Source organism: Ovis aries, chromosome X, assembly GCF_016772045.2.
Source record: "Ovis aries strain OAR_USU_Benz2616 breed Rambouillet chromosome X, ARS-UI_Ramb_v3.0, whole genome shotgun sequence".
In the NCBI taxonomy this organism is placed as follows: domain Eukaryota; kingdom Metazoa; phylum Chordata; class Mammalia; order Artiodactyla; family Bovidae; genus Ovis; species Ovis aries.
The window spans coordinates 1,330,648-1,619,005 of NC_056080.1; the positions used below are offsets into that span (position 1 = coordinate 1,330,648).

Sequence of the window (288,358 nt, forward strand, 5' to 3'; positions counted from 1 at the left end):
ATCCCCGTGCACCAGCCCCAAGCATCCTGTATCCTGTATCAAACCTAGACTGGCGATTCATTTCCTACATGATAGTATATATGTTTCAATGCCATTCTCCCAAATCATCCCACCCTCTCCCTCTCCCACAGAGTCCAAAAGTCTGTTCTATACATCTGTGTCTCTTTTGCTGTCTCACATACAGGGTTATCGTTACCATCTTTCTAAATTCCATATATATGTGTCAGTGTACTGTATTGGTGTTTTTCTTTCTGGCTTACTTCACTCTGTATAATCGGCTCCAGTTTCATCCACCTCATCAGAACGGATTCAAATGTATTGTTTTTAATGGCTGAGTAATACTCCATTCTGTATACGTACCACAGCGTTCTTATCCATTCGTCTGCTGATGGACATCTAGGTTGCTTCCATGTCCTGGGTAGATTTGACTCTTTATCCACTCAGTTCTTAAGTGCCTCTGAGCACCTCACGTCACTCTTGTTTTGAAGTGCAAAGCTGAGCAGAAGAGAATGGCACACCTTGAAGAGTGATCGTCAGAAGAGATCTGGCCGCCGAATCCTAACAACTCTGCACGCAGACGTGGAGCTGGAGTGTGGGCCTAGCTCACTTCCTGGTTCTTCTCGTGATGCTAATTTCTAATCTTTAAAACACAACCTTAATTTCTCTGGACATTGACTGCCTTTTCTGAGAGAAGAGGCTTGTTCTTGCATCATGAAATGAAAGCCATTGGAAGGAAAAAAGAAAAGTGGCCTCAGTCTCTGAGACCCCCGTGGATGGTAGCCCCGCCAGGCTCCTCTGTCCATGGGATTCTCCAGACAAGAAGACTGGAGTGGGTGGCCATTTCCTCCTCCAGGGAATCATTCTGACCCAGGGATCGAACCCAGGTCTCCTGCACTGCAAGCGAATTCTTTACCATCTGTGCCACCAGAAAAGCGTCCATTAAGAAGGAAACTGGGCACCCTGGGCCACTTTCTTGCCTGCACTTGACTGTCCCCTATAACCCATAGCCAATGACTGTGGACCACACTCACATTACAGCTCATGAACGCCATCAAATTAAAGCATTGGTCTTCTCCAGGTTTAAAGCACATTCTCAGTTGGCTTTTCCAAAAGGGCAACGTCAGAAAAAGAGTGTGACTGTTTCCTACCCAGTTTATCCTTCTTGAATGCCACTGAAAAGCCTTTCAAGAGACAAGCTGCTGGCCCCCAAAAATGAGTCTAAGAGGGTCTTGGCTTAACGTTTCTGGAGGAAAATATATCAGTGTGATTACTAAGAAGTCGACAGGCATGTCAGCACACACACCTCAAGAAGGTCCTTAAAATGAAGAAAAGCATGCTCTTGCAATCAAAGCTTCTGCTTCATTTTAAATGGGGCGTGTGTTTTCTGACTCAGTTTCCTCCCAAACCGGCCCTTGGCTTACTTGCTGTAGCTTCAGGAGGTGGTGTTTCAAAGCTGAGAGCCCACGGCGGCTTTATCTCACATAGGCTGACCCAGAATCTCTGAATGGGAGTCCTGGAGTACACCTTTAGCAAGCCTCTCTGATTAAGGATTTGAAAAAAAAAAAAACAGGTAAAAAAGAGGAGAAGAGACTGGTAATCTAAAATCAGTTGCAAGGAAAAGCATTGCTAACTTTTTGGAAACTGGGAATGGGGGCCTTGTTTTCCATTTCATCAATAACCTGAGACAGACCATGTATTCTGCTTTTTTCATGGAGTTAATCAAGGGTTTCTTCTGGATTCTCTTTAATAGATTGGGTGTTTTGTCCAAGTCCCACTGAAGTGATTACAAGGCTCATTTCTTCTCCAGACAAATTCGGACGATCAGGTCCACCTTGGCTTTGAGGAAAGACATACTACGCGCTTTCTTACTAATGCGTCTGGACAATTCCCACTCACCTATTAATCAGTCATTATTCCTTCCAGACATACTTCGGGTTCCCCTCTCAGGTACTTGGTCTTGACTAACGTAGGGTGTGGCTTAACCAGTCATGTCAACGGTTAGAGAATCTCTGGCTTTGTAGGTGATGCTAGTGGTAAAGAACCTGCCTGCTAATACAGGAGACGTAAGAAACACGGGTTCGATCCCTGGGTTGGGAAGATCCCCTGGAGGAGGGCAATGGCAACCCACTCCAGTATTCTTGCCTAGAGAATCTCATGGACAGACGAGCCTGGCAGGCTACAGTCCTTGGGGTCGAAAAGGGTTAGACAACAACTGAAGTGACTTAGCATGCACGCAGGTGCCAACTCAAAAGGTGAGCTGCAAAATAAATTGAACATATGTGAACAGAGTAAATTACTAGATTTTGAGCATTACTCTGACTTTACCAGAATGCATTCTTTTCAAAGTGACTTTCAACTGCAATTAAAATAACATGAAAAAGACTAGCATAATCAGAGAATGTCTGTGATACTTCTTAAAGAAGAAAGCTATATAGCCGCAAGCACTATTGTAACATATGCATAAGAAAGCAGACCCTATATGTTTAAACCTAAGCTTCCCGCGCAGCTCACTAGATGATCTTTTGTAGTGTATCAAAAAATGCATTTATTCATGGACATGAATATGCTAGGTCACACGTAGAAGCAGCAAACATATTGCTTTGTTAAAAAATACAGTGATCCCTTTGCACACTTAAAAGCTCAGCACGTTTGTCCTTGTGATTGCACTTTCTAGAACATAAATTTAATGATATAACGTGCAGAGTTATAAATCAAACATACCTTAAGAAAATACAGACATGCATGACATCCTTGCCTTCATAGAGACAAGGTTTCGCTTAACTTTAAAATGCAAACTCCAGAATCCGCTACAGCTTTTGGAAATGTTTTTAGTAATTCCCAGATGAAAGTGGTAACATTCAGAAGACAGTTCCCGTGTTTGGATGTTTGTTCTCCATTCATTGACTTAAGGCTCAACACACCTTCCTGCTTGGGGTCTCCAAGATGCTGCTCTTCTTTGCACTCAGTCAATATTTATTAAGAGTGCTTGTTGTTGTTGTTTGGTTGCAAAATCACGTCCTAGTCTTTGCTACCCCATGGACTGCAGCATGCCAGGCTTCCCTGTCCTTCACCATCTCCAGGTGTTTGCTCAAACTCAGGCCCATTAAGTCAGAGATGCCATCGAATCATCTCATCCTCTGTTGTCCCCTTCTCCTCCTGCCTTCAATCTTTCCCAGCACTGGGGTCTTTTCCAAGTCAGCTCTTTGCATCAGGTGGCCAAAGTATTGGAGCTTCAGCATCAGTCCTTCCAATGAATATTCAGGGTTGATGACCTTTAGGAAGTTATGTTTAACATACTTTCAAAAGATTTCCATCCACAGTTCTTAACATCTTTTCAACAAACTTATGAGTTCACGTGAGCCCACAGCTAAACTTTTTGTGGTTCCGGATCATGTTTAGAACTGTCATGCTAAAAGCTACCGATGAGGTTGGCTGTGTCATTTGTAGGGCCTTGGGCAGAAGGAAAATTCAGAGAACCATGCCGAAAATGAAAATCAAGATTGTGACAGATGAACATTAAACAAAGTGTGGATCCTTCTAAGGCCACACAAGCCATGAGACCAGCTCTGCCTACAGAGCCTTTTGCACAAAGCACTCTGATTTTCAAAACCCACTGGGGGAAACAGTTAATTTTCTTAGCCCTGGTGATTTGAACTATATGAAGAAATATATACACAAGATGATGTAAAAAAAAAGGGGGTATGAAAGGATCACGGCAGACGGTTGTCATTATCATTTTGCAGGAAGATCTCAGAATGTCAGGGTGGAAACCGTGGGGAATTTTAGGAAGCGAGACCTGGAAATTGGAACAAGGGTGGGCTCTATGGGAAGGGGACTCCAGCTTCGCGTTGTGTCTTTGAGCAGGTTGGGTGCGTCTAGACCGAACTGCTGCTGCATTTGGTGGTGTGCTGAGGCCCCTCCTTTAGAACATGTGCGTGCAGTCCTGCACGAGGACCAGCTCGTGCCAGTGCACAGGAGCATCAGTCCCGTTGCCCTGCCTCCCAGCTAGAGTCCTTGGGTCTTCCGGATTCAACTGTGTTACATAAATGTCCCAGGTGTGGAGCACAGCCTTCCTCAGACCCCAGCTGTCTGTGGGGTCTCCTACCCGCAGAGGGCTGGAGCACTGTCCCGTCCCTGTGGAGCTCCGGGAAGTACAGAGCTTTGTCAGAAGGATGGGGTGTAGTCTGGACAATGCAGCGTGTCCACCTCTGGATAGAGAGCGTGGGTGGTGAAAGAACGTGGGAGATCACAAGAGGTGTGGTGTGCTGTGCCTGGTCGCTCATTCGTGTCCGACTCTTTGCGACCCCATGGACTGTGGGCCGCCAGGTTCCTCTGTCCCTGGGGATTCTCCAGGCCAGAATACAGGAGGTGACGGGGTGGCTGCCTTGCTGCTCAAAGGGCCAAATCGAAAGACTTGAGGCAAAGAGAAGTGCGGCGGGCACTGCGCAGAAAGAGAGGCAGTGGAACTTCCCTCAGCAAAGCCGAGGGGTCCCGAGAAGAGGTGAGCCTGCTGTCTGCAACCCAACCCCTCAGCGAGCTAAAAACAACCAGAAGCAACAAGGGCTCCGTGTAAGCAGTTCCGCTTTATTGCCACAAACTCTTGGTTTATATAGGCAAGCAAGGGGGTTTTGTGAGGGACTTTCCATAGCTGCACCAATCACATTAAAGGTCAAATCTTAATATACCATAGTTGCACCAATCACGTTAAAGGTCAAGTCGTCATGTGCTTCATCCTAACAGGACTCTATGGTGATCATGCTCTGTCCAGGTGCACGGAAATCAAGGGAGCCAATAAAAAGTTTTAACAAACAACTTACGCCACGCCCTCATCTCTTCCGCCAGGCGCCATCTTAGCTCTAAACGGCAAAGCCAGCCCCTTTTGAAGGTTTCCCATTTAGGGCCCCACAGAGAAGGATGCAGGAAAGATTGCCAACTTGAATAGGTCCCTCGTGCAGGCCAGGTAAGGCCTTACACCTGCGGAGACGAGGTATGTGTGACCATGTCATCAGTTCAGTAGCTCAGTCATGTCCGACTCTTGGCGTCCACATAGACTGTAGCATGCCAGGCTTCCCTATCCATCACCAACTCCTGGAGCTTGCTCAAACTCACGTGCGTCCAGTCAATGATGCCATCCAACCATCTCCTCTGTCGTCCCCTTCTCCATAAATGTTCCTAGCGACCTGCCTGGATGGATTTCTAGGTGATGCATGCTCGTTAAGAGGGAAGCAAAGGACTAGTGAAAGGTCTCAATGGACGCAGTTGAAGGAGAGAGGGAAGAAAGAAAAGGAAGCAGGAAGGAAGAGGGCAAAGGTTGAGGAAAGGAGGAACGGGGGAAGGGGAGGAGGGATCTACGGGGAGAAGGGGCGTCAAACGTCCCTGCCTGTCTCCTCTTATTGCGCCCAGCGCAGTCCCGTCCATTCGCTCCTTTCCGCTCTTCAGAAAAGGGAAAACCCAAATACTCCAAAGCATATGAGTAGGACCTGGGACCACTGGAGTCGAAGCCGGGATGGAAGCCCATAAGTTCGGGGGGGCGCTTCCCTCTATCCTTAGCCTGTTCTCACGTCCAGGTGGGGGTCCCAGGCCTGATGACCAGGCCAGCACTTGACACCCAGGCCCGCGGCCTGCTGTTGACTCCCGATGGGCAGGAGGGAACGCAGGCAGAGCGCGGGGAAGCGGACCCCCAGGAGAGGGCCGCACCAGAGGCGCTTGGCAGGCGGGCGCGCGTCTGGCTCCCTTGGACCTGCCCACGGCCCTCCGTCCGCCCCGCCCACCCCCGTCACTCACTTTCCTCGCAGCCAATGGCGCGGCTGCCTGTCACCCTCGCCCCGCCCCCGGAGGCGGGGCCGGGGGAGGGCGCGGGGCGGGAGTGGCCTGATTGAACTTTGCCAGCGGAGTTGCGGCGGCCGCGCGGTCCCGGGCGGCGGTGCGGAGCTGGGAGCCTCGGCCAGCGCCCGGCGCCCGCGCGCCCTCCGACCCGCAGCCATGGCTGCCGGGGCGCCCGGCGCGGCCCTGACCCTCTGCTTCTGGCTGGCGGCCTCCGGGGGCTGCCTGGCTGCCGGCTCCGGCGCGGCCGCTGCCCGGCGCTTGGATGAGTCGCTGGCGGCAGGGAGCGTACAGCGCGCCCGCTGCGCCTCCAGGTGCCTCAGCCTGCAGATCACGCGCATCTCCGCCTTCTTCCAGCACTTCCAGGTACGCACCACCGCGCGCCCGGGCCCTCCCCTGGCGCTGCGGGGCGCGCGCCTTCCAGCCTCGCCGCTCAGACTTCTCGCTCAGCGGCAGCCGGCCGGGGTCCGGCTTTACGCGCGGGGTGGATTGTACCTCGGGGGAGGGGGGCCCGTGGGCGATCCCCCTTTTGCAGCCCCTCGCCGGCTCCCGACGTAACTCCCTTCTTCCCCGGGGAAAACCAAAAGGGGGTTTCCTGTGGGAAGGGAGAGCGGTTTTGTGGCTTCCAAGGATGGAGTGGGGTGGGCTGTGGGCTTGTGAATTGCCCCGGGACCTCCGCCGCGGGGCTGCGGGCCGCTGGCCAGTCTCCCCTCAAAGTCCCCCGGCGCTCCCGGCCCTCCGCACCGCGGGCAGAGCGAGGGAGGCCCGCGCTCCGCTGCGCCCGAGGACCCTGCGCGACCAGCCCTGGCGCCGCAGGTGCCCGCCGGCCGAGACTTTTTTGTCTCTCTTGAGCTTTGCTTTCGCACTCGGCGGGCCGAGAGCGCGGAGTCCACCCTTGGAGCCCCAGCCAAGGGTCGTATCTTTCAGCGAGTTTGTGTTGGGGGTGGGGTGGGGTGGGGAGCTGGTTACTGCCGGTGACTGTGCCGCCCCAGTTCGGAGCCCCAGAGCGTCTAGGTGTCGCCAGCGAGTGGCGGGGGGACCAAGGGGAGAGATGGCAACGGATAAGGGACTTGGAGACGTCAAGTTCGGATGTTCCGAGAGGACTCCCGGAGCCAGTATCTCTTCCAACCGTCGTAGATTCTGCCGGCTTCGGGGTAGAGGGGCTCGTGTGCGTGTGTAGAGGGTTCAGGGGACAGGACGCTTGACATCAGTAGATGGCTGGGATGCTGAGAGGAGCCACAGCGGGGAGTGACTCAGGGACCCTGGGTGCCGATGGGCGCGCGGGAACCGCTCCCGAGCCGGCTCCAGGCTCGCCTCGCAGCCGCGGTCCCCAGCTGATCCGAGCGCGCGCACTCTGCAACCATTCACGCGTATAACCTAATTCCTCTCGTGTGCTCGCTTCTCGGCCTCGCCGTCTCCTCTCTAGCCTTGCAGTAGTTCACCTGTTACAAGATCCCAACTTCTGGCAGCAGGGAAAACTGCGGCTCCCAGAAAGGGGCCGCGCGGCTCCTCGGTGGGTTTCTAAGCCGAGTCCCTCTGAAATAAACGAGGCGCCTCTCGCGCTTGCGCGGCGTCAAAGGGGCCTGCCAAGGGTCCCCGGGCACTAAGCTGCGATGGGGGCCATTGCCGTGACCGTGGAGTTTGGGACGAATCTCCGAAGCCTTTAAGTCCCGTTCATTCTGGGGGGAGAGAGCTAATGAAACCTTGCCCGGAATGGCCCATGAAGAGCTAAAAGTTGGGATGTACAGAGAGTGAACCCGCTGGCCAAGTCTCCACGCGCCCGAGTGCGCGCGGTTCTGCGTGTTCGCAGAGAAGGGGCATCCGTAGGTTTCAGAGAACTCCGCCATCCCCCTTGGTCTTCGGGGAAGGGACCGGGGGGTGTGGTCTCCTGCGCTGAAATTCCGCGGACACCCTGGAGAGGGTCCCTCCCAGCCACCCGGATTCTTGCCCCCCTGCCCTACCCTGCGGTCGCTCTTCCGAGGCAATGCTACCCTATTGTTCAAACAACGACATAAAACAGCATCCTGTTCCCAGGGAGAAAGACTATCTTTTCTTTTTCTTCTTCCCTTCCTTCCTTCTTTAAATTGAACTGTCAGTCGCTGTAATTTATTTGTTTTACAGTTTCAGCGCCTAAAGAAACAGTGCAGATCAAGCCAATTCCCGTGAAAGGGTTTTCTTGTGGTCTCTTGGCATGATTTCTCTTCGGAAGAAAAAACTGCTGACAGAATACACATTGCCAGACAATCCTGATTACATTTTAATTAGCTGGGGTGGGGGGTGAACCAAGCTGCAAATTACTCAGTTAGGACTTAATAACTGCTGTTTCTGCAATCAATTGCAAAGCCATTCTTGGAGGTTTAACCCTAACCTGGTAATGCCTATCTGATTTATCTAAATTGCAGGGATTAAGCTTTCTTAAGATTTGAAAAGACAGAGGCGCACGCTCCTTATGAAACCTCAAGCTTCCACGTCCCTCCCCTCTTTAAATAATTGGAAGGATGCTGAGGTATCAGGCAGAAAGTGAACAGGAACTAAAAAGCCTCTTGATGAAAGTGAAAGTGGAGAGTGAAAAGTTGGCTCAACATTCAGAAAACGAAGATCATGGCATCTGGTCCCATCACTTCATGGGAAATAGATGGGAAACAGTGGAAACAGTGTCAGACTTTATTTTTGGGGGCTCCCAAATCACTGCAGATGGTGATTGCAGCCTTGAAATTAAAAGATGCTTACTCCTTGGAAGAAAAGTTATGACCAACCTAGATAGCGTATTGAAAAGCAGAGACATTACTTTGCCGACTAAGGTCCGTCTAGTCAAGGCTATGGTTTTTCCTGTGGTCATGTACGGATGTGAGAGTTGGACTGTGAAGAAGGCTGAGCGCCGAAGAATTGATGGTTTTGAACTGTGGTGTTGGAGAAGACTCTTGAGAGTCCCTTGGGCTGCAAGGAGATCCAACCAGTCCATTCTGAAGACCAGGCCTGGGATTTCTTTGGAAGGAATGATGCTAAAGCTGAAACTCCAGTACTTTGGCCACCTCATGCAAAGGGTTGACTCATTGGAAAAGACTCTGATGTTGGGAGGGATTGGGGGCAGGAGGAGAAGGGGACGACAGAGGATGAGATGGCTGGATGGCATCACGGACTTGATGCGCGTGAGTCTGAGTGAACTCCTGGAGTTGGTGATGGACAGGGAGGCCTGACATGCCGCGATTCATGGGGTTGCAAAGAGTCGGACATGACTGAGAGACTGAACTGAACTGAACTGAGGTATCAGGCAGAGGGCAACTGCAGGTGGGATTTGTGAACTGGTGGGAAAGGCTGGGCTGGAGAAAGGTGCCTTCTATCAGGGATACCCCAGCCACCCACACACTTGTGCAAATAAACCGGAGCGGAAGGCTGTCTCTGGTGCAGGTAGTGGTTCCCAGTTTCTCTTGCGTGGTTCCTGGTCTGCTTGTAAGGCTGGAGGAAGGTTTGCCTGCAGCCTTGAGGCCAGACAAGCGTGTGGACTCTCAGTTCAGTTTGGTTCAGTTGCTCAGTCGTGTCCAACTCTTTGCGACTCCATGGACTGCACCACGCCGGGCTTCCCTGTCCATCACCAACTCCTGGAGCTTGCTCAAACCTCATGTCCATCGGGTCAGTGATGTCATCCAACCATCTCATCCTCTGAAGTCCCTTTCTCCTCCCGCCTTCAATCTTTCCCAACATCAGGGTCTTTCCAAATGAGTCAGTTCTTTGCATCAGGTGGCCAAAGGATTGGAGCTTCAGCATCAGTCCTTCCAATGAACATTCAGGACTGATTTCCTTTAGGATGGACTGGATGGATCTCCTTGCAGTCCAAGGGACTCTCAAGAGTCTTCTCCAACACCAACGTTCAAAAGCATCAATTCTTCAGCGCTCACCTTTCTTTATAGTCCAACTCTCACTTCCATAGTTTGACTAGACAGACCTTTGTCAGCAAGGCAATGTCTGCTCTTTAATATGCCATCTAGGTTGGTCACAGCTTTTCTTCCAAGGCAGAACCTGCTGCCTTTTTTTCTGGCCCCCGGGCCACATAGAAACGTGCTGTCCATGACTAAAGAGTAAGAAGTGTTGTGGAAGGAACTGAACTATCAAACTTGTTCTTTCTGCTGTGACCCTTCTCTCTTGGCTTCTCCGTGGTGTTTTAAATTTGCTCTCCAGCACTGTTCTCAGTAAAGAGTAATTTAAAGATGACGTCATTCGTGTGGATTTCACTGTTCATCTTTCTCTTGTGCAGTGCCTGTGTTACACCCAAACATCAGAGGTTTCACTTGGAATTACCAGCAGTACACAACGTGGATTTCCTGGCTCATTCCTCGAGGGCCAAGCTGGGGCCAGACTCAGAAAGGTGGGAAGGAGGCAGAGGTATTGTTAGTCGCTCAGTCGTGTCCAACTCTTTGTGACCCCCTCCTCTGTCCATGGGATTCTGCAGGCAAGAATGCTGGAGTAGGTTGCCAGGCCCTTGTCCAGGGGATCTTCCCGATCCAGGGATCAAATCTGAGTCTCCCACATTGCAGGCAGATTCTTTACCGTCTGAGTCACCAGTGAAGCCCACTTCCCAAGTGCCCTGTGTGGGGGTGTGCCCAATGGGTACCCCACAAGGGACTCTCGCAGGATGTGTGTAGACCGTCATGGATACCCAGAATCTGACAAGCACACACACTTGCTTAGGCATGGCACTCGCCTGGTGTCCTTTCCTGCCAGCTGCTGGGCCAATATGTTGGACCTTGTTTTAGCTAGATCATAGCTCAGCTGGTAAAGAATCCGCCTGCAGTGCGGGAGACCTGGGTTTGATCCCTGGGTTGGGAAGAGCCCCTGGAGAAGGGAAAGGCTACCCACTCCAGTATTCAGGCCTGGAGAATTCCATGGACTGTATAGTCCATGGGGTCGCAAAGAGCTGAACACGACTGAGCCACTTTCCCTTTCACTTTTGGGAAGTTAGGTTTCCCTGGTGGCTCAGTGGGTAAACTGTCTGCCTGCCATGTGGGAGACCCAGGTTTGATCCCTGGGCTGGGAAGTTCCCCTGGAGAAGGAAATCGCAACCCACTCCAGTACTCTTGCCTGGAGAGTCCCATGGACAGAGGAGCCTGGTAAGCTACAGTCCATTGGATTGCAAAGAGTCACACATGATTGAGCGACTTTGGGAAGTTGAACCAGGGGTCTCCCCTTCCTCCTGCTCAACCTATAGTGGAGGGGCAGCCCCCCCACCAAGGGTGCTCAGAACCCCTTAGTAGAAGCAGTTAGCTGCCTGCACCAAGAATGGGTGACAGGCTCATTCCTGTGGCGTTGTGGCCTCTGGCTGGTCGTCCACAAGCAGAGCTTGCAGCTCCCAGTGTGAGACGGGCATGGCCGCCATGAAACTGTGGGGATGTCAAAGCATGCACGTGCCCCCCAGCATTCCCTGTGCCTGCTCTCAGGTGGCTGCAGGGGGCAGAGTGTGACAGTAGTTTGATGGGGGGGGGGCAGCAGGGAGAGGTTGGGGAGGACCGGGGCTCCAGGGGCCCCCAGAGTGTTAGGCAGCTCAGAACCTTTGCTGGAGAGGAGAGGGAGGTGAGAGGCATCATGCCTGCGGAGATCTCCAGAACATGCTTCAGCATCCCAGCAGATTCCACATTGCAAAATGCAGACTCAGAGACGAGATCACTGAGAATTCCAATAGGGTGGTCTTGGCGCAGTCACCCCCAAGCTGCAGGGCTCTTTCTGAGCTTGAACCACGTGCACGGATCTGTGTCCCTGGGGCTGGCCCTGGTTTGGATTGTTCAACCCCTGGAAGCGGTTACGCCCACTTGTCCTGGGGATTATTCATAGGTTGTCCTTAGTGTTCAGAGATCTGATAACTGACATGTTCACTTGGGAGTAACCTGGCCCTGCACTTATTTTCTCTGTTCAATTTAGTCGCTCAGTCATGTCCGACTCTTTGCGACCCCATGAACTGCAGCACACCAGGCTTCCGTGTCCATCACCAACTCCTGGAGTTTACTCAAACTCATGTCCATTGTGTCGGTGATGCCATCCAATCATCTCATCCTCTGTCGTCCCCTTTTCCTCCTGCCCCCAATCCCTCCCAGCATCAGGATCTTTTCCAGTGAGTCGGCTCTTCACATCAGGTAGCTTAAGTACTGGAGCTTCCTTCACTAGAAGATGAAAGAAGAGGGATACTAAGCCTGAAAGAAGCTCTGTGTCTTTTTGGGTGAATCTTGTGTATCCTGCCTGAGTGAATTCCTTGCTTGTGCTGGGACATTCCTGGTGGCCACCCTGCCTGTCTCCCCAGGTTCTGTGCATCACGGCCGTGATGGAGCTGAGCCTCAGAGCCTCGCAGAGAGGAGTCCTGTCGCTGAATATTAGCAAACCTGCAACCTGCTCTTCCTATTCCTGGGTATTCTCAAAGGAGGCACAGTAGACTAGGGCTTGAGGAAAAATAGCCCGAGTGGAATAAAAAGAGTCTGAGTGAGTCTATTTCTTGGCCGGATTTTGGGACCTGATGCGGGGAAGTGGATGGAGTCTTGGAAGATAAGTACTAGGTTGCTGGCTGCCTTGATCCTAGGGCTTTAGGATTTTATTAGTGTGAAGAGATTCTTGCTTAATGGGACATTATTCACTCTTCCAAGTACCACTGAGAGCCTGGTTTAGGTAACTGATTAGAGATCAGAGGCTTCTAGCAGTAATTGGAAGCTGTTTGTTTTGGCAAAAGAGAGAATGGAGCTGGTGATTAGCTCATTCCGCTTAGAGGACTAGTCTCTGCTCTCAGAAAAAGTAAGCAAATAATTAGCGCATCGGAAGCCTTCGGTAGCCACAAATCAGCCCTAGGCTGGTGGAGTTTTGAAGCAACGATCTTGTGGTGAATATACTCAAGTCTTCGTGTGCCTGCTGGGCCTGCAGTGAGGTCGAAGTGACATGCTGAAAGTCTCTGGGAAGAAAGGTCATCCTCAAGTTTCACCTTCATATATCCTGGCCTGGGTCGCTGGATCTCTAGCTGTGTCTTCAAGAACTTTTAACTTTGACCCAAAACTAAACAGTAGGTGGTTTGCATGCATGCTCGGTCGCTCAGTTTTGCAGCTCCGTGGACTGTAGCTCATTGGACTTGTCTGTCCATGGGATTTCCCAGGCAAGAATACTGGAGTGGGTTGCAGTTTCCTCCCCCCAACCCAGGGATCGAACCTGCATCTCTTGGGTCTCATGCCTTAGCAGGCAGATTGTTTAACACTGGGGAAGCCCAAACATTAGGTTATGCATGGCAAATTTTCTTGCTTCTAATAAACTGTTTCTCATTGAACATGATTTATTTATTTATTTTAATCGGAGGCTTATTACTTTACAATATTGTAGTGGTTTTTGCCATACACTGACATGAATCAGCCATGGGTGTACATGTGTGTCCCCCACCCCAAACCCCCCTCTCAGCTTCCTCCTCATTCCATCCCTCAATGAACATGATTTAAAAGTCTGTCTTATTTAGACTATTATAGGACGTTATAAAACTACATTGGAAAATACTTGTGGACTCATTGATTTCTTTGTGCTCTGTGTCATTAGAGGAGAGATATATTTATATATTTTATATATTGCATGTAGTATATATCTATATACATTTCAGTATATTATCCCTTGTGGCTCAGCTGGTAAAGAATCCACCTGCAATGTGGGAGACCTGGGTTTGATTCCTGGGTTGGGAAGATCCCCTGGAGAAAGCAACGGCTACCCACTCCAGTATTCTGGCCTGGGGAATTCCATGGACTGTACAGTCCATGGGGTCCCAAAGAGTTGGACATGACTGAGTGACCTTCACTCACTCACTCATATTAATAAAAAACATAACATGTATGTATGTTTAGAGACTTCCGTTTAAAAGCTAAATTTAAGTTCTTTGTGCAGTCATTCCCTCTCTAAAAAAATTATGTGAGGTTATGTGGCTCAGATCATGAACTCCTTATTACCAAATTCAGACTGAAATTGAAGAAAGCAGGGAAAACCGCTAGACCATTCAGGTATGACCTAAATCAAATCCCTTATGGTTATACGGTAGAAGTGAGAAATAGATTTAAGGGCCTAGATCTGATAGAGTGCCTGATGAACTATGGAATGAGGTTCATGACATTGTACAGGAGACAGGGATCAAGACCATCCCCATGGAAAAGAAATGCAAAAAAGCAAAATGGCTGTCTGGGGAGGCCTTACAAATACCTGTGAAAAGCCAAGGAGAAAAGGAAAGATATAAGCATCTGAATGCAGAGTTCCAAAGAAGAGATAAGAAAGCTTTCTTCAGCCATCAATGCAAAGAAATAGAGGAAAAGAACAGAATGGGAAAGACTAGAGATCTCTTCAAGAAAATTAGACATACGAAGGGAACATTTCATGCAAAGATGGGCTCGATAAAGGACAGAAATGGTCTGGACCTAACAGAAGCAGAAGATATTAAGAAGAGGTGGCAAGAATACACAGAAGAACTGTACAAAAAAAGATCTTCACAACCCGGATAATCACGATGGTGTGATCACTCATCTAGAGCCAGACATCCCGGAATGTGAAGTCAAGTGGGCCTTGGAAAGCATCACTATGAACAAAGCTAGTGGAGGTGATAGAATTCCAGTAGAGCTATTTCAAATCCTGAAAGATGATGCTGTGAAAGTGCTGAACTCAATATGCCAACAAATTTGGAAAACTGAGCAGTGGCCACAGGACTGGAAAAGGTCAGTTTTCATTCCAAACCCAAAGAAAGGCAATGCCAAAGAATGCTCAAACTACTGCACAATTGCACTCATCTCACACGCTGGTAAAGTAATGCTCAAAATTCTCCAAGCCAGGCTTCAGCAATACGTGAACCGTGAACCTCCTGATGTTCAAGCTGGTTTTAGAAAAGGCAGAGGAACCAGAGATCAAATTGCCAACATCTGCTGGATCATGGAAAAGCAAGAGTTCCAGAAAAACATCTATTTCTGCTTTATTGACTATGCCAAAGCCTTTGACTGTGTGGATCACAATAAACTGTGGAAACTTCTGAAAGAATGGGAATACCAGACCACCTAACCTGCCTCTTGAGAAATCTGTATGCAGGTCAGGAAGCAACGGTTAGAACTGGACATGGAACAACAGACTGGTTCCAAATAGGAAAAGGAGTACATCAAGGCTGTATATTGTCACCCTGCTTATTTAACTTATATACAGAGTACATCATGAGAAACGCTGGACTGGAAGAAACACAAGCTGGAATCAAGATTGCCGGGAGAAATATGAATAACCTCAGATATGCAGATGACACCACCCTTCTGGCAGAAAGTGAAGAGGAACTCAAAAGCCTCTTGAGGAAAGTGAAAGAGGAGCGTGAAAAAGTTGGCTTAAAGCTCAACATTCAGAAAACGAAGATCATGGCATCCAGTCCCATCACTTCATGAGAAATAGATGGGAAACAGTGGAAACAGTGTCAGACTTTATTTTTTGGACTCCCAAATCACTTCAGATCGTAATTGCAGCCATGAAATTAAAAGACGCTTACTCCTTGGAAGAAAAGTTATGAGCAACCTAGATAGTATATTCAAAAGCAGAGACATTACTTTGCTGACTAAGGTTCATCTTGTCAAGGCTATGGTTTTTCCTGTGGTCAGATATGGATGTGAGAGTTGGACTGTGAAGAAGGCTGAGTGCTAAAGAATTGATGGTTTTGAGCTGTGGTGTTGGAGAAGACTCTCGAGAGTCCCTTGGACTGCAAGGAGATCAGCCCTGGGATTTCTTTGGAAGGAATGATGCTAAAGCTGAAACTCCAGTACTTTGGCCACCTCATGCGACGGGCTGACTCATTGGAAAAGACTCTGATGCTGGGAGGGATTGGGGGCAGGAGGAGAAGGGGACGACTGAGGATGAGATGGCTGGATGGCATCACGTACTCGATGGGCGTGAGTCTGAGTGAACTCCGGGAGATGGTGATGGACAGGGAGGTGTGGCGTGCTGCGATTCATGGGATCGCAAAGAGTCGGACACAACTGAGTGACTGAACTGAACTGAACTGATTATATTTAAAAAAAATAGATTCATCAGATTTCATTGCATAACCTCCCTTGCTGGGTTTCAGTGAGTTGGCATACAACTTTCAGGCTGGGTAAAGAAACTTGTAAGAAGCCTGTAGGCATTGCTTGTATTAACTCAGAAATGGAGAAGTCCCTACATGTGATTTGGTCATTGCTTTCCAGAAATCTGACTCTTAAACAATTTTGAGGGTTGGGCTTGGGAAGATGATCAGTGAAGCATATCTTTATTATCGACAGATGTTTGGTATCTGAACGGTAGTACTGGGGGAAATAGCGTGTCTATGCTGGTGCGTCTAGTCAAGGCTATGGTTTTTCCAGTGGTCATGTAGGGATGTGAGAGTTGGACCGTAAAGAAAGCTGAGCACCAAAGAATGGATGCTTTTGAACTGTGGTGTTGGTGAAGACTCCCGAGAGTCCCTTGGACAGCAAGGAGATCCAACCAGTCCATCCTAAAGGAGGTCAGTCCTGGGTGTTCATTGGAAGGACTGATGTTGAATCTAAAACTCCAATACTGTGGCCACCTGATGCAAAGAGCTGACTCATTAGGAAAGACCCTGATGCTGGGAAAGATTGAAGGCAGGAGGAGAAGGGGATGACAGAGGATGAGATGGCTGACTCAATGGACATGAGTTTGGCTAAACTCCAGGAGCTGGTGATGAACAGGGAGGCCTGGCGTGCTGCAGTTCATGGGATCACAAAGAGTCGGACATGACTGAGCAACTGAGCTGAACTGAACCATTGGGATGCTTTTTCAAATTATTCCATAACTCCGAGCACTGTTGGTGCACTGTGTGAGCACCAAGCCCTGATTGAGAGTTCTGAAGTCAGCCACCTTTCCACATTTCTTTTGTACTCATCCTGTACTCCATATTCTGAAAGTCTGGTTGTCTGTCAACATATGGCATTTATTAAGTGTGACCTGGTTTTTCCTCTTCCCATTAATCAAAGATATCCATAAGTCCTTCCAACTTCAGATCAGCATGAGGTCACCGGCATTACCGAAGTAGACTGATAAAACGGATATTGTCGACCTTGTTATTTTTTGCACCATCCATCTAAAGAGAATGTGTAATTTTCTTCGGCTTCCCTGAAGCAATGGATGTGGGGCGTAGCCGCCTATACCATCTCAGGAGATGCTGTTGGTGACCTTCTGGCCCCCAGTCTGCCGCCCCTCCCACCCCGACCCCTGGATCAGCTGCTAATAGCTTACAGCTGCTCCCCCTTGGAGACTGACCTTTCGCCCCTGGGCACCGTCTTGCCAGCAGGGTAGCGCATCCTCCTTCCTTGATGAGGGCAAATCATGGTCATTGGCTCACCGCGGGGGGGATCTGGGAGGCCAGCCCTCTTGCTGGGATCAGCTCTGGTTCAGTTTATGCTCTGCAGCCTTGCGAGGGGCCAAGCTTTTCAGGGCTCCCCCCAAGGTGGCATGCGTGCTTCACCTCTGCCCTTCCCTCCCCTTCCACTGAGAGCTTCCCCGATCCATCACGTTCACAGAGACCCGCCCCTCCCCTCCCCGCTGCCTTTTGCCTCTGCCTCCAGGAAGCCCAGCCTCAGACACCTCCCTTCAGGTACCTCTTCTAATTCAGCCCCTTCCTCCTGCAGGTTACACAGCTTGATTCTTATCAGAATGATTCATTCAATCACGTACAGATAATAGACTGTAGAAGTAAAAGTATGACCCAGCTTTCACAACTCTCAGTTCAGACTTTTCCCCACTGTCCCCTTTATTTAATGTTCATTTTAGATTGAAGTATACCTGACTCAGCTCAGTGTACTTGACGTCTGCTTGTCTCAGCTCGTAAAGAGTCCGCCCGCAGTGCGGGAAACCTGGGTTCGATCCCTGAGTTGGGAAGATCTCCTGGAGAAGGGAACAGCTACCCACTCCAGGATCCGGGCCTGGAGAATTCCGTGGACTGTATTGTCCACGGGGTCCCAAAGGGTGGGACATTTCAGATACTTGACTTACAGTGGTCTGTTAGTTTCTGCTGCATGGCAGAGTGCATGGATTATGCATAGACATACATGCACTCTTTTTCCGATTCTTTCCCCATGTAGGTCATTACGGAGTATTGAGTAGAATTTCCTGTGCTGTACAGGAAATTGTTACCTATTAGTTAGTTACCTTGTTGGTTACCTATTTTATATAGAGTAGCGTGTACATGTTAGTCCCAAACTCCTATTTATCTCCCCCCCGCCATCTTTTCCTCTTTGGTAACCATAAATTTGGTTTCTAAGTCTGTGAGTCTGTTTCTATTTTGTAACCCCCTCTCCCCTTAAAAAAAACAACAACAGTTAATACAAGTTAAAAATAATAATCGTTCTAGATCAGGCATCACTCAGAGGGTCAGGACGTTTTCTGTTATTTTAGTTTTTCTCTCCTGATGATTTCAGTGAAAAGATTAAAATCTTGATCCTAACACATAAGCAGATCACACTTCTTCACTGCCTGTGTGAAATACACACACACACAAACACACACACACATATGTATAGTTGTGACTGTGTATGTGCTGGTTCTGCCATCTGCAGTTGGTTGAATCTGGGAATGAGGACCCTGTGAATATACACATGTGCGTGCACACACACACACACACACATATATCATGCTTCACTGCCTGTGTGAAATACAGACACGCACACACACGTCTCATGCTTCTTCACTGCCTGTGTGAAATATCCACGCACACACACATCTCATGCTTCTTCACTGTCTGTGTGAAATACACACACACACACACACACACACACACACAGTTCTCACTATGTGTGTGTTGTTTCTGGCATCTGCAGTTGGTTAATTCTGGAAATGAGAACCCCGTAAATATACACATGTGTGCACACATGCACACACACACATAAATATATCACGCTTCTTCACTGCCTGTGTGAAATACACACACACACACACACACACACACACACACATCATGCTTCTTCACTGCCTGTGTGAAATACACACACACACAAGCTTCTTCACTGCCTGTGTGAAATACACACAAATACACACACTCATCCATGTTTATAAATGTAGTCGGCACTGTGTGTGTGTTGGCTCTGCCAGCTGCAGTTGGGTGAATCTGGGGATGAGGACCCTGCAGAGACAGAGAGCCAGCCGTACTCTGCCATTGTGTGTGAGACTTGAGTGTCCGCAGGTTTTGATACCCGTGGGGGTCCCGGAAGCCCACAGTCCCCAAGGGACAACTGTACTATGAAGCCAGCTTGAAACAGTGTATGAGAGATGGACAGTAGATAGCGTCAGGGGACATCATTAACCTCAGTACCCCCAGCAGGTCTAAGAAGGTGGCAAGGAAGAGTGGTTAGTTCAGATATTACACAGCTCTGGATTTACTCAGCAAGTGACCAAGGGTGCCACGTCCCGCCAGGACCTAGTTGCTGTTTAGTCACTCCGACATGTCCAACTCTTTGCGACCCCATGGACTGTAGCCTGCCAGGCTGCTCTGTCCATGGGATTCTCCAGACAAGAATACTGGAATTGGTTGCCATTTCCTTCTTCAGGGGATAGTCCCGACCCAGGAATGGAACCTGCATCTCCTACACTGGCAGGTGGATTCTTTACCGCTGAGCCACCAGGGACCCCGAGTCCCCTCCATATCTTTAAAAGACTTGACATGCACACGGTTTCAAAGTAGTGAGCTGAGGCATTTCCCCAACGCTGGGACAGACGGTTGGATAAAAGTGGTCATCCCTGAGAGCCAACAAGTAAAGAGTGATTGATGCAAGCCTTGTCTATGGCTCATTTTCATGTAAATTTCAGACTGTGGATGCTGGATCTCTTTCTCTCTTAAAAAAAAAAAAGCACGTCACTTTAATCACTTCCGTTTATTTCGGCTGATATCGACGGATTGCTGCAATTTCAGAGATGAGGCTGTAAAATCCTGAAGGATTTAGAGTCTAGTATAAGGACTAAGACTTGTAAACAGACCGTGGCAGTCCACCAGGGAGGGGCTGTGGAGAGTTATTTGTGTGAGATCTCAGAGGAGGGGTCCTGTTGCTTGAGTGGATGTTTCCCAAGGGAGATGATGCAAGCTAAACACAGCCACCGCGGGCTCTTCCAATGTAGAATAGCCAACGTGAGTCAATGCAGAGCCCTGCAGAAGTGCGGTCTGTCTGCTGGGGGCCTCTTGGTGGCTTGTGACGGAAAGGATGCAGCGTCAGCCCACCCAGACAGCAGACAGGCGTTGGGGACTTTTCATGAGAGCTGTTACAAAGCTCAAGTCCTTTGTTCTGCAGAACAGGTTGAGAGCAAGTCATCACACTTGGCGATGTCTTCCTGGTTCTTGCTGATCTGGTTGAACCTCTGGCTCCACCACCAGTTGCCCTTAGGGTATTGAATTGATCTCTCTGGAGATCCTTGCCATCACCCCCTGAGGAAAAGCCCCAGCTGAGCATCAAAAAGAAAGAAAGGACTGCCTTTCCTCTCTCCCTGCGATCATGCTTTGGCTTATGGTAAGATCCCAGTTCTGAACTGGTGGGGCTGGATCCAAAGCAGAATCTCTGCTGAACAACCGAGCCACAGGTTAGAAGGTTATTTGGCGTTCATTGTTTTTAATGCAGCCTTGGTGTTGACAGAGTTCATTTCAGTTCAGTTGCTCAGTCGTGTCCGACTCTTTGTGACCCCATGGACTGCAGCACGCCAGGCCTCCCTGTCCATCACCAACTCCCAGAGTTTATTCAAACTCATGTCCATTGAGTCGGTGATGCCATCCAACCATCTCATCCTCTGTCATCCCCTTCTCCTCTTGCCTTCAATCTTTCCCAGCATCAGGGTCTTTTCCAATGAGTCAACTCTTTGCATCAGGTGGCCAAAGGATTGGAGTTTCAGCTTCAGCATCAGTCCTTCCAATGGACACCCAGGACTGATCTCCTTTAGGATGGACTGGTTGGATCTCTTTGCAGTCCTAGGGACTCTCAAGAGTCTTCTCCAACACCACAGTTCAAAGCCTCAATTCTTTGGCACTCAGCTTTCTTTATAGTCCAACATCCATACACCATAGCCTAGATGGACCTTTTTTGGCAAAGTAATGTGTCTGCTTTTTAATAATGCTGTCTAGTTTGGTCATAACTTTTCTTTCAAGGAGTAAGCATCTTTTAATTTCATGGCTGCAATCACCATCTGCAGTTGACAGAGTAGTTTCACATAAAATCTCTCTTTGACCTTCACAGCAACTTCTTTGAGGTCAGGGGCGTTATTTTGATAAATAAGACAACCGAAGCCATCAGAAGATGAGATAACCAAGGCTTTGTGGCAGAAAGTCAAGCCCTAATTGTCACATTGCCAGACGTTTATACTAAATGACCCACTTCTCAACATGTTAACAGTGTAAGAAGACAGAGTTGATATGTCAGTTGTAATATCGTCAGGAATCACTGAGTCTGGGGGGACATGGATTCATTGCCTCCTGGAACCGCCATTGCGTCACGAAGTATCGAAGGGAAAGGTTGTTGGTGTGATAGAAGAAAAAGATATGTTAAAAATAGCACTCCATCAACAAGATCCCGTGTGCCCTAGTCTACCCTAGTTCTTCCAACCAACACGAATCTGTCACACACAGCTATCATTCAAGTAGCTTAGTTTCTGAGAACCCAGCGTAAGTGTCTCGTGATTCCCGCCCACAGAAGAATTATTTTCTTCTAGAGAGAGAGACTGATAGACATTTGTGTAAACAGTTGTGGAAGTGAAGAACGTATTGTAATCATTAATCATCTTTTAAATCTTTATACAGCCATTTGACGCACAGTCGTAATTTCTTAGATGAAGACTTCTCCCTTATAAATTGAGTTTGTGTGCGTGCGTGTTAAGTCACTTCAGTCGTGTCCGACTCTTTGCAACCCCATGGACTGTAGCTTTCCAGGCTCCTCTGTCCCTGGGATTCTCCAGGCAAGGGTACTGGAGTGGGTTGCCATTTCCTTCTCCAGGGGATCTTCCCGACCCAGGGATCAAACCCGAGGCTCTTATGTCTTCTGCACTGGCACTGGGAAGTCCTGTTTGTGTATTCCACCCAGAATTCCTCTTGTCTAGCCAAATAGAGAAGTAATTATGAAATGTTTCATGAACAGCTGGACTTCTTGATGTCATAGAGGATGAGTTTGTTGTCTGGGAATCCTAGAGGTCTCCGGACTTCAGCCTTGACCTTCATTCTTGGCTGCTGTTGCTGTTCTGACATATTTGGAGTATTTGCCAGTGGTGATGGTAGCTTGTAGGTATGTGAATAGCAACTTCCAAGACCTGTCATACGCTTGTTCACTAGCTTTTTGTTTTTGCTTTGAATGGTGTGTGTGTGTGTGTTTACACTTGATCATTCTTTCCAGCTTCGCTGTAATACATACACATTAGACAATAAGGAATTCTGAGAAAGAATGTAGAAAATTCTCCAGGCTGCATGTGAAAAGAAAATGGTGATGACCTGGGATTCTGTAACCACCCCCCCCCCCAAGTGCAACACTCTATCTTCAGGGGAACCTGAGGAACAATGGCTCATCAAGAGGGGGGAAAAAACGCTAATATAAAACTCTTCATTCACATGCTATTTATCCTTTCATTTTAAATTGTAGCTTCTATCATTTAGTAAGCTTTTTGGTCTCCAAGTGATTAATACCCTGCCAACTGGAGAAAATGACGCTCTGTTAGAGTGACCTCAAAATACATAATTTCGTATTCCCTGGTACCTTCTTTCTTTGAAAGATAAAGGAGATAAGCTGTCTCCACTGGAAAGAGTCATATCATGGCTGGTGATCAGCGTCTTCACTGTAGGGAAGTGCATGGTCCTATTGGCATGTGCGGGACCCCAAAGAACCTTCAGAGAACAAAAATACACGTTCTCCTCCCCCCGCTCAGTCTTGAATCTAATCATCACTGATGACTTTTAAAATTTCATAGCTGATTTCTGATGATAGCCAAAGAAGTGACAATTTTATAAGTCCATAAATGAAAACGCAAAACAGAGTCCTTTTAATGAAGCAAGAAACATTAATTTTGCAAAGTAATCCATCACCTTCAAAAAATGTCATCAATCATGCCAGTGCTGGGGGCAACAGAACTGTTGGGAATTCATGTACGTAAGCAATTTACAGCTCTTTTCTCCATCCTGTGTTCTCAGTGTGCACCTTTTTTTCATCCCACTGTACTGTTCCAATGCGTTAATAATTCATGTTTGAAACACAGCACAGCATTTTGTTTTTCCTGTCTCCCTCCAATGCAAGTGATGTTCTTATCTAAGAACATGCCAGATGAGGCACATTCTTGGGAGGTGACGGAGAGCTTCTCTCAAAGAAAGACCAGAACAGTCAAGAAATTCTAAATACAAACAAAAAGTAAAACTTTCAGGTTAAACGTGGTTTTTACCGATTACTTATGGTGTCCTTATTGGATTCACACAAACAGTCCCTCCGAGGTCAGTTTATCAACTCTTGTTTCATTCTCTGGTAAGATGTAATTGAGAGAGATGGCAGTTTGTAGTCTCATAGATGTCTCAGCCCTTGTCTTTAAACACCTGTTCTAGAGGAATGAATGTGTACTGTCTGTTGTACTTTGCGGACTGGAAGCAAAATCGATAAAAGACTCGCAAACCTAGAAGAGTGAGGGAGAGATTTTGAAAGAGGACGCACATCGTGCAAGTGATATGACACCCTAGCCCCTGGACAGGTTTCTCAGTGCTGTTATAAAAAAGCAAACATGCCAAGGAAACTGGCATCTCTGCATCATTAGTTTGCTTTCCAACCGTTGATGCCAAGGAAACTGGCATCTCAGCATCATTAGCTTGCTTTCCAACTGTTGAACAGACCCCTGCAGGATGCGAATACCAAGACCATTTCCAATTGTGGGGGAATCACCACCACCATCATCATAACCATCTCCATCATCATCATAACCACCACCATCACAATCGTGACCATTATCACCACCATCACCACCATCATCATCGTACCCATCACCAGTATCATCGTAACCATCATCACTACCACCGCTACCATCATGATAATCATCACCATCAGTACCACCACTACCATCATCATGAGCATCATTGTTACCACCGCCATCATCGTTGTCACCACCACAACCACTATCATCGTCACCATCATCATAACGACCATCACTACCACCACCATCACTACCACCACCATCATCACCATCACGACCATCATCACTACCACCACCATCTTCACCGTAATAATCATTATAACCACCACCATCACAATCATAACCATCATCACTACCACCACCATCACCATCATCATGACCATCATTACTACCATCGTTATCATAACCACCATCACCTCCACCACCGCCATCACCAGCGTTACCATCATGACTAGTACCACCACCGTCATCACTATCATCACCATCACCACCATCATCATTATAACCGTCACCAGTATCATCGTAAGCATCATCACTACCGCCACTACCATCACGATAATCATCACCATCAGTACCACCACCACGATCATCATGAGCATCGTTGTTACCACCACCATCATCGTTGTCACCACAACCACTATCATCGTCACCATCATCATAACGACCATCACTACCACCACCACCATCACTACCACCACCATCACTACCACCACCACCATCACTACCACCACCACCACCACCATCACGACCATCATCACCATCACGACCATCATCACTACCACCACCATCATCACTACCACCACCACCATCACTACCACCACCATCATCACCATCACGACCATCATCCCTACCACCACCATCACCACCATCCTGGCCATCATTACTACCATCGTTATCATAACCACCATCACCTCCACCACCGCCATCACCAGCGTTACCATCATGACCATAGTACCACCACCATCATCACCATCACGACCATCATCACTACCACCACCATCTTCACCGTAATAATCATTATAACCACCACCATCACATCTTCATCATCATGACCATCATCACTACCACCACCATCACCACCATCATGACCATCATTACTACCATCGTTATCATAACCACCATCACCTCCACCACCGCCATCACCAGCGTTACCATCATGACTAGTACCACCACCATCGTCACTATCATGACCATCATCACCACCACCATCACCACCACCACCACCATCATCATCATAACCATCACCAGTATCATCGTAACCATCATTACTACCGCCACTACCATCACGATAATCATCACCATCAGTACCACCACCACCATCATCATGAGCATCGTTGTTACCACCACCATCATCGTTGTCACCACCACAACCACTATCATCGTCACCATCATCATAATGACCATCACCATCATGACCATCATCACTACCACCACCATCACCATCATCATGACCATCATTACTACCACCATTATCATCATAACCACCATCACCTCCACCACCGCCATCACCAGCATTACCATCATGACCACAGTACCGCCACCATCATCACTATCACAACCATCATCACTACCACCACCATCACCATGACGACCATCATCCTGAGCATCATTGTTACCACCACCATCGTTATCACTACCACCACAAACACTATCATCATTACAACCACCATCACAACCATCATCACTACCACCACCGTCATCACCGTCACGACCATCATCACTACCACCACCACCATCACCATCATCATGACCATCATTACTACCATCGTTATCATCATAACCACCATCACCTCCACCACCGCCATCACCAGCGTTACCATCATGACTGTAGTACCACCACCGTCATCACTCTCATTATCATCATAACTGCCATCACCAGAATCATATCATCATCCCCATCTTCCCGTCTTCATCATCAACATCCCCACATTTGGAAGTGTGACACTGTTCCCTGAGAAATCTCTGTACAGACGATTCTGTTGAGACACTCAGATTTCCGCACTTTGCACATCATGATGGGGCTCCCTACTTTGCTCCTGCTTACTGAAGTCAGTCTTCCCCTTGATGGCCTTTTCCCCAATGAATAGGGTTTTGCTCACCACAGAGGAGAAGCCTGGTGTGAAACAAGGATCAGAAGACCCGCCCCCAGCCCAGGCATCTGGGGTGGTCCATTCTTGCTCTGCAGTCCTCCCATATGGGTGAGTCAGTAAAGTTACAGGCCGCAGTATATCCCAACTTGGAGCTCACTTTCTGGAGTGGAAGTTTATTAATGATAAGAATGCCAAGTATGTGTAGAAATCACTGATGACTTTCAGAAACATTGAGCTGCCAGTTGCCATTGAGCTGCCAGTTGTTTTAAATTTCTTCTGTGGCAAGAAAGTGCAGAGCATCACCCGAGATGCTCGCCACAATTAAAGATAGTCATTGGTTGAAGGTGGCCACTTACTTGGCTTCTAATGATTTTCTCTTCCATGTTTTGGGCTATCATCGCCATTTAGAACTGAAACTTTGCCTTTAAAAACTAAGATAGGTACTCCAGTTCCTTTCTTCCTCTTTTAGACGTAGACAGGCCCATGGTAGGGGTTTGGCGAATATCCCCGAGGCATCGTTGACTAGAAATGCATCTTCTCTCCCTCTCTGTCATCTCCCTCCTCTCTTCCTCTCCTTTCTTTATTTTGACACTTGGCTGTCCCATTTTGAAAGCTGCACAGCCAAACCCATTCGCTGATCGTTCCAGAAATGGCCAACATCTGGAAAGTGATTTTTCCCATTGGGCCAGAATCTAAAAGAAAGTAGGGAACATTTTCCATTGTTGTTGTTTCCACGTTTTTGTATCCGGAGCTATGAGATAATGTCTTCACAGCTGCAGAGAAATTAAAAAAAAAAAAAAAAACTCTGCAGGATATATTTACTTGTTAACTATCACTAGAAAAAAAACATGTAGAGGTGAGGTTCCATGAGAACAGATCTCCATTTATATTTGATCTTTCTGTTATTCGCAGGCCATGGACTTGTATAATATTTTAAACCTGTTTTTCTTGGGCAAGACTTGTATACTCTGATCTCATTTGTTACTCCACAATTTTGAAAAAAAAAAAAAAAGGAGGAAGTTAGTTTTTTTCTTCCTTTTGGAACAACTGTGTGAAATTAGGGCCCCCATTTTTTTTTTTCATATCTATGTCTGCATGTATATTACCCACTAGTGTCTAGTTCATGGTTTCTCAGCCTTGACACTATTGATCTTTGGGGCCAGATTATTCTGTGTTATGGGGTCTGTCCTGTGCATTGCTGCTGTTCAGCAGCACCCAGCATGCATGCGTAGTCGTGTCTGACTGTTTGGGACCCCATGGACTGTGTAGCCCACCAGGCTCCTCTGTCCATGGGATTTCCCAGGCAAACATACCGGGGTGGGTTGCCATTTCCTCCCTCAGGGGATCTTTCTGACCCAGGATCAAACTTGTGTCTCATGCATCTCCTTTATTGGCAGATGGATTCTTTAGCACTGAGCAACCCACTGGTCTTTACCCAATAGATTCCTCCCACCCCCAATCATGACACTCACATACACACACACACATGAATATCTCTGGATACTACAATCTGGGCCTGAGGGTAAAATCACCCCTGTTGGAAACCACTGATCTAGTTGTCTCTCTTGTTACTCAACATCTCTCTCGATCAACACATGTCTAGTTCAGTATCTGTATTCAGACATGTATATCCATATCCAAATGTATATGTATGACTCTTCTATGACATATAGTCATCTTCTTCAAAAGGGTAAACTTAGATACAGGAGCCAGTAGATTGATTGCAGTAACAGCATTCTTTTTTCACTTAGTCTTCTCTGATAGCTCAGTTGGTAAAGAATCCATCTGCAATGCAAGAGACCCCAGTTTGATTCCTGGGTCAGGAAGATCCTCTGGAGAAGGGATAGGCTACCCACTCCAGTATTCTTGGGCTTCCCTGCTGGCTCAGCTGGTAAAGAATCCGCCTGCAGGGTGGGAGACCTGGGTTCGGTCCCTGGGTTGGGAAGATCCCCTAGAGAAGGGAAAGGCTACCCACTGCATCCTGGCCTGGAGAATTCCACGGACTGTATAGTTCATGGGGTCACAAAGAGGCAGACACAACTGACTGACTTTTTCACTTTTCCCTTATAACATGGGAGTTTGGAAACATGCTCATTTCTGTCATTTGAGATTCTAGGAAAGCATGAGGTACTTGTTTCTACAAAGTGCAATGAGAAAAAAAAAATGCTTGGCTCCCATTCTATAGCAGTTCATTCTCCTGAATGCAAACAGCTGTATGTCTCTCCTCAGCAGTGATGATTCCGGAGATGGGTCATGGCATATGTGGATGTGATAGCCTGTAAGAAAATTGGGGTTTTTTTCCAGCCATGAGCAGGCTAATGTGAAGTTGATCGTGGAACATCTTTTCCCTTAAATATCCACTATGTTTTTAAAATTTGGTGAACGGGTCCTAAAGTCTGATTCCCTTGTGACTTCTTTGCAAGTAAATTCTTTGCCTTTCTCAAGCAACCTTTTGTCTCTGAGTCTTCTTACATGCTTTTTTTTAAAAAAAACTATTTATTTTTGGCTGTTCTGGTTCTTTTTGTTGCATGGCCTTTTGTCTAATTGAGGTGGTCAGGGGCTCCTCTCTAGTTGCGGTGTGCAGGCTTCTCATTTCTGTGGCTTCTCTTGTTGCAGAGCACGGGCTATAGAGTTTGTGGACTCAGTAGTTGTGGCTCCCAGGCTCTAGAGCGCAGACGCAGTATTTGGGTGCATGGGCTTAGTTGCTCTGCAGCGCATGGGATCTTCCTGGAGCAGGGATCAAACCCACGTCTCCTGCACTGGTGGGTGGATTCTTATCCACTGAGCCGCCAGGGAAGCCCTCTGTGTGCCCTTTATATCAAGTGTGTGTCACCTGGAAAGTGGTGGCCGTGGTAACGCTGCCTCTCTGGACCCTGCTACGATGCCACACGATTCACCTGGGTCAGGACCTCACGTGTATCAATCCTCAGCTCTGCAGAAGTGTTGGCTGCTGTTGTTGAGATGAGCGAGGCCCTGGTGCTGAAGGGCTTGGGATGCAAAAATGAATACTGGGCACCCCTCAGTCCTTCACAGGCTGGTCTGTGAAGTGAGGGCTCCTGCTGCTGCTGCTAAGTTGCTTCAGTCGTGTCTGATTCTGTGCAGTGCAAGGAAATTTAAACAACTCGATCTAACCAAGGAATCACAGACAGCAACAGACACTTTACCAAAGAAACAGATGGCAAAGCAACATATGAAAAAGATGCCCCACGTCGCATGTCATCAGGAAAAGGACAGATTCCAACAGCGAGATACCGACACACGCCCGTTAGAGTGGCAGTAATCCAGGAGACTAACAACATCAGAAGATAGTGAAGGGATGGAGCACCAGGAACTCTCCCTTCTTGCTGCCGGGAATGCAAAACAGGGCAGGCAGTTTCTTACCAAACGAAACATACCCTTACTCCTCAGCGTTTGTTCAAATGGGCTTAAAATGTCTGTACACAATGAAACAGACATCCATGCCCATGAAGGTATAGACCAGCTTTATCGATCATTGTCCAAATTTGGAAGCAACCAAGATGTCCTCCGGTAGCTGAAAGGATAAATAAAATAAATAAACTGAGGTCCATCCAGATTATGGACTGTTACTGAGCACTACACAGAAATGAGCTGTCAGGCCACGGAGGAAACTAAAATGGATATTATCGGGCGAAAGAGGCCTGTCTGAAAAGGCTGCACACTGCAGGATTCCAAATGTATGTCCTTCTAGTAAAAGCACAACTATGCAGATATGGAAAAGATGAGGGGTTGCAGGGGCTGGGGTGGGTAGCAATGAACAGGTGGAGCACAGACGATTTTTTTTTTCAGGCAGTGAAACTACTCTGTATACTATTATTACGGATTTCTGTAGTCACACATTTGTCCAAACCCATAGAATGCACAATGAGGAGTGGACTGTGGAGTAAACTCTAGACTCTGGGAGACAATGATGTTTCACTGTTGCTTCATCGCTTGTAACAAATGAGCCACTAGTGGGGGTGTTGATGATGGAGAAGGCTGTGAGTGACGGGGAGCAGGGGGCTATATGAGTGCCTTTCTCTGTGCCTTTCTTTTAATTTTTCTATGAACCTAAAATTGCTCTAAAAATGAAAAATAAATACTTTTTAATTTATTATTTAATTTGAAAACCTTACCCTTAAAAGTTTCTTGGAAAGCGCCTAGTTCTCCATAGAAAATGAAATTCAGATCTCTTATCTGCTCTCGCCACTTAAAGATTTTCTTTTCCTGTGTGATGCATGGGAATAGCTTAAGTAGATTTTCAAATTGTAGTTTGAAGTCCTGCCTACCTATTGTATAAGGAGAAAAGGCCACTGAATTCTAGGTCCTCTATTCTGTTAGGAAAACATAACCTGCCTTTCCAGATGCTGGGTGCTTATAAATCTGCAGATATGACATTTTTTTTCTTGCAATTAATTTTTTTTTTTTTTTCAAATCGAGGTCTAGTCTTGGGGTTACTGCTCCTTCTCTTTCAGCCGATTTAATTCATCATGTTTTCTCAAGTGATCTCTCATTAAAACAGGCTATCTTTTGAACTTCGTATTAAAATAACTCAGTATCATGATGAATGGGCTAGAATACCATATGAGCCAGAGTATCATGGACTATGAGTTGCTCTGTTTTAACTTGATTAATTATCCTGTGCGCTCTAATGAATAACACATAAATTAGCACCGTGAAGAAGCATATATCACAAGAAAACCAAGCAACAGAAATCTGACTTAGTAAAGTCAAGTAGAATGGGAAAGCCATGTACTACAGTTAGTCATTGTTCTTTCCTGCCTAGATTTTCCCCACTGCAAATGAAACTCAGCTAGACCAGTCCTGAATCTTCCATCCCATGTGTGTGTTTATCAAGGTGGTAGATTTTGCTTTCGTAGTAAAATAAGTACTTCTAGGATTTGTTGTATTCCCAGACGGGATACTAAACTATTTCGAAGGAATGCAAACAGTTTTCATTTACGGGGTACTGTATATTTTTTTCAAGTAACATTTTTTAAAATGGTTGTGGTGATAATGGATAGCATCGTCAACTCAATGGACATGAGTCTGAGCAAACTCCAGGAGGAGCCTGGAGTGCTACAGTCCACGGGGTCAAAAAGAATCAGACATGTCTGAGCGACTGAACAATGACAACTGGTTAATAACAGCAATAGAAGAGAATCCAGTTCATATTGCCTGACGATATATTGTCTGTGGTTGCTGTTTATGCTTATGAGTAATCAGCTTGACAATTTTAAATTAATCCTTAACCTCTGCTGGTCAGCGTGCTAGAATCCAGAGCATCTTGCGCCTCGCGGGAACTTTTTATTATGAACCACGGATCGCCCTGTTGAGCTTTACAGCTGCCAAGCATCTATTTTGAAGAATAATAGGGAACTCGAGAGTGCGTTTAGAGTCGGCTGTGTTTCCACCCTCACTGTCATCCCCATCAACACATAGCATCTTCCTGCAGTTGTTGACTCTATGGAGACTGAGGTGACGCTGAGACAGAGTGGAGGGCAGAGGGGCCTGGACCGCGCTGGGGGTCATTGCCCTGGGCAATCCATGCTTCCCCGAGGGAGATCAGCCCGAAGGCTGAGAAGCAGAAATGGACCTGAACTAGTGGAAAATGATACACGCACACACGTGCATCCAATGATCTATTTATTAGCTGATAAAGAGGGTTGTCTTTCTCAATACGTGGATCACAAGGAGATACCTGAAGAGCTACATGAAGCGCTCAGAAGACTCTGAGAGGGGAGGGGGATGGAGCCAACATTGGGAGCACTGGTTCTGCGTGGTTCCTTGAGGTCCCGTGTAGCCCAGTATGATGGACTGCCTTCTTCCTCTCCAGCAAGGTCATCAAGCTTCAGTGAGGATCAGAATCACCGGGAGCCTTGTTAAAACACATTTCATAGCACCCACCCTCTGAGCACCTGATTCTGTGGATCTGGGGTGACACTCAAGACTGACATGTCTAACAGGCTTCCAAGTGAGGCCGATGCTGCTGGTCTCAAGATCCCACTTTGAGAACCACTGCTGTGGTGGTATGTATGCTCTAGGGCTTCTCTCTGATGTCTTTCTCTGCCTAGTGACTTGTGCCAATTTCAAAGTATTAACGCATTACATTCTCTGCCTTTCTGCCCCTACATTCTTGTACCGACCAACCTTCATTATAGGTTGTTGTTGCTGAATCACTAGTTTGTGTCTGACTCTTTCCAACCATGGACTGTAGCCTGCCGGGCTTCTCTGTTCATGATTTCCCAAGCAAGAATACTAGAGTGGGTTGCCATTTCCTTCTCTAGGGGATCTTCCTGACCCAGGGATTGAACCCACGTCTCCTGCACTGGGAGGTGGGTTCTTCACTGCTTTAACCACTTGGAAAGCTCTGGTCCTGAGTTCTAGCCCAGTAATCTAGGAAGTGAAATGTTTGAATTCTGGGAGCTGCTCCAGCAAGTAAATCAAAAGTTAATCCAATGCAATCCAGTCAAACCCAATAGAGGTCATGGGAACATCTGCGGTAGACAGTTGGCCACAAGTGCAGGTAACAACTTGGACTTGCAGCTGGTGTTTAAAGCCTAGGAGGGATTGTTGGGGGCCTCCCAGGCAGTGCTAGTAATAAAGAACCCGCCTGCCAGTGCAGGGGACCTGAGAGACAAAGGTTCGCTCTCTGGGTCGGGAAGATCCCCTGGAGGAGAACATGGCAACCCACTCCAGTATTCTTGCCTGGAGAATTCCATGGACAGAGGAACCTGGTGAGCTGTGGTCCATAAGGTCAGAAAGAGTGGGACATGACAGAAGTGACTTGGCACACCACAGGGATCGTTGGAATCTCCGATCTGTAGTTGGTTGTTCAAAAGCTCTGATGGTAGCCTGGGCTTGCTGTTGGCATCTGAAGGTGGGGTGGGGGCAGTCCAATGGGGTTGAGCTCTTAGCCCATGAGTTCTGAGCTGTCTCAGGGTAGACAGTGTCAGAATCAAGTCACCCCATTGGTGCAAGCGAATTGCATGGTAGTGTGGGAAAACCACCACCCCTCCCACTCCCTGGCAGCACGCATGTTGGACTTGGGTCCAGGAACCCCGAAGAAATAGTGTTTTGCTGATATGAGACTTTTGTGTTCCCCCAAATGGGGCTCTGAGTTATGGATTTCATTTCAGTGCAGCACTGCACTGAAGCGGTGTTCTGATTCTAAGCTTTTCACAGACCATGTGTCTTTAGAAGGACTCCAAAGAGCCAAGTAACGTAGCCATTCATAACACTGACTTTATTCCCCAAAAGTGGAAAATCGTTTTCTTTATCATTACATCAGAACTTATTGAGGGCTCTCAGAATTCTGACTTCTCCACAGTCCATCAATCATGTGAGCCAGGCAGGACTCCAGAACTTTCTGTGAACGTCTTCTACATTATTAAGAGTCATTCCTTGTGCTGAGAACTCTCCTGTACATGGATTTGCATCAGTTTTTTTTTTTTTTTTTCGCCGTACTGGTAACAAAGATTTACTGGAACAATGTTTGTTCCTTGATGCACGTGGGCTTTCTCTAGTTGCGGCCAACACAGCTCATTGCGGTGGCTTCTCATGTTACTGACCATAGGCTCCAGGGCACCCGTGGGCTTCAGTAGTTGCAGTTCCAGAGTATATAGAGTACAGACTCAATAGTTGTGGCACGCGGGCTTAGGTGCCCCGTGACATGTGGAATCTTCTCAGATCAGGGATGGAACCCATGTCTCCTGCACTGGGGGTAGATTCTTTACCACCGAGTCACCAGGGAAGCCTGAGAGATTTGCATGTTGACACCTAGACATAACCATTGATTTGCACATTTCCTCTGAAGTAGGAAATGGTGACCCACTGCAGTATTCTTGCCTGCAAACTTCCATACTCTGCACGCACTGAGGTTCACAGTCACTGGAGAAGGAAGTGGCAAGCCCACTCCAGTATCCTTGCCTGGAGAATCCCATGACCAGAGGAGCCTGGCGGGCTACAGTCCCTGGGGTTGCAAAGACTCGGACGTGACTGAGTGTGCAGGACCTGGACAGCAACCTTGACTTTAGATGATCCCAGGGTGTCTTCGTAAACATCTCTGTGATGATCTTTATAAAAACACTCTTCCTCGCATTTTAGGAAAAGAAGAAACTCATTTTTTCGAGAGCTCACAATTTATGATGGAGAGGTAACCTGGGATGTGAAGTAGGGTCTTTTTGACTCCATGTGGGGTATGCTTTCTATGAAAATTATTTTGATTGGAATCCACAAGGTGTTCCGTATTTTTTTTTTTTTTACTTCCCAGGCTCTACTCTCTGGGTCTTTAAAGAGAGGACGTTGATCCTCAGTCTCTCTTACCTGTCAGAATTCTCCTGGATCTAGAATTTTCTTCAGCACCTGCTGTTGCCAGCGTTGCTCATGGCTTGCACGGGTCCCTCAGATCCATGATAATGAGTGACCCGCGTGGCCAGACAGTTACTGGCATGGTCCTTCTGGGCTTTGTGCCATTGCTGGACTTAACAGCCTCCTTCCCCAGCCTTTCTGAGAATGCCCTTCTGCTCAGACATTGCTGGGCATTTCTCAGGTTTCCTGCTTCATGGTGGTGCCCAGGATGCAGCTCATCTGCATCGTCATCTTGGTTTGGCCCTTGAGTTATCGATAGTGAGATTGAGCACCGTCTGTCTCTGTGGTCTTCCCACCCTTGAGTACCGTGGGTCTCTGTGATCTTCCCTCCTAGGACTCGCACTGAATGGACTGTGTTGTGTCTTTCTCATCTACTTTTGACCTTTCTGCGAGGACACTGTATATATTCTGGAGAGAGTTATTAGAGGTGTTGGGATTCCCTGGTGGCTCGGTGGTAAAGCATGTGCCTGCAATGCAGGAGATGAGAGTTAGAGCCCTGGGTCGAGACAATACCACGGAGAAGGCAATGGCAACCCACTCCAGTATTCTTGCCTGGAGAATCCCATGGACAGAGGAGCCTGGTGGGCTGCAGTCCAGGGGGTCGCAAGGAATCGGACATGAGTTAGCGACGAAACAACAACAGTTAGAGGCTTTAGTTTATTAGAGGATAAAATGTTAGCAGGCAGAAGGTCTGAGAGTTAATAACGTCTCACCCCTCTGCTCTTGAATGGATTTGAGAGTTTTGAGTTGGATTCCAGGGTTGGAAAAGTCCATGAGACAGGCTTACAGGTTAACTGGGGCCCTGTAACCTCTTTCCTTTGCAAAGTTCCCTGTATTATAAGACAATGACATGTCATTCGCAGCTCACATGTGTCTTGTGTTCAGCAAGAAGAAGGATTGCATGACCCTCAAAGGTCTTCTCTGACTTATAATTCCACTGGGAGCATCTGACTCAGAATCCTGCAGTTTCTAAACATTTTGAGTGGGTATTTGGAGTCATGGTGGGAGTTCTTTTCCTTGTCCTGTTTCTACTTAGAGCACAGGCTTGGTGCTAGTGTGGGATAGATCTTAACACTCTGAAGACAGAGATGGACAGAGATGCTCAGTGATGCAAGGTGACCGTTAGTGATTTTTGAAAAATCTATCTATTTATTGGTCATGCCGAGTCTACATGGATTTTGCTCTGGTTGCGGAGAGCTGGGGCTCCTCTCTAGTCATGATGTGTGAGCTTCTCATTGCGGTGGCTTCTCATTGTGGTGCCACACAGGGCTCTAAAACATTTGGACTTCAGCAGTTGCAGCAGAGGCGCGGTAGTTTCTGCCCTCGGTCTCTAGAGCAGACCCTCAATAGTTGTGGCGCACCGACTTAGCTATTCAGGGGTATGTGGGGTCTTCCCCACCCAGGGAATGAACCCAAGTCTCCTGCACTGACAAGCAGATTCTTAACCACCAGGCCACCAGGGAAGCCATCAGACACATCAGGTCCACAAGCTCATTGAACAAGTGGCAGAAATGCCCCAAACCTATACCTCTGCATATGACTTTCAAGAGACAGAAAATGAAAGATTAAAAAAAAAAAAGCAAGCCTGAAAAAAAGTCAAAAATGAAAAAAGTATTAGTCGCTCAGTCATGTCTGACTCTTTGCGACCCCATGAACTGTAGCCTGCCAGGCTCCTCTGCCCATGGAATTCTCCAGGCAAGAATACTGGTGTGCATAGCCATGCCCTTCTCCAGGGGATCTTCCAGGGATTGAACCTGGGTCTCCTGCATTGCAGGCAGATTCTTTACTGTCTGAGCCACCAGGAAAGCCCACCTGGTAGCAATTTTGAAGAGAGTCCTGGAATCCCACTTGACTCACTTGGCAAACTGTGCAGAGTCAGCATTCTAAGAGCCCTCAGTTACCTTTGATACAGTAAAAAAAAAAAAAAAAATTGGTTTTCAATTGCTTACAGATAAGAGCAGCTTCTGTACACTACCCTTCCCAGGCAGGACAAGATTAAATCCCACTGTAGCTCAGAAATCTAGTGAAGTCATTGCTTTAGTAGCTGACTATGTCCCTTTAGTTTTTGCTAGGAGGTCTCCTAATTTCCTGTTTTGTTCACCTATAAAACAGCCTGCAATAAAAACATAAGAGCAACAATAATTAAGGAAAGAAAAGACCCAGGAGGACTTCCTGACATTACTAGTCTTCTAATGCTGCCTAAAGTGTATTTTTGTTATTGCTGTTCAGTTGCTCAGTGGTGTTGGACTCTTTGCAACCCCATGGACTGCAGCACGCCAGGCTTCCCTCTCCTTCACCATCTCCCGGAGCTTGTTCAAACTCATGTCCATCGAGTTGATGATGCCATCCAACTGTCTCATCCTCTGTCGCCCCCTTCACCTGCTGACCTCAATTTTTAGCGAGTTGCGAATATCCACATCACTGTCTTTCCAGAGAAAAGTAGTGAAAGATGTAATTAACTGTTGTGGAAAGTTATGTTTCTAAATTGCTGTTCCACATTGCTCTTGCATTTTTTTCTCCTTTGATCATGGTTTGAATTCTCCACAGGGACTTTGACGTGTTTTCTTAAACAATATTTCCACTGTTCCTTTCAGTTGCTTGGTACGCAAGCTCACACAAAAGTACAGATGAACGCAGCTGCCAATAACGAGTCAAAACACATTGGAACAACAATATGTTCTTTGGTGAATATGCTCAAGACACCACGATTTTCTTAAGTTTCAGGAAAAATATCTTAACCTCCAGTGAAATTGCAGTGCCCCCTAAACTAGCTTGGTTCATTGAGGAAGAGCTTTGTTGGGGCTTGAAATGGGGAGATGTGTCTTTGGGCGGAAGTGGTGACCTGCTTATCTCCTATTTCTTGTGAACTCATGTTCCTCTTCCACACCGAAGGGGCTACCCCTCCATACTGCTCTTGGGTCTTCCCAGCACAGGGTTAATGCCTTCACCACCCTCATCTCCTCCGAGAAATACAGCTCATATCTACTTACCTTTGTTGAAACTGTGGCGTTGGAGAAGGCTCTTGAGAGTCTCTTGGACTGCAAGAAGATCCAACCAGTCCATCCTAAAGGAAATCAGTCCTGAATATTCATTGGAAGGACTGATGCTGAAGCTGAAGCTCCAATCCTTTGGCCACCTGATGCGAAGAACTGACTCACTGGAAAAGCCCCTGATGCTGGGCAAGACTGAAGGTGGGAGGAGAAGGGGACGACAGAGGATGAGATGCTTGGATGGCATCACTGACTCGATGGGCATGAGTCAGGGGTTGGTAATGGACAGGGAAGCCTGGCGTGCTGGGGTCCATGGGGTCACAAAGAGTTAGACAGGACTGAGCAACTGAACTGTCGTTCCCTTCTCCTCCCGCCTTCAGTCTTTCCCAGCACCAGGGTCTTTTCCAGTGAGTCACTTCTTTGCATCAGGTGGCCAAAGGATTGGAGCTTCAGTTTCAGCATCAGTCCTTCTAAATGAATATTTAAGACTAATTTCCTTTAGGATTGACTTGTTTGATCTCCTTGCGTCCAGGGGAATCACAGGAGTCTTCTCCAGCACCACAGTTCAAAAGCATCACTTCTTCGGCGCTCAGCTTTCTTTATGGTCCAACTCTAACATCAATACATGACGACTGGAAAAACCATAGCTTTGACTATATGGGCCTTTGTCAACAAAGTAATGTCTCTGCTTTTTAATATGCTGTCTAGTTTGGTCATAGCTTTTCTTCCAAGGAGCAAAGCGTCTTTTAATTTCATGCCTGCCATCACCATCTGCAGTGATTTTGGAGCCCAAGAAAATAAAGTCTGTCTTTAATATTCAATTTCAAAGGGGTTTTAATATCTCACAGTTATGCCCTGGGACCTAGTATGTGCTTTACATCAGACTTTTGGGACCTTTTCTATCTTTCTTCCCTGTTTTTCCTGCTTCCTGCCTATGGCTCTTTCTCATCTCCTTTTCCCAGTCTCGTCTTTCCCACCAACACTGAGACCCACACAGGTGATTCAGACTGAAGTTGGGGCCACTCTGAAGTAAGGCTTAGAAATGCAAGAGTGTGTGGCCGTCCCACGTCGGAAAGAAGCCTTCCAGAACTTTGAACTCGGTGGTGAGGAATGCCACATCTCTGCGCTTTTAGCCTGGACACTTTATTCCATAGATACCTGTTTACTTTCTCTGCAAGCAGGTATGGCGATGGGGGAGAAATTCCTGGAACGGGGAGGATCCACCCAATTTACAAGCGAAGCAAGAACTTGAGAGCGATGTCTGAGCACGCCTGCCTTTATAGGCTGCGTTCATCACTGTCCCTTGTCTCCGCTGTGAAGGAGGAGGTGGGAAGAGAATGAGGTTTATGCAGACGTTTCTTTATTTTTTTCTAGGTTTCCCAGGAACAATGCCGTCGTTGTTTAATTTACGTAGCTGCTCTGTTGCTCAGGCTTTCCTTACTTTGTAATACGAGTCATTAACTCAATTTTAGTTATTACCTTTAACGCTCCCTCTCAACCTCCCGAAGGTTGGATTTCTTTCCGTGCAAGTCACTTATTCTGTCTTGAAATATCTTTCAGGGCTTAATGTGATTTTCGTGGAGAGGGCATGATTTATCAGAATTTTCTTCTGAGAATGTACATTTGAATACCAAATGTAGTTTACATATCTGCAGTCACAGCTGTGGCAAGGATGAATTCAGAATTAACACATCTTCTTGGAGGAGATTAAAGTCGGAAGACTGTTCCTTGGGATGTGCTAGCAGAAGCCGGTACCTCCAATTCTGTAACTCCGTGGTGGTCCCCCTTATTCCATCGGGGAGAGTGAGAAATAAAAGTTGCATGCAGTCCTTTCCCCAAGATGGAATTTGTAAGAATGTTCCTTGTTAAAATTCATAGTCAAGTGCTCATAAAAGGAATGTTTTCCCATATGGCATTGTCTAACGCTTGCCGTTCTATAAATTTTTGTTAGATGACTTTATTTACATCTATGAAAAGATTGTTAGCACGATTATTTCTTAAATAATTTACACTTGACTCTGTATACAAGCCTTCACTCAGTTTTTCATATTCTCAGGCTGAATCTCTAGGATGCTGAATCTCTTCTCTATAGGAAGCAAACTAGTAAAGCCATTTTCCGAAATCTCTACCTAGTGAAGATGAACACTTTATCTCTTTCTCTTTATTTCCTTCTTTTCAGTTCCTCGTGACCTAATGATTGAAGTGTAGTTTCATTTGTGACTCCCTATTCCATTCATTTATCTATTCAGCCAGTATTCTTTAAGATCGTGAGGAAGCCAGTGGTGAGGAGGAAATGCAGACACATTCTGTATTTGAGGAAGTCATAGGCGGGGGTGGTGATCGTTAAGGAAAAACAATACAAATACATTTATCCTTGACCACCATCTAGAGTGCTTTGGAACAGAAGTGCAGGGAGGCCCAGGGCATGTGCCACTGGGGAGCTGTCATAGTCAGGGAGTCAGGCATCAGGGAGGGCTTCCTGGAAGAAGTGGCATGGAAGTAGCCTTGGGGAGCAGACAAGTCCCGGATGGGAGAACAGCACTTACAGAGGTTTTCATTCCTGGACAGGATGCCAGGTGTCAGGAAATGAGGCAGAGAATGTGGCCAGACCCTGGGTTCCAGTGGTGGGGGCCACGGGAGGGCTGGGCGTTTGATGGGGTAGGTTTGTGTGGTCAGATACTGTTTTCCTGTAGAATTCAGTTCACTGGGAGATAGTTGTCGAATGTAGAGGGAAATTTATGGGGAAGGGTTAATGAAAAGGTTGCTTGTTTACTGAGGATGTGAAAGTGAAGTGAAGTTGCTCAGTCGTGTCTGACTCTTAGCGATCCCATGGACTGCAGTCCCTGGGATTTTCCAGGCAAGAGTACTGGAGTGGGGTGCCATTGCCTTCTCTGTTACTGAGGATAATCCATAACAAAAGAGCTTGTACTATAAACAACAAATATAAACATTGAGCTTTTTTTATTCCTCTTTAAGTAGATTTTGTTTTAGAGCTTTTCATCTTCACAAAGGGAGAAGGAAATGGCAACCCACTCCAGTGTTCTTGCCTGGAGAATCCCAGGGACTGGAGCCTGGTGGGCTGCCATCTATGGAGTCGCACAGAGTCGGACACAACTGAAGCGACTTAGCAGCAGCAACAGCAGCTTCACAAAAAAATTGAGCAGGAAGTACCAAGAGTTCCCATTCACACCATGACCCCATATGTGCACAGCCTCCCTCGTTACCAACATCGCACCCTAGTGGTACCTCTGCTATGCTAAGGAACCTTCACTGACACACTGTCATCGCTCCAGGGCCACAATTTGCATCAGGGTTCATCTTGTGCAATCTGTGAGTGTTGGACACATGTCTAATGACATGTGTCCACCACGACAGTGTCACAGAGTTGGTTCCTAGCCCTAAAAATCCTCTGTATTCTACCTGTTCATCCCTCCCTGCCCACAACCCCTGGCCACCTCCGATCCGTTTACCGTCTCCATAGTTTCGCCTTTCCTAGAACGTTGGAACTGGAGAAGGCGATGGCAGCCCGCTCCGGTACTCTTGCCTGGAAAATCCCATGGACGGAGGAGCCTGGTGGGCTGTAGTCCATGGGGTCGCTAAGCGTTGGACACGACTGAGCGACTTCACTTTCACTTTCCACTTTCATGCATTGGAGAAGGAAATGGCAACCCACTCCAGTGTTCTTGCCCGGAGAATCCCAGGGACGGGGGAGCCTGGTGGGCTGCCCAGAGTCAGACATGACTGGAGTGACTTAGCAGCAGCAGAACATTGCAAAGCTGGGATCATACAATGTGTAGCCTTTTCAGATTGACTTCTTTCACTTAGCAATATGTGTTTAAGTTTCCTGAGACACATTTAGAATGAATGTATAGTTGTGATGATCACTAGCAAAGACTCATTTAAAAAAAAGTGCTTTGAAGGACTTTGCTGGTGGTCCAATGGCCAAGACTCTGCGCTCCCGGTGCGAGTGGCCTGAGATCGATCCCCGCTCAGGGAAATAGTTCGCACATGGGCCAAGTTAAGAGTTTGCACACTGCAATTGAAGATCTGCTTGCTGTAACTAAGAACGGGTGCAGCCAAATAAATAAATGTTAAAAAAATTTTTTAATACTTTGAGCCATGAAAATGTTCAGTCTCAGTCGAAGTCTCCTGAACACCCCTCTTAGCTGCTGTTGAATATATGAGGAGGCTGTGAGTGTATCAACAATACAACGGAATATCCTTGCAACGATGAGTGAAATCAGGTATTTTGTTTCTTAATTCCAAGGTCATAGAAAAATATTCTGGATTAAAAGGAAATTCCTAAATTTCAATCCGTGCCCTCTTTTTTCCACGAAAAGAAGATCAATGGAGTCACAGCTAATGATATTGTGGTTTCAAGGGGCTGATCGTTAAGCTTCGGTCTGTGCTGAGCTGTCTGGAATGGTTTCAGGTCAGATGTTCCGTCTTGCTGTTGGGCACTTGTTCAGTGTCACGTACCTGAAACTGCACCCTGGTTAGTCCTTAGGGGGTATGCCACAGCATCACCTCCAAAACAAGGGGGATCTGTTCTAATTCTCTTTTTTTCTCGGCAAATGACTGTATTGAGATAGCTAGTTTTCATCTGTCTTTATCCTTCCCTTGTGGGTCGTCTTTGAGTGAAGTGTTTTCTTTACTTGAAGCTTTTGAAGAATTATTTTTTTTTCTTGAAGGGAAAAAATCAAAAGGCTAGAAATGAAGCGGCTTTGAAAATATCATGGCAATAGTGTCTGGGTGCAGCTGACTGAACTTACATAAACTCTTTGAAAGTTGGACTGACTGGCACTCATGTTTGATCTCGTTAAACCAATAAAATACGGATGTAATCTTTCTATAATTACCAAAGTCCCACTGTCTGATGCTACCTGGAGGTTAAAGGGATGATTCTAGAGGCAAATATCTTTCATGCCTAATGTACTTTGGCTCTTTATTTTTGCTGGCTTTCAGCCAGAGTGAGACTTTATTGCAGATACTGTATTTTATTTTTTGTTGTCAAGTGGCTTAACTGGTGAATGCTATTGTAATCCGGCTAAAAACTCCCCCCTGGGCAGGATGTTGAAATGCTCTGGGTTTTTATATTTTTCCATTGCTCCTCTGCTCAGAGAGCATTCCAGGTAAGCTGCATAGGTGGATGGTGGGGTGTTCATGCACACCTGGCCTAAACACAGTGGCTGCAGCTAATCGGGGGTTTACAGACATCCGCCATGCCATTAGGCAGCATTCTTAGAAGTTCTTTGTAGAGATAAATTGTGCGGAAGATGCTGATTGATAAAACCAAAAGCATAGGGCAGCTGCAAAACCTTGTCATGGGTGGGGGTGGCGGGGGGCAATTGTTTTAAAGAAAACAGGAAACTCAAAATCCCAAAAGGAAATAGAGACACTTTGGGTGGGGAAATGTGAATGTGTGTGTGTGTGTAGAAAATTTCTACGTGGAGAAAACTCCATGAGTAAATTCAAAAGACAAACAATGTACTGGAAACCTTTTATTTAAAGCAGTAAGTAACAGGCAAATTATTACTAAGTCTAATGGGTACTAATAGCTGCTACAGTATCTGAGAAGAGGGTGGACTCTCCAAAATGGAAATGGTAAAATGAAGAGACAGTTCACCGTAGAGGAAATACAAATGGCCAGTCAAAGGCAATTAAAGCAGTTGTCCTCTCATCACATTGACAAATGTTGGAAAATTGCTACCACTCAGGGAAGAGCTGACTCATTGGAAAAGACCCTGATGCTGGGCAAGATTGAGGGCAGGAGGAGAAGGGTACGATGGAGGATGAGAGAGTTGGATGGCATCACCAACGCAATGGACATGAGTTTGAGTAAACTCTGGGAGTTGGTGATGGACAGGGAGGCCTGGTGTGCTGTAGTCCATGGGGTCGCAAAGACTCAGACACGACTGAGCGACTGAACTGAGCTGAAGGGAAGAAAACATGGTTCTTCCCACCCCAACCCGACCCATCTCAGTACCCCAAACCCCCTCACCCTCTGAGCCTCGCTAATAAGATGAAACCAGTTAGCATAGGATGCGTGTTATACACGGGAGCTGGGAGTTTGACAGTCCAGGATTACTCTTCTACTTCTCGGAACAAAAATAATGGCAAACATAGTAAAATTTATAATCACAATCATCTTTTTTTTTTTTTTTTAAACATCTAACTCTGTGCCAACCATTTTGCTAAACTCTTTACATGGATTATCTTTTTAATCTTCCCCAGCAAGCTATGACATCCTATCTTTTGTAATAAAAAAGTTAACGATTATAATCATAATAAACCTTTCATGCCTGCTTGCTGTTGCCCCCAATATTTCTTTCTAAGGACAGCGTTTCATTTTTTGTGATTAATGGGAAATTTGGCCTCAAATGAAAGTGCTTCGGTGGAGGAAATGCGTTGGTATTAAATCCCAGGAAAATGTCAGTGATAGATGGGCTCAGTGGCTGCTGGGATAGGGTGTGCAGGCCAATGGGACCGGCAGCAATGTGTGTTTCAGCCTGGGGCTGGCAGTCGTGTTTGCGTTTGTCAGGCAGCTGAAAGCACCCTTCCCTGGATTCGTCTGTTGTTGAGGTTTGACCATTTTACCTCCAAAGCGAACAGAAGGATTCTAACCAAGATGTGCCATGAACGGAGCTTCTCACAGCTCTAATCTATGTTGTTGTTTTTTTTTTATTTTTTTTTTTAATCCTAAGACATATACTAAGTGAAAAGTGTTCTTTCCAGGAATTTGTAACCGGCTCCACTTCCTGCGTGTTCACCCCATCTCCTCGCCTATTCCCTGCTCCAGCCGCCCCACCCGATCTGATATTGTCTGAGCTTACCATGTTGGGAGCCCTCTGGTCCGATTCCTACTCTCCTTGTGGTTTATACATCTGGAGATTTCATTCACAGCCCGCTCTCAGTCTCTCTGTCCGTCTCCCTCGCTTTTCTTCACCATGGCACTCACAGCTGAGTTTCACCGCTGGCTGCAGGATGTGTGTGTGTGCAGATGCTTGTACTGTCTCAATCATGCTATTTATCGATAATACTCAGGTCAGTGGCATATGACCCCGCTGGTAATATTTTTGTCAGCCCATCGCTGGGGGCAGGGAGCAGTTGCCATGCCTGCTTCTGCAGCCCTGGGCACCCTTGCAATTGGCCCAAGAAGCTGGCCCAGTTGCCAGCGTGAAGGTTTCAGGGGGATTGGAAACAGGAATCCCTGTCTCCAGGAGCACACTCCCATTGAGGAGCTTAAGACTCAGGGCAGGGAAAAGAGATCCTAGAGCAGGAGGGTGTGTGATGCATCTCTCAAGAGCAGAGGCAGAGCTGCAGAGGGCCTGCCCGTGTGTCCAGGAGAAAGAAGACCAGGAGGGGAGGCTGGTGGAAGCCGGTCCCAGGTCAGGGATCCCAGGGCAAGGGGCAGGATGCGCTGACCTGACTCAGGGAGGCAGAGGGTCTTCAGACCACACTGTTGTTGTCATGGAGTCGCTCAGTCGTGTCCGACTCTTTGCAACCCCATGGACCGTGGCCCTGTCAGCCTCTTCCGTCCATGGGATTTCGCAGGCAAGAATACTACACTGGGTTGCCATTCCCTTTTCCAGGGGATCTTCCTGACCTAGGGATCAAACCCAAGTCTTCCACATTGTGGGAGGATTCTTTACCAGCTGAGCCACAAGGGAAGCCCAAGAACACTGGAGTGGGTAGCCTTTCCCGTCTCCAGGGGCTCTTCCCAGCCCAGGGCCTCCTGCACTGGCAGGAAGATGCTTGTCTATCTGAGCCACCAGGGAAGGCCCCCTCAGACCATGACCTTGCTGAAGCAGGTGGTCAAGATCTGGCCTCGACCTGGTCTCCAAGGTTGGGAGTCCATTCACTTTAGCCCTGTGTCTTTTTGGAGGGAACCTCACTGGTTCCCATATCTGGGGCGTGAGCGCAGGGCACTCAAGTTGGGGTCAGGCTGTGGTCTGCCGGACCTGGTCCTTGGAAGGTTCGATCCCTGTATCTCCAGCAAGATGTCGTGGAGATGGGAATGGCTACCCGACTCCAGTATTCTTGCCTGGGAAATCTCTCAGAGAGAGGAGTCTGGCGGGCTATAGTCCCTGGGCTCGCAAAGACTCAGACATGACTGAGACATGTCTGAACACAGCACAGTCGGCTTGTGATCAATACCTTGATCTGCCTAAAGCCCTTGTGAACACTGTCACCAGTTTTTATGAAAAGCACTGGGTTTTCCCATAATGGCCTCTTTCTTGAACACATTATTGCCAGTAATTAAATTTGTCCAGCTTTGGCCCCCACCCAGTCTATTAAATTCTTATTTCTCTGATATCAAGCCTACAAAAGACCATGCCTGACCTCAGTCCAAGCTGTTCATACACAGCTCCAGCCCTTATTGGTGGATTGGTAGGCATTGATAATGTAGGGAGATATCAGTGCCCACTGAGGATGAGTGCAGCTCAGCGAGGGGGTAAGGAGGTTAATACCAGATTATCTAAAATTGTTAGGGGCATTCAGCAATTTGGGGGAGTTAAGCTTGTGAAGGAGACTTGAGTTAGTATGACAGAGACACTTAATGGGGAAAGCTTTCCTGCAGGACAGAGATCTTTTAGCCCAATGATTTTTAGATAGAAGAGGGAAATTTCTAATCCTAAACAGTTGAGATCTACCCAGTGATTTTGAGAATCCTGCATTAGGAAGATGTGTTATTGTGAATGGAAGAGCAGATATCCGTACAATATAATCTGACGGTGAAAAAAGGGTGGATGAAGTATTGATGTATGTGACAGTGGGGATGAAGCAAAAAGACTGCTGTTCGGTTGCTAAGTTGTGTCCGACTGTTCGCTGCCTCATGGACTGCAGAATGCCAGGCTTCTCTGTCCTCTCCTATTTCTCCTGGAGCTTGCTCAAACTCCTGTGCATCGAGTCAGTGATGCCATCTCATCCTCTGTCACCCACTTCTCCTCCTGCCTCTAGTCTTTCCCAGCATCAGGGTCTTTTCCAATGAGTCAGCTCTTTGCATCAAGTACTGGAGCTTCAGCTTCCGTCCTTCCAGTGAATATTCACGATGGCTTTCCTTTAGGATGGACTGGTTTGATCTCCTTGCTGTCCAAGAGACTCTCAAGAGCACAATGTAAAACGTGATGAAGTGAAATGATCCAGACACAGAAGACTACGTATGTTCTGGTTCCATTTACACGAAGTGTCCAGAGTAAGGAAATTTCTAGAGAAAGAATGGATGTTAGTGGCTGTCAGAGTCGGAGGAGAGGGCCTGCAAAATGGACAGTTTTGTGTCAGAGGTGATGAAAAAGTCCAACAATCCGTGATGATGGTAGCACTGCCTTTCTATTAAAAACCACTGAATTTTTCAGTTTAAATGAGTGAATTTTGCATATGTGAATTATGTATCAATTTTGTAATAAGAATATTTTTCAAAAGGTATTTTATTGGTTCAGTGTTCTTTTGAGTGCAAACAAAGGTGGTACTATTTTATTCACTATGATATTCTTAAAATTAAAAGTTTAGGCATTCAGCCATAGGTAATGGGCTACTTTAATCTCGTAGCTAACTTTGAACTTCAGAGAACAGGAGGTCACAGCGTCTTAATTACCAGGTGACCATTTCCATGAGCTCTCCCAACCTATCCCAGCCTAGCACAGTCTGATGTAAAGTATCATAATCCAACCAAAATTTTAGTCATGTATGAGGACAAGTTTCAGACAGAAATTCAGAATCTAAGGATAATAAATCATAGTCCTATAGAACTGTAATTCCAAAAAGATGCGTGCACCCCTATGTTCATGGTGTCACTATTTATAATAGCCAAGATATGGAAGCAATGTAAATATCCATCAACAGATGAGTGGGTAAAGAAAATTATATATAGAATAAAATACTAGTCAGCCACAGAAAACAATGAGATAAGGCCATTGGCAGCAACATGGATGGATGCCGAGATCATCACGTAAGTGAAATAAGTCAGATAGAGAAAGATCGTAGGCTGTCACTTACATGTAGAATCTAAAATGCGACACGAATGTGTGGAAAGAGACTCACAGACGTAGAGGACAGACTGATGGTTGTCAAGGGGGTGGGGTGGTGGAGAGGGACAACTTGGGAGTTTTGGGTTAGCAGATGGAAACACGCATATATATATAGGATGGATAAACAAGGTTCTACTGTAGAACGCAGGGAACTGTACTCAATCAGTTCAGTTCAGTTGCTCAGTCATGTCCGACTCTTTGCAACTCCATGGACTGCAGAGCGCCAGGCCTCCCTGTCCATCACCAACTCCCCGAGTTTACTCAAACTCATGTCTGTTGAGTCGGTGATGCCATCCAACCATCTCATCCTCTGTTCTCCCCTTCTGTTCCCGCCTTCAATCTTTCCCAGAATCAGGGTCTTTGGCAGTGAGTCAGCTCTTTGCATCAGGTGGCCAAGGAATTGGAATTTCAGCTTCAGCATCAGTGCTCATTCACTCAATATCCTCTGATAAAGCATGATGGAAAAGAATATGAAAAAAATGTGTGTATATATATGTGTATATATATATGTATGTATAACAAAGTCACTCTGTACAGCAGAAATTAACACAACATTATAAATCAGCTAGACTTCAATAAAATAAATTTGAATTTGAATAAATCCTAATCCTGGCATTTGGTGTGTTTGAGTGGTTTGTGCATATCCCCTCACTTACTTATACCACTGACCACATGCAAGAGCTAATGTCTTTATGCTTTACAGGCGGATGAACTGAGGGACAGACAAGCCCCTTGTCCAGAGTCACACATCCAGAGAAGGGGGAAAGAGAGAGAGAGAGAACATTTTTCACATGGTATCTGACTTCCAGGCTCAAACTCTTTTTACTGATTAGTTGAAATTGAAAAGCCTCCAGGAAGACACCTCTGCAGGTCATTTTCCTGCTGGTCTGTATTTGATCACTCAGCACACCCCTGAGAGATGGCTCACACACTTTTCCTTCCCAGAACAGCTTGAAATTCTTCATTATTTTATATGTGTTTGTATCATGAAGTCAAGGGCAAAACACGATTTCCATTAGAAACACACTTTTCTGTTTTCGGAAGAAAGACATAGCAGGGTGGCAAGTTGGTCTTTGATTAGGGCTGATATTTTTAAATTATATTAAAGCACAGGTGTATGCAGTTTTCAAATAGAAAAGTGTCTAACGAGTCAATGTTTCCTTTTTCGTTTTGCAGAACAATGGTTCCCTGGTTTGGTGCCAGAATCACAAGCAATGTTCAAAGGTATGTGCCCTACAACTGTATCAGTATTTTTTTAAAAATTAATTTTGGAATAAGTGTAGAGTCACAGGAAGGTGCAAAGCTAGTGGAGAGAAATCACATGTACTGTTCACTCTCTTTCCACCAATGTTTATACCTTATATATTCGTAGCACAGTATCAAAAGCAGATAATCATCATTGGTGCAAGGGATGTATTAATATAGTTTTGTAACATGTTTATCACTTGGATAGATTCCGTTAATGTAGTCACTGCTGCAATCAAGATGTATGTATCAGTATTTCTATATATTACCTTATTTGTCTCTCCATTCTCTAGTTATTTTAGTCAAAAATGTTTTTAAGGAGAAAACATCTTCTGATTCCACCAGAAGACTTAATGCATTCGACTCACAGCTAAGTAATTTTGTATGTGTTTACTTTGTGTGCAGGAACTGGTCGTTAAATAATTCGATTCTTTAAGCAAGCAGCCTCTTTTCTGTTTCTGAGTATTTCTTGTTGCACACCCATGTTTTAAATTTCACATTATTCTCATTCCTATGTTTGATGGCATAAATTTCTCAGTCCAAAAACATCATAAGCTATAAAAATCTGTATGTGTGTATATATGTAATATACATGTATATGCTTCAGCTCTAGTCTGAAAGTTGGCTTTATATTCAGATAGTATAAGTGAATACAGTTGAAACCTGCTGTACATACTGGAGTGCTTTGCGATCGTGGTAGAGTTTGCTGAAATTTCTTTCATGGGTGCTACTATTAGACTGAAAGTTAAAGCCTTCTTTTATTTTATAGTCAAAATTGTATAATCGTGTGAATGTGAAATAATTTGGTGAAAGCAAGCTCTGCTTACCTCTGACTCTCTAGATTCTGGGCAGAAATGGAATGTCTGGTTTACAATCCTTTTCCTTTTTATATAGGATCGCAAACATTGGCCCTGATAAGACATTTTCTGGTATCTGTTATATTAATTGTTCTTCAACTAGTGTTGAATTTGTTTATGTCATCATTACAGAAAAGGATTGTGTGTGTGTGTGTGTAAGAAAATATGGCCACGTGACTAAATTTCATAATTAGTTTTTTTTTTCCAGTTTTGTTGGTTGGGTATTCAGTTCAGTTCAGTTGCTCAGTCATGTCTCTTTGCAACCCCATGAATCATAGCACGCTAAGCCTCCCTGTCCATCACCAACTCCCGGAATTCACCCAAACTCATGTCCATCGAGTCCGTGATGCCATCCAGCCATCTCATCCTCTGTCATCCCCTTCTCCTCCTGCCCCCAATCCCTCCCAGCATCAGGGTCTTTTCCAGTGAGTCAACTCTTCGCATCAGGTGGCCAAAGTATTGGAGTTTCAGCCTCAGTATCAGTCCTTCCAATGAACATCCAGGACTGGTCTCCTTTAAGATGGACTTGTTGGATCTCCTTGCAGTCCAAGGGACTCTCAAGAGTCTTCTCCAACCCACAGTTCAAAAGCATCAATTCTTCAGTGCTCAACTTTCTTCACAGTCCAACTCTCACATCCATACATGACCACTGGAAAAACCATAGCCTTGACTAGATGGACCTTTGTTGGCACAGTAATATCTCTGCTTTTTAATATGCTGTCTAGGTTGGTCATAACTTTCCTTCACATGATGGTAATTTTTTGTATCTGTAGTATTTGTACTTAGCACCCCTTTTATCCTTACCCCATCAAGAGATTAATTCTTTTTTATACATTTGAAATTTGAATGGGAGAGATTCATTTGAATTGCTTCTAAAATACCCTAATTAAAGAACATTACAGCTCTGGGGAATACAGATTGTTGAACCATATTTCATAATTGGATGATCCAGGCTGACATGAGAGACTGAATTTCACAAGAACAGAAATCAATTCCTTTTGCCTGAAAGCAAAAATGAATCAATAAGTCACGGCTAATTCCACCAGAACCTTTGGACTATATTACAAAGCTGACGTAACTTTCAGGGTTGTCTTGAGTCTGAATCCGTGGGGATGAGCCTTACGTGTTAATCAGAGTTGATCTCCTTTGGATATTATCACTGGGTACATTCGCAGATAGTTGGCGTTTCTTTTGAGACTTGAAGCACCGTGTAAGCTTTTCCTCTTGATCTTCTGGTTAATGGAGTGAAGGGTAAGCGATGATAACTCCATTTTACACGTGGGGAAAATCAGGCACACACATATTGGATAATGGTCCTGAAATAACTCAGCAAACCGGGTGGGTGGTGGTTTAGTCACTAAGTCGTGCCTGACTCTTTGTCATCCAGTGGACGGTGGCCAGCCAGGATTCTCTGCCCATTGGACTTCCCAGGCAAGCACACTGATAGTGGCAACTCAAGTTGGGAATGCTGTCTCCATTGTGGTCTTGAATGAAGATCTACAGCTTTAAAAACAGTTTTGAGCAAATATTGGGACAAAAGAGTTAAAAAAACCCCACCAAGTCTAAAAGTTATGCTGATGACGTAACTGAGTGTATGTTAAAAGATAAAGTTTACAGAATATTTCATAGAAAGTTGTTGTTCAGTGGCTAAGTCGTGTCCAAGTCTTTGCGACCCCGTGGACTGCAGCACGCCAGGCTTCCCTGTCCTTCACTATCTCCCCGAGTTTGCTCAAACTCATGTCCATTGAGTCAGTGATGCCATCCAACCATCTCATCCTCTGTTGTCCCCTTCTCCTCCTGCCCTCAATCTTTCCCAGCATCAGGGTCTTTTCCGATGAGTCGACTCTTCACATCAGGTGGACAAAGCATTGGAGCTTCGGCTTCAGCATCAGTCCTTCCAGTGAATATTCAGGACTGATCTCCTTTAGGATGGACTGGTTGGATCTCCTCGCAGTCCAAGGGACCCTCAAGAGTCTTCTCCAGCACCACAGTTCAAAAGCACCAATTCTTTGGTGCTCAGACTTCTTTATGGTCCAACTCTCATATCCACACATGACTACTGGAAAAAACATAGCCTTGTCTATACAGACCTTTGTTGGCAAAGGGATGTCTCTGCTTTTTATAGAAAGTACACAGTTTCTAACTAGTTCTGGTTGCGTCTGCAAAGTTGGTCACCATCAGGATCTTTCCAGAACATGAGTTCTTCCCCCCATCCAGTTGCCAGCCTTGTCCAGCCTGCCAGCATCTCTTGTCTGGACCAGTCTGTGAGCATGCTCTTGGGTCTCCCACATTCGACTGTGTGCATGTGGGTGCTGGAAAGACCCTTTACACATGTAGTCGGAATCATGCTGCCATTTGCCTCACGCCCTTTAATGTCTAAGCATCTCCTTCAGTGTAAACACTGTCTCATCTGCCTGTGGTCTCTCTCCACTTCCTCCTGTGTTCAGCCCCCTTCAACATGTCTTTTACCTCCTCCCAGGAGGCTTCTCCCATAGACACCCAACTCACCATGCACCACCGCCCCCCCCCCCCCCCCCCCACCCCCGATTCACATCTCAGCACAAATGCCACCTCCTCAGCCTTGCCCTCCCGTATCACCTCCCACCCCTTTACAGTGTCCTCGGCCATACTACAGCCTTGTCATTTTATATACCTATTTCTTTGCCTCTGCGATTCTGTCTCCTTCACCAGAAAAGAAGCTCCAGGCAGCCATTGATTGTATCGCGCTTTGTTCATTGTGGGATCTTGAAGCCTAGAACCGTGTTTGGGTATGGAGTCGTTGCTTACCGAGCATTTGTCTTTTTTTTTTTTTCCAACTTTTTATTTTGTATTGGGGTATAGCTGATTAACAAACAATGTTGTGACAGTTTCAGGTGAACATTGAAGTGATTCAGCCATACGTATACATGCATCCCTTCTCCCACAAACTCCCCTCCCATCCAGGCTGCCACATGACACTGAGCAGAGGTCCCTGTGCTGTCTAGCAGGTCCTTGCTGGTTCTCCATGTTAAACACAGCAGTGTGTGCGTGTCCATCCCAAACTCCCTAACTATCTCTTCCCCCATCCTTCTCCCCTGGGAACCATAAGGTTATTACAGAGTATTGAGCAGAGTTCCCTGTGCTACACAGCAGGTCCTTGCTGGTCACCCATGTTAAATCCAGCAGTGTGTCCATGTCCATCCCAAACTCCCTAACTATCCCTTCCCCCATCCTTCTCCCCTGGGAACCATAAGTTTATTACAGAGTATTGAGCAGAGTTCCCTGTGCTGGACAGCAGGTCCTTGGTGGTTCTCCATGTTACATATAGCAGAGTACATGTCTATCCCAAACTCACTGACTTATCTTCTCCCTGGCAACCATAAGTTTGTTTTCTGGGTCTGTTCATCTCTGTCTGTTTTGTAAGTAGTTCATTTGTATAATTTCTTTGTAGATTCTACATCTAAGGTAGGTCATAGTGTATTTCTCCCTCTCCATCTGACTTAGTTTCACTTAGCGTGACAAGCTCTAGGTCCATAGATGTTGCTGCGGATGGCATGACTTCCTTCTTTGAAATGGCGAGTAATCCTCCACTTTATATATGTGCCACAGTTTCTATACCCTTTCTTCTGTTGGTGTACGTTTGAGTCGTTTCCATGTCTTTGCTGCTGTGAATAGCGCTGCACTGAACACGGGGGTGTGCGTATCCTCTTGGGTCAGGTTTTCCTCTGGATATATGCCCAGGAGTGGGATTTCAGGGTCGTGTGCATATGCTAAGTTGCTTCAGTCGCGTCTGACTCTTTGCAACTGCATGCACTGTAGCCCACCAGGCTCCTCCGTCCATGGCATTTTCTAGGCAGGAATACTGGAGTGGGTTGCCATTTCATTCTCCAGGGGGCAGAGCCATAGCTCTAGTTTTAGTTTTTTAAGGACCCTCCATACTGTTCTCCGACACAACTGAGCGACTTCGCTTTCACTTTTCACTTTCATACATTGGAGAAGGAAATGGCACCCCACTCCAGTGTTCTTGCCTGGAGAGTCCCAGGGACGGGGGAGCCTGGTGGGCTGCCGTCTATGGGGTCGCACAGAGTCGGACACGACTGAAGCGACTTAGCAGCAGCAGCAGCATACTGTTCTCCATAGTGGCTGTACCAGTTTACATCCCCACCAACAGTGCAGGAGGGTTCCCTTTTCCCCACACCTTCTCCATTATTTACTGTTTATGGATATATTTTATGATAGCCATTCTGGCTGGTGCTCATTAAGTGTTTATGAATGATCCATGAGTGAAATGTATACATTACATTTTCTTCCTCCTTCAAAGTACATCCTTACTGTACTGCCTTCAGGGAAAAAAAGGTTATATAACCCATTTTGTACCTGAGTAATGTAGCATAATCAGTTTATTCAGTTTAGTCCAGTTTCTCAGTCGTGTCTGACTCTTTGCGACCTTATGGACTGCAGCACACCAGGCTTCCCTGTCCATCACCAACTCCCGGAGCTTGCTTAGACTCATGTCCATCGAGTCAGTGATGCCATCTAACCATCACATCCTCTGTCGTCCCCTTCTCGTCCTGCCTTCAGTCTTACCCAGCATCAGAGTCTTTTCCAATAAGTCAGCTCTTTGCATCAGGTGGCCAGAGGATTGGAGTTTCACCTTCAGCATCAGCCCTTCCAATGACTATTCAGGACTGATCTCCTTTAGGATGGACTGGTTGGATCTCCTTGCAGTCCAAGGGACTCTCAGGAGTCTTCTGAAACACTACAGTTCAAAAGCATCAGTTATTCAGCACTCAGCTTTCTTTATGGTCCAACTCTGACATCCATACATGACCACTAGAAAAACGTTTGCTTTGACTGTACGGTCCTTATGTCAGTAATGCCTCTGTGTGTGTGTGTGTGTGTGTGTTTTTTTTTTTAATATGCTCTCTAGGTTTGTCAAAGCTTTTCTTCCAAAGAGCAAGTGTCTTCTAATTTCATGGCTGCGGTCACCATTGGCAGTGACTTTGGAGCCCGAGAAAATAAAGTCTCTCACGGTTTCTACTGTTTCCCCATCTGTTTGCCATGAAGTGATGGGACTGGATTCCATGATCTTCATTTTCTGAATGTTGAGTCTTAAGCCAGCTTTTTCACTCTCTTTCCCGTTCATCAAGAGGCTGTGTAGCTCCTCTTCACTCTCTGCCGTAAGGGCAGTGTCATCTGCATATCTGAGGCTGTTGACCTTTCTCTTCCTCTCTGCAGTCACGATGCCAGCTCGTGCTTCATCCACACCGACCTTTTGCTTGATGTTCTCCACTTGCAAGTCAAATGAGCAGGGGGACATTATACAGCCTTGAAGGACTCCTTTCCCAATGTGGAACCAGTCCATTGTTCCCTGTCTGCTTCTAACTGTTGCTTCTTGACCTGCATACAGATTTCTCAGGAGGCGGGTAATTAATTATTTCCTAATTAATAATTTTCCACAGTCTATTGTGATCCACACAGTCAAAGGCTTTGGCATAGTCAAGAAAGCAGAAATAGATGATTTTCTGGAACTCTCTTGCTTTTTCTATGATCCAGCAGATGTTGGCAATCTGATCTCTGGTTCCTCTGCCTTTTCGAAAACCAGCTTGAACATCAGGAAGTTCACGGTTCACATATTGCTGAAGCCTGGCTTGGAGAATTTTGAGCATTACTTTACTAGTGTGTGAGATGAGTGCAATTGTGCAGTAGTTTGAGCAGTCTTTGGCATTGCCTTTCTTTGGGTTTGGAATGAAAACTGACTTTTTCCAGTCCTGTGGCCACTGCTCAGTTTTCCAAATTTGTTGGCATATTGAGTGCAGCACTTTCACAGCATCATCTTTCAGGATTTGAAATAGCTCTACTGGAATTCCATCACCTCCACTAGCTTTGTTCATAGTGATGCTTCCTAAGGCCCACTTGACTTCACATTCCAGGATGTCTGGCTCTGGATGAGTGATCACACCATCGTGATTATCCTGGTCGTGAAGATCCTTTTTGTACAGTTCTTCTGTGTATTCTTGCCATCTCTTCTTAATGTCTTTGGCTTCTGTTAGGTCCAGACCATTTCTGTCCTGTACTGAGTCCATCTTTGCATGAAATGTTCCCTTGGTATCTCTAATTTTCTTGAAGAGATCTCTAGTCTTTCCCATTCTGTTCTTTTCCTCTATTTCTTTGCATTGGTCGCTGAAGAAGGCTTTCTTATCTCTTTTTGCACCCTGCCTCTTGAGAAATCTGTATGCAGGCCAGGAAGCAATAGTTAGAACTGGACATGGAACAATAGACTGGTTCCAAATAGGAAAAGGAGTACATCAAGGCTGTATATTATCACCCTGCTTACTTAACTTCTATGCAGAGTACATCATGAGAAATGCTGGACTGGAAGAAACACAAGTTGGAATCAAGATTGCCGGGAGAAATATCAATAACCTCAGATATGCAGATGACACCACCCTTATGGCAGAAAGTGAAGAGGAACTAAAAAGCGTCTTGATGAAAGTGAAAGAGGAGAGTGAAAAAGTTGGCTTAAAGCTCAACATTCAGAAAACAAAGATCATGGCATCCGGTCCCATCACTCCATGGGAAATAGATGGGGAAACAATGGAAACAGTGTCAGACTTTATTTTTTGGGCTCCAAAATCACTGCAGATGGTGATTGCAGCCATGAAATTAAAAGGCGTTTACTCCTTGGAAGAAAAGTTATGACCAACCTAGATAGCATATTCAAAAGCAGAGACATTACTTTGCCAACTAAGATCCGTCTAGTCAAGGCTATGGTTTTTCCAGTAGTCATGTATGGATGTGAGAATTGGATTGTGAAGAAGGCTGAGCGCTGAAGAATTGATGGTTTTGAACTGTGGTGTTGGAGAAGACTCTTGAGAGTCCCTTGGACTGCAAGGAGATTCAACAAGTCCATTCTGAAGGAGATCAGCCCTGGGATTTCTTTGGAAGGAATGATGCTAAAGCTGACAATCTGATACTTTGGCCACCTCATGTGAAGAGTTGACTCATTGGAGAAGACTTTGATGCTGGGAGGGATTGGGGGCAGGAGGAGAAGGGGACGACAGAGGATGAGATGGCTGGATGGCATCACTGACTCGATGGACGCGACTCTGAGTGAACTCCAGGAGCTGGTGATGGACAGGGAGGCCTGGCATGCTGTGATTCATGGGGTTGCAAAGAGTCAGACACGACTGAGCGACTGAACTGAACTGACCTGAATTAATAATAAATTAAGATCATTTATTATTAATTAGGAAAATTTTCCTCCTTTAATGAAGTCAGGTTTCATTAGCAGCTTTCAGCTCCTTCGTAATTTGGAACAGTGACTTACTGTCCAGCATTGCTTGAGATCACAGCCTGAGCGACTTTGCTCCCCAGGGGATGTTTGGCAATGGCGGGAGGCATTTTTGGTGGTCACTATTGGTGATGGGAAGCTACTGGCATTTAGTGGGTGGAGGTCAGGGGTGCTGACAAACCGCAAAACGTATAGGACTCCCTCACGGTGAGGAGCTTCCTGACTTCAGTCTCAGTAGTGCCAAGAGAAGTTCCGAAGCCTTTGTCTGTGCATTTTGCAAGTTATAAAAAGAATTAAGGGAGAAGGCAGGAGGAGAAGGGGATGACAGAGGACGAGATGGTTGGTTGGCATCACTGACTCAATGGACATGAGTTGGAGCAAGCTCCGGGAGATGGTGACGGACAGGGAGGCCTGGTGTGCTACAGTCCATGTAGTCCCCAAGAGTCAGACACGACTGAGCAACTGAACAACGACAAAAAGAATTGAAGAACACAGTTCTGTTCTCAGAAGTTTTACTTTATAACTTGAAGGGAAATAAACACATGGTTTACTGACCATGTGGCATGCACCTAGCACCTTTCAGAGGCCCATTATAATGTTAGGAATTCTGATTCTCATCATATACAGTTTCTGTAGAGGATCTGATAGTAAATGTTTTCATCTTTGTGGTCCTTCAGATCGCGGTGGCAACTACTCTCGTGGCCATTGTAGCCTGAAAAAAAAAGTAATAGATAGGAGATAAATAAAGGTAAGCGGCTGTTTTCCAATGAAACATTACGTGCAGACACTGAAATTGGAATTTCATATAACTTCCTTGTCATGACATTTTATTTTCGCCAGCCACATTTAAAAAAGTAAGAACAATTCTGTGCTCGCCAGCTGTACAAAAACAGGTGCTGAGCTGGGTTTGCCCACTTGCTGTAGTTTGCCAACCTCGCTTGTCTGCCAAGGCATTCCCATGGGCAAAAGCAAGCAAAAACAAAAACAGTCAAGTAGTATTTTTCTCTCAATACAAAGACATATCTTGATGTATTGAAACTAATAAATGGACCGTTATTAACACCTCGTGTGGAAGATTGTTGATCAGCTTTTGAGGATTCGTTGACTGTTCAGTTCAGTTCAGTTCATTCGCTCAGTTGTGTCCGACTCTTTGCAACCCCATGAATCGCAGCACTCTAGGCCTCCTTGTCCATCACCAACCCCTGGAGTTCACTCAAACTCACGTCCATTAAGTCGGTGATACCATCCAGCCATCTCATCCTCGGTCATCCCCTTCTCCTCCTGCCCCCAATCCCTCCCAGCATCAGAGTCATTTCCAGTGAGTCAACTCTTTGCATGAGATGGCCAAAGTACTGGAGTTTCAGCTTCAGCATCATTCCTTCCAAAGAACACCCAGGACTGATCTCCTTTAGAATGGACTGGTTGGATGTCCTTGCAGTCCAAGGGAAAGGAATGGTAAATAAAGGAAAGGGAAGTGAAAGTGAAGTCTCCTAGTCATATCCAACTCTTTGCAACTCCATGGACTGTAGCCCACCAGGCTCCTTCGTCTATGGCATTTTCCAAGCAAGAATGCTGGAGTGGGTTGCCATTTTCCTCTCTAGGGAATCTTCCCGACCCGGGGATCAAACCTGGGTCTCCCACATTGCCGGCAGATTCTTTACCATTTGAGTTACAAGGAAGCCCAAACAATATGAAGAAAATATTAAATCACAATTAATTTTTGGACATTCAGTGATTATTAGAGCCAGTAAGAGTTGTGCGTGTGTGCAAAGTCACTAAGTCATGTCCGACCCTTGAAACTCCATGGACTGGAGTCTGCCAGGCTCCTTTATCCATGGGATTCTCTAGGCAGGCATATGGGGGTGGGTGGCCATGTCCTTCTCTAGGGGATCTTCCTGACCCAGGGGTCAAACCCATGTCTCTTACTGCACTGGCAAACGGATTCTTTACCACTAACGCCACCTGGGAATCCCAGTAAGACTTATTCAGTCATTTAGTGTCCAGCTCTTTGTGACCCCATGGACTGCAGCACACCAGGCTTCCCTGTCCTTCACTGTCTCCCGGAGTTTGCTCAAACGCATGTCCATTGAGTCAGTGATGCCATCCAACCAGCTCATCCTCTGCCACAAGTAAGACTTGTGGAGGGCTTCGAAAGGGGCAAGCTGAAAGGTGGCTGGATGCTCTCCATCTTGCATCTTGTGGGTTATCTACATTCTTCGTATCCTTGAGCTGTTTTCTTCCTCTGCAAATGGTAGGAGGCTGATACGAATGCAGACGACTCTTGTCCGCGGAAATGCAAGTGGTTGTGTGCAGGGGACTGCAAACTGAAGCTTCCCCATCAACAGACCATTTTGCGCGTATTTGTGAATCCAGTTGAGCAATCCTTTTTCTGTATCAGTATGTCTGTATTTCTTGGATGTCTCCTTTGAACCAAATGTAAGATATTCCTGGTCCTGGCAGTATTTCATGAGTTCAGTATTTGACGCTTGTTCATTTTATATTTGCACGAGAGTCATGCATTTGTAAGATAAGTATGCTTCGACCTTATGCTCCGTTACCTCTCTGAACCTTGCGCCTAAGACTGGCACTCTGGGTGACAACCACCCATCTGGGGTGTATGCGTGCTCATTCTTCTCCTTCTGGGTGTTGTAACTGTCTTGGTTGACGGTTGTTTCCCATTTGGTTGTGAGGATTTGAGTTGAAAAGCAGTAATTCGGGGCTCAATCTTGGTGTGGTGGCCTGTTGCTTTGATCTCAGTGGGAGTTCTGTTCTTATAAGGGCCATAACTCTGGATTGTTAGTGATTTTCCAGGCTTATTCTGAAGCCAAATTTGGAGGTGAGGAAGATTGGTTTTGCTCGTATGAACATCTGGACGGCTTCATTTGGCATCTGTGAAATTTATTGGATAAAGGTCAAACCCCAGAAACATAACTGAATGTGACTGTTGGAGGCTTTTGTTTTGTGTTAGATGCTTCCCATGATTTATGTGGTAATGACTGTAAGTCCATAGAGCCCCAGGAAAATACATCTTAAGGAGGAAAATGAAAACTCAGGCACCCATGGAAATGCGCTATGTCCAAATAGCCAAAGAACCAAAGTTGAACAGTTTATCTTTTGCAGTGTTGTAATATGCAACAGTTTGAAATTTCAGTTCTTCCTTTTACTTCAAAACACTTAAAACCTATGGTAATACTTACTGATATTCATGCAGTTTTCCCTGACTTTGTATAAATATCCACTTCAAGGACAAAGTTGATGTATATCGAGCATCTCTTGTCCAACGTAGTGATATCTTTTGGGAGTTTACCAAGTAGTTCATAAATGCAGTCCCCACTGACATGTCAAGAGAAGTTGTAGGTATATGCTGCTGCAAGAGTAGAAAACTTCCTCAATGTTATAATTAATTCCCTTTATTTTTAATATTAGCATTATTATTTTCGTAAGTAACGATCATGACGTTGTTCTTCAGTTGCTAAGTCGTTGTCTGACCCTTTGCAACCCCATGGACACGCTAGGTTTCCCTGTCCTTTCCCGTCTCCCTGACTTTGCTTAAACTCATGTTCACTGAGTCAATGATGCCATCCAGCCATCTTATCCTCTGCCACCCCCTTGATTATAACTTCATTTTTAAGTAAATGGGATGTGATAATTTAGGAAGAGAGATTCTATTTATTGAAACCAGTGGTGGAATTAAAATGTGTATGGAATGCATAGGAAAAGAAATCGTGAGGTGTGTTAAAATTTGGCTACTGTTGTTTTGAAAAATCGGTCTGTAATGCAATATTGTGCCAGCGTGATGAATAAAAACTGTTGAATGCACATTTGTCAGACTGTCCTATAATACCGTGCCAGTAAATGGCACAATCTCGAGTACCCCAAAGACTGCTGAGTGCTCGCCAAGTGATGAAGTCTCTCCTCTGGGAGACCTGAGCTCTTAGAGTTCCTGATCTCCATGCAGTTGCAAATCACACAATGAGCAAGTCTGAATTAGGGTTCAGTATTGCCTCCATCCAGTATCGCCGCACCAGTATGAACAAAGTGGGAGAATGTGGAGCCCGTGAAATCAAAAACAGATTACAGATGGTTGTCTGCTGTTCAGTTGCAAAGTCGTATCCGACTCTTTGCGACCACATGGACTGCAGCACTCCGGGCTTCCCTGTCCTTCAGTGTGTCCTAGAATTTGCTTAAACTCATGTCCATTGAATCAATGATGCCATCCCACCACCTCATCCTCTGCAGCCCCTTCTGCTGCCTTCAATCTTCCCCAGCATCGAGGATCTTTTTCCCCTGAGTGGTCTCTCAGCATCAGGTTGAGGCAGATGGTGCAGCTAAATAAATACCTAGTTTCAGAGCTTCGTGTCTGAAGTCGTAAGTGCTGAAGGCTCTTAGCAGGGTCGCTCTGCAGCCTGGCAGGTGGATGGGTGAGTTAATGGTTTTAACAACGAGAGATCTGAGGCACGCTTCCATCTGACGCAGCCTCCTGGAACGCAGGTTCAGAGCTCTAATTGGAGCCTCTAGCGTGGAAGGCAGGCTATAGCAGTGTCATTGATTTGCTTTCCCTCACGCCATCATTCTTATGGTAAGTGTTTTCCGCCTTCACGCTGGGAACTTTTATCAAACATATTAGTGTGCTTTGGGGCATCATTAGCCAGCAGTAGCTGGAACATTCTGAAGGTTTTTTTAGCCTAGAAACTAGCCTGTGTGCTGCAGTAACTTGTTAACACTTGGCTAGTAGCGCAATCAATATTTAAGGAAAAGAACAGGTTCTTATTTGGATTCTAGTCCAGCATGTGGCATGTGAATAGCCCAATGCGTTTCTGCTTGTTTCGTGTCAGTTTTTACGGCGATGAGAGAATTTCCACCTGCAGTAAACGTCAAAGCAAAGACACGGGAAGGGAAAAAGCACCTCCGTGTAACTCGTAATCCCCACCTCTTGCGCATCTCGTCCTCGATTTCTCCTCCCGTCTCATGGAAGGAGACACAAACGAAGTCTCTTATTTGGCCCATGACTGAGGAAGAGTTCCTGAAAGCTGACTTGAGAAAGGGATTGCACGCGGAACGTATGAAAAACATCTCCGCCAGCATGCGTTACACGGTGATGATGGTCTGCTTGATGTTTTGAAGTTGTAGTGTGTTCCATCAGAGGTTAGATCGCATCACCAACTCAGTGGACGTGAATTTGAGCCCAACTCTGGGAGGTGGTGGGGGACAGAGGAGCCTGGTATGCTGCATTCCATAGGGTCACAAAGAGTCGGACAGGACGTAGGGACTGAACAACAACGTTTGAGTTAGCCAGAAAGTGGCACTTACCCAACCAGGGGGCCGGAGATTGAACCTGTGCCCCTTGCAGTGAAAGCACGGAGCGGTAACCTGGGACCATGAAGGAAGTTCAGGGAATTTTTTTTTTTTACTTTTTTTTTTTATTTGGTGTATAGCCAATTAATAATCTTGTGACCAGTTTCGGGTGAACAGCAAAGGGACTCAGCCATACATATATATGTATCCATTCTTCCCCAAATGCCCCTCCCGTCCAGGCTGCCACACTGAGGAGAGTCCCTTTGCTGGACAGTAGTAGTTCCTTGGTGTTACCAGTTTTAAATATAATGTGTCCATCCCACGCGTCCATACACGTCCATCCCAAACTCCCTAACTCTCTTCCCCCTGACAACCGTAAGGTCATTCTCTAAGTCTGTGAGTCTCTTTCTGTTTTGTAAGTAGGTTCACTTGTGTAATTTCTTTATAGATTCTACATATCAGGAATGTCATAGCGTACAGGGAAATGTTATTAATGACTGGGTGCGGGAGAGGGGTTGCAGGTGTGTGATCAGCTTATGGACATTACGCTGCTGGGTTGGTGGTGAGGTAACCAAGTGGTATTTTGGGAGTCAACCTTATTGGACTTCTGGTTCTATCGGGTCTGGAATACTTGTGGTCAACATGAAGTAAAATTCCTTCACATGATGGGGTTTCGGTATCTGCAGAACGGCTCAAGGACATAGCTCAGAATATTATCTGTAGCCCCTGAGGAGGAAATAGCCATCCTTGATTTCGTTTAATGGATAAACTGTTATTACTGTGTCTTCCTTGACCGTTTTCCCATCTTTCTGCATTCTCTCACTTTTCAGATTAAATTTGCTTTTTGGATCTCAGGGGAAGCCTAGGAGGCTAAAGTTTTCAAAGAATCAGGAGGAAGTCAGAGGACACAGGGGCGGTCCATCTTGGGAAAGTCCCATAGGGCTCTGCTTGATTCCAATATGAAGTGTGTATGTGTGTTTGATGGCTAAGCTGGGGACTTGTTCTAAACTCTCTTTCAGCCTAAAATTACTGCAGCCATGGATAGGATGTCCCATTGAGCTTGTACCTTTTTGGTTTCTTCCATGTTGGAAGAGAAAATACTATTTCCTAAGGAGGATCTTGACCAAGTACTTCCTTCACCTTCTTTGATGTGTGTGTAGGCAGAGTTAGGGTGACATTCTTATCCAAACAATCATCCTCGTTAGGATATGTAATTTTTGCTGTGGGTATCGGAGCTAACAGCACCTCTGCTGCCTGTGAAATGACAGTGAAAACCCACACGCCACTGCTTTGCTGGTACCTGCCAAGGGCTAGAAGCTCAAACCTTTTGTATCCTTGCAGTACAGAAAGTCATCCAGAGCACCAACATTTGTATGTGCCTCATGGATAGCTCAATTAATAAAGAATCTGCCTGCAGTGCAGGAGATCCTGGTTCGATCCCTGGGATGGGAAGATCCCCTGGAGAAGGGAAAGGCTACCCACTCCAGTCTTCTGGCCTGGAGAATGCCATGGACTGTATAGTCCACGGGGTCACAAAGAGTCAAACACAATTGAACGACTCTCACTTTCATGCATATAGAGCTTCCAGATGCTGTACCATCCATGCCTTGATTACAGGACTAAACTATGTCCCTTCACTGTCTCAGAATTGTCCTTTAATGAATGACATTTACTGAACCCCATGTTGCTGCAATGCAAGGCATGCGATATTCTCAGAGACTGTCTCAGAAACTCAGTCATTGGGGAATACTCTGAGGAACTTGCCAAGGACATCAGTGTGTTATTCCGGGCCGTTTTTAGGAGAAAATTTGGGGAGGGGGCATTCATTGTATTCACCTTGTTGCTTAGTCAGTCAGTCATGTCCGAATCTTTGCGACCCCGTGGACTGTAGCCTGCCAGGCTCCTCTGTCCGTGGAATTCTCCAGGCCAGAATACTGCAGTGGATTGCCGTGCCTCCTTCAGGCATGTTCATCTAATCAATAGTAATTATTCTTCCCCTAGAAACTGGTATATACTTTAGTCCTTGGACACTGTATTTTTCCCTTAGAGTTGGCTGTTGGAAGGCTCAATGATAAATAAAATCACTTACTTTAGCAAGGTTACTGAACTTTATCTCATGTATTTTGGGAACTTGCTTTATCACTGACTCCACTTTTTATTGTCCAGTTTTTATCTGTTTTTCTGGCTATATCCGATGGAACTTTGAAAACTGTCTCGAATGCCATTAAGAGTGAGAAAGGCAACAGATGAGTCCATAAATCGTAAAATAATAACTCGAGAAATCCCACACTGTGGCTGAAACTTGCCCCCGTGCGTTGCTTAGTTTCCTGAACCATTCTGTCTACAATTTCATGGTTAATTGACATGAGATGAGAAGACATCTATATTCCTACCAGACCCCCTCTCAGCCGGGTGGTGATGACTAGGGCTTCCTTGCTTCCTTCCCTGCAAAGGAGCGAAGGTGGCCACTTGTCAGCTCGGCAATGGCTGTAACTGGGCCAGAGAAAGGGGAGATTTCAGTTTGTGAAACCAGGGGGCTGCGGTAGGGACATGTTCTGAGCCGGGGCGGGGTGGGGGGCAGTGGAATGAGGTAAGTGGAACAAAGGTGAAAAGCTTTTGTCTGTGAGCGCCTTTTGGAGCCAAAGGGGTCTGGCCCTGTCTTCACAGCTTTCAAGTCATAAATAGCAGAGGTCAAAGAATAGTCTTTAAAACCACACAATAAAGAAAGGACTTCTCTCAACTGCGTCCTTTCAGAGCGGAGCAACCAGTGTGGGTGAGTTCATTTTCCATTGGTGCGAGGGATGCATCGACTTTAAGTGTGCACTCTGTAAGGATGGCCTGCCTTCTCTCTCCCCTCCTTCCTCACCTCCTTCCTTTCTCCTGTTTGTTTCTTTTCTCTCTCTCTCTGCCTCTCTCTTTCCCTTCCTTTCTTTTTCCTTTCCTTCCTTCCTTCTTTTTATTATAGTCCCAACTGTCTGTGAACTTCAAAGACAAACCTTCCCAAACTGCCTTAGGTTATGGAAAGTCCCTCTTGAAAATGTTCAGCATTGAGACACAGGTGTGGATGAACTGGGTTAATCACCTTGTTTAGCTAATTGGAAAACCCCGCTCAAGAGACAAGTGCCGCAACCCCGATGCGTTTCTCGTTATACCAGTGGCTCCGTTCTTGTTAACGTCTCTTCGTGTTGGAAGACAGGTTGTGGGTAAGGCCGAGCTGAGAAGGAGAAGTGGGATCATAAGCTGCTGCCTTATTAAACCGCATGCATTTGAATTCACTACAGGGGACTGATTCTTTGTCGGATTCCATGTCGGGAAGGCTGTTTACGATGAGAGCCGTGGAGGCTCCCAGGCCTTGCACTGTGCAGGCAAAGGTCACTTCGAGGGTTTGGCTGCCTGCAGGTGGGGCTGGCCCAGCCTTTTGCAGACTCTTCTCCCGTGCCTCGATGGCAGCATTGTGACGAGGGGGCAGGGTAGCCGAGCCGTTCTTCCTCAGGACACGACTGGATGGACACAGCAACTCTTCTGGCCTCCTCCTGCTAAAGACGGTGGGACTCTGGAGGGCCATATGCCCCCCGCCCCCACCCCACCCTGGTTCTCACAGCTAAAAGGTTGAACTTGGGCGGTTGCAGATGAATGAGCTGCCTTTCCCAGGAGAAAGTGCACAATGGCCCCGGGACTATTAAGCTGTGAAGATTCATGCTCTGGCGTTTGGGGAGTGTGTGTTCAGCATCTTTTCCTTGGGGGAGGGAGGGAGAGGGGAGCCGTGCGCATTTTGGCTTTTTATACATTTCACTGTATGCACATTTTCCCTTTTTGTATGAGGAAATAATGCCTGCACTAAGGCTCACCCTCCCCTCCTCCTAAATCCTTCCACAAAAAAAAGATACTTATTAAGGCTGCCATTCTGAAGAACTAAATGCTTCTTTAACTTTGCTTTATCTGCTTCAATGAGCACAGTGTACGGAGCCTGGGGAATGCACATTACAGCCGCGAGCCGCCCTCCCTATTCTCTCGGGCTCTTTGGGCACAGAAGTAATCCCTTCCTAGCAGCCTTTGAGAAAGCAACTCAGCTATGCAGGCTAATCAACTGTAAATCTTGGCCATCCCCAACCTGCTGCGTGAAGCTACATCGAAAAGTGTCCCGTTCCCCAGGAAAGCCTGTTGCTTTAAAGACAGACACTAATTTCAAGACCCCATGGCAGGTTTGCCACCAACATATCCATTTGCTGTAAAAAAAAAAAAAAAGGTCGGGGATGCAGCTCCGTCCTGCACCCATCCTCCGCTTTTGTGCTTGGCATCCCACGTATGTTTATTTCATCTCTTTGTCACTTGGAGACAAAAAGACAATGGACCTCCTTACAACTTTTGTTTTCCAACTGGTAATGGAGAATATTATTAGGAGACGTGAACTCTGGTGGAATATTGAACTATGCACACTCGGAGGCTCTTTTCTTTGACTTCTAAATCATTTTCTGCTCACTCCTGGGACAGAGTTTGGGAGGGAAAAAAAAAAGTAACCTAGGTTGGGTGAGTCCCATCTCCAGGCTTCTGTGAGCCACTGTGCAGAAGTCTTGCATGTTATCACATTAGCTGCCATCCCGTTGATAGGTTGTGTCTTGCTCAGGAGGAAGTCAAGGCTAGGCGGCCTGCATTTTCCTTACACTTGTAAGAGTTCACCGACAATGCCTTTATAGTAGTATAAATCAAGCCTTAAGATCCTTAATGTATGGAGTTGAAGGCTCTTTCTGAATCACTAGTGTCTAATGGAAATGGGACAGTGGTACATGCCCTCTGATAATTTGGAAGGAAGAATGAGAACGTCATTTTTGGTCAATAAAATGTCCTTTCTTTACCTGCCTCATTCTCTCTGATATTGTTCTGTCCATATGTGCACAAACCACCGCCATATTCTTACTGAGTCCAAATTTGCTCTGCTGAGTGCAAGACAGGCCAGTAAGTTGGGAGACGAGGTGGTGTAGCAAGGAATAATGACTTTGCTGGGAGAGCCAGCAGACCGAGAAGATGGCAGACTAATGTCTCAGAATAACTGTCTTACTGGACTCTGGATACCAGGTTCTTTTATAGAACACACAGAGACAGGAGATGAGGAAGTAAAGTTTAAAAAGCCATTGGTCTTGCAAATATCTCCTGGAATGGCCAGCCTTGGGGAGAGTTGGGAAGGGCAATGTGTTAACATTCAGGCAGAGGGCAGGGTTCCCCGAGGCAGGCCTTTATGTACAGAGGTACCCTTGTAGTAAAAGCACGGGGGAAGCAAAGGTTAATAAACAGGTTCTTCCCTGAAACAGTATTTCTCTCCTGAGGTGTGGATTCAACTCCATATCGATCAGTTCTGATTTACGGTTCTTTAAAAGCCCTGTAAGTCGCTGTGCCCTGAGTGAGACACGTTTCTTCTGCCCTGTGCATGAGAGGCTGTGGATGGCGTGTGGCAAGTCTGGTCTTTGGGCCGCGGGCCTGAGGATGTGATTTGTAAACTCTGTGACCTGGCCCAAGTTGCTTATTTGCCTTCCCCAAACCAATTCCTCTCCCTGGAATCTCCGTGTTAATGAAAAACGTGAGTATTCATTCGGTCATTCAGCCTAAAAACTCAAAATCCTCTGTAGGGCCACCTCTCCTTTACCTTTTTACCCGTCTTTCTGTGAAGCTCTTGAGATTCATGTCTTGAGCTAACTTGCCATCCTCTCTATTGTTCACACATGAGTTGTCTCTGAAATACACTCATCTCATGACTTTCTCCCTAGCTCTACTTTCTGTGGATCCCAACTTCTTGGAGCAGTACTTCTCAAACATCAGCTTGCTCAAGTGTCTCCTGCTGAGCTTGCTCAGATACAGATTCCTGGGCCCCACCTCCAAAGATGCTGATTCAGTAGGTCTGGGTAGGGTTTGAGATGCTGTATTTCTAAGAGACTTTCACTGGATTCTGGTGTTGCCAGTCCAGGGTAGCTTCAAGGTTTTCATCATTAAGTTTGATGATAACTGTAGGTATTTTCTTAGATGCCTGTGTGTGTGTGTGTGTGTGTGCGTGTGCGTGCGTGTGCTTAGTCATATCTGACTCTTTGCAACTCTGTGGACTGTAGCCCACAAGGCTCCTCTGTCCATGGAATCAAGGTTTTCATCATTAAGTTTGATGATAACTGTAGGTATTTTCTTAGATGCCTCTGTGTGTGTGTGTGTGTGTGTGTGTGTGTATGTGCTTAGTCATATCTGACTCTTTGCAACTCTGTGGACTATAGCCCACAAGGCTCCTCTGTCCATGGAATTTTCCAGGCAAGAATACTGGAGTGAGTTGCCATTTCTTACTCCGGCAGTTTTTCCTTACCCTGGAATCACGTCCATGTCTTCTACGTTGGCAGGCAGGATCTTTATCCCTGAACCAGCTTCCCTGGTGGCTCAGAGGTTAAAGTGTCTGCCTCCAATGTGGGAGACCCGGGTTCGATCCCTGGCTTGGGAATATCCCCTGGAGAAGGAAATGGCAACCCACTCCAGTATTCTTGCCTGGAGAATCCCATGGACGGAGAAGCCTAGTAGGTTACAGTTCATGGGGTCTCAAAGAGTCGGACACGACTGAGTGACTTCATCTGACCTGAGAAACCATTTTTGTAGATAGTCTTTATCAAGGTAAGAAAGTTCACCTGTATTCCTAATTTACTGAAAGTCTTTATGATGAATGAGTGTCAGATTTTGTTAAATGATTTTTTTCTGCATTTATTAATATAATTGTGTTTTTCATTGCTCGGCTATTGATATTATGAATTAACACATTTCCAACTCTTTGTGACCCCATGGACTACACAGTCCATGGAATTCTCCAGGCCAGAATACTGCAGTGGGTAGCCTTTCCCTTCTCCAGCAGATCTTCTCAACCCAGGAATCGAACCCAGGTCTCCTGCATTGTGGACAGATTCTTCACCAGCTGAGCCACAAGGGAAGCCCAAGAATACTGGAATGGGTAGCCTATCCCTTCTCCAGGGGATCTTCCCAACCCAGGAATCAAACCGGGGTCTTCTGCACTGCAGGTGGATTCTTTACCAACTGAGCTATCGGGGAAGCCTGATGAATTATATTAAGTGATTTTTTTTTTTTTTGAGTGTTGAACCCTCATGACATTCAGTGCTGGGATAAATTCCAGTTGGTCAAATGTGAATTCTTTTCATACACTTTTTTGATTTGGTTTGCTAATATTTTCTTGAGGATTTTTGTGTGTCTGTTAATAAGAGATATTTTCTACAGCTTTCTGGTATTGTCTTTATCTGCTTTCAGTATTAGGGTAATGCTGGCCTCATAGAATGAATGAGGAAGTATTCCCCCCGCTGTTATCCTCTGAAAGACACTGTAGAGAATTAGTATGTTTAGCCACTCAGTCGTGTCTGACTCTTTGCAACTCCATGGACTGTAGCCCGCCAGGCTCCTCTGTCCGTGGGATTCTCCAGGCAAGAATACTGGCGTGGGCTGCCATTTCCTTCTCCAAGAGAATTAGCATCATTCCTTCCTTAAATGTTTGGTAGAATTTACCAGTGAACCCATTTGGGCTTGCTGCTTTTTATTAATTATTGACTCACTGTCTTAACATAGATACAGTTGTATTGAGAGCATATCTTCTTGTGAGTTTTGGCAGATGGTACCTTTTAAGGAGTTGGTGGATTTCATCTAGGTCATTGAATTTGGGGGCATAGAGTTGTTCATGATGTTCCTTTATTATATTCTGAATTTCCATGTGATCCATAGTGATGTCCCCACTTTCATTGCTAATAGTAGGAATTTGTGTCCTCTCTTTCTTTGTTAGCTTGACCAGAGTCCTAATGATATTATAGCTCTTTTTCGAAGAAATAGCTTCTGGTTTTGTTGATTTCCTTTATTGGCTTCCTATTTTAATTTCTTTTATTTCTATTCTAATTCTTATTACTTCTTTTCCTCTCCTCAGTTTGGATTTAACTTATTCTTTCTGGTTTTCTGTATTGGAAATTTAGATTACTGATTTTAGATCTTTCTTCTTTTCTAATATAAGAATCAATGCTGTCTGTTTTTCCTTAAACACTGTTTCCACTATATGCCACAGATTGTGAAAAGTTGTGTTTTTATTTTCATTTAGTTTGAAATAATTTTGATTTCCTTTTGAGACTTCTTTGACCCACGTGTTATTTAGAAATGTGTTTTTCACTCTGCATATGTGTGGATTTTCCAGTGATCTTTCTGTTACTAATTTCTAGTTTTCATTCCATTGTAATCTGGGAGCAGACCTTATAGGATATCTCTTCTTTTAAATTTGTTATGGTGTGTTCTGTGGCCCAGAATGTGGCCTCTCTTGATGAAGATTCCATGTGAGCTTGAGAAAAATGTGTATTCCGCTGTTGTTGAAGGAGGTAGTCTGTATATAATATCAATTATGTACATCTGACATCAGTTATATGCAGTTGGGGCTTCCCTGGTGGCTCAGACAGTAAAAGAATCCGCTTGCTATGTGGGAGACCTGGGTTCGATCCCTGGGTGGGGAAGATCCCCTGGAAGAGGGCATGGCAACCTACTCCAGTATTCTTGCCTGGAGAGTCCCTATGGACAGAGGAGCCTAGTGGGCTGCAGTCCACGGGGTTGCAAAGAGTCGGACGCGACTGAGCGACTTGACATATATCTAGTTGTGTTCAGTTTTGTCTTTACTGATTTTCTGCCCACTGGATCTGTCTGTTGCTGGGAGGAGGGTGTTGAAGTCTCCAGCTATGATAGTGAAGGCATCTATTCGTATTTCTCCTTGTGGTTCTACTTGGTTTTGTCTCATGGAGTTTGTTAAGAACCATTACATCTTCTTGGAGAATCGACCACTTTATCATTATGTAATGCTCTTTTTCTTTTAATCTTTGATAACTTTCTTTACTTTGAAATCTTCTCTGAAATTAATATAGCTACTCATGGTTTGTTATAATTAGTGTTCAGTTCAGTCGCTCAGTCGTGTCCGACTCTTTGCGACCCCATGAATCGCAGCACACCAGGCCTCCCTGTCCATCAGTCAGTGATGCCATCCAGCCATCTCATCCTCTGTCGTCCCCTTCACCTCCTGCCCCCAATCCCTCCCAGCATCAGAGTCTTTTCCAATGAGTCAGCTCTTTGCATGAGGTGGCCGAAGTACTGGAGCTTCAGCTTTAGCATCATTCCTTCCAAAGAAATCCCAGGGCTGATCTTCTTCAGAATGGACTGGTTGGATCTCCTTGCAGTCCAAGGGACTCTCAAGAGTCTTCTCCAACACCACAGTTCAAAAGCATCAATTCTTCACCACTCAGCTTTCTTCACAGTCCAACTCTCACATCCATACATGACCACAGGAAAAACCATAGCCTTGACTAGATGGACCTTTGCTGGCAAAGTAATGTCTCTGCTTTTGAATATACTATCTAGGTTGGTCATAACTTTTCTTCCAAAGAGTAAGTGTCTTTCAGTTTCATGGCTGCAGTCACCATCTGCAGTGATTTTGGAGCCCCCCCAAAATAAAGTCTGCCACTGTTTCCACTGTTTCCCCATCTATTCCCCATGAAGTGATGGGACCGGATGCCATGATCTTCGTTTTCTGAATGTTAGCATCCTTTTAATGTATATGTGTCTTTATGTTTAAGGCAGACTTACAGATGACGTATAACTGGGTCTGTTTTTTTTTTGATTCATTCTGACAATCAGTGTCTTTTAAGTGGTGCATTTAGACATTATAGTGATTACTGATTTAGTTGGGCTAATATCTATCATATTTGATACTGTTTTGTTTGTTCTTGTTCTTTGTTCCTGTTTTTTATTTTTATTTTTTAAATTGAAAGCTAGTTGGTTTGTAATGATTCATGTGTATAGCAAAGTCATTCAGTTTACATATATACATATATAATATTCTTTTTCATATTTTTCTGTTGTACATTATAAGATATTGAATATAGTTCTCTGTGCTACACAGTAGGTGCTTGTTGTTTACCTATTTTACATATACTAGTGTGTAGTTTGGAGAAGGCAGTGGCAACCCACTCCAGTACTCTTGCCTGGGAAGTCCCGTGGACGGAGGAACCTGAAGGCTATAGTCCATGAGGTCACTAAGAGTCGGACATGACTGAGCGGCTTCACTTTCACTCTTCACTTTCATGCATTGGAGAAGGAAATGGCATCCCACTCCAGTGTTCTTGCCTGGAGAATCCCAGGGATGGGAGCCTGGTGGACTGCCATCTATGGGGTCACACAGAGTCAGGCACGACTGACTTAGCAGCTTAGCAGCAGCAGTGTGTAATTAATCCCAAGCTCCTAGCTTATCCCTCCCACCTCTTTCCCCTTTGATAACCATGTTTGTTTTCTATGTTTGTGAGTTGATTTCTCTTTAGGAAATAAATTCATTTGAATTTTTTAAAATTTCCACATATAAGTGGTAATTTGATATTTGTGTACTCTGTCTTCACTTGGAGGTTTTTTTTTTTTTTCTGTGTGTTTGCATATGGAACCCAAGATTCTCAAGGTATGGAACCTCATTACCCTCACCCCCTTTATTATAGTTTGTTTATCCCTCTTCACGCCCTTTCCATTATTTCAACTTGAATTGTGTTATATCTGCGTGCCTGGCCCAGTGCTTATGGAGGGTCAAGGAAGATGAGGAGAAGGGTTAGGTATAAATTTCATCATCCGATCAGAATTCTTCAGTTTTGTCTTCTCAAAAGTACCTTCTGATCAGCAGAATTCTTTCACTTCCTTAACATGTGTTGCTGGTAAGTTGACATTTATATTACTTCTAGATTGCTCCCGAAATGTGTTGCTGCTGACTTTCGCTTGATCTTCAGTCCTGACGTTCAGGATCTTTCATTTGGTTAAGATTTACAGCCTGCAGACGTCGTCACAGAAATTAATTCCATTTGCTTTTCAAAGCATCTTTCTGAACAGAGAAGGGGAAGGACTGACTTTCTTTGACTGTTGTGTAGGGCACGGTATGGGGAGTAGCCCCCTCCGTGTGTTGAGGCTAATGTGTAAGACTGTGGGCGCAGGGGACTCACATCTGTGTCCTTGGTAACTTGAGGGAGAGAGGACAGGGGAGCCTGGACGACCAGAACCTGACTGCGAATGCATTGAAAATGTGCAAAAGGAGGCGATCTGATGCTCTTTATGGGGCCCCTTCGTTCTGTAGTTTGGCTGTAAGGAAAACAATAAAGGTGGGAATCAGGGTTTTGAGAAACAGGACAATCTCTTAAAAACGATAGATTTAGCTATATTCTCTTGAATGTATATGAGTAAACATTCCTCCTCACATTCTACTTAGTTCGTTTGGATATTGATCTTTGCCTGCTATATAGCTGCTAGGGGCCTAGACTAGCATATAAGGAAAACATTTCCTCTACCCTCTCAGTTTCCCCAGCTTGATGTGTTGGCTGAACTTGGCAGGTATGCTAGTTTTGAGGTGCAGGGTAAAGAAAAAAAGGCAGCATCTTGGGACGGTTCTTAAAACTCCCAGGCAGTGTTTAATGTACACTGATCATGGGGCTTCCCAGGTGGCTCAGCAGTTGAGAATGTGCCCGCCAGTACAGGAGATGCAGATTTGGTCCTTGGGTAAGAGAGATCCCCTGGAGGAGGAAATGGCAACCCACTCCAGTATTCTTGCCTGGGAAATCCCATGGACGGAGGAGCCTGGCGGGCTACAGTCCATGGGGTCGCAGAGACTTGGACATGACTGAGCCACTGAACATGCACACATATGCATAATATACTCTGCTGGAAATAACTTTTCTATCAGCTAAAATTTTGGATTATTTCATGTTATGCTGTGTAACATCTTGATGTCTTAATAACGCTTTATTATCCCAGGGGTGCAGCCAGGGAAATTGCTGGCTTTGACTGTGTTCTCCCTTTCCCTGACTTTGTTTCCCAGCCAGGGAACCTTACAGAGAAAGGCAAACGTGAGATTTTCATTTTAGATGAAAGATGACGCAGATTTGCCCACATGCATTCCAGCTTCCCTCATGGTTCCGATGGTTAAGAATCTGCCTGCAATGCAGGAGGCCTGGGTTTGATCCCTGGGTCGGGGAGATCCCCTGGAGAAGGCAAAGGCAACCCACTCCAGGATTCTGGCCTGGAGAATCCCATGGACAGAGGAGCCTGGCCGGCTACAGTCTACAGGGTTGCAAAGAGTCGGACACAACTTGCCAAGCAAGACACATGTGTTTATTTGACCTTGACAACTGTTGTTGCTATTATTACAGACCACAAATTACTGGAGTTATGTCTCCCATGTAATGCAGTGTGCTCATGTGTTAAGACTCTGTCTGGGGGGCCTGCTTACCTAGATGGGATTCCTCAAGCTTTGGTTTGCATCACCTGGAGGTCTTGTTCCAATGTAGATTCAGGTTCAGCAGGTCTGGCTGAGACTCAAGTCTCTGTATTTCCAGCAGGTTCTCAGGTGATGCTGAGAGATGTGGGTCTGTGGACCAGAGCTCGAGTAGCAAGGCTCTAACCAATTAACTGTAAACATCACAGCCCTTGGTGGGGGTAGCACCGTATCTCGAATATCCCATTAGTGGCAAAGGTCATGACACATAGTTGGGTGAACTTTCCTTTTTACTGTTATACCTGGTTTATCTTTCTTATTTTATTTTTTTTTGCTTCTAATGGAAATGTTTCTGTTTCCTATGCCATGATTGGACTATATTTCTCCACAAACTGAAAGTAACCCAGACACGCTGAGTTCCAAGAACTTCTACTATCATTAGAGAAGGAGATACTTGCCTAAAATAGGAATTTTAACAATGTTTTTCTTGTGGTCAGCTGCTCGCTCATCAAGCAAAAACACTTGTTTGATGTGATCACAAGACAAATGGGTCATGTTCAACCCTCAGGACACAGGCAGTGGGCAGAAGTGCTCATGTTCAGTCATGTGGCCCCATGGACTGTAGCCCGCCAGGCTCCTCTGTCCATGGGATTCTCCAGGCGAGAACACTGGAATGGGTTGCCATTGCCTCCTACCGGGGATCTTCCTGACCCAAGACTTGAACTTGGGTCTCCTGCACTATAGGCAGATTCTTTACCATCTGAGCCATCAGGGAAGCCCTTAACTAACCTGAAGTGAAAGACAGTGAAAGTGAAACTCGCTCAGTCATGTCTGACTCTCTGTGGCCCCCTGGACTGTAGCCCCCCAGGCTCCTCTGTCCATTGGATTCTGCCATTGCCTTCTCCAGGGGATCTTTGCAACCCAGGGATCAAACCCTAGGTCCCCTGCATTGCAGGGGTGTTCTTTACCACTGAGCCAGCAGGAAAGCCCTCCCGGCAGGAGACAGGGAGGCACTTGCAGCAGCATATCTGCCGCGAGGAGTCATCTGGCGTTCTGCCCTCAGCACCGGCTCTGCGGTTCACCCCCTGGAGAGATGGGTGTCCCAGGACATGCTTTCAGGGCTGTTTGTTTCCTGTGAGTGCAGTGTGCCCTAACAGGCAGTGAGAGATTTCTCTGCTGTCATCTCCCATCTCCATGCCAAGGGGACCATAGGTGCCAAGTGTGTGTGTGTGTGTGTGTGTAAGTGTGAGCCTGTGTCTGTGTGTGTAACCGTGAATCTGTGTGTATGTAAGTGTGAGGCTTTGTCTATGTCTGTGTGTGTGTGTGTGTAGGTGCTAGCCCATGTCTGCATGTGTGTGTGTGAGCCTGTGTCCATATGTGAGCCTGTGTCTATATGTGTGTGTAAGTGTGAGCCTGTGTGTGTGCCTGTGACCCTGTGTCTGTGTGTTTGAGCCTGTATGTGTGTGTGTGAGCCTGTGTCTGTGTGGATGAGCCTGTGTGTGTAAGTGTGAGCCTGTGTCTGTGTGTGTGAACCTCTGTGTGTGTAAATGTGAACTTGTGTCTGTGTGTGTGAGCTGTATGTGTGTGTGTGAATCTGTGTCTGTGTGGATGAGCCTGTGTCTGTAAATGTGTATGTGTGTAAGTGAGCCTGTGTCTCTGTGTGTGTATGTCTAAGTGTGAGCCTGTGTGTGTGTAATTGTGAGCTTGTGCATGTGTAAGTGTGAGTCTGTGTATGTGTGTGAGCCTGTGTCTGTGTGTGTGTAATTGTGAGCCTGTGTGTGTGTGAGCTTGTGTGTGTGAACCTGTGTATGTGCACCTGTGCCTAAGTGTGAACCTTTGTGTTTGCCTGTATGTGTATAAGTGTGAACCTGTGTGTATAAGTGTGAACCTGTGTGTGTATCTGCCTGTGTGTGTGTAATTGTAAGCCTGTGTGTGTAAGTGTGACCCTGTGTGTGTGTGTGTGTGTGTGTGAGCCTGTGTCTGTATGTGTGTATACACAGCTGCCTCATAGCTAGGAGTGCTGCATAACCGGGCTATTCATCTTCTCTTTTCCTTTTGTAAAAAATATTTACGTATTTATCCCCCTGGCTTCCTGAGGTCTCAGTGGCAGCACGTGAGATCTTGCAGCAGGCGGCTCTTTTGTTGGAACGCCCTGGCTTAGCCGCCCTGCAGCACATGGGATATTAGTTCCCCAACCAGGAACCCATGTCTACTGCATTGGAAGGCGGGTTCTTAACCACGGGGCCACCAGGGAAGTCCCCATCTTTTCTTTTGATTGTGATAAAAGGCACATAACGTTAGCAAGTTACCGTGGTAAATCACCTTGAGGCGCACAGTCCTGTGGCATGAAGCGCACGCTCGCGGGTGTACAGCCGTCACCAGCATTCATCTCCGGAACCTTCCCATCGTCCCAAACCCAAACTCTGCACTCGCCAAGCTCCTGACTCCCTGTTTCTCTACCCCGCAGCTCCTGACACCCACCCTTCCACCCACTGACCCCGTGAACAAGACTCCTCTCCAAGCCTCATATGAATGAGATCACGCGGTCGTTCTGTGTCCAACTCCTTTCTCTCTCTCTAATGCTCATCTTTTAATTTTTTTCCATTAAAGTTTTTTTTTTTAATCCAAATCTAGGTGATTTACAATGTTGTGCTAATTACTGCTGCACAGGAAGGTGGTCAGTTATACATACATACATATGCATGCTTTTTAAAAGTATTCTTTTGGTTTATTTAGGATGTTGAAAACCGTTCTCTGTGCTGTACAGTGGGAGCTTGTTTATCCATCCTGTATATTAATCAAAGCTCACATCTGCTAACCCCGACTTTCCTCTCCATCCCTCTCCCAACCCCTGCCCCTTCAGCAGTCATGACGAGTCTGTTCTATGTGTCTGAATGCACACCTTTTACAATCAAGTTGTTGCTGAGTTGATCCTCATTTTTCTTTTTTTTCCCTCTAATCTGAATTGTCTAAACAGAAGTTGTTGGGAGCAGTGTCATCATTTAATGTCTAGGACTCTTGAGTTGACTAAGGACTTGTGTGAATGAATGGGCTTTGAACTATTTTTCCTATTGGAAGAGCTCTTGAAACTCACAGATTCCCAAGACACCCTCCCCACTCCCACTTTCTTTCTTTCTTTTTTTTTTTTTTTGGTTTCACAATTAAAGAGAGTTGTTTATTTTGCTCCCTTTTGGTAGCTTTTCACTTAGGGGGCATTTCCTCTCCAAAGTATATGAGGCGTGGCGTCCGGCTTGCTCCGACGGTAAGTGGTGTGTTCCCCCCGAGTCTCTCTTTCATCTCCAGCGGCGTTTATGTGCCTGTCTCCTGGAGTGTGGAGACTGTGCTTACAGCGTCTGGGGCTCCGTGAGTGCCTTGCTGGGTGGGGCACTCTGTTCTTTTCTGTATCTTCCAGCACCAAGAACACCCAAAAAAACTACTCTGGGTGAAAGGAGAGTGGCAGTTAGGGCATGTGAAATGGGAAAAATGTATGGCTTGGTACACTCTGCAAGACACTCTTCTCAGTTTTTACAGGAACCTCAGGAAGTGGCTATGATTTTTCTCCTTTTGCAGTTCAGAAAGCTGGACCTCGGCTAAAATCATGACTTATCTGAGGTCCCCGAAACTGGCCGACTGTGGGCTGAATGTCAGGACTGTTTGTCTCTACAGCCCGTGTTCCTTTGGACTTTAACTGGGTGTTGCTGGCAGCAGAAATGTTGAGTAGATGTCCCCTCCGAGTGTTTCGGAGGAAATCATCAAATGTTAGCGTGTTTCACCACACTGTGTGTTGTTTCTTTCCAGCAGTACCCGTGTGTTTCCTGGGATGTAGGCCTGGGACGTGAGACAATTTCAGCCTTCAGGGCTGTTGCTGGTCAGTTGCCTTCGACATTCCAGTGAGTCGGATTGCTCTCTGAGCTTCTGCCTTTGAACTTGGACTCAATCTGGAGGCGGGGGGGTGTCTGACTCTTGTTCCCGGGATTCTCCAACCTGACACAGTCATCTCCTGTCCCCGGGGGGATTGTCCTCTCTGCCCAAATGAAAGCATACATGTCTCTAAACTTCCCATGTGTCGGATGAACCCTTGTAACCCCACTTGAAAGGCCCCGGCGTCAGCTCAGTGTCCAGCAGTGGAAGTGGGGTGACTGCGGTGGGCTTGGAGGGGGCCGGTGCAGCTTGCTGGATCAGGTCAGTCAGACTGCCCAAAGCAGTCGCACCTGGTCCCGTGTGTGTGTGTGTCTGTGTGTGTGTGTGTCTGTGTGTGTGTGTGTGTGTGTGTGTGTATGGTGGTGGGGGATTATTCACGAAGAAGGGAGTGAGAGCCAGCAGGAACAGCTTGGGGTGGTCACGGCTCTTAACTCCCTCTTTGGTTCAGGCCCCTGCTACTGTGGGATCTCTGTTCATCTCATTATTCCCTCCCTGGGTGGCAGGTAGGGATTAAAAAAACAAAACAACCTGTGGTGGTTTTTTAAAGATCCTCTTTTGTTGTGAATCTTGTACCTTTTTCACACATTGCTGGGTTGCCATTGCTCTCAGTACCCTGAGCTGAAGACAGCAGAAAAAACAATTATTATGCAAATAAAGTGGAAGTTTTTATTGTTTTTAATCTTTAGCCCCTTCAGAGGGAAAAAAAAATCCTAAACTTCCCATCATATTTGTTGACTGTCAGTCTAGCTTTTTATAATAATGTCATGGGTTTTAAGATGTTGCTGTCCAAATGTAGCTGCTCAACACATTTGTTGCAGTGGTTCAGTAGCTCAGTCGTGTCCGACTCTTTGCGACCCCACGGACGGCAGCACGCCAGGCTTCCATGACCGTCACCATCTCCCTGAGTTTGCTCAAACTCATGTCCGTTGAGTCGGGGATGCCCCCAACCATCTCATCCTCTGTCGCCCCCTTCTCCTCCCGCCTTCAATCTTTCCCAGAATCAGGGTCTTTTCCAGTGAGTCGGCTCTTCTCACCAGGTGCCCAGGGTATTGGAATTTCAGCTTCAACATCAGTCCTTCCAATGTATATTCAAGGTTTGCTATTTAAGTTGAATGCAGTTAGAAGTTCAGTTCCAGTAACCCCATGGTTCTCAACAGGGAGATAGTTTTGCTTCCCAGGTGACGTCTGGCAGTGTCTAGGGAGGGACAGCTTTGGTCGTCCCCACTGGGAGAAGGAGGTGGTGCTGGGATCCAGTTGTGGCGGGGAAGGGGTGCTGCCCTCAACACCCTGCAGTGCGCAGGGCAGCCCCCCCAACAGAGAAGTCTTTGACCCAAAATGTCAGTAGCACTCAAGTAGAAAGAGTCCCCACGTGCCTTGTTGCAGGGGCTCAGTGACCACTCACAGCTGGAGGCTGCCGTGTGTGTTTGGAGAAGTGGAGAACATCCCCCCCGCAAACCCACCCCACTTCCCCCAGTTCTGCCGGACCGCCCTGTCTAAGGTGAGAGAGGAGACATGACTCATAGTGACTCTGGGCGAGAGCTGGGAAGTGGTATTCTTCTAAAGGTGATTTCTCTGAATGAGGTACTGCAGAGTCTATATTCCTTTTCTTTTCTTAAAAAAAAAAAACACCTTTATTTTTGGCTGTGCTGGGTCTTTGTTGCTGAGCAGACTTTTCTCTAGTTGCAGCAAGCACAGGGCTACTCTCTTGCCAAGGTCCACGGGCTTCTCACTGTTGCGGAGCTCAGGCTTAGTTGCCCCTCAGCATATGGGACCTTCCTTGACCAGGGATCAAACCCGTGTCCCCTATGTTGGACCACCAGGGAAGTCCCTGGATTCCTTTTCTGTAGACGATCTCTTCTTAAGTGTCAGGAGACGACGACCCTCCTTGAAGTCACACTGTAAGTAATGTTAGTAATGTTCAACCTTGTTAAGTGTAATCCACGATGACAGTCACTTCACTATTAACTGTCTCATTGAAGTTCTGCAGTTGCCTAACACAGATCCCAGTACTCTTGCCTGGAAAATCCTGTGGACGGAGGAGCCTGGTAGGCTGCAGTCCATGGGGTCGCTGAGAGTTGGACACGACTCAGTGACTTCACTTTCACTTTTCACTTTCATGCATTGGAGAAGGAAATGGCAACCCACTCCAGTGTTCTTGCCTGGAGAATCCCAGGGACGGCGGAGCCTGGTGGGCTGCCATCTATGGGGTCGCACAGAGTCGGACACGACTGAAGCGACTTAGCAGCAGCAGCAGCAGCACAGGTCAGCTTTGCATTTTACCGATGTATAAAAACGAGAGTGTGAAGCGAAGCCTCTGACCGTCTTCATATGTGAATGAGCTCATGTATTTTCAATAGAAGACCTGTTGGCTCACCCCCGTACCACAGGGGTGGAGCCCAGGTCTCCCCGTTTCAGAGCTGACACCCTCTCGACATTGTCACCACCGCCGCTGCCTTTGAGAAAGCAGTCTGAAGTAGTCAGCGTATGATGTTCAGAAATAGGCCAGCTCGTCAAATCCCAAGTCGTTTTTGCATCTCACTTTTCCATGGTCAATCTCGGAAGGGAAAGAAAGATATCAAAAAAAAAGCCAAACAAACAAAAAAGAAAGATATCAAGACAATGCGGTTCTTTTGCTCCTCATTGAACAATCATAAGACAGCTATGGATCTTCTTCAGTTGACAAATCAAGTTTTCATAAATATATATTTTACTGTACGATCTCAATATAAGAAGAGAAGACATCCCTCCCTTCCAGCCCAGCTTCAGTGGAACTTAACGATGAATGATGCAGCATATTCCCAAAAGTATCATTTTATTTTTCATCTTTGGAAAGATCATTTTCCCCCAGTTTAGCTTATGCAAATAAAGATAGCATACGCATGTACCTAATTTTCTTAGTAATGTATGAATGTGAGAGTTGGACTGTAAAGAAAGCTGAGCACAGAAGAATTAATGCTTTTGAACTGTGGTGTTGGAGAAGACTCTTGAGAGTCCCTTGAACTGCAGGGAGATCCAACCAGTCCATCCTAATGGAAATCCATCCTGAATATTCATTGGAAGGACTGATGTTGAAGCTGAAACTCCAATACTTTGGCCACCTGATGTGAAGAGATGACTCATTGGAAAAGACCCTGGTGCTGGGAAAGATTGAAGGCAGGAGGAGAAGGGGATGATAGAGGATGAGATGGTTGGATGGCATCACTGACTCAACGGACATGAGTTTGAGTAAACTCCAGGAGTTGGTGTGCTGAGGTTCATGGGGTCACAAAGAGTCGGACATGACTGAGCGACTGAACTCAACTGAATTTTCTTAAGATTTCTTTGTTTCCCTCAAAGGGAAAGTTGTGAATTTTCTTATGCTTTCTTTGTTTCCTTCAACAGGGAAGCTGTGAATGTCTTCACAGAGTTACACTTATGCCATTTCAGCCCAGTGAGTGACTCTGGAGAGGAGATCAAAGTATATGTTATTGAATCAGTTATAAAGGAACCCCATAGTCAACTGTGGCTAGTTTACCACTTGAGTTAAATGAAAATCAGTCAAAACAGCAAGTAACAGAAGCTAGGACACCCAAGGGGAAACTCCTCCTAACCACTTCTAAACAAACAGGACTGTTGAGGTCAAAATGTGTGATTTTAGAGACCAAAGACAAAGGCTTCTTATATTTACATATGTTGATGCTTGCGTTCTGCCAGAGGTTGAGACCCAGAGCTGGTTTAGGAGCACATTCAGATCTGGAGACTGCCACTGTCTCCATTTCTTATGACTTCACTGGGCATCTGGAAGGATTGTCTCTCAATGTACCAGCAAGGAGGAGATTTCTGGGGAAATGGTTCCCATGCCTTTCCTTTGAGGAGATCTTTCTCTCCTGTGGTTTGAAAGTTGCGGGGAGCATATGATCAGTTTATGTATTTATGTATTAGCACATGTTTTGGCCTCAAAACAATGCCTGGGGAAAATGTGCAGTATATTATGTTTACAGAATACTCGGGGCGATTCGCTCTGCTAACTTTTGTGCCCATTGAGGGGTGCCAGCTTTTGAAAGGCAGTTTCTGTTCTTGTCGAGCGGCGTCAAATTCATAGCTTGTGGGTTTCGAGAAGTTCCTTTCTGGGATGGGGTATATGGCAGTCTACGCGTGTGAGACTCAGTTTCTCGACTGCCTTCTGTGGCCCATGTACGCCTTTCAGATCGTCTTTGGAAGGAACGACCCTGCAGTCGAAACAGGGCCGAGGAAGTGAGAACCTGCTTTTAGAATATGTGGAGCTGACTGTGCGGAGACGGGGCAGAGATGGCCACATCAGGAGGTCTCATGTATGGATGCCACGGTTACCTGTTGTAATTCCTCTATTGCTCCTGGGATCCCGCACGTTTTAGAGGCAACTCAGGGATTTCTGCGTGTGAGTGGTGAATTTCACATCAGTGAGGCATATGCATTTTGTTAGGAACTCTTCATGCGTAGAGTTTTATGCTCGTCATTTGAGGCATCTGTGTCTTTAAGACCTCAGAAAGGAGATAAAGCAGTTGTTGTTGTTCAGTCGCTAACTCATGTCTGACTCTTTGCGACCCTGTGGACTGCAGCATACCAGGCTCCTCTATCCTTCTCTGTCTCCTGGAGTTTGCTCAAACTCATGTCCACTGGGTTGGTGATGGTATCTAATTATCTAATCCTCTATCACCCCCTTCTCCTCCCGCCTTCAATCTTTCCCAGCATCAGGGTCTTTTACAGTGAGTCAGCTCTTCCCATTAGGTGGCCAAAGTATTGGAGCTTCAGCATCAGTCGTTTCAATGAACACTCAGATACAGCGATCCCATCCCTCAGTAACATTTGTGCTTTTATTTGTGAGGCTTGTTGATTTTATAAGTCTGACTTAAACGGGATCACAGAAATGTTAACATAAACTACAAAACAAAGTAGGCATTCTTAGCATTTCTAAAAGAAATTAACAAGAGTAATATATTTGAAACATACATTGGTTGAGACCCTGAAGAAATCCATTCTTGGTTTTGCAAACAGTTTGGAGATAATGTGTCTCCCTTTTCGATCACATAAAAGTGAAGGGGCTTTGCAGAATCTTCCCACGTTAAAAAAAAAAAAAAAAAAGAAAGAAAAGAAATAGAGACCAAGAGTTTCTCCGTGTAAAGAAATAAGCCAAAAGGTGCTTGCGTTTTGTTTATGGGTCCCTTCCCGGGAGCCTGTGAAGTTTCCTTTACTGCTGGCATTTGGAGCCTGGTGATGGGCTGGTTGACACCTTGGACAGAGAGAGACCACAGGCAGCCTTGCAGGGCAGATCTTAGTTCCGGTGGGGGGGTTGGGGGGGTTAGGGGGACTGGGGTGGCTCCTTGTGAGGCCGGCCTGCCTGCCTGGGGGTGTCAGGTTCAACCCAGCATCCTCCACACCCTGTTTGCCCTGCTGTTCACGTTCCCCGGGCGTTTGCCCTTCTGGTCTGTCCATCTCACTGAAACACTGATGACACTCAGCCTGGAAAATGGATTAAGTGTCATCATCTCTGTGGCGATTCCAGATAAGGATCCCACAACGGTCATTTTGAAATGTGAGCTAGCTTTATCTAACGTTTCAAGGCGGAACAGAACTCACTGTCCGTTTCTCTATTTTTTAATTTTTTTTACATTTGTATTTATTTTACTTTTGGCTGCTCTGAATCTTCACTGCTGCGCGCCAGCTTTCTCTAGCTGCGGTGTGCAGGGTTCTCATTGCAGTTGTGGTCCAGCGGTTGTGCTTCCTGGTCGGGGTGGACCACAGGTCTCCAGCATCTCTTGTTGTGAAATACGGGCTCAGTAGGTGTGTCTCATGGGCCCAGCGGGCCCCTGGGCACGTGGAATCCTCTGGGACCAGGGATCAAACGCATGTCCCCTGTACTGGCAGGCGGAATGTTCAGCACTGCGCCACTAGGGAAGTCCCACTGTCCGTTTCTTATCCCTCCTGAAATGCGGACATAGAGGAGGGCGGTCTGGAGACAGGGGTTGTCAAGGGTGCCTCAGCAGAGCGCCTGAGACCCGCCTATAAGGTGACATCAGTGCCCGTGGCATCCTGGGTCTGGAGCGTCTGGCGTGTCTACAGGCTGCTCTCTTTGTATGAACCGGGGTTTCTGATTTGGACAGCGTTTGGAAAACCTCCCCTGCTCTGTCTGCCAGAGACTTCCCCTTTCCGTGAAGACTGTAATCGTGGTGAAGAGAAACACGTACAACTGCCAAGTTCCATCGTCCCCGGCATCGTTTCTGAAGCTCCGTCATGTGGTATGACAGCTCTTATCAGTTTCTGAAAAAGAACAACGGAGCGTCATTGCTTATGATGTCAGGGAACACAGAAGAGAGCCAAGTTGAGTGTTCCACGCCAGTTTTAAAAGTACATGAGACGGTGGTAGGTGGTTGTGCTGTGCTTAGTCGCTCAGTCATGTCCGACCCTTTCTGACCCCGTGGACTGTAGCCCACCAGGCTCCTCTGCCCACGGGATTCTCCTAGGCAAGAATACTAGAGTGGGTTGTCACTTCCTGTGACCCCATAGACTGTAGCCCACCAGGCTCCTCTGTCCATGGGATCCTCTGGGATCGAACCCCAGTCTCCAACATGGGCAGGTGGATGCTTTACCACTGAACCCCCTGGGTGGTTGTGCAGGAAGCATTAAGTAAGCATTTACCTAATTAATGCCCGTAGCTGAATGGATGATAAGAGTTTTGTCTTAAAATCAGGTTCCATCACCTTCATGTTTTAATTTTTTAACTTTATTTTGGCCTGTGTTGGGCTTTCCTTGCTGCACAGGGACTTTCTCGAGTTGCGGCAAGCAGGGGCTAATGTCGGTTGCATTGCAAGGGGTTCTCATTTGCAGCGGCTTCTCTTGTTGTGGCAGACAGGCTCTGGAAGGACGGGGCTTCAGTAGCCGTGGTACACGGGCTTAGTTGCTCTGCAGGATGTGGGATCCACCCGGACCAGGGATCAAACCTGTGTCCCCTACATTGGCAGGCATATTCTTAAGCATTGGACCACAAGGGAAGCCCCATTATTTTTATGTTGAAGGTAAGGTAACAGATGTTGTCGTAAGCTAACAAATGATTTCAGTGTGCTTACCTAGGTGGGCCTCCCTGGTGGCTCAGATGATAAAGAATCCGCCTATAGTACAGGAGACCCCGGTTTGATCCCGGGATCAGAAAGAGTCCCCTGGAGAAGGGAACGGCAACCCACTCCAGTATTCTTGCCTGGAGAGTCCCATGGACAGAGGAGCCTGGTGGCCTAAAGTCAACGCGGTCACAAGAGAATCAGACACGACTGACCGACTAACACTTTCACTTGTCACTTTACCTCGGTGAACCTGTAACTTCTCTGGCTTTATTATTTTAGTAGGTCTTCGTTATTTTTATGTCCCCTGAAGCAATTCGGAAACCCCCCTGTTCACACTCCTTTTTTTTTTTTTTTGCCTCCTGGAAGAAGACTGGGAAGGTCCATGGTTCTCTCCTGCTCTGAGCGACCAGCCACCTTCTGAGTGAGGAGTTTTTTCCTATTACAATCAGGATATGACTGGTGTTCAGGTTGAAGAGCCTAGTTGATGAATTAACAGGCTGGTCGGCCCCGTCATGGGCCAGTTGAGGGCGAAGCCATCTAGCTCTCTTGGTTCTCGTCTGGGTGCCAGGGGATAAGCCACGGTGCCCAGCTACAGCCAGGCTTGTTAGCAATGCTCGGCTCCCACATTGGGAGCAAGGACATCCCCAGACCCCAGCATGGATGAGCAGCTGACCTGCAGTCACTTGTCAGGGAGTGTATTGTGCCATCGTGGGACACTTCCCACTGCTTCTGGCCAAGCCTCAACACACTATTCACTGGAGTTGGGCTGATGCATTTGAAATTTTTTTATGCACAGGTTAGGGCAGCAGGTGGCTTCCACATACGTCCCTCAGTTTACCTGCCTGGCATTTCCCTCTTATAAAGCAGGGTTTCAAACTCTCCTTGGCATTGTCAATGGGGTGGGTCCAAATTTAAATTCTCTCGAAGGGCTGGGGAGCCATGTGATGCAAACAGGACTCTGTGTGTGTGTGTGTGTGTGTGTGTGTGTGTGTGTGCGCGCGTGCGCGAATTCTCTGCAGAAGTGATTATTTTAATCCATTCAAGGAAATTAATTTGTCATTGGATTTTTTTTGAATGGCCTTTCATACAAACATAGTTGGTGATGGGGAAGTCGCTCAGTCAAGTCCGACTCTTGGCGACCCAATGGACTGTAACCCTCTCCAGGCTCCCCTGTCCTTGGGATTCTCCAGGCAAGAACACTGGAGTGGGTTGCCATGCCCTCCTCCAGGGGATCTCCTGCATTGCGGGCGGATTCTTCACCACACATAGTATATAAACACATAATATGTACCATGATAATATCAAGTAGGGGTACATGTTGCTTTACTTGAGGCAAGGTTGGTTTTCATAAGTGTGCAGAAGTCTTTCCTAAATCAGAGGAGCACACGTAATATCCCAGCCCCGTATTAAGGTTCACAACTACATTCTCTTTTTTTCTCTCTTTACAAATTAGCAGGAAATCACTGTTCAGAAGATTAATTTAGCACTGTGTCCCTCAGTAACAACCAGAGAGGAAATGTAATTTGCACCTTTCTACAAATAGCCTTTTATCTGATCTCTTCATGCCTTGACCCACTTTTCTGGGGAAAAAAAAATAAATATATATTATATATATATATATATATTTTTTTTGAATGCTAAATATTTAAATTAAGCCCTTTTCCTTCATGGAGATGAAAACATCTTTCCTTGAAGTAGATTATTTGACCTTGTATACGTGCCTCAAATTGGAAATATTAGTGAGAGTCTGGTATTTAACCTCCGTGTTCTGGAATTGAGAGTGTCTCCCACATAACAGGTACCTTGATTGTTGTTATTGTTCAGTCACTCAATCGTGTCTGACTCTTTGCGACCCCATGGACTGCAGCACGCCAGGCTTCCCTGCCCTTCACTGTCTTCCGGAGCTTGCTCAAACTCACGTCCATTGAGTCAGTGATGCCGTCCAACCATCTTATCCTCTGTCATCCCCTTCTCCTCCTGCCTTCCATCTTTCCCAGCATCAGGATCTTTTCCAGTGAATCAGTTCTTCTCATCAGGAGGCCAAAGTACTAGAGCTTCAGCATCAGTATCAGTCCTTCCAATGAACATTCAGGACTGGTCTCCTTTAGGATGGACTGGTTGGATCTCCTTGCAGTCCAGGGGACTCTCAAGGAGTCTTCTCCAGCACCGCAGTTGGAAAGCATCAATTCTTTGGCACTCAGCCTCCTTTATGGTCCAGCCCTCACATCCGTACATGCTCTTCCTTGTTGGGCGAGGAGGGCTGGACCACGTGGAAACTCCCTTTTGGACGTGACAGACTGAGCTCATAGGCTGAGATGTCTGAGGTCTCCGGCTCAGGAGAGTGTGGGACGAGAGACGTGAAGTTGTGCTTTCCGTGACTGCACGGTGTTTGCAGTTGGAGAAGGCAATGGCACCCCATTCTGGTACTCTTGCCTGGAAAATCCCATGGACGGGGGAGCCTGGTGGGCTGCAGTCCATGGGGTCGCTGAGAGTTGGACACGACTGAGCGACTTCACTTTCACTTTCACTTTGATGCATTGGAGAAGGAAATGGCAACCCGCTCCAGTATTCTTGCCTAGAGAATCCCAGGGATGGGAGAGCCTGGTGGGCTGCCATCTATGGGGTCGCACAGAGTCAGACACGACTGAAGCGACTTAGCAGCAGCAGCAGCAGCAGGAGGACCCCTGGGCTGTTGCACTCTGAATGCATGGAGAGAGTGTCCATCAACTTGGTGACTTAACAAGCACCTTTGTGTTCATGAAGGCGGGCGGGGACTCGGCATCACAGACAGTTAGGGCTGTGACCCCAAAGGGCAGGGCCAGAGGCTGAGTCAGCCTGGGGTCCAGTTCCCCCTCCCCACACTGATCACGTTTCTCTCCCTGTTCCTGGCAGTTGCCAGCACCTGGCAAGTCGAAACTCTTGTCCAGATGCCACCGCAGTGTTATCAAGTAGAAGGTACTCTTTTTCCCCTGACTGTAGAAGGTGGGGGAGATGGGATCCGAACCCAGGACACCTGGCCCAACAAGCCCATGCTCCGAGCTTCCATCCACTCACGCACAGCTGCAGTCTTGCTCTCCTGACCCAGACTGACCTAAGGAACAACCTTCTAGAAAGCCATTGGACCTTTGTGGTCTTTGGCAACGAAAATTCTTTAAATTCCACCCACTCTGCCCCCAGAGAAGCTCCCCTCATCTCTGCTGGTGTGTGGGATCAAATACCCTCCACTGCGTGTGCTCAGCTATTTAGTCGTGTCCGACCCTTGCAACCCCATAGACTGTAACCTGCCAGGCTCCTCTGTCCATGGGATTCTTCAGGCACAGATACTGAAGTGGGTTGCCATTTCCTTCTCCAGGGGATCTCTCCAACCCAGGGATCAAACCTGGGTCTCCTGCCTTGCAGGCAGATTCTTTACCGACTGAGCTATGAGGGAAGCCGTCAGGAAGGCTTGAATCTCTTCCGAACAAAGTGTAAACTCACCTTCCTCTTCATTTTAGACTTGAACTTTCCTAGATGCGTCCTGGGGTTTGGAGGGAAAGGGTCAGCAACCGATGAGAGCGTCTGATGGGGTAGGGCTTGGTGGAAGAATATGGACGGAGTGTCTGTTCAGAGTCTCTACACAGTTCTGCACCTGTGGGTGACGGCTGGAGTTTGAGTTCTCTTCACGCTCCTGGTTGTCCTGGAGCAAGATGTATTTTCTCCCAGTCTGCTCCTCTGGTGAGCAGTTGGCGTGTTTGTCTGGGGTGGGTAGCGAAAAACGGATTGCCGGCATGCAGTGATGGTGTCAGCTGTTGGGTAGGATCCCTGTCCACGATCCCAGGGCTCCTAAGGTTGAACAGAGCCCCTGAAGGTCGAATTTTCCAGTTATCAAGATGTCTGGAGGCTGGGAGGAAATACCAGCTTGAAGGGCACTTCTCACAAGCGATGCCAATCTCCACGTCCTGGAGAGACGCCATGGTTTCATTCAGTACTAATCCAGCTCATCTGCTGTTTGCTCCTGGCCACTGCAGAATGTACAGCATTCTCTCTCAAGGTGCTCAGCATGTCACAGACACTGGTGCACGCACTCCCGAATTCCTAGATTCTTACACTCCTCCTCTCTAACAGGTGTGCGAGCCGGACCCTAAAGAAAGCTGAGCGCCACAGAACTGATGCTTTCAAACTGTGGACCAGGGTCCAGGGGATGCAGAGTTCCCAGGGCTGAGCTAGGCGAACAGGGTGCGGCTAGGCCATTCACTAGGGTGACCGAGAAAGGTGGGTGCCTTGCGTAGCAGTGGGCGGGACCAGGAGGAGTCTTTTTGCCCCCATGGTATTAATCAGAAAACCGCAGCAGGGAACCGCTATGTAAGTTGCCGGGTTCACACGGCGTTTCCCGGCGGGGCTTTCTTACCCCCTCAAGCCTGTGTTCTTCACCAGCACTGCTGGGTCCAGAGTGTCCTGGTGGCAGGAGCCTCCTTGCTCTAGGAGCCTCCTTGCTTGTTGTCATTTAGGCACTCGGTCGTGTCTGAGTCCTTTGCGGCCGCATGGACCTTAGCCTGCCAGGCTCCTCTGTCCTTGGGATTCTGCAGGCAAGAATTCTAGGGTGGGTTGCCGTTTCCTCCTCCAGGAGACTTTCCTGAATTGGGGATGAAACCCATGTCTCCTGCATTGGTGGGCAAGTCACCAGGGAAACCCTGCTATTGTATAAGGGGTGGGGGTGGTTCTTCCCATTGGAGGCAATTGCAGAAATGCAATAAGAGGTCTTACGAAGGTGCTGGGAATATGGAGGGCGTGGGTTAGGTGCTGTAGACCTGCGTCCTGCAGGCCTCTTTGAGTACCTGGATTCCTTACTTCTGTTCCCTTCATCACATGTGCTGCTCTTGGGGGGAAGGACCGTGTTGGGGGAGGGACGACGTATTGGTGTCCGTGATCGTGGGCTTGAGTATCAATTCTCAGGTTCTGCGAAACTGAGGGAACCTCCCTCCCAGTTATGCCAACTCCACTGATGTTGCAGGACTGGGCCAAATGATGCCCAAAGATTAACACCACTTTCTCGCCTTTCTCCTGGCCGGGGAAGTTCCTACAGGTGATCAGCTTGCTCTGTACCCGCTAGGGCACTGCTGTGTTGATGCTGTTGAAAGGGGGGCTTCCCTGGTGGCTCAGATGGTAAAGAATCTGCCTGCAGTGCAAGAGACCTGCGTTCAATCCCTGGGTTGGGAAGATCCCCTGGAGGAGGGAATGGCCACCCACTCCAGTATTCTTGTCTGGAGAATCCCAGGGACAGAGGAGCCTGGTGGGTCTCAAAGAGTCAGACACGACTGAGTGACTAACGCTGTGCGATAAAAGAAAACGATTCTGAGGTCTCAGATTGTTTCCAGAGGTGAGAGTTCTGCACATGTGGATTTGATACAGATTTGAGGACGACTGCCCATGTGAATTTGATACAGATTTGAGGACGACTGCCAGTGTGAATTTGATACAGATTTGAGGACGACTGCTGGTGTGAATTTGATACAGATTTGACAAAGGACAACTGGCCGTGTGAATTTGATACAGATTTGAGGACGACTGGTCGTGTCCCAGGTTCTTGCTGTTGCATGGAGAGAAGTGATGAACTAGGGCAGGGCTTGACACGTTTTTCTCTAAACGGCCAGAGAACAGGGGTTTGGGGCTTTGTGGGGCCGAATGCCCTGTTGCACCTACTCAGTCCTGCCCACCTGGAATCAGCTGTGGGCAGTGGGCACTGTGTGGCTTGTGTGACAGTCCCACCTGGGTTCTGGACATTGACGTTAGATTTCCACGTAATTGTCAGATACTGTGAAACTCTAGTTCTTCACGCTATCTCTTTCAACCATTTTATTTATTTAAAAATTAGCTTGTTTCTTGAATTAATTTCTTTTTAATTTATGTATTAAATCTAATTATTAATGAAATTCCTGAAATTTAAGTAATTTGTTTTAAGTTAGTTTTTAAAATTAATTAGTTTTGTAAATTAACTTTCTTTTTAAAATTAATTTAAAAATGAAATCAATTTAATTATATGAAATATATTATTTCACATATATATTCATATTATATATTATGTATTATGTTGTATATTAATCTATTATGTACCTTAATTTATTTAGTAAATTATCTTTCTTTTAAAATTAATTTTTAAAATGAAATAAATTTAATTATATGAAATAAAATATATAAAATATATTATGTATTACATTATATATTAATATAGTGTGTATATTATAATATCGATTTCCCTGGTGGTTCAGACAGTAAAGCGTCTTCCTACAATGCGGGAGACCCAGGTTCAATCCCTGCATCGGGAAGATCCCCTGCAGAAGGAAATGGCAACCCACTCCACTATTCTTGCCTGGAAAATCCCATGGATGGAGAAGCCTGGTAGGCTACAGTCCACGGGGTCGCAAAGAGTCAGACATGACTAACCGACTTCACTTACTCACATATAAATATATATTTATATAACTATAAATTAATATGTACATAAAATTAATTAATTTTAAGATTACACTTACTTTTAAAATTAATTTGCATCATTGCATCAGATCTTAGTTCAGGGTGCACACTTCTCTAGTTGCGGGCGCTGGAGTCAGTAGCTGCCCTGTGCGGACTTCCTCATGGCGTGTGGGATCTTACTTCCCCACCCAGGGATGGAGTCCATGTACCCTCCATCTTCATGTTGTCCTTTTTTTTTAAAAAAATTATTGATTGTTGATTGGATGATAATTGCCTTACAGTATCGTGTCGGTTTCTGCCGTACGTCAGCGTGAATCAGCCATAGGTAGACGTACGTCTTCTCTCTCGAGACTCCTCACCACCTCCCACCCCAGGCCACCTTTCTGGGTTGTCACAGAGCACCAGGTTAGAGCTCCCTGAGTCACACAGCAAATTCCCACTGCCTATAAGGAGATCCAGCCAGTCCACCCTAAAGGAAATCAGTCCTGGGTGTTCATTGGAAGGACTGATGTTGTAGCTGAAACTCCAGTACTTTGGCCACCTGATGCAAAGAGGTGACTCATTGGAGAAGACTCCGATGCTGGGAGGGATTGGGGGCAGGAGGAGAAGGGGACGACAGAGGATGAGATGGCTGGATGGCATCACCAACTCAATGGATGTGAGTTTGAGTGAACTCCGGGAGTTGGTGATGGACAGGGAGGCCTGGTGTGCTGCGGTTCATGGGGTCGCAAAGAGTCGGACATGACTGAGCGATGGAACTGAACTGTACTGCCGTATTCCACCTATGGTAGCGTATATGTTTCAATGCTACTTTGTCAACTTGACCCACCCTTCCCTTCCCGTCCTGTGTCCATTCTCTATGTCTGCATCTCTGTTGCTGCCATGCAAATAGGTTCATCAGTACCATCATTGTGGACTCCATACATATGCGTTAATATATGATGGTTTTTCTCTTTCTGGCTTACATGGAAGGTGGATTCATAACCACTGGACCACCGGGGACATCCCTGCAGCCACATACACCCGTGGCTGATTCAGGTCAACGTATGGCAAAAACCACTACAATACTGTAAAGTCATTAGCCTCCAATTAAAATAAATAAACTAAAAAAAAAATTTTTTTTAAATCATGGTGGCCCTAAGTGGTAAAGAATCTGCCTGCCACTGCAGGAGGCACAGGTTGGATCCCTGATCCGGAAGGATCCCACATGCCGAGGAGCAGCTAAAAGCCCTTCCATCACAACTGCTGAGGCCCTGTGCCCTGAAACCCAGGCTCCGCTGCAAGAGAGAGCCACCACAATGAGATGCCCACGTGCCATAGCTAGACAAAGGCCCACGCAGTCGTGAAGACCCAGCGCAGCCCAGAATAAAAATAAATTAAAAACATTATTTAAGAAAAACAAACTGCAGTTAGATCGTGGATTGTAGAGAAACAGGTGTCAGGCTAGTTTGGCCTGACGTTGCCAAGCCCTGAATGACCACGCCAGCCCCTGCTTTAAGGAGCTCATTGAGGATTCTAGGGGAGGAATCAGCAAGGAGACGAGTCACGCCAGCCCCGTGTAGTGAGCTCTGTGGTCACGGGACACAGATGGGCTCAGGCCCTGGGCTAAGTTCTGCTCCTGGACAGACGTTAAAAACTTTCTGGTGTTCAGTTCTTTAAAAATCTGCTGACAATTCCTGTACTTGGTGGATTAGTGAAGTCACTTAGTTGTATCTGACTCTTTGCGACCCCATGGACTGTAGCCCCGCCAGGCTCCTTCATCTGGGGGATTTTCCAGGCAAGAATACTGGAGTGGGTTGCCAGTTCCTTCTCTAGGGGATCTTCCCAGGCCAGGGATTGAACCTGGGTCTCCCTCACTGCAGGCAGGCTCTTTACTATCTGAGCCACTTGGTGGATTAAATGGAGATAAAAAGCAAGAATCAAGAATAGCAACTCCTGTCTGTTTGCTCAACATGGACTTTTTGTCATCATAGTAAATCTGTAGCAAAAGATCAGACATATATTTTGTTGTTGTGCTTCAGTTGCTCAGTTGTGTTTGACTCTTTGTGACTCCATGGACTGCAGCACAACTCTCTTCCTGAGTTTCACCATCTCTCGGAGCTTGCTTAAACTCACGTCCATTGAGTCGGTGATGCCATCCAGCCATCTGATCCTCTGTCGTCCCCTTCTCCTCCCACCTTCAATCTTTCTCAGCATCAGGGTCTTTTCCGATGAGTCAGCTCTTCACATCAGGTGGCCAGAGTATTGGAGGTTTAGCTTCAGCGTCCGTCCTTCCAATGAATATTCAGGACTGATCTTCTTTAGGATGGAACGGTTGGATCTCCTTGCAGTCCAAGGGACTCTCAAGAGTCTTCTCCAGCACCGCAGTTTGAAAGCATCAAACATGGACTTTTTTTTTTTTTTGGTCCTCATCATGGTGAATTTGTAGCAAAAGGTCAGAAATATATGTTGTTGCTGTTGGGCAGACGGAGTAGAGACCGACCTTCACCGGGACCACAGCTGTTCTTTCTTTTATGGGGATTACATTGATATTTCCTGCTAGACAAGGACAGGTTTCTTTGGGGTGGTGGTGGTTGTATTCCATTTTATTGAATGTCGCTTATAAATATCTAAATGCCAATACTGGCATCCTGTACCAGGAACCTCTGACTCCCTCGATGCAGATGAATGAGGGGAAACACACAAGGTCAGTTTCAAGGGCACACGGCTGGCAAAAGAGGTGTCAGCTCTGGCCCTGGGCCTGGATGGTTTGGCCTCGAAAGTGAGACCAGAGACCATCTGAGGCCAAAGCTGAAATGCGAAGCCTTGAATTTCATGCCACTGAGGCCAGTGCCCAGGGAGCCAGCTGAGAAGTCCCCTTGGAAGCTGAGCCATGTCTATTTTGGTGCCCATTGAATCACCCAGCACCTGGCACCCTGCTTGGCACTCACCAGTTCAGCTGGAGAACAAAGAGATGGCCCCATATCCGTTCACTCCTCACTCTGGCATTGAAAGAGTGTTGAGTGCCTACTGTGTGCCCGAGACTGTGTGGGACTCTGGTGATTCCAGGATGAAAGTGTGCACACTATTCCACGTCCTCATGGAGGACCATCGAGGGTGGAGGAGAAACAAGACAGGCAAGAAGCAAATCTAAATTATGCCGGTTGGCGAGGAGAGCAAGGGAGAACACCGAAGGCACGTCTGGGGGAGACGGAGTTTGGGGAAGGGAGTGTTTATTTAGCAAAAGGTCCCTGGTTAAACACTTTTCTCTCAGTCCTGTCTGACTCTTTGTGACCCCGTGGACTGTAGCCCGTCAGGCTCCTCTGTCCGTGGGATCCTCTAGGCAAGAATACTGGAGTGGGTAACCATGCCCTTCTCCAGGGGATCTTTCTGACCAGGGGCGTCGATCCCATGCCTCCTGCATTGGCAGGCACATTCTTTACCACTGAGCCGCCAGGGAAGCCCTCCCAGGATACTGTGGTGTAAGCCCCCTCACCAGAAGGGGCTCCTCGTGGACGGGATCGGGACGTTGTTTTTAGTATCTGTGTTGAGAGCAATTGTTCCCGCAGCCTACTTCTTACTTGTGACCTCTGAGTTCTCGAATTGTATGGACTGATCAGGGTCTCCTTTTCCTGCTGACCGGTCAAAAGCTGAGACCAGTATTTGTGTTAAGACCTCCACAGGGTGTAATTTGGTATCAGTTCAGTTCAGTCGCTCAGTCGTGTCTGACTCCTTGCCTCTGCATGGACGGCAGCACGCCAGGCCTCCCTGTCCATCACCAACTCCTGGAGTTTGCTCAAACTCACATCCACTGAGTCGGTGATGCCATCCAGCCATCTCATCTTCTGTAATCCCCTTCTGTTTCTCCCAGCATCAGGATCTTTTCCAACGAGTCAGCTCTTCGCATCAGGTGGCCCAAGGTACTGGAGTTTCAGCTTTAGCATCATTCCTTTCAAAGAAATCCCAGGGCTGATCTCCTTTAGGATGGACTGGTTGGATCTCCTTGCAGTCCAAGGGACTCTCAAGAGTCTTCTCCAACACCACAGTTCAAAAGCATCAATTCTTTGGCTCTCAGCCTTCTTCATGATTCATTTCCTCTTGTTTCTTCTCATTGGCATCCAATGTAGGTCATTTTTCTATTTTTTATGAATATGTGTATCATTGAAAATCACTGCTAAAAAGAAAGCCTGAGGCTCTGATGTACCCCCAGGCCACTGCTGGTGGCCCATTCCCATTGTCTGTGGCTACTGTCCACCGTGTCTGTCTGCATGTTTCAGCCTGGCCCCGACCCCCAATCCCTTGCCTCACTAATTATGATGGAACCTTTAGGACAGGAAATGCAGTTCCAGCTGAACCACTGGTTTGACAGGAGTTTATTTCACGTAGATAAGAGCACAGCCATCTGAGTCCTTTCTCTCTGCGCCGTTCTCCACTCTGAAGTGTTTTATTGGGTGACCTTGTGGGAAGCCAGTGCAGAAATCTCGGCTGGGGAAATTGTTTCTTGATTTAATATAGTTTTAAATGGTTTTTAGAGCACGCACTTGGCGTAGTTCACAAATCAGCAGCCCCTCCCTCAGACACACTCTTGTTCTAAAAAATCTGAAAAAAAAAAAAATGATAAATTTCAGGCCTCTTGGCCACCTATCAGCTGAGAATGTGGTCCTGGAAAAGGATTTCTCTCTGATTCCTGCCGAGTAATCTTCTCTTCACCCTGGAGTCGTATCACTTCGCCACTCTCTGGTGAATTTTACTTCACGTTTTCTCCCCCCAGTTCCAGGAGTTAATGTATTCTGGGGTCCTTTTCATGGCGAGAGTACTACTGGAGGGTCCTGGGAAGTGATTTGCATTGCTTCGAAGACAGAGGGCGTGAGAAGGCCGTCTGCTTTTGAGCAGGCTACGTGTTTTGCGGTTTGAGAGGTGGTCGGGCCACCTCTGAGCATCTCCGAGTCCCTCGGGTGGGCTGGGAAGGACCCCCGTGCCCAGCCACCCGGCGCCAGCCGCCCCGGCGTTCCCAGGGTAGGCAGCGCGGGGCTCTGTGTCCTGGCCGAGCCATTCCTTCCCAGTCATCTGTCCAGTGTGCAGAGGCTGGGCGCTTTCTTTCAGGTGTCAGTGTGGATCAAAGCCACCCCGGGGACATTTGCATGAGAATCTGTGGAATGATTCATTAGCAATGGTCATTAGCGATTTTCCTTTTAGGGCTTTGAAATGTCTTCCATTGATAAACTAGTGCTGTTAAGCCTTGACTCCTTTTCACAGAGTTTCCACGCAGTCCTCCCTCTGGGATTACAAATTGCATCCCCCCTCACCCCCCGCCTGTCTGTACCTCTCCTTGGACTTGGCCCTGTGCTTAAAAGGACAGACTTCTGAAGGTACCAGTTACCATCATCAGACTGTGTCCCATAGGAGTATGTCTTCCAGCCGCTCTTGTTGGCTGTGTCTTTTCTTTCTTCTTTTTTTTTTTTTTTTGTAATGGTGCAGTTGGCTTCCCTTTACCCTGTTCAGATGGTAAAGAATCTGCCCTCAATGCCAGAGACCGCAGTTTGATTCCTGGGTCAGGTAGATCCTTAGAGGAGGGCATGGCAACCCACTCCAGTGTTCTCGCCTGGAGAATCCTGTGGACAGATGAGCCTGGCAGGCTACAGTCTATGGGGTTGCAAAGAGTCGGAGAAGACTGAGCGACTCTCTCTTTCTCTCTCTCTCTCTCTCTCTCTCTCACACACACACACACACACACACAGTTGTCCTATTTACCCCATCTTCTGGTTGCCTCTCCATTCTGACAACGTTGTTCTGTCTTTACAAGTAAAACGTGGTCTGACACCCTCTGATTCTCGCGTGTCTCTTTCTGATCGTTCAGGAGACCTTGAGGGTGTTTTTATAAAGGGCTCATGGATAGGGCCGAAGTGGACAGAGGGAAGAGTTTCACACCCAGGACAGACCCTGGAGACCTCCGTCCTCTGGAAGACGCGGTTGCGTGTCTCCATGCTTGGACTGTGGCGGAATACCCTGGCAGCTGTTGTGGGTGGCAGATCAAACTTGATGCCGACCGACCCTTTGCCAGAAATAAAGCCTGTCCCCGTCATGTGATGGAGCTGTGTGAAACAGAAGCCATCCTGCAGTTTCTTGTTGTTCAGTGGCTCAGTCGTGTCCAGCTCTTTGCGGCCCCATGGACTGCAGCACACCAGGCCTCCCTGTCCATCACCAACTCCCAGCGTTTACTCAGATTCATGTCCATCGAGTCGGTGATGCCATCCAACCATCTCATCCTCTGTCGTCCCCTTCTCCTCCCACCTTCAGTCTTTCCCAGCATCAGGGTCTTTGCAAATGAGTCAGCTCTTCCCATGAGGTGGCCATAGTATTGGAGTTTCAGCTTCAACATCAGTCCTTCCAATGAACATTCAGGGTTGATTTCATTTAAGATTGGCTGGTTTGATCTCCTTATATCGTTAAGAAAAATGAATGAAGGTTTGTTAGTTTTGTAAATTTTGTATGTGCACTTCTTCCAGGGCTCTGAGAGGGTTCATGGTGGGTGAGGAGCCCTGAGCTTTGAACTTCAGGCACACCCTGGGGAATTTGCTTAAGTGCCTGGAGAATGAGGGCTGTCCCAAGAAGGTGTACCTCATAAATGGCTGGTTCTTGCGGGAGCCCCACTGTGTGCGAGGAAGGCTAAGATGCATCACTGACTCAATGGACATGAGTTGGAGTAAGCTCCGGGAGCTGGTGATGGACAGGGAGGCCTGGCGTGCTGCAGTCCATGGGGTCGCAGAGAGTTGGACAGGACTGAGTGACTGATCAACAACTTGACCTTTCCTGTGCATGACAAACTTTACCTTGTAGGGCTTGGTCCTGTGACAGTCTGGGGCGCCAGAATGTGATGGCTACCTTCATCCCTGGGATGCCTGCTCTGCTTATGCAGAGCGTATCTGGGGATGAAGAGAAGAAGGCTTCTGTTTGTGAGCACAAGAGAAGAGGCTGGTGGGGCCACAGCAGAAGGTCGAGTGAGGAGGAGACAGACATGGGCTCAGGTAGAAGCTGTGCCTCGTGGCTGAGTGAGCACTGGGGAGCCTGATGAGCATTTGGAGGCGGGGGTTGGGGGGCACTGGCAGGCAGGCTAGGAGATGAGTCGTCCAGTCCTGCATTTCTCATGAGACCATCTTTTGTCCTGAGAGCTCCTCACACGTGTCAGCTCCCTGGGCCGTCAAGTCCTCAGCAGGAAAGTGGCGTCCCGTAGACTCTTTTGGATCGATCCTGTGACTTGAGAACTCTTCCTCTTTATTTTCTCCATCTCACGTGTGTTTCTGACGATCCCAGCCACGTCTGTTCCCATCAGATACGTTGGGATCATCTGGATTTTGCGCTTTATGAACTGTCTTGGAGTTAAGGATGAGTCCCTTTGTAAATTCACTGGGGTGCTCAAATAATTCAGGTGTTCTTCCTGGGAGAGACGCACGCTGCGGCAGTATAGCATTTTTATTTTCGAGTGGATTTTCACGGCTTTAAACGTTCCTCTGTTGGAACCCTCTTAAGGAACTGTCTGGTGAAGGGAGGGTCTGAAGGAGAAGGGAACGACCAAGGATAAGATGGTTGGATGGCATCACTGACTCGATGGACATGAGTTTGAGCAAGCTCTGGGAGTTGGTGATGGACAGGGAGGCCTGGCGTGCTGCAGTCCATGGGGTTGCAAAGAGCTGGACACGACTGAGCGACTGAACTGAACTGGTGGTAAAGGCAATGCTGAGTTCAGACGTTGCCACTCCTTGCTTGGTTCTTTATATTGAAGGAAGGTATTCAGTCATGGGTTCAGTGTGTACTTATTAAACATGCAGAGAGCACCTGGTCCTGTGTGATATCGTTCAAAAGACCATACCCCCATAGGTCTATAAGAATGTGTTAAAACAGGCTATCATGTTTTGAAATTTTAATTAAAAATAAATGATCTTGTGTTAAAATGGGCTATTCAGTAACATATCTGGAAACGAAATTAAAAAGAAAATTAATAAGGAAATGAGCGTGTATGTTAAAACTGGCTGTTGAGAAACTCTGGTCCTTTCAGAAATTCCGAAAGAGTCTTTCCCTGGTGGCTCAGACAGTAAGAGTCTGCCTGCAATGCGGGAGACCTGGGTTCAATCCCTGGGTCGGGAAGATCCCCTAGAGAAGGAAATGGCAACCCATTTCAGTATTCTTGCTTGGAAAATCCTATGATTGGAGGAGCCTGGCGGGCTACAGTCCACGACCGAGCCACTTCCCTACTAGGAGTCCTTTCCATGATCTGGAGGGGTGGAATGGAGGTGGTGGGAGGGGACCCAAGACAGAGGCGATATATGTGTACATAGAGCTGGTTCACTTTGTCATTCAGCAAAAACTAACGAAATACTATAGAGCCATTATACTCTAATGAAAAGTAATTAATAAACATTAGATCGTTAATAAAAGTAGAATAACAAGTGTCTATGGTTCTTTAATTTTGCAAAGTGACATTATATTGCAACCCTATGGACTGTATCCCACCAGGCTCCTCCTCTGTCCCTGGGATTCTCCAGGCAAGAATACTGGAGTGGGTCTCCATGCCCTCCTCCAGGGGATCTTCCCAACCCAGGGATCAAATCCGGGTCTCCTGCACTGCAGGCAGACTCTTTACTGTCTGAGCGAGCAAGGAAGCCCAAAGAATATAAAGTTGGTATATGTTTAAGAAGTTTTATTCTTCAACTTGCCTTAGGTATAGCAAAATGATTTTTAAAAAGCAACTTTCCCATTTTCGAATTATTTTGCTTATTTTAGATTCCAGACTTAAACAGTCAAGAGTAGCTTAGTTTGAACGTTTGTTGAATGCTTTCTTTTAGCATTTACTTGACCTGATTAAATTTGTTTCCTTTGTAATAGAATTCTCTTTATATAATTATCTTAATATATTGTATTGGTCCACTTTCAAAGAAACATTTAAAGTATTTCCCATTCTGAGGATTAACTCAAGAAGCATTATTTCAGTTGGCTCATCTAACAGTTTATGACATCATTACAACTTAATGAACTTCACCAGGTTTCCGATGCTTAGTACTACAGAAGTGGAAAGTTTTGATGGTATTTGTCGCCCTCAATTAGAAGGCTGAGTGGGAGAGAACACAGTGCCCAAATGAGATGCAATCAGAATGTGTGCCTTTAAAGCACTCCTTTGGCTCATCTGAGCGTAGTGATGGAATTTCAGTAATGTAACGATTCACTTTTCCCCATGTCCTTCATCTTTCTGGAGTTCTTAGGCGTTTTCTGAACAATGTGGATCATAGTAACTCTGCTTGCTTACTGCTTACAGCTAAGAGGGAATGCACTGGGTCACGTCAAGACCAACAGATGTGACCTCTTTACATAAACGTTTCAAAAGTGCCCCAGAAACATTAATGAGACAGTCTTGATTTGTTGCCATTCCGCGTCGCGTCCGACTCTTTGCGACCCTACAGACTGCAGCACACCAGGCTTCCGTGCCCATCAGCAACTCTCGGAGCTTGCTCAAAGTCATGTCCATCGAGTCAGTGATGCCATCCAACCATCCCGTCTTCTGTTGCCCCCTTCTCCTTCTGCCTCTGTCTTCAGGGTGTTTTCCGATGAGTTGGCTGTTTGCATCAAGGGGCCACAGTACTTGAGCTTTTGCTTCAGCCTCAGCCCTTCCAATAAATATTCAGGGTTGATTTCCTTTAGGATGGACTGATTGTATCTCCTTGCTGCCCAAGGCACTCTCGGGAGTCTCCTGCAACTCTTCAAGAACAGAGTTCGGTCTTTGTACGAGAGATCGTGCCACATGGGGGTCAAGCCCTCAATCTTGGTGTCTTCCAAATGCCACATGACATGTTCCCCTAGAGTTCTCTTTTAAAGACTTTCCCCTTCAGGTGGGGCAGGGGGAGGGGTAGCCTTTACTAATAATTGCAGTCGAGAAAAGATATAGAGCTTTTGTTACAGCCAAGTAAAGATGGAAGATGGGCGTGATGTTTTCCATTAATAGTCATGCTGAGAAGGACAGTGTCCTGTCCATGTGGACATTCTTAAAGCGTATCCTCAGTATTCTGGCACCAGTTGCCAAACTCATGAGGCCCACAGAATTCAAATTTCACCCACCTGAAGATCTCTTCAAGAGGGTCCCATGTTTATTACCCTTATTCTTGAATTCTTAAAGCGTATCCTCAGTATTCTGGCAGCAGTTGCCAAACTCATTAGGCCCACAGAATTCAGATTTCACCTGCCTGAAGATCTCTTCCTCGAGGGTCCCACGTTTATCACCCTTATTCTTGAACTCAGTGGCTCATCCTTTCCTCTTAATTATTGCCTTGAAAGGTAGAGTCTGTGCAAGCCATATTTCACTGTATTTATTACTGACTTTCCCCAGGTGAAGATTCCCATAAGGCTGAACGCCTAGGTCCAGCTAAGGATTTTCTTGCCTCTTCTGAAAAAGTAAGTTAGGAGAGGCTCTTAAAATATGTACTGCTTTATTTTTGGCTGTGCAGGGTCTTAGATGCTGTGTGAAGGCTTTTCTAGCTACAGCGAACGGGGGCTTCTCTCCAGTTGGGTGTGTGGGCTGTTGTTACTCGTATTTCTGAGCACAGGCCTCCGTAGTTGCAACTCCCAGCGTCTAGAGCACAGTCTCAGTCATTGTGGTACAGGGCCTTCGTTACTGCTCGCCATGTAGGATCTTCCCGGACCAGGGATCAAACCTGTGTCCTCTGCATGGGCAGACAGATTCTTCCCCACTGAATCACTCACGAAGCCCTCTTTACGGGTAGTTCTAAACAATCTGCAGAATCAGAGACAGTCCGCGTGTCTGTATATAATCACCTCCCTGCACCCCAGTTCTTTTTCTAAAAGACGCAAACACCTATGGAGCTGTATCAGGTAGACTCAGCTTTCAGGCAATGTTTGAGATCATGTTTCTTCACCGAGGAGAGAAAGAGAAGATGAATTTTGAAAGAAATGGAAAAAGAAAAAAAAAAAACAGAGAGGGTAAGGATAGCGCACTTGAAGGTAAGTGGACAGGTGTAATAAGGGGAACCATATGGAAACACGGAGTGCAATCATCTAAGTCTATCGTGCATTAGGTCAGCATGGCTGTCAGTTGAAAATTAAGCTCCCTGGAAAGTCCAAGTGTCTTGAATGTAGCATCTGAGGGTCCACCCAAGTCTTCCTTCTGGGAAACCAGCAGTTGGAAATCTCAGTCAGCTGACGCTTCGCCAACCTCTGCAGAAGGCCCTTTGGGTCACCTTTCTGGGTCCAGCGGGCGTGGACATTTCTCCTGGACATTTGACCTCCCTCCATCAATGGGAGTTTGCGCACGGCACTCAGTTACTCCTCTGCTTCATTGTATTTCTTCTCCAAGGAGCCTTGAATTCCATGTCAAGGAACATGCTTTCAAAAAGTACTGTACTGTTTATAGCAAAAGCTTATCACTTCAAAATTTTACCTGGAAAACCCATCTGATACAGTGTTGAGGAGGAAGGGTAAGTCACATGCATCACTTCCTTCAACCTGCATCTTCAACAGAAGCGGAACAGGACAGTAACATGACTTAGAATGAGAGGGCCTGATTCATTAGTGCAGTGGGGGATTTGAGCTCCAAATTGTAGTCACCGGCATCTCCGGCTATGTTTTCTCCAGTGGTCATGTATGGATGTGAGAGTTGCACTATAAAGAAAGCTGAGTGCCAAAGAAGTGATGCTTTTGAACTGTGGTGCTGGAGAAGACTTGAGAGTCCCTTGGACTGCAAGGAGAGCCAACCAGTCCATCCTAAAGGAGATCAGTCCTGGGTGTTCATTGGAAGGACTGATGCTGAAGGTGAAACTCCAACACTTTGGCCACCTGATGCGAAGAGCTGACTCATTTGAAAAGACTCTGAAGCTAGGAAAGATTGACGGTGGGAGGAGAAGGGGATGACAGAGGATGAGATGGTTGGATGGCATCACTGACTCAATGGACCTAGGTTTGAGTAAAATGGACCTAGGTTTGAGTAAACTCCAGGAGTTGGTGATGGATAGGGAGGCCTGGCGTGCTGCAGTCCATGGGTGGCAAAGAGTCGGACACGACTGAGCAACTGAACTGAACTGAGCATCTCAGGATGGTACATCACGTTGCTACACTGATGAGGAAAGAGTCCAAGGATTACAAGTTACAAAGTGAAGTGAAGTAGCTCAGTCGTGTCCGACTCTGCGACCCGATGAACTGTAGCCTACGGGCTCCTCCATCCATGGGATTTTCCAGGCAAGAATACTGGGGTGGATTGCCATTTACTTCTCCAGGGGAACTTCCTAACCCTGGGATCGAACCCAGGTCTCCCTCATTGTAGGCAGACGCTTTACCGTCTGAGCCACAAGGGAAGCCCCACCTTCTATTTTGTTTCATTGCAACGACCTTTTCCAGATACCATATTGCAATGTCAGGAATCCATGAATGAGTGCCGAGTCTTGGCATTGGTATGTCTAGAATTTCTTTTTTCAACAGGTCATTTCATTTTCAAGAGGTCATTTTTTCCTAGGTGACAAACAAATAGAAAAAAATGTTTCAACTGCCCTGTAAAACTTGAGATGATGTTTTTGTTTTCTAGCATTTTCTAGGTTGATTGCTTGAGGGTGGTTAAATATGTTGCGTGGGGAGAAAAAAAAGTTATTCCAAAGTTAATGTGGAAGTGGACACATTTAAGGATTTTAATCCCACTTAAAAATTTTAATCTCACTTGAAAATTTTATTTATTGATTTCAGGCTGTGCTGGGTCTCCTTTGCTGTGCGGGCTTTCTCTAGTTGTGACCAGCAGGAGATAACCTCTAGTTTCGGTGTGAGGGCCTCTCTTGTTTCAGAGCACAGGCTCCAGAATGATTCTGGCACACAAGCTAAGTTGCTGTGCAACATGTGGGCTGTTCTCAGACCAGAGACTCAACCCACTTCCCCTGCATTGGCAGGCAGATTCTTTACCACGGGACCACCAGAGAAGTCCCCAAAAGAGCCCCAGTTTTGTGTGGCCAGGTTTTCTTCTGGACTGGGTGTGACTTGAAGTCACGGTTATCATCTGGGCCCTGGTCCTCAAGTGCGGCCTGCGTAAGCATCACCGCGGAGTCCCTGTTGACACCTCTTCCGGGGTGCTCCTTCAGAATGACCCCAGTCTTGGTGAGGAGTGGAGATGGGAGGACCATGCCCCCACACTGAGAAAGATTGATGTGCATGCTCAGTCCACTGAAGGGAATGGAGGTGGCTGCCTGCCAGTATGAGTCTGTTCAAAATGGGACAAAGAGCACTACATTTTTAATTTTTTTTGTTTTTATTTTAATTGAAGGATAATTGCTTTACAGAATCTTACTGTTTTCTGGCAAACCTCAACCTACAGGACTTTCATTTTCAATTCCTATTCAATAAAAATTATATACTGATGAATTTATGAGCATAATTTTTAAGAAATAGTAACATTATTGAGGTATGATTCACATGCCGTGCAGTTTACCTATTTACAGAATTTATTGGTTTTTCGTGTATCCACAGACTTGTGAAACCAATTTGCAATAACGGGGTATTTCCAACACCACCCCCAGAAAAGCACCGTAGATGTTGGCAGTCACTGCCTTTTCCCTCTCATGTCCCAGTCGTAGAGAACCTGTCGTCTAATTTCTGTCCCCGTGTGGACTGGCTCCTTCTGGACTTTTCGTAAAGACGGCATTACAGAGTCTGTGCCTGGCCTCTCTCACCAACTACAATATTGTTAAGGCTCATCTTTGCTGTCTCATGGATCATATCAGGGTTTCGCTCCTTTTCATCGCCAAGTAATATTCCACTGTGCATTTTCATGTATTTATTCCTTTATCAGTTAATACACTTTAGGATGGTATCCACTTTTTGACTGTTAATGAGTAGTGTTCTCACGAACATTTGTGTACAAATTTTGAGTGGTGTGGGTAGAGTTACAAACCTATTAGACGTATTTTTATCCTGAAATTTTTGCATTAAATTTATACTTTGAGTTGCCTGTTATAATACTAAGATGACCTTTTTCACCCTTTATCCCCATTGTAAATTCCTGACGTAATAAAACTCACGCCCAATATCAAAATAATAACAAGGTTTAGGAGGGAGGGGACGTATGTCTCCCTATGGCTGGTTCGTGCTGATGTATGGTGGAAACCATCACAATATCGTAGAGGAATTATCCTGCAATTAACAATAAAATACGATTTTAAGTGGTGGGATGGGAGGGAGTTTCCAAAGGGAGGGGATATATGTATACCTATGCCTGGTTCATGCTGAGGTTTGACAGAAAACAAAAAAATTCTGTAAAGCAATTATCCTTCAATAAAAAATAGATTAATTCAAATAAAATATTTTAAAAACCAGTAACAAAACAAACCCAGAGTGGATGTCTTTCTGGAGCACTAAGCACTCACCTTAAATCAGCTTTGGAGGAAATTCACTTAATTCTTTGAGAAATGAATAGACTTCCTGCACACACCCAGGTTCCGTCAGAGTGACATTCGCTTGAACACATGGGCGTACGTGGGGTCTGCATTTAGGATCTGAGCTGTACCTCGCGGGCTCTGGTGTGTCTGCAGTGGTTTCCTATAAACTAGTGTGTGCATTTCTGTGTGCACGCCCGTGTGTTTTATTCGCTCTTCACTCTTTGGATTTTCGGGTCTTGTACTTGATAGTGTTCTAATGAATCAAGGGAGGAGCACAGCTGTAACTGAGATTGATTTTCCACTGATACTGTCTTTCTTTTAGAAAGACTGGTGGAGTAATTGCATCTGCCTCAGTGAGTGGGGGGAAAGGATCCTAGGGAAGAATAGTGTGCTGGAAAGGTGAGGGTAAGGATCGTTCTTTTATTTCACTGACCACTTCCCTGAAAACTCTTCTCTCCTCACACGTCTGATTATTGATCGCTCCCTTGCTCACCAAGGGCAAATTAGATAGTTGGCAGTGTATTGCTTTTGTTTTTCTGTGTGTGTGTATATGGTCTTATATATATATATAATTATATATATTTATATATTATAATATTGCATGATATATATTGTTAGATGATATTATACATGGTATATTATTATACCATATTATATTACATTGTATTGTATTATATATGATATATTAATTGCATTACATTATATATGATAGAGCTTCCCTGGTGGTTCAGAAGTTAAAGCGTCTGCCTGTAATGCGGGAGATGTAGGTTCGATCCCTGGGTCAGGAAGATTCCCCTGGAGAAGGAAATGGCAACCCACTCCAGTATTCTTGCCTGGAGAATCCCATGGACGGAGGAACCTGGTGGGCTATAGTCCACGGGGTCGTAGAGTCAGACATGACTGAGCGACTTCACTTTCACTTTCACTTATATATGATATATAAATTGTGTTATATTATTATAATACTATACTTTATATATTATATAATTTCATATACATACTTTCTATTATATATGATTATAATATACATTACATTATAATATACATGGTATGTGATTATGTATTATATTATACTATATTATATATGATTTTATATAATATGATATATAAAATCTATTATTATATTTTAGACATAATACATTATAATATAATTTCATTATATTATGCTGCTGCTGCTGCTAAGTCGCTTCAGTCGTGTCCGACTCTGTGCAACCCCATAGACGGCAGCCCACCAGGCTCCTCCGTCCCTGGGATTTTCCAGGCAAGAACACTGGAGTGGGTTGCCATTTCCTTCTCCAATGCATGAGAGTGAAAAGTGAAAGTGAAGTCGCTCAGTAGTGTCCAACTCTTAGCGACCCCATGAACTGCAGCCTACCAGGCTCCTCCGCCCATGGGATTTTCCAGGCAAGAGTACTGGAGTGGGGTGCCACTGCCTTTTCTGCTTTATATTATACATGATAGTTTATATATATATAAATTTTGTGTGTGTATATATATATAATGACTCTTCAGACTCATAAAATATAGTAATTTATATTGCTTTCCTCCCTGTAAAATTCTTTGCTTTTTGGGCATTCTGTATGTCTGATTAACCTACTTATTTCTGGTAGCTTTCTCATAATTTAAAAATGTTTCTTTTTCTTCACATCAGCTGAGCTATTGAAGTACAGCCTTAACATCAAAGAAAGAAGTACAGTCCTGTTAAAATGGGAAAAACACTGCTCTGTTGATTATAATGACTTTAGAAAACTCTTATTTTTGAACTACTGGTTTGGGTTATATTCAGCGATCTAACTTTTTAGGGGGCCATCTCTCCCCTTTAGTTTCTTTCTGCAGTGGAAATTGTAGCTTTAATTTATGCGTGCATGCCCGCTCAGTCGCTTCAGTCGTGTCTGACTCTTTCTGACTGTAGCCCACCAGGCTCCTCTGTCCCTGGGATTCTCCAGGCAAGAATCCTGGAGTGGGTTGCCCTGCCCTCCTCCAGGGGATCTTCCCGACCCGCTGATCGAACCCGCGTCTCTTATGTCTCCTTCACTGGCAGGCAGATTCTTTACCGCTGAGCCCCTGGGGAAGCCCCAGCTATAACTTACAGAAATAATTCAATATTAACCACGTCCTCTTCTTATAGAGACTGTCTTTAGATAGGATGGCCTCTTTGTTAACCTTGCATAGCAAATATTTCTTCATTTCCAACTTCTATGTACGATTTTATTGCAAACGGCGGGGAAAAAAAAAACCCTAAGAAATGCATCTTCAATATTTCCAATACTATTTTCTGCAGTTCTTCTTGCCGATGAAGAAGTGTGAGCAAAGGTTCTGCCTCACTTATCACTTTCGAGCAAGAAGAGAGGGCTGAGACTGCAGGACGAAGACTGGGCATCACACCTAATCGAGCTGATTTGTTGGGGGGGCTCTCCTTGTGAGGGGCAGCCCTTTTACATATGCCCGATTTCTGCTGAGTGGCAGGAGGGAATTTGCACCTCCCCACCCAGAAGACGGCTTTCAGAGAGGACTTCCCTTCCTTTCCCCTACCCCGCCTCCCCTCTCTCCCTCCCCTTAGGAGACCTTGCTGAAGACAAACAGATGCCTGCTGCCAAAACGCAGGGCTTAACCTGACCCTCCAGCAGCTCACAAAGGAGGGCTTTCAGGTCCCCGGGGGAAACAGCCCCCAGCATCTTATCAGGCCGTGAAATTCGGAGAGAAAAGCCCTTTGCCTCTGGCTGCCTAACCATGCAGGGCAGTGATAACGATGCTGCTGCCCCCGGAGGGAGGAAGGGAGAAAGGACACAGAGAATACTGACCAGCACACAAAGGCGGCCGGGCCCTCCACCCCCCTTCTTGGATTGCTAGGTGGTCTGCAAAGCTCCTGAGGACCCGTCACGGGGTGGGGCACAAGAGCATTCTGTTCTCCCTGGGTCGCTCTGGGTGGGAGTGGGCTGCAGCGGGAATCTGGTTCTCTGCTCCGGAGGGTCCCTGGCTTCGTCTCATTAACAAACAGCAGTGGCAACTTCATTTCCAAAAATAATAATAATAAAAATAACAGAAGGGAGAGGAGCTCATCCCTTCATGGAAAAGACAAGTCTTGAGTCTAAAAGTACTTAGAACGCCGGAGTGCTCTTTGCAGTCAAGTGTATGTCTGAGTCGCTCACATTTCCTGGGGTAAAGTTACGACTCGGGTGCAAGGTGCTAATGTTCTGTATCAACACGTGCAGATGTTGAGAGCATATGAAAAGACACAGAAGCAGAGCGTTCCTCAGGGTGTGGAAGTGCCTTCCTTCAGTGCGCTCAGGAATAAAGCGGTGGTCGGCCGTCGGTGGTGTGGTTCCGTGGAGCATCAGCCAGCAGTGTCCGGCTGAGGTCGCTGCAACGTCACTGTGCAGGTGCAGCGTGTTCTCGGTCACTCTCAGGAGATAACAGGTGGACAATAAGCTGAAGGAGTTGCCCGGGAAATAATAGAACCCGCGGAAGAAATAGCCTTTGCTTTTCCCTTTGTGTGTCTGCAGCCACTTATCCTACCAGAGTGAGTGGTCTCAGTTGCACTGAGCTGCCAACTCAGATTTGTGGGGTTTGTGCGCCTTATCTGTATGGTCAGATGTGTGGTTTTTACAGTAGTCACGTACAGATGTGAGAGTTGGACCGTAAAAAGGGCTGAGCACCGAAGAATTGCTGCTTTTGAACTGCAGTGTTGGAGAAGACTCTTGAGAGTCCCTTGGACTGCAAGGAGATCCAACCAGTCCATCCTAAAGGAGATCAGTCCTGAATGTTCATTGGAAGGACTGATGCTGAAGCTCCAATATTTTGGTCACCTGATGGGAAGAGCCGACTCATTGGAAAAGACCCTGATGGTGGGAAAGATTGAAGGCAGAACAAGGGGACGACAGAGGATGAGATGGTTGGATGGCATCACCGACTTGATGGACATGAGTTAAAGCAAATTCCAGGCGATAGTGAAGGACAGGGACGCCTGGTGTGCTGCAGGACATAGGAGCATGAAGAGTCGGACATGACATACTGAGCAACAACACCTTATCTAAAATTTGGAAACACTCTCATGTGTGAATGAGACCATTTTTAAGCTCCCCTAAAATCGAAGAAGCAGTCTTAATATACCAGCTATGTCACAAACACCACGCATGTCTCTTGTAATATAGGAGTGTCCTAACACACGTTATTTTCAAGCGTGCAGACTCTTACTTAATAACGTTCCTGTTTCATAGAGCAGCACTGTCTATGCTGTATTTATTAGATGATTAAACAGTTGGTTCTATAAACAGCACTGGGTGTTTGGAGGAACGGAAGCTAGATCATTTGTCTTCGATAAAGGGAGCATAAATTTCTTTAATAACAGAGTCGTTTTCTTGCCTCCGTTTTACACTTTGACATCATGTCTGCTGTGTTTCTGGAAACACATTCAGTAATTACTCCAAGGACAGCTAAGATCCCAGCTCTCGCTTGCCAACAGCTGAAGTTTACTCTGAGAAGCCTGTGTGTTGTAAATCATCTATGTCTTTCTTCTCGCAAACCAGCAGAAACTGTTGGGGGTGGATCCATACTGCTGAAATTTACAACCTTATCTTCATGCCTCTGAAGGTCGGATCCAACAAGAACATCCCACTTGCTCCTGCTACTCATTTTCCTCCCACTCGGCATTCTGTTCATCGAGAGAGCTCTGTCCAGCTTTATGCTAGGGTGATGTAGCCCCTGTCTGTGTCTGTGTGTCTCTCTTCTCCCTTCTTCTTCCATGGTATCGATCCCAAGTGTTACGCTTAATTAACTTTTCCTCCATCGCACTCACCATCGAAGCAGGCTGTCTGTCTCGTGTGTCCACTAACTCTTTATGTCTCTGGGTGTTGGACACACAGATGTGGCCCAACAAATAGTATGCAGGGGAGGTAGGGAGGTACCAGAGTGGTTATCCACTTACAGGGATGACCTGTAAAGCCGTGGCTCCGTTCTTTGCGTTGTTGATGGCATCAAGGTTAGATTTGAATGCACAGCCATCATCTTGGTGGCTTGGGTCAGCCAGTGTCAGTCAAGAGAAGCAACCAGGCCAGGTACACACACTCAGTTCAGTTCAGTTCAGTTGCTCAGTCGTGTCCGACTCTCTGCGACCCCATGAATCGCAGCACGCCAGGCCTCCCTGTCCATCACCATCTCCCGGAGTTCACTCAGACTCACGTCCATTGAGTCGGTGATGCCATCCAGCCATCTCATCCTCTGTCATCCCCTTCTCCTGCTGCCCCCAATCCCTCCCAGCATCAGAGTATTTTCCAATGAGTTAACTCTTCACATGAGGTGGTCAAAGTACTGGAGTTTCAGCTTCAGCATCATTCCCTCCAAAGAAATCCCAGGGCTGATCTTCAGAATGGACTGGTTGGATCTCCTTGCAGTCCAAGGGACTCTCAAGAGTCTTCTCCAACACCACAGTTCAAAAGCATCAATTCTTCGGCGCTCAGCTTTCTTCACAGTCCAACTCTCACATCCATACATGACCACTGGAAAAACCATAGCCTTGACTGGATGGATCTTTGTTGGCAAAGTAGTGTCTCTGTTTTTCAATATGCTATCTAGGTTGGTCATAACTTTTCTTCCAAGGAGTAAGCGTCTATTAATTTCACCATCTGCAATGATTTTGAAGCCCCCCAAAATAAAGTCTGACACTGTTTCCACTGTTTCCCCATCTATTTCCCATGAAGTGATGGGACCAGATGCCATGATCTTCGTTTTCTGAATGTTGAGCTTTAAGCCAACTTTTTCACTCTCCTCTTTCACTTTCATCAAGAGGCTTTTTAGCTCCTCTTCACTTTCTGCCATAAGGGTGGTGTCATCTGCCTATCTGAGGTTATTGATATTTCTCCCGGCAGTCTTGATTCCAGCTTGTGCTTCTTCCAGCCCAGCGTTTCTCATGATGTACTCTGCATATAAGTTAAATACACACTGGAAGGAGTTTAATCCAGGGAATCAAGTGCTTCTAAAATCTAAGTGCGGAAGGAATTAGGCTCTCCACTAAACCTCCAGAGGCGCGTTGAGAACAGTACAGAGCTTTCCCTCTTGGTGTCCCTAGAGATCTCTCTGGAACAACGATCTCAGGCCTAGGGTTCTTCCCCCTGTGACTCTCCAGATACCCAGAAACTGAGCAGCAGAGATTTGAGGATGACAGTAGAAATCCTGGACAGGCCACACATTCTGTATAGCAGAAACGGTGATGGGGGGTGGGGAGCGGGCAGGCAAGGAAACAGCATCTTCCTCCTTTAGAGGTGGCCTCGGTGGGTTCACCAGCATGGCCAAGTGACGTTCCGAGTCTTTGTGACAAGGTCATCTGGGGAATGTAGTTTTCATTTCCTTTCCTACCGGGAGAAGTGGGTAATGGGTATTGAATGTGCACTCTTGTACTTTCAACACTCTCCAAGGTTTTTAAAAGGTGGGGCAAAAGTTAAAAGGTGGGGAAAAGGTGGAAACAGTGACAGATTTCATCTTTTTGGGCTGCTAAATCACTGTGGATGGTGACTGCAGCCACGAAGTTAAAAGATGCTTGCTCCTTGGAAGAAAAGCTATGACAAACCTAGACGCGTATTAAAAAGCAGAGACATCACTTTGCCAACAAAGGTGTGCATAGTCAAAGCCATGGTTTTTCCAGTCATCGTGGATGGATGGAGGTAGCTTTCATTGTTATTTTATCAGGGTGGAGTTCCACTGGATAGAAGAACCTTGGTACCACTCTTCTCTTGGTAAAAGGACAACGAAATGAAACACCCAAGTGAAACTCGCTGTGTTCTGAGTTTGGGTTAAGGGCAGAATGGGTTCTATAGAAACAGGGTCTCCCACACATCACTAAAGTATATCCCCCCTCTCCAGGGCTTTCAGCTTCTGGAAAGTTACAGATATTACAACTCACTCAAGTTCAAGCAGCCCCCCTTGAATGGGTTTCTTCAGGGATGGCGTAATGTGCTCGAGGCCCATCTTGGTCCACAAAGCTGGGCTGACTTGACCCGCTGGCATGAGAGAAACACAGAAGTCCTCACGAACCTTGCTTGCCTCCCCGGTCTTTTCAGGAGCATGCCATGCCTTCCTGGAGCTGGATGTGGTCAGACAGCCCGACCACAAGGATACAGATTAAGCCGTCAGTCGTAACACGCTGCTTCTCTCTGCAAAGGATTAATGCCAACGCTTCCGATGATTTGTGCAAATGGAAGGACTTGCCCTGCTCCCCTGTCCTTGCTGGAGACCTGCTACAACAGTCAGTCACCTCCCAGGCAGATACAACTGCTTGGAATTAAGTAGCTGCAGTGTCCATGCACCTAGGCGTTGCTCATATAAATAATCTTCCTAACTCACACCACATATGCTATGTATATAGATAAGTTCCAAAGCTGCTCCATGAGATGGAACATAGGGCCCCATGCAGAGTCATTCAGTTGACTTAGGCACATTTTGTAAGAGCAGACAAACAGCAGACCACCCGGCGAGGGAATACCGTGACACGGTTCTCCAACACCGCTGATGACATGATTCCCTAAGATCTGTGCATTGTTAAGAAAATGTGCAGGTGAAAAAATATATATATGTTCAGGGGTAAGGATCAGCGCTGGACCAGCTTCACATCTCAGCATCACACGAAGGCAGGGGGGCCCCTAATCTTGCTTGGCGTGTGGCATGTCAGGAGGGTTTTCAGACCTGGCCTCCGAGCTGTCAGGAGCATGCTGGGCGGATTACACACTCTGGCTTTTCACCGCAGAGCGGGGACCCGGCTGGTTAAGCTCTCGGGATGCTGTGACTGGGCATCCCCGTCGAGTTGTGCAGAGAGTCTGACTGAATGAAAGCACAGGACAGTTCTCAGCCTGTGAAATCTTGACTGATGGCGGTGATGGATTTTCCCCAGTTACTTTGATTACCTGGGGGTCCTTCGTGGAGAATGAGGACTGGTTGATTTGGTAGCCTGCAGAAGACAGAGATGCCTATAACCAAACTATTAAAAAATACGTGTTGCACGTGAGAGTATATGTGTGTCTTTCTGGCTTTGAAATGACGTAGAGGTCATATTTCTTAGCTGTTGTTGGTTTTCTGCCCACGCCGATGAAATATACATGTTTTATTTTCCCAGAGGAAAGGCTGTCTTCTCGTGCATGTTATTTGCTGGGACCGCCCACGTCTACAGTTCATTGCCCTCAGGGAGTTGATGATGTCAGGATGAGGAATGGGGCAGATTGAAAAATCAATGAAATCACCCTTCTCTTATGCCCCTGTTTTGGCCAAACAGCAGTATCAATTTTTCCTGTTACTGGACTTGTAATAGGGAAGGGCTGATTTCTGCCGCTTTCAGAATTTAGGTATGAATTTAAGGCAGCTTGGGCAAATACTACTGAAAGCTGATAATTTCATGGGATGGATCATTGAGTGGTTTGCAGCAGCGCAACAAGTGGCTTATCCTTCTTTCCTGGTTTCACTGTGAGACAGTTTGCTTTGATGTTGGTAGAGGGTTTCTTTGGTACAAAGGAGGGAGGCACATTTTCAGAGGCAAACTGGACCATAGGGCTGAGTGAGATCACTCCCTGTGTTTATAATTGGAAACTCAGACAAGGGAAGGGGTGATTGGGGTCATCACACACCCACCATGGAGTTACCCCAGGACTCCAGGTTGACAGGGCTACTCTGGCACCATCAGGGTTCCTGAGACTGTTGTTAAAACACCTGTTTGACAGGTAAGGATGGGGGAAAGAGACAGGGAGTTTAGGATGGACATGGACACACTGCTGTATTTAACATGGATGACCAGCAAGGACCTGCTGTATAGCACAGGGAACTCTGCTCAATACTCTGTAATAATCTTATGGTTCCCAGGGGGAAAGATGGGGGAAGGGATAGTTAGGGAGTCTGAGATGGACCTGAACACACTGCTGTGTTTAATATGGAGAACCAGCAAGGACCTGCTGGACAGCACAGGGAACTCTGCTCAATACTCTGTAATAACCTTATGGTGACCAGGGGGAAAAATTTGGGGATGACATGGACACATGGCTGCATTTAACATGGAGAACCAACAGGGACCTGCTGGACAGCACAGGGAACTCTGCTCAATGTCCTGTAGCAGCCTGAATGGATACATGCATATGTATGGCTGAGTCCCTTTGCTGTCCACCTAAAACCATCACAATATTATTAATTGACTATCAGTTCAGCTCAGTTCAGTGACTCAGTCGTGTCCGACTCTGTGATGCCATGGACTGCAACATGCCTGGCCTCCCTGTCCATCGCCAACTCCCGGAGGTTACTCAAACTCATGTCCATTGAGTCAGTGATGCCATCCAACCACCTCATCCTCTGTCATCCCCTTCTCCTCCCGCCTTCAATCTTTCCCAGCATCAGGGTCTCTTCAAATGAGTCAGTTCTTTACATCGGGTGGCCAAAATATTGGAGTTTCAGCTTTAGCATCAGTCCTCCCAATGAATATTCAAGACTGATTTCCTTTAGGATGGACTGGTTGGATCTCCTTGCAGTCCAAGGGACTCTCAAGAGTCTCTTCCAACATCACAGTTCAAAAGCATCAATACTTAAGTGCTCAGCCTTCTTTATAGTCCAACTGTCACATCCATACATGACCACTAGAAAAACCATAGCTTTACCTAGACAGACCTTTGTTGGCAAAGTAATGTCTCTGCTTCTTAATATGCTATCGAGGTTGGTCATAGCTTTTCTTCCAAGGAGCAAGCGTCTTTGAATTTCATGGCTGCAGTCACCATCTGCAGTGGACATCTATATCTGCACCATCTGCTGCTGCTGCTGCTAAGTCGCTTCAGTCGTGTCCAACTCGGTGCGACCCCAGAGACTGCAGCCCAGCAGGCTCCCCCATTCCTGGGATTCTCCAGGCAAGAATACTGGAGTGGGCTGCCATTTCCTTCTCCATCTACAGCCCCCCAAAATGAAGTCTCTCACTGTTTCCATTATTTCCCCATCTATTCCCCATGAAGTGATGGGACCAGATGCCATGATCTTAGTTTTCTGAATGTTGAGCTTTAGGCCAACTTTTTCACTCTCCTCTTTCACTTTCATCAAGAGGCTTTTTAGTTCCTCTTCATTCTGCCATAAGGGTGGTGTCATCTGCATATCTGAGGTTATTGATATTTCTCGCAGCAGTCTTGATTCTGGCTTGTGTTTCTTCCAGTCCAGCGTTTCTCATGATGTGCTCTGCATACAAGTTAAATAAGCAGGGTGACAATATACAGCCTTGACGCATTCCTTTTCCTATTTGGAACCAGTCTGTTGTTCCATGTCCAGTTCTAACTGTTGGTTCTTGACCTGCATACAGATTTCTCAGGAGGCAGGTCAGGTGGTCTGGTATTCCCATCTCTTTCAGAATTTTCCACAGTTTATTGTGAGCCACACAGTCAAAGGCTTTGGCATAGTCAATAAAGAAGAAATAGATGTTTTTCTGGAACTCTCTTGCTTTTTCCATGATCCACCGGATGTTGGCAATTTGTTCTCTGGTTCCTCTGCCTTTTCTAAAACCAGCTTGAACATCTGGAAATTCATGGTTCACATTGAAGCCTGGCTTGGAGAATTTTGAACACTACTTTGCTAGCATGTGAGATGAGTGCAACTGTGTGGTAGATTGCACATTCTTTGGCATGACTATAATTGGCTGTATAATTGGCTCTACCCCAATACAAATAAAAAGATTTTAAAAAACAGCTGTTTGCAGAACCTTTATATACACCTTTGCAGAGCCTGGAAGGTTCTTATGAACCATTGTGTGGGAAGACCCGCCCTCCCGTCAGTATGAGGTTTCGGGTCCTGAGCCTCCACCTTTGACTCTCCATGTCTTCCCACAACTTGTTCATAGCCACTTTGCTATCTTGATTTTTTAAATTACATTTATTTATTTATAATTGAAGGATAACTGCTTTACAGCATGGTGTTTTTGGTTTCTGCCAAACATCAGCAGGAATTGGCCGTACTTATACCTATGTCCCTTCCCTCTTGAACCGCCCTCCCACCTCCCTTCCCATCCCACCCCTCTCGGGAGTTACAGAGCCCCAGTTTGAGTTTCCTGAGTCATATAGCAAATTCCCATCACCCCTTTATTATTTTTAAATCACCTTTTGCCAACAGGTCTATGTCCATACTAGATTTCCGTGATGCCTGCTGTTGAAAATGGGTTGTCATTTAGTCGCTCAGTCCTGTCCGACTTTCCAGGCAAAGTTTGTGATTCTGAGTAGTTTTAAGAATACTTGATACATTCATTTTTTTTAAAAATTAGAGTACAGTTAGTTTACAATGTTGCCTTAATTTCTACTATAGAGAAAGATGACTCAGTTATCCACATATATACATTTTAAAATATTTTTTCCATGATGCTCTAGCAGAGGATATTGAATATACTTCCCTGCGGCTATACAAGAATGTTGAGGTCCTTTAATTGACTGGAACCTGGTGATCCGGAGTCGACGATAAGAAAGTAAAGGAGAGAAAGAGGCTGATATTCCTTGGTTTACACAGAAAGCCAATAAAGCCCCTGCACGGGGCTTGCTCTGTTCACAGAGGCCTCAGGCGCCCTCTCGATGGGGTGAAGGTGCAGAGCACCTTCTTGAGAGGGTCTTAGAAGCCCAGGCAGGAAAATGAACTCAGAGAGCCTCTGCGCTCCAGGGGATCAGCCTGAAAAAGAGAGGGAGAGAGAGGGAGAGAAGGAGAGAGAGAGAGAAAGACATGGGGACCAGAGCTCTGATGGAGCAAAGGTGTTTTATTCAACATTGTGTAGGTATTTATACTGTCTTACAAGATAGCTATTTTCAGCAGGGATAAAATCAAAACTTACAAGTTATCAAGAAAACATGAGATCGTCCATATGAAAGAAGAGAGTTGTAAATAACCACTTTTACCATATGGTTCATAAAAAGGAAGAGGGTACTTATCACCATATAGAAAAACTAATGAAGGAAATGCCTGGATTCCTCAGTCCTGGGAGAGGCTTACCTCTCCTCTTAATTCCTGAATATTCAGGAATTAATAAGGAACAGAGAATTCCTGACAGATCCAAAACAGCACACAGGAAGCCTCCTGTTAAATACTTCCTGACACAGGAAGGCCTTGTTTTGATGTTTTCATTGTTAACTTGATTTAGAACACTTCCAGAAACCGTTTGAGAATAGTACTTTCATATACCTTTCTCCTGAATCAGAGTACAGCAACCGTGTTGACAAAGACTGGTAAACATTTTTGCCTTTCTTGGCCATAAAAGGGCTTCCCTAGTGGCTCAGCTGGTAAAGAATTCACCTGCAATGCAGGAGACCTGGGTTCGATCCCTGGGTTGGGAAGATCCCCCGGAGAAAGGAAAGGCTACCTTCTCCAGTACTTTGGCCTGGAGAATTCCATGGACCGTATAGTCCATGGGGTTGCAAAGAGTAGGACACAACTGAGCGACTTTCACTTTCTTTAGCTGTACAAACCATTGCAACTATTCAACTCAGCTGCAATGGCAACCCACTCCAGTACTCTTGCCTGGAAAATCTCATGGGCGGAGGAGCCTGGAAGGCTGCAGTCCATGGGGTCGCTGAGTCAGACACGACTGAGCGACTTCACTTTCCCTTTTCACTTTCATGCATTGGAGAAGGAAATAGCAACCCACTCCAGTGTTCTTGCCTGGCGAATCCCAGGGACGGGGGAGCCTGGTGGGCTGCCATCTCTGGGGTCGCACAGAGTCGGACACGACTGAAGTGACTTAGCAGCAACAGCAGCAGCACAGAAGCAACCACAGACGATACATTGATGAATGGATGTGGCTGTGTTCCCATAAATTTTACTTGCGAAAACAGTTGGTGATTCAGATTTGGTCCCTGGTTTCTAGCTTCTGACCATAATTCACATGTACCAGTTATTAACTTTTATTTGCTTTATCACATTCTCTGTACATAGATAGATACAGATATAGGTGTATGTATATACTTAGAGTTGTTCATTTTCCCATCCATTTAAAACTAAGTTGCAGACGTCACGACTTTTTAGCCTTCAAAGTTTTAGCATGTATCTCTTACATAAGTTGCTGATGTCATGACTTTTTATCCTTTAATGTTTTAGCATGTATCTCTTCAATAAGTTGCAGACATCACGGCTTTTTACCCTTCAGTGTTTTAGCATGTATCTCTTACGTAACTGCCGTGGAATGATCACATTCAGAGACTTCCACGTGGGTGTAGCCCTATAGTCTCATATTTGGTCCACTGTTAAATTTCACTGCTGCTGCTGCTGCTGCTGCTAAGTCGCTTCAGTTGTGTCCGAGTCTGTGCGACCCCATAGACGGCAGCCCACCAGGCTCCCCCATCCCTGAGATTCTCCAGGCCAGAACACAGGACTGGGTTGCTATTTCCTTCTCCTACTTGTGCCAATAATGTCCTATCCAGCATTGTTTCCTCTGGTTCAGGGTCTGGCCCATCCAGCACTCCTTATGTTCAGCTCTTACGGGTCTTCCATCTTCTTTCATCAAGAAGCAGTCCTCAGCCCTCCTTTGCATCTCACAACGTTGGTATGTTTTACGACTAGAGGCTTTTGGCTTTGCAGAAGGCACCTCATTCTGGATTTGTCAGGTTTTTTCCTGGTGGTTCCATTAAGATTCAGGATGCTACCTGGGTGGTGGTGAGGCTGTGTTTTTACCAGTGCGTCATGTTAGGGGCATGCCACGTGGGGTTCCCCTGGAGACGTTTCCTTTATCACTTAGTTAAGGTGTTATATCCAGATTTCTCCACTGCAAAGCTGTCACTTTATCTTCATTAATAATATCTTTTAGCATATTAAATATTTTAAATTAGACTATAGTTGGACTGCAAGGAGATCCAACCAGTCCATTCTAAGGGAGATCAGTCCTGGGTGTTCTTTAGAAGGAATGATGCTAAAGCTGAAACTCCAGTACTTTGGCCACCTCATGCGAAGAGTTGACTCTTTGGAAAAACTCTGATGCTGGGAGGGATTGGGGGCAGGAGGAGAAGGGGACAACAGAGGATGAGATGGCTGGATAGCATCACCAACTCGATGGACGTGACTTTGAGTGAACTCCTGGAGTTGGTGATGGTCAGGGAGGCCTGGCGTGCTGTGATTCGTGGGGTCGCAAAGAGTTGGACATGACTTAGCGACTGAACTGAACTGATGTACAACCTTATGTAAGTTACAAGTATAAAAAGTGAAAGTTGCTCAGTCATGTCCAACTCTTTGTGACCCCATGGACTATACAGTCCATGAAATTCTCCAGTCCAGAATATTGTAGTGGGTACCCTTTCCCTCCTCCAGGGTATCTTCCCAACCCAGGGATCAAACCCGGGTCTCCTGCATTGAGGCAGATTCTTTACCAGCTGAACCACAAGGGAAGCCCTAGCAGACTGGAGTGGGTAGCCCATCCCTTCTCCAGTGGATCTTCCGGACCCAGGAATCGAACCAGGGTTTCCTGCATTGAAGGCAGCTTCTTTTCTAGCTGAGCTATCATGGAGGCCCAAGTTCCAAGTATACATAATATCTTTTAAACTTGAGAAGTAACCGTGGGCTGTTATTGGGGCTTTCAGTACTGTGCCAAAAAATGCCGTAGCAAAGGACCAGGTGGAGAATCTGGCTGCTAAGAAAGTATGCTTGGTCATCAATAAACAGAATTCCCCTGAAGGATCTGTTTGACGAGACTTGATGATATGTCTATTGGCACAGTTGACCTGATAAAAAAAGGACAGTGAGACGGTGGTGTTCTGATAATAGCTACCTTGATTCACTTTTTTTTTCCCATTTTAATTTTTTGTTTGTTTCTATTTTCATTGCCACCAAGAGAGCTCTTGATGGTTAGAATCCCCTTTATTGGGTTCAGGAGTTGTGATAACATGAGACCCCAGTTTTCTCAATAGTCATCACGGTGGGAGAGTGACTGTCCTCTGAGTGTTTCAGAGAAAGCTGACTTGCTCTGATGTGAGATGCGGGAGGTGGCGTGGCACGGCAGAGCCGGGCTGGTCTCTCGGGTTTAGGCTCTGCTGGTCGTGCAGCTGTGCGTCCGCGGGCCGACCGCCAAAAGATTTCATTATTTTGGCAAGACACGGTACACTTTTCAACAAACAGGATTGCAACAATTTCTCTACCAATTTAGAGTTGGAGAGAGTCCATGTAGACTTCTAAAGCCAGCACAGTACACATATTTTAGGAAATATATTGGGGGAAAAAATGCTTTCCATTGGGGACAAAAAAAAAAAGATCCATAGTTTTCGAAGGAAACTTGCTGCCCTTAATTCAGAAAACAGAGAGGGTCTTTGGAAATGTCTGTTGAGAGCATTATTATCAACTTTTTGAGTATATACCTGTGTGAAATGAAAAGTGGATTTTTTTGGTGTGTGTGTGAAACTCCAAATTTATTTTTTACATGCAGGCAAAAATGAATGTATATCACTATTCAACTATTTGTGTATGAGAGCATTCTATATATCCTATAAATGGTACAGTGCTCTGGTGCCAAAATTTTCCTTCTGATTCCAGCTTCCAGCCACACCAAAGAACCTGACACCTCACCCAACCACAGCTGTTGGACTTGGGGCTAAGAAGTTGGGAGTTTTGAAACAATTACTGAAACAGGCTTGAGAGACTAGAATTAAAAGAAATTATCATGTCTTTAATTAAAAAAAAAAAAAACATCAAGGAAATCCGAGAGAATGAAAATAAATTCTCCTTACGGGTCTTTTAGAAATGGAAGAGAATCAGATTTCCTGAATACCCACCACTGTGTGGGCATTTAAAAATGTTGTCTGTACAAATCTGTTTTAGCAAGAATCTTCTAAGGCAAGTATTTCTCTTTTGTGGGAGTAGCAGGGGCTTCCCTAGTGGCTCAGATGGTAAAGAATACAGCTGCCGTGCAGGAGACATGGGTTTGATCCCTGGGTTGGGAAGATCCCCTGGAGGAGAAAATGGCAACCCATAGCAGTATTCTTGCCTGGAGAATTCTATGGAAAAGATGAACCTGGCGGGCCACGGTGCAGGTTACTCTTTGATGTATCAGAAACCTCAGACCTGCCTGGAACCATCCATTTCTGAGTCCTTCACTTTGTGTCACCTTTCCACTCGTGACCTCTCAAGCTTAGTCACAAGACTTGCACCTAGAAAGGCGCACACGTCTAGTCATTAGCGCTTTCCCACCATATTGGAAAGCTGTGGACACAGTGTGCTTCTCATGACCATTGTGTCTGCATCCAGATTCTCACATCCTCTAAGCTCAGCAGTGAACTGAATGGTTTGTGTCCAACCACAGATGGAGCCGTGGACATAAACCCCGCTACCCAGCCATTGCTCCTGTAAACACGTGTTAGTTCCCAAATCTGCAAGAGGCATGGTTGGGTTCGATGCCACCAGAGATACTTGCCTCTCTAAAATTCTGTTTCCATGTTGGAACCCCTGGAGCATTCTCTGATTTCGTGTTTCTCCTAGCCCTTCAGTCAGACCACCTCCATCGGTTGCTTTCTTTTTACCTGCTGATATGTTCTGGTCTCTTCTCTTTGGTGTCTCCTCCTGTGTCAGCCTCCCCATGCACTAATACAAAAAGAGGGGATAAACAGATGAAAGGATGCTCAGGTGATTCATTAGTAGAGAAATGCAAATCAAAACTGTCATGAATATATTCTGACCTCACACCAGTCAGAATAGCCATCATCAAAAAATCCGTAAACAGTAAATGCTGCGGAGGGTGTGGAGAAAAGGCAACCCTCTTGAACCATTGGTGGGAATGAAAATTGGTGCAACCACTATAGAAAACCGTATGGATGTTCCTTAAACAGCTCAACAGAGAACGACCATATGACCTGACCCTTGGGCATATATCTGGAGAAAACCATAATTCAAACAGATACATGTACCCTAAGGTTCATAGCAGCACTGTTGACAGTAACCAAGACATGAAGGCAACCTAAATGTCCATGGACAGAGTAATGGATAAAGAGGAAATGGTACATACACACAGTGGAATACTCCTCGGCCATGGAAAGGAATGAACTCGTGCCATTTGCAGAGATGTGGCTGGACCTAGAGACTGTCATCCAGAGTGAAGGAAGTCAGAGAAAAATATTGAATAATGTTGCTTATATGTGGAATCTAGAAAAAGGATACAGATGAACTTATTTGCAAAGCAGAAACAGAGACACAGACGTTTTGGATACCAAAGTGGGGAAAAGGACATGGGGTGAATTGGGAGACTAAGCCTGCATATACATACTATTGTGTATAAAACAGATGACTAATGAGAATCTACTGTATAGGTCAGGGAAATTTACTCTGTTCTTTGGTGACTTGAGTGGGAAGAAATCCAAAACAGAGGGGATATATGTATATGTATGTGCAGGGTACATCATGAAAAACACCGGGCTGGAAGAAGCACAAGCTGGAATCAAGATTGCCGGGAGAAATATGAATAACCTCAGATATGCAGATGACACCACCCTTATGGCAGAAAGTGAAGAGGAACTAAAAAGCCTATTGATGAAAGTGAAAGAGGAAAGTGAAAAAGTTGGCCTAAAGCTCAACATTCAGAAAACGAAGATCATGGCGTCTGGCCCCATCACTTCATGGGAAATAGATGGGGAAACAGTAGAAACAGTGTCAGACTTTATATTTTAGGGCTCCAAAATCACTGCAGATGGTGATTGCAGCCATGAAATTAAAAGACGTTTACTCCTTGGAAGAAAAGTTATGACCAACCTAGATAGCATATTCAAAAGCAGAGACATTATTTTGCCAACAAAGATCTGTCTAGTCAAGGCTATGGTTTTCCAGTAGTCATGTATAGATGTGAGAGTTGGACTGTGAAGAAAGCTGAGTGCCGAAGAATTGATGCTTTTGAACTGTGGTCTTGGAGAAGGCTTGGAAGTCCCTTGGACTGCAAGGAGATCCAACCAGTCCATTCTGAAGGAGATCAAACCTGGGATTTCTCTGGAAGGAATGATGCTAAAGCTGAAGCTCCAGTACTTTGGACACCTCATGCGAAGAGTTGACTCATTGGAAAAGAGTCTGATGCTGGGAGGGATTGGGGGCAGGAGGAGAAGGGGACGACAGAAGATGAGATGTCTGGATGGCATCACTGACTCGATGGACGTGAGTTTGAGTGAACTCCTGGAGTTGGTGATGGACAGGGAGGCTTGGTGTGCCGCAATTCATGGGGTCGCAAAGAGTCGGACACGACTGAGCAACTGAAATGAACTGAACAGCTGACTCGCTCTGCCACACGTGGGTGCAGGCTCAGTCGCTTCAGTCGTGTCTGACTCTTTGTGACCCAATGGACTGTGGCTCACCAGGCTCCTCTGTCCATGGGATTCTCCAGGCAAGAATACTGGAGTGGGGTGCCATTTCCTTCTCCAGCTCTGACCTACGGCAGACACTAACACAACATTGTAAAGCATTTATACTCCAATAAACATTAATTTAAGAAAAAGAGGGGACGATAGATCACACAAGAACGCTCTGTGGAACCATGAGACCTCCAATGTTGCCATTGTAGCGTTCACATGTCACAGCTCCCCAAATCCTTTACAGACCATCTTCACATTTCCTCTACTTCCTTTTGATGTGAATCTTAGCTTTTTGCTTCTCAGTGACTTGTTTACCTCTGTAGACTGCGAAGAACTTGAAGATAGGGGGTGTGTGTGTGTGTGTGTATAGTTTATAAATTAAGCAGAACCACCGCTTCACATGACACGGTGGTAATGGAAAGTAGCATATATTTATGAAAAAAGAATGAATGGATGATGTAGAAAGAAATAAAACATATGCTGTACATGTTTCTCGCTCTCGTTACCCTTTCTGCAGAACTGCGGATCCACGGATGTGCAGTTCAGTGGGCAACCGTCCCTGGATATCCGCTCAACGCCTCGGACTCATCGCGTTAAATGTTGACTTCCAGCCCTTTCCCTATGCACCCTTCGTCTTACTGATGCCCTCAGCTCCCTTCGGGTGGAGATTAGCAAGTTGGGTGCCTCTGCCATTCTTGTTTCTCCGACTTTGCCGTCCACGGGTTGGTTGGTTCTTCTCTGCCTTTCACTCAGCGTCATCTGCCATCCAAATGGCATGTCGACACGCAAGTGGTAGGGAGAATGTTTGTGAGACACTATAATAATTTTTGTGCTCTGGTTTGGTGTCCTGTGTATCTCACCTCCCTGCTCCACCTCCCATTCTAACACTCGAGTCATTTTAAGCAGGGGCAAGCGACTCTGCTCTGTTGGGTTGGCCAAAAGGTTCTTTTAGGTTTTTCTGTAACATCTCATGGCAAACACTGAGCAAATTTTTTGGCCATCCCAGTAAGACTGTCAATGGCTCTTGTTGAATTCCAAGGGCCATCTTTCTAGCCGTGTATTCTATGGCGTCTTCTCTTTTTTAGCTTTCATACTCCACATATTTACAGTCCTGTTCAGGCCCCAAACCTGCTTACCAGGGATCAGATTGTCCTCATCCTTGTAAGCTGATTCACGTGCTCTTCATTCTGTGAAACCTTCTCCATTTAACGCATATGGAACAACATATCACTTCTCTGGCTTCTCATGGGATGTTCTTCTTCGGTCATTTATTGTATACCTTCTTGCTATTGTTATTGTTGTTCAGTTGCTCAGTCATGTCCAGTTCTTTGCGACCCCCTGGACTGCCGCACCCCAGGCCTCCCTGTCCATCACCAACTCCCTGAGCTTGCTCAAACTCACGTCCATTGAGTGGGTGATGCCATCCAACCATCTCATCCTCTGTCGTCCCTTTCTCCTCCTGCCTTCAGTCTTTCCCAGCATCAGAGTCCCTTCCAAAGAGTCAGCTCTTCGCATCAGTTGGCCAAAGGATTGGAGTTTCAGTTTCAGCATCCATCCTTCCAATGAACATTCAGGACTGATTTCCTTTAGGATGGACTGGTTGGATCTGCCTTGCAGTCCAAGGGCCTCTCAAGAGTCTTCTGCAACATCACAGTTCAGAAGCATCAGTATTTGTTGCTATAGGCTGATATATTTGTGTGCTTTTCTCCCATGGAGGTTGCAGACCGCCTCAGGGCTGGACGAATTTCAACTATGTTTACCCCCACCATAGTGAGTAGATGAGCAGTTAGAACATAGGAAGCATGAATCCGTGTCTGTTGATTTAGCAGATGTTAGTTTGAACAGGTTGAACTGTATAGAATGCTGGCTGCTTTACTTTTAGGAGGGTTGTATCTATCTGTGCTCAGTTACTCATCATGTCCGACTCTTCACAACCCCATGGACTGTAGCCCTCCAGGTTCCTGCGTCTATGCGATTTCCCAGCCAAGAATACTGGAGTCGGTTGCCATTTCCTCCTCCAGGGGATCTTCCCAACCCAGGGACTGAACCTGCATCTCTTGTGTCTCCTGCATTGGCAGGCGGATTCTTTACCACTAGTGCCCCCTGGGAGGCTGTCTATCTATTTAACATAATGTATTTATGGGTTCTATTTCCTTGAGAATGGGGTGTGTATGAAAATTTGAATTTCATCAGAACACTTTTGTCTCAGAAATTTTTTCTGATTGCTGTTTAGGTAATATAATTTCCTTTGCTGTACGTTTGAGAAAGTTTTGGGTTAAATGTAAGGTATGGGATTTTGTGCTAAATACTGTGAAGATGGAGGTTCACCAAAGCAATATCAATAATTTTTCTCTTTGTCAGTACTTTGGCCCATGAGAGGTGGATCTCTTTATCTGTGGTGTACATAAAATCTTTGGAATTTTTAGCACCTAGGGCATTCTGGAAGTGAATCCTCCTTGGGATCATAATAAGTTAGTAATCTCATAGATTGACAGAGTACTTTTCAGTTTCAAAATCCCTTTCGCATATATAATCTCATTAAGCCCTTTTAGCTCAGGGCAGAAATAGGGCAGTGCTTTATAGTGGAAATAACATTCCTTTGAGTGGGCCAGAGCGTGCTTCCAAACACCAGTTCCCACAGTCTCAACTATCTTTACTTGCTTTCTTTCCTCAGCCTCTACAAACAGAAGTTTCCTCTCTCTAAAACAGAATAGTAGTACTTAATGTTACCTCCATCGATTCGTTGCCATGAGGCTCCATTGAACAAATCATTTTTTTTTTTTTAGTTTTTTATTTTTTTAATTTTAAAATCTTTAAATCTTACATGCATTCCCAAACATGAACCTCCCTCCCACCTCCCTCCCCATAACATCTTTCTGGGTCATCCCCATGCACCAGCCCCAAGCATGCTTAAACGTGCTCCATAAGTCTGTAAAGATCTGGGCACACTGTCTCATTCAGCAAGACTGTAGCAAGTTGACGTGGATGATTGTGTTCTCATATTTGAATTAGCATTGTTGTTGTTCAGCTGCTACGTCATATCTGAGTCTGTGGGACCCCCTGGCCTGCAGCGTGTCTGGCTTCCCTGTCCTCCAGTTTCCCGGAGTTTATGCAGATTTTGGTTCATTGAGTCTGTGATGCCATCCAACCATCTCATCCTTTGTAACCCACACCCCCCACCCCTGCCCCAACCCCGCTTCTCCTGCCCTCAGTCTTTCCCAGCGTCAGGGTCTTTTCCACTGACTCAGCTTTTTGCATCAGGTGGCCAAACTACTGGGGTTTCAGTTTCAGCATCGGTCCTTCCAGTGAATATTCAGGGTCAATGTCCTTTAAGATGGACTGGTTTGATCTCCTTGCAGTCCAAGGGACTGTCAAGAGTCTTCTCCAACATCATGGTTCATAAACATCAAGTCTTTGGCACTCAGCCTTCTTTATGGTCCAACTCTCACATCTGTACATGACTGTTGGAAAAACCATACCTTCGACTCTATGGACCTTTGTCAGCAAAGTGATATTTCTGCTTTTTAATACACTCTTCCCCATATTGGACACCTTCCCACTTGGCAGGGGTGGCGGGGGCTCATCTTCCAGTGTTGTCCTGTCTTTTTGCCTTTTCATTCTGTCCATTGGGTTTTTCCAGGCAAGAATACTGCAGTTGGGTGCCACTTCCTTCTCCAGTGGACCGCATTTTGTCAGAACCTTCACTTTGACCCGTTCATCTTTGGTGAACTGCGTGACATGGCTCATAGCTCCACTGAGTTGCACAAGCCCCTTTGCCACATCAAGGCTGTGATCCATGAAGCAATTGAATTAGCAAGCTGAAACTGAATAGTTGGTGTGATTTTCTCAGTTGTAGAGTAGACACACGGTCAAGTTAGCCTCAGACCAAGACTTCATTTCCATGATGCCCATGGCTTCTTCCATAGACGGTACTCTCTGAGGGCATGCTCTGTCCCACATGCCTTGTGAAGGGTTACATAAGGGTTAGCAGACATGTTCCTCCCTCACCAGGACTTGGAGATACTATAACTTCAGTATGAGTCATAGACTCCCACCAGTCAGCAATGTGAGCATTCTTGGGGGAAACTCTAAATCCTACCTGGTTGCACAGAGGGGAAATCAGTTTGTGCTTTGTGCACAGCAGTGGCCAAAAATAGATGGTTTGGTCTGAGTTGAGAGGAACAGCATAGCTTGTCTGCAAGGAAGACAGGTTGGTTTAGTCTCTCAGTCATGTCTGGCCCTTGTGACCCCATGGACTGTAGCCCTACAGGCTCCTCTGTCCACGGGATTCTCCAGGCCAGAATTCTGCAGGAGTGGGTTGCCATTTCCTTCCCCACGAGATCCTGCCAAGCCAGGGATTGAACCTGGGTCTTCTGCACTGCACGTGGTCTCTTGCATTGCAGGCAGAGTTTTTGTCCCCTGAGCCACCAGGGAAGCACTTAAGGAAGACATATCATAACAAAAATGGGGCTAGAAAGGATTTGGGGTTTAGGGAACAGAAAAGCAACTAGCTTCACTGGAAGCAATTCATAGGATATTGAAAGTGTTAATTGGGCAGGATTTGCTGGTTGACCAGGTGTTTGGAATATAAGCGCTTCCCTGGTGGTTCAGATGGTAAAGAATCCGCCTGCAATACAGGAGACCCAAATTCGATCCCTGGGTCAGGAAGATCCCCTAGAGAAGGGAATGGCACCCCACTCCAGTATCCTTGCCTGGAGAATCCCATGGACGGAGGAGCCTGGCGGGCTATAGACCGTAGTGTTGCACAGAGTCAGACACGACTGAGTGGCTAACACTTTTTCTTCACTATGAATGTAAACCCATCTACTCTGGGTTAGATTGAATAATTATTGACTAATTGTATCAGAACTGACTCTTTTGAAAACGCTTGGAAACGTTAAAGGCAGGAGGAGAAGGGGATGACAGAGGATGAGGTGGTTGGATGGTATCACCGACTCAGTGGACATGAGTTTGGATAAACTCCGTGAGTTGGTGATGGACAGGGAGGCCTGGCGTGCTGAAGTCCATGGGGTCACAAAGTCCATGGGGACATGCCTGAGTGACTAAACTGAACTGAACTGAATTGTACCAGTGACCTCAGATCTTCAGAACCATGACTTGGTAAGATGAATGTGTCCAAGATACGTAGAATGGTTCCATATTAGAGGTCAGAGTCCCAAGTAGCATTTTCTCCTCCACTCTGGGAAGGTTGTTTTTCAGGACCAAATCTATTACCACTTTGCCTGTTGTTAAGAAATTCTCAGCCTCGGCACTGTTAACATCTGCAGCTGGATAAGTTTATCACAAGAATGCTATCTGGATATTGTACGATGTTTAAACAGTATTCATGGCCTCACCCACAAGAAGTCAGTACCTCTCTTGTTAATCAAAACAAATAAAATGACTCCAGACAATGCCAGATGCCCCCCTACACCAGGAATGCAAAGTCACTCTCATTTCAGAACCACATACTTAGAGCAATGGAAATAATTTGTCTAGTTTCTTAGAAATAAATTCCAGTAGAGAGACCTGTATCAGTGTATATGTTTGTGCATGTGTGTGTGTGAGTAACCCCCTACCCCGGGAATGCAAAATCACTCCCATTTCAGAACTACATACTTAAAGCAATGAAAGTAATTTCTCTAGTATCTTATAAATAAATTACAGTAAAGAGACCTGTACAGTGTGTGTATTTGTGTATGTGTGTTTGTGTGTTAGTAACACCCCACCCCAGGAATGCAAAGTCACTCCCATTTCAGTAAGTTCAGTCACTAAGTCGTGTCCGACTCTTTGAGACCCCATGAATCGCAGCACGCCACGCCTCCCTGTCCATCACCAACTCCAGGAGTTCACTCAGACTCACGTCCATACAGTCGGTGATGCCATCCAGCCATCTCATCCTCTGTCGTCCCCTTCTCCTCCTGCCCCCAATCCCTCCCAGCATCAGAGTCTTTTCCAATGAGTCAACTCTTTGCATGAGGTAGCCAAAGTACTGGAGTTTCAGCTTTAGCATCATTCCTTCCAAAGAACACCCAGGACTGATCTCCTTTAGAATGGACTGGTTGGATCTCCTTGCAGTCCAAGGGACTCTCAAGAGTCTTCTCCAACACCACAGTTCAAAAGCATCAATTCTTCGGCACTCAGCTTTCTTCACAGTCCAACTCTCACATCCATACATGATCACTGGAAAAACCATAGCCTTGACTAGACAGACCTTTGTTGACAGAGTAGTGTATCTGCTTTTGAATATGCTATCTAGTTTGGTCATAACTTTCCTTCCAAGGAGTAAGCGTCTTTTAGTTTCATGGCTGCAGTCACCATCTGCAGTGATTTTGGAGCCCCCCAAAATAAAGTCTGACACTGTTTCCACTGTTTCCCCATCTATTTCCCATGAAGTGATGGGACCGGATGCCATGATCTTCGTTTTCTGAATGTTGAGCTTTAAGCCAACTTTTTCACTCTCCACTTTCACTTTCGTCAAGAGGCTTTTTAGCTCCTCTTCACTTTCTGCCGTTTCAGAAGCACATATTTAGAGCAATGAAAATGATTTGTCTAGTATCTTATAAATAAATTACAGTAAAGAGACCTGTACAGTGTGTGTGTTTGTGTGTGTATGTGTGTGTATTAGTAACCCTTCACCCCAGGAATGCAAAATCACTCCCATTTCAGAACCACATATTTAGAGTAATGAAAATAAGTTGTCTAGTATCTTATAAATAAATTACAGTAAAGAGGCCTGTACAGTGTGTGTGTGTGTGTGTGTGTTAATCACTCAATCATGTTCGATTGTTTGTGACCCCATGGACTGTAGCTCACCAGGCTCTTCTGTCCATGGGATTCTCCAGGCAAGGATACTGGAGTGGGTTGCCATTCCCTTCTCCAGGGGATCTTCCCAACCCAGGGATCGAACCCTGGTCTCCCACATTGGAGACAGATTCGTTACCATCTGAGCCACCCAGGAGGCCTGTACTGTGTCATACAATATATTTAAAAGTTGGAAGGGTTTATGTAAATTATCCATTGATGGCTACTGTATAAAGTCTGAGTGCGAGGCAATTCTGGAAAATGACCAGAAGGCCATGAAGAGCAGTTGTTTCCTAGATAATTGGCTGACCTGTCCAGTTGACCGTTCTTTTTGTCACCTCCAGTTGTCCACAGTATTCCCCCTTCACTCTTACTCATTGTGAGCCTGCTCCCTGAAAGTATTGGTGTTTGGGTGTCCCAACCCTAAGTACTGATTATAAAAGCATTTCAGTTTATCAATGCATTTATTCAACATTCACTTTGTCAGATTATTGAGCTGCTACCCAATGCTGAGAGTAGTGTCGTAAATGTGATAAATGTCGGAGTCTCGTTGCCCACTGTTCCATGAGGGGAATATTGTATGAATATGTCTTGTATTATTGTATGTCTTAAAATAGTAATGTAATATATAATTATCATCTGAGCAAGCGATACTGTGATCCTATCTTTCTAGTTCAGTTCAGTCACGCAGTCATGTCCGACTGTTTGCAACCCCATGGACTGCAGCACACCAGGCCTCCCTGTCCATCACTAACTCTCAGAATTTACTCAAACTCATGTCCATTGAGTCAGTGATGCCATCCAGCCATCTCATCCTCTGTCATCCCCTTCTCCTCTTACCGTCAATCTTTCCCAGCATCAGAGTCTTTTCAAATGAGTCAGCTCTTTGCATCAGGTGGCCAAAGTGTTGGAGTTTCTGCTTCAGCATCAGTCCTTCCAATGAATATTCAGGACTGATTTTCTTTGGGATGGACAGGTTAGATCTCCTTACAGTCCAAGGGACTCTCAAGAGTCTTCTCCAACACCACAGTTTGAAAGCATCAATTCTTCAGCGCTCAGCTTTCTTTATAGTCCACCTCTTACATCCATACACTACTACGGGGTATCTTTCTAGATTAAGTAAAAACAGAAATCCATAGCTCCATTCCAAATGTGATTAGCTCACTAATCACCAATCGATGTGATTAGCTCACTCAGCTTTTTTGGTGGTTGGTTTCTTTGAAATTTGAAGTCTTTCTTCATTTAGTTTGAATCAGTAGCCTAGAAGGAAATGATTTCAAACAGTTGATCATCCTAAAACTTGAAAGCCTGAAACACTTGTTAGAACATTCGTTTTGATTGCTGTTATTTATTGATTAATTCATAGCTTGAGGCAGTATGTGATCAGGGCATTTAAAGTTGCAGTCGTCTGTTTATAGTATTATTTGTCTTCTGTTCCCTTCACTGCCTGCTGCAGTCCATGGGGTCACAGAGTCAGACACAATTTAATGACTGAACAACAATTCCCTTCACACGTGGAAGAGAGGTTTGGGGGCTACCTTTTTTTGGCAAACTTTTATCGTTATTATTGCTTGGAGAAACAGGAAGTGTTCTACTCTTTTTTGAAGTGTGAGAGAAATGGCTGTCTTTTTTTTTTTTTTAAATCTTTTGCTTTTGTTGAAATCATTTTATCTGGCCGGTAGCATCATAAAGAAACAGAGCTTTGGCAAACTCATCCTGCAAAGGTTTACTCAAATGTTTACATCTAGGTTGTTCTTATAATTTTCACAGTAGTAGCAGTAGCGTTAGTTGCTCAGTCGTGTCCAACTCTTTGCAACCCCACAGGCTGTAGCCCACCAGGCTCCTCTGTCCATGGGATTCTCCAGGCAAGAATACTGGAGTGGGTTGCCATTCCCTTCTCCAGGGAATCTTCCTGACCCAGGGATTGCATATGGGTCTCCTGCATTGCAGGCAGGTTGTTTACCATCTACAGGGAAGATTACTAAAAGAAAATGTTGCCTGTCATTAATAATATTTTGATGTGTTTATTTAAATGCTTCTGAGTAGTGGAGATTGGAAAAGAAGCAAGCATGCAATTAAAATAGACCTTTAAATTGCATACACTGATGCTAGACTTGACAGATGGAGATTGTGGATTAAAAAGAAGGTAAATGTAGTTCCTTGATTTTACACACTTTCATCAGCCTTTTTGGAGGCCAAATGGCAACGCACTTCAGTATTTTTGCCTGGAGAATCCCAGGGACAAAGGAGCCTAGTGGGCTACAGTCCATGGGGTCACAAAGAGTCGGACCTGACTGAGCGACTAACACATAACACACAGGTATCTCTGCCATGAGTGTTTCAGACATATGCGTCTTTTTGTAAATAATGTCTGTGTTCTGTAAGGTATTTTTTCCACAGGTTGTCAGGATTATGGTTATTTGGCAATATGGACGTTAGAGAGGACTGACTTTTCAATACACTAGTGTCTGTATTGTGAAAATGCAAGTGTGTACATACAATACCTTGTTTTCCTAATTTACACACTCAGCAAGGACAGAAAGATTCACACAATTATTTTGCAATATTTTTTAGCCACATTGCATCGAACAGTTTTTATATGGAATGAATGCTTGTTGGATGTTTCCCGAATGAAACGATGGAGACTTAACTTGTCAGGAGCTGAGCCTCTGTCTGGGGAGAAATCCCCTGGTCTTATGGAGTGGTCCTTCTCCATCATATGACACTTTTTCAGATGAAAAAAAATTGTAGGTTATTTTTAAAGAGTTCCATTGATTCATTTTGAGTAGTCTTGAGAAGAAGTTGGACTAAACATATTTATTAAATGGCTAAGCACCAACTTTTTTGGCTAGGAGCCACAGTCCTGAAAAGAATGAAGACAGCTTAGAGGATAAAGCATTGGACTTAAGGTTTAGCAAACAAATTAACCCTTTAGGGAGTTTATAAAGTATGTAAGGTGGACAACTGTTTACACTGTTTCATTTAAATTTTTAAATTATTTCATTACTGTTTGAAAATGGTATTCTTTTAGAATTGCTATATTGGTGAAAATCTATACATTTGTTTTAGAACATACTTGGGAGAGGTGAACACTAATAAACTTGGGACAAGCTTGTACAGGTCTTGGAAAAGCACTGATGAGCTTAACAGTTTTTTTATTAAGGAACCAAGAATGAATCTTTTATATTCAATATTAAAGAATATAAAATCTAGAATATTCTCAGAAGAAATAGCTTGCCCCTTGAAGTCTGCATGGAACAAGAAAAAGACTGTTGTTATCAAATCCTATAGCAGCTTCCCCCCCCCCAGCTTTATTGAGATATAATTGACATATATAACACTGTGTAAGTTTAGGGTATACAGTGTGAGATTGGATACATATGTGTATGGGAAAATGTTTACCACACTAACCTAGTTCTTTTTAAAGATCAGTGTCAGCACCGAGATTTCCAGGCGAAATTGCTGAAAGAGGATCTTGGGTTTTGATGCCAGAGAGCTGACTCTGTTGGTATAGGGGCCAGTCGTGGGCCTGCATTTCTGATAACCTGCAAGGTGACGCTCCTGTTGCTGGTCACTGATCACGCATTGAGAGCAGTCCTATGACAGATTGACACTTGATACCACCAGCGGTTGGTTTTCGTATGTGCAGTTTTGAATATATGAAAGCTCTGAGATAATCATGAGCTTATGGGAGCCATGAGCATACCAACATTTAGATAATGGGCACTTAACCGGACATAATGAATATTTAATAATGGATAAGTTAATAATTAACTTGTATTAAAATATATTTTGAGAATCATATATGCATTTATATGAAAGTATCATTTTGATTTTGATCATGAGGCCTGACTGTTACCTCTTCTTCATTTTGATATATAGATAATGTATATTTTATGTGTTATATAAGTAGTACTACATATATATAGCAAAGTGCATTTATATGTATATATACCTTGTTTATTCCATAATATTATTATTTCTTATTAAAATTGTTGCTGAACAATGGATCCTGGCTATTATCTTTGATTTATTAAATCATGTGTATAAATCATATTTAAGAGTTCAGTTCAGTTCAGTCGCTCAGTTGTGTCTGACTCTCTGCAACCCCATGGACTGCAGCACGCCAAGCCTCCCTGTTCATCACCAACTCCCAGAGTTTACTCATGTCCGTCGAGTCAGTGATGCCACCCAGCCATCTCATCCTCTGTCATCCCCTTCTCCTCCTGCCTCCAATCTTTCCCAGCATCAGGGTCGTTTGCAAGGAATCCCATCGGCTTCCCAGGATGCATATTTGAGATGGGGTGAGGTTTAGCTGGATCTCCAGAGTCACTCAGAAACGCTGGCCCTGAAAAATCTGGGGCGGGCACAGTGGGGACCTTTCCTTAGGGGCCTTGTTTGTCCCTTGTATCCACTGACTAGTTCTTCACCGTTCTCTCTCCCAGTGCCTGGAGCCCTGCAAGGTGTCCTGGGACCTGCGAAAGCAGCAGTGCCAGAGCTTCTGCGAGGTAAGGGGTGTGCATGCGGCCACAGGCCGAGCTGTGGACCAAGGAGTCCTGGGCATCCAGGGAGGGCATCGTGTCCTTCTGGGGCTGGGAGGCTCAGTTTACTTCTGGGGTGTGTGTGTGTGTGTGTGTGTGTGTGTGTGTGTGTGTGTGTGTGTGTGTAAATTCACAGTCAACAAATTGTTGAGACTTCTAAAAACCCAGGTGGCACTATTAGTCAAGAACCTCTCCTACCAACGCAAAAGACTTAAGATACTGGGGTTCGATCCCTGGGTTGGGAAGATCCCCTGGAGAAGGGAACGGCAACCCACTCCAGTAATCTTAAGCTGGAAAATCCCATGGACAGAGGAGCCTGGTGGGTTACAGTCCATGGTGTCACGGAGCATTGGACACGACTGAAGTGACTTTCCATGCGCTTAAAGCCTTGCCACTCACTGCTACCATTATTAATTAGGCAGGAAAATAATTTTGTTTTTTACTATAAATTTAAAAAAAAATGGCCTCACATGATGACTCTTCTCTGGGTGGCTCTTGGCATGAGGTTGGAATGCTCGTGCCTTTTGGAAGGAGCCTCGCGTTTTATGGGTTTCCCTGGTGGCTCAGCTGGTAAAGGATCCTCCTGCAATGCGGGAGACCTGGGTTTGATCCCTGGGTGACCAAGATCCCCTGGAGAAGGGAAAGGCTACCCCATCTGGTATTCTGGCCTAGAGAATTCCATGGACACTCCATGAGGTTGCAAAGTGTTGGACACAACTGAGTGACTTTCAGTTCACTTCACTTCACCCATGTTTTATGAGTGATGGGGTTCTCAGATCATTTGATCTTCCTCTGGGCTGGCCACACCCCCGGGCTGAGACTGGCCCACGTTTTCCTGCAGAAGGCACCTTCCTTTCCCTTTGCTCTCAGTTAGATAACAGAGCACTCCTGTCCTGGGCACCTGCTGTCTAGAGTCACTGCTTGTGCCAAAGAAAGAAGGTGCTGCTTTGTGGCACTCTATCCTCCAGGGCAGGGAGAAGACTTCAGAGTGCCTTGGACTGCAAGGAGATCCAACCAGTCCATCCCAAAGGAAGTTAGCCCTGAAGATTGATTGGAAGGAGTGCTGCTGAAGCTCTAGTACTTTGGCCACCTGATGCAAAGAGCTGACTCATTTGAAAAGACCCAGACGCTGGGAAAGATTGAAGGCGGGAGCAGAAGGGGACGACAGAGGATGAGATGGCTGGATGGCATCACCGACTCAATGGACATGAGTTTGAGTAAACTCCAGGAGATGGTGAAGGACAGGGAAGCCTGGCGTGCTGCAGTCCACACGCCTGGCGTGCTGCAGTCCATGGGGTTCTAAAGAGTCAGTCGTGAGTTAGCAACTGAACAAGAACAATTCTCCAGGGCAGACCAGGGGCCCTGCTGTGAAGCAGACAGTCTGACCACACAGTGCCACTCAGTGTAGGGGGAGTCAGAAAGCCCACTGGGGCCTCGAGGACGTGAGTTGGGCCCACATGGGAACCAGAGCACCACCGTGGAGGGGTAGGGAGGGAAGCAGAGATGTGCCTGAGTGGTCTCAGAGGGAGACCCTGCTGCAGGTCTGCTCCAGGTGGAACCAGGGCCGATCAGAACTTCCGAGCTGTTCCAGATGATCACAGCGGTCTGCTCCTCCCCCAAGCCCTCCCCCCACCTTGTGAGTACGGTCCTGTTGCCTGAGTTTAACCTCAGAGGGCACGCAGACTCTGTCCTGAAGACATGCCTGTGGACCTGGCATCGTAACAGCCCCTGCAGTTTTAAGGTCCATGAGATACATTCACGTTCCCAGTACCATCTGACGTTCTGATGGACGTGAAGGTCATCAGAGTTGTGCGTGAACTGTGCAAGAGTGGAGGCTGGCAATTTTCAAGCCTTTGGGCTCACCCACTGCAGACACCCAGAAAGTGAATGTGAAAGTCGCTCAGTCGTGTCTGACTCTTTGCAACCCCATGGACTATACAGTCCACGGGATTCTCCAGGCCAGAAGACTGGAGTGGGTAGCCTTTCCCTTCTGCAGGGGATCTTCCCAACCGGGGGATTGAACCCAGGTCTCCTGCATTGGCAGGTGGATTCTTTACCACCTGAGAAGCCCTCAGTAGAATATGTGTTTATATTGCATGCCCCTTGTCTCATAACAGATCACCCTCAAACTTAACTGGCTGAGTCTGCACCCAAATCTTGTTTTGTTCACTTGCTGGGTTTTTTTTTCTTTAATATATATATTTTATTGAAGTATACTTGACTTACAGTGTTTCAGGTTCCCAAATGATTCAGTTATACTTAAACACGTGCGTCATTTTTCATATTATTTTCCATCATAGGTTATTACAAGATACTGACTACAGTTCTCTGTGCTATAAACTTTTTCTGTTGCCTGTTGCGTATTTTCTTTTTAATTAGAACTCTAACATTCTGTTCATGAGCACCAGTATCTCATCCCACTGTTTCTTTGGGTCAGGAGCTTGGGTAGAGCTTAACTGCACTGTCTGCCCCACATCTGTCGTGATTGCAGTCAAGGTATTGCCTGGGGTCCCTTCTCATCTAGGGGCTCGACTGTGGGAGAAGTGTGCTCTAAACTCATCGCAGTCATTGGCAGGATCCATTTCCTTGCAGTGATGAGACCGTGGGCCTGTTGCATTGATGACGGGTGGCTGGGGTCCACTCTGAGCTCCTGGGAGGTGCCTGGTACCTCCCTGTGTGGCCCCCTTCAGCAACAGATCACAAAAGAGCTTTTCTCTTAAGACTGGCAGTAGCATCCTGATCTCCAGCCTGCTGACACAGAATTTTATCTAACACAACATAATCTCAGCAGTGACAGTGCTTAACCTCAGCCGTGTTGTGTTGATTAGAAGTGTACACACACACACACATACACACACACACACACACACACGGGAGGTGATGACATCAGACAGGTTGTGACTCAGTGAGGCTCACTCTGTGCCATGTCTAATTGAGAGTTGGCGGTCTGATCACTAAGTCATGTCCAACTCTTGTGATTCCATGGGCAGAGGAGCCTGGCGGGTTGCAGTCCACGAATACCAGAGTGGGTTGCCAGGTCCTTCTCCAGGGGATCTTCCCGACCCGGGGATCGAACCAGGCTCTCCTGCATTGCAGGTGGATTCTTTATGGACTGAGCCACCAGGGAAACGTGTGTCTAATACAGAAGCAGGTAAAAAGAGGAGATTCAGGTCTCGAGACGCAGCACAGAGCTCCCTGATCAGAAGTGGAGCAGTAAAGCATACCAATGCATGCGTGCAAAGACCAGGGGCGTGAGGCCGCCTCTGCATGCCCTACGTTCTGGAACGTGCACTCTGGTTTTATTTTGTGTTCGATTCTGCACCCAGACCACACATCCATAGGAACAAAAACGTGCCGCTGTCAATTCTAGAGAAACAAGATGTGCTGTTCGCTTGAGAAACGCATTATCTGTTAACATCCCTGAGTCCGGGGTAGTAGGTTTATGTCAGATCCCTGAAACAGGAAATACAACTGAAGGTCATTTGAAACCTTTCTCCGTGCAATTTCAGACATGCTGCAGTCCATGGGGTTGCTAAGAGTCGGACACGACTGAGCAACTTCACTTCCACCTTTCACTGGAGAAGGAAATGGCAACCCACTCCAGTGTTCTTGCCTAGAGAATCCCCCCTGGTGGGCTGCCGTCTCTGGGGTTGCACAGAGTCAGACACGACTGAAGTGACTTAGCAGCGGCAGGAGTGGGCTTCTGTGAATCTCGTTCTGTCTGAAATAACCGTGGGGGCTTCTGAACCACGTCTGGTTTATTAAAATGAGACTGGGAGCCTGCCCTCTACAATTAGTGTTGGGTCCCGCTAGGCGCAACTAAGCAAGCCCGTGAGGCGGCAAAGACCCAGCACAGCCAAAAATAAATATTTTTTAAAAAAATGGGATGTGTGTCCAAATTGTATGCTGTGGCAGAAAGGTTTGTTGAAACTTGAAAGGTGGGGAAAAGAGAGGCTACTTAACCTGAGGAACTTTGTAGAGAGCTCCCAGCCCAATGGTCCAAAAGCTCAAGCCTTAATATTCAACTGTAGTTGCTTTGATTGTTCTTATTCCTGTGGGTTGTTTTTTTGTTTTTGCTCCTGTTTTATTGTGCTAATAAATGTCTGACTTTTGCTTAAAGAGACTGAATCCTGGAAGGACTCATTCCTGGTTCAGTGTTTTCTTTTTTTTTTTTTTTAATTTTTTTATTTTTTTTTAAATTTTAAAATCTTTAATTCTTACATGCGTTCCCAAACATGAACCCCCCTCCCACAGTGTTTTCAAGGCTAGGCACTCATTGAGAAGACCTGTCCATCCTTCTGGTTATTACATTTTGTGTTGAGAAGGTATCCAGGTTCCATATTGTCAAGAACCTAAGCTTTCCCTTTCTAAGAGTCCGAACCCAGGACGACTCCAGATTTTAGGCTTCTATGGCAGAAACAACTAGATAGTTAGAGACACTTGATTTAATGTATTCACCTGTAGCTCTTCCGTCTATGCAGTCCAAGCTTTATCTTCAAAGGCGTGAGCTTGCAAACCACATCCTGAAGAGCAAAAACCAGTCTGTCCTTTGCTTTTGTAAATCAGGTTTTATTGGAACGTAGTCAGAACAGTTTTTTTTTTTTTTTTAATGTATACAACTGCTTTTGTGTTGCAAGAGCAGAGTTGGGTAGTTGTGACATGTCGTGTGGTCCATAAAGCTGAATCTTTATCAAAAATCTGACCGTTCCCAGAAAGTATGTCCCACTTTCTGAGCGAAGTCACTCAGTCCTGTCTGACTCTTTGCAACCCAGTGGACTGTAGCCGGCCACGCTCCTCCGTCCGTGGGATTTTCCAGGCAAGAGTCCTGGAGTGGGGCTGCCATTCACTTCTCCAGGGGATCTTCCCAACTCAGGGATCAGACCAGGGTCTCCCGCATTGTAGGCAGATGCTTTTACCGTCTTCTGAGCCAGCAGGGAAGAGGAACCACAAGGCATCATGATACCTGCATAACCCCCCTACCCAGTCAGACTGCATCCTGTCTTCATCTGTATCACCAGCACCCATGTCTAAACATAAACCATTGTTCTTGGTAAGTTTGGTCTTAGAACTATCCTGCATGGAAAAGATTTTCAGGGGCATCTTATTTGTTTGCTTTTTGGCTCTGCTAGGTCTTCATTGCTGGGCACCGGGGTTCACTAGCAGCAGCGAGGAGAAAATACTGTTTGTTGCAGTGTGGTGTAGGCTCATTGCGGTGGCTTCTCTTGTTGCAGAGCATGGGCTGGAGACGTGTGGGCTTTACTAGTTGCAGCATGCAGCCCCGGAGCTCAGGCTCAGGGAACGGAACCCATGACCCCTGCATTGGTAGGCGAAGTGATAACCATTGGACCACCAGGGAAGCCCCAGGGGCATATATATATAAAATAACATCCCTAGAACCGATTCATCACCTTCTCATGTATTGACCCTTTCAACTTCTCATTTGATTATGGATACTGTTCTGCTTTTGCTACCATTTCAGGCTACAGGCAAAGCTAGCAATCTTATTTTTTAAACAAAAAAAATGTTAAATGTATTAGGACAGGAATCTTTCAGGACTCTTTCTGTGGGTCTTAACGGATGATTTCTCATGTGTTATGAAATGTGTTTTTTTTTTCCCCCACAGTAGGAACATGGATAGATTGTACTGTGTTGCTTTAGTTTATTAGCTATTATTCCCTGCCTCTTGCTTTTACAAAATCCTAAGAACCATGATAAATTATGAAGGTTTGTCTTACTAGTCATAAAACGCATGTCTTCGTACGTTTAAATGTTCTTTCTTACGATTGATGGAATCTTAAATTATAAGAGAAAGCATCTTTTTTCCTTGCTAACAGTAGGTAAGATAATCATCTGCGTTAGAGCTGTTGTTGCCTTACTTTTGATGGTGCAGGATACGTCATAGTTTACACAGGGCCTTCTTGGTGATGATACACCTCCCACCTTTGCCTGTGATGTTTTTGACTTCCTAACATGCCCAGTCTAGCCGGATGTCAGCTGACAGTCAACACTGGCCATCTGAACTGTGCACCAGGGGTCTTGGAAAGCTGAGAGCTCACCTACATCACATGTGAGTCAGTGAGAGAAGCGTCCCTGGTTGGTATTGAACTTGACATTCGGTCTGCCTGGTGATCCGGTCCTGGTCAGGGTAAAAATAGGAACCAAAACGAGGCTGGCGCATTGCCACAGACAGCAACATTGATTTATTTCTTTGTGCTTTCTGATTTTCAAAATATTTTTTTCCATCTCACTCCATTTGATTTTCATGGCAATTCTCAGGACAAGTTACATCTGAATTTTGCTAGGTGAACTTTGTGGACAGTGAGGCTGACACGCAAGGAGAAAATGAGATGACATTGCTGAGAGGCAGAGAAATGAGATGTAAAATCAAGGGCGTTTGATTTCTGGTTACGTTTCTTTCCCGCCACCCTCTGTCCCCAGGCACCTCTGTCTAACCTGCTCCATGTCACAATGCCCAGAGTGGAAGACAAGAGTTTTCCGTCCCTCAGCAGAAAGTACAGAATGAGCCTCTTAGGTAAAGTCATTGTCCCAACCATTAGTGTGTTCAGAGACTTGCTCTCAAATGAGAAGGAAGCTTTGCGGGTGCAAAATCAGAGTTCATTCAAGGTCCTTCAAGGAATTAAAGGAAGAGCAAGGTTCCTCACTAACTTCAGGGTCTCCTTGGCCTTGGGATATTCCAGCATGACTGGAAAGAGACCCCCAAAAGTGTGGTGTTCATCAGACTCCAAAACTGTGGTGTTCATCACACCCCACTTCTTGCCAGCAGACCTTGTCTTTCTTCCGCTCCCCCACAACCCTGTTTTGTTGTCTTCTGATCTGGGGTGTTAAGTAAATGTGCATCACTTGAGGAATTCAGACAGAGCCCTCACCTGTCTGGGTGTGTTTCTGTAAGAGTTAAAGGTACTGAAAGAAATGGATGAGAGCTAAACAGATAAAATTATATAATCTGGCCCAGGTGTGTGCATGAGACAGCGGATCAGCCCATAGAATTTGCTGCACGTTAGCAGTCTTTGGCTTCAGTGTATCAGAACAGTAGCTGACCTGACTAGAACATCCCTGTGAAGGGTCATGTGCAGGTGGGGTTTGGTGCTGATGCTTTTGAACTGTGGTGTTGGAGAAGACTCTTGAGAGTCCCTTGGACAGCAGGGAGATCCAACCAGTCCATCCGAAAGGAAATCAGTCCTGAATGTTCATTGGAAGGACTGATGCTGAAGCTGAAACTCCAATCCTTTGGCCACCTGATGCGAAGAGCTGACTCACTGGAAAAGACCCTGATGCTGGGAAAGATTGAGGGCAGGAGGAGAAGGGGACGACAGAGGATAAGATGGTTTGATGGCATCACTGACTCAATGGACATGGGTTTGGGTGGACTCTGGGAGTTAGTGATGGACAGGGAGGCCTGGCATGCTGCGGTTCATGGGGTTGCAAAGAGTCAGACACGACTGAGTGAATGAACTGAACTGATATACTGAAAGTTTGTACATACTGTGTCTGAGACGCAAACCGTACTTCCACTTGAGACGCATTATAGGCACACCACCAATCCATGAGTCTGCAGTTGAGGGAGAGATCAGGCTGGAAATGCAGACATCATGGTGGATAGACGGTATTTAAAATCATGAAGCTGGATGAAGTGGTAGAAAGACAGGAGCTTCCTGGATTATGCCCTGAATCACAGTAGTATAAGGATGGGAGCCTAGGAAAACCAGCAAGTGGAGTAAGTTCAGTTCAGTTGCTCAGTCGTGTCCGACTCTTTGCGACCATATGGACCGCAGCACGCCAGGCTTCCCTGTCCGTCATCAACTCCCAGAGCTTACTCAAACTCGTGTCCATCACGTTGGTGATGCCATCCAACCATCTCATCCTCTGTCCTCCCCTTCTCCTGCCTTCAATCTTTCCCAGCATGAGGGTCTTTTCCCATGAGTTGGTTCTTCACATCAGGTGGCCAAAGTATTGGAGCTTCAGCACGAGTCTTCCCAATGAATATTCAGCACTGATTTCCTTTAGAATAAGTTAGTTGGTTGGATCTCCTTGCAGTCCAAGAGGCTTCTCTAACACCACAGTGGACTAAGGGAAGCTGTTAAGATGGGAGAAGGTTGAGCTTCCCCTGGTAGTCCAGTGGCTGCGACTCTGTGCTCCCAGAGGAGAAAGTCCAAGGTGGAGGTCTAAAGGACACACGGCAACAGTTTTTCAAGAAAACTATCAGTCATTCAGTCATGTCCAGAATCCCAGGGCCAGAGGAGCCTGGCGGGCTGTCGTCAATGAGGTCGCTCAGAGTCAGACACAACTGACGTGACTTAGCAGCAACGGCAGCAGCATGTCCAACTCTTTGCAACCCCATGGTCTGTGCGTGGAATTCTCTAGGCACGTGGAATACTGGTGTGGGTAGCCTTTCCCTTCTTCAGAAGATCTTTGCGACCCAGGGATAAAACTGGGTCTCCTGCATTGCAGATTGTTTTCCCATCTGAGCTACCAGGGAAATCCCCTGAAGGAAGCAGTAATGGACTGTGTCTGCAAAACGGGGGAGGTCTGAAAATTGATCACTGGGTGCTGTGATGCACAGGACATGGGCACCCTTCATAAGAGCAGAGTTAGAAGGTGGCTGCAGAGAAAGCTTGCTGGATGTGCTCCAGAGGGGTGGGCGGGCGACTTGCAGAGAGGAGGGGGGCTATAAGAACATTTCATGGACGTGAGTTTGGGTAAACTGTGGGAGTTGGTGATGGATCAGGAGGCCTGGCGTGCTGCGGTCCATGGGGTCGCAGAAAGTTGGACACAACTGAGCGACTGAACTGAACTGGACTGAAGGCACGTGGGCCCAGCTTCCAGGCATGGGTGGGTGTAAAGGGGGATGCGTGGAAGTGTTCTTTTGTTGGTGTAAGGGAGTGGTTTGCTGACAGCAGTGGTGGCTAGGAGGACCTGCACATTTTCTGAAAGTATTAGCTCCTATTACTACAAGGAATAAGGTTTTATTTTTACAAATGCTGGACGTTTACCTTTTATATTTTTATAGTAAAGAAACGTGTGGGCGAGAGATTCTGGGTCGTGATCTTTGGGTAAGGTGCAGATTTGGTCCAAGTTTTCAACTTGGGGTGGAAGTCATGGAACTGAAACGGTTCACGGAATGGAGAAGAATTTTATAATCGCTATGAGATTTCCTTTACCATTGCTTTATAAAAGAAGCTGTCCTCATTAGAACCAGTTTCACAGTCCTGCAAAATGAGGATATCAAGAATAGTGAATGATGTTTTGTTGTCATTGGGTGAATTATTCACTGGGTGGAACATGTCCTCCATGGAATATAGTCTTTTTTATTTTTTATTTTTTATTTTTCTCCCCGAGCAGTGAGGCTCAATTTTCAGTGAATTTTTATGTGGCACTGGGGAGTATAGAATTATACGAGACTCTGTTGAGGAGAACTGATGAGGTTTGAAAATTTGGAACAGACTGAGACTGGAGGCTATTTGGAATGATTTAAAGACTTACCTGTCTGAGAAGAAGGACTAGGCAGGTAGCCACATGAGGAGTGGAATGTCTTGGAAATTGCTAAAGCTAATTTAAGTAAATGATAAAACATACATCAAAGCACTTAAACAGTGACAGGACATAACAGAGAAGGGGTAAATAGTAGGTGTTTTTATGATGAAGGCGAAGTACAAGGTCATCGCTTTGAAGATTCCTTGATAAAGTCCCACTGAACAGTAGAGACGTGAAAGTGTCCACTGTTTAATCACATCCGACTCGTTTGCAACCCCATGGACGGTAGCCCGCCAGCCTCTTCTGCCCATGGGATTCTCCAGGGAAGAATACTGCAGTGGGTTGCCATGCCCTTCTCCAGGGGATCTTCTCAACCCAGGGACTGAACCCCCTGTCTCCCAGATTGCAAACAGATTCTTTACCATCGGACCCTCCAGGGATCACTAGTCAGTATGCACACACAGAAGGAAATGCACAGCAAACGCACACAAGTCTGTTCCTAAGTTTTAACTTCCTTCCCAAGACTGTCTGGGTGGGAAAGACGAGAAACAAGGGGCTGTGGTCAGGGGCTTTCATTCTGGGGAGACGGTTCCTGTGTGTTCTCACCTTGGAAAGGCTTGAATACATGCCAAGGGGAGACGAACAGGAGTGTGCAGTGGGAGATGCGCTGGGGAAAAGCCCAGATTTCTGGAGTCAGAGGTGAGGGCTTTGAATCACGTTTCAGTTGCAGAGATGAGAGAGAGACGGCTTCTCCATACAGCTTCCAGGGACCAGACTTGGTCCTGCTGCACATACATCACCTGGAGTTTTTTGTTTTTTTGTTTGTTTTTTGCTAAAGTGCAGATCCTGACCCAGCAGGTGTGGGCCATGGGCATCAGGGTCCGTGTGTCCCAGTGAGGCTGGTCAGGGACAAGCAAATGTGTGTGCGGATGCTCCTCACAGATCCTGGGGTTCCGTGTAAGCGCTCACTTTGTGTCACCTGCCGACTTGATGAAGTCTTGCCATTATCCTCTCTGGTATTCCATAGAAAGTATGCAATGACTCATAAAGGTGTTTTAAGGTGGCAGGGGGAACCCTCACTCTTTTCATCATTTAAAATGCAGAGTTACAATTGTTGCCTTGTCTCTGCCCCCAAATGAAAGGTATTTGAATGGGGTATGGAATTCCAGTGAAATATTAATAATTTCTTTAAAAAAATTTAGTGATTTAAAAATAGCTCTTCATTTCCTTTTGTCTTGGATATTTTCTGAAAATTTTCTGACTTGCTTTTTTTTTAAGCTGTATATAAATTATCTTTTTATTTTTCTGCCTTTTTTTTTTAAACTTGAAGTGATGTATTTGTTCTTACAGTTTTCCTTCTTTTTTTTTTTTTTCTTTCTTTCGCCTGTGCTGGGTCTTCATTTCGGAGCACTGGCTATGTAGCTGAGGCATGCGACCTGTCTAGCTGTGCACAGGGCTAGTTGTCTCAAGGCATGTAGGATCTTAGGTCCCCAACCAGGGATCGAACCTGCGTCCCCTGCATTGCGAGACAGATTCTTAACCACCAGACCACCAAGGAAGCCCTCTCACTGTATGCTTTTCACTTCTTTTTTTTTTCTGTACCTGATTGTAATATGGTTATGGTATACCTTGATGGGGTAGACTTTATATGTCTTCTGTTTGAGGTGAGTAAGATTCTTCTAATTGTAGGCTTATAATTTTCATCAAGTTTTTTTTTTTAACACCCTCCATGTACTGTCTTCTGGCGACCTGATTATAAATATGATAGATTTATATGGTCTTCTCATCAGAGACTCTCTGATCTTGTTTTTTTTGTTGTTGGTGGTGGTGTTCATTTCCCCACCTACACCCACTCTCTGCTTCATTTTGATAATTTTCATTGTTGTGACTTCAAGTTCCCATCAGGGAATCTTTTCTTCTGCAACGTCTGACACTTTTAAAATCCTGTCTGGTATATTTTTTGTGTTTCCATCTTTGCTTCTGCAAGCCTCATGCAGGTCCTTCTCTCATCTTCTGTTTCTCTTTTCTCTGTGTCCATGTTTTCTTGTATATTCCTAAGGTATACGGAGCATATTTATAATATCCTCTCATGTCTTTTTCTTCTCATGTCTTTTTCTGCCAATGACATCACCTTTAGACTTTCTAGTTCCATTTTGCTTGCATGTCATAGTTTCCTGCTTCTTTGCACACCAGCTGATCTTTTGACTAGATGTCACTTTTGCGTGTTCTCAATTCTGCTGTATTTCTGTGAAAAGCATTAGACTCTTCTGGCATGGAGAGAGTTGCTTGACATCAGTTTCTCCTGCAGAGACTTGCTTTTAAACGTTCTTAGTGCCGAGTCAGAGCAGCCTTTAGTCCAGGGCTCATGTGTCCCCGTTACTAAGGTGATTAGAGAAGGAAATGGCACTGAACTCCAGAATGCATGCCTGGAGAATCCCATGGACAGAGGAGCCTGGCAGGCTACAGGCCATGAGGTTGCAGAGTCAGACATGAATGAGCCACTGAGCAGTACAGTGATACTTCTCTTGGGACTCTGTCCGATGTCGTGTGTATTCTGTTTCCTCTCTGCTCTGACGGCTGGAATGGGAGGTGCTAGGCTTCTTGGATGGAGAAGACACTGGCACCCCAATCCAGTACTCTGGCCTGGAAAATCCCATGGACGGGGGAGTCTGGTAGGCTGCAGTCCATGGGGTCGCTAAGAGTCACACAGGACTGAGCGACTTCACTTTCCCTTTTCCCTTTCATGCATTGGAGAAGGAAATGGCAACCCACTCCAGTGTTCTTGCCTGGAGAATCCCAGGGACAGGGGAGCCTGGTGGGCTGCCGTCTATGGGGTCACACAGAGTTGCACACGACTGAAGCAACTTAGCAGCAGCAGCAGCAGCAGGCTCCTTGGAAGTCTAGGTGTGCTTTGCCCTTGTGCTTTCTCTTCTGGTGCTTTCTGCAGTTCTTGTGAGCTTTCACCACGTGCACATTCAAAAAGCAGTATTCAGCCCAACCCCGGGGGGTCCCTCACACCTATCTGGGTTTCTTTGTTCAGTTCCATCCTTCCTGATTTTTTGCTCACAGGACCTACACATTTCAGCCTCCTCAAACTCTTTTGGCTAGGCTGAGCCTTCATTGATTTGCGCAGACTTTGCTCTACTTCCAACAAAGGTCCGTCTTGTCAAGGCTATGGTTTTTCCAGTGGTCATGTATGGATGTGAGAGTTGGACTGTGAAGAAAGCTGAGTGCCAAAGAATTGATGCTTTTGAACTGCGATGGTGGAGAAGATGCTTGAGAGTCCCTTGGACTGCCAGGAGATCCAACCAGACCATCCAAAAGCAAATCAGTCCTGAGTGTCCATTGGAAGGACTGATGCTGAGGCTGAAACTCCAATACTTTGGCCACCTGATGCGAAGAACTGACTCATTGGAAAAGACCCTGATGGCTGGGAAAGAGTGACTGAGCTGAACTGAACTGCTCTACCTGCAGCCAGTGGGAGCTACTCTCTATTTGTGATGCACACCATCTCTCATTGTGGTGGCTTCTCTCGTGGCCGAGCACGGGCGCCAGGCACACGTTTCTTCAGTAACTGCAACACTCAGGCTTGAGAGTTGCAGCTCAGGAGCTCTGGAGCACGGGCTCAATTAGCTGTGGCTCTTGGGGCTTAGTTGCTCTGCAGCATCAGGGAATCTTCCCAGACTGGGAATCGAACCTGTGTCTCCGCCGTTGGCAGGTGGTGATTTTTATCCACTGCGCCACCAGGGAAGTCCCAGCCTCCTCAAACTTTGATCTCTTTCTCCTCAACTCAGAAGCACCTGTCAACATCTTTCCGGGCCCCATGGACTCGAGCCTGCCTCCAGGCGTGCATTTTCAGTCATCTCTGGGGTCACCGCATGTGTGTGAGCTCTCAGGGAACACAGCCCTGGGCAACCTGGGGACCATTATCTGAACGGCTTCGGTAAAGTGTAAGGGTCGGTCACTTTTATCAGTGAAAGTAGTAGGAAAGTGGCGTTCTTAAAATACGTGTTTCTGATTTTCTCCTAACTTGATAGCATTCACGGCCATGGTCTAGTTTGCCTGGGAAGCAATTTAATGTTCGTCACATTTAATCCATTAGGATATATAACTGGGTTTCTAAGCAACTCATAATTGCATTTCCGAGCCCAGGTTAGAAATGTTTGAATTGAGAATTCTTTTTCCGATTTCACGAATACTTAGTCACTAGATGCCTTCTTTGAAAGATGCAGCTGGCAGTTTGGGTTGTTTTGTCTAAACAGGTTAATGTATTTATTTGTAATAGAAATTGTATATGATCATTGGAAATTGTATATGAGCAAACATTGGTAAAACAAACTGCACGAGAGAGTGAAACTTAACCTTCATTCCAAATTCTCAAATCTAGACAATGTATTAAAAATCAAAAACATCACTTTGCTGGCAAGGTCCATTCTAGTCAAAGCTGTGGTTTTTCCAGTAGTCGTGGATGGATGTGAGAGTTGGACTGTAAAGAAAACTGAGTGCCTAAGAGTTGATTCTTTTCAACTGTGGTGTTGGAGAAGACTTTTTAGAGTCCCTTGGACAGCAAGGAGATCCAACCAGTTCATCGTAAAGGAAATCAAGCCTGAATACTCATTGGAAGGACAGATGCTGAAACGGAAGCTTCAATACTTTGGCCACCTGATGGGAAGAGCCAACTTATTTGAAAAGGCCCTGATGCTGGGAAAGATTGAGGGCAGGAGAAGAAGGGGGCGACAGAGGATGAGATGGTTGGATGGCATCACTGATACAACGGACATGAGTTTGAGCAAACTCCGGGAGTTGGTGACAAACAGGGAATTCTGGCACCCTGCAGTCAGTGGGGTCACAAAGAGTCAGACACGACTGGGCGACTCAACAACGACTACCATCCAGAAATAGCCATGATTACCTGCACAGAGGTGTCAACCATAGCAAAACTGCCTTTAGAAATTCCTGCTTAAAAGGTTGACCCTTGGCAGGCTTCTGGAAACTTAAGAATTGGAGGGAGGGCTTCCCACCCACCCCTCACTGATAAGAAGGGCTCGCCCTTCCTAAACTGTTGGCCCCTGTTCCCTTGTGCGAGTCTGCATTCTGGTCCACGCTGGGCAGAAGGAACCTCAGTGACCAGCTTCCCAGAAGAACTCTGGGCCTCAGGCCTGCCCCCAGGTCTTCTCTGGATGACAGCATTCCACATGTGCTGTCAGAACTCGCGGCTGGACGGGTTGAGTACGTCCTGTGTGGCTCTAACGCGAGACCCGCCACCTTGTTTCAATCTGGACTTCTCCCCACAGGCCCGTCGCTTCTGCCTGTTTTGCTCTGGATCTTCCTGCTGCAGTCCATCCATCACAGCCCTGAGTACAGGGGTCCTAACATTAAGTTCAAGGTTTCTTGCCCCATTCCTTCTAAGCCACCAAAGTGTTAAAGACATACTCTATTATTTTTAGTTTTATTTATTATATCATGTCCTCTTTTAAAAAAAAAACAGTCATTCACACTTTTTTCCATTCTCAGTTCAGTTCAGTTGCTTAGTCATGTCTTTGCGACCCCGTGGACTGCAGCACGCCAGGCCTGCCTGTCCATCACCAACTCCCGGAGTTTGCTCAAACTCATGTCCGTCAAGTCGGTGATGCCATCCAGCCATCTCATCCTCTGTCGTCCCCTTCTTTTCCTGCCTTCAGTGTTTCCATTTTGGTTTCCCATATATGTGGATGAGAACATGATTAGTAATTCTTTTATGCTAATTTCTGTATTTCTGGCTTTCTAAATTTGATCCTGTCTGGGTGTCTTTTAAAAGACACCGTTTTCTTTGAGATGATTCATGACAGATTCTGCCTTCTGTTATACCTGAAGTCCAAATTGATTTGCACAAACTCGTTTTCTCACATAATATATATGCGCATACAAGCCACTTCTGTTGTGTCCGATTCTTTGCGGCCCCATGGACTATAGCCCACCAGGCTCCTCTGTCCATGGAATTCTCCAGGTAAGAATACTGGAGTGGGTTGCCAGGCCCTCCTGCAGGGGATCTTCCCGACCCAGGGATCGAACCTGTGTCTCTTCAGTTTCCTACATTGGCAGGTGGGTATTTGCCACTAGCAGCACCTGGGAAGCGCTACATATACACATGTATGTATATGCTTTATTTGGGGGAGGGGGTGCTGTGCTAGCCAGCCTACTCTTTATCTCTGTTAATTGTGGAACAGCTGAATTTTACCATGGCATAGTTTGGCAAGAAAGACTCATGAGTGTTATATCCTCTGAGTCTTTATGTCTTTGAGAATATTTCTGTCACATGTATATTTAAATAACAGTTGAGTTCATTTTATTTTTTATATTCTTTAGTATTTATATATATTTGATATTATATGATATGTATAATATTTTATATTATATACTATTATACTTTACTATTATATAGTTATATCTCTCTATATATTTAGTATTATATATTTTTCTACTGGCTTCACACATTAAATTTGATAGAGAGAAATTAACCCAAGAGAAAGCTTATTTTCCCCATCATAATCAACTTGCCTTTTCTACCTACATGCCTGAAAATTTTTATTTTTATTCTTGAAGTTCAGTAGTGCAAGCTGTATCTCAGTGTTGCTCATTCTTGTCAGGATTCCTGGACTATAACTGCCGTTTTGATTTCCATATGTATGATTTATGTGTGTGTGTGTGTTCAGTTATATCCAACTCTTTTATGACCCCATGGACTGTAGCCCTCCAGGCTCCTCCCTCCATGGGATTTCCCAGACAAGAACACTGGAGTGGGTTGCCATTTCTCTCTCTAGGAGATCTTCCCGACCCAGGGATCGAACCCAGGTTTCCTGCATTGGAAGGTTGATTCTTTACCACTAGTGCCGCCTGGAAAGCCCCATGTATGATCTACATGCATCTGTGTGTGTGTGTGTGTCTGTATATAGACACACGCATATTTGTGTGTGTGTATATATGTGCATTTTCCCTCTCTGCTCTGTCCTTGGTATTTCCAGAGTGTTAGAAACCCCCAGTTAATCCTAGCAGGGAAGCACATTTAGAGCCCCTGCCTTAGTCATCTTTTAATTTTACCCTGAGATACGGAGCACCTGTGAGATAAAGCTTAGCCCGCCCTCTGATGCTTCTTTGTGTGCAATTTTGGGTAAATTGCAGCCTACCTGAGGGTCTCATCTGCCAAGTGAAACTAATCCTGCTTGTGGGGCCTGGGGAGGCATATAAGTGGGGGTGAGGGTCTGGGAGACCCTCAGCAGTTGTCAGAGTTTGCCCTGCCGTGGAAGGTCCCTCAGCTCATCATTGGTGAGGACGTGGGGAGACGGCGGTGGTGACGATGGAGAACTCATTTCTGGGGGCCCACGCTGAAGCCGCCTCTGTGTATGTGTGTGTGTGTGCTGGCTGGAGCAAGGAGAGAACCCTTTGGCCCCTTGCTCTCTGCAAAGGCTGTGTACTTAAGGTCTGGCTCGTGTGCAGTTCTGGTGAACTTGGCAAATACCAAGTGCAGTTTTCCAGGGAGAAAGTGTATGCAGGCGTGTTGGTCGCTCTGTCACGTCCAAATCTGTGCGGCCCCACGGGCTGTAGCCCGCCTGGCTCCTCCGTCCAAGGGATTCTTCAGGCAACAATACTGGAGTGTGTTGCCGTTTCCTTCTCCAGAGGAACTGCCCAACCCAGGGATCGAACCCTGGTCTCCTGCAGTCTTTACCATTTGAGCTACAGGGGATTCAGGGAGAAACTGAGACCTCCTATTTAGGGGACTTCTTGCCCATTTGCTTATTTTACTGAATTCGATGTGTCTGTGTTCATCATCCCATGATTTCCACACTAATTATTTTAATGTGCGGTAATGGCAACCCACTCCAGTATTCTTGCCTGAAGCAATCCCATGGGCAGAGGAGCCTGGCAGGCTATAACTCATGGGGTCGCAGAGAGTCTGACACGACTTAGCAACTACACCACCACTACCACCATCTTGCATTTTATACCAAAATGAAGACAACGGTGTCTTTTTAAAAAGCATCCAAGAAGCATTAGGCGCTGTTGGTAGGGTTTCATTTTCGTTTTACCATCGGCCACAAGAAAGTTGATCTTAGCTTGTTGCGCAGGTTGGGTACTGAAAACACGACTTTAGTTCTGAGCTAAGAGGTGGGGATGTAGGAGAGATTTATAAGAATTGATTAATATTCTATAGAGTATTGATTAAAAGAGAAGTGTTTTCCCCTTCATCCAGTGCATCCAACGGCATTTTCCCTGAGTGCACTGCCTTTCTGAGCCCTTCTTTGAATGTGTTGGGCTTCCCTGGTGGCTCAGGTGGTAAAGAATCCGGCTGCCACGCAGGAGACCTGGGTTTGCTCCCTGGGTGGGGAAGATCCCCTGGAGAAGGGGATGGCAACCCACTGCAGTATTCTTGCCTGGAGGATTCCATGGACAGAGGAGCCTGGCTACAGTCTACTGGGTTGCAAAGAGTTGGACACGACTGAGCGACTGACACACGTTTTCTTACTCTGACATCATTTTCTGTCACCTGTAAGCATTTTTGTCTTTATTCCACTGAACTCATCAATTCTTAGTAAGTGATGATGAAAGATGTGAGAAGAGACCTTTTGTACAGATGCCAAATGTTCTCTCATTTGCACTCAGACCAGTAATATTTTTCAACCGAATCCAAGAGGATTATCCAAGATAATTGACAGTTCAGTTCAGTTCAGTCGCTCAGTCGTGTCCGACTCTTTACGACCCCATGAACTGCAGCACATCAGGCCTCCCGGTCCATCGCCATCTCCTGGAGTTCACTCAGACTTACGTTCACCGAGTCCGTGATGCCATCCAGCCATCTCATCCTCGGTCATCCCCTCTCCTCCTGCTCCCAGTCCCTCCCAGCATCAGACTCTTTTCCAATGAGTCAACTCTTCGCATGAGGTGGCCAAAGTACTGGAGTTTCAGCTTTAGCATCATTCCTTCCAAAGAAATCCCAGGGCTGATCTCCTTCAGAATGGACTGGTTGGACCTCCTTGCAGTCCAAGGGACTCTCAAGAGTCTTCTCCAACACCACAGCTCAAAAGCATCAGTTCTTCGGTGCTCAGCTTTCTTCACAGTCCAACTATCACATCCATACATGACCACAGGAAAAACCATAGCCTTGACTAGACGGACCTTAGTCGGCAAGGTAATGTCTCTGCTTTTGAATATGCTATCTAGGTTGGTCATAACTTTTCTTCCAAGGAGTAAGCGTCTTTTAATTTCATGGCTGCAATCACCATCTGCAGTGATTTCGGAGCCCCCAAAAATAAAGTCTGACACTGTTTCCACTGTTTCCCCATCTATTGCCCATGAAGTGATGGGACCAGATGCCATGATCTTCGTTTTCTGAGTGTTGAGCTTTAAGCCAACTTTTTCACTCTCCTCTTTCACTTTCATCAAGAGGCTTTTGAGTTTCTCTTCACTTTCTGCCATAAGGGTGGTGTCATCTGCATATCTGAGGTTATTGATATTTCTCCTGGCAATCTTGATTCCAGCTTGTGTTTCTTCCAGTCCAGCGTTTCTCATGATGTACTCTGCATAGAAGTTAAATAAGCAGGGTGACAATATACGGCTTTGACGTACTCCTTTTCCTATTTGGAACCAGTCTATTGTTCCATGTCCAGTTCTAACTGTTGCTTCCTGACCTGCATATAGGTTTCTCAAGAGGCAGGTCAGGTGGTCTGGTATGTACTCATTTCACATGCTAGTAAAGTAATGCTCAAAATTCTCCAAGCCAGGCTTCAGCAATACGTGAACCGTGAACTTCCTGATTTCTAGCTGGTTTTAGAAAAGGCAGAGGGAGCCAGAGATCAAGTTGCCAACATCCGCTGGATCATGGAAAAAGCAAGAGAGTTCCAGAAAAACATCTACTTGTGCTTTATTGACTATTCCAAAGCCTTTGACTGTGTGGATCACAATAAACTGTGGAAATTCTGAAAGATAATTGACAGAGAACATCAAAATTCGCCTTCAGTGCGTGTAAACAGTGGAACTGTTAAGTAGAATGCCTCTGAAAGATTATTAAATCCATGGATGTGTGAGACGGTCTTCATGTAAGTTCAAAGACTACAGACGGTTTCTTAGAAGTTACAAGGGGGCCAAATTCCCTCCTTAGATGTCTCAGGGCCGGGCCTCGTAGGGGGGCACTTTGGAGACTTGTGGGTGGTCATATCACTGGGGAAGCAACTCTTGCTCTGGCCTCTGTAGCGTTTTGGTCAGAATAACAGAAGAATCTGGAAATGTTGCACAGGAAATCTATGGCAGTGGAGAAGCAAAAGGGACGTCCGTGGGTCCAGTCCTGTTGAGTAGCTGGTGTGACCTACTCTGCACGGCATTGCCCGGTTGTCTGTGTGCCCCGTCTCTCATAATCCTCGTCATCTCGTCTGCAACGTGACAAGCTCAGGGACCAGTCTGGAAAACTCCAGCACAGACAGGAACTTTCCCAACTCTTTTCCATGGACCTCAAGATAATCACCCTCCCACAGAATCATGTTTGTGAAAGCCTCATGAAAAGGAGCCGTATTTCATTGCATGAAACAACCCTCACATCCACTGGAAGATCCAAATTATTGTACAAATTATGGTCATTTGGAGAACGGAATGACAACCCACTCCTGTGTTCCTGCCTGGAGAATCCCATGGACAGAGGAGCCTTGGCTGGCTACAGTCCATGGGGTTTTAAAGAGTCAGACACGACTGAGCGACTAACACACAGATGAATCAAAGAGAATTAAATAAAAAGACTAAGAAGACCATGAACTTGAATTTAGATGACGCGCTCAAACCTTTTTTATATATTTTCTTTTTTAAAAAGGAATGTTGTTAAGGGTTTCTCACAGCGGCTACACTCTGGAGCAATTGATGGAACAATAGTTCACATGGTGACTGTGGCAGATTAACTCACTAATTAGCAAATAGTCCTGCCGTCCCTCTGGATTAGGGCTTCCGTACTGGCTCAGATGGTAAAGAGCCCGCCTGCCGATGCAGGAGATGTAAGAGAGGCAGGTTTGATCCCTGGGTCGGGAAGATCCCCTGGAGGAGGGCATGGCAGCCCACTCCAGGATTCTTGCCTGGAGAATCCCCATGGACAGAGGAGCCCAGTGGGCTACAGTCCATGGGGAAGGAAATGGCAACCCACTCCAGGATTCTTCGCTGGAGAATCCCCATGGATAGAGGAGCCTGGTGGGCTGCAGTCCATGGGGAAGGAAATGGCAACCCACTCCAGGATTCTTGCCTGGAGAATCCCCATGGACAGGGGAGCCTGGTGGGCTACAGTCCATGGGGAAGGAAATGGCAGCCCACTCCAGGATTCTTGCCTGGAGAATCCCAAGGACAGAGGAGCCTGGTGGGCTCCAGTCCATGGGGAAGGAAATGGCAACCCACTCCAGGATTCTTGCCTGGAGAATCCCATGGACAGAGGAGCCTGGTGGGCTACAGTCCATGGGGAAGGAAATGGCAACCCACTCCAGTGTTCTTTTTTATTTTTATTTTTTATTTATTTATTTTTAAATTATTTAATGTTAATTTAATTTAATTTTTTTACTTTACAATACTGTATGGTTTTGCCCTACATTGTCACTCCAGTGTTCTTGCCTGGAGAATCCCCATGGACAGAGGAGCCTAGGGGGCTACAGTCCATGGGGAAGGAAATGGCAACCCACTCCAGGATTCTTGCCTGGAGAATCTCCATGGACAGAGGAGCCGGGTGGGCTACAGTCCATGGAGTTGCGAAGAGTCGGTCGGGATTGAACAACGAACACTTTCACTTCGTGATCATTCTGCTTTCGCTCTCAGTGGGAACAAACGTTCCAGATCTGTCTCCCCGACTGTGTGTGTTTTTAACTTTGATCTGTTAGCTCGGCGAGTAAACTAGCAACAGGAGGAGACAGCTTCTCTCTTTTTCTGTCCTGGTTCAAGGGCATGGTGGTTGGTACATGGGTGATTAGACTCACGTGGACAGAGAGCTTTTTCTTTGTTTTCTGATTACAAGTTACACCTCGTTTTCATATGTGAACAAGTTTGCACTCAGTTGATTTGATTATACCATAATACACACTTAAGTCCCTGTGATTGCTAACTTAGCCAGCAGTAAACACTTGCCAGCTTGAATAAAATCATTTCTACTTGCAAAGCTCAGCCTGTGTTGCAGGGGCCAGCAATTTGGGTAACTTTACGGCTTTCTTTCAGCCCATGTAATGTATACATTTTGCTGAAAGAGGAAACTTGGCCAACACTCCACAATTGTTCCTGATCCTTTTGCACGCTTCCTCGATTCCTTAGATTTGGACTGGAATTTAGAACTTTTTCAAAAGCCAGTGAAGTAAAGCAGATCTCGAAAGTAAGAGAACAGTGGGCTGTGAAATTGAGTAAGAGAGAAAAGCCTTAAGAACTGATAATGCTTTAAGTGTTTTACAAAGTTATATTTTTTTAATTAGCTACAGATTTCTGCTACTTCAATACTGAAAATGTGGCCTTTTTTCTGTCTTACCTGGATAGTTCTTGAGTTGAGATGCGATTTTAATCCAGTCAGATCATATTATTTTCAAATGTTATACATGACTGTTGTTTCCCTTCAGTTGCTAAGTTGTGTCCGACTCTTTATATCTGATTATTAACAATCAATTTTATTGACGTCTGCAATTTGAATTCAAACCTTGGGACTGTACTTTTTCCACCGAGTGCTTCCAGTGTTTCACGCTTTGCATTAAAGAGGGTGAAATTTTCCCCTGGTATTTGTCAGAGTACTGAGGACATGTACATTAAATTTGTACTTTAAATTTACAGTGTCAGAACTCAGAATGTATTAACCATAATCTGTGGGGGTGTGTGTGTGGTTGACGTGTATCTGTTGGGTATAATATAAAGTTACAGTTCATGGCTCATACTTCTTTAGAAAATCAGCACATCATTTCTTTGAGGTTTCCCTGGTGGCTCAGACAGTAAAGAATCTGCCTGCAGCGCAGCAGACCTGGGTTCAATGCCTGGGCCGGGGAGATCCCCTGGAGAAGGGAATGGCAACCCACTCCAGTATTCTGACCTGGAGAATTCCATGGACAGAGGAGCCTGCTGGGCTGCAGTCTATGGGGTTGCAAAGAGTCAGACATGACTGAGAGGGAAAGAAAGCAAGTACATTTATTTTGTAAACAATTAAAGGAAAAATTTGATGGCGCAAGATTTTTTTTTTCCTTCCCTACCCACATGCAGACACAAATACGCACATCCCTCCTCTGTTTCCATTTTGGCAGTATTGATGATTAAATTTGTCTACATTCCACTCTTTCCAGAAAGGATTTGAGATAGCCTTTTAAATTCTAAAATATATTCTGTATATGAAAATAGGAGTTTACACAAAAGATACTTTATGAGATGATCATCACTTTTATAAAAGGAGTAACCATAGTTTCATTTTATTTTTTCTTAATCTTTTTGTTTCTATTGTGGTATAGTCAATTAACAATGTTGTGATAGCTTCAAGTTGGACAGCAAAGGCACTCAGTCAAACATACGCATGTATCCATCCTACTTCAAACGCCCCTCCCATCAGAGTTCCCTGTGCTGGACAGTAAGTCCTTATTAATTACTCATTTTAAATCCAGCAGTGTGTCCATGTCCATCCCAAACTCCCTAACTGTCCCTTCCCCCATCCTTCCCCCTGAGAACCATAAAGTTATCACAGAGTATTGACCAAATTTCCCTGTGCTGGACCGCAGGTCCTTGCTGGTTCTCCATGTTAAATACAGCAGCGTGTCCATGTCCATCCCAGACTCCCTGACTGTGCCTTGCCCTATCCTTCCCCCTGGTGACCATAAGGTTATTACAGAGGACTGAGCAGAGTTCCCTGAGCTGGCCAGCAGGTCCTTGCTGGTTCTGCATGTTAAATCCAGCAGTGTGTCCATGTACATCCCAGACTCCCTAACTGTCCCTTCCCCCATCCTTCCCCCTGGTGACCATAAGGTTATCACAGTATTCAGCAGAGTTCCCTGTGCTGGACAGCAGGTCCTTGTGGGTCTCCATGTTCAGTACAGCAGCGTGTCCATGTCCATCCCAAACTCCCTAACTATCCCTTCCCCCATCCTCCCCCCCACCCAGCAACTGTAAGTTCATGTCTAAGTCTCTGCATCTATTTCTGTTTTGTACATAAGTTTCATTTCTTTTTAGACTCTTCACAGGAGGGGTGTCATACCATGATTCTGCCTCTCTGCCTGACTGGCTTCACCCAGTATGACAGTCTCTAGGTCCGTCCATGCTGGTGCAGATGACATGACTTCATTCTTTTTAGTGGCATGTAATATCCCATTGTCTATGCGTACCACGTCCACTTTATCTATCCCTCTGTTGAAGGACGTATTCCACATATTCCACGTCCACTTTATCTATCCCTCCGTTGAAGGACGTTGAAGTTGCCTCAGAATTGTGACCTGCCTCTCTGATGTCGTGGACGTCAGACCCCATGGGTCTTTAATTTAAGGATTTCTGCTCTCTCGCAGTCTCTGTTCCCCAAGAAGAACTACGAGTGCGTGACCAGCTGTGAGTTCCTCAAGTACATCCTGTCGGTCAAGCAGGGAGACTGCCCCTCCCCAGAGAAGGCCAGCGGGTTCGCCGCCGCCTGCGTGGAAAGCTGCGACGCGGACGACGAGTGCTCCGGGGTTAAGAAGTGCTGTTCCAACGGCTGCGGGCATACCTGCCAGGTGCCCAAGACTCTGTACAAAGGTGAGGAGCGGGGCGGGGCGGGGGCGAAGGGGCGCCCAGCCTCACTGCGGCTTGTGTGTGCACGTGGGAGAGGGTGTCGCTCAAAGACGCGACGATGGCCAGCAAACAGAGCTGCAGGAAGAAATACCCTGCGTCACACAAACATCTGAAAATTTGTGAACTCACGCTGTGGTGCCGTGAATTGCTCATGTGAATGTTTATGTGTTTTTACTGAAGTACGGTTGATTTACAGTATTGGTTTCTGGTGTACAATCTCGTGACTCAATATAAAACTATTGAGTATAATAATAATATAATAGAATATAATAAAAATAATATAATAAAATGTATTGTCAGTTCAGTTTAGTTCGGTTGCTCAGTCGTGTCCGACTCTTTGTGACCCCATGAATCTCAGCACGCCAGGCCTCCCTGCGCATCACCAACTCCCGGAGTTCACTCAGACTTAACGTCCATTGAGTCCGAGATGCCATCCAGCCATCTCATCTTCTGTCATCCCCTTCTTCTCCTGCCCTCAATCCCTTCCAGCATCAGAGTCTTTTCCAGTGAGTCAACTCTTCACATGAGGTGGCCAAAGTACTGGAGCTTCAGCTTTAGCATCATTCCTTCCAAAGAAATCCCAGGGCTGATCTCCTTCAGAATGGACTGGTTGGATCTCCTTGCAGTCCAGCGGACTCTCAGGAGTCTTGTCCAACACCACAGTTCAAAAGCATCAATTCTTTAGTGCTCAGCCTTCTTCACAGTCCAACTCTCACATCCGTACATGACCACTGGAAAAACCATAGCCTTGACTAGACGGACCTTTGTTGGCAAAGTAATGTCTCTGCTTTTGAATATACTATCTAGGTTGGGCATAACTTTCCTTCCAAGGAGTAAGCGTCTTTTAATTTCATGGCTGCAATCACCATCTGCAGTGATTTTGGAGCCCAAAAAAATAAAATCTGACACTGTTTCCACTGTTTTCCCATCTATTTCCCATGAAGTGACGGGACCAAAATTTTAATATAATAAAATATATTATGTTTTAATATAATCAAATATAATACAATATATTATATTTAATATAATAAAGTATATTTTAATAGCATATATATTAAAATATAATACTCTTCCTTCACCCTTGCCTTCCCTGGTGGCTCAGACGGTAAAGCATCTGTCTACAGTGTGGGAGATCTGGGTTTGAGCCCTGGGTTGGGAAGATCCCCTGGAGAAGGAAATGGCAATCCACTCCAGGACTATTGCCTGGAGAATCCCATGGACAGAGGAGCCTGGTAGGCTACGGCCATGAGGTCGCAAAGAGTCGGACACGACTCATAAAATATAAATACAATAAATTATATTATATTTAATATAATAAATATAATAAAATATATTTTAATAGAATGACTATGTTAAAATTATCAGAATATACATATAATAAAATATATTTTAATATATAATACATATAATAAAATATATTTTAATAGAATGAATACATATTAAAATATAATAAATATAATGAATATTTGCATATTTATAAATATAATAAATAATGAAATAAAATGTAAAGCATTTCATATATAAATATATAATAAAATATGTAAATATAATATATATAATAAAAAGCATTATACTCCATTTAAAGTTATTATCAGGACTTCCCTGGCGGTCCAGTAGTCAAGACTTTACCTTTCAATGGAGGGCGTGCAGGTTTGATCCCTGGTCTAGGAGCTAACATTCCTCTCGTGGTGAAAAAAGCCAAACAGAAAGCAGAAGCAATGATGTAACAAATTCAATGATTACTTTCAAAATGGTCCACATTAAAAAAAAAGTCTTTACAAAATAATGGCTATGTTATATGAATCCTGCCAAAATTGAACATGTAGGAAGGCCATCATCAATTTAGGGACTTTATGGTGTGTTTTTCTCCAACGTGAGTAAACCGCTGAGGCTCTACTGGCTTCCTAGGAGTAAATGTGTTTAAATCTTTGGGAAATAGGCTAGGGGTGGCACCCTTGAAAAAGCTATAATGCATGCATGAGTATTATGGTTTTTCTGTTTGTGTTATCCAAGAACAGAGGTGTGTTTGCTAGAGAGTGTCACACTGACAGAAGTAAGTCAGACATAGAAGGAGAAATGTCCTATGACATTCCTTATATGTGGAATCTAAAAATGATACAGATGAACTTACTAAACAGAAACAGACCCACAGAGAATGAACTTATGGTTGCTAGGGAGGAAGGATAGGGGAAGGGATAGTTAGGGAGTCTGGGATGGACATGGACACACTGCTGGATTTAACATGGAGAACCAGCAAGGACCTGCTGGACAGCACAGGGAACTCTGCTCAATACTCTGTAATAACCTTATGGTTCCCAGGGGGAAGGATGGGAGAAGGGATAGTCAGGGAGTCTGGGATGGACATGGACACACTGCTGGATTTAACATGGAGAACCAGCAAGAACCTGCTGGACAGCACAGGGAATTCTGCTCAGTGTCACATGGCAGCCTGGATGGGAGGGGAGTTTGGGGGAGAAATGATGCATGTATATGTATGGCTGAGTCCCTTTGCTGTCCACCGGAAACTAGGACAACAGTGTTAATTGGCATATACCCCAATACAAAATAAAACATTTTAAGTTAGGAAAAAAAAAGAAGGGTGTTTGCAGGGACTTTCAGTATTTTGAACAATATCTTGAGATCCTGGGCTTCCCTGATGGCTCAGCTGGTAAAGAATCCGCCTGCAATGCTGGAGACCTGGGTTCGATCCCAGGGTCGGGAAGATCCCTGGGAGAAGGGAAAGGCAACCCACTCCGGTATTCTGGCCTGGAGAATTCCAAGGACTGCATAGTCCATGGGGGGGGTCACAAAGCGTCGGACATGACTGAGCGACTTTCACTTGCACTTGAGATCCTAGATGCTAAGATTGCCCTCTTCCAAAAGACCGGGATAAGGCTTGTCAAACAATTTAGCTGACTTAACAGTTTGCCTTCATAGGCAGATTTTAGGGCACTTGACTCCCGTATGCTAAGCGTTACTTGACTCTTCGTGCAGACGTGACCAACTTCTTTCATGCCAAACCAATGCTGTTGTGTTATGTACAAATTTTGGATGCCATCAGAGTGTACTATGAGAGACATAGCCTTTGGTTACTTTTTGGAGTGTGATTTGAAGAGAAAAGTAGACTCACTCAGGATTATTTATTACAAGCAGAAAGAGAAATCTCTCTTGCTGTAACACATCAAGTTGGTACTGCTGCACTGCTGGTTTTGAATTCAGTGTTTGCTGAGTGTTTTCCCAAGTCCTTACTTACATTTTCAGAAGTCCATTGTTAGACTGATAACAACTCAGGTGTCCCAGAGCCGCATAGCTGCACCGCATCCCTCCAGTTTCCTGTTGGAAACATTCTTATCTGAAGTCTGTATAATCCATCCCATTTTCCATTTTTCTCACCCTAAGATCCTTGGAACCCTGGCACAGTTACTGTCTCAAAATGAAAATAATTGCTGTTTTCCCTTTCTTAACAGACTGACATTTCTTTAATGGATCTGAGTTTTATTATTTCCATGCTTTTTATTATAAGCCACAAAGGATGACTTCTACCAAAATCTCACACCACTTAAGTTTGTAACAGTCTACTCTTAGGAAACCTTTTCTGTTATTATAGATCATTTGCTCTTTAAATATTTTCATTTAGCATAAAAATAGGATGCTATTAGAATGATTGTGGAAAACCCATTGGCAAAACCTTTTTGTTTTAAAAGTGAGGTGGTTAAAAGAGGAGCTATAAATTATGCTTTTTGTGTGAAAGCAGTGAAGAGTCACTGTGAATTTCAAGTATGCCTGGTTCACCGAGAATAAGGGGAATATTCCAGAGGGCCGGCATACATGATTAATGATTAAAAGATACCTGTGGTTTATTATTTATTTATTTATTTATTTATGGGTGTGTCCCGTCTTAGTTAACAGCATGCACGGTCTTTAGGTGCAGTGCAGAGGCTCCTTATTGCAAAGTATGCGGATTCTCCCTTGCTGTGGTGTGCGATCTCCAGAGTTTGGGTGGGGGGCTCTGTATAGTTTGTGGGACAGGGCCTCTCTCGTTGAGGCATCCCAGCTCAGTACTGGTAGAACATACGGGCTTATTAGTTCATCCATTGGATGGGGGATCTTAGTTCCCTGAGCAGGAACTGAACCTGCAACCCTCTACACTGACTGCAAAGCGGATTCTCCACCAATGGAACCACCAGGGAAGTCCCAGGACGCTTGCACGTTAACCTTCACACAATGCATTTTTTTTCCAGGGCTGAAGTCACCTCTCTGCTGCCAGTAACTCTGGACTTGGATGTTTGTGGAGAGAGGGCATTCACAGAGAGCTAACCATCAAGACAAGAAACAGGCTCTGTTGACTTGGCAGTGATTTTGGCATAATGAGCATAAGGAAAATAGAGGATTATTTTGGGGGAAAATAAAATCTAAGTACACATAGAGATATTTTCCCTTCTCTCTGAAGCATATATCTGTACACATATCTCGTCCTTCTTAAACGTCCCATCCCCCCAGGTCATGACAGAGCCCCGAGCTGAGTTCCCTGTTCTGTACAGCAACTTCCCACTAACTGTCTGTGTTACACATGGTCGTGTATATATGTCAGTGTATATGTCGTGTGTGTATGTCAGTGATTCTCTCTCTGGTCACCCCATGCTCCCCTTCCCACGTGATGTCCACAACTTCTTTCTCTATGTCCACAAGTTCTTTATGTCCGAGTCTCTCTTCCTGCCTTGCAGGTAGGTTCCTCTGTACCATTTTTTCTAGACTCTGCATACATGCACTGATATGATCCAGCAGCCCCACTACTGGCCTGTACCTCGAGAAAACCATAATTCGAAATGACGCACGCGCCCCAGTATTCACTGCAGCGCTGTTTACAATAACTGGGACACGGAAGTGACCTGAATGTCCATCAATAGATGAAGGGGTAAAGACATGGCCCATATATGTTGCTGTTGTTGGGTTAGTTGCTAAATCGTGACCCCCATAGACTGCTGCCCGCCAGGCTCCTCCGTCCATGGGATTCTCCAGGCAAGAATACTGGAGTGAGTTGCCATTCCCTTCTCCAGGGGATGTTCCCACCCCAGGGATCAAATCCATGTCTCCTGCACTGATGGGCAGATTCTTTACCAGTGAGCCACCTGGGAAGCCCGTGGCACCTATTTACAAGGAAATATTGCTCAGACATAAAGAGGAACAAAATGGTTTCATTTGTAGTGATGTGTAGTGATGTGTAACTCTTGTTATACAGAGTGAAGTAAGTCAGAAAAAGACAAGTATTGTATGAAAGTGAGAGTCGCTCAGTCGTGTCCGACTCTTTGCGACCCCCATAGTCCATGGGATTCTCCAGGCCAGAATCCTGCAGTGGGTCGCTGTTCCCTTCTCCAGGGAATCTTCCCAACCCAGGGATGGAACACAGGTCTCCCGCATTACAGGCGGGTTCTTTACCAGCTGAGCCACCAGGGAAGCCCAAGAATCCTGGAGTGGGTAGCCTATCCCTTCTCGAGGGGATCTTCCCGACCCAGGAATTGAACCGGGGTCTCCTGCATTGCAGGCGGATTCTTTACCAGCTGAGCTATCAGGGAAGCCCAAGTATTGTATATTAGCACAAATACGTGGGATACATAACAGTGATCCTGAAGTGCAGACTTTTTCCTCAGGAAGAACATGCTCCATCACAGGTTGAGCTGGACCAGCCCCACGGTTAGTTCAGCAGCGCCGAGGCTGAGGTTGCGGGCCTCTCTGGGGCAATCTGGTGGTTGACATCAGACACACCTCCAGGGCCTAATCCCATCTGCCCGGCTGTCCTGTCATCTCTGCTGTGACTCTGTCCAGCTCCTGTAAGAGGGCCCATCAGACACACCTCCAGGGCCTAATCCCATCTGCCCGGCTGTCCTGTCATCTCTGCTGTGACTCTGTCCAGCTCCTGTAAGAGGGCCCTCAACCTCAAGCTGTCTTTGGGCACCGGTGTATTATTATATTATAGGTCAGTTAAAAGATATATCCAGATCAGTTAGGTTAAATCTAATACCATCACTAATTAAGCAGTCGTTTTAGGCTAATAAAGAACATGGAGCTTTTTTCCTCTGAAGGTAATTTTTAGCTAATTTCTGGAGTTGTAGCAATGGCTACCCACTCCAGTATTCTTGCCAGGACAATCCCATGGACAGAGGAGCCTGGAGGGCTACGGTCCATGGGGTCGCAGAGTCAGACATGACTGAACAACTAACACTTTCTACTTTCAGTATTTAAATGAGACATGAAGCATATACCTCGTGAAGGGCTTCCCTGATGGCATAGACGGTAAAGAATCTGCCTGCAATGCAGGAGACCCAGGTTTGATCCCTGAGTTGGGAAGATCCCCTGGAGAAGGGCATGGCAACCCACTCCAGTATCCTTGCCTGGAGAATCCCATGGATAGAGGAGCCTGGCGGGCTACAGTCCATGGGGTCACAAAGAGTCAGACACAACTGAGCAACTAGTGCACACGCACACACACACACACACACACACACACACACACACACGTGAAGAACCAGACCCTCCTGGACAGACCTGTAAGTTCTTCAGTTTTCATTTGTCCATTGTTAACTTACTGAAGTGTCAATCTCATAGGGAATCCCAAAGAGCATTTTTCTTTGTTTATAACTATTTTTTGACTGTACTGGGTCTTTGTCGCTTTGCCAGGCTTTCTCCAGTTGCTGCAGGGAGGGCTACTCTTCATTGCAGTGGTTTCTCTTGCTGTGGTGCATGGGTTCAGTTGCTCCCTGGCACATGGGAATCTTCCGGGATCAGGGATTGAATCTGTGACTCCTAGACTGCCAGGCAGATTCTTCACCACTGAGCCACCAGGCAAAGCCCACAGAGCATCTTCTTAATGTTTTCCCCAGTTTGAGGTCTGAAGCGTCAGCTCAGTCTACAGGTATGGATCCCTGTTCGCTCGGTGAATATTGACCATCGGTTAGGAACTCCGGGAGTTGGTGATGGACAGGGAGGCCTGGCGTGCTGCAATTTATGGGGTCGCAAAGAGTCAGACACGAGTGAGCGACTGAACAGAACGGAACTAAACTAGGAGTTACTAGCATTGCCTGACATTGATGATGATGACCCTTATTCGTCACTGACGTTCAGAACTGAAGCACACAGCCTCTGCCCGGCCCAGCAGTGAACTCATTGAGGTGGTCACGCACGCACACTGGTGTTTAAGTGGAGCACTCACTTTCGTAACTTTTGACACTATACGGGCCAACCACTGCCCTAATTTTTTTCCTCTTTCTCTCTTACGGGGCTAAGGAAAAATTATGAAAATTCATGGAAACACATGTCTCCTTTCTGTGCAGTCCATGTGTAGGAGATGCGGGATGACCTCATAACTTCAGAGGCTTCTTACGCCTGAAACTTGACTTTTTGAGACACGGTATGTTTTGAGAAGATGGTCCATGGAGTGATCCATTGCCCTGGAGCACGTAACTTGGGGTAGTGCTTTGAGAACTGAGCTTGGCTGACGCCTCACGTTACCTCTGCAGGCTGGTATTGGGGTTTGACACGAAGGAAAAAGCAGCAGTGAGGTTTTCCTTTGCCCTTCACGTAAGGCTATTAGAAGCCTTGAAGACTTCACAGTGTTACTCTGGGTGAACCAGGCCCGGTCTCTGAAACATGCGCCTTTGTGAGGCTGTGGAATGTTCACAAGCTGAACTTCTGCGGGTAACACACAAGCTCTGCTTTGTTGGGGTTCTCCTTTGATTCCCCCCTAGTTTAGTTCTGGTTTACTTAACAGCTTTGTCGAACTGTCCTCTGTCTAGAGGTCTTGCTTTCTTATTTTACTGCCTCTCTCGATGCCCATGGCTCCCCTGATAGCTCAGTTGGTAAAGAATCCGCCTGCAATGAAGAAGACCCTGGTTTGATTCCTGGGCCGGGAAGATCCCCTTGGAGAAGAGATAGGCTACCCACTCCAGTATTCTTAGACTTTCCCTATGGCTCAGGGGCTAAAGAAGCTGCCTGCAGTGTGAAGACCTGGGTTTGATCCCTGGGTCGGGAAGATCCCCTGGAGAAGGGAAAGGCTACCCACTCCAGTATTCTGGCCTGGGTAATTCCATGGACCGTATAGACCACAGGGTCGCAAAGAGTAGGACACGACTGAGCGACCTTAACTTTCACTTTTCACTTTCCTGACACCCAACTGCGGCAGGTTAGTTTGGGTAGGGAAAGAGAAACGCTGAACTTGTTTTCCAGGCAGAAAAATCCCAGGTAGCCGTGGCCTTCAGCTTTACAGGTGGCCGTGACCCAGGGATCATCTTTAGCAGGCGCTAACCTGGAATCAGTTGCGTTATCAGTCTGTTTCTTTTCAAAAAAGCTGATGATGCCACTGCTTTAATATTTCCATGAACCTGTCAGTATTTGAAATTTGTAAACTTCAGGATTTTCAAGGTGGACCACTTCTCACAAAGTAATCACTTGCATTTTGAATACAGTGACTGCATGCCCTCATGTGATACGAACCCAGATGCCTTGAGTACAGCTGTCTTTATGAGAGACGTTGCTGCTGTTGCTGCTGCTGCTGCTAAGTGAGAGATGTTATGCAGTGACTAATTAATGAGTCACTGAAACTCTGTATCTTGGTGCGTTTTCACACCTGGACTTGTGACAAGTCCTTTTATGAACACTCACCTCGGGTGATTTGCAACTGCCGATTGCCAGCCTTCGTCGATTTTTCCATCAGTCTGTTTTGAACATTTTTTTTTTTTGAAGTGTTGGGTTTCCGTGCCTTTGATTTCAGCAAAAGACTTGCTACGCTTTCAAGAAACACCCCCATATATTGTGGGATGCTACACTGTAGCGTTTTGACATTTTTAATGGAATCGTTTACATTTCAGATGACGACGTTGTTTGAAACCAATAAAGAAAGATGGTAGTCATTTACATAATGAAAACCACACTGAGGACAGATCTCTGTCCTCTGCTCTGGGGATGCCGTCAGGAGGCTGGGGGAGCTTGCAAGAACAAGATCCCTGGAAGGGGCAACGGTGGGGGCCGGGCCAGGTCTGCACACAATTAACAGCCCAGAGGGTGCAGTTCCTCCCAATCAGGGCAGCCAGCCGACTCTAATGCAGACCAGATGGATGCAGACCGTTTCTTCACGTGCAAGTGGCGAGATCCATTGCCCATCAGAATGAAGGAGATGCTTAAGGGAAGGAATTTGAGGTGACAGCACCCTGATGCTCAGTCATGTGGTGTGGAGGCCCGTGGCAGTCAGATGACATTCATGACCGAGGCCTCAGAGCGTGCGGGTGTGGGGGCAGGGGTCCCCTGCTGAGTTCAGGGTCCTTGAGTGCTGGACCAGTTACTGGAGCTGCATTTACCCTAGAGGATTCTCCGTGGAGGGCTAAGGAGTAGGGCGGGTTTGCAGTCTCACATAGTGCTCTGTGATGTCAGGAAACTAATGAGCCATTTTCTGTCCCTTAAAAAAAAAAAAGAATGTATTTTTAATTGGGGGTTCATTGCTTTGCGGTGTCTTGTTGGTTTCTGCCATACAACAACAAGAATCAGCCCTAAGTAACACACACACACACACACACACACACACACACACACACACATATATATAACATATATATATATACACCGTACAACATATATATATGTTTATATATTTATAAAGCACAGTCTATCCTAAAGGAAATCAGTCCTGGGTGTTCATTGCAAGGCCTGATGCTGAAGCTGAAAACTCTAATACTTTGGCCACCTGATGCGAAGAACTGACTCACTGGGAAAGACCCTGATGCTGGGAAAGATTGAAGGCAGGAGAACGGGACGACAGAGGAGGAGATGGTTGGATGGCATCACCAACTCGATGGACATGAGTTTGAGCAAGCTTCGGGAGTTGGTGATGGACAGGGAGGCCTGGCGTGCTGCAGTCCATGGGGTTGCAAAGAGTCGGACGTGACTGAGCAACTAACACTTAAACTTTCATTGTTTTCCTCCATTCCATATACATGTGTTAATATACAATATTTATTATTCTCTTTCTGATTTACTTGTATAACAGGCTCTAGTTTCATCCATCTCACTAGAACTAGAGTCAAATTCATTTTTTATGGCTGAGTAGTATTCCACTGTGTGTCTGTAACACAACCTCTTTATCTATCCGTCTGTCGATGGACATCATGGTTAGTTCCATGGCTTAGCTGTTGTCATGGACAATTGGGGTACCCGTGTCTTTTTCAGTTGTAGTTTTTGAGGGTATATGCCTGGTAATAGGATTGCTGGTTCGTACGGAAGGACTGATGTTGGCCTTCTGATCCTTTGGCCACCTGATGCGAAAAACTGGCTCATTGGAAAAGACCCTGATGCTGGGAAAGATTGAGGGCGGGAGGAGAAGGGGATGACAGAGGATGAGATAGATGGATGGCATCACTGACTTGATGGACGTGAGTTTGAGTAAAGTCCATTCCCACCAACAGCGCAGTGGGGGTCCTATTTTTTCCACACCCTCTCCAGCATTCATTGTTTGTAGATTTTTTTGCTGTGTGCCTCACCTTGCTCCGTTTAAACAGGAAGTAAAGGAATGTTTGAGTCCCAGGACCTTGATGGTGGAGGGAGACGCGAGCTCCTTGAATAGATACGATCCCAGAGGAGGCGGCAGTGAACGCCTGCAATGAGCCTTCTCATTCCTCTCTGAGACTCTCAAGCGGAGATTTTTACCCCTGTTGCCGTGTCTTCCTCCTACTTCTTCCTGAGAAAAGAATAAAGAAGTGGGCTGCTCCTACTTTTCCAGGCGTATTCCTGAGAGAAGGATAACGCAGTGGGCTAGGCCCTTTCTTTGGTAAACAGTCCCACACCATTTGCTTCTGCAGAGTACTCCTTATGGGAACATTGGTTGTGGGGCTGGGGAGGGTGGAGGAGAACCCAGTTCTTGACACACACACACACACGCGCACACACACACGCACACACACACGCACACACACACACACACACGGAGCTTGAGCTTCATAGGGAAGATAAGACATTCAGAGAGCTGGCTGTGGTCAGGTGGTCAGAGGCACTTGAATGCCTGTGTCAACAGCCACAGGTTCAATGCAGAACAGCAGAGCAAGCAATGGAGCCTTGCACTTCTAGCTGGAGGTTGAGGGAAGGTGGCTGAGAAGGCGGTGGCATCTGGACTGAGCCTGGACGTATCCCAGAGTCTATGTCAGAAAACGGAAGGCAAGAGATTTCAGTGTGAAGGAGACCATGTGACCGGACCACGGCAGTAAGGAGCGCCTGGCAGTGTGGTCGGGGGAAGCCGGGTGCTGAAGGCAGGTGGTGTATTGTTTCGATTTAGTGGTCCCGTCTTGTCCAACTCTCTGCAGATGCATGGACTGTAGCCCGCCACACTCCTCCGTCCATGGGGTTCTCCAGGCAAGAATACCGGAGTTGATTGGCAGCTTGCACTCTGTGATTCCTGCAAGCTGCAGCTAAGACCCAACACAGCTGGAAATGAATAAACACATAAATAGTTTTTATTTCTTTTTTTTTATGTACACCCGTGGCCGATTTCATGTCGATGTGTTGGCAGAAACCCCCACAATACTGTAATTAGCCTCCAATTAAAATCAATTAATTAAAAAAAAACATCAGTGAACTTTTGAGCAGATACACACGTGCTGCATTTAAATCACCCAGCCCCATCCAGATCAGTGATGAATGACTTTAGAATTTCCCACCATAAGAAGACCTTGGAGTGAGTTCAGATCAAAATGAGATGAGTTGGAATTTCAGCCACGCCGCTAACCTGCGGCAGATCGCCTCTGTGCTTTGTAGCCTTCCCTCTGCTGAGACTGAAGAAATGGAGCCTTCAGAGCTCCCTGTTTCGAATGAGTCGCCAGCGCTCTCGGCAAACGCTCGTCCTCAGGGTAGAGTGGGCTTACGGGCAGCCGGTGTACTTGGTTGGCGTGGCACTCCACCTAAATTCGGTCGGTTCCATCGATCGCTTTGCTATTATGAATTTGTTCTAAGTTCCCCTTTCCATCATGGCTGTTATTTTGAACCGTGGTTCTTACATCTTTGGGTTACCAGGCAACTTGCTCACTCTGTTGAGGGGGAGAGAGAAATCAAAATGATGAAGTATGTTCCGACGAGCCACCTGTGAGGGACTGTTTTTGAAGCCAGGCTCTCACCCGTGCCAAAACCCAAACATTATAAATTCATCTTTTTTTTTTTTCTCCCAATTTTAAACAGCAAGTCAGCGGGGAGAGCCCCAGCAATCACTTGGAGAAATCCACGAGATCTGTGCTTCAGAAACCATTCTTGTATGCTTTGACCACATGAGACACTGGGCTTTATAATGTTTTCCTTAAAAGGAAAACTCACTCAGACGGAGAGGAGAGGAAACTCGGTAACCATGTCCTAAGCACCCCGAGATATAGCATTAGAGGCGGAGCGTGTTGCATGGAGAAGGACTGGAGACTCCTGATGACTGTCGTCTCTGGTGGCTTCCACGTTAGGTTCCCATGTGCAGCTTGCGGTGTACACGCGCGCTTCAGTCATGGCCGACTCTCGCTACCCCGTGGACGGCAGCCTGCCAGGCTCCTCTGTCCATGGGATTCTCCAGGCAAGAATGCTGGAGTGGGTTGCCATGCCCCCCTCCGTTGGATCCGCCCGATCCAGAGACCAAACCAGGGCATTCTGTCTCTGCTGCATCGCAGGCAGATTCTTTACCACTTGGGTCATCAAGGAAACCTGTTGATGTAACATGTCAAGACCTAATTCCACCTGTTCACTTATGCGTTAGAAAATGGGAATTCTATCAGCTTTTCATTACAAACCAAATTGAACCCAGTTTGGGTTCAGAAGCACACCTGGCATATAGTAAATGTTAGGGATTTCTCTTCCCCTTACAAAAGGTTTCATCTGCCCGTTTGTCAAGTTTTAACCGCAGTGGGAGTGCTTTCTAACACTGCCATCTATAAAGTTCTTGCATTTTCTTTTATTGGAAAGAATGCACATAAAAGAACTGCTCTGAGGTTATGGGATTCCCTGGTGGCTCAGACGGTAAAGACTCTGCCTGCAATGCAGGAAACCTGGGTTCGATCCCTGGTTCAGGAAGATCCCCCTGGAGAAGGGAATGACAACCCACTCCAGTATTCTTGCCTGGAGAATCCCATGGACAGAGAAGCTTGGCAGGCTACCATTCTTGGGGGGATCACAGAGTCAGCTGGGGAGACAAAACCTTGTTCAGGATCAAGAATCAATTTAGACCCTATAAAACAGCAGGAAGGTGAAACTGAACTTGGCATTATACGATTTCAGACTGAATCCCTGATAGGGAGATGCTGCTATTAAGAAAGGAGACAGAGGGGCCTTTGTCATGAGACGAGTTTCATCTCCACTTCAGCTCTTGTTCCTCCGCGTTCACCACCGTCCGCGTCGCGTGCAGGCTGTTGTGACCGGCGTGGTTCTGTTCCAGGTGTCCCCCTGAAGCCCAGGAAGGAGCTGCGGTTCGCGGAACTGCCGTCTGGGCAGCTGGAGGTAAAGTGGTCCTCGAGGTTCAACGTTTCCATTGAGCCCGTGATCTACGTGCTGCAGAGAAGGTGGAATTATGGGATCCATCCAAGCGAAGACGACGCCACGCACTGGCAGACCGTGGCGCAGGTGAGTGCTTCGTGGGCTCTGTGCGACACTTGGCGGCCCCTCGCACCGCAGCCCACCAGGCTCCTCTGTCCGTGGGATTCTCCAGGCAAGAATCCTGGAGTGGGTTGTCGTTTCCTCCTCCAGGGGATCTTCCCAACCCAGGGATCGAACCTGGGTCTCCTGATGTCACCCTTGAGGTGACGTCTCCTGCACACCTACACAGAGAAGGTTAACGCGCTGTAGCTTGCTCAAAGTAGCCTGAGCATGCCAGTTACTTAAACCGCTATGCATGCACCTCACCTCCACCCCCCATCCCGTGGGGTGACAGATAGGAGAAGCTCCGTGGGTGTCTAACCTGGTACCCTGAGAAAGTGGGCTTCACGTGCTCACGATGCATGGTGAGTGAGTGAGTGAGTGAAGTCACTCAGTCGTGTCTGACTCTTTGCAACCCCCATGGACTGTAGCCTACCAGGCTCCTCCATTCATGGTGTTTTCCAGGCAAGATACTACAGTAGGTGGCCGTTTCCTTCTCCAGGAGATCTTCCCGACCCAGGGATTGAACCCTGGTCTCCCATAGTGTATGCAGATGCTTTACTATCTGAGCCTCCAGAGAAGTCCCAAAGCATATCCGTTTACTTACTCGTGGCTGTGTGGGTCCCTGTTAGTACAATCAGGCTTCCTCTCATTGCAGCAAACGGGGGTTCCTCTTCACTGTGGTGTGAGGGCTTCTCATTGTGGTGCCTTCTAGAACACGGGCGCTAGAACTCAGGCTCAGAAGTTGTGGCCCACAGACTTGCTTGCTCCGAGCTCTGTGGGATCTCGCCAGAACAGGGATCCAAGTGGTGTCCCCTGCATTGCAAGGCGGGTTCTTAAAGCACTGGTCCACCAGGGAAGCCATTTTCTGATGTGTGTTCACATTCATTTCCTCCGAGAACTGCCCTTAAGCCTTGAGATACAGGTAGAACCCGCTAGACTGAGGGAAACGCAACACGCAACACCCACAGGACTTGCTAACCTGCCATTGGATCGTCTTGACGTCTTCTCCCGTGTTGCTCCTGAAACGTTGTTGCTGAACCATGAAAGATGCCAGGATTCTCGGCCTCCAGAGGAGTAGAATTCAATCCGGGGCCAGAGACGAGGCTTGATTGCTCGAGCTTTTGTGTCATAAAGTTTTATTAAAGTATAGAAGAGATGGAGAAAGCTTCTGACGTAGACATCAGAAGCGGGCCAGAAAGAATACCCCCTCACTAGTTTTAGCAACGGAGTTATATACTTTTTAATTATGTATTACTGTGAATCAAAAGAATGTCTGGAGGTTGTAAAGACCTTCCTAGACTCACTCCCATAATTGACATTTTAAGACAACAGGATTAGCCAGAAAGGTTTTTTCCAGAAACTGTCCTCAAGCAGGATACATTATTGTTACATAATCCTCAGGAATGTAGAGGGAAAAAATGTTTGTCCTTTCCTCCTCCTTGAGAATTCCAGACCCCCTCTCTCCTTGGGGACCCCCTGGACTTCTTATCAACCTACCTAGGAATTGACTCTCTCACTCCCACATTTAAGCTTTCATTCCGCACAGGACTTGACTGGCTGAACAAAGAATCCTGTCACCAAACTGCTTGGTGGAAAGCAGTGGGCAGATCTTGAATCTTCCCTGAGTGCTTCCTTCTCCTTCCTCTTGCTCAACTCCCCAGCCAGTGGGCCACCAGACGGCACCCCTCCTGGGGGTCATCTCCCCAGTGCCGAGGAAAGAATAAATGATCAGTATGATGCTTCATGCTTTTCAACAAGTAAACAAGCCTTCCCCACATGTAGGACTATACGGACATCTCTGCTGATGTGTGTAAGACCGTGTTTCTCCAAAGACGAGATTCCCTTGACTTTTTTTTTTTTTCTTTTTTCGGTACATGTAAACTTCAATGCCAAACTCAGGTGTTTGAAAGAAAAATGTAATCCCTTTTTCATCAGGAGTGTCTCAGAGAGGATAAACACGAGAGTCATTTAAAGACCTCAAAAGCAATGAGAAATGAAATGTTAAAATGATTTAAAAACAAAAAATTGGAGGATAACGTGCAATGTTGTGTTAGCTTCTGCCGTACGACAAAGTGCATCAGTCACGTTTAGAATATGCCTTCCACCTTGACCCTTCCACCCCCTCTTCTGCCCCTCTAGGTCATCACAGAGAACCGGGCTCAGCTCCCTGTGTTACGCGGCAGGTTCCTGCTAGCTTATTATTTCACATATAAAGTCGTGCATAGGGTTGGTGCTGTTAGTGTGCTTAGTCAGCGCTACTTGCTGAATTTCTCCCACTCCCTCCTTCCCCTTCTGTGTCCACACACCCGTTCTCTTCGTCTCTGTCTCCTTCTTCCCTGCAAATAGGTTCATCAGTACCCTTTTCTGAAATTCCATATATATGCACTAATATTCGACATTTTTTTTTTTTCTCTTTCTGCCTTATTCAGCTCTGTAGAACAGACTCCTGGTGCATCCACCTCATCACAAGTGACTCCGATTCATTCCCTTTTTATGGCTGAGTAATATTCCATTGCATATATGGACCACGTCTAAAAGAAACATCTTCAATTAGGGGAAAAACAAAGAACTGGTCAGAAATATTTAGTAATTTTATTCCATATCTACCTTGTGAAACCCTTTTGCTTTAACAAAACATAAAGATGTTCAGAATACAGCCTAAAATTATGTTTGGTTTACATGGCATTCTCCCCTAAATGGTGCTACAGTATCGCGTGTAGAATTTACATATTACCAGTTTGAAGATTTATGAAAGTAACTGATGGTAAGACTTTCTCATAGTCTCTTTCTTGGAGAGAGGAAAGACCTTGCTCTATCATTTCTATTATCATTGCTGTGTTCACTGGTTAATTCCACACGAAATGCTTCCTTTCTGTGTCTGCTGAGAATGCTTTGCTTCCTTAAACTAAGGACTTTAGTTCCTTAAACTGAAGGCTGAAACTAGACAAAGAAGTCAATGGAAATGTCGTCTCAAATTCTGCCAGATAAGGTAGAAAGCCACGCTTGTCACTGTCTTCCTTTTTAAAAAAAATTATTTATTTTTTTTATTTATTTAATTAGAGGCTAATTACTTTACACTGTTGTGAGTTTTGCCAGACATTGACATGAATCAGCCTCGTGTACATGTGTTCCAGCCAGTGTACACGTGTTCCCCATCCTGAACCCGTCTCCCACCCCCTTCCCCACCCCATCCCTCTGGGTCATCGCAGAGCACCAGCTTTGAGTGCCCTGCTTTATGCATCGAGCTTACACTGGTCATCTATTTGACATATGGTAATACACATATTTCAATGCTGTTCTCTCAAATCATCCCACTCTAGCCTTCTGGGCATACACACTGAGGAAACCGGAATTGAAAGAGACACGTGTACCCCAGTGTTCACTGCAGCGCTTGTTTGCAATAGCTAGGACAAGGAAGCAGCCCAGGTGTCCATGGACAGATAAATGGATAACGGAGTTGTGGTACACACACACAATGGAATATTACTCAGTGATTAAAAAAAAACACGTTTGAGTCAGTTCTAATAAGGTGTCTGAAACTGGAGCCTGTTATACAGAGTGAAGTAACTGAGAAAGAGAAACACCAATACGGTATATTAACGCATATATATGGAACTTAGAAAGACGGTAATGACGACCCTGTTTATTTATTTTAATCGTGGAAGTACTTAGCTTCTTTTGAATGTTGAAGTACACGTGGCAGTCCTTTCAGCAAGTTATCACAAGCTGAGCTTTAGAAGGATTTCAATTCCGTTCTGTTGCCCAGTTTCATGCCCTGAGTGTCTCCTTGAGCTCAGCTGGCATTAGGCCCAGATGACCCACAGAACTCAGACATTTATCCCTTGGAGTTGATAGCCTACAGTGAACAATGGCGGATTCGTGATCTCCAAAGAAGGAGATTCAGCTTTGGGACCAGGGACCAGGCTTCATCGCTCAAGAGCTTCTGTGTAGTGGAGTTTTATTGAAGTAAGAAAATAGACAAAGCTTCTGACAGACATCAGAAAGTGGATGGAGAGTGCCCCCTTCACTAGTGTTAGCAAGGGAGCTATATAGTTTTTAGTTATTACAGTAAATCAAAAGAATGTCTCAAGGTTGCAAAAATTTTACCAGACCCACTGCCACAATTTACATTTTAGGATAACAGGATTCAGTGAAGTGAAGTCGCTCAGTTGTGTCTGACTCTTTGCAACCCCATGGACTGTAGCCTGCCAGGATTTTCCGTGGGATTTTCCAGGCAAGAGTACTGGAGTGGGTTGCCATTCCCTTCTCCAGGGGATCTTCCCAACCCAGGGATCAAACCCAGGTCTCCTGCATTGTAGGCGAACGCTTTACTGTCTGAGCCAGCAGAGAAGTCCTTAGAACTTGACAATAGAAAGATCCTACCACATCCACTCCCATAATATACATTATAAGGATTAGTCAGAAGGTTTTCAGGAAGGAAAAACTGTCTTCAAGATGGAAACATTGTTATTATATAATCCTTCAGTTCAGTTCAGTTCAGTCACTCAGTCGTGTCCAACTCTTTGCAACCCCATGGACTGTAGCACGCCAGGCCTCCTTGTCCATCACCAACTCCCGGAGTTTACTCAGACTTATGTCCATTGAGTCAGTGATGCTATCCAGCCATCTCACCCTCTGTCATAGCCTTCTCTCGCCTTCAATCTCGCCCAGCGTCAGGGTCTTTTCAAATGAGTCAGCTCTTTGCATCAGGTGACCGAGGTATTGGACTTTCAGCTTCTGCATCAGTCCTTTCAATGAATATTCAGGACTAAGTTCCTTGAGGATGGACTGGTTGGATCTGCCTGCAGTCCAAGGGACTCTCAAGAGTCTTCTCCAACACCACAGTTCAAAAGCATCAACTCTTCAGTGCTCAGCTTTCTTTGTAGTCCAACTTTCACGTCCATACATGACTACTGGAAATAATATGCATTCTAAGATATCAGAATTTGGACAAAATGTGGTCCAAGATATCAGGATGAGTCAGAAGCTTTCAGGAAGGAGAAACTGTCCTCAGGCAGGATGCATTGTTGTTATATAATCCTTAGTACAGAGTTTAAACTGAGTTGTTTTTTGTGTAATCATCAGTTCCAGGCTTAAAGGAAAAAAACAACAACAACAAATGTTTTATGTGACTAAGACTAAGGAATCTAGAGAAAAAAGATGTTTGCCCTTTCCTTCTCCTTGAGAATTCCAGATCCCTATCTCCTCCTCAAGGACCCCAGATCCCTCTTTCTTTGGGGTCCCCTGGACTTCTTATCCACCTGCCTAGAAAGTGACTCTCTCAGAGTCATGGCCAAGTTCTCAGGTCTGCCCTAGGACATTGTTGGAAGTGGGCATATTGCCCTGAGCCTGACAAAGGGGAGCAGTGACAATATGGTCAGGTTGTCTGAGATCTTGGGACATAACCAGAGGGACAGCAAGCCCTGTCGATGTGTCCCTGTGTCCAGTTTTCTTCTTTGCAACGTTTTATTGAACTAAGATATATTCACACAGCCACTCCTGATGGCTCAGCAGTTAAGAACCCGCCTGCCAATGCAGCGGACCCAGGTTTGATCCCTGGTTTGGGAAGATCCCCTGGAGAAGGACATGGCAACCCACTCCACTGTTCTTGCCTGGTGAATCCCATGGACAGAGGAGCCTGGTGGGCTACAGTCTGTGGGGCTGCAAAGAGTCAGACATGACCTAGTGATTTAACCACCTCCACATAGAGATCCACCAGTCCATTCTAAAGGAGATCAGTCCTGGGTGTTCATTGGAAGGACTGATGCTGAGGCTGAAACTCCAGTACTTTGGCCACCTCATGTGAAGAGTTGACTCCTTGGAAAAGACCCTAATACTGGGAGGGATTGGGGGCAGGAGGAGAAGGGGACGACCGAGGATGAGATGGCTGGATGGCATCACCGACTTGATGGACGTGAGCCTGAGTGAACTCCGGGAGTTGGTGATGGACAGGGAGGCCTGGCGTGCTGCGATTCATGGAGTGGCAAAGAGTCGGACACGACTGAGCTACTGAACTGAACTGAACATAGTAATACACCTCACCCTTCAGAAACATGAATCTATGTGCATCTTACATGATTTACTCAAACTGAAAAAGAAAGAAAGAAAAAGCCTTGAGTTGCAATATACTTGGGGAATTTAAGTGTGTGGGTTCACATACCTACTTCTAGAATTATATTTGGTGTTCAAAGTAGGAGGCATTTTCCTTCTGTCATCTACAGATGATTTCATGGTCTCTGTAATGTAATGATTGCTTCATATATGTATTCATTCATGAAGTGAAGTTGCTCAGTCCTGTCCGACTCTCTGCAACCCCATGGACTGTAGCCCACCAGGCTCCTCTGTCCATGGGATTCTCCAAGCAAGAATACTGGAGCGGGTTGCCACTCCCTTCTCCAGGGGATCTTCCTGACCCAGGGATCGAACATGGGTCTCCTGCATTGCAGGCAGATTCTTGACCATCTGAACTACAGGGGAAGCCCATTATTCATTCGTGTGTATACTTCATTAATGAAAACCCTCCAAAGCTATATGTAGTCATCAGAGGTAAAAACCAGCTCGTGCATTCATCATGAGATTTTGACTTCCGCAGAGTCGTTCGAGTCTTTGGGAATAAATACCCGTGAGTGGCAGCCGCTGGAACCTCCCCTGGGAATTCCCTGATCCCGACAGCCCTCCCTGGAACCCAGCAGGGTTGCCCATCCTCACCCAGGAGGGCAGGGGGAGGGCGTCAAGTCCACCGATGAGTCGAGCGTGTGTTTACAAAGCATACGCAGCGAGCACATCAGGGTAACAGGCTTCTGTGTGCCTTTCCCCTCAGACCACGGACGAGCGGGTGCAGCTGACGGACGTCCGGCCCAGCAGGTGGTACCAGTTCCGTGTGGCGGCCGTGAACGTGCATGGGACCCGAGGCTTCACCGCCCCCAGCAAGCACTTCCGCTCCTCCAAAGGTCAGTGGTGCTTGCCGCCCTCCCCCCCACCCACCTCGCGATAGGGGGACACATTCATGGTGTGTCCAGGCTGGTATGGGTGTGTTTGGCCAGCACGTGGCTTTGCTGTGCTGAGCGAGTGGGACCAGATGCCTCTGAAGGAGCCGCGTGAATTCACGGCTGGGGGGATCCCTGTGTTTTGACCTCTGCAAGGCTCCGGAAACTGTCATCACGATGATGTTTTCTCAGCTTGGAACAGGCCGTTCTCTAGAGTCAGCTTCCACTGCCTGGGTCTCTCTATCTCTTATGTATCAAGCACCATTCAGTTTAAAGTTTTTTGGAGAGAAAGCTTTCGTGTCTGCCACATCAGACGGTGCAGGTCTCTTGAAAATAGTGGCTCTGTTGAGTGTCAGTTCACCTCCTGTTTCACACACAGGCAGAGTTTAAATCCGTCCTGAGTCACTTTATCATAGCTATCACTTTCTTCCCTTCTCATTTCACTGCTGTTCTAAAACCTCTGTGGGTGTGATGAATACTTCGTTTTCCATTTGTGGTTGGTTTAGTCTGTGATGGTGCAAGGACATGATTGGACTGGATATTAAGAATAGCTCTGTGTTTATTTCTCCAGTTGGGTTGTGCATTCTGAATTAATGATACGTCAGCCTGGCTAATCAGCAAGGTCCATTTTCATGGAAGATTAGTGAGGTTATTCACTGACTAATCAGCAGTTATCGTCCTCGACACAAGGTCACTCAAACTCGTTTTAGGCAGGCATTGTGATGTTAATGACTAACGTGAGGTGTGTAACATCAGTCATGTCTTTCAAGATGGGAAGGTTTGCACTGGCTGCTATAAATTGCAATTCCTTTCCATTTTGGATGTCTAGGTGGCTCAGTGGTGAAGGACCCACCAGCTAATGCAGAAGATTCAGGTTCGATCCCTGGGTCAGAACGATCCCCTGGAGGAGGAAACGGCAACCCAATGCAGTATTCTTGCCTGGAGAATCCCATGGACAGAGGAGCTTGGTGGGCTGCAGTCCATGGAGTCGCAAAAGTGCCAGACGTGGCTGAGCCCACACATCCTCTTATGTTTCAGCTAGTCTGTCTGTTATATCTTGCTAGAGTAATATTGCCACACCTTTACCGAGATAATCACAGGTCTCAAGTGGAAAATTTGCAGCCAAATAATTTAAATTTTTGGATGCCATTCCAGTGTTTATTGCAGACTCTTCTTTTTTTTAATTGCCTGCACTATGTGTTAGTTGTGACAGGTGGACCCTTCAATCTTCCCTGTAGCATGTGGGGTCCAGTTCCCTGACCAGAGATTGAACCCAGGTCCCCTGCACTGGCCGTGCGGAGTCTTAGCCACTGGACCATTGGGGAAGTCCCCTGTGTTGTAGATTTTTTTTTTAACTCTTTCTTTTGAAAAGCCCTTTTAAGAAAGGTATATCCCGCACACCCCACTCCTAGGTGAATACACTGAGCAAGCTGGAAAGGGAAATAACAGAGACCTTTCTCGAATGAGGACTGTCTCCCTGTGGTCCGATGATCAAGAGAGGCCATGTGAATAAATAGTCAGTGGTGGGTTCAGAGGGGAGGATCCTCACAGGGCTTGGAAAGTCTCCGCCCTGACTTTACCAGCTCACACGTGGTCCAGGCGTGTACGGTCAGACCGTGTTCCCACTGGCCCCGTTGCCTGCTTGTGGTCTGGCACTCTCAAATCAACACAGCTTCTGCACACACGAGGCGCAGCAGTGCCCAGCCTCTGCACGCACAGGACAAATCCCCTTTGGAGCTGGATGGGACCTGGGCAGAGGTCCCGTGACCGTGGCTGCCAACTTCCAAAGAGGCACACGTCCCGGGGAGACAGCAGGGCCACGTCGCTCCAGCCCTTGCTGCGTACCTGAGCACCGCTCGGGTCTCGGATTAGCCCTGTGTCCGTCAGTTGAAATGGGCTTTCGTTGAATGAAGGTGCACTGTTTGGGCAATCTCCACACTCACCATTAAATCGTTCTGTTTCTTGGTTTGACAAGTGTGCCCAGCATTCAGCATTGCAGAGTGCACGTCTGAAGCAAAAAACACAGGCCAGCAATTCGTGATAGATTCTAGTGTCTTCACTGAAGACACAGACCCGCTAAGCAGCTGAAGCTGATTCATCCAGGATGTGGCTAAGGGTTGTGGTTGTCGCTCAGCCGCTAAGTTGTGTCCAACTCTTTGCGACTCCATGGACTACACCACGCCAGGCTTCCCTGTCCATCATCTTCTCCTACTGTTTGCTCAAACTCATGTCCATTGCTTTGGTGAGGCCATCCAACCATCTCATCCTGTGTTGTCCCCTTCTCCTCCCGCCTTCGATCTTTCCCAGCATCAGGGTCTTTTCGAATGAGTTGGCTCCTCACATCAAGGGGCCAGAGTATTGAAGCTTCAGCTTCAGCGTCAGTCCTTCCAATGAGTAATCATGGTTGATCTCCTTTAGGATGGACTGGTTTGATCTCCTTGCTGTCCAAGGGACTCTCAAGAGTCTTCTCCAGCCCCACAGTTTGAAAGCATCAGCTCTTTAGGTTCCACATGTAAGTGATCCTATATGGAGCTTGTCTCCTGCACTATGACCATCGAAAGGTCTCTCTCTCTATTGCGATTTGCACACTGGTTTTCTGTACAAATGCGGAGGTGGGTTTCTGTATGTAACCATTAGCGTTGTCGGGACGCCTGGAGGTGCCTGCCTCACAGGAGGTGATGGCCTTTCTCCCCGGGCAGGACAGAGCAAGGGCTCCTTTCTCGTGGGGTTTCCTGTCGGTGCAATGATAGGCCTCACTTCTCCAGGGGTGCCAAGTTGTTTCGTTTGGCATTTTCTGCATCGTAGGCGCTAGGTTGGTCCATCCTTGTGCCTGTTACTTCTTGCTCGTGGAATTAATCATGAAAGGTTCAGAGAGGAAACCATAAATCTTTCTTCTGAAATCCAAGTGTTCCATCTTCCTCTGCCAAAAGCACTACACAGAGTTGTTAATAAAAGGAACTGTTTTCAAGGCTGAATTTGGGTAGTCTTGCTAAATACTGAATATATCTTGCCCTGGAAATCACGCAAATTGTAAAAGAGGCTAACGTGGCCTCCCTCTTGCATTCATCTGTGAGGCTGTGTTTGCTTCCTGCCCCGTGAGATGGGTTTCTGTAGACGACTGGGAAGGTTGTAAAGAGGGAGTGGATGAGGCAGAAAGAGAAGTGGGATGGGGGGAAATGCTCTCATTTAAGCTTCAAAGACGCTCTCATCTTGGGATGTGACTCTGGCCCTCTCGTGCTACACTCCTCAACTAGTGAATGAAACTCTGGTCCTCAGTTTCCTCATCTGTAAAATGGGAACATGATGACGACATTTCAAAAACAAACTACAGCCATATGCTCATTAGAAATAAGCACCACTTATGAGGCCTGGGTTTGATTCCTGGGTTGGGAAGATCCCTTGGAGAAGGAAATGGCAGCCCACTCCAGTATTCTTGCCTGGAGAATCCCATGGACAGAGGAGCCTAGAGGGCTACAGTCCACGGGGGTTGCAAATAATTGAACACAATTTTATGACTAACAATTTTATGTCCAGTTCCAAGAGACTAAATGGTGTCATGGCTTTAGAAAGACTGACTTGGGGTTGGCACTCTGTGGCCCATGGACCATGTTTGGCCTGCTACTTGTTTCTGCAAATAGCCTTTCATTAGCACAGAGCCACACTCATGTCTTGCCATATTGTCAATTTTGTTGTTCAGTCATTTAGTTGTGTCCAGCTGTTTGCGACCCCATGGACTGCAGCACGCCAGGCTTCCCTGTCCTGCACCATTTCTTGGACTTTGCTCAAACTCATGTCCGTTGAGTCATGATGCCACCCAACCATCTCATTCTCTGTCACTCCCTTCTCCTGCCTTCAATCTTTCCCAGCATTGGGGTCTTTTTTAATGAGTCTGTGGCTGCTCTTTTAAGAAAGCCCTTTTTAGTTTGTATTGGGGTAGAGCTTATTAACAATATTGTGATAGTTTCAGCTAGATAGTGAAGAGACTCAGCCATACATGTACACGGATCCATTCTCCCCCAAACTCCCCTCCCATCCAGGCTGCCACGTGACACTGAGCAGAGTTCCCTGTGTTGTACATCAGGTCCTTGCTGGTTCTCCATGTTACATACAGCAGTGTGTCCATGACCATCCCAACTCCCTAACTATCCCTTCCCCCATCCTTCCCTCTGGTGACCATAAGGTTATTACAGGGTATTGAGCAGAGTTCCCTGTGCTGTCCAGCAGGTCCTGGTTGGTCCTCCTTGTTAAATGCAGCAGTGTGTCCATGTCCATTCCAAACTCCCTGAATGTCCCTTCCCCCACCCTTCCCCCTGGGAACCATAAGGTTATTACAGGGTATTGAGCAGAGGTCCCTGTGCTGGACAGCAGGTCCTGATTGGTTCTCCTTGTTAAATACAGCAGTGTGTCCTTGTCCATCCCACACTCCCTAACTACCCCTTCCCCCACCATTCCCCCTGGGAACCATAACCTTATTACAGTAATGAATGCAGACGTGCCGGAGTGTGAGAGTCTCAGCCCCTCTGTCTCCCCTCCCTGTCTTTCTCACTTCTGACTGCCACCAGTTCCCTGAATGATTTCGGGCAGGTCACTTCACCTGTTCAACCCTATGGGTCAAAAGATTGAAAGATCCTTACCTGTTTAAGAAAAAAAAAGAAAGACCAAAGAAGTAGCTTATAGGATCCTTTGAGGCTTTATCATAATGTGGCGTCAGCTATATGCATATAATTGTTTTCCACAAACTTCCACCTGCATTTCAAAGTTTTCATAATAATCGAAACATTATGTAAATTGAAAGAAAAGATCTTGTACCTCTCAACAAAGTGAATATACTTCATTTCGCAGTGTAGGAAACCACTTCACAAGGCCATGGATGGCTGCAGTGTGGGAATTTGTTGGGACTGATTGAAATCCTTCAGCTTAGACAGGTCAGACAGACTCTCTCATCTGAGGTCTTCTGTGACTAAACAGATAAACAAAAAGCCGGTTTACAGAGACTAATTGGGGCTGATAAACAGATCATCTCTGGTATTCCCTCTTGGCTCTGTAATTTTAAAGTGACTATTTGAGGGTGGGGGGAAGGAAGAGATTGGAGTGTCTTATCTTCATTATGGGAATATGCCATCTTGGTATTCTGAACACTGAAATGGGCCTTATGTTTAAGACAGTGTGAAAATGAAAGAGTTAGCCGTTCACTCGTGTCCAGCTCTTTGCAACCTCATGGACTGTAGCCCACCAGGCTCCTCTGTCCATGGGACTCTCCAGGCAAGAATACTGGAGTGGGTTAATTCCCTCCTCCAGGGGGATATTCTTTACCCAGGGATCAGACCCAGGTCTCCCGCATTGCAGGCAGATTCTTTACTCTTTGAGCCACCAGGGAAGAAAACTTGAGCCAAAAACTATTAGTTTATTTAAAGGCGTTATTTCCTAATGCTGTTTCATCGGTTAGGTTGTTTCCTATTTCACAGACTAGGTGATGTTATCCTGGACTATTGCAGTCACACGTAAGGCATGAGATATTTTTCCAGGACGGTGAGTAATGATAGAATGAATGAAGTAGATTAAGGAAGTGATGAAACACCACCAATTGACTTTCCTATACTGGGAATTTTCTTTAGAAATGTAGATGATTTTGCTCTTTTCCTGTGAACTTTGGATTTCTGGAAGCATAGCCATGTATTTTCAGCACACAGACATCCAGGTGCATCGTTGAAAACGTGAATGGCTGTGATTATCTTTACACATTTAATTTTTCTTTTGCTTCGAAGCAGTGATGAGCTTGAAGACTAGCTTCCTCTGAGAAGGGTCTGCATTGAGCTGGTGTAGGTTCAGGATTGAATCATGCCATAGATTTGGTTCTAAGGGCCTCAGAGAACACGAAGGCAGGAGGAAACTGTGGCAATATTCTACCAGAGAGAGGAGGAGGACACGTATAATGGACTTGGATAGCAAGACATCTGGTCGACCCGTAGTAGGTGAACAGTCAGGTCAGGACTCCTTGGGGGGTGTTGTTGAGGCTCAACAACCATTGGAAGAGCCTCAGTAGCTCCTGGTTTCATCTCCAAGAAGTAACCTGGGAACCAGCGTGGCTAGAGCAGCAGGAAGAGCAGTCCCAAGCAGACTTGGGATGTTACGTATGGCAGGAATGCACAGGGCTTTGGGGAGACTGCCAGCTCTTTTGGGAGGGCTGGACAGTGAGAGCTTCTGAAGTCATGTCATGAAGAATCACCAGCTGGGACTTCCCTGGTGGTCCAGTACCTAAGACTTCGTGTTCCCAACGCAGGGGACCCAGGTTCAATTCCCGCTTGGGGAACTGGGTACCACTTGATGCAACTAAGAGTTCCCATGTCCCAGCTAAAGATACCACATGCTGGAATGAAGATCCAGCATGGCCAAAGAAATACAAATAAATTTAAAAGCAAAGTAAATGGAACATAAACAAAAATAAAAGCATACTGGAGTGGGTAGCCATTCCCTTCTCCAGGGGATCTTCCTGACCCGGGGATCGAACTCAGGTCTCCCACATTGCAGGTGGATTATTTAGTGTCTGAGCCACCAGGGAAGCCCAAGAATACTGGAGTGGGTAAGCATATCCCTTCTCCAGCGGATCTTCCCAACCCAGGAATCGAACCGGAGTCTCCTGCATTGCAGGCGGATTCTTTACCAGCTGAGCTACCAGGGGAGCCAAATAAGTTAAAAAAAAAGAAAAAATGATTCACCAGCTGCCATACTGAGAAAGACTCAGACAGGCCTTCCCAATAATCAGGGAGAGAGGAAGGTGAAATGGGCCCAGGGTGTTATTCTGGTAGAGGCAGTGGGATTCCAGATAGACTCTGTAGTGTTGATATGCCCACGGGAGCTGTTCAGCGAGAGCTCAGGAAGGATACAGCCTCAAAGTTTGGGGAAGGAGCCGTGGGAAGGAGGATTGTGCATTTCCTGAGATGGGGTGTCTGTTGTGAGGAGTAGGGGCTGGAGGGGCCAAGACTGGCAAAGTAGTCTCCCAAGTGGCTCAGTGGTAAAGAATCTGTCTGCTCAGGCAGGAGACACACATTTGATTCCTGGAGTCAGGAAGATTCCCCCTGAGAAAGAAATGGCAGCCCACTCCAGTATTCTTGCCTGGAGAATCCCATGGACAGAGGAGCCTGGCGGGCTACAGTCCATGGTGTTGCAGAGAGTCAGATGTGGCTGAGCGACTAAACAACAACAACAGTTATTTTATAAAAAACAAATTTCACATGAATATATTTCTGGGCCCTCTCAGGACTCACTGAAACAGCATTATCTCAGCATAAGTCTTGGGCACTCCCGGAGGGTTCCTAACGTTGATTGTTTGAGAACCACTTGGTCAAAAAAAAAATAAAAACATGGGTATTTTCACCCAGTCTTCTTCATGTATATCGAGTTTGCGTCTTTGCTCCTCTGATGCAGATGGTGTTAGAACTACTGGGCAGGCGTCTTGAAGCAAAACCATCTGTAAGTCCTTTGTGGTGAGCGGCATCTATATTTGCTCAATTTCTGGGGCTTCCCAGGTGGGTTCCCAAGAATCCACCTGTCAATGCAGGAGACACATAAGCGACTCAGGTTTGATTCCTGGGTCTGGACGATTCCCTGGAGAAGAAAAGGCTACCCACTCCAGTATCCTTGCCTGGAGAATCCCACGGACAGAGGAGCCTGGCGGGCTGCAGTCTGTAGGGTCACAAAGAGTCGGACACGACTGAAGCGACTGAACATGCACACACATGTGGCAAAAAATGAGGGAAAGACCCCCAAGTTCACACATGCTTAGTCATTCTCATATGCGCATCTCAAATGGAGATTTGTCGGGGTTGGGGGGAGTCGTTCCAGGACCTGGTCTCTCTCGACAGCTGAGAAGGTCCGGGTTTATGCAACAGACAAGAAATGGTGAGATGACAAACATGTTAGCCGTCTGTCATCTCATTCATCATGTGGATTTTTAAAAAATGGTTTTGTTTCTGCTGATGTCTCCATGTGGCTCTTAACTTTGGACTCCGGGATGTTCAGCTGCAGGTCCACTCAGATGAACACTTATTTGTATGAGCTGGCGCTGGATTTCTGTTTTCTCTTTTCAGAATTTTCAAAGGTATTTCACCATTGCTGATGGGTTTAGTGTCACCCAAGCTAAATGGAATGTGACTGGGTTTTACAGAATTTTATCAGTTTCAGTACAGTGAAAATTTGGCAGGGTGGTAGTGGTATGAAACTGTCTAGATGGCAAGCATGGTCCAAATGCAGGTGTCTTACCATTCTGTGGACTTCCCTGGTGGGTCAGTTGGTGAAGAATCCTCCTACAATGCAGGAGACCCTGGTTCAATCCCTGTGTTTGGAAGGTCCCCTGGAGAAGGGAAAGGCTACCCACTCTGGCCTGCAGAATATGGGGTTGCAAAGAGTCAGACACAACTGAGCAATTTTCACTTTCGCTACTGCTCTGTAGGCTGCATTTCGATTGGAGGCCTAAAAAGTGGCGCCTCATGCTGGGAAAGACTGAAGGCAGGAGAAGAAGGGGACCTCAGAGGATGAGATGGCTGGATGGCATCATCGACTCGATAGACATGAGTTTGGGTCAACTCCAGGAGTTGGTGATGGACAGGGAGGCCTGGCGTGCTATGGTCTGTGGGGTCGCAAAGAGTTGGACATGACTGAGTGACTGAACTGAACCAAAGTGCTTGTTTTCAAGTGTCCTACATATAAAGGGCAGTGTTCCTGCGCTGACCCTGCAGTCGTCACATGTGCAGAAATGGCACTTCCGTGTTTGTTGTTCAGTTGCTCAGTCAAGTCTGCAACCCCACGGACGGCAGCACGCCAGGCTCCCGTGTCCTTCACCATCTCCCGGAGTTTGCTCAAACTCCTGTCCATGGAGTCCATGGTGGGTTTGTGGTCATCCTCAAAACTGAACTCTGTCTCCTGTGATTTCAGATCCGTCTGCACCCCCGGCCCCAGCCAACCTCCGGCTGGCAAACTCCACCGTCCGCAGTGATGGCAGCGTGGCCGTGACCATCGCGTGGGATGTCCCCGAGGAACCAGACATTCCGGTGCACCACTACAAAGTCTTCTGGAGCTGGACGGTCAGCGGCAAGTCCCTTGTGCCGACCAAGAAGAAGAGGAGGAAGACCACGGATGGGGTAAGTGCCCATCCCGGGGAGGGGGCCTGGTGTCTCTTAGGGGCATTGAACTTAAGGCACCTAGTTTAAGAGCAGCCTCCGTTGAGCCCAGAAGAGGGGTGGATGAGGGATGAATTCCGATCGCTTCCCTCTGACTGAGGAGGGTCAGCGATCAGAGGACCACACCGGCCATTCAGCCTCGGACATTTCAGGTTGAGAACGCTTGAATGTTGTCTGTTGACAACAAGTGATAATTGATGATGTGTGCTCATCTCATAGAAAGTGCTGAAAAAGATAAAGGTGGGAAATTACAGAAATGGAAATCAGAATGTGACGTGATAAAGTATATGCACGTATAGTGTACGTATAGTGTACATGTAGGGCATGTGCTATCAGGTGGCCCCTAGACTGAAAGGAGATTGTGTGTGTGTGTGTGTGTGTGTGTGTGTGTGTACTTTGTGCATCTGCAGGATGTCTGTGTGTGTGTCCTATGCCATTTGCAGGACCTATGTGTATGTTTCTCTTTGTGTATCCTGTGCCATTTGCATGGTGTCTGTGTATGTATTCTGTCTCATCTGCAGGGTGGGTGTGTGTGTCCTGTGACAGTTGCTGTGTGTGTGTGTGTGTGTGTGTGTGTATCCTGCATCATTTGCAGAGTGTGTGTGTTTCCTCACCATTGCAGGGTATGCCTGTGTATTCTCTAGCATTTGCAGGGTGTGTGTGTGTGTGTGTGTGTGAGTGTGTGTGTATCCTGTGACACTGGAGGGGGTGTGTGTGTATCCTGTATCACTTGCAGGATATGTGTGAGTGTGTGTGTGTGAATCTTGTGCCTTTTGCACGATGTTTGTGTGTGTGTGTTAGTGCCATTGGCAAGATGTGTGTCTGTGTGTATTTTGTGCTATTTGCTGTGTGTATATGTGTGTGTGTCTTCAGCCATTTGCAGGATGTGTGTGTATGTGTGTATTCCGTGCCATTTGTAAGATATATATGTGTGTATATGTGTGTGTGTGTATTTCATGCCAGGTTTAGGATTGTGTATGTCTGAATCCTGTGCCGCTGGCAGGATGTGTGTGTGTGTGTGTGTGTGTGTGTGTATCCTGTGCCTTTTGCAGAATGGGTGTGTGTGCTTGTCTCTGTATCCTGTGCAGTTTGCAGGGTATGTGTGAGTGTGTATTCTGTGCCAGTTCTAGGATCGTGTGTGTGTTTGAATCTTGTGCTGTTGGCAGGATGTGTGTGTGTGTGCATGTATCCTGTGCCTTTTGCAGAGTGTGTGTGTGTGCCTTTTATGCCAGCTCTAGGATTGTGTGTGTGTTTGAATCATGTGCCATTTGAAGGATGTGTGTGTGTGTGTCTGTCCCGTGTGATTTGCAGGGGGTGTGTGTGTGTGTGTGTCCCCCGTGCGATTTACAGGGTGTTTATGTGTGTGTGCATTTTTGCGAGGTCTAGGATTGTGTGTGTGTTTGAATCGTGTGCCATTTGAAGGATGTGTGTGTGTGTGTCCCGTGCGATTTGCAGGGTGTGTGTGTGTATGTGTGTGTGTCCCGTGTGATTTGCACGGTGTGTGTGTCCCATGCGATTTGCAGGGTGTGTGTGTGTATGTGTGTGTGTCCCGTGTGATTTACACGGTGTGTGTGTGTGTCCCGTGTGATTTGCAGGGTGTGTGTGTGCATTTTGTGCCAGTTCTAGGATTGTGTGTGTGTTTGAATCATGTGCCATTTGAAGGATGTGTGTGTGTGTGTGTCCTGTGCGATTTGCAGGGTGTGTGTGTGTGTGTGTGTGTGTGTGTGTGCATTTTGTACCAGTTTTAGGATTGTGTGTGTGTTTGAAGCCTGTGCCGTGTGTATCCTGTGCTATTTGCAGGGTACGTGTGTATACGTACCCTGTGTCATTTGTACGGTATGTGTGTGTCCTGTTCCATTGTGTGTGTGTATGTGTCCTGTTCCATTGTGTGTGTGTGTGTGTGTGTGTGTGTCCTGTTCCACTTGCTGTATGTGTTCCTCCACCAGGAATTGAACCCTGGCCCCAACACTGAAAACACCAAATCCTAGCCAGTGTACTACCACAGAACTGCCCGTGTACTATCTTTTGACAAATGTTTGAATTCTAAGACCACCAGCTTATTTCTCTTAATTCCCAGTTCTTGTAAGGGACCTTATTATCATACCTGCAACCCATAAAAATGTGCTTTAAAAAGCATTCTGTGAAGTCGATTTTTATTAACAGCTCTTGGAGGGAATTTTCTCATAGAAGATGGAGGATCCATATCGGGGAAATACAGTGAATGTCAGGTCGCTGGGTCTTTCTCGGTGTGCACTGACGTAACCCTCTGCTAGTCTGTTATAAAGGGCTCTTGTTTTCTCTGTGAGCTGCTGTCCAGGAAGGACTGAGACACACACACACACACACACACACACACACACACACACACACACACACACACACACATGCCGCCAATGGCACACGATTCACACACACACAGCCCTAGAACTGCCGCAAAATACACACTCACACACATACCCTGCAAAAGGCACAGAATATACGCACACACACACACACATCCTGCCAATGGCACACAATTCAAACACACATCCAGTCCTAGAACTGTGAGTTCTAGGAGTTATTCATCCTCATATGACTGCAGAGCATCCAATAATGGGATTAGTGACACAGTTTCAAAAAAAGAGAAAAAGATGCTTTTGCGTGACGTTTATTTGGATCCACGGCATGACTGGTTTTGCTAAAGATGTAGAAGGTTCCGTGCTCTTAGTCCGTGTGGAGGTCAGGTGGGAGCTGGCAGGCTCCCTGAGGACCGGGGACCCCTGGCGGGAGGCTCAGGCTCCGGGCAGCTTCTGACACAGTCTCGTCTCCCCTCCGTCTGCAGTCTCAGAACTCAGTGACCCTGGAGCCGCTGCAGCTGGGCTGCGACTACACTGTGGAGCTGCAAGCCATCACCTACTGGGGCCAGACGCGCCTCAAGAGCGCCAAGGTGTCCCTGCGGTTCACATCTGCGCACGCCGCCCACAACAGTGAGTGTGCACGGCTCCTTTCCCTCACTTCCTGTCTTCACCAGGCAGGTCTTCCTACCGGCGTGACTGTGTCCTGTGAACCAGCACGTGTGCACGTGTTACCTTGGCGTCTTCCTCACGGTCTTTGTCTATTCTGCGTGCAGTGTTTTGGCATCGTAACGGAAACTTCAGAGGAAAAGGTGCCTCATCCTAGCATCTGATATTGACATGATTCGGGGTCCTTTTTCTAATGGAAGCTTCAGAAGGAAAGGTGTCTCATCCTAGCATCTGATATTGACATGATTCACGGTCCTTCTTGTAATAGAAACTTCAGAAGGAAAGGTGTCTCATCCTAGCAGATGACAATATTGACATGATTCGGGGTCCTTATTCTAATGGAAACTTCAGAAGGAAAGGTGCCTCATCCTAGCATCTGATATTGACATGATTCAGGGTCCTTATTCTAATGGAAACTTCAGAAACAAAGGTGTCTCATCCTAGCAGATGCCAATATCAACATGATTTGGGGTCCTTATTCTAATGGAAACTTCAGAAAAGGTGTCCCTTTCTAGCACATGCTGATATTGACATGATTCAGGGTCCTTATTCTAATGGAAATTTTAGAAGAAAAGGTGTCTCATTCTAGCAGATGCTGATGTTGACGTGATTCAGGGTCCTTATTCTAAAAGAAGCTTCAGAAGGAAAGGTGTCTCATCCTAGCATCTGATATTGACATGATTCAGGGTCCTTATTCTAATGGAAACTTTAGAAGGAAAGGTGTCTCATCCTAGCAGATGCCAATATCAACATGATTCAGGGTCCTTATTCTAATGGAAACTTTGGAAAAGGTGTCTCATCCTAGCAGATGCTGATATTGACATGATTCAGGGTCCTTATTCTAATGGAAACTTCAGAAGAAAAGGTGTCTCATCCTAACAGATGCCAATGTTGACGTGATTCAGGGTCATTATGCAAATGTGTCCTTATTTTTTATAGGTTTTTTTTTAAATGTCTGTGCTGGGTCTTCACAGTTGCGTGAGGGCTTTTCTCTAGCAGCGGCAAGCAGGGACTATTGTCTAGTTATGGCTCCCAGTCTTCTCACTGAGCTGGCTGTCATTGCAGACCACGGGTTCTAGGACACACGGGCTCACTAGTTGTAGTACACAGGCTTAGCTGCTCCATGACGCGTGGGATATTCCCGGACCGGGGAGCGAACCCGTGTCTCCTGCTTTGGCAGACGGATTCTTTACCACTGAGCCACCAGCGAGGCCCTGCCTTGGAGTTTTCTGTACGACTTTTATCTGTTTCATAGCTACTTGTGACGTCACAATGGAAACTTAAGAAGGTGTCTCATTCCAGCAAACGCTCGTGTTCACACGATCGGGTCCTCACACATGTATACCGGTCTTCGAGGAGGATCCTTGTAGCTAAACTCTCAGAAGCTGTTAATTCCCTCTTCAGATACAACATGCATTTGAGGCTTTCAACCCCTCTTTTGGTGGGCTTCACACACTGGTCACAATTCCTGCAGAAGGCTACCCAGTACCACACTGGGAGCAGTGACCACGTCAGCCCACGCCCACGTCCTAGGCGCCAGTGTTACCAGGCTCATCTGTGACCGTGAACTTGGCACAGCGAGAGGAAGGGCGTACGAGACCCTCGTCTCTGAGCCAGATGTTGGGTGCTGTGGTGTTGCTGGCTTTTGCCAACAGCTGGGGAGTGGCGGGCAGGGCTGTGGGGAGCCTCCTGGGGCCAGGCTGATGGAAGGCCAGCCCGGGAGAGGCCACAGGCATCTCTGCAAGTGTTGCTGCCCCAGGCTCGCGAGGTCTGCCTCTCGTCATGGCTCCGGGCCTGGATCTGACCAGGACGGTGTGACAAGCGTCTAGAATTTAGGAAAGAGTAGGTTGAAGCTGAAACGCCAATCCTTTGGCCACCTGATGCGAAGAGCTGACTCATTTGAAAAGACCCTGATGCTGGGAAAGATCGAGGACGGGAGGAGAAGGGGACGACAGAGGATGAGATGGTTGGATGACATCACTGACTCAGTGGACATGGGTTTAGGTAGACTCTGGGAGTTGGTGATGGACGGGGAGGCCTGGCGTGCTGTGGTTCATGGGGTCTCAAAGAGCTGGACATGACTAAGCGACTGAACTGAACTGAACTGAACTGAGGGTGGCTCCTCTGAGTTAGACGCAGGGATTGTCCAAAACCATGTTCCTTGAGCTTGTGGGCACACTCAGTCATGTCCAACTCTGTGAACCCCCATGGACTCTTCTGTCCATGGGATTCTCCAGGCAAGAATACTGGCATGGGTTGCCAGTTCCTTCTCCAGAGGATCTTCCCGACCCAGGGATGGAACCTGTGTCTCCTCCATTTGCAGGCAGATGCTTTAACCACTGCCTGAGCCACTTGGGAAGCCCTAATTATCTTGTACCACCTGGAGGATAATGGAGTCCAAAGGAGCAGGTCCACTTGAAACGGTGTTTTTCAAAAGAGTGTTCGAAACAGAGCTTCCTCCCTATTTCAGAAATGGGTCCTTTGGGAGATTAGATGGATTTGAAAAGTCCACTATTTCTGTGTGTCAGTCTGGGTACAGTACAACTTTTATGGAAACATTTCTGAACATTTAATAGCTTCATTGATTTTTTAAAAGAAGTTTTTATTGAAGTGTAGTTGATTGACAACATTGTGGCCATTTTCTGCTGTACAGCAAAGTGATTTCAGTTATGTATATGTGTACATTTTTAAAAGTATATTCTTTTCCATGATGGGTTATCACAGGATATTGAATATGGTTCCCCGTGATACGACCTTGTTGCTTATCCATTCTCTATACCAAAGCTCACATCTGCTAACCCCAACTTCCCACTCCCTCCTTCCCCATCCCTGGCCCCCTTGGTAATCACCAGTCTGTTCTCAATGTCTGTGAATCTCTTTCTGTTTCATAAGTAAGTTAGTGTCATATTTCAGATTCCACAAGTGACGTACAGTATTCGTGTTTCTCTGTCAGACTTAATTTGCTTAGCATGATCATCGCTAGGCCCATCCATGTCACTGCAGATGGCATTGTTTCATTCTTTTCCGTGGCTGAGTAATATTCCATCGTCCGTATGTACCACGTCTTCTTTACCCATCCCTCTGTGGATGGGCCTTGGGGTTGTTTCACACGTGTTGGCTCTTGTGAATAGTGCTGCAGTGAACCTAGAGGTGCGTGTCCCTTTTTGGATTACAACTTTGTCTGGTTACACGCCCAGAAATGGGGTAGCTGGACCATACAATAGTTCTATTTTTAGTTTTCTTGGGACCTTTCATACTGGTTTCCGTAGTGGCTGTGCCCACCATTCATCAATTTCTTTAAATGCAATCCTACACTCATTCATCCAGGATTCTTGGGCTTTCCCGGTAGCTCAGCTGGGAAAGAATCTGCCTGCAATGCGGGAGACCTGGGTTTGATCCCTGGGTCAGGAAGATCCCCTGGAAAAGGGGACAGGCTACCCACTCCAGTATTCTTGGGCTTCCCTGGTGGCTGAGCTGGTAAAGAATCTGCCTGCAATGTGGGAGACGTGGGTTTGATTCCTGGGTTGGGAAGATCCCCTGGAGAAGGGAAAGGCTACCCACTGGAGAATTCCGTGGACTGTATAGGCCATGGGGTCGCAAAGAGTCGGACATGACTGAGTGACTTTCACACTTTAATTCATTCCTCAAACTGTGTCTAATTGTGGGAATAGTTACTATATTCTACTATCATAGACTGCATTAGAGTATAAACAAATAAAGTGTTCCTTCCCCCTTAGAGGCTGGTATGGCTGTGATCCACGAAGGGGCCATACGAGTCCCATAATTGAATATGCCTTTCTGCCCAAAACCGAGAATCCCATGAACAGAGGAGCCTGGTGGGCTACAGTCCAGCTCAGTTCACTTCAGTAGCTCAGTTGTGTCCGACTCTTTGCGACCCCATGAACCGCAGCACACTAGGCTTCCTTGTCCATCACCAACTCCCAGAGTCCACTCAAATTCATGTCCATTGATTCGGTGATGCCATCAAACCATTTCATCCTCTGTCGTCCCCTTCTCATCCCACCCTCAATCTTTGCCAACATCAGGGTCTTTTCAAAAGAGTCAGCTCTTTGCATCAGGTGGCCAAAGGATTGGAGTTTCAGCTTCAACGTCAGTCCTTCCAATGAACACTCAGGACTGATTTCCTTTCGGGTGAACTGGTTGGATCTCCTTGCAGTCCAAGGGACTCTCAAGAGTCTCCTCCAACACCACAGTTCAAAAGCATCAATTCTTCAGCGCTCAGCTTTTCTTAATGGTCCAACTCTCACATCCATGCATGACTACTGGAAAAACCCTAGCTTTGAGTAGACAGACCTTTGTTGGCAAAGTAATGTCTCTGCTTTTTAATATGCTGTCTAGGGTTGGTCATAACTTTGGGGTACAGTCCATGGGGTTGCAAAGAGTAGGACATGACTGAGCACGTCTATACCATTTTACCTAACCAAGAAAGAGATATGATAACTTAACCTACTAAGGGCCACTTTATTCTAGGATTAACTGATTCCTGTCAGAAGGGTCAGAACAATAATTAAAAAAATAAGTAATATTGCAAAGTACCAGTCATAATACATGTTACTTGGGTTTCAGGGTGGCCTCCAGCAGAGACTGTCTTAACACAGGATTAGGCAGGACACAGCTGAGTGTGTGTCAGGACATGCTTTGTAACCCAACATTGATGTGTAATCCCATAAACACTCATGTGTGCCTGTGGCAGGAACACAATGAGTTTTCCTCATGAACCAACCAGAAGTAAAGAATCATTACAACTTTCCAGTTTAAGTAAGGGAAATCATATTTTATAGGAAGCAGTGCTGTAAATGTCAGCATATAAATTACCTTTTGAATGCTGTTTTTCCAGGTCTGCAGGCTACTAGGTGTTTTCATGATAAATGTTTCTATGAAAGCAAAGGGTGCATGTTCACACAGTTTTATAAAGGGGTCCCTTGAAGGAAAGAAAGACATAATCCTGTCTTTAATAGAAACGTAACTTGCTCTCTTGGGAGGCAGGAGGAACATTTTCAGGGGTGACAGTTTCCAAGTGCTTGATGTAGTCACCTCATGGAGCTGGAAGAATATTCCAGAGTTCATCTTAACTCTAACATCTGGAGAAACGGCCTAGTCACTCAATTCTCTTTAACATTTAGGACTATTAAAGAGTATAAACCAGACCTCATACATTTTCAGAATGTGGAGAAATGGCTTTTATTCCATTTTAGTTTCCTGCTGGAAGTGGAGGACACGCTTAGAGGGAGGGAGGACCTCCAGGGCTGAGATTGGACTGTGTGTCCTCTGTGTGTGGGCGTGTCCTCTCAGGGCGTCTTCTGTGTGGGGGCGTGTCCTCTCGGGGCATGTGCTCTGTGTGGGGGCGTGTCCTCTCGGGGCGTGTATTCTGTGTGGGGGCGTGTCCTCTGGGGCATGTGCTCTGTGTGGGGGCGTGTCCTCTGTGTGTGGGGGCGTGTCCATGCGTGTTGACGCTGAAATCATTCAGTATAGCAGCAGACGTTCAATCCTGAGATACATATGCTTTTTTACGTCCGTAGTGAAAACTAAGCATTTCCATGGGATATAACAGGCTGAAGGAGGACAGTATTCACAGAGAAGTTATACAACTGGCTGGACTGTCTTGGTTATCTGCCAGTAAATTCCTAACATGACAGGTTATTAAAGGAATTAGATGCACAAGTGAGCTTGTGAGAAATTTAAGATTTGTGGAAAAACCTTAAACCTTCTAAAAAAGCTTTTTATTGGAATATAGTTGATTTTACGGCGTTGGTGTTAGTTTCTGCTATACAGCACAGGCAGTTATATGTATATACATATCCCCTCTTTTAGATGTCTTCTCATATAGACCATTACAGAGCATTGAGTAGAGTTCTCTGTGGTATACAGTGGGTTCTTATTCACCTTCGGTTCAGTCGCTCAGTCATGTCCAATTCTTTGGGACGCCATGGACTGCAGCACACCGGGCCTCCCTGTCCATCACCAACTCCCGGAGCTTACTCATTCATGCGCATCGAGTGGTTGATGCCATCCAGCCATCTCATCCTCTGTCGTCCCCTTCTCCTCCCGCCCTCCATCTTTCCCAGCATCTGGGTCTTTTCCAATGAGTCAGGTTCTCATTAGTTTAGTGTATGTCTGTAAATTCCTATCTCCCAGTTCATCCCACCGCACTGTTAACTCCCTTGGTATCCTTGGGTGTGTTCTCTACGTCTGTGTCTCTATTTCTGCTTTGCAAATATGTTCATCTACACTATTTTTCTATATTCTACGTACATGCAGTAATGCATTTGTCTTTCTGACTTTCGACAGTCTCCAGGTCCCTCCATGTCTATGAAGAAGGCAGAGTTTAATTCCTGTTTATGGCTGAGTAATATTCCATTACACCTTCAATTCTTTTTAAACAATGCCTTAGGTGTAAGCAGAGGAATTCTGTAAGCCCACGGTGGCATCTGGAAAGGGGCATGTTTGGGTGCCTGTCTTGTGGGTTCCCTGTGACCCTGCCCCCACTCTGGGCCCCAGGCTTGCTGTGCTGGGGTCTGCAGACTGGGATATAAGGCTTCTCACAGCCTGTGACATTGTGACTTGAAGCTGACATTGGTGTTGGCCCATTCCAGGCACACGGCTCCAGAAACTCTTGGAATTCTCTAAACAATGAGAGCCATGAAGATGTGTTTTCTTATGTGAATGAGGTGATTTTTTTTGGACAGCACCTAAGGGCAGGGTGGGCATGAAAGGAACGTACCCACTGGTACGACTGGAAGGTTGGAACTTTCTGTCTCCACTTCCTACCACCACGTCTGAGGAAGAGAGAGTGGCTGGAGGTACAGTTCAGTCATCGGTGGCTAATAATGTAATCCGTCATGTCTGTGTAATAAAGCCTCTGTAAACCCCGGACACCAGGATTCAGAAGGCTCTGGACTTGGCGAATGCGTGTTGGGAGGGGGACTCCCTAGAGCAGGAAGCCCCACCCCCTTCTCCCCACCGTATCCCACACTGCTCTGCCATCTGGCTGTTCCTGATTTATATCCTTTTTTCTTCTCTTTTTTCATATATCTAAATCAGATTTCACACTTAGGCATTACTACCTTTGAAGAACAGTCAGTTCAGTCACTCAGTTGTGTCCGACTCTCTGCGACCCTGTGGACTGCAGCACTCTAGGCCTCCCTGTCCATCACCAACTCCCGGAGTTTACTCAAACTCATGTCCATTCAGTTGGTGATGCCATCCAACCATCTCATCCGCTGTCGTCTCCTTCTCCTCCTGCTTTCCATCTTCCCAGCATCAGGGTCTTTTCCAATGAGTCAGCTCTCGCATCAGGTAGCCAAAGGATTGGAGTTTCAGCTTCAGCATCAGTCCTTCCAATGAATATTTAGGATGGATTTCCATTAGGATGGACTGGTTGGATCTCCCTGCAGTCCAAGGGACTCTCCAGAGTCTTCTCCAACACCACAGTTCAAAAGCATCAGTTCTTCAGTGCTCAGCTTTCTTTATAGTCCAACTCTCACATCCATACGTGACCACTGGAAAAACCAGAGCCTTGACTAGACGGACCTTTGTTGGCAAAGTAATGTCTCTGTTGTCTAGGTTGGTCATAGCTTTTTTTCCAAGGAGCAAGCATCTTTTAATTTCATGGCTGCAGTCACCATCTGCAGTGATTTCGGAGCCCCAGAAATGAAGTCTGTCACCGTTTCTATTGTTTCCCCATCTATTTGCCATGAAGTGATGGGACCAGATGCCATGATCTTAGTTTTCTAAATGCTCAGTTTTAAGTGAACTTTTTTACATTGCGTACTGGTTTATCATCAATACAGGTTGAGATGTTATATCTCATAGGAGTACTTGGAATTCTGAAAGCAGAAAAGGACATTATTTCTATAAATGCAACTTCTAAAAGTCAGTGAGCTGCCAAAGGAGAGACTGGAGGCTGGGAATTTTTGGTATCTTTCCTACTAGGCCATGTGAACTCTCCTGTCTCCCTCAAGATGGAGGAATCTAACATGCTGGTCCTTCAGCGAAAACCCACCAAGTATACTGTGTAAATGGTCTTTTAGTATTATCTCATTGACTTTCTTCACAAGTGCCAAAAACAATTCATGTATTGTGAGAAATACTATTTCCACTTATTACTGAAATCAGAGCATCTATCAAGGTTGGTGGATATGTGCTTCTTACCAAGCTAAATTTGGGGATTCAGTGTAATCTACACGGCATGCTTTAAGGTCTGCATTTACAGCCTGTGATGAAGGGGGAAGTGTGGTCAACCTGGGCAGGAAGGAAGCTGTGGCTGAATTACATTTTCCTTTAAAAAACAGGCACTAAATATGAAAGGATCGCAGAGGGAAATCAGATGCACTGGGATTGCCATCAGGTTCCGTGTTGCTTTTTAGCCAGTAAATCAGAATGTTGTGCACTCTTGTAGAAGAACAGCTCGGGAAAAGTAGAAAGAGTGTGATGCACACACAGCCTCCCCTTCAAAGACGCCGGCCCGCTCGCCTCCTGGAAGTCGGGGCTCCGTTCTTCCAAGACAACCAGCTGCAAGTCAAGGTCTACTGGAAGAAGACCGAAGGTGAGCACATGCTTGCTTAGTCATCGTTGTCTTTGAGTTTTACTCTGATATTGGAGTACAGTTGATGTACACTGTTGTGACAGTTTCAGGTGTACACCAAAGAGATTCAGTTGTACCTATACACAGACTGATTCTTTTTCCAGCTGTTGGTGGTGGTGGTTTAGTCGCTAAGTCGTGTCCGACTCCTTGCGACCCCATGGACTGTAGCCTGCCAGGCTCCTCTGTCCATGGGATTCTCCAAGCAAGAGTACTGGAGTGGGTTGCCATTTCCTTCTCCAGGGGATCTTCCTGACCCAGGAATCAAAGCCAGGTCTCCTGCATTGCAGGCAGATTCTTTACCAAATGAGCTATGAGGGAAGCCTTAGGTTATTACAGTAAGCAGAGATCCCTGTGCTATACAGTAGGTCCCTGTTGATTATTTTAAATATAGTAACATGTACTTCCCTTTCACTTCTCACTTTCATGCACTGGAGAAGGAAATGGCAACCCACTCCAGTGTTCTTGCCTGGAGAATCCCAGGGACGGGGAGCCTGGTGGGCTGCCGTCTATGGGGTCGCACAGAGTCGGACACAACTGAAGCGACTTAGCAGCAGCAGCAGCAGCAGCAGCGTGTACCTGCCCATCCCAGTCTCCCAGTCTATTCCCCCCGACCCCCACCAGTCCCCTATGGTAACTGACAATTTGCTTTCTAAGTCTGTAAATCTATTTGTTTTGTAAATAAGTTCGTCGGGATCATTTTTTTTTTAGATTCCACAGAGAAGTGATACCCTGTTTCTTTCCCTGGTTCGCCTTCTGTGATCATCTCTACCTCCCTACCCATGTTACTGCACATGGCATTTATTTCTCTTTATGAAGCTGGGCAGTATTGTGTGTGCACACGCCACATGGATGCCTCTGTCGATGGACATTGAGGTCGCTACCCCGTCTTGACTGTTGTAAACAGTGCTGCAGTGGGCTGCACGTACATTTTCAAATGATGCTTTTCTCCAGGTATGTGTCCAGGAGTGGGGTTGCTGGGTCATATGGTCACTCTGTTTCTAGTTTTCTTAGGAACTTCCAGACTGTTCTCTGAAGTGGCCGTGCCAATTTGCATTCCCACCAACAGTGCAAGCAAGTTTCCTTTTCTCTACACTCTCTCCAGCATTTATTGTTTGCAGATTTGTTGATGAGAGCCATTTTGCCTGGTGTGAGGCAGTAACTCATTGTAGTTTTGATTTGTTTTTCCGTAATAATTAGCAACATTGAGCATCTTTCACGTTGCTCTTAGCCATGTGCATGTCTTTGGAGAAATGTCTTTTTAGGTCTTGTGATTTTCTGATTGGGTTGTTTGTTGGCATTGAGGCGTATGAGCTGTCTTGTGTATTTTGTAGATTAAGCCTTCGTCAGTCATAGGCAAATACTTTCTCTCATTTCTGGGTTGTCTTTTTGCCTTATTATTTCCTTTGCTGTGCAGATGCTCTCAAGTTTCATTAGGTCCCGTTTGTTTCTTTTCTGATTTTATTTTCATTACTCTTAAGAGGTGGATCCAAAAAGATCTTGCTGTGATGTATTGCAGAGAGTGTTCTGCCTCTGCTTCTGTCTAAGAGTTTTATGTTTGTTGTTTGCACTGAAGAGCTCTGAGCTGTCGGGGCGCTTGTGCGAACGTCACCGTCAAGCCACACTACTGCTCTTTAGGAAACAGCCGAACAAAATACGTGCACGCTTTCTTCTTTTATCGAATGCCTTGCTGCTCTGACGTTTGAATGGGTTGCCCCTGGTTCCCAGGAACGTGTTATCACGTTCTGAAATCTGCTACTGACCTTGCATCATTTCAGGGATAGTGAACTGTCTTCACCTCTTTCCTAGAAAGCTGGCCTTGTGTTAAAACACTCAAAACAGTCGTTATTTTGCACTGTAAAGCTCTGTTCTAAAATAATTGTTTATTAAAAAGGTGCATAATGCAGATAATTTGGAAGACAGGAGAAAAACCAGTTCTCTTCCCAGTATTTCACGGAAATAGCGTTTTCGTAGACTTGCTTTCGTAAGTTTCCTATACTCGTGTTTCACCCAGTTATTATATATGTATGCGTAGTCTCTCAGAAACAGTGGAAACATTGGCAGACTTTATTTTGAGGGGCTCCAAAATCACTGCAGATGGTGATTGCAGCCAGGAAATTAAAAGACGCTTACCCCTTGGAAGGAAAGTTATGACCAACCTAGACAGCATATTAAAAAGCAGAGACATTACTTTGCCAACAAAGGTCCATCTAGTCAAGGCTATGGTTTTCCCAGTGGTCATGTATGGATGTGAGTTGGACTGTGAAGAAAGCTGAGTGCTGAACTGGTGCTTTTGAATTGTGCTGTTGGAAAAGACTCTTGAGAGTCTCTTGGACTGCAAGGAGATCCAACCCGTCCATTCTAAAGGAGACCAGTCCTGGGTGTTCATTGGAAGGACTGATGCTGAGGCTGAAACTCCAATCCTTTGGCCACCTGATGCGAACAGTTGACTCATTGGAAAATACCCTGATGCTGGGAGGGATTGAGGGCAGGAAGAGAAGGGGATGACAGAGGATGAGATGGCTGGATGGCATCACCGACTTGATGCACATGAGTTTGGGTGAACTCTGGGAGTTGGTGACGGACAGGGAGGCCTGTCGTGTTGTGATTCATGGGGTCGCAAAGAGTCAGACATGGCTGAGTGACTGAACTGAACTGAACTGTAGTCTCTCAGTGGGGTCCGACTCTTTCTGACCCCATGGACTGTAGCCCACCAGGCTCCTGTGTCCATGGGATTCTCCAGGCAAGAATGCTGGAGTAGGTTGCCATTCCCTTCCCCAGGGAATCTTCCTGACCCAGGGATCTAACCCAGGTCTCTTGGATTGCAGGCTGAGCCGCCAGGGAAGCCATTTGTGTGTGTGTGTGTGTGTGTGTGTGTGTGTGTGTGTGTGTGTAAAATGAACACATTTTCAAATAATATATTTGCATTTTATATCCTGTTAGTATTTTTAATAACATTTTGAAATGGTTACCTTGATGGTGTGTTGTGGTAATTGCACTGTAGCCAAACATTTAGCTTCCTTCAGAATTTGTTTTATCGTTAATACTACAGTGAACGTTCATCCTTAGAATAGATTCTGTTTTCTTTTTATCTTTGAGACAAATTGCTTTCATTCCTTTCTTTTGTTTCCTAACAGAATTTGTTTTGCATTACTGAAATACTGCTTTTAGAGATAATTGACATACACATTATCACTTCTATGCATTTTAAGACACAAAATCTATTTTAGGCAAACTGTTTCATGAATTAGTTTTCAAAATTCTTTCTTTTCTGAGGCACTATTTTACTCAGTGTATCAGCTCATGTGCCATTTGGGGATATTGGTGCTGGAGCTCTTATTCTGGAATTTTCTTCTAAGCTGCTCAAATTCATTCTGTAGCTAAAATAACATTACAAATAAGGTTTAGTATTTTATTACTATTGTATGTTAATTTAAATTCATTCAATATTGCTAAAGTAACATTATGTATACATATTGCAACATTTGAATTAATATTAATTTATTAGTTTTAATATTCATATTAAGTTAACATTAAATGATAGAATTTATTTAATCTCTTGTACAGTCAGCTCTCCACATCAGCGGGTTCTGTGTCTGCGGATTCACCGGCCTGTGAGTCCCGTACTCTTGTCTACGGTCAGCAGCTGGTTGAACCCGAGGATGCAGAACCCACAGGTATGAAGAGCTCACTGTGGGACTCCAGCATCCATCCTTGGAATTTGGTATTCAAGGCAGGGGTCCGATTCTTGAGTACCCACTGGAGGTTGGGATTGGACCCAACCTCCAGTGGGTATCAGAGGATGACTGTCCTTACCAATTTAAAATTAGCATTGTACGTCCATATGACATTAGTATTAATGAAATAACACATTTTATTATCGAACATGTAAGCATCTCATCTAACGAAAAGGTGAACATACGGGAGATGAAAGCATTTCAGGCACAGAGGGGTAAACCGCCAACATCCTGACTTCTGAGTGTGCACATGTGTTGTCCCTGTTCTTGAGTTTATCCAGATGGGATCTTAACGCTCTGCATCTGGCTTCCCGCAGTGAACAGTACATGGGGGACACTCACTGAGTCTCCTGCAGGAAGCACTGATACATCCACTCATCTTGCTGCACCGTTTTGTCCCCGGGACACCTCCAGCTGTGAAGCTTCTTGTCAACAGAGGCTGGAGATTTGGTGGGCCCCAGTGATGGGCTGGGAAGGAGGACTTCCCTGGCGGTCCAGTGGTCAAGACATCCCCTTCCAACGCAGGAGTTGCAGGTTCCGTCCTTGGGCAGGAAGCTAGGATCACACATGCCTTGGGGCCAAAAGCAAAACTAAACATAAAACAGAAATGATGTTGTAGCAAATTCGATACTTTTCAAAGGATCCACATCAAAGAATCTTAAAGATGGAAAAGAACAGCACCGTTGTGAACATCCTGTGAACACGCTTGCTGAGTCACACATGTGCGTACATATTCCCCACACCCAGAGGTGAGACTCTTAGGTCAGAGGATGTTGAGCCCTAGCAGAGTCTTGCACACTGCTTGCACACTGCTTGCACACTGCTTGGACCATGCACCCGCCCACCAGGAGGCTTAGATCTTCTTCACACAGTCTCCCAAGTGGAGAATCCATCTTTTTCTCAGCTCAGCCCTTCTGGAACATGTGTCATGATGGCTCGCTGCTGTTTGTGTTAGCATGTTGCCGCTCGTCCAGGGGTTGAACAGCTTGTTGTGAGTTTATTGGCAATGGGGCTCCTCTTTTCCAAAGCACGGTCCAGGTGGTTTAGCCAGTCTGTCCTGCAAGAGTCCTTTATGTATGGAGTATTCGAGTCCTGTGCTGGTTTCATCTCAGTTTCTTTCTACTTTTATTTCTTTCACTTTCCTGATAGTTCTTACTTTGGGGCTTCACTGGGCTTGCCTGGTGGCTCAGTTGGTAAAGAATCCGCCTGCAATGCAGGAGACCCCAGTTCGATTCCTGGGTAGGGAAGATCCACTGGAGAAGGGATAGGCTACCCACTCCAGTATTCTTGGGCTGTTCCTGTGGCTCTGCTGGTAAAGAATCCGCCTGCAATGCAGTATACCCCCATTCAATCCCTGGGTTGGGAAGATCCCCTGGAGAAGGGAAAGGCTGCCCACTCCAGTATTCTGGCCTGGAGAATTCCATAGACTGTATAGTCCATGGGGTCAGAAAGAGTCGGACACAACTGAGTGACTTTCACTTTCACTTGGGGCTTCACTACTGGCTCAGATGGTAAACAACGTGCCTGCAATGCGGGAGACCCAGGTTCGATCCCTGGGTTGGGAAGAGCCCCTGGAGAAGGGAGCTGGCTATGCTAGTTTTATCCAGGTCTTTCCTGGTTTTATCTAAGTCTTTCTCTACTTTTTTTTTTTTTTCAGTTTCTTAATAGTTCTTCCTTTAAGAGATGCTCAGTTCATTGTTTTGTTTCCTTCAGGTTCACTGGGCTCCGTGTCTTGTGTGAGTGCTCTCCTCACACAGGGTCACTCAGGTGCCCTCCTTACATCCCAGGAGTGGCATTGTTCCATCTTTGCTTCTCAGCTGGCTTTTGTTTGGATTTCATTTCTGTCGTAAGGATCCAGCGTAGGGCATCTGTGTTCCTTTATTTTTCTTTCCCTCTTTTTTTCTCCCAAAAGAAAGAATTTTTTTTAATTGAAGCTTAGTTGTTTTCCACCATTTTCTATGAAAATCATCATGTTGTCAGTAAATCATAAGAAAATCACATTTTCCTTTCCAGGCTTTGCGCATTGTTGCTTCTTTGCCCTGTCTTAATGCTGGCTGAGACTTTGAGTACAATGTTGACTGAAAGTGATGGTTATAGACACCATGTTTGCTTGAAATTCCTTTCTGTCTCTTTCATTTCTGTTCATTCAAAATAAGAATCAGTCAGAAGCACTTTTTTCTTTGCTTTCTTCTAGGTTCCGTGATCAATTTACCAGTAATTAGAAAACAGGTCTCACGGTTCCACTAGTAATATGGAAACAGGTAGTAGTATTATTTATAAGTAAGAGAAATCCCTGCAATTGAGTATCTCCAAGCAACCATTGTATGTAAAACACGGTTCACTTGTACTTGGACCTGAGTAAGTTGGAGTTTAAGAATACGTTCTTAAGTAAGGGAAGAACTTAAGATCCCCTAGAGCAGCGGTCCCGAACCTCTGATCTAATGCTTGATGCTCGGAGGTGGAGCTGATGGAATAAATAAGAGAAAGCACACAATAAATGGAGCGCCACTTCTGAAAGTGAAGTCGCTCAGTCGTGCCCGACTCTTTGTGACCCCATAGACTTGTAGCCTACCAGGCTCCTCTGTCCATGGGATTTTTCCAGGCAAGAGTATTGGAGTGGGTGGCCATTTCCTTCTGCAGGAATGCACTTGAATCATCTCTAAAACCATCCACCTCCACCCCCCACCCCTATCCGTGGACGAAACAGGTCCCTGATACTACCATGAAAGTCCGGGACCACTGCTGTGGAGGGAAGAGGAATCGAGACCCGTCTCAACAGCCCGCACAAAGCGGGGTGAGGCAGCCAAGGACCCCAACACTGAGTGCCCAGAGGAACTGGAGAACCCTGGGGAGTGCTGAGGCAGAGGCCCAGCGGAGCCAGGGTGGCTTCCAGAGAGGGAAGGGGTAAGTGAGGTCAGAACCCCCCAAGATGGCATGTGAGGTGCTGGAGTCGTGGTCCGGCATGTGGTCATTACGCACACCGAGTGATGGCTCTGGAATCAGCTGAGTCAGTATCTTTGCAGCAAGAGGTGAAGACTGGTTCAAAGGAGGCCTTCCCCGTGGTGCTAGTGGTAAAGAACCCGCCTGCCAATGCAGGAGTCGTAAGAGGTACAGGTTCCATCGCTGGGTCAGGAAGATCCCCTGGAGGAGGGCATGGCAACCCACTCCAGTATTCTTGCCTGGAGAATTCCCTGGACAGAGGAACCTGACGGGCTACAGTCCATGAGGTGGCAAAGAGCTGGACACGACTGATCGACTGAGCACGCACACATGGCTTAATGAACGTGCTGTGGGCTGCGTGTCTTTAAAGCTCTACCTTACGCTACTGATTTGAAAAGGAAAGACAGGCTGTGGATCGTGTGTGCCCACGGGACTGTGTCCTTGCAGATTCGTGGAGTCACTGGGGTTTACACGCCAGTCCTGGGGTGCTTGTGGTCCTTGGTGGAGATGCTCATGCAGAGCGTGGTGCTGGGCTGGAAGGGACCCTGCGTCCACGTTCCCACCCGCCACTGCCCTCTCAGTTCCGCCCTCGAACCAGGAACACACCGTCGGCATGGTCTGCTTTCCTACCGTGGACACCATGTGTGTCTCGTTCTGTTCTGTGTGAAAGTGGCCCAGAGTGCAGAGCTGCCCCCTAAGGCTCCCCAGGAGGAAGGTGATGCCCCACCTGGCAGGGAGGTGGGTGGCGGGCCCGTCTCCTTGCAGGTGTAGCCTATGGCACCGTGAGCTCAGTGAGAGGGAGGTGGTAACCTGGAGCCACCTCCAGAAACAGCAAGAGGAGAGCCCCTGATTCAGGCTTGAGGCTACATGTCAGGGGCTGGGGTCACACTGAGAGCCCGTGAGGATGCTCTGAAAAGGGGGCAGAAAGTAACACTGCAAGTCGCTCAGTCATGTCCAACTCTCTACGACCCCATGGCCTATACAGCCCATGGGATTCTCCAGGCCAAGATAGTGGAGTGGGTAGGCTTTCCCTTCTGCAGGGGATCTTCCCAACCCAGGGAGTGAACCCAGGTCGCCCACATTGCAGGCGGATTCTTTACCAGCTGAGCCACCAGGGAAGCCCAAAAAAAGGTGAAAAAGGGGTTAAGTTTGTGGGTTCTGAGATGACGATGGATTAAAGTTCAGTGGGGCTGGAGGCAAAAGACATTTGCTGTCCTTCTATTCGGGATTGTGAAAATGTTTTCAACTAGAGTTCTGTGTGTGTGTGTGTGTGTGTGTGTGTGTGTGTGTGTGTGTGTGTGTGTGTGTGTGTGTGTCAGTGGCTCAGTCGTGTGACTCTTTGCAACCCCACGGACTGTAACCCACCAGGCTTCTCTGTCCATGGAATTCTCCAGGCAAGAACACTGGAGCAGATGGCCATTCCCTAGAGTTCTTTCAGTTCATAAATTATTGTAATATCTCTTAGATTAGATTTGGGTTTCCCTGGTGGCTCAGATGGTAAAGAATCCCCCTGCAATGTGGGAGACGTGGATTCCGTCCTGGAGTGGAGAAGATTCCCCTGGAGAAGGAAATGGCAACCCACTCCAGTGCTCTTGCCTGGAGAAGCTCAGACAAGACAGAGGAACATGGCGGGCTACAGTGAGCCCATGGAGATCTCAAAGACTCAGACATGACTGGGACGACTAATGCTTTTAAGAGAGATATAGTACGTTTTTTAAAAAAACAAACACATTAAAACAGGTTACTTACTGATCGTCGGACAACGATACCTGTCATCACAAGAATCCAGTAACCCTGCATTTCCGCCAAGGAGCAGCCACCCAGGATTTGCTATGGTGTGTTCACGGTGACTTTCAAAACCCTAACTTGTGCGAGTTACAAGATGGCTGCAGACTTGATGTGAGATGCAGGCCACTGTTTGACCCGCCTCGGAAAAGCTTGGACCGCGAGTTGTGTCAGAAAACACTCCATCAAGGACTGTGGGAAAGACAGGCAGTTCGTGTAAACTGTGTTTGGTGGAAGGCAACTGATCAACAGAGACCTGCCATTGAGAAGATGGTTTGTGACTCTTGGCGGCCAAAGTGGGGGCCCTCCATGCCTCTCGGGCAGACTCCAGGGTCAGGCAGGAGGCAGAGACAGTGCTCAGGAGCCTTGACCATGCTTTCTGTGGATGGGGGACAGGAAACACTGGTCGTTCTCAGGGTTGGTGGGTCTGCATCATCAAAGTGGGCTCTGGGAAGTGGTGGTGATTTAGTCACTCAGTCGTGTCCGACTCTTTGCGAGTCTGTAGCCTGCCAGGCTCCTCTGTCCATGTGGATTCTCCAGGGAAGAATACTGGAGTGGGTTGCCTTGCCCTCCTCCAGGGGATCTTCCCAACCCAGGGATGGAACCCGGGTCTCCTGAATTGAAGGTGGATTCTTTACCATCTGAGCCACCAGGGAAGCTCAGGCTCTGGACACAGGCTGCCCCAGTTCCCTGGCCCTGGGGGGCTGATGAGGGTGGACCTGGTGGCCCCGAGGGTGAGGGTCCCCCCTCTGAGGGGATGCTGGGGTGCAGGCTCTGGGTTGGCCGGCCTGCACAGAACACGGATGCCTGCAGGTGAGCCGTCTGCTCTCTGGACATAAGGCCATCCTGGGGAGGGCTGTCCTGCCAGAGCCTCACAGATACAAGAAACCAAAGGCATCGTTAAATAAAGGCAGAGAGCATGCAGGTGGGGCAGGAATCTAGGATGTGGAGTCTGCTGAGCCAGCCGTGGGAAGTGATTGGAAAGCATTGGGTTTGCATGGAGATCCTCACCAAGGTGGGGGGGTCTGTCTCCAGAGACCCAGGGTGTGCACTCAGAGCCGGCCGCTTGCAGAGCTAAAGGGTGGGAGGGGCCATGGGATGTGTGTATGTGATCCTGTGAACTGCGCTGTAGGAACCCATGGGTTCCTGGGGGAGCTATGGGTAATAATTGCACATCACACAGCTGTAGCGTGGCAAAGTAGGCACCCACCTGTCCAATGGGATTTTACATTAAGAGGAAGAGTCTGATTCCTTCAGCGGCAGCAGCAAATGCTTCCATTTGCTTTGTGGGCTTGAGGGACGCAGGGGTTCACCACGTACAGAAGTGAGTTTGCATCCGGGCACACAGGGGCGCCGGGTGGCACCCTGCCCGCCACTACCTGCCCTGCTCAGGGCTCTGCCCACCCCTTCCGTGAGCTGTGCCCACGCCGAGTTATCGCCGTCACCGTCTTGTCAGTACGCTGAGCTTCTGTCAAGGTCGTTCTGTATTCACCTGCGTCCTACCTCCGTCCAAACTAACGTGGATGTCACCCAGGCACTCTGCTACTTACCCAGACGCCTCCGGGTTTCGGGTCCACAAGTCCAGCTGCCTCTGGGAGGTCGTTTCAGCACGATGCGTCGAGCCGCAGCACCTGTTGAAAGATAGGGTATGAATCCGCTCATCAGTTGACTTCATACTTTGCGTATAATGTACGGTTCTTCTCTAGTCAACCCATAGCTCTTGATGTCTGCTGTGTAAGAAGTTACCTCAACCCTTTTTAGCTAAACAGCGTTGATGCCTGCTTGGTATCTTTACTTTCTGGTGGAAAAGTCCTCCTTTTCTTGATTCCCAAAGTGCTCCAGAGCAAGTTCCCAGGGGACCCAGCACTCCGTCAAAGAGGTCTGCGCTCTGAAAACCTCTGTTTAAATGCTTGGTTTGAGTGCGGCCGGGATGTGAGGCTAATCACTGCAGGGGTGGGGGTGGTGTGGATAGGGGGCGACGCCTTTCACACCCGCCCGGGGACTCACTGGGTGATTGATAAACCCTGCCAGCCTCTGTTCCCACACGCAGGCCTGGCTCTGCAGCACTTTTGTCTTTTTTTCCACTCGGTCGATCTCCCAAAGAAAAGACACGGACAGAAAACGCGCCGCTCGGGCTGGAGGTGGAGACGTTACGTAAGCGGCCCTGTTCTCTGGGTGCTGGGGCAGCAGGTCTGATTCTGCAGGGGCCACACAGCCGGCGAGGCTGGGGCGCGCTCACTGCGCACTGTTCTCACCCTCGCCTCCTGAGGGGGAGACCCTGCGCACATGGAGCACACACGGAGCACACACAGAGTCCACACGGCACACATGGAGCACACACGGAGCACACACAGAGTCCACACAGAGCACATGGAGCACACACGGAGCACACACAGAGTCCACACGGCACACACGGAGCACACACAGAGTCCACACGGCACACACGGAGCACACACAGAGTCCACACAGCACACATGGAGCACACACGGAGCACACACAGAGTCCACACAGCACACATGGAACACACGCAGAGCAGACATGGAGTCCACACGGAGCACACGCAGAGTCCACATGGAGCACACATGGAGTCCACAGCACACACACAGCACATGTTGAATACACACAGCACACGCAGAGTCCATACAGAGCACACATGGAGCACATGCAGAGTCCACACGGAGCACACATGGAATCCACACAGCACACACACAGCACGCACAGCGTCCACACAGCACACACGGAACACATGCAGAGTCCACATGGAGTCCACACAGAACACACACAGAGCACACATGGAGCACATGCAGAGTCCACACAGAGCACACGCAGAGTCCACATGGAGTCCACAGAGCACACACACAGCACATGCTGAATACACACAGAGCACACACGGCGTCCACACAGCACACACCAAGCACACACAGTGTCCACACAGAGCACACACACAGTCCGCATGGAGCACACACAGAGCACACGGTGCACATACGGAATCCACATGGAGCACACAGAGTCCATACCAAGTCCACACAGCACACTGGGGCAGCCAGACCTTCAGGGTGAGGAAGGGCCAGGCGTTTACTCCTGCCTGGCTTCAGGATTTCTTCCACCAGCTTCCTCAGAAACATGCAGGATTCAGAGACTCCTGCAGAATCTCTCTCATCACCTAGGAAACAAGAGGAGGAACGCTGAGCATCCCCCATTCTCCTCGGGTTTCCTTACCGTGGGCGCCACGGCTGGGCTGGGCTCAAGACCTCTGCAGAAGCATCACAGTGCCACTTTCCTCATGATTGTTTTTTTTCTATCTGGTTCTCGTATATCAATTTACTTCTCCTTTTATGCTCTATTACATTCCCCCCGACTTCATTCTCTTCCCCGGCTCCGTTCTTGAAGATTTCTTTGATACGGACCGTTTTTAAAGCCTTCATGGAATGTGTGAAGCGGTATCACTTCCATTTTACACTTTGGTTCTTTGGCCATGAGGCGTGGGGGATCTTCGATCCCCAGACAGGGATGGAACCGACACCCCTGCATGGGAAGGTAGAGTCCCAACCAGTGGACCATCGGGGAAGTCCTGAGCTGATTTTCTCTTGAGGAAACAGCAGGCAGAATTTGGGGAGACCTCCATCCTCGGCCAGGCGGGTGCCCATCTGCATTGCCTGCAGGGTCCTCCGCCCCCTTCCTGTTCTCTCCAGCTTCAGGATTGTCGGGCCGCGAGCCCTCTCGCTTGCAGACTGTTCTTTTGTTGTTGTTGTTGTTGTTGCTAAATTGCATTCACCTTACAGATCCCGGCGTCGGACCGTATCACGTGGAGTGGTTTCCGGAAGTCTGCACCCACAACAAATCCGCCAGGCTGGAGGCATCCTCGGCCGTGACCCAGGTGAGGAGGAGGAGGAGGCTTGAAATGGGGGTGCTTGGGGGCTCTTAGACACACCCGCCCTGCGGGTGCAGCTGGACGGGAAGAGGTGCACGCTGAACGTGCTGTGGGTGACTCGGTCACCGACCCGTTACCTTCGGGACAGGCGGGGAGGAGACACAGGGTCACGTGTTCCCTCATCCCTGCACGTTATCAGCATGGGGGAGGGGACCCTGAGATGCGGAGATTCCAGACACAACTCACAAGGAGCTCCCAGGGCATATGGTGTCAGCCTGGGAGTGTTTCATCTTAATCACACAGAAGCTCAGAATTCTCTTCTCCAGTCTGAGTCAGAATACCCTGTGACCTGAAGGCCTTGTTTTCCCAGGGCAAGTGGGAAAATTTCCCAGGGTTTCTCTGCAACTCTGTCCCTCAGCCTCACCTTTAGCTACAACCCTACCTTGTGCCAGCTTGTGCTGCGGGTGGAAGACCCGCCCGTCTTGGGCCCCAGCACGTGCTCTTCTGACGTTAAGGGTCCCAGACATGCTCCAAGCTGCAGCTCCTGTATGGGGGCAGGAGGCCATGACAACTGCATGCCTAGAATTTACCCCCACACACCCTAACACAACTCACCTACAATTGACACCCACACCCTAATACAACCGCTGGCCTAGAATTGACACACACACCCTAACACAACTCACCTACAATTGACACACACACCCTAATACAACCACTTGTCTAGAATTGACACACACAGCCTAACACAACTCACCTACAATTGGCACACACACCCTAATACAACCGCTTGTCTAGAATTGACACACACACACCCTAAGACAACTGCTGGCCTAGAATTGACCCACACACACCCTAACACAACTCACCTACAATTGACACACACACCCTAATACAACTGCTTGTCTAGAATTAACACACACACCCTAACACAACTCACCTACAATTGACACACACACCTAAGACAACTGCTTGTCTAGAATTGACACACACACACTAATACAACTCACCTACAATTGACACACACACCCTAACACAACCGCATGTCTAGAATTGACACACACACCCTAATACAACCGCTGGCCTAGAATTGACCCACACCCTAACACACCAAGGAAAGGAGATATCACACTGGCTTGTTGCAACCATCACCGTCAGCTTTCCTGTTCCTGTAAGGTTATATATGTAGTATACACAGGGTCCTGACAACACCACCCTAGAAGGGACACACACACCCTAACACACCAAGGGAAGAAGACGTCACACTGGCTTGTTGCAGCCATCACCGTCAGCTTTCCCCAGGTTATTTACGTGTATACAAGGCCCTGAAAACAACACCCTAGAAGGGACACGCACACCCCCTCTAACACACCAAGGGAAGGAAGCATCGCACTAGCTTGTCACGAACATCACTGCCATGCTTCACATGGGTATAAGGTTATACAAGTGCACCCAGGGCCTTGACAGCACCTCGAATGGACACACACACCCTGACAGACACACAAGGGAGATAAACCTCACACCAGCTTGTTACAAATGTCACAGTCAGCTTTCCTGTTCCCAAAGGTCATATATGTAGTATACACAGGGTCCTGACAACGACACCCTAGAAGGGACACACACCCCCTAACACACCAAGGGAAGGAGACGTCACACTGGCTTGTTGCAACCATCACCGTCAGCTTTCCCCAGGTTATTTACGTGTATACAAGGCCCTGAAAACAACACCCTAGAAGGGACACACACCCCCTAACACACCAAGGGAAGGAAGCGCCGCACTAGCTTGTCACGAGCATCACTGCCATGCTTCACGTGGGTATCAGGTTATACAGGTGCACCCAGGGCCTTGACAGCACCTCGAATGGACACACACACCCTGACACAACCGCTTGTCTAGAATTGACACACACACTCTAACATACCAAGGGTAAGAAACCTCACACTGGCTTGTTGCAACCATCACCATCAGCTTTCCTGTTCCTGTAAGGTTATATATGTAGTATACACAGGGTCCTGATAACACCACCCTAGAAGGGACACACACACGCATCCTAACACACCGAGGGAAGGAAGCGTCGCACTAGCTTGTCACGAGCATCACTGCCATGCTTCACGTGGGTATCAGGTTATACAAGTGCACCCAGGGCCTTGACAGCACCTCGAATGGACACACACACCCTAATACAACCGCTTGTCTAGAATTGACACACACACCCTAACACAACTCACCTACAATTGGCACACACACCCTAATACAACCACTTGTCTAGAATTGACACACACACACACTGACACAACTGCTTGTCTAGAATTGACACACACACTCTAACACATCAAGGGTAAGAAACCTCACACTGGCTTGTTGCAACCGTCACCGTCAGCTTTCCTGTTCTTGTAAGGTTATATATGTGGTATACACAGGGTCCTGACAACACCACCCTAGAAGGGACACACACCCCCTAACACACCAAGGGAAGGAAGCATCTCACTAGCTTGTCACGAGCATCACTGCCATGCTTCACGTGGGTATCAGGTTATACAAGTGCACCCAGGGCCTTGACAGCACCTCGAATGGACACACACACCCTAACACAACCGCTTGTCTAGAACTGACACACACACCCCCTAACACACCAAGGGAAGGAGACGTCACACTGGCTTGTTACTACCATCACCGTCAGCTTTCCCCAGGTTATTTACGTGTATACAAGGCCCTGACAATGACACCCTAGAAGACACACACACACCCCTTAACACACCAAGGCAAGGAAGCATCGCACTAGCTTGTCACGAGCATCACTGCCATGCTTCACGTGGGTATCAGGTTATACAAGTGCACCCAGGGCCTTGACAGCACCTCGAATGGACACACACACCCTAACACAACCGCTTGTCTAGAATTGACACACACACACCCTAACACACCAACGGTAAGAAACCTCACACTGGCTTGTTGCAACCATCACCGTCAGCTTTCCTGTTCCCATAAGGTTATATATGTGGTATACACAGGGTCCTGACAATGACACCCTAGAAGGGACACACACACGCACCCTAACACACCAAGGGAAGGAAGCGTCGCACTAGCTTGTCACGAGCATCACTGCCATGCTTCACGTGGATATCAGGTTATACAGGTGCACCCAGGGCCTTGACAGCACCTCGAATGGACACACACACCCTGACAGACACACAAGGGAGATAAACCTCGCACCAGCTTGTTACAAATGTCACTGTCAGCTTTCCTGTTCCCATAAGGTTATATATGTGTGCAGGAGGCCGCGACAACGCCACCCTACAGGGGACACGCACACGCTCACACACGAAGAGAAAGAAATGGCACAGTAGCTTGTTACAACCATCACCGTCAGCTTCCTCTTCCTGTAAGGTGACATTCCCAGCCCCTCAGCCCTCCACGGTTGAGTCCGGCCTCATAATTCTGTTTAATCATCACAGTCTGGCCGGAAGCAACAGAGAGAGCCCTCCAGAAAGGGGAGAAGAGACACGCCTCCAGAATGTCTTCTCTGCCTTCAGGAAAGACTCAGGTCTAAACTGAGCTTGCGTCTGGGAGGAAGCCTGAGTCAGCTTTTTTTTTTTTTTTTTTTTTTAATAACAATTCGGGTTGATATTCACAGCTTTTCACCCTCCCTGTCCAGCCAGCTCCCCATAGTGGGTTGTGATGGTCAGGAAGGGGGCTGCCATGAACTGAACGCTTCCACCTGGTTGTTCTAGAGTCTGGGTGACCCTCTTCACTGCAGGAGCAGGTCATGGTTGTAAATCATCTCGGCAAGGACCCCGTGTGCTTTGTGTAAAGGCCGTATCACACACGCACACACACAAACACACCCACCCCACCACATGCAAGAAGACAAACTCCTGGGACATCATCACATCTCCTGCCAAGTCCGTTCCCTCGTGAGATTTTTACAGCTGGCGTGTTCTCTTTCTCCGTCTCGCTCTAGGAAAACTACATGATTCTTCCAGACCTGTCATTCTCCTGCAAATACAAGGTGATCGTGCAAGCCGCGCGGCCCCAGGGCCGCTGGAAGGCGGAGAGCGCGTCCTTCACGACCCCGCCGTGCTCTGCGCTCAAGGGCAAGACCCACAAGCACTTCAGCTGCCCTGGCACGGAGGAGGGTACGTGTCGCCTGGAATCCCCGGGAGGCGCGTCGCTGGGCACAGCTCCAGAGTGCGATTCACAAGGCCCTGAAACCCAAAAGGATCACCCCTTTCTAGATGGCCCTAGGACAGCCCTGTCTGAACAGAACGTGTGTATACGAACCCTCGCCTAGCCTCTGAAGTCCAGCCGCACTTAGCGACAGGCTTTGCTGAAGGATCAGCCCTTAGAAGTGAAAGTGAAAGTCACTCAGTGGTGTCCGACTCTTTGCGACCCCATGGACTGTACAGTCCGTGGAATTCTCCAGGCCGGAATACTGGAGTGGGTAGCCTTTCCCTTCTTCAGGGGATCTTGCCAACCCAGAAATTGAATCAGGGTATCCTGCATTGCAGGCAGATTCTTTACCAGCTGAGCCACCAGGGAAGCCCAAGAATACTGGAGTGGGTAGCCTTCCCTTCTCCAGCAGATCGTCCCGACCCAGGAATTGATCCAGGGTCTCCTGCATTGCAGGCAGGAGGAGGTCAGGTTGCTGACCCCAGGTCCCAGAGAATGGCAGTCTGAACACCGTGTCCTCTGGGGCTGCCTCTCTCCACCCCTCTAACCGCTGCACGGTTCCCCTTCCTGCGCCCACAGGTTACAGTCACGTGCGCTCCAAAGTGCAGGCCAAACCTGAGAACCTGTCCGCCTCCTTTGTGGTACGCGATGCCAACATCACGGGGCACTTCTCCTGGAAGGTGAACCAGGTGGGCTTGCCGCGGCCGGCCACCGGCTTCCAGGTGACCTGGGCCGAGGTCACCACTGAGAGCCGGCCCAACAGCCTCCCGAACAGCATCATCTCTCAGTCCCAGATTCTGCCCGCGGTGAGTGCCCGCCCACCTGCCCCATCTCAGGGTGGGTTCCCCGCAACCCGGAGGGAGCATCCCTGGGGGAGGCACTCGGGCACCCCAAACCCCCACTGCAGGGGCAACGTGTTGAGACTCACATGTAGGCTTTCTCCTGTGTGAATTCTTCTGCAAGAATCAGAACATACCAACAGGGTTCCTGTGGGCCCCCAGTAAATTCTTTTGTAAAAATCGGAGCACACCATCAGGGTTTCTGTACATTAACTATCATTACCATAAACTTAGGAGAAACTGCCATCTAGCTAAACTTGATGACTAGGACCAGCTCTTAAGGAGGCCTCTCCTGTCCACACGGAACGCAAAGGCTTCACCATTTTCTGTTCTTTTGAATCCCTGTCCTTCTGGGCCAAGCGGACGTGCCCCATTTGAAGTGCTAAATTTTTGGGGGTAAAGAGCTAAAAAGAACCTTTTTCTCTTCATTTTCCCCTTCAAATCTGGCCAGAGCACTTAATGAGCTGGAGTGCCTTCCAGGCCAACTTAATTCCTTGGTTTGGGGGGAGAAAAAAAAAAGCATGTGTGGGCTTTTACCAACTCTCAAAATGCCCTTAGAATATGCAATTCTTGCTCCAAAAAGAGAGAGAAAAAAAAAAACACCTTAAATCCCGGAAGGAAAAAAAAAATTCCACGGAATCGGACAGTAATTATTCTGTGTGTGTGTGTTAGGTTCTATTGAGTTCTAAGACCAAAAAAAAAAAAGTGTTGGCATAAAAAGAAACATTTTTTGGCCGCTGGCACTGACAGATACTGTCTTTTAAGGAGCACAAGTTGGCGCGTTTCCCCGAGATGTGGATTATCAAGAATTCACATCACAAGATGTGCAGATGAAAACTTTTAAAGCCTGGGAAAGTCTTAGATTCAGGAATGGAAAATACAGTCCCCTGGAGGGGGTGGGGGTGAGCGGCAAGAACTGGCCTGACTCATGTGAGCTCTTGGCTGCCAAGAGCCGGGGTCTCCTTGCTGCCCAGACCACCCGGGGATGGAGGGGGTAAGGGGTCTCCAGCGAACATGGACTGATTGCGGGTTCCTGGACACGGTGGAGTGGAAACAAGTGAACCGCAACTGCACGTATCACGGTGATGTCGCGAGGGAGGCGTAGTCTCTGGAGGAGAGTCCAGACATGGGTCGTGGTCAGAGGCAGCGGCTGACGGACCCGTGTCCCCCAACGCCTTCCCTCCCCTTCCCCAGGATCACCCTGAGCTCTCGGTCCCAGGTCTGCGGCCCGCCACCCTCTACCGCCTGGAGGTGCAGGTGCTGACTGCGGGCGGGGAGGGGCCCGCCACCATCAGGACCTTCCGGACCCCCGACGTGCACGGTGAGTCCTCAGGGGGCAGGAGTCCCGCCCAGCTTGCAGACACACAGAAAGTCTTGGTGAAAAAATGGAAATCCATAGATCCAACATTGCAGGCTCCTACCCACAGGGGGTTCTCTGAACCCGAAGCCCCCCCTCCCGTTTGTATGTGCTTCCTCCCAGCCCACCTGACACGCTCCCTTTTTCCCTCCCGTGCACCCTCCTCCTCCCCTTCTGTTACTTTTTTGCTCTACAGAAGGCATGCTTTTTTTCTTATCTTCTAACCTTAAATACCCAAGAGGTAGGGCTTCTAATGCAGGTAGACATTAGAGACGTAAGGCTCGATCCCTGGGTCGGGAAGATCCCCTGGAGGAGGGCATGGCAACCCACTCCAGGTTTCTTGCCTGGAGAATCCCACGGACAGAGGAACCTGGACAGGCTGTATTCCATGGGGTCGCACAGAATCGGACACGTCTGAGGTGACTTAGCATGCGCCCACCCAAGGGGGAAAAAAATCATCATATCATTCTGAAATTTTTTTAAAAATTAAGACATTCAAATATAACTGTATAGGAAATACTACTTTGCTATGCAGCTTATTACGTGTATTTCTACTGTATATAATCTATTGGCTTCCCTGAATTCGCCTGCAATGCAGGAGACCCTGGTTCAATTCCTGGGTCAGGAAGACCCCCTGGAGAAGGGATAGCCTACCCACTCCAGTATCCTTGGGCTTCCCTGGTGGCTCAGCTGGTAAAGAATCATCTGCAATGCAGGAGACCTGGGTTCAATCCCTGGATTGGGAAGATCCCCCTGGAGAAGGGAAAGGCTACCCACTCCAGTATCCCAGCCTGGAGAATTCCATGGACCGTATAGTTCTTGAGGTTACAGAGAATCGGACACCACTGAGCCAACTTTCATTTTCACTGTCTATATTACATAAATTTTCTTCACGATATGATCCCAATTAGTCTACTTGACTTCCTGCTAAATCACATAGGTTAAAAATGATTTCCACCTATTGTTTCAAAACAAAGAGCCTCCCGGGCAACACTAAGGACATATGCCAGGGAGTGGTCGCAGTTATTGACCATAAAGGAGTCCTCATCCTACTGTGTTTGCTGATATTGAAAAAATGGGAAAGAAAATCTAGTGATGTCTTCAGGGGCCAGAACTGTTAGCTTTGGCAGTGATTGAATACGTGCTGGGTCTGTTAACCCTAAACTCCTGGTCCACCCCCAGCCCCACTGTCCCTTCCACCCTCTGCAGCCACAAGCCTATTCTCTATGTCTGTTAGTCTGTTCTTGTTTCATAGATGTCACTCGCGTGGGGTCTAAACTACAGCACAAAGGAACTTGACTACGAAGCAGAAGCAGATTCACAGACAGAGAGAGCAGACTTGTGGGAGTTTGGGATCAGCAGATAGAACCCAGTATACACAGGATGGGTAAACACCAAGGTCCTTCCATGGAGCAGGGAACTGCATTCCATATTCTGTGATAAGAAAGAAAGAAAGTGAAGTTGCTTAGTCATGTCCAACTCTTTGCGACCCCATGGACTGTAACCCACCAGCCTCCTCCATCCATGGAATTTTCTAGGCAAGAGTACTGGAGTAGGGTTGCCATTTCCTTCTCCAGGGGATCTTCCCACCCCAGGATCGAACCTGGGTCTCTTGCGTTGCAGGCTTTACCATCTGAGCCACCAGGGAACCACGATGGAAAAGAATATATACAGTGTGTACATACATATAGAAACAGAATATATAAAACTGTTCTCTCTCTCTCTCTCTCTCTCTATATATATATATATATATATATATATACACACACACACACTGTATATATAAAATTGAATCACTTTGGTCTACAGCAGAAATTAAACACAACATTGTAAATCAACTATACTCTAATAAAATTTAAAAACATATGTGTTTGGAAACAAAAAGTATGCACAGTGGAATAAGTGCGGGAGGAAGCCAAGAGTCATTTAGTGCAAGAGGATATGGTTTGCTGGAACTGTGGTCCAAGGTGCTTGAGGCCCAGGTCGGGGTGTGAGACGGAGGATGGTGAGATTAACGTAGAGACGACTGCATCTGAGTTACCTGTGGGATAGTGAGACGGAGACTTCCTGAAGGCCTTCGGGACTGCAGGGTCCAGCGCTGAAAGCTTTGAAGGTCATCGGCATGTGGGTAGTAATTGAACGTGGGGCTGTGTACTGGAGGTCAGGAAGGTGAGAATTAGGCTTGGACAAGACCAGGGGAAGTGCTGTGTGAAGAAACTACATGGAGAATAGTCTATGTCTTCCCAAATTCTTGGGGCTAAATATCAATTTTTTAACAGTCATTTCAACAGCTGTATCTTAGGAGCAATGCTTTCATTTCTGTTCCTGTTTTTAAGCAGATCGTTTAAAATATCAGATTCTTTCTTTTTGCTTCAATTCTCCCATCACTTTAAATTCTTCATGTAGACGATGTGCTAGAAATAGTAGACATCCATCCCCTCCACTGTTAACACACTTAAGCCTCTGCTCTATTAGTAAAAACATATGGAAGCTAATTTTAGTTATTAGCAAAACTAAACGGCAACAATTGTGTATTTACAAAGATTAGTTATTAGCACAACTAAACAGCAACAATTGTGTATTTACAAAGATTAGTTATTAGCACAACAGCAACAATTGTGTATTTACAAAGATTAGTTATTAGCACAACTAAACAGCAACAATTGTGTATTTACAAAGATTAGTTATTAGCAAAACTAAATGGTAACAATTGTGTATTTAAAACAAAGGCAGCGTCCTGTTGGGTTTCAGATTATGTACATTGCTTTCTCAGCTTAAACTTTAAAAAGCCACGTCAACGGTTTATGTGTTGATAAGAAATAATGATCCTGGGTTTATTTTAATTTTTAAATGATGGATCAAATTTGCCCCAGCAGCTTTTTGCACTTAGGAGTTTAAAGACAAATAAGAACCACCCCATTGGGAGCGCCCTGTGTGACGCCCTGTCCTGTTTGGGAACCATGTCCACCCATCACTTACAGTGTCCCTCCACCGAAAGTGTGTGTGTCATGAAAGGATGTGTTAATTTCTAAACTTTTCCGAGGAAAGACAAAGGGTTCTGCCCGGCTTACATTATTATAAAGGGGCTTGTCTTCTTTCTCTTGCGATCTTGAAGGTTTTGTGGAGAGAACCAGAGAGCTGGGGAAGGCAGAGAAAAAAGAGAGGCAGGGTGGATGCGTGTCTGCAAGTTCAGAGTCAGGTCCGGCAGGGCCTGGGTGGCATGGACCGTGGGCAGGGCACAGACGCACACCTGTTCCTCCAGTCGGTCTAGCTGGGGACCGTGGCCGGGCTGACACGTCCGTTCTGTCTCTAGGCCCCCATCTGAAACACCGCCATCCCCATCACTACAAGCCTCCTGCAGAAAGGTACTGAGCTGCTCTGAGAGCCCGTCGGAACCCTAAGCGAGTGTGGAAGCTGGCACAATCCCCCAAGGACTGGCCGTGCCCACTGGGAGGCATCAGGCCCTTCCCGGAAGACTGCCTGCCCCTGCATAATAACCGTGGGGCGCTCAACACTCTGTCTGCCCTGGAAAACGTGCCCCAAAACCAAGGACCCGCAGTGAGCCTAGCGAAGGCGGGGGTGGAGAGGGGGTGGGGGGGGTTGGGACAGGTTCCCATGACAACAGACAACACACAGCCCAGCCCTGTTCCACTTCTAATTCTTGCCTGCCTGTGTGGTAAAGCTCCTCCCAATGCAGGTCTGAGTTGTCCCCGAATTTGCATCAACAGATTCTCCAAAGAAGCAATTGACACACATAATAGGCCTGCCCGTAGTAAGCATAGAGTTACTCACTGAACACTTGGAGATTACATTATTGATTGGATTTGCCAGGTCAATGGAAAAGTATCCAGATTTTTACGTCCTAATATTGATTCAGAGATTTCTGAAGATGAATGTTTTTTAATCCCCTGTGGGTTTTTTTTTTTTCAACTAAAAAATCTGTAAACCCAAAATATTGCCTATTAGTTTAAAATGCTCCAGCTTCAAGCACTCAAGCTTCATTTTATACAAAGACATAAGTGAGTTTGGCCTCGAAAGGACAGTTTCTGTTAAGACATTCCCAGCCAGGAGTCAACACTGCTACCCAGAGTCTGCCCTGGAGAAATTAAAACTGTTTCCTGGGGCTTTAATATTTCATCCTACAAGAAGGTTTCCTGATACTTTATTGATATTTTCCTTTTTTCCTTGATGGGGAAGACACCTGCTGCCGTGCTTTGTTCGGCCACTTTCCTGTGTCTTAACACGCTACAAAACCTCTTGCTTGAAATGAAAGAAACCCAACTATCGAACATTTTCAAATCTTTCCCCTTTGCTTAATCAAAGCAAGCTGTTTGTTTGGTAGAATATTCTCCATAATGTAGAAAAGGTAGAGGAGGACTCTGGAAGGTAGAGAAGGACAGCTGTTTGCCTTGGACTAACCTACCTTCGCTTTCCAGGTGGCTCAGTGGTAAAGAATCTGCGTCCCAATGCAGGAGATGCAGCGACAGGTTCGGTCCCTGGGTTGCAAAGATCCCCTGGAGGAGGAAATGGCAACCCACTCCAGTATTCTTGCCTGGAGAAAATCCCATGGACAGAGAAGCCTGGTGGGCTACAGTCCGTGGGATTGCAAAGAGTCAGACACAATTTAGCAACTAAACAGGAAACCTTTCTCTACTCCTTCAAATCTATTATATCTTACTTGAAAATTGTATGAAAATTTTAATTGAAAAAGTAAGAGGCGCCATGCTAATGCCTCATAGCCTGAACTCAACTGAAAACATGGTATTAGTATATAGTGTTGAGGGGAATGTTGGGGCACCCTTAAACTAGAGATGTTTTAATATATTTTTTGCTTGAAGGAACACCCATGTGTATATATACATGTATGTTTGTGTGTCTGTATATTTCCAGGTAGGTATACAATATATATGGGGAAGGAAATGGCAGCCCACTCCAGTATTCTTGCCTGGAGAACCCCAGGGACAGAGGAGCCTGGTGGGCTGCCATCTGTGAGGTCTAACAGAGTCGGGCATGACTGAAGTGATTTAGCAGCAGCAGCAGCATACAATATATACATACGTGTAAGTACATACACACAGACGCACACATATACACGTGGGTAGCTTGAGTACAAGTCGCTGCAATAATTATTTAACCAGCTCACCCATGATGGATGCAACTCTAAACATCATTCAAGTAATCTGTTTTCCCCATCGGTGTCTATTCTATGAGAAAACAGCGATTTCTCCAAATTAAACATGGAAGGGCGTCCTCATGTCATTATGTACACGAGGAACACAGTGAAGGCTCTTGTGCGCCTGGAAGCCTGCCGTTTTCCTTCCTTTCCGAAAGCCTGCGGTGGGCACCCTGGTTGCCGGCGGTTCAATGAGCGGTGAGGGGTTGAATGAGCGGCGCAGGCCGAGAACGTGAGGGTCTCGACTCCTCCTGGGAGGCCTAAGCTCTTAAGTGCGGACACCAGGCAGAGAGACGACCCCTGTTATCACACGCACGCCTCTCTCCCCGGAGAACCCCGGGGCCGGTATGCATGGATCTCTGACGGAACAGATGGGAAAAAAAAAACTTCCTGCGTCTTCGATGAGCTTGGAAGCTTGAGCAGGCGGGCGGTGCATTGCAGCCTGAAGGAGGGGCTACGGGGGGATCTCAAGGATGCAGCCAGCTCATGGGGCTTCGGGCTGTTTCTCTGCAGCTCCGTGCGTGGTTTGGGGTGGACTCTGCAACAGAGTGTCCCTGCAGAGTCAGCGGGTTCCTCTTCTGCACGGAGATGGGAGGGACAGTCTTCACGGAGGACGCATGCGCAAACACAGAGCTCATCTCTGAAACCACGGGTTTTCCCTAGACGCCGTTCCCAGCATCTGGATTTTCAAACCCTCAGAATCTCAAAAGGGAAGGCTTCAAATTATTATTGGCTGTGTGTTTATCGTCTTCCTTCATTGGTCCTAAATATATTAGTAAGTATTTGTGCCAGCCCATCTTTGTACTGTTGTATAGTTTAAAACGCGGGAGTATATACATAGATGCGAAATATTATTAAATTATTAAATACACTTAATTTTGTAAAATTTAATGATGTTTCTTTTGCCTGGGTCATAGACGTTGAGCAAATACATTTTTAGTTCGGATCAAGGTTCTGAAGCTTCTATCTTCCTTGAAATACCTGAAGTAGGTCTTATGAGCATTTCATCTTGCTATAACATTTGATAAATTTTATTAGTATTATTGGAAGAGAAGACTAGGCAATAAGAGAAAGCTGAGTTTCCTTTATAAATTTCAGTAATACTGAAATGAGCAGAAATATAATTACAGTTTTGAATTTTTAAAAATTTGCCCTAATAAAGGTCTAAAAATTTATGTTGTTTAATTTTAAAGCCAGTTTCATAGCTGATTCTCTGTTTTATTGAAATTAGATGCACTTCTCTCCTATGAGAAAAAGTATATTCAGTGACAGCATTTACTCTTTAAAAAAGCCAAGCTCATCAAACATATGAAGTCATCAAATACAGGTGTGTAACCCGATACACATCAAGGCTATGTGCGTCTTTTTACTGAGAATATTCACTCCTCAGTGATGGGTTTATTTATCTGGGCTATCCTCTTGTTGTAAGTAGGCTCAGGGAGCAATCTTTATAAATGAATGGCATCAGCCAGTGTTATTTTAATATACATAAATGGGAAGGAAATCCAGAAACGAGGGGATAAATGTGCACTTAGGTCTGAGCAGAGACCAACACAACATTATAAAGCAGTTTCACTCCCAATAAAATTTTCTTCAAGAGACAATAATGTTTATGACAGGTAAAATTTCCAGAATCCAAAGTTTACAAACAGATCTCTGTCCTAGAAAGACCTGGAAGAACCCAGAACCCATCTAGAGAGCAGAACCCATCCTCCAGCTCAGCACTGCTGAGACCTGGGGCCGCACGGCTCTCTGTTGGCGGACGGGACCTGCCCTCTGCACTGTGGGGCGTGGGGCACCCCTGGTCTCCACCCACCAGAGGCAAGGAGCACCCCACCCCGGGTGTGATGACCACACACTCTGTCATCACGGTCCACACCGTCTTGGGGTGCAGAGTCGCCCCTGCACCGTAGTGATGTTCACTGAATAGAGGAAAACTGCCCTCTGCAAGGCAGAACTGAGTCAAGTGGGGTAGGCATACCTGGGAAGTGCTTGCACTGGATCTCAAAGCCCTTCAGTTCAGTTCAGTTCAGTCGTCCAGTCGCTCAGTCGTGTCCGACTCTTTGCGACCCCATGAATCACAGCACGCCAGGCCTCCCTGTCCATCACCACCTCAGCAGTATCTTTTATGTCCACTGAAGAACCTGATTAAAAGGCTGAGTTTGTCTGTCATGTGAGTGCAAATATTCATTTTGTCCTACTGACCAGGCAGCAGCATTCACGATAATGGGAGTCTTACTTAACGCCCTTACGCCACGTGTCGTGGGGTTCATCATGTTCAGTCCTGTGACTGCGAATATCTCAATCTAAACTTATGCACACGTGCCCATCGTCACCGGAACACAGTGGCTAAATACCTGTTGCGTTGTACGTTCATTTACGATAAAAATGCACAAAGCCGGTGACCTATGGTGGCTATGGTTTTGCATGGCCAAACTCAGCTTCTCAGCTCTCTTGGACACTTGGCAAGTTACATGATTCACAGAGTGACTCACACAGGTCTCTCTGCAGAACTGTTAGGACTTCTTGACATAACCATAGTGCGCAAATAACAGAATGGCTACCCTCTCATGCAAACCACGTCCCTTAGACAGTTCATTTAAAAGTCAATATTTATTTATGTATGTAATAAAAAATGATTTTGTTTGTGTCTCATGTTATTTAGAGAGAAATAATCTTGTAAAGAAATGTTGTAAAAAAAAAAACCACACACACACAAAAACATTGTAAATAGTCTGATCCCTGTCACTCATTATTTTAACGGTAGAGTTTGTACATACTGACTGATTTCGTAATAAAGGACCTTTAAACCTGCCCAGTGGACTGGACTCCTTATGTTCCTGAAAACACACACACACATTTTATTTTCATTTAGAAAGAAAAGTGAGCAGTTTCCTGTGAAGCTGGGGAGACGGAAACAGCCTCATTCTCCTGTCAGTACGAAAGGAACTCAAGGTCTGGTGAAAGATTGGAGGTTAGGAGGAGAAGGGGGTGACAGAGGAGATGGGATGTTTGCGTGGAATCGTCGACTCGATGGACATGAGTCTGAGTAAACTCCAGGAGATGGTGAAGGACAGGGAGGCCCGGCATGCTGCAGTCCACGGTGTCACAGACAGACAACTGTGCAGCTGAACAACAATGAACAAAAATGCCACAAGGCAGCTCGTCGTCCTGAACACAGCGTTCTGGACCATTGACAGAGATCAGTGCGTCACGGTTTTCTCTCTATTTACAAGCATGACTCTCAGTGGTTTTGGTGGCATTTTCCATCCATTGGTCCACAGGCTTAAACAACTGTCCCCCCCTACCACTCCCGACCCCAGGTGCTGTCCATAAAATGCCACTAGATACATGTTGTACTCATAAGCTTTCAGCCACAGCCCTTGGTTGTCAACAGCACAGTCACTGCAGGCCAGAGAGGGGGGAGCCTCCCACCCGTGCAGACCCCCACACCGGGTGGCCGCTGTGCCCACGGGCATCTCCATCCGTGACTCAGGAGGATGCTACTCCATAAACCACCTGAAGAAGGCGGTCCATCCGAAAGCCAAGATGAGTTCTGTCTCCATCAAATCACCTACTTATTTCTCTACGCGTTCACCCGGCAGGAATGTCCTTCAAGTTTCTGGTGCTGCGTGGTCCTGCTATACGGGCAGGATATTGGCTATGAGGGCAGGTCCCAGGGCTTCAAGGGCTGCTCCTGTGAGGAGAGAGCAACTAGACAGAACTGGAGAGTGTGAGAAACCCAAGGAGGAAAAGAAAGCAGAGCGTTGTGTGAGGGAGAGGCTGTGGGGTCCTGACTTTCGTGTTCTTAGGCAGGATCACTGTGGGCTGAGACCCCCATGGTGAAGAAGCTGGCGGCTACCCAAGGGATGGACGTGGGGCACCCACAGGGAGACACGGGACCTCTGAGGTGTGAGCCTGGGCTTCCTGAGTGACCTCCAGAGCCAGCTACCTTACCTTCTGTTGTTTTCTAATCTCCTTGAAAAAATGATGGGATTTTCCTGACAAAAACTCACACATTGTTCTAGAAGCATCTAGAGAGACTGTGCTGGTCATTGGCCCAGTCAATTCTCAAACAATGGTGATGGACTCTTTTTTTTTTTTTTTAATGTATGAGCCACACCTAAGAATCTCGACACACAAGGTCTGCTGTTGCCTGACTGCGGTTTTGTGAACTTTCTAGAACAGTAAAGTCCATGGAAGCAGAAAACACCTGGGTTAGCTGCCAGGGACTGGAGGGGGATAGGGTGGGATGTGCTTCCTGGGGACAGCATTCACGTCTGGAGGTGATGACAAGGTTTTGCAACTTTATAGAGGGGATGGTTGTGCGTTTTGAACAGGAACTAAACGCCACTGAATTACACCTTTAAAATGGTCCAGTTTATCCGACGCAAGCCTTAACTTCACTAGGAAAAACACATAAGCAACACCACGTAATTTCCAAATGCAAACACAGGTTACATATCCTAACCCAGTGTGAGTACAAATACAACTTATTTGCAGAAAGAATTAGCCATCTGCCTTTCAAGTGAAAAAGCAAGCAGAAATCCCACTGAAGGAATAATGTCCCTGGCCATGATCTTAACCAGGAGGGTGTGCTGGTTCTCAGTCCCACTCCTGGTATCCTGAATCTGGGCCCAGGCAGTGCCCCTCCTGACGGCAGCCATGCTCCTGAGCCCCCACACCAGCTGCCTGAGTCACTCTCAACATTGAGGCTTCACCCCCAAGGAACCCCATGTCAACCCCATCGGGTCCTCCGGTCCACGAGGCCACCATTCCCTAGACCCATTGTCCACGCTGGCCCTGAGCTCCACGTGCCGGCAGCTGCATTGCCCCTCTGTGTGGTCTCCACCCTCCATGCTTCCAGCCACTCCCGCCAAGATCAGAGGGACTGTGCACTCAGCTCAGAGGTGACTGTGGGCTCAGAGCTCAGGCCCAAGACATTCAGCTGATGTCTCTCAGAAACCGCACAGGCCACAAGGTGGGGCAGGGGGCAGCAAGATCTGTTCACAGTCCTGAGAAGGGGAAAACGTCTGCAAACTAGGATAGTCTACCCAGCAAGATTATCATTCAGAATGGGAGAGAGAGAAAAGAATTTCTCAGTAGAGAAAAGAAAAAACTCCAAGAAGACAGCAATACTTAGCCTATCCTAAAAGGAAAACAAATTGAAAGTTCTTCTCTACATAGAAAAAGGAAGCAAGAATCCTAGGAAAGAGAAAAATCAACAGTAGGGAAAGCAAACACACAAGAAAGGCACGATGGTCACCTAAATAAGCCACTGCATAGAGTATACAAACGAGGAAAGACAGTCTCTTCAGCCAGTGGTGCTGGGAAAGCCAGACAGATGCACGTAAATCAAAGAAGTTGGAACACTCGCTCACATCATGTGCTGTGTGCTAAGTTGCTTCAGTCGTCTTCGACTCTTTGCGACCCCATGGGTTATAGCCTGCCAGGCTCCTCTGTCCATGGGATTTCTCCAGGCAAGATTACTGGAGTGGGTTGCCATTTCCTCCTTCAGGGGATCTTCCAGACCCAGGGATCGAACCTGAGGTTCCTGCATTGCAGGTCGATTCTTTACCACCAGCACCACCTGGGAAGCCCTCCTCACGTCATACACAAAGATAAAATGCTTTAAAGATCTAAATATAAAGACCATAGGCAAAACATTCTCGTACATAAGTCACAGAAGTACGTTCTTAGGTCAGTCTTCCAAGAGAAAAGAAGTAAAAGCAATAATACGCAAATGGGACCTAATCAAACCAAATTTTGCACAGCTAAGGAAGCCGCAAACAAAATGAAAAGACAACCTACACAACGGGAGGAAATATTCATAAACGATGCGACTGACAAGGGATTAATCTCCAAAATACACAAACAGCTTACGATTCAAAGAGAAACAAAAATACCCAACTAAAAAAATGGGTAAAACATCTGAACAGAAGGTTCTCCAAAATGTCCGTTGGCCACACAGATGGCCATACAATAGGCATGTAAAAAGATGCTCAGACTCATTATTTATTAGAGAATTGCAAATAAAAATCTACAGTGAAAGACCACCTCACACAGCTCAGAATGGCCAGCATTAAAAAGTCTACAAATAAATACTGGAGAGGATGTGGAGAAAAGGGAACCCTCCTACACTGTTGGTGGGAATGCAAGTTGGTCTAGCCATTACGGAGAACAGTACGGAAGTTTCTTAAAAAAATAAAAATGGAGCTACCATAGGGTCCAGCAATCACACGGCTGGGCAAGTGTCTGGAAAGAAATGAAACCTCGAATTCAAAAAGATACATGGATCTCAATGTTCACAGCAGCACTGTTTACAACAGTCAAGACACGGAAACAACCAAGCGCCCGTCGGCAGACAACTGATTTAAGAAGATGTCTTACGTATCAATACATGTGTGTTCACCTCGGTTCAGTTCAGTCGCTCAGTCCTGTCTGACTCTTTGCGACCCCATGGACTGCAGCACGGCAGGCTTGCCTGTCCATCAGCAACTCCTGGAGTTTACTCAAACTCATGTCCATTGAGTCAGTGATGCAATGCAACCATCTCATCCTGCAACGCCCCCTTCTCCTCCTACCCTCGATCTTTCCCAGCATCAGAGTCTTTTCTTTTTCTTTTTTTTTTTTTTTCATATGCTGATGGAAATTTTTATTTTTTATTTATTTATTTATTTTTTTATTTTTTTTTTTTTACTGAATTTAGGTTAAAATCACTTTTAAAAACATAATCCTTTGTTTTTAATTAAAGCAAAGCAGAATGTGTACAATTGCTACCTTTTGGTAACCAATACTGTGCTTCAGTTTTTTTTTTTTTTTTAATTTTAAAATCTTTAATTCTTACATGCATTCCCAAACATGAACCCCCCTCCCACCTCCCTCCCCATAACATCTTTCTGGGTCATCCCCATGCACCAGCCCCAAGCATGCTGCATCCTGCATCAGACATAGACTGGCGATTCAATTCACATGATAGTATACATGTTAGTTCTGCATATATATACACAGATAATCTGGAATATTACTCAGCCATAAAAAGAATAAAATATTGCCACTTACGTCAGCGTGGATGAACCCAGAGACGATCATAGTAAGTGAACTAAGTCAAAGACAAATGTTATATGATATCGTTTCTCTGTGAAATCTAAACAGTGATACAAAGAAACCTGTATACAACAGACCCACAGACATAGAAAACAAACTCATGATCACCAAAGGGGAAAGTGAAGGGGACAGATCAGGAGTATGGGATTCAGTTCAGTTCAGTTCAGTCGCTCAGTCGTGTCCGACTCTTTGCGACCTCATGAACCACAGCTCGCCAGGTCTCCTTGTCCATCACCAACTCCTGGAGTTCACTCAGACTCACGTCCATCAAGTCAGTGATGCCATCCAGCCATCTCATCCTCTGTCGTCCCCTTCTCCTCCTGTCCCCAATCCCTCCCAACATCAGAGTCTTTTCCAATGAGTCAACTCTTCGCATGAGGTGGCCAAAGTATTGGAGCTTCAGCATCAGTACTTTCAATGAATACTCAGAGTTGATTTCCTTTAGGATGGATTGCTTGGATCTCCTTGCAGTCCAAGGGACTCTCAAGAGTCTTCTTCAACACCACAGTTCAAAAGCATTAATCCTTCAGTGCTCAGCTTTCTTTATAGTCCAACTCTCACATCCATACATGACCACTAGAAAAACCATAGCCTTGACTAGACGGACCTTTGTTGGCAAAGTAATGTCTCTGCTTTTGAATATGCTATCTAGGTTGGTCATACCTTTCCTTCCAAGGAGTAAGCGTCTTTTAATTTCATGGCTGCAATCACCATCTGCAGTGATTTTGGAACCCAGAAAAATAAAGTCTGACACTGTTTCCCCATCTATTTCCCATGAAGTGATGGGACCGGATGCCATGATCTTTGTTTGCTGAATGTTGAGCTTTAAGCCAATTTTTTCACTCACCTCTTTCAATTTCATCAAGAGGCTTTTTAGTTCCTCTTCACTTTCTGCCATAAGGGTGGTGTCATCTGCATATCTGAGATTATTAATATTTCTCCTGGCAATCTTGATTCCAGCTTGTGTTTCCTCGAGCCCAGCATTTCTCATGATGTACTCTGGATAGAAGTTAAATACGCAGGGTGACAATATACAGCCGTGATGTACTCCTTTTCCTATTTCAATCCAGTCTGTTGTTCCATGTCAGTTCTAACTGTTGCTTCCTGACTTGCATACAGGTTTCTCGAGAGGCAGGTCAGGTGATCTGGTATGCCCATCTCTTTCAGAATTTTTCCACAGTTTATTGTGATCCACACAGTCAAAAGCTTTAACAGATACCTTCTCCCTTTGGTATACAGTATATAAAATAGACAAGCAGCAAGGAGCTACTGTAAAGCACACTTGGGCAAACTCCAGGAGATAGTGAGGGACAGGGAGGCCTGACATGCTACAGCCCGTGAGGTCACAAAGAGTTGGACACGACGGACCCAACAACAACAACAGCAGGGAACGATAATTTGTTGGAATCAGCTGCAGTGCTAATTAATCTGAAACAACATATATGCATAGATCATGAAATTACCTTGATGTACCCCTGGAACTAACACAACATTGAAAATCGACTACAGTTCAACAGTAAGAAAAAACAGTCGAAACAGGTCACTGCCCAAGAACCTCATCCGGGTTTCCCCCCAGCGGTAACGTCGTTCAAACTAACTACAGGACAGAGTCATAACCGGGAACGTGCCATCGACACCACCCAGAGAGCTTAGTCAGATGACTCAGATGTCTCTGGCTTTACATGCACGTGCGTGTGCGTCTATTTAGTTCTATGTGATTTTACTACATGTATGTACATGCTACTGTTTCTTTTTATCTTTTCATGCTCTGCATGGGGTTGCTCCTTGGAAGAAAAACTATGACCAACCTAGACAGCATCATTAAACAGCAGAGATATCACTTTGCCGACAAAGGTCCATATAGTCAAAACTATGGTTTTTTTCCAGTAGCCGGGTATAGGTGTGAGAGTTGGACCATAAAGAAGGCTGAGTGATGAAGAACTGATGTTTTTGAACGGTGGTGCTGGAGAAGACTTGAGAGTCCCTTGGACAACAAAGAGATCCAACCAGTCCATCCTGAAGGACTGATGCTGAAGCTGAAACTCCAATCCTTTGGCCACCTGATGCAAAGAACCAACTTCATTGGAAAAGACCCTGATGCTGGGAAAGCTCGAAAGTAGGAGGAGAAGGGGACGACAGAAGATGAGATGGTTGAATGGCGTCACTGACTCAGGGGGCATGAGTTTAAGCAAGCTCTGGGAGATGGTGATGGACAGGGAAGCTCGGCGTGCTGCAGTCCTGGACTGCAAAGAGTTGGACACGACTAATCAACTGAACAGCACTGTTTTCTAAGCAAAAGAACATCTAAACCACACTTAGTTAAATTCACTTTAAGGAAGTATTGTGTATTTTTGCAATTTCCCTCAAGCTGGATGCCATTTGTTTCAGGGCAATGCTAACTTCAATGCTATCAAAACGATCGGCTCATTACGCATTTGACAGTGTCTTGAGTGACAGGCCATGACTTGCTTTCCTAAAGCTGCATGCCTACCACCAGTTCTGCCTATAAAGCTCTGTCTTGTCCAATGAAACTAAGCCTCTGTGTAAATAAAATGCACAGATCTGAAAACTCATTTCACGGACTGAGAGGAATGTACGTGCATATTTATGGTTGAGATGTGGGTTTTACGGAGAGTTAAAAAAAAAGGAAACAGTGAGGTGCATTCCTGTTTAGAAGGTCAGACCTTGCCCAAAGTAGCAAACACACTTTTGTTTCAGATTAACATAATTCCAAGAGATGAGTTTTGAACAACAGCCTCCAGTTGATATCAATCTCAGTTCAGTCCAGATGCTTTCAAAACTTGCTGCCGGTTAGATTCTAGGGGAGACCTCGCTAGAGTCCTCCGGCACCTTCAGGGCTAGAGTGAAAGCGTGGACATCAGAGCTGTGCTCAAGGGTCCCCGGGGGCCTTGCCTGGGGGTCCAGTGGTTAAGACTCCAGGCTTCCACACTGCAGGGCACACGGGTTTGATCCCTGGTCAGGGAACTAAGATCCCCGCCTTCCACACAAGATGTAAGTAAGTGAAGTTGCTCAGTCGTGTCCGACTCTTTGCGACCCCATGGACTGTAGCCTACCAGGCTCTGTCCATGGGATTTTCCAGGCAATAGTACTGGAGTGGGTTGCCATTTCCTTCTCCAGGGGATCTTCCCGACCCAGGCATCAAACCCAGGTCTCCCACATTGTAGACAGACGCTTTACCGTCTGAGCCACAAGGGAAGTCCAAATGTAAATAAATGAATAAGTAAATTAAGCGTCCCTGTATAATTCTAAGATGGACCCACGGTGAGAACCTGTCCTGCAGACCCTGTTACCTGTTACAAACATCCTGCTCGTGGAGCTGAAGAAGTTAAAAGTCTCAGGAAAAGGCACTATACTGGGACTGCACCAGAGCTGCTTTCTTGCCCCACTTTTATGCCAGAGTAAATTATGCACAAAAACACAGCTGCCCACCTCAGCGTGGGTGCAGCTGTATAGCTGCGTAGATGGATGTGGGCATTCCTATATGCAGACATCTCCCATTCTGTGCTTGGGGTGTCATTGTGAATTTACTGTGGGAAACACTAATAAAACACAGGGTAGTCAGATACAGTTTGGGATATTCTAGGGTGTATGGGCTTCCCAAGTGGCTCAGTGGTAAAGAACCCAACTGCCATGTGGGAGACCTGGGTTCCATCCCTGGGTTGGGAAGATCCAACCCACTCCAGTATTCTGGCCTGGAGAATCCCATGGACAGAGGAGCCTGGCGGGCTACATACTGCTCACGGGGTCGCAAGAGTCCGACACAACTTAGCAGCTAAATAGCAACAGGGTGTGAGTTAGGAGAAACTGCATGTTTTTCTTAGCTGCTGTGAAAGAGCTTTCAGACAGGCAGCTTGGAGTGATTTAAACGCAATCTCAGGAGCCAATTAGGATGGAGCGGGGGGGCCTACCTACAGCACCAGCTCGTGTGTGACCCTGACTGGATGCTGAGTGACCTTTCCAACCCCGGTATCGCCCTCCCCATCTCAAACAACATCCCATCACAGGCAATTAGGTTCATTATGTATAATGGAAACCATGCTTCATTCCTGTGTTGATTCAACCCGCCTGGAATTGCCCTGGCGTGATCCAAAGACCACCCCCTCCCCCTCCCGGCTTTGTATTTTCGTGTGCGGGCTAAGTCACTTCAGTCGTGTCTGACTCTTTTGCAACCCTAGGGACTGCAGCTCACCAGGCTCCTCTGTCCACGGGCATTGTCCAGGCAAGAATACTGGAGTGGGTTGCCACGCCCTCCTCCGGGAGATCGTCCTGAACTAGGGATCGAACCCGCGTCTCATTAAGTCACCCGCATTGACATATAGGTTCTTGACCACTAGCGCCACCTGGGAAGCTCTTGCACTTTAGAGACACAGCTCATGGAATCAACCCCAGAGCTAAGACAGCACCAACGATACTGTGTTTGGCTAAAGGTGCTGTTTGCATTAACTCATTCATTTCTGCCAGCATCCCTGGGGGCGGGGGCAAGGGGAGCAGGGAGCATCTTACAGCTGAGAAGTACAAGTGAGAAACCAAGTCAGTGGCTCAGATCAGGTAGTGAGGGAACCCCAGAGTCTGAAAATGAAGTCACGCCTCCAACATCAAGGCAGCCTCCTCGCCGGGCAGCACAGATGCTCAGAGGTAGCCGCTGCAAGACGCCCCGGGAACCACTGACCAGTGACAGGAAGCACACCTGTGCCCTCTTAATCGTCACAGTCGCCTCCACTGCCTCCCTCCTAAATGTCAGGGCGTGACGCTGGTTCTCGGTGTCAGGAGGTAATCACACACTGTCCCCCCAACCCCGCCACAGCCGCATCTATCAGCCTGTACCTCAGCCTCTCCCAGGGATTCCGGGAACTGTTCTAGACCCACGCCCTGGCCCGGTTCTGTTCCCACGGCAGGAAAAGGCGCATTTTGGCCCCCTGCAGAGCCACCAGGGACCTTTGTCCCCATGTGTTCACGGGTTCTGGGCTGTCCTCTGCAGCCAAACATGGGCGTTCACCCAGTTGCTGACAAGCCAGTACCTGTAAAAAGCAAAAGCAAGCCCTGCAGGCTGGGGGGCAGACAGGGCGTGTGGGAGTCACACAGGGTGCAGGGTCTCTGTTCTGCCCATGGACTGGGCAGCGTGAACTGGGCAACTGCAGCCCCTCTGTGACATGAGGTCAGCTGGAATCTGCATGGACTCCACAGCAGCTGGCACAAAATCCTAACCAACCCTCAGGACATCTCACATACCTGGGAAAGGGCACACCTCATCTTCTTGGCACTCAGTGAGGACTCAATATAAGGCTGAATATTATGAATCAATACACCTTTTATGTGTACAATACTGCTTTAGACTCTGGTGTAGAGTTACTCAGCTGTCTTTAGGTTCTTTTTCAGATTCTTTCCCCTTCAGTTCAGTTCAGTTCAGTTCAGTTCAGTCGCTCAGTCGTGTCCAATTCTGCAACCCCATGAATCACAGCACACCAGGCCTCCCTGTCCATCACCAACTCTCGGAGTTCACTCAGACTCATGTCCATCGAGTCGGTGATGCCATCCAACCATCTCATCCTCTGTCGTCTCCTTCTCCTCCTGCCCCCAATCCCTCCCAGCATCAGAGTCTCTTCCAATGAGTCAACTCTTTACATGAGGTGGCCAAAGTACTGGAGCTTCAACTTTAGCATCAGTCCTTCCAAAGAAATCCCAGGGCTGATCTCCTTTCCCTTACAGGTTATTAAAAATTATTGAGCATAGTCGCACGTGCTATGTGGTAGGTCCTTGGTGTTTATTTTACATAAATGGCAACCCACTCCAGTATTCTTGCCTGGAGAATACCCATGGACAGAGGAGCCTGGTGGGCTACAGACCGCTCAGTCCTGTCCGACTCTCTGCGACCCCATGGACTGTAGCCCACCAGGCTCCTCTGTCCATGGGACTCTCCAGGTGAGAATACTGGGGTGAGCGGGCAGTCCCTTCTCCAGAGGATCTTCCTGACCCAGGGATCGAACCCAGGCCTCCTGCACTTGCAGGCAGATTCTGTACTGTCTGAGCCACCAGGGAAATGTGCTAATCCTCACCTCCTGTTTCATCCCTCTCCCTGCCCCCAACCTTCTCCCTCTGGTAACCGCAAGTTTGTTTTCTCTGTCTGTGAGTCTCACTCTCTTTTGTAAATAAGCTCATTTGCGTCTTGATTCTGCAATCCCACTCCTGGGCGTGTGTCTGGAGAAAACCATAACTTGAAAAGATACATGTACCCCTACAGTACACTGCCGTGGTATTTATAATAGTCAGAACATGGAAGAAAACTTTGTCCATTGACAGATGAATGGATAAAGAAATCACACACACACACACACACACACACACACACACACACACACACACACAATGGAATACTACTCAGCCATAAATAACAATGCCATCATGCCATTCACAGCAACATGGATGGACTCAGAGACTATGACACTAAGTGAAGTAAGTCAAAAGACAAATATCATCCGATGGTGCTTATACGTGGAATCTAAAAAGGAAAAACACTCACTCCTTCTTAGTCACCCTCTTAACTCATTGCTGCTGCTGCTGCTAAGTCGCTTCAGTCGTGTCCGACTCTGTGTGACCCCATAGACGGCAGCCCACCAGGCTCCTCCATCCCTGGGATTCTCCAGGAAAGAATACTGGAGTGCCTTGCCATTTCCTTCTCCAGTGCATGAAAGTGAAAAGTGAAAGTGAAGTCTCTCAAGTCATGCCCGACTCTTAGTGACCCCATGGACTGCAGCCTACCAGGCTCCTCCGTCCATGGGGTTTTCCAGGCAAGAGTACTGGAGTGGGTTGTCGTTGCCTTCTCTTCTTAACTTGTTAGGTAGAAATAAAATATTAATACAAGGACTTTCTAGTACTTTCTACACCCAAATTAATTATCTTATGAACTTCACCCTGTGTTAGATAACACCACTGGAGTTCAGCCAAACTGGGACTGCTGGTGGAATGACCCCAGGGGGAGCTTTTAAAAAAGCTCTTTAGCATTTTCCAGTTCATTTCATGCATCAGTTCTGGCCTGTGGGGGAAGGGCACTTCTTGGCGTACACAGAAAGGAAGTGCCTGAGGGTGGCATCTCCATTTCCATAGACTATACCAACTCTGGCATGAGGACATGGACGCTGTCCAGGGCTGCCCACGTTCTGCTTACCCAATCCTCGAGCCCTTTCTCCAAGGAAATTTAGCATTTTAAGAAACACTTGTGGGGACTTCCCTGGTGGTCCAGTGGTGAAGAACCTGCCTGCCACCGCAGGGGACATGGGTTTGACCCCTGGTCCGGGAATATCCCACAGGCCATGGAGCAACTAAGCTGACACATCACAACCACTGAGCCTACGAGCTGCAAGTGCTGAAGGGCAAGCACCTAGGGCCTATGTTCTGCAACAAGAGAGGCCACCGCAATGAGAAGTCCACGCCTTGCAACCCAGAGGAGAGCAGCCCCCGCCCACCGCAGCTGGAGAAAGCTGTCACACAGCAACCAAGACGCAACGCAGCCACTAATTAAGAGAGATAGACGCAATTGCATAATGAATGAATGAATGAAAACAATGAACCAATGGCTCCCAAACAGATAAAAAGTGTCACGCGAATTCTTCCAGAACCTGAACGAGGCAGTCCAGGTTTCAAGATGGTGGCCACCCACATTTGCCCTTGTCTGGTGATCATGGGCAAATTTACGTGTCTCCCTGATCATCCTAAGGGAGATGAGTCCTGGGTGTTCATTGGAAGGACTGATGCTGAAGCTGAAACTCCAATCCTTTGGCCACCTCATGCGAAGAGCTGACTCACTGGAAAAGACCCTGATGCTGGGAAAGATGGAGGGCAGGAGGAGAAGGGGACGACAGAGGATGAGATGGTTGGATGGCACCACCAACTCAATGGACATGGGTTTGGGTGGACTCCGGGAGTTGGTGATGGACAGGGAGGCCTGGTGTGCTGCAGTTCATGGGGTTGCAAAGAGTCGGACATGCCTGAGCGACTGAACTGAACTGAACTGAACTGATCTGACAGTCAAATGCACGTGGCGGTAGCAAAAGCACTGTCACATTCAGAAAGCTTCATTTCCTCCCTCATCTTTATCTCTCTCTTTTTTAAACCTATATACTGAACTACTATGGAGTTCTTGTTAAAGATAAATGCATATTAGTGATCATTTAAGGAGACCAAGTAGAAAATGACTTTAAAAGCTGGCTTAAAACTGAACATTCCAAGAACTAAGATCATGGCATCTGGTCCCACCACTTCATGGCAAATACATGGAGAAAAAATGGAAATGGTGACAAACCTTATTTTCTTGGGCTCCAAAATTACTGCAGACAATGACTGCAGCCATGAAATTAAAAGACGCTTGCTCCTTGGAAGAAAAGCTATGACAAACCTAGACAACATATTGTAAAGCAGAGACATTGCTTTGTCCACAAAGGCCCATCTAGTCAAGGCTATGGTTTTTCCAGTAGTCATGTATGGATGTCAGAGTTGGACTCTAAAGAAAGCTGAGCGCTGAAGAATGGATGCTTTTGAACTGTGGTGTTGACGAAGACTCTTGAGAGTCCCTTGGACAGCAAGGAAATCAAATCAATCAATACTATAGAAAATCAATCCTGAACATTCACTGGAAGAACTGATGCTGAAGGTGAAGCTCCAATACTTTGGGCACTTGATGCAAAGAGCCAACTCATTGGAAAAGACCCTGCTGCGGGGAAAGATTGAAGGCAGGAAGAGAAGGGGGTGACAGAGGATAAGATGGTTGGATGGCATCACCGACTCGATGGATGTGAGTTTGAGCAAGCTTCAGGAGATGGTGAAGGACAGGGAGGCCTGGCATGCTGCAGTCCCGGGGGTCACAAAGAGACAGGACTGAGTGACTGAGGAACAACAAACAGAGAGTGAAGGATGAGAGGGGGACTTCCCTGGCAGTCCAGTGGCTGAGACTTTGCCTTTCCATGCAGGGGGCATGGCTTTGATCCCTGGTTGGGGGACTACGCTCCCGTATTCTGTGGAGTGCAGCCAAAATGTGAAAAATACATTCAGAAAAAAAAAAAATGAAGGATGGGAACCAACACTGACCTGGCCAGTGTGGAACTGGTACCAACTGTACTAAGTGTACTAAACAATAGCTGCAAGGCTAATTCTCACCGGAACCTAGGAACGCCACAGGAAGCCTCGAACAGAAGTCACACTACCTTGGAGGGGCATGAAACGTGTTTGCGAGGTCCAGCCGAAGATCAAGAGACACACCGCGGGGAAAAGTGAAGGGAGCTGACTCTGAACCACAGAGGATGACTTCCTTTTCTTCTCATTGTTCATAAAGGAGCAGAGAAAGACCACATTTTTTTTTTTTTAACACAATTGAATTTGGCAGGGAAAGGTTTTGACCAATGCTAGATAAAAATGGAGGGAGGGAAAATGTTGGTTCTTTTGGAAAATGTGCCGTCTCCATCAGGGGCATGTTTATTCAAGTGTTATCTGTTTATCCCGGTAAGTTTTTGCATCCACTGTTGAGCAAAAAAGAAGAAGCAATGTTGATACCTGTTTTGAATGAAGGACTCCAGGTTTTCCATTTAGCACTGGAAACCCAAGGACAGTTTCTAAACGTCTTTAGACATGGTTGTTACTTGTCTTAAGTGGTAATAAATTCTAGGTACTTTTCCCCTGAAAGTGCTTTAGGGCTTAACTATAGATATTTTTGAAGCAACGACAGAGCTGGTTGCGAACTATGCAACAAAACTCAAAGCTTGGAATTACGTGCCAAGTCAATTTACAGCCGAAAACAAACCGCCCAAACAACAACGCTCTTCCTCCAGCTTTTAAGAAAGGCGAATGCTGATGACTTAGTCTAGGCTCCTGCCAAGTTCAGCTGAATTTCTCACAGCAGCACCCCTACCAATGCCAGCTGACACAACCCACATGCATCTCACCTCTCAGCTCTTAACTTCTGCACGGGGACAATGTTTACAGCGCTTTGCAGGTAGTCGGCGGTGTCAGACGAGACAGAGACAGCCGGGGTGTGGAAACAATCCCAGCCTGCTGGGAGAGGAACCCACGAGGCTGCCGTCCGAGGTGCACTGCAAGCCCTCGCCTCGGAAAGAAGTCTGTTGTTGGAACAGTTTTCTTGCTTTAAGCAATCCTTGATTCAACCGTAACTAAAAGTCCTCCTAGCAGTAACTAGAAGTCCTGATGCCCGCCCCAGTGCTCTGTGGACGGAAGCCCGGTGATGAGGATATTACCTTTCATCTTGCTGCAAAATCTTCGGGGGACCAGTAATTTACAACCATCAAGTCACCGCAACGGAAATAATCAAAGGGACTTCCCTGGTGGTCCGGCAATTAAGAATCTTGCCTTGAGACGCAGGGGACATGGGTTCGACTCCAATATGCCTTGGAGCAACTTAAGCCTGCCTGCCACAACTACCGAAATCGTGATCTAGAGCTTCGGAACCGCAACTTCTGAGCCTGAGTACCGAAACGACTGAAAGAAACCCACACGGCCTTAGGGCCCATGCTCCACCGCAACAGAAGCCACTGAAATGAGAAGCTCATACCACCCCAATGAAGAGTAGCTCCCCCACCCCTTGGCAACTAGAGAAATCCCACCAGCAGCAATAAACACCCAGTACAGTCATTAAAAAATAATTGATTAATTAATGATCGAAGGAAAACTCTAGCCACACGTGGCAGAGTCAGATGTCTTCCTTGGAGGGGGGGATCTTTCCCATCCTAATTATGGCAGGTGTTTTAACTGTCCCCTCTGCTAGGTCGTGAACACATTTCTTCTTCCTGCTTAGAACGTAAGACTAATCAATCCTCATGAGTTCTGACGCAACACAGCCTCACAGAGTATTCTGATGCTGTTTAGCGAGTTGGCGTGGACCTATGCTAGATGTCAGCTAAAACCGTCCGCTATGCCCCCAGCATGCTTAAGACCCTAAGAACATGTCTGTTATACAGATTGTGTGGTTTCGATCCCGGAGAGCAACACAGGACCATCATTTAGCAAATGATGATCTGGTACATTTCTGTGTTGAGTTTAAGTGTATATTGCAATGGTGGTCATATATGTGGGAAAAATACGATGTAAGAAATCATTTGCGCATCTTGGTGTTCATACAGAACAAAGCCACTTTTAACACTGTGCATTACTGAGGGGCCAGAATTTACATTTGTATTCCATTTCTTTGGAAGCTATGCTAATTATTTCCTTTAAAGCATAATGATGAAAACCACAACATGCCCCTGGAATCTTTGAGGTAAGTTTCAGAGGAAACAAATATACCGAGTTACCAAATAAAATTTCTACCAGATTTCAGTGAGCTGTTTGAGAAACCGTGATGGGAAGGCTGAAGACAGCATCGGTCAGCTCTCTCACTCGGCAACGATCTCTGTTACTAAGACAGCTGAACGCTCACAGAACTTTGATTCATATTTCAGTAGGTGTCACTTGAAATCTGTCAGAGACCTGGGATTCGCTCGCAAGTCTTTCTGTCGTGTCTGCAGTCTTTGGGGCTTCACTGATGCACCTTTAAAACACGGCATTAAAAATTCAATTTACAGCAAGTGCTACACGTGGTAGTTAAGTGTCTGCCATAGAACCATGACGGTTTTCATCATTAGCAATCTAGTCTTCCGCACGTAAAACCATCCTGGGATGTTCTCTGCTGCCACAGAAATGGCACTGACCCAACTGGACTTCTCAGGGTGACACCACATCTAGCTGATACCTCTGGCAGAAGGAAGGACTGCTTAGCTATTTAAAAATGTAACAGTTGAAAAACATTTTTAAAATCCATTCCTCTCATATTAGTTCAAGCTAAAGTTATTAAAATACCCAATCAGAACTTCAAATGTTCATATATTCTTTTTTTTTTTTTGATGTGGACCATTTTCTGAAAGTCTTTATTGAATCTGTTACAATATTGCTTCTACTTTTGCATGTTTTTGCTGCAAAGCATGTGAGACCTTAGTTCCCCAATTAGGCTTCCTTGTCCATTATCAGATCCCGGAGCTGGCTCAAACTCATGTCCATCCCATCGGTGATGCCATCCAACCATCCCATCCTCTGTCGCCCGTCCTCCACCTGCCTTCAATCTTTCCCAGCATCAGGGTCTTTTCCAATGAGTCAGTTCTGTGCATCAGGTGGCCAAGGTATTGGAGTTTCCGCTTCAACATCAGTCCTTCCAATGAACATTCAGGACTGATCTCCTTTAGGATGGACTGGTTGGATCTGCTTGCCCAAGGGACTCTCAAGAGTCTCCTCCAACACCACAGTTCAAAAGCATCAATTCTTTTGCAACATGGCGAAGAATAAAAGCAGCAGAGAGAGTATGGAACATCTTCAATGCCACCCAGCGGTCTGCAGGGTCGCCCTCTCTGAACTGCACCAATCAGCAGCTGTGGTTATCGTGACATTGCGTGCTCACTCATTGTTTTCCTGGAACTCTGCTGAATCCGGATGTTTGGGTACCAGTGCACTGATTTAGGGCAAGCAGACAAAACAGGTCCTCAGGAGCATCTCCTCCTCGCGTGGGAGTGTCCGTTTACTCAACGTGCAAGTGGGCTGAGCTGCAGGAGAGCTAGCATCTGACAGAGCTGTCCACTCCAGCGTGGCCCCGAGAGCTGAGAGCACCCGTCCACTACCTCTTCGGTGTCTTCCTTCCTGTTCGGTTCAAAAAGCAAAAAGCAAAAACAAAAAAACCCGCAGCACGATGCTGCTTGCAACTGTATCAGATCCATATACTGATTTTGAAGCAGTGTATTTTTTTCATCCTCTCAACCAAAAGTATTTTTTCCTTCAATATGCACCAAAAACACTCCTGAATTTATCTATTACATAGAGGTAATATATATAAGGCAGGGCTCTACAAAGGGTGGGCTTCCCTGGTGGCTTAGACGGTAAAGAATCTGCCTGCAATGCAGGAGATGAGGGTTGATCCTTGGTTCAGGAAGAGTCCCCGGAGGAGGGCATGGCAACCCACTTCAGTATTTTTGCCAGGAGAATCCCATGGACAGAGGAGCCTGGTGGGCTACAGCCCATGGGGTCACAAACAGCCTGACACAACTTGAGTGACTAAGCGGACACAGGACATATATGTTCATAAATATATGGTCTATGATATACTGAAGTCCTTACATAAAAATATATTAGAAAAATACCTTATATAAGACGCACATTATATGCATACAGGATGTAGAGAGAGATAATGACTAAGAAAATGAAGCCATGTTTGTAGATAATAAATTTATTATAATGATATTTTTCTTAGGCTTTCTATCCTTTTATGCTATTATGCTATATGCATTATGCTATTATGAATACAGTGTGGATTTTCCTCACTTCCTCTTGGATATGGTTAGAATAGAGAGAAAGCTTTATACGTGACTTGCACCGTTTATTCTAATAGCTTATCTTACAAATTGCTAAATACTTTTAATTTTAAAAAATTAGATAGACAGTATCAGTATCTGTATACTAAACTTTTCTGTAACTTAAACTATGTAAAATAATTTCTTTTCTCTGGCCTTGGTGATTTAATGCTTCAAAGCAATGTTGGCTAAGAATGGTGATATCACATCAGTTCAGTTCAGTCACTCAGTCGTGTCTGACTCTTTGCGACCCCATGGACAGCAACACGCCAGGCCTCCCTGTCCATCACCAACTCCCGGAGTCCACCCAAACCCGTGTCCATTGAGTCAGTGATGCCATCCAGCCATCTCGTGCTCTGTCGTCCCCTTCTCCTCCTGCCCTCAGTCTTTCCCAGCATCAGGGTCTTTTCCAGTGAGTCAGCTCTTCGCATCAGGTGGCCAGAGGACTGGAGCTTCAGCTTCAGCATCCATCCTTCCAGTGAGCACCCAGGGCTGGTCTCCTTTAAACATATACCCCTGGATGGCACACACCCCTGGTTTTGTTTTTCCTATTTTTAAAAGAACGACTTTATTCCTTCTTTCTGATGATAAGTGGTGGTGTGTATTCTTCTTCGTGATGAGGCCCTTTCCCTCTAGTCCTATCTCAGACTTTACTCAGGAGCAGCTACTGAACATGTCTCGCAGCTTGGGTCATGAGCTACCACGGATATGAACGCATGGTTCACCCTTTAGTTTGTTGCAAAGGAAGACCCTCAATCATCATTGCATCTTGGACTGAGAATGTCAGGCATCTTCCTGAACACCTTAGGCTCTGCTGCTAAGTCCCTTCAGTCGTGTCTGACTCTGTGCAACCCCATAGACGGCAGCCCACCAGGCTCCCCCATCCCTGGGATTCTCCAGGTAAGAGCGCTGGAATGGGTTGCCATTGCCTTCTCTACTGACTAATAATCCGTAAGCTTTTGCATCAAATCATACACAATAATCATATATATTCTAGAATTTGTTCAATGATTTTGTACTTTAGCAAGTTTCAGCATTAAAATTATACCCATACCATGAAACTGGACTGTTTCCCAGGTTTTTTTTTCTACAGCCTAGAAAAGTTTTCATTACATAGAAATGGCTTATACCTTAAAGCTCAAATAGACGCCGGCTGTAATACCATCTGGGTCTGATGAGTATTACTTTTTTAAAACCTGCGTCTCTTTAAGTTGCTTTCTCAACACCCTCCTTGATGACCTGTGGATTCAGTTTTCTGCCTCTTTGGGATATTTTTTCAAGAAATCAGCCATTCTCTTCAGAATTCTCAAGTGGATTGCAATCGCAGTGTACGAAATATGTTCTCATACTTCTTTCCATCTCTTTAACATATGATTACATTGCTATTTTTATTCATAATCTCATTCATTTTTGCTTCATCTAATTTTCTAATCTAACTTTCTGAAAAAAAGTTACTTCAAAGGAATAGCTTCTGGATGTATTTATGACATTAATTATGGCTATTATTTGCCCTATTTTAGCAATTTTCAGTCTTTTCTTTAATCATTTTGCTTTATTATGAATGCTTTTTATCGAGTTGAAGTTCATCTCTGCTGCTAGTTTACTGAGAGCTTTTTATCATGAATATTTTGGATTTTGTTAAATGTTTTCTGTGGATCCACTGATAGAAACACGTGTGTGTGTGTGTGTGTGTGTGTGTGTGTTTTCCAAAGTGTTGATGTCATGAACTACATTAATTTTTGAATACAGAACCCACATTGGATTCACTGCAAGAAGATTTCCCACTTGGTCACAGAGTATAATTCTTCTTATACTTTTTTATATTTGAGTCACTAACATTGTCCTAACGATTTTGCGTCTGAGTTCACGGGAGAGAGGTTTATCTCCAGTTTGCTCGTGATGTCTCTGGTTCTCACAGAGTGAGTGAGGACGTATTCTCTCTGCTTCTGTCCTCTGACAGAGACTGTAGGAGACCTGGTAAAATTCCTTCCTCACATGTTTGGTAACGTTCACCAGGGAACCCCCTTGCGCCTGCTGCTTTCTGCTCTGGAAGGTTATTGCTATTAATTATTGATTCAGTTTATTTAGGAGAGCTAGGCCCATTCACTTCATCTCTTTCTTATGTGAATTTGGAAAGACTCTATCTTTCAAGGAATTGGTTCATTTCATCTAGGTCACCAAACATGTGGACGTAAAGTCATTCACAGAATTCCCTTATTATCCTTTTAGTTTTAATAATTGCTTTCCTATTTTCATCGATTTCTCCTGATTCTTACTATTTCTTTCCTTCAACTAAAAACTCGGATTGCTGAGTTTAGATTTCTCTTCGTTCCTAATGCCTGCATCTCATTGGACAAATTTTGACAAGGGGTGTTTTCGTTTCCAGCTAGTTCATAATACTTTAAACTTTCTCTTGAGGTTTCTTTTACCTCTGTGTGATTGAGAGGTGTGCTCATTTCCATGTATTTGGGGTTTTCCACCTCTCTTTCTGTTTCCGATGTCTAGCTTAATTCTGCTGTGTCCTGCGAGCAGATAGTGTACGATTTCCATCCCTGCAAGTTTGTGCTTATGGCTCAGAATAGGGTCTGTCTTGGAGAGTGATTGCACGTGATCTCGAGAAGCACGTGTGCTCTGTTGCTGGACGAAGCAGCCAACAGATGTGACTTACACACTACTGATTCCTGCTATCTGAGTTCCCCTTCCTCCTGCTGGAATCGTGAGGGCATCCTTCTCCAGTATTTACCGTATAAAACCTAATTGAGTTCCTTGCAGTAAGTGCACAGAAAATTGCACCCCCACCCCCCACACCCCTGGAATTTTCAACTCTCAGACTTGTCCACATGAGCCTCCAGCAATTCATCAGTGCTGGGGACAGTGGTGTCTTCCTCTCTGTCATGGATTTGAGAAGAGCTGTTGATTTTTCTCCTTTCTTGTGGAACCAGAAACCAGATGTCTTATTTTGCTTTTCCAGTTGTTTTCTAGTTTCGTATACTGAAGATGTACTTTATTTATATTCAGTCTTTTTCACGGTAATAAGGAAAGTTTAGGTGGATATAAATAGTTCTGTCACAGGCTTTGCCATATGGAATTCACCTTTTCATTACGTGGAAGACAAATGACAATTAGTTCTGCTATAATTTTCCCTTTGATCTGGGTCTCACTTTACACAATCCTCTTTTTTTTTCATCAGTGTACACATGAGCCAACTTATAAATGATTGGGGGGGTCAATCTGTACTGCTGTTATGCAGTTTCGTGTATGAAAGTGTTTTGTAAAACTTGGACATTTTCTGTTTTGTTTTTTTTTTTAGGATTTTTTTTAAACCAAGTCATAATCAGTGTGTGGATTCATATAGGCAGACATATCTGTGTGTAAATATACAAATGTACAGATATGCTTACAGATATAGATACAGGTACAGTAACAGACACAGACAGTTGTATACTTAGATACAGATACAATTCCAGATACACATATAGGTACAGTTACAGTAATCGTTATGGACTTCCCTGGTGGCTCAGACGGTAAAGTGTCTGTCTACAATATGAGAGACCTGGGTTCGATCCCTGGGTTGGGAAGATTCCCTGGAGAAGGCAATGGCAACCCACTCCAGTACTCGTGCCTGGAAAATCCCACGGACGGAGGAGCTTGGTGCAGGCCACTATCCATGGGGTTGCAAAGAGGCGGGCTCAACTGAGCGACTTCACGTCACTTCACAGAAATAGTTACAAACTTAGATCCAATTACACACGAAGCTGTAGATAGACATACAATTAGACATAGACACAGTCACAGATACAGACATCCCACACCTGTATTTCTTAGTCCTGATGGTTTTCATGCACAGTGCTCTCGCCTGTCCATCAGTCTTCCAGCAACAGTGTGCCCTTGGCGCAGGGCTTTCCCGGGCCACCGGAGCCTACTCTGCAAGTGCCAGGAGATAAAGGCCTCCTACAATGGCCCAACCACTGGCTGAAAGGAGCTGATGTCTCAGAGTTCAGCTCCTTCTTTCCTTGGAGTGACAATTCCAAGGTTTCTGCTCAGGACTGCCCCCCAGGGCTAACACTCCAATACTCTGGCCATCTGACTTGAAGAATTAAGTCATTGGAAAAGACCCTAATGCTGGGAAAGAATGAAGGCAGGAGGAGAAGGGGACAGAGGATGAGATGGTTGGATGGCACCACCAACTCGATGGCCATGAGTTTGAGCAAGCTCCAGGAGTTGGTGATGGACAGGGAGGCCTGGCGTGCTGTGGTCCATGGGGCTGAAAAGAGTCTGACACTACTGAGCAACGGAACAATAATAATAAGGACAGGGCATTCCAGACTTAATTTGACCAGAATAGCAATACGTGGAATGACCTGGTAACACTTTTTGGTGAGTAACACATATACTACATAAGTTAAGAATCTCCATTCTAATTCAGATCACAATCCGTTATCTTGAATGAAGTTACATGACATCAAAGTGGGCATACTATGAGCAGAAAGACTTTCCCCCAGAATGTTAGCTTACTATCTGAATAGGGGGCCGCTCTCCCTCTGATAAGGCTTCTCAAAGTGGCAGATGACAGGGTCAGTTAAGCCCAGCTTCCAGTGGAGGGATTATTTCGATCTGACTAGAAGCAGATGTTGGAGCTTCCCCAGGGGCTCAGTGGTAAAGAATTTGCCTACAATGCAAGAAATGCAGGACACACAGATTCGACCCCTGGGTCTTGAACATCCCCTGGAGGAGGCAATGGCAACAGACTCCAGTATTCTTGTCTGGAGAATACCATGGACAAAGGAGCTGGGCGGGCGACAGTCCATGGGGTCGCGAACAATCGGATACGACTGGGCAACTGAACATGCACACACGGATGTTAGCTCATTTCGGTAACTTCTTGAACAACAGTAACAGACATGCAAGCTGGGACAATCCAATACTCGAGACTTTGAGGAGAAAAAAAAACCAGCATTAACATTTTGGTATACACCATGATATGTGGTATGATAAGGGTCTGCCTGCAGTGTGGGAGACCTGGGTTCAATCCCTGAGTCGGGAAGATCCCCTGGAGAAGGAAATAGCAACCCACTCCAGTATTCTTGCCTGGAGAATCCCATGGACGGAGGAGTTTGGTGGGCTACAGTCCATGGGTCGCAAAGAGTCGGACACGACTGAGCGACTTTTTTTTTTTTTTTTGGTGGTATGATAGCCTACATCTATGCATACTGGCCTGTTAAGAAAAAACCCAACTAACCAAAAAAAAAAAAAAAAAAGTAAATATAATACATATTGCTGAACTACATTTCAGCAATCATGTCAAACTAGATACAGCTGAAGTCAGAAAACGTCCATCAGTGTTTCTTATCACTATGGCACCAAACTGGTATAAATTGGATGAGTCCTGGCATGTAACCTTTGTAAAGCTCTTAACTAATGGTTTGGGGCTCACATGGTAATATGCCAGAGGCAGTTTAACAGAGGACAGATAAATTTCCCCGACATTCTCTGAATCATGTCTTCATGCAGATCGTACATCCTGTAATTTCATGAAATGCTGCCAGAGATTAGATGCTTAGAGAGGACATGGATACAAATTGAGATGAAACCTGCCCTCTGTTATCTGGCCTTTCTTCAAGGGGTATTTAAAAGAATAACAAGAGCCTTTCTACTGTAAATCATCGAAGACTCTTTCAGGCTTTTCCAGCCTTCCAATGTACATGAGATTGTTCAGAAGTTCTTCGTCACGATCATCCTGGGTGCCAGGAGTTCACTTGCGTGTCAAAGTGTACACTGCGACCAAGTTATTCATCAGATTCACCTCATTCCACGAAAAATCAGTGGAAATCATTAAGCAGCCTTACTCTTTGGGGTCGTACGGATATGATGTTTAAATACTGAAAGCATTTTGCTTATTAAACAGAACAATTCACTATTCAACATGTAGTTAGGCAAAGTAAACACTTGGTGTTTAGACAGTCCAGATAACATTATGTTCTCTGTTACCCAAAGTTTTTCAGCACACACGCATCAGGTATATGTGGGTATAAGCAATTATTACAGTTACCGTTGTGTTATTCGTAACAAAGATTCCCTCTTAATAAAGCCAGAGAACATTTTGATTTTTCCCTAATGTAATCTAGTTTAACTCCCAAGTTGTCTGATTTTTTTTTTTTAATATGGCTTTCATGGATCGCAGCCTTGTCATGGCGAAGGGGCTTGTGTAACTCAATTAAGCTGTAACCATGCTGCACAGGGCCACCCAAGAGGGACGGGTCATAGTGAAGAGTTCTGACAAAATGCGGTCCCTTGGAGGAGGAAATAGCAATCCATGCCAGGATTCTTGCTGTGAGAACCTCATAGACTGTATGAAAAGGCAAAAAAGATACTCCCAGAAGATGAGCTCCCCAGGTTGGAAGCTGTCCAAATACACAACTGGGGAAGAGCAGACGGCAATTACTAACAACTCCAGAAAGGATGAATTGGCTGGGCCAAAGCGGAAATGATGCTCAGCTGTGGATGCGTCTGGTGGTGAAAGTCAAGTCCGTTGCTGTCAAGAGCAATATTGCGCAGGAAGCTGGAATGTTAGGTCCATGAGTCAAGGTAGCTTGGAAGTTGTAAATTGTCAAGCAGGAAATGGCAAGAGTGAACGTCGACATTTTAGGAATCACTGAACTTAAATGGACTGGAGTGGGTGAATTTAACGCAGATGACCATTACATCTACTACTCTGGGCAAGAATCCCTTAGAAGAAATGGAGTAGCCATCATAGTCAACAAGAGGGTCCAAAATGAAGTACTTGGGTGCAACTTCAAAAATGATAGACGATCTCTGTTCATTTCCAAGGCAAACCATTCAACATCACAGTAATCCAAGTCTATGCCCCAACCACTGATGCCAAAAAAGCTAAACCTGGCCGTTTCAATGAAGAAAGACAAGACCTTCTAGAACTAACACCAAGAAAAGATGTCCTTTTCATCATAGGGGACTGGAATGCAAAACTAGGAAGTCAAGAGATACCTGGAATTAACAGGCAAGTTTGGCCTTGCAGTACAAAATGAAGCAGGGCCAAGGCAAACAGAATTTTGTCAAGAGAATGTGCTGTTTATAGCAAACACCCTTTTCCAGGGACCAAGGGATGACCCTACACATGGATTTCACCAGATGGTCAATACTGAAATCACATTGATTATATTCTTGGCAGTCAAAGATGGAGAAATTATGCAGAGTCAGCAAAAACAAGACCTGGACCTGTGACTCAGATCATGAGCTCCTACTGCTAAGTTCAGACTTAAATTGAAGACAGTAGGGAAAACCACTAGACCATTCAGGTATGACCTAAATCAAATCCCTTATGATTATACGCTGCTGCTGATGAACAGATTCAAGGGATTAGATCTGGTAGACAGAGTACCTGATGAACTATGGGACAGAGCTTGGTAACACTCTACAGGAGGGAGTGATCAAGACCATCCTCAAGAAAAAGAACTGCAAGAAATCAAAATGGCTGTCTGTGGAGGCCTTACAAATAGCTGTGAGAAGAAGAGAAGCAAAAAGCAAAAGAGAAAATGAAAGATATAAGCATCTGAATGCAGAGTTCCAAGGAATAGCAAGGAAAGATAAGAAAGCCTTCCTCAGTGATCAGTGAAAAGAAATAGAGGTAAACAATAGAATGGGAAAGACTAGGGAGCTCTTCCAGAAAAGTAGAGATACCAAGGGAACATTTCATGCAAAGATGGGCTCAATAAAGGAAAGAAATGGTATGGACCTAACAGAAACAGAAGATATTGAGAAGAGATGGCAAGAATACACAGAACTGTACAAAAAGATCTTCACAACCCAGATAATCACGGTGTGATCACTCACCTGGAGCTAGACATCCTGGAATGTGAAGTCAAGTGGGCCTTAGGAAGCATCACTACAAACAAAGCTAGTGGAGGTGATGGAATCCAGTGGAGCTATTTCAAATCCTAAAAGATGATGCTTTGAAAGTGCTGCACCCAATCAGCTAGCAAATTTGCAAAACTCAGCAGTGGCCACAAGTCTGGAAAAGGTCAGTTTTCATCCCAATCCCAAAGAAGGAAAATGAAAAATAATGTTCAAATTACTGTACCTTACCTTACAAGTTGCTCAGTCCAACTGTTTGTAACCCCATGGACTATACCATCCATGGAATTCTCCAGGCCAGAATACTGGAGTGGGTAGAAATTTCCTTCTCCAGGGGATCTTCCCAACCCAGGGATCGAACCCAGGTCTCCTGCATTGCAGGCGAATTCATTACCAGCCACAAGGAAAGTCCAAATTACCATACAATTGTGCTCATTCACACACTAGCAAGGTAATGCTCAAAATCCTTCTAGTTAGGCTTCAGCAGAATGTGAACTGAGAAATTTCTGATGTATAAGCTGGGTTTCTAAGAGGCAGAGAGGAACAAGAGATCAAATTGCCAGTATTCACTGGATCATGGGAAAAGCAAGAGAATTCCAGAAAAACATCTACTTCTTCTTCATTGACTATGCTAGAGTCTTTGACTGCGTGGATCACAACAAACTGTGGAAAATTCTGAAAGAGATGGGAATACCAGACCACCTGACCTGCCTCTTGAGAAACCTGTATGCAGGTCAGGAAGCAACAGTTAGAGCTGGACATGGAACACCTGACTGCTTCGAAATTGGGAAAGGAGTCCGTCAAGGCTGTATAGTGTCACCCTGCTTATTTAACTTCTATGCAGAGCACATCATGAGAAACACTGGACTGGATGGATCTCAATCTGGAATCAAGATTGCCAGGAGAAATATCGATAACCTCAGATATGCAGATGACAAGATCCTAGTGGCAGAAAATGAAGAGGAACTAAAGAGCTTCTTGAAGGTGAAAGAGGAGAGTGATGAAGCTGGCTTAAAACTCAACATTCAAAAACCTAGGATCATGGCATCTGGTCCCACCACTTCATGACAAATAGATGGGGAAACAGTGGCTGACTTTATTTTGAGGGGGGCTCCAAAATCACTGCAGATGGTGACTGCAGCCATGAAATTAAAAGACACTTACTCCTTGGAAGAAATGCTATGACCAACATAGACAGCTTATTAAAAAGCAGAGACATCACTTTGCTGAGAAAGGTGCTTATACTAAAAGCTATAGTTTTTCCAGTAGTCGTGTATGGATGTGAGAGTTGGGGCATAAAGAAGGCTGAGCGCCAAATAATTGATGCTTTTGAAGCGTGGTGTTGGAGAAGACTCTTGACTCTCAAGCCGGTAAGATCAAGCCGGTCAATCCTAAAGGAAACCAATACTGAATATTCATTGGAAGGATTGTTGCTGAGGTTCAAGTTCCAATACTCTGGCCATTTGGTGGGAAAAGCCGACTCACTGGGAAAGACCCTGATGTGGTCTTCAATCTGGGGACAGATTGAAGGCGGGAGGAGAAAGAACAGCAGAGGATGAGATGGTTAAATGGTATCACCGACTTGATGCACAAGAGTTTGAGTAAGCTCTGGGAGTTGGTGATGGACAGGAAGCCTGGCGTGCTGCAGTCCACGGGGTCACAAAGAGTCGGACACGACTGAGCGACTGAACAAGAGCAACAACAGCGAGAACAACATAATACGCTCTTACTAAAGCCGGGGAAGGTAGAGCAATGGGTAAACGCATCCCAGGACTTCCGGAGACTTCCGGAGAATGATGCTAAAGAATCAGGTTGCTATTGTTCAGTTGCTCAGGCATGTCTGACTCTTTGCAACCCCATGGACGGCAGCACGCCAGGCTCCCCTGTCCATCAGTATCTTCCTGAGTTTGCTCAAACTCAAGAGGGAATATCGAGTCACTGCTTTGCATTTTTCCAGCTCTCCTGGTCCTAGAGTTACACCTCTGACCCACAGAGTGGGAGCTCCAGGGTCCGCCCCTCTTGGTTCTGGGCTTGGAGAGGAGACCTGGTCAGGCCTGCGGGAAGCGGATGACACTGACGTGCTCCAGCTTACAGCTGAAGCCTGAAGAGGCACAGCTTGTTGACTGCAGTCCCTTTGGGAGACTGTGTCCCAAACAGTCACTGATAAAAAAGAATGGGATGCCTATTCAAGCAAATCCCCAAATGCATTCAAGTCACACATACATTGGTTTTTCATTATCTTAGATCTAGGATAATCCACCCCACTAGAAGGGTCTTTTCCAACACTGCAGAAACAAAATTTAAGAAGATTCCAATTGAATTTGAAAAACTCTCCCTTAGAAAGACAACATTAGTATTACTAGCATTTAAACTACTGAGTTAAAATATTAACATTCCCCACTTAAAGTGAAATTTAATCATGTATAGCAAGGTCATGCATACATTAGTGGTTCACAAGTATAAATGATAAAAGGGAATGAGGCTCCTGTCTTTGTAACACGACTGAAAAAAATCAGAATCTTCTAAGTGGATTTTACAAGCCTCGACTCTGTCATTATGAGTGTGCGGCTTCTAGGCTGACTTATTGAGAACCTCAGGGGAACATAATTCAAAGCTTTCCAGTCTAATACGCTCTGTCATTCATAAAAAGTGACTTCTTCATAGATACGCGGTTACCGAGGGGGTGGGGAAGGGACCGACTAACCGTTTGGGGTTGGTAAATAATTATATACAGGACAGATAAACAATAAGGACCTACTATAGAGCACAAGGAGCTCCATTCAGTATCCTGTGATAGGTCATGATGGAGGAGAATCTGGAAAAGTGTGTGTGTGTGCGTGTGCGAGGGTCTGTATACAGTCAAGCCCCTGGTTTTTCCAGCAGTCATTTACAGATGTGAGAAAAGTGAAGTGTTATTCGCTCAGTGGTGTCTGACTCTTTGCAACCTCATGGAGCCCGCCAGGCTCCTCTGTCTGTGTTCTCCAGGCCAGAATACTGGAGTGGGTAGCCTTTCCCTTCTCCAGGGGATCTTCCCAACCCAGGGATCAACCCCAGGTCTCCCGCAGGTGGATTCTTTACCACTGAGCCACCAGGGAAGCCCCATTGAGATCTGAATCCAACAGAAATGCTCCCAGTCACCAAAGAGCTCTTAATATAATAAGGAAGGCAGAAATGGTTAGGGGGAACTATGTGTTTAATAGATGCAGGTTCCCAGCAATCGGAAAACAGGCTCAGAAACTATCATCCCTGCCTGTAAATACTGAGAACACCTTTGGTTGGCTGACTCTGAAGAGAGAAAAAGGGAAAATGTATAGGGCTGGGACGTCTCCCACTTACTAAGACTTCACTACCTAGCACTGAAGGGGAGACCAGACTTCACGACGACTCACGAGCTTTCCAAAGCCAAGCTAGAAGGATGAGAATATCGAGGTTTGATCAGTAATTCAAACTACAAGCGATGCCCAGCATTTATTTCAAATACACAGACACACACACACACGTTACCAATGAAAGGCTGCCCTTAACTCACTGTACAGGAAAGATCCCTGTATGATGCAATGAAGCCTGTATACGCTGTAATAAAACTTAAGATCCTACAGAGACAAAGACATTAAAAAAATTTTTTTTAATTGAGTAGAATAAAGGAGAAACAAGGATGAAAATTGAGATAAAAGAAACATAAACGTAGGGCTTCCCTGGTGGTCCAGTGGTAAAGAATCCACCCACCGGTGCAGGGAAACGTGGGTTGATTCGATCCCTGGTCCAGGAAGATCCCACGTGCTGTGGAGCAACTAAGTCCATGCTCCACAAGCACCAAGTCTGTGCCCTGGGGCCCGGGGGCCGCAACTCCTGAGCCCAGGTGCCCTAGATCCTGTGTTCCCCAACAAGAGAGGCCACTGCAATGAGACCCCGTACAGCAATAAATAAATAGCAAAAAAAGTTTTTGTTTTTTTTTTAAAGAGAATGACCTGTAAGAAAGTCCTGTCAGAAATAAAAGTGATACTGCTCGTTCTGTGAACGTCTGATATCAAATCTGGGGCAACCAGAGAATGCAGCATACAGTACGTGACATTAGAGCTCACTGTACGTCAATAAGCACCTTCTAGAACGTGCATCGTTGCAAAACTGAATGTAGGCGAGCGTGACGGCTTCCAGCTCTCACATTTGGAGCTGGGCCTCGCACAAGTTCTGCCGTTTCTGCTGAACAGCTCAGGCATTCCAGACACTTCTGCAGACGCCTGGCACAGCCTGGAAACCTAACTAGTTATCAGGCGTGTTTCTGGTGAGGGGAAGATCCACTGGGCTTCATGGTATGAGGTGTCCTGCCGTGTCCCGCTTCAACGTTGACCGTCCACCCTGGGGCTTCCTCTCTGCCTCCCTAGAACCTGGCTTTTGTGTATCAGAGAGCCTAACACCACAGCTCAAACATACCGGAAAGCCAGCTCTATCGCCGCAGTCAATTCCTCCAAAGATTCAGTCGGTATGACCTCAAGACACAACTTCTTGCTTACCCAGAGATGTGCAGTGATTTATATTTCAGTTCAAGCTTAGCTTGCAGTGGCAGATACCAAGTTTAATTACATGTATACAGTGTTGCTCATTCCATTCACGGAGTTCAATGTCATGATGGATTTCCAGGCAATCCCACCCACACGACATGTATTTGAGGAATTCGGGTCAGAAACCTCACTGCCAATTCTTTCTCCCTAGGGCAAAAAAAAAAAAAAAAAAAAAAAAAGCATCTCTTAGTCCCATTGTCTGGGGTGAAGGGTCAGGGAAGGAAGGAAGGACGAGACACAAAAAGGAGGTCTGAATAAAATAAATGAGCTTTGAGTGTCTTATTCCCATTTGGAACGGGTTTTAAGAATACCCTAAGCAGGTTTAGTCCACTCCACGAATAGAAGAGACGGTGATGAAACAGCCCTGCTCCCTGAGACTCAGTCTGGAATGGATTCTTCTCGCTCTCTCCTGGAAGGAGTTTAGCATTGTTTCTACGCTGAAGCCTGAGCTCAGATGGCAGGTAGAAGGCCCAGGGGTTTAAGCTGAGGCTCGAAAGCTTCTGAAACCCCAGCACTGCTGAACCCCCTCGAGAAAACAGCATCTCAGAAGGGCTCACAGCGGCTCCCACCGGTACACTGACCTGCAGACAGAGCTGGAGGGCGACTGTCCACCAAGTGGTCAAACTCCCTGAGATGCTGGAAATGGTTCTTCTTCCAGGTACCAAGGCCCTGGCAGAGTCTGAGACCCAGACGACCTCAGCCTGGCACTGACGAGTTTGTCCCGAGAAAACGAGACGTGTGCCTCGCCGACGCGGGTGGTGCTCATGTGAAGACAGCGTGAATGGTCTCTCCAGTGGGAGGCCCTTCACTGCCTGCCCCAGATCCAGACACCGGGGACTGTCCAAGCATCAAGCTGACTTTTGCAACAAGTCAGCTCTCCACCAGGACCTACTCCCCATATCCCTGGACCAAGCTCTCATTGCTTTCTGTGAACCGGGGCCAAATTCTGCAGTTACAAGTCTTGGAATAATTTTTTTTTTTTCAGTTGTGAGCCTGATCTGGGGGATGTCCCTCATTCAGGCAGTGTCCCCTCCGAGTAAATCCGTTATCCCATAGATTGACACCATTTAGACGAGCATCAGAGGAAGCTTTCACATAGAGGCCAAATTCTCACCGGAAATGGATTTAAAACAATGTTTCCCCTAAAGTCTCACAGTGACATCACCACTGCGTACTATGCTCACTGAAAAACCTCAGAGGCTATATTCATGGCGCTCTCTGAATCTTGGCTCTTTCCCAGCTCCCACGGACTGTCTCATCTCAAAATCAAATAATGCTAAGATGGAGAAGCGGAAAACTGCACATTTAGCTCTTCATTTCACCGTGTGTATTTCAGGAGAAGGGCTGAAAGTGTTTTTATTCTTCAAGATTATACTCAAGCAACCGACAAAGGGTTAATCTCCAAGATAACCAAGCAGCTCATACGGCTTAATATCAGAAAGACAGCACAATCAAAAAAATGGGCAGAAGACCTCAACAGACATTTTTCAAAGAAAATACGTACAGATGGCCAAAAAACACATGAAAAGAGGCTCAACGTCACTCATGATGAGAGATGTGCAAATCCAAACTACGCTGAGGCATCACCTCACACTGGTCAGAAGGGCCATCATCAAAAAGTCTACGAACAATCTAAGCTGGAGAGGATGTGGAGAAAGGGAACCCTCCTACCCTGTGGGTGGGAGTGTAAACTGATACAGGCCGTTATGGGAAATGGTATAGAGATTCCTTAAGAAACTAGGCATAAATCTACCGTATGACTCAGCAATCGCACTGCCAAGCATATAACCTCAGAAAACCACACTTCTGAAAGACGTACACCACTGTTCATTCCAGTGCTATGCACGATAGCCAGGATGTGGAAGCAACCTAGACGTCCATCAAGGGATGAACGGATAAAGAAGATACAGTGCTTGTACACGATGGAATACTACTCAGCCATAGAGAAGGAACAAATCGGAGTCCGCTGTAGTGATGCAGATGAACCTAAAGCCTCTTAGACAGAGGAAAGTCAGTCAGAAACAGACAAACAGGTACCATCTATTAATGCGCATATATGGAATCTGGAAGACCAGTATTGACAAACCAAGTGGAGGCTCAAGAAGGAGGCCACATACGCATAATTATGCCTGATTCGCACTGCTGCATGGCAAAAACCAACACAACATCGTAAATAAAATTTTTCCACCAACTTAAAAAAAAAAAGGTAATAACCCATGAGGAGACAGAAACCATTGTATAATCCAGAAATATGAGTCCTCTAGGTGAGAAGTAGACATCCCCTGATGTATAAAGCACTGGAAAATTCCGAGAGGAAGGTACCGCATTCCTAAGCCTGTCCATTTAATTTGTGGTCGTGTTTTCTGCGTGATTCCATGGGACGCACCGCTAGGAGCTGGTAAAGAATGTGGACTCTTAAGTGATTTTCCATCCTTCCCCCCGAACGCAATGGTAAGCATTTTAAATGCTCAGAGTGCCACCACCCTTTGGTGCCTGCCTGCAAGGCAGGGTGTTTGCGATCGTCTTACGTTAAGTAATGGGGATAATGAGATTTGTGTTCCTGTCTTTGGATTCAGGAGTCATAAATCTTGACCGACTTAACAGCGCTTGAGCGGAGATTTCACAAGAGCCTGGGGTTCCTGGGGTCTGTTTGCTCCATCAGACGTCTGTAGACAATAGCTCACCAAGATACTCCAGCGGCGTTACAAGTCACACGACACCAGTTTCCTCCGCGATAACTCAGGGAAACGCATGGGCTCCCTGGTCTCACGTGAGACATTCTGCAAACGTGTGTGCCTGACTTGAACTATGCAGATAATTTTCCTTTCCATTTGGCAAAATCTCTCTGTTTTCTACCACTCACAACTTTTTGGTTTTTTCTTTCAAAAAAAAAGACTTTGGGAGGAAAAAAAATATTCCCAATGTTTATGGTACAAATATAAATTACATCAGTTTACCTAGCCGGGGGATTATAAGAACACATAGAAAGACACTTTAGTTCTTAAATAGGGAAACTTTCCTTTCAGCAGTAATTCAAAAAGACACGGGGGGGGGGGGACATGACAGGCTCATCGTAGATCTGGGAGATTATATGCAAATAAGAAAATCTTAGTGAAAGAGAAAGGAAAAAAAAAACAAACCAGAAAACAAACTTTTGGTTTGTTGTCTCGATATTTTCAAAATGTTTCAGGACACTCACTCAGGACTGATGTAAAACTTTGGTGACATTTCTTCTCAGATAAATCTGTTCTCTTTTTGGCTTTAGGGAAACTTACAAAAACCTAAATTAAGTGATGTTTTCTTGACTCGACCTGCTCATGTAAGTGAACGTGAAAAAGATACGTGTCAACCTTTTCCTCATTTTCTGGATGATCGCTGTCCACAAGCATCCTGTTAAGATTTATACTCTTCCTTCCAAATTCTGATATGAATACACATCACTGTAACTTTTTGGAAATGATATCTGGCACACGTTTTCTTCTTGGTACTTAGTTTATTTTCCGCAGATCCTCACCGTTAAAATCAGCCTTTGGTCCTCAAGCTCATGGCTCTAGGTAAGGATAATCACGTAAGAAAGATTAAAGATGAATTCCTGGCTTTAAAAAGAGGAAGATACGATTCTCTCACTTCATAGCAGAAGTACAGACCTTGGGACGTTCCTGGTGGTATCAGTGGGCAAGATTCCAGCTCCCAGTGCAGGGGGGCCTGGGTTCAATCCCTGGTCAGGGAACTAGGATCCCCACATGGTGCAACTGAGAGTTTGCATGCCACAACTAAAGATCTTGTAAGCTGCAAGTAAGACACAGTTCAGTTCAGCTCAGTTGCTCAGTCGTGTCCGACTCTTTGCCACCCCAGAGACTGCAGCATGCCAGGCTTTGCCAACAAAAGTCCGTCTAGCCAAGGCTATGGTTTTCCCAGTAGTCATGTATGGATGTGAGAGTTGGACCATAAAGAAAGCTGAGGGCCAAAGAATTGATGCTTTTGAACTGTGGTGTTGGAGGAGATGCTTGAGAGTCCCTTGGACTGCAAGGAGATCCAACCAGTCCATTCTAAAGGAGATCAGTCCTGGGTGTTCATTGGAAGGACTGATGCTGAAGCTGAAACTCCAATCCTTTGGCCACCTGATGCGAAGAGCTGACTCATTTGAAAAGACCCTGATGCTGGGAAAGATTGAAGGCGAGAGGAGAAGCAGACAACAGAGGAAGAGATAGTTGGATGGCACCACTGACTCGATGGACATGAGTTTGAGCAAGCTCCAGAAGTTGGTGATGGACAGGGAGGCCTGGCATGCTGTAGTCCCTGGGGTCCCAAAGCGTCGGACATGACTGAGCGAGTGAGTGACTGAACTGAATGGAACTTCACTGAAGAGTTTAAAATGGGTGGATTGTGGTTCTAAACATCTGCTGACCGACTTCCGTACACATGGCAGATTTAATACCATGCTTCCTGCTCTAAGTAACTACAGGGCTGGGTCAGCACCACCTGAGTCTCCCCTGCCTCCACCTCCAGCACTCCCCCAGTCCTCCCCCTACCCACTGGGGCGTGATCACACCCAGTGTGGGTAGGCAGGCCTTGATTTCCATAGCAACCACCAATCAGGTGAATCCTGCTCTATCCCCCTCAGGGAACTGCCTGAGGCTCCCCGGACCTTGTACCCTAAAAGGTGTCTTCCTCCCTGCCTATATGATTCAGAGATGCTTTCATCCACTCCGAGGTCTGGCTTTATGCTGGAAATTTCTGAGCACTGATTTGAAGTGGTGTTCAGTCAGAGGGCCATGATGTATGCCAGAATAAGGGGAGGAAAGGAACAAAACCCAGAAAAACTGTGGAAAAAAAAAAAAAAAAACCAGATCCAAAGCCCCAAGTAATCTCTCCCTGAACCAACAAAGACTTTTCTGGGACATCAGTCAGGAGTCAACATTCAAGAGAATGGAACACGAATCTCCTGTTATGTCTGGTTCCCTGTGAGCAACGTGAATACTTCAACATCATTTAATAAGAACACTGGAAGGTATACATGATTAAAAAAAAAAAAAGAGCCTAACAATGCCAACATTAATACATGAAATACCAACTGTGACATGTGCACCCTGAATTTCGCACAAGGCCTGGCACCCACTTTGGTGGGGCTTCCGAGGAAAGAGAAAGACGTGGTTGCTCCTCCTCACTGAACAACGCACTGCTGTGAGAGAAGGAGCTTACGAAACATGAGAGACACTAAAGGTCTAAGGACGTGTGCAAACTTCATTTACTCTCGCCTACTCCAACGTCACAGAGGAAAAAAAATGCATCTCTATCACCGAAAGAATGAGATCAGAAATTTTCTCCCGGGAACTGGATCTTCCATGGGGCTCCAAATGATGGAATTCCAATGAAAGCGAGTAGAGGACAGAAGGTAATTTTGGACATCACGTGAACGAGGGCGTAGAAGTTAAGTAAGCACAGAGCGTGTTTTGAAGACAGGGGGATGGCCAGCCTTTTGGAATCAGTTCAGTTCAGTCGTTCGGTCATGTCTGACTGTCTGTGACCCCAAGGCCTGCAGCACGTCAGGCCTCGCTGTCCATCACCAACTCCTGGAATTTACCCAAACCCATGTCCATTGAGTCGGTGATGCCATCCAACCACCTCATCCTCTGTCGCCCTCTTCTCCTCCTGCCCTCAATCTTTCCCAGCATCAGGGTCTTCTCCGATACAGAAAGGGCTTGTGATAAAACTCAAGACCCAGTTGAGATTACGAAGTCTGCTGATGAAAGACGGAAGGCTTTCCACTCCGACAAGGATAAAAAAGAGAGAATGTTCACTCTCATCTTTATCCACGGTTGTACTGGAGGTCAAGGTGCAATAACACGGTGGATTGTATTAGTTAAAGTAAGAATATTAACAAGGGAGAAGTAAGGGTCTATCAGTGCAGAGACACGCTTTTCTGGGTAGGAAAGTGCTGAGATGTACAAACCATTACTGGGCTTCCCTGCTGGCTCGGTGGTGAAGAATCCGCCTGCCAAGGCAGGGGACACAGGTTCGATCCCTGATCTGGGAAGATCCCACAATGCTGAGGGGGCAGCTAAGTTCATGTCTCACAACTTCTGAGTCTGTGCTCGAGAAACCATGAGCCACAACTTCTAAGCTCCAACAAAAGAAGCCGCCACAGTGAAAATACCTGTGTACCTCGAAAGGAGGCCCTGCTCCCTCTCTGCAAACCCACGTGCAGCAACAGAGACCCATCACAGCCCCAAATAAACACTTTTTAATATTTTTAATACTTTCATTATTCTATGCTCAGGTCAGTTCAGTCACTCAGTCGTGTCCAACTCTTTGCGACCCCATGTACTGCATCACGCCACGCTTCCCTGTCCATCACCTACTCCCGGAGTTTGCTCAAACTCATGTCCATCGAGTCGGTGATGCCATCCAACCATCTGGTCCTCGCAGCTCATCTATTCCATGCTAGGTTAACAAAAGTAAACAACAATTAATCCTAACGAGTGAATTCAGCGTGGGTACAGAATCAAAGGTCAATAAACAGAAGGTCAGTCTTTTTACACAACATACTTCTGAACAAATGAAATTTCACGTACCAAAATGCCATCCACAGTAACGTCATAAAACAGAGAACAATGGAAATAGATTGAACAACAGTGGAGCAAAACCTCTACCCTGAAATAACAAAACAGTGCTGAGAGGGAATTAAAAGTCGATTGAGATACATGAAAAGGTAAGTCACAAATAAGGATTAGATGACTCAGTATCATCAAGCTCGCAATTGTCTGCAGATTATCCAGAGATGGAATGCAATTCTAATTATCCTACCAGCAAGCTTTGTTGACAAGCAACTCCTGAAACTCATGAGGAGTTGTCAAGGGCCCAGAAGAGCCAAATGACTTTTGAGAAAAAAAAAAAAAAATCTAGAGGTTCCCGTGACTTTGAAGCTCTACTTTCCCAATGTAGGGGGCCCTGGGATCTATCCCTGGTCAGAGAAATAAAAGTCACATGCCACACCCAGCTAAAGATCCTGTATGCCACAACTAAGAAGAGGCACAGCCAAATCAAGAAAGATTTGAAAAAAAAAAATTTATGTCCACACATAGACTTGCTCATGTAAGCTTTACTCATCAGCACCCCATGCTGGAGACCCACCACTGTTCCGTCCACAGGAGGAGAGACCAACACACTGTCTACTGCTGCTAAGAATGTCCTCGGTACAAGCGATGAGCCGTTTATACACCCCCTACCACGGGTGTGTCTCGAGAACCCTACGCTCGGGTGGAAGGAGCCGATCACCAAAGAGAAGACTCTGTAAGATGAAATTTACAGGATGATTGACAACTTCCAAGCGAATCCACCCGGAAGCTGGGAACAGGTGGCTGTCGGGGAGGGCTGACTTGGAGAGGGGCTCAGATCAGTGGGTAGGCACACGAGGGAACTTCCTGGGGCGCTGCAATGCTCAGCGTTTTCACAGGGGGTGTGTTTTGCACGAGTATGGGTATTGTACACTATTCCTCAAACTGCGCTGTGTTTAGTCATTCAGTGGTATCTGACTCTTGGTGACCCCATGGACTGGAGCCCGCCAGGCTCCTCTGTCCATGGGGATTCTCCAGGCAAGAATACTGGAGTGGCTTGCCATGCCCTCCTCCAGGGGATTTTCCCAGCCCAGGAATCAAACCGGGGTCTCCTGCCTTACAGGCAGATTGGTTACTAGCTGAACGACCCAGGAAGCCCATATTCCTCAAATTAGCACAAAGTCAATCATTTTTGAAAATCTCTTAAAATCATTGAAAATTTGACATTACGTTCTTTCATCCCGAGTTTCCCTGGTGGCTCAGATGGTAAAGCATCTGCCTGCAGTATGGGAGACCCTGGTTCGATTCCTGGGTGGGGAAGACACCCTGGAGAAGGAAATGGCAACTCACTCCGGTATTCTTGCCTGGAAAATTCCATGGACAGAGGAGCCTGGTGGGCTACAGTCCACGGGGTCACAAAGAGTCGGACAGGACTGAGCGACTTCACTTTCACTTCCTTTTATTCTGCACAAGGCAAGACAAGACTTTGGAGGTAAAAATCAAGACACAGATGAGAAAAAGGCTTACATAACTTCCCTTTACTGACATGGACTGTATCTGGGTATATATTTTTGGTCTTCCCTGGGGGCTTAGTGGTAAAGAACCCAGCTGCCAATGCAGGAGACCCAGGAGACCCAGGTTTGATCCTGGGGTTGGAAAGATCTCCTGGAGGAGGAAATGGCAACCCACTCCAGTATTCTGGCCTGGAGAATCCTATGGACAGAGGAGCCTGACAGGCTACAGTCCTTGGGGTCACAAAGAGTCGGACACAGCTGAGCACACACATACATACATATCTTTTTCTTAAAATAATTATTAATTTAATTGGAGGCTAATTACCTTACAATATTGTGGTGGTTTTTGCCATACACCAACATGAATCAGCCATGGGTGTACATGTGTCCCCCTGTCCCAAACCCCCCTCCCACCTCCCTCCCCACCTCATCCCTCTGGGTTGTCCCAGAGCACCGGCTTTGAGTGCCCTGCTTCATGCATCAAACTTGCCCTGGCGATCTATTTCACATATGGTAATATACAAGTTTCAATAGTAGTCTCTCAAATCATCCCGCCCTTGCCTTCTCCCACAGAGCCCAAAAGTCTGTTGTTTACATCTGTGTCTCTTCTGCTGTCCCATATATAGGGTTGTTGTTACCATCTTTCTAAATTCCTTATATATGCGTTAGTATACAGTAAAGGTCCGTCTAGTCAAGGCTATGGTTTTTCCTGTGGTCATGTATGGATGTGAGAGTTGGACGGTGAAGAAAGCTGAGCGCCGGAGAATTGATGCTTTTGAACTGTGGTGTTGGAGAAGACTCTTGAGAGTCCCTTGGACTGCAAGGAGATCCCATCAGTCCATTCTAAAGGAGATCAGCCCTGGGTGTTCTTTGGAAGGAACGATGCTAAGGCTGAAACTCCAGTACTTTGGCCACCTCATGGGAAGAGCTGTCATTGGAAAAGGCTCTGATGCTGGGAGGGATTGGGGGCAGGAGGAGAAGGGGATGACCAAGGATGAGATGGCTGGATGGCATCACCAACTTGATGTACATGAGTTTAGGTGGTATCACCAACTTGATGTACATGAGTTTAGGTGAACTCTGGGAGGTGGTGATGGACAGGGAGGCCTGGCGTGCTGCGATCCATGGGGTCGCAAGGAATCAGACATGACGGAATGACTGAACTGAACTGAACTGATACTGTATTGGTGTTTCTCTTTCTGACTTACTTCACTCTGTATAATAGGCTCCAGTTTCCTCCATCTCATTAGAACTGACTCAAATGCGTTTTTTTTTTAAATAGCTTAGTAATGTGTTCTTTTTTCAACAGCTAAATAATATTACATTCTGTATATGTACCACAACTTCCACATATGTATCTTTTTAAATCAGCAAATTACCTAAAAAAAAAAAAAAACTTTAAAAATCCTCAAGAGATTTAGAAATGGACAAAGTACATGGACGACTGCAACTTTTTTGCAGAGCAACTCGAGTGGACAATGTCCAGGAAAGAGCTTGACCTCACTGTGAGAGAATTACAACGGTTACGAAGGCATGCACAGTCCACCCCAAAGGAGTGGTGATACTGTAGGTTCACGGGAACAAACACGGCCGACGTAATTCCGTGGGTGGGCAGTTGACCACCCTGAGCAGAGTCAGGGTACCCAGATACAGGCCCTGGATCCTACCACCCGGACCGCCTGGGAGGCCTACTGCATACGCGTGAGCGCTTGAGCCCTGGCTGCCTGTCAGAGTCAGAATTGCTGCTCTAGGATGCGGTACAGCAAACACTCTTGGGTCTCCTTCCTTGTCCACCAAATGCAAGCATTTCTCTTGAGGGAGGGTGTGTCTCCGTTCTAGGGGCCTGTTAGACTCTCCCAAAGGGTTCTTCACAAACCACAAAATCCAGTCATCTGTCATCTGCTGAATCACATTTCGGTGGTCAGGAGAGGTCTGACCAAGGAATCTGGGCGACCTGGTAGGTTTTCCCCGGGGAACTCTCGAAAATCTTGAGACCCAGAATGCAATCCCCAAATCTCGGATTTGGGCTCCATGTATCTTGCACAAAGAAATGACAGCATTGTGGACAAATGACACCACGTCCATGGTGGTCCAGTGGTTAAGAATCTGTCTTCCTACGCAAGGGACATGGGTTTGATCCCTGGTCAGGGAACTAAGATCTCACACGCTGCAGACAACTAAAGTTGTGAGCTGCAACTACTGAGCCCAGGCACCACAACTAGAGAGAAGCCAAATAAATAAACACTTCTCTAAACATTTACAGTATCGCATAGTAGTGAGACGCCTGCAAGAAACTCAAGTGTTCGTTGATAGGATAATGCATCTGTGTGTGTGAGTCACTCAGTCGTGTCCGACTCTTTGCAACCCCATGGACGGTAGCCCGCCAGGCTCCTCTGTCCGTGGGATTCTCCAGGCAAGAAGACTGGAGCGGGTTGCCATTCCCTTCTCCAGGGGATCTTCCCGACCCCAGGGATCGAACCCAGGTCTCCTGCAGTGCAGGCACGTTCTTTACTGTCTGAGCCACTATTATGGGGAGCCCATAACAGGATAATGCCTAAGTATATCATGCACGTGTAAGAAAATCTATCTGGCACTGAAAATTAACGAATTTATACCCTCATCTCACAGCATGACTGAAACTCAAACACAATTTTGCGGGAAAAGGCAAACACGCAAGAACAGGGATACTGTGATGTGACTTCCATAACATAAGCATGTTGAGCCATACTTGTGTACTGTTTACAGATGCCCACGCACAATAAAAGCGTAACAGCTCATAAGGGGGTAATAAAGACCACAAAAAGATTGTTAATGATGTGTGGGGAGGGCAGGAGGGGCTGGAGGACTGGGACCAATCCACCTGGTCGATGACTCTGTCTGTAACACTTTAAAAACATCTACAACAAATGAGGTGAAATACGAAAGCTAAGGGCAAGGTGCAAAACTGTTCATCAGAATATTCCTGATCCTCTTCGTGTTAAAAATGACTTCGTGATTGGACAATAAACAGGAACGAAAATATAACCAACAAGACAGCGGCAGAGCAAACACCCACATGTAGGTCTACCACCAAAGTTCTTATTCTTGTGTTATTTTATGGAGGATTTTCTTCTTTCTCCAGGCTTAACTTTATATCCTGACTCTGATTTTTTTTTTAAGTCTTCTATCTTCCTTCCTAAAATTCCTTCCCTTTGCCACTTTCCCTAGCTGTCACGAATGCAATAAACTTCAGACAGGTACTAACACACATGCTTGTGGACAGCACTGTGTTTTCACTATGGTCTATTCATGTGCAGAGAAAAACGCACACAAGAGGATCTGATTTCACCACAGGACGGAACACTCTGGGCTCAGCGTTGGAGCCTGGTCCATGCGTCATTGCTTCCAGACCCTCACGCCCAGGCATGATGAAGTGTGAACTCGGGACAACTTTCAGTGAAACCAGCGCCACCATCACCGGGTATATTTCCAAGGAGAAGTCGGCCGAGGCACATTCTCAGCTTACCGGCCAGCTTTAGAAAGGATTGGGGCTGCCATAACAGCAAGCTTTCCCGTGAACTCCACACACTGTTTAGATCAGTCACATAAACCTTGCCTTGCTTTCTTTCCTCTACTGCAGACGTCATTTGGCAGCTGTCAGACTCCTCACCTTAGAGCCGAGAAATCCAGGGAAGGTGGCGAGAGAGGTCTGGCATTGACAATGTTTCAAAACAGTTGCTACTTTTCAAAACTGCAGAATAGGAACTACTTTATAGCTGGAGACACCCTGCAGAAGTGCACCACCCACATCCCTCTGGAGGGCTGTCCTGTCCATTGCAACCGCAGGGGAATGACCACTCAGGGCAGGACTCCCCATTCATTTCTCTCTCCAGGGACACACACGTTCTTTCCACACGTGTGAGGACTGCTACACACAGTGATCTGGGGGATACAAACATTTCCTGGTGCAGCACCCTTGGAGGGGAAAGAAACTGACTTTTAAATGCATCCTGTGTGCTGTGTGGGCTCTCCTGGTGGCTCACACAGTATAAAGAATCCGCCTGCACTGCAGGAGACCCAGGTTCAGTCCCTGGGTCGGGAAGATCCCCTGGGGGAAATGGAATGACAACTCACTCCAGTATTCTCGCCTGGGCAATCTCATGGACAGAGGAGCCTGGCGGCGTTACAGTGCATGGGGGTCGCAAAGACTCAGACACGACTGAGCGACTAACTCTTTAACTTTCGGTGTCATCTGCGTGAGACTGCTGCATTTCACTCTCAAACGGTCGGGAATGGTAACCTGACACTCGCCTCACCCAGGAGTGACATGAGCTCGGAGACACACACACACCGTCACGCGTGTGTGCGTGTGGCCCTCCGGTTCCCGCCTCAGCTCCCCGGTTGCCGTCTCCACTCTCCCCCGTTGCCCGTGACACATCAAAGCCCGTCTTTCCCACCCTACCAGCCACTCCTTTCACTCCCTGCCTCCTGCCGCCCGCCTGACCCCACTGCCTCTAACTTGGGGATGCGCTGGAAGCTCCCTTGACCCCTGGGTTTCCTCTCCTGCATCCCACGCCTTTGCAGCAAGCCCACACTTGGCGGGCAGGAGGTCAGTTCTGCAGAAGACGGGCTTCTGACCCGGATGGACATGAAATGGAATGTGGGTCTGCTCCCTGCAGCCCTTGATAGGGAACTAGGGGCGCCACCCCCGGGGCGACCGTTCCTCCACCTTTAATAGAAAATCCTTCCCTAGAAGACACCATGAGAACAGCACGGAGTCACACCGATTCCACGGCTGCCTTGCGACAGCCACCTGCTAAACATCTGTCTTGCCTCTAAGGGCTTTATAAAGTTTCCATAGTCCACACAGCCTCTTCTCAGCCCTGTTTTGAACCTACACACGAGACTCGGGGTTTCTAAGTGGCTCAGATCGTAAAGAATAATCTGCCTGCAGTGCAGGAGACCTGGGTTCGACCTCTGAGTCAGGAAGATCTCCTGGAGGAGGGCATGGCAACCCACTCCTGCAAACTGCAGGCAGATTCTTTACCAACTGAGGTAGCAGGGAAGCCCACGCTGTATAAAATGGGAAAACTAAGGAGAAGTTGCTGTACCGCACAGGGAACTCTACCCAAAGCTCTGTGGTGACCTAAATGGGAAGGAAATCCAAAAGAGAAGGGGAAATACGCATACGCAGAGCTGACTCGGTTTGCTGTACAGCAGAAAGTAACACAACATTGCAAAGCCACTCCAAAAAAAAAGTTAATAATTTTTTTTTTAAAAAGAGAAAATTCCTGGACATACAGCAAAGGTGGGGACGTACTAATAGAGAGAGCTGTCTGAGACCCCTTATCCAGTTTCCCGTCACGGCAGCATCTTCCGTGACCACAGGGCACTTGCCACAGCTAAGACAGTCACGACTATCATTTGCCCTCCAGAGTACATTTGGTTTCCTAGCAGCTGCACCAGCCTCCTCCGCCTCATCCCAGGTCCCGTTTAGGACCTCACACCGCACGTCTTCCAGTCCCACCCTGTTCCTCCTAGGCGAGGCAGTCTTTTGTATTTTCACCTCAACCACACTGAGGAGTACTGCTCAGGAATTCGTGCTAATAGAGCATGTCCCCCCATCTCCGCTTTGCGGACGCTTTTGGGAGCATCATGGTGCAGTTACAGGTCTGGGGTGGGGGGGAGAGCACCCCAGTGGGGAAGAGTCCTTCCCCTACACGATTCTGGGGCCATGATAACAATGCCGTGCAAAGCACCTGGAAGCAATCATGCGTTAGCAGCCAGTGCGTGGCTCTGAAAGAGTCTTCGATGCTTCTGGAACCCGGCTTTTACAGAATGCCTTTGCTCGGGGTGTCCTGTCCGGCGTAGGCTTCTCGGCGGCGCGTGGACAACCGAGGTCACACGTTCCCGACAGGACCAATGAGCACTGAGCTCTGGGGCACAGAAATGAACAAACAGAGACGCGGATGGGCCATGGGCGCTTTGGGAAACGCCTCCCTGCACCGCTGGCTTTCAGAGCACCAGCCTGACTAGTCTTCTGTCCTCTGTCATTACCAGCTGCATCAGGCTCTTGGCTGACGGTGCATCCAGACGTGTTCTCGGGCACACGTGGCTCTGCGTGTGTGCCTCCCCCCCCCCCCCCCCCGCCCCCGGCTTGACCAGAGAGCTGGGCCTCCAAGGACAGAAGCATTCTTGCCACTTGGAGAGGGAATCGGTCCTTCTGAAACGTGAGCTTGGTGGCAAGGACGCACATAAAGCACGCAACTTCCTGTCTACCAAGGCCATCCAGCACAGACCAGGGAGGGCGGTGACTTTAAGTGTGTCAATGCTGGTCGTATTTGAGTGGTGGTGTTGGACAAGACTCTTCAAAGTCCCTTGGACCACAGGGAGATCCAACCAGTCCATCCTAAAGGAGATCAGTCCTGAATCTTCATTGGAAAGACTGATGCCAAAGCTGAAACTCCAATACTTTGGGCCACCTGATGCTGACTCATTTGAAAAGACCCTGATGCTGGGAAAGATTGAACGCGGGAGGAGAAGGGGACGACAGAGGACGAGATGGTTGGATGGCATCACCAACTCGATGGACATGAGTTTGAGCAAACTCCAGGAGTTGGTGATAGACAGGGAGGCCATGCTACAGTCCATGGGGTCACAAAAAGTCGGAACTGATGCTGCTGGCTGGCATTTGAGATTGTCATAAACTCGAAAGAGATACAAGTATCTCCATTCTCTCTTTCCGTCCCCTCCCCACCCCTGCACTGAAGTGTTCTCTCCTTCACCAACGAAACTTGAACTCCAAGTCAGGATGGACCATCCTGACTGCCTCCCTCAAGGAGGACATGTCCTAACACATGAGGGACACTCAGCATCGTGATGGGTGGGGGGGGGGGTTGGGGCAGTCCTGGCACCTAGCAGGTGGAGGCCAGGCAAGCCGCTCATCACTCTGCAGTGGGCAGCGCACCCCATGACCAAGAATCACATGGCCACAAAGGCGAGTGGCACCATGGCTGAGAAATCAGGGGGGTAGACGTGCTGAGTGGTCAGCTTCCGAGGTCTCCATCACAGAGCCCTTGAGGTCTAACACCTCCCTGTCTTTCTCTCTCTCCTTCACACTCTTTAGTCTTTTTGCTGGGACTCCACCCTCACTGTCACTTTGGAAAACTTTTGGAAATATTAAAAAGCAGAGACATGACTTTGCCAACAAAGGTCCATCTAGTCAAGGCTATATAGTTTTTCCAGTAGTCATGTATGATATGAGAGTCGGACTAGAAAGAAAGCTAAGCGCTGAAGAATTGATGCTGTTGAACTGTGGTGTTGGAGAAGACTCTTGAGAGTCCCTTGGACTGTGATGACATCCAACCAGTCCATCCTAAAGGAGATCAGTCCTGGGTGTTCATTGGAAGGACTGATGCTAAAGCTGAAACTCCAATCCTATGGCCATCTGATGCAAAGAAACAGCTCATTTGAAAAGACCCTGATGCTGGGAAAGATTGAGGGCAGGAGGAGAAGGGGACGACAGACGATGAGATGGTTGGATGGCATGACCAACTCGATGGACATGAGTTGGAGTAAACTCCGGGAGTTGGTGATGGATAGGGAGGCCTGGCCTGCTGCAGTTCATGGGGTTGCAAAGAGTTGGAAATGACTGAGCGACTGACATGAACTGAACTGAACCCTCACCATGCTGTGGAACCCCCCTGCCTGGCACCTCCACTGCATGCCCCTCTGGGTCACCCCCAAAGCCCACGGACAGCAACAGCGTCAGTGCTGTGGTCTCACCCCTGGCTTGCTCCCTTGTCCGCACTGGGGCTGGGGACCCCGAAGAGGCCCCCTCGATTCCTGTGGGCCCTGCTCCTGAGTCTCCCCAAGACCCCGGCTGCCTTCGCAGCTCTGTGCTGGTCCACCGTCAGTCTGTCCTTCCCGCCCGATCACGGCATCTGACGGTTTCCAGCTCAGAGTCCCATCTCGGCAACACCGTGCGCGCAGCCTGAGCTATTTTGCATCACGCCGTCTGACGTTCCTTTCAAGTCGGCTCGCGACGCCATGAGATCATGTCCACTTGGACGTGGTCCCTCCCTCTGCGTCAGCGTGTGTTCGCACCCAAGTTTCCGCTTCCTCCTGCCCCGTCTCTATTATGGGGACTCCTCTTCTGCAAACGAGTCTGTGATCGCCCAGGCATCCAGGCTTGGATGTTGACGACTCTGTCGGGTTCAGCCCTCAGTCACTTCCTGTCAATTCTAGCCTCCCGCGTTCCGGAGCACAGAACTCATCAGGCCCTCTTCGGAAACGGCCTTCAAGCAGGCATCTCTTTCCTGCCACCTCACCCGAGAAGACCCCCTTTCCTGCTCACCGTGTCTCTCTGTCTTCAGTTCATCAACCTCCTAACTCCCAGCCTCATCTCCTCCAACACCACAGGTGATTCCCGCATCGCGAGTTCACACAACCTCCAGCCATCCGTCCTCACCTCACTCTGTTCTCTCTCGCCCATTCCTCTGGTTTGGAAAAACAAAACCTTTTCAGTTCAGTTCAGTTCAGTATCACCAACTCCTGGAGTTCGCTCAAACTCACGTCCATCGAATTGGTGATGCCATCCAGCCATCTCATCCTCTGTCATCCCCTTCTCCTCCTGCCCCCAATCCCTCCCAGCATCACAGTCTTTTCCAATAAGTCAGCTCTTCGCATGAGGTGGGCAAAGTATTGGAGTTTCAACTTTAGCATCAGTCCTTCCAGAGAACACCCAGGACTGATCTCCTTTAGAATGGATTGGTTGGATCTCCTTGCAGTCCTAGGGACTCTCAAGAGTCTTCTCCAACACCACAGTTCTCACTTAGGAGCACTTCTGGATTTGCAGAAAAGCTGCGAAGACATCACAAACTGTCCTTGGTGCCCACACATCCAGTCTCCCCTTCAGGTCAAGCCTTTGGGCCCCGAGGGCATGTCTGTCAGGCTAAGGAAAACCCAAATGCTTGCACTGCTATTGATCAGACTGGGTTTTGTCAGACTTTTATGAGTTTTCCTACTGAGGTTCTTTTTTTTCCCATTCCGGCCTGCAATCCTGGACGTGCCACTGTCTTTGGGGGACGTGGTCTTCGTCCACCCTGGATGGGCACTTGTCTTGTTCTGGATGACCTTGACAGATCTAAGATGCACTGGTCAGGTTTCTTTCTTTTTTGCAGAACCCATTTAATCTGGGTTTATAGGATGTTTTTGTCATGGGGTGACTGGGGTTCTGGGTTCTGGAGAGGAATACCACAGAGGTGAGGTGCCCTGGTCTCTTTGAGGTGACATCAGATCAACAGGGACAAGCCATCCAGGTGGCATTGCCAGGCGACAGAGTGTTTGCCCATCTTTCAACTATAGTGACCATTCCCCCCTTTCCACATGCTGTTCTGGAAGCCCTTCACTCAGTTCAGTCACCCTCGAGGGATCTGGGGATGGAAGCTCATGGGACTGCGCTTGCAAACTTACTTCTTTCTCTTTTTAATTCCACCCACAATACACTGATCTTTTCTCCAGTTCATGGTCTACAAGACAGCCAGAGGGACTTCCCTGGTGGTTCAGTGGCCAAGACTCTGAGCTCCCAATGCAGGAGGCATGGGTTCCATCTCTGGCCAGGGAACTAAATCCCACAGGTCACAGCAAGAGATCTCACGTGCATATACATATATATGTATTTGGAGATTATACACACACATATATTTATATATATGGGGCTTCCTTGCGAGCTCAGCTGGTAAAGAATTCGCCTGCAAAGCAGGAGACCTCAGTTTGATTTGTGGGTCGGGAAGCTCCCCTGGAGAAGGGAGAGGCTACCCATTCCAGTATTTTCAGGCTTCCCTGGTGGCTCAGACGGTGAAGAATCCACCGGGAATGCAGAAGACCTGGGTCTGACCCCTCAGGTCAGTTCAGTTCGGTTGCTCAGTCATGTGCAGCTCTTTGTGACCTCATGGACTGCAGCATGCCCTGGGTTGGGAAGATCTCCTGGAGGAGGGCATGGCAACCCACTCCAATATTCTTGCCTGGAGAATCCCCACGGACAGAGGAGCCTGGTGGGCTACAGTCCGTGGGGTTGCAGAGAGTCAGGCACAATTGAGAGACTAAGCACAACCCATAAAATGCACACACACACACACACACACACACACACACACAGGAGAAAGAACCCACTCCAGTATTCTTGCCTGGAGGATCCCATGGACAGAGGAGCCTGGCAGGCTACAGTCCATAGGCTCACAAGAGATGGACACAACTTCGTGACTGAACAAGCACACACACACACAGACTGTTACTGGTTCTATTCCTCTGGAGAACGCTAATACATCACAGAAACTAAACCAGACCTGTGTGTGTGTTAACTCACACATATACACACTTCATTGGTTCCGTGTGTGCTAAGTTGCTTCAGGGTTCTGCATTTCTCTCTTTGTTCCCCACTTCTGCTCCAAGACTTCCAGGTCTCCTACAACAGAAATCTTGTCTCATGCAAAACCATGTCCATCAGAAACACTCAAAAGATAACTTGTTAACAGAAATGAAAGAGCCATTCACGGACATCTCACGATTATGTCCTCGACCACAAGATCGTATGTCTGGCACCACAGTGACGCTAATGTGGGTTTAATGAAGACAGTGTTGAATTTTTCATTGCAAAGCTGACAGCATGCGAGGGCTCTGAAAAGCAGCCCGTTTTAAACAGGGGGCATATGCACAATATGTAGGTAGCTTATGCTTTTTAGGGCTTCCCTGATGGCTCAGACAGTAAAGAATCTGCCTACAGTGCAGGAGACCCAGGTTCGATCCTTGGGTTGGGAAGATCCCTTGGAGGAGGGCATGGCAACCCCACTCCAGTATTCTTGCCTGGAGAATCCCCATGGACAGAGGAGCCTGGCGGGCTACAGTTCATCAGGATAGAAAGAGTCGGACACGACTGAAGCGACTTAGCATGCAAATACCCAGGATACAGTGTTACCGTTAAGTCTGTCCGTCAATGCCTATTTGCTGATGGATTAATGGATTTCCCACTGTGTCTGACTCCCAGTGGTCCCCTCACTGCAAACACCCGCTCCATTAGGGTCCTGGGCTGCCTTGGGACATGCCACAAATGAAAGAAACATTCAGTAGTAGTCTGTATGCCAGGACACGCCTCCTCCCCAGTCTTCTGTTGTACGTTTTTATTTCAATGGCTCCGTACATTCTCAGAACTACCAAAAATACTTCTAGTACTGCTTGTCATAATCAAACACAGAAAACACACCAATGCTGTTTGGATCGTGTGCAAATGCTTCTTTCTCCCCACCCTGAACTGGATGCTGGACCCTCTGGAGGCAGTGGCTTTGTGTGGTTTTACTCCAAGCAAGATCACTCATGCTAAATGATTACATAACTGACTTCATTGTTCAGAAGACCACACACGTTAAATGCTGAATCTATCTGGAGTGACAGTTCCACTTTATTTATTTATTTTTTTAACCTTGTGCTTTTCCGGGCTTCATCTACCGTGCATCATGATTAACAAAAGCATCGATGAAGTAGTTCTGGGAAATACAGACGCGTCTCCAATGAGATCGCAGCCACTGCCTAAATTCACACTGTCAGCTTTGGGGGGACAATTCTGTCCCGCCCAGACCATAAGACGATGCTACATCTCAGGAGATGCGTCGAAGCCTCCTGCCAGATGCATGGGACCTGTCACTTTTCTCTCGGGATTTGAGCTGACCCAGGGCAACAGCACAGACGTATGAACGCCTCATCACAACCGATACATCAGCAGGAAACAGCCCAGGGCAGAGGACTCTGATTTTAATGACTGTTGAAATATGTGCATTTCTCATGTTCTGCCGTTCATGAGCTTTACCGAACGACACACAAAAAAATTTACATCGTTCAAAAACCGCTGATCTTTATCAGTTATTTGAGGATGTAAGGGAGGGATCTGAAGTAAAAATAAATTTGAATCTTTTAGATGGGCAGAGATAAGGGGTAACTTCGAGAGTTAACATACAATTAATTTTTTCATGTTTACGATGTTGACATTTAATTGAAACATCTTAAATACGCTGCTGCTGCTAAGCCGCTTCAGTCGAGTCCGACTCTGTGCGACTCCATAGACAGCAGCCCACCAGGCTCCCCCATCCCGGGGATTCTCCAGGCAATATGATGAAACCAAAACAGGACAAAAGAAGAAATAACTGTATCAAACCTGAATATGAACCATAAGATGGCAACGTATTAAGGAATGAATGGAAATTCAGATACAGAAAATGTTCCTGAGGTTGCTGAAGCTGTCAAAATGAAGACTGAACTTTCAGAAGTAGATTCATTTCAGAGATATATATGTTAGTATCAGTACATGATTAATCGTCTAAACCACCAACGGATCTTTCAAACAATGTTGCATACTTAAATTGGAAGTAGAATCCAGAGACTTCCCTGGTGGTCCAACGGTTAAGAATCTCCCCTGCAATGCAGGAGACATGGGGTTCAATCCCTGGTCGGGGAACCAGGATCCTACGTGCAGCAGAGTAGTTGAGGGCCTTGCACCATGACTAGAGAGCCTCTGTGGCCCAAGAAGAAAAGCCCACGTGATACAACAAAGACCCCACGAGCCGCAACTGACACCTGACTCGGCCAAACCAATAAGATAAAATCAACAAAATATTTTTCTAAAGTAGCAGTGGAAAATAAAAGCAGAACGCAACTTTTGAGAAACGCACTGAGCCTATATCTGTTCGGAAAGAAGTCGCCCATGTCCTTTTTCCTCTGAAAACCTTTTCCCCCAACTTTCAGATGTGAATTTCACATGCTTTCAATCAAGAATCAGGCAGACAGGCACGTGTGGGGAGGGCTGGCTGGGAAGCTGGCCAGTGTCCCCTCCATGTTTTCTGACAACATGCGTCACAGACCCAACAGGAACCTGCATAAAGGATGAAGGTTTTGACCATCTAATGCCAGCATTCAGTGGTTTTAACCACGAAGACCTTTCAACCTGCTACTCCTGCCTTACGGGGCAGGGTCTCAGCATTTTTGAACAGCAGTATTTCTCTGCTACACCGAAAGTGAACGGACTGATGGTCAGTCCCCATGTTTCAAAGGGAGGAGGCTGCGTGTGTTTATTGCGTATGCTCCACCCACAAAGGAGTCCAGAGACGGAGCCAAGTTCGGGACACGGAGAGATGTCCCTTCCATTCTCTAATGACTTGCTGTGTCCGTGAATTCCACTCTTTATTAAGTCTCTGGGTTTACATTTCTTACGGTGGACCCAGGAAGGGGAGGAGGGATAATTGGACTGGTGCTGTGTGGGAAGCTGGACTCCCAGGCAGCCTGGACAAACAGCCCTGCTGGACACCAGTGCTCAACAGTGGACTAATGAGGGACCTTGACAATCCCACAGCCCGTAATGAGTCTGAATTCTGCCGACGTAGCAATTCCGACCCTGGTCGGCAGCTTCCTGATGATGCTAGCAAGACTTCAGGCTTCCTTCATGGGGCTGGCATGGCTTTTTCTTTTTTTTTGTTTTGCTTCCCTACTCATCATTGTAATGTAAAAGCCGTTTTTCTTCTGCAACATCTTGAGTTAATCTACCTTTACTGTCCAAATACTGACACAGACATTGAGAGTATGCTCAGCAACTTTGTGGGTCAAAGTATGCCTTTTAGTGAAAGTGTCAGTCCATCGGTCGTGTCCGACTCTTAGAATCCATGGACTGTAACCCCTCCAGGCTCCACTGTCCATGGAATTCTCCAGGCCAGAATACTGGAGTGGGTAGCCTTTCCCTTCTCTAGGGGATCTTCCCCACCCAGGGATCGAACCCAGGTCTCACACATTGCAGGCAGGTTCTTTACCAGCTGAGCCACCAGGGAGGCCCAAGAATACTGGAGTGGGTAGTCTATTCCCGTCTCCAGGGGATCTTCCCGACCCAAGGATCGAACCGAGCTCTCCCACATTGCAAGCGGATTCTTTAGCATCTGAGCCACCAGGGAAGCTCAAACTTTAGAGCAGTGTTCATTAATGGGGAAATACGCAAAGGTCCTGGAATGTACCCTGCGTAAAAATCAAGGCTCTCATTCTACTAACACATATCGGCATGGTTTTGTTTACAAAGTATTGCCACTAAAGCTGACCTCCCCAACCATCAGGAACAACAGGCCTTCTGCTCTGTTTACAAAACTTTATTTCCCGTCGGCTAGGACGCGTGAAAACTTCCCGATTAACCATGAATTAATTGTGTGCATGCGTACGTACTTGCATACACATGCCAACCGGCAGTGCCTCCGAGAATGACATTTAATTTTGAAGCAGAAAACCTGCGTTTCTGAAATACAATTGGGGCGTCACAATGATGGGATCCTGTTAAAAACCTTGGAGCAGCTAGTGGAGTCCACAAGTCCACTGAGGACGACAGCAATTAGGGAGAAAGTTGGAGCGATGCTGAAACGATTTCGAGTTACTCAGAACAGGGTTTGACCTAATTGCCCTACAGACCTCTGCTAGCTGGTATGACCTGGGTCAGAAATTCCCCTTGGTGCCCCGGCCTGTCAATAAATAAGCCACGGTGCTGGTATCTATATATATATTTTTAGAAAACAGACACAAAAGCATGAGACAGGCCTTCCGGGCTTTACAATCAAATTCACATTAACGAGTCTGCAATCAAACGAAAGCCTACGCTCCTATCATCCAAGCCAAACTGCACCACCGAGGACCAATCAAATAAGCATTGATTGATTCAGTTTCCACAGTCGGGTCATTTTACTTCCGAAGCTTTTTTTTTTTTTTTCAAAAAGAGAGGAACAGAAGAAAAATCTATACACTCTGTTAATAAGTGAAATTAAAAGATGTGTGTCCCCTGAAGAAGGATTCAGTATATATTTTCTGGGGGAATCTTCTGAATTCTCATGCACGCTGATCACTGGAAGCGCATTTTGTTATTAACATGCTTTAGTTACATTGTAATAGAAGCATTAAACGATGTAACACAGTGCGTCCAATTTAACACACACACACGAGGTAAGAAAAATGGAATCCAGTTTAAAAAAAGAAAAGATATAAATAGCTATTGGTATTTTAAAAGCTAAATCCATTTATCTCACGGGTTAGTTGCATTATGATAGAAATATTAAAGGGTGTAATATAGCGCTTCCACTTTAAGATGGGATAGCCTATGTCTTTTGCATGTGAAAAAAGCAAACCCCACACACAAAATGAGATGAGAAAAATGCAATCTGGTTTAAAAAAAAAAAAAAGAGAGAGAGAAAGAACTGGCTATTAGTATTTTAAAAACAGAATCGATTTATCCCATGGGGCTTCCCAGGTGGCACTAGGGCTAAAGAACCCGCCTGCCAATGCAGCAGCTGCAAGAGACGTGGGTTCGATCCCTGGGTGGGGAAGATCCCTCGGGGGCGGGAACCCACTCCATTATTCTGGCTGGGGAAATCCCATGGACAAAGGATCCTGGCAGGCTACAGTCCGTGGGGCTGCAAAGAGTCAGACACGACTGAGGTCACACACGTCTATCGCATCAGTTCAGTTCAGTCGCTCAGTCGTGTCCGAGTCTTTGCAACCCCATGGACGGCAGCACGCCAGGCCCACCCTGTCCATCACCGTCAAAAAGGACACATCTGTGGGCGAGAGGAGATTGCAGTAGTTGCCTGAGACGTGAGGAGCAAGGGGATGGCTACAGAACAACACGGGGTTTGCTCTGACGGGGAACCCAAGAGGGTGGCTGCTTATGTGAGAAGACAGTGCAGCTTATATTTGCAGTGGCTTGTGGACAGGGAACAACTTGTCAGTGGGAGATGCTCAGGAGACATGAGTGTAGGCTGGAATGCACATTCTTGGTAATACCAGCAATTCATTATGTTATCACTCTCGACAAAAGGGACAGCTCAGCCTCGGGGTGGGTGAGGGGGTTCCCAGGATGTCTCCCACGCATTCCCCACCTGGTTTTACGTCTGAGCTTCCACTACCGTTGCCCTTCTTTATAACTTTAGCATTTAATTGGAGGACAATTGCTTTATGATGTTGTGTTGGTTTCTGCCACACAGAACATGAATCGGTCGTAAGTATGCATATGTCTCTTCCTTCTTGACCTCCCTGCCATCCTCCCAGCCCCCATCCCAGCCCCCTAGGTCATCACAGAGCGCCGAGCTGAGCTCCGTCTGTTATACAGCAGCTCCCACTAGCTGCCTAATTCACACCCAGGAGGGCGTATATGTCAAGGCTACTCTCCCAACTCATCCCACTCTCCCCTTCCCCTACTGTGTCCACAACTCTGTTTTCCCTGCATCTCCCTTGCCGCCATGTAGATAGGTTCGTAAGTACCGTCTTTCTAAACTCTGTGTGTGTGCAAAGTTGCTTTACTCATGTCTGACTCTATGCAACCCCATGGCCTGTAGCCCTCCAGGCTCCTCTGTCCATGGGATTCTCCAGGCCAGAATACTGGAGTGGGGTGCCATTTCCTTCTCCTCTAAACTCCATATATATGTGTTAATATATGTTATTTGTTTTTCTCTTTGTGACTTACATCACTCAGTATAACAGACTCTACGTTCATCCACCTCACTAAAGCTGACGCAAAAATCACTCCTTTTATGGCTGAGTTGGAGAAGACTCTTGAGAGTTCCTTGGACTGCAAGGAGATCCAACCAGTCCATTCTAAAGGAGATCAGTCCTGGGTGTTCTTTGGAAGGACTGATGCTAAAGCTGAAACTCCAATACTTTGGCCACCTCATGAGAAGAGTTGACTCATTGGAAAAGACTCTGACGCTGGGAGGGATTGGGGGCAGGAGGATAAGGGGACAACAGAGGATGAGATGGCTGGATGGCATCACCAACTTGATGGACATGAGTTTGGGTGAACTCCAGGAGTTGATGATGGACAGGGAGCCCTGGCGTGCTGCGACTCATGGGGTCGCAAAGAGTCGGACACAATTGAGCGACTGAACTGAACTGAATATTCCACTGTGTGTATGTACCATAGCTGCTTTATCCATTCCTCTGTCAACGGATAACTTTTGAATCTTTACCCCATCTGGATATTATATTACACATTATGAGGTAACACATAATAACTTTGTTTTCAAAATAGCCAGCTGCCTCAAATCCATTTACTGGTCAACGTCACCCGTTTCCACTGATGAAGATTCCACCTTTATCATATCGTACTTTCTTATCCATCTTTGGAAATACTTCTGCAAGTTAAACATGTACACTTACCAGCTTCTGTAATCTCTTGGGAATACTTTCAATAATCGCTAAGCTAAATATTTCAACTTTGTTTCACAGTTACTCCGTTTTTTCTGTTATTTAATCATTCTGTCTTCTAGAGCCCACACGTCCTTCCAAATGCTTTGATTAGAGTTGCAGGAATTATGTAAGTTCAACACACATTCCACAGGATCACAAGAAGAAAGGAGAATTCAAATGAGAATCTTACCCATTTTCATGCCCTTCTTTAACAACTACTAAAATTCAATAGCAGAGTACAGTTAATGTAAACTGTCTTCTCTTAGAAACTAGACTGAGCAGCCACATCATCACACTGAGTGAAATTAAGCCAGAGAGAGAAAGACAAATATCGTATGATTCATCCCGTAGATGCAGAATCTAAAAAGAAGCGACATGAATGAACAAAACAAAAGCCTGTTACACAGAGTATGTCAGAAAGAAAAATATTGTATATTAACTCATATATATGGGATCTAGAAAAATGGATGAACCTATTTGCAGGGAGGGAATGGAGATGCAGATGGCAGAGAAGAGACTTGTGCACACAGTAAGGGAGGGAAAGAGTGGGACAAATGAACAAAATACCACCAACACACGTGAACTATCAGGCGTCAGATGGAGAGCTGGTGAGAAGCTGCTCTGAGGCACAGGAAGCTCACTCTGCTGCTCTGCGAGGACCTGCAGGGATGGGATCGGGGCCTGGAAGGAGGCAGGAGGTCTGCGTAATGGTGGCCGAACTGAGGGCTGCGTGGCAGAAACCGACACAGCAGTTTACAAGTTAAAAGTTCTCATTTTTATATAAACTTAAGAGATAATTTTATACAAATTTATTTTATATAATTTTAAATATATATTTTTTTAAATTTCAAAAATAAAAAAAAAAACAGAGAAAGACTCACCGACTTAAGAGAATGAATTTATGGTTGAGGGGTGGGAAGGATGGGGGGAGGGATAGTTAGGGACTTTGGGATGGACATGGACACACTGCTGTGTTTAACATGGAGAACCAGCAAGGACCTGCTGTCCAGTACAGGGAACTCTGCTCAGTGTCACGTGGCAGCCTGGATGGGAGGGGAGTTTGGGGGAGAATGGATACATGTACATGTATTGCTGACTCCCTTCACTGTTCACCTGAAACCATCTTAACATTGTTAATTGGCTGAACATAAACATAAAATAAAATTTTAAAAAAATACACAATGTAACTTTTGGGAGTGTCCTATATTCACAAGTAGCCATGTAATTTAATTGATTAATTAGATCTTGGAAAATATAATAATAATTATATCAGTAATAATTATTATCAGTAATAGTTTACAGTAATATTTATTCTCATCAGTAATAATTTATTATCAATGATTAAATGTAGCTTTTAAGACCCTTGTTAACTCCTAACATTTGTATGTAAGCAGATTTTTATGTCGATTATGACTTAGGAAACAAAATTACTAAATGAGAGAACATCATTTTTGAAAGGCGATTGTCGATTTCTGTGATCATAGCAATATCTTCAAAATATCAAAGAAATGAGGGCAATGCTGTAGCAGAGTCTGGACTAATAGCTTCAGCTTGACACAGGCAGGCCCATCAAGCCCACATGCCTCATTCATTAGCCTCGTTCCCCAGAAGTGCATAATTTTTAGGCATCGCAGAACCATAGCTCTGACATTACCGAATGTTGTCATGGATAATGAGTTCTGCTCATTATGGAATGCTGTCATGAATAATTAGTTCTGCTCATAGTGCTTATAAGGCTTGAGACCTCGAGCGTACTCTAAATACTCCTTTAAGCAAAAAACCCAGCAGAAGGCCAGTAAAATGTAAATAAAAGTATTGATTAAATACTGTAAGAGGGTAAAAGTCGTGAAATACCATTGTTTGCTCAAGATACAGGACTTTACCAAAAGCTTCCTTCCTTCCTTAAGAATAAAACGGAAGTGAAGTGAAGTGAACTGAAGTCGCTCAATCGTGTCTGACTCTTGGCGACCCCATGGACTGTAGCCTACGGGGCTCCTCTGTCCATGGGATTTTCCAGGCAAGAATACTGAAGTGAGCTGCCATTTCCTTCTCCAGGGGAACTTCCTGACCCAGGGATCGAACCTGGGTCTCCTGCATTGGAGGCAGACGCTTTACCATCTGAGCCCCAAGGGAAGCCCTCTAAGAATAAAGGTAATGATATATACATGTGTCTCGGCTTCCCTGGTGGCTAACATGCTAAAGAATCTGCCTGCCAAACCAGGAGATGTGGGTTGGATCCCTGGGTCAGAAAGATGCCCTGGAGAAGGGAAGGGCAACCCACTCCAGTACTCTTGCCTGGAGAATTCCATGGACAGGGGAGCCTGGGAGGGCTACAGTCCATGGGGTCACAGACAGTCAGACACAACTTAGGAACTAAACAGCAACAACCACATACAAGGGTAAAGATTTTGAGTCTGGAGGATAAAGATTTCGAGTCTGGAGGGCAGGGTAATCCAAGTAGCCAATTTGTCTGACTGACAGTGTAAGTCAGGAGTCCCTAGTCTCTGGGATCTAACCCTGGATGATCTGTGGTGGAACTGATGTAATACTAAATGAAACGAAGGAAGAAAAAGAAAAAGACACTTATTCGTATCTGACTCTTTGTGACCCCATGGACCGTAGCCCGCCAGGCTCCTCTGTCCACTCTGGATTGGGTTGCCATTTCCTTCTCCAGAGAACAGAAATAAAGTGCACAATAAATATAACGTGCTTGAATCATCTGAAAACCAACGCCCCCCCCCCCCCCCACCTCAGCCCTGGTCCGTGGAAAAACTATCTTCCACAAAACCAGTCCCTGTTGCCGAAAAAGGTTGGTGACGGCTGGTTTAAGTGTCTGACCTTATAAATGGATGGTTGCAAAGGTTGGTTATTCTCAAACAGTTACACAATGGCCTAACACCACCATATAATTTTCAACATACGCCTGATCTTTTTTTTTTTAGCATTAAAAAGATCCTCAAAAATTGTCCACTTAGGATACAGACAATACGTCTTTCTCCAAATGGATGTATTTAACAGCCATGAAATTAAAAGATGCTTACTCCTTGGAAAGAACCTTATGACCAATTTAGACAGTATATTGAAAAGCAGAGACATTACTTTGTCAACAAAGGTCCGTCTAGTCAAGGCTATGGTTTTTTTAGTGGTTATGTATGGATGTGAGAGCTGGACTGTGAAGAAAGCTGAGCACCAAAGAATTGATGCTTTTGAACTGGGGTGTTGGCAAAGACTCTTGAGAGTGCCTTGGACTGCAAAGAGATCCAACCAGTCCATCCTAAAGGAGATCAGTCTTGAATCTTCATTGGAAGGACTGATGCTAAAGCTGAAACTCCAATACCTTGGCCACCTGATGCAAAGAGCTGACTCATTAGAAAAGACCCTGATGCTGGGAAAGATTGAGGGCAGGAGGAGAAGGGGACGACAGAGGATGAGATGGCTGGATGGCATCACTGACTCGATGGACATGGGTTTGGGTGGACTCCGGGAGTTGGTGATGGACAGGGAGGCCTGGCGTGCTGCGGTTCATGGGGTCACAAAGAGTCGGACACCACTGAGCGATTGAACTGAACTGAACTGAACAGCTGAGTGGCTGTAAAGAGACTTTAGGGCTGTGTCCACCGTGTTTCAGTGATCTCAGAAGATGGGCCACTCTATTTGATCAGAAGCTTTCGTTTCTTGATATCTGAAAATAAGTGGCTTGCTGCTGTTTTTCAGTTGCTCAGTCGTGTCTGACTCTTTGTGACCCCACCAGGCTCCTCTGTTCATGGGATTTTTAGGCAAGAATACTGGAGTGGGTTGCCGTGCCCTTCTCCAGGGCGTCTTCCTGGACCAGAGACTGGCAGGCAGATTCTTTTCCACTGGGGAAGCAGGAGATCACGGTAGCAGATTTCTGAAGGACTCGGGCACACAATCGTGCCCTAACCGGGAAGGTCAGTTGGAGTGGACACAGTGACGCCCCCCATCCCTACCCCCAGAGGCCTTGCCTGCAGAATTCGGCTCTAACCACATGAGTTCTGTTCATGTCAATGAAGTGCGAGAAAAAATGCATCCTGTTTGAGCTCGGCAGATGGTCTAAACAGGTGCACCATTTCGGGGGTGGGTTTGGCTCTCTTGCTGAGGACTGCACGGAGCTCAGGGGTCATGCCTCTCAACAAGGGCCTACATGTCTGGGAACCCTCGCAGCCCTTCCTGGGGAAGGCCACGAAGGAAAAAAAAAAAAAAGGAATGTGTTCTCTGTAGAATTTATGGCCTGCCAAACATTCGCCACACAGGCATCTGTTTGCTGTTACTGGGAACACGAGAAAACGCATGCTACGGAAGGAGAAGTCACCTCTCCGGGGTCTAAAGTGAACCACGGCGGGAACCCCGAGGAGGTTCTGGGAGACATCAGACATGCAGAGCGCCAGGAGCTGGCTGCAGCAATGCGGGCATGGGGACTGGCAGAGGGGAGGCCCTTCACTGAGTGCCTCTTGAGCTCCGACCAGGAACTGCCACGAGAACAGAGAAAGCCAGATTCCAGCAGGAGCTGCACTGCAGGAGGATGGCAGGGGCAACGGTGTGTGCTGCCACTCAGTCGAGTCTGACTCTTTTGCGATTCTATGGACTGCAGCCCGCCAGGCTCCTCTGTCCCTGGGGTTCTCCAGGCAAGAATACCGGAGTGGGTTGCCAGGTCCTTCTCCAGGGGATCTTTCCGACCCAGGGATCGAACCCCCATCTCTTGCATTGCAGGGGGGTTCCTTACCATCTGAGCCACCAGGGAATGGCCATGTGGGCTCCTAGCAAGTACTATTACCTCCACAGTTCAGCTTTCTGAACCAGACAGACGTGCAGTCAGGAGTTCATTCCTAATCAGTCACTCAATTTAAAATGCAGTTAAATGGCTCTATTTCTTGTAAAAATATAACCGCTCTATTTCTCGATATTAAAACCTTGCTTTTGTTGCTAATGTTTCCTACTCTTTCCCGTTAAGGTAATAGTCTCCA

The 288,358-nt window shown here is 46.5% G+C and overlaps 1 protein-coding gene across 2 annotated transcripts; it reads left to right on the plus strand.

Moving 5' to 3' along the window:
- Nucleotides 1–5,886: 5,886 nt before the first annotated feature.
- LOC101118853 (anosmin-1) lies at nt 5,887–227,964 on the plus strand. 2 transcript variants are annotated; one of them, XM_042241675.2, is made up of 14 exons: nt 5,887–6,189; nt 48,388–48,435; nt 135,526–135,588; nt 159,618–159,840; nt 173,312–173,496; nt 180,332–180,461; nt 189,429–189,634; nt 192,495–192,639; nt 201,095–201,241; nt 213,522–213,616; nt 217,573–217,747; nt 218,361–218,587; nt 219,815–219,941; nt 223,291–227,964. In XM_042241675.2, exons 1-14 carry the CDS (start codon nt 5,983–5,985, stop codon nt 223,347–223,349), a joined length of 2,037 nt encoding a protein of 678 aa, XP_042097609.1. In that variant the 5' UTR covers nt 5,887–5,982; the 3' UTR covers nt 223,350–227,964. The 2 variants fall into 2 exon arrangements, with proteins under 2 accessions (XP_042097609.1, XP_060263531.1); XM_060407548.1 differs by lacking the exon at nt 201,095–201,241.
- The last annotated feature ends 60,394 nt before the right edge of the window (nt 227,965–288,358 follow it).

Coding starts and splice junctions, on each gene's coding strand:
- LOC101118853 (XM_042241675.2), top strand. CDS start 5,983: ATGGCTGCCGGGGCGCCCGGCGCGGCCCTGACCCTCTGCTTCTGGCTG. Junction 6,190..48,387: donor CCTTCTTCCAGCACTTCCAG/GTACGCACCACC, acceptor TTCGTTTTGCAG/AACAATGGTTCCCTGGTTTG. Junction 219,942..223,290: donor CCGGACCCCCGACGTGCACG/GTGAGTCCTCAG, acceptor TTCTGTCTCTAG/GCCCCCATCTGAAACACCGC.